The 227,606-nt window shown below is 41.3% G+C and overlaps 4 protein-coding genes across 9 annotated transcripts; 2 read left to right on the top strand and 2 right to left on the bottom strand.

Moving 5' to 3' along the window:
• Positions 1–6,360: 6,360 nt before the first annotated feature.
• TOR1AIP1 (torsin 1A interacting protein 1) lies at positions 6,361–54,077 on the bottom strand. Of its 3 annotated transcripts, XM_081223565.1 has the most exons (12): positions 53,239–54,074; positions 51,465–51,539; positions 45,806–45,865; positions 44,635–44,679; positions 25,862–25,903; positions 24,941–25,033; positions 22,132–22,188; positions 19,956–19,997; positions 19,367–19,435; positions 11,954–11,998; positions 11,540–11,596; positions 6,361–9,117 (listed from the first exon to the last, which is right to left on the bottom strand). In XM_081223565.1, exons 1-12 carry the CDS (start codon positions 53,720–53,722, stop codon positions 8,330–8,332), a joined length of 1,857 nt encoding a protein of 618 aa, XP_081079691.1. In that variant the 5' UTR covers positions 53,723–54,074; the 3' UTR covers positions 6,361–8,329. The 3 variants fall into 3 exon arrangements, with proteins under 3 accessions (XP_081079691.1, XP_081079692.1, XP_081079693.1); XM_081223566.1 differs by lacking the exon at positions 19,956–19,997 and having other exon boundaries at positions 53,239–54,077; XM_081223567.1 differs by lacking the exon at positions 44,635–44,679 and having other exon boundaries at positions 53,239–54,068.
• Positions 53,314–96,854, top strand: LOC308610448 (torsin-1A-interacting protein 2-like). 3 transcript variants are annotated; one of them, XM_081223570.1, is made up of 5 exons: positions 53,314–53,401; positions 85,354–85,532; positions 87,480–87,995; positions 90,198–90,299; positions 91,345–96,854. In XM_081223570.1, the coding sequence occupies exons 2-5, from the start codon at positions 85,499–85,501 to the stop codon at positions 92,103–92,105; spliced, it is 1,413 nt and encodes a 470-aa protein (XP_081079696.1). In that variant the 5' UTR covers positions 53,314–53,401; positions 85,354–85,498; the 3' UTR covers positions 92,106–96,854. The 3 variants fall into 3 exon arrangements, with proteins under 3 accessions (XP_081079696.1, XP_081079695.1, XP_081079694.1); XM_081223569.1 differs by lacking the exon at positions 53,314–53,401 and adding an exon at positions 58,024–58,113; XM_081223568.1 differs by lacking the exon at positions 53,314–53,401 and adding an exon at positions 70,667–70,753.
• Positions 70,747–73,199, top strand: LOC308610474 (torsin-1A-interacting protein 2). The gene has a single exon (XM_081223571.1). It carries the CDS (start codon positions 71,247–71,249, stop codon positions 71,640–71,642), a length of 396 nt encoding a protein of 131 aa, XP_081079697.1. The 5' UTR covers positions 70,747–71,246; the 3' UTR covers positions 71,643–73,199.
• Positions 96,855–112,843: 15,989 nt separating the features above from the next.
• FAM163A (family with sequence similarity 163 member A) lies at positions 112,844–193,213 on the bottom strand. 2 transcript variants are annotated; one of them, XM_081223424.1, is made up of 5 exons: positions 193,173–193,213; positions 121,425–121,516; positions 117,733–117,753; positions 116,594–116,708; positions 112,844–116,019 (listed from the first exon to the last, which is right to left on the bottom strand). In XM_081223424.1, exons 4-5 carry the CDS (start codon positions 116,684–116,686, stop codon positions 115,609–115,611), a joined length of 504 nt encoding a protein of 167 aa, XP_081079550.1. In that variant the 5' UTR covers positions 116,687–116,708; positions 117,733–117,753; positions 121,425–121,516; positions 193,173–193,213; the 3' UTR covers positions 112,844–115,608. The 2 variants fall into 2 exon arrangements, with proteins under 2 accessions (XP_081079550.1, XP_081079551.1); XM_081223425.1 differs by lacking the exon at positions 193,173–193,213 and having other exon boundaries at positions 121,425–121,579.
• Between the last annotated feature and the right edge of the window lie 34,393 nt (positions 193,214–227,606).

The following is a 227,606-nucleotide window of genomic DNA, read 5'->3' as shown; positions in this document are numbered from 1 at the left end:
TAATCCTCATAACACCACTAAGGTAGTAGTTATGTTATTTCCCCCATTTTAGAGATGAGGAAATTGAGGCATAGAGAAGTAATTTGCCAATGTCACTCAGTGAGAAAAGTGTTGGAGCTGGGATTGTAGGGCCTGTGCTCTTATCATCCTTTCCCAACTGTTTATGTGAAATTACCAATGCTTTTGAGGCAACTGGACTCTTCCTTAGGAATTCCAAGAAGTGCTATTTTGCATCAAGGCTGAGGGCAGGCAAAACAAAGGCTCCATGGTATACAGGGACAGCTAACACCTAGGCTATGTGTAGGTATTTCGTAAAAGATAAACTGAGTCAACACTGCAGGCCTCCAGTTACAAAAGCATGATGTCAATGTATGCAAATATGAGTCAACAGGTGTGTGTCTCACTCTACTCAAAATTCTTTAGACCCTGGGTGTGTGCAGTATTGAATTCCACAAAGCTGAGCAAGAAGGAAAGAAAGAAAATGGCTTAAAGGAAAATCACAAATAAGAATCTACAAAGTTGGCATACAACTCAGTATCAAAAAACCAACCCATGGGGCTTCCCTGGTGGCGCAGTGGTTGACAGTCCGCCTGCTGATGCAGGGGACACGGGTTCGTGCCCCGGTCCGGGAAGATCCCACATGCCACGGAGCGGCTGGGCCCGTGAGCCATGGCCGCTGAGCCTGCGCGTCCGGAGCCCGTGCTCTGCAGTGGGAGAGGCCACAACAGTGAGAGGCCTGCATACCGCAAAAACAAACAAACAAACAAACAAACAAAACCAACCCAATCAAAAAATCAGAAGACCTCAATAGACATTTCTCCAAAGAAGACATACAGATGGCAACAGGCACATGAAAAGTTGCTCAACATCACTAATTATTATTTATTTATTTATTTATTTTTTTTTCTTTTTGCGGTATGCGGGCCTCTCACTGTTGTGGCCTCTCCCGTTGCGGAGCACAGGCTCCGGATGCGCAGGCCCAGCGGCCATGGCTCACGGGCCCAGCCGCTCCGCGGCATATGGGATCCTCCCAGACCGGGGCACGAACCCGTATCCCCTGCATCGGCAGGCGGACTCTCAACCACTGCGCCACCAGGGAGGCCTGCATCACTAATTATTAGAGAAATGCAAATCAAAACTACAATGAGGTATCACCTCACACCAGTCAGAATGGCCATCATCAAAAATCTACAAAATAATAAATGCTGGAGAGGGTGTGGAGGAAAGGAAACCCTCCTACACTGTTGGTGAGAATGTAAATTGGTGCAGCCACTATGAAGAACAATATGGAGGTTCCTTAAAAAACTAAAAATAGAGCTACAGTATGATCCAGCAATCCCACCACTCCTGGGCATATATCCGGAAAAGACAAAAACTCTAATCTGAAAAGATACATACACCCCAATGTTCATAGCAGCACTATTTACAATAGCTAAGACATGGAAACAATCCAAACATCCATCAACAGATGAATGGATAAAAAAGATGTGGTATATATACACATATACTATATATATATATATATATATATATCCTATATATAAGTATATATATATCCTATATATAGGATATATATCCTATCCTATATATATAATATATAATATTTATATAATGTAAATATTATATATACTATAATATACTATATATATATAGTATACTATATATAATATATATAGTATAAGGTATATATATATATATCCTATATATAATAATAGGATATTAGCCTTAAAAAAGTATGAAATATCCTTTCATGCAACATGCATGGACCTAGAGATTATCATACTAAGTGAAGTAAGTCAGACAGAAAAAGACAAATATCATGCGATATCACTTATATGTGGAATCTAAAAAATAATCCAAAACCTTATTTACAAAACAGAAACAGATTCACAGACAGAGAAAACAAAGTTAGGGTTACCAAGGGGGAAAGGAGGGGAGGAGGGATAAATTAGGAGTATGGGATCTACACCATTATATATGAAAGAGACAAAGAACAAGGAACAAAAAACTGTAAAGCACAGGGAACCATATTCAATATCTTGTAATAACTTATAGTGGAAAAGGACCTGAAAAAGAATATGTATATACCTATACATCTATATATATCTGAATCACTTCACTGTACACCTGAAACAAACACAATATTGTAAATCAACTACAGTTCAATTGAAAAAAAAATCTACAATGTTAGAAAAATACTCCAGTCTGTATAGAGCCTGAATAGATTGGGGAGAAACATCATATATGGGGTTCTAGAGACTCTCTACATAGTGGTAAGAATAGATGTTTTAAACACAGACAGCCTGGGTTCAAATCTCTGCTTTACCACTTTTTACTTGGGTATTTTTGGGTGTCATTTTATCTTGCTGTGCTTCAGTTTCCTGTCTATAAGGTTGGGATAATATTACCACCTCACAGGATTATTGTGAGAATTAAATCAGTTAATACATGTAAAGAAGTTGAAACAGTGTTTGGGGCATTAAGAAGCACTCAATAAATAGTAACAAAAACTAGAAAATGGTGAGGGACAACTTAATACAGATTCAAAGGTCTGGATATAGATCTTTTCCACCTTCATGGTATACAAAGTAGGAGAAAGTCCATTTAAACTACGAAATTGAGAGTAGATTAAAAAAATTGCTCATCAAGAAATGCACATAACTACTATGAGTAAATATTCCCTTATGGGCTATATAGAACGGAGCAGTTTCTCTTCTTGAGTTTAGCTTAAGAATGGTGCTCTCTAAAAGTGGGAAGAAAGGGATTTCCCTGGTGGTCCAGTGGTTAGGACTTCACCTTCCAAAGCAGGAGGTACGGGTTCTATCCCTGGCTGGGGAGCTAGGATCCCACATGCCTTGTGGCCAAAAAAACAGGACATAAAACAGGAGCAAGGGACTTCCCTGGTGGTGCAGTGGTTAAGAATCTGCCTGCCAACGCAGGGGACACGGGTTCGATCCGTGGTCCAGGAGGATCCCACATGCCACAGAGCAACTAAGCCCGTGTGCCACAACTACTGAGCCTGCTCTCTAGAGCCCGCGTGCCACAACTACTGAAGCCCACATGCCTAGAGCCCGTGCTCCGCAACAAGAGAAGCCACAGCAATGAGAAGCCCATGCACCGCAACAAAGAGTAGCCCCCGCTCACCGCAACTAGAGAAAACCTGCTCGCAGCAATGAAGACCCAATGCAGCCAAAAAAAAAAAGACACGAGGGGAAGTTGCTGAGGCATAGCAAGCCAGAAGTAGAGAGGCAGAGGGAATGGCTGTGAGGTCTCCGTCCAGAACAGTCCTCACAGTTCCCATATTTTCTTGTCTTGGAGTCTCAGATGTATATTCTTACAAAACCCACCTCACCCTTCCTTTCCTCTTCTGCTGATTAGACAGGGTTTTTATTTACAATCAAATAACTCCTGACTAAATATGTGAGTCTCTACTTCAAACTGCTAAAAGCCAACAGAAAGACATTCAGAGATAAGAATTTAGTTTACCACTGTGTGCTTAGCATTTGGGGAGAGAAGATAGATGAGCTAAATAGATTGAGGAGGTATTTTTAGTAGTACAGCGCTTTGAAGAGTCCTCTATGAGGTATTTTCTCTATAACATTACATTCGATTACCAAACCTTGTCATTTCTACTTCTCGAATATTTTTCTTATCCATCTTCTCTCCACATCCATAGCCATCTCTTATCTGGACTATAATTACCCTCTTATGCAACATGAAAAGATGTAAGGAAACTTCCTAGCTCTTTTAAGAAAACTCAAATTCCTAATCTTACTGTGGAAAGACCTTAAGGCCTCCCAGTTTTCTTTCTTAACATTCACCTTCCCCTTGGGGACCTCTCACTAATGATCCTTGCTTCCACCAGAAAAGGGCCAGGTTTCCCTTCTGAGATTGGTCCCCTTCCTCTTTCCTGAAATTATTCATAGCCCTACTGAATCCAGGTTGAAATAGTTTATATAAAAAAGATTTACAAAAAAAAAGGCTCAGGAATAACAGAAAAAAAGCAAAACACTGAGAAAGATGCAACTTACCTATTTTTGCTAACCACACAGGGCTTGCAATTTTTATTTAACAAATATTTGAGCACTTCATGTGATTACCACTGTGCGTAGATTGATCACACACTCCTGATCTCAAGAGGCATATGGTGATCCAGCAATCCCACTCCTGGGCATATACTCAGACAAAACTCTAATTCGAAAAGATACATGTACCCTTAAGTTCATAGTAGCACTATTTACAGTGGAATATTACTCAGCCATAAAAAAACAAAACAATGCCGTTTGTAGCAACATGGATGGACCTAGGATTATCACACTAAGTAAGTCAGAAAGACAAATATCATATGATATCACTTATATGTGGAATCTAAAATGTGACACAAATGAACCTATCTATGAAACAGAAACATACAAAGAGAACAGACTTGTGGTTGCCAAGGTGGAGGGGGGGTGGGGGAGGGATGGAGTGGGAGTTTGGGATTAGCAGATGCAAACTATTTTATGTAGGATGGATAAACAACAAGGCCTTACTGTATAGCACAGGGAACTATATTTAATAGTCTGTAATAAACCAAAATGGAAAATAACATGAAAAAGTATATATGTATAACTGAATCACTTTGCTGTACAGCAGAAATTAACACAACACTGTAAATCAACTATACTAATAAAATTTTTTTTACAGAGGCATATGGTTGTGGGAGTGTGCTAAGTGCTGTGACAGGGGTAATACAGGATGAAGAAGTGTGTAAAGAAGAGGCACCTGCACCAGTATTTCAGGGTAGGGAATTAGGTTAGGTTCAGTAGAGTTCTGCCTGAAAAAAAATAAAGCATTCAGAACAAATAAGAATTAGCAGAGCGGGCTTCCTTGGTGGCGCAGTGGTTGAGAGTCCGCCTGCCAATGCAGGGGACACAGGTTCGTGCCCCGGTCCAGGAAGATCCCACATGCCGCGGAGCGGCTGGGCCCGTGAGCCATGGCCGCTGAGCCTGCGCGTCCGGAGCCTGTGCTCCGCAATGGGAGAGGCCACAACAGTGAGAGGCCCGCGTACCGCAAAAAAAAAAAAAAAAAGAATTAGCAGAGCGTGAGGCTGGGAAAAGGGAGAAGGGAAGATATGAAAAATATTCCAGAGGAGTCCAAGAGTGTGCAAAAGACAAGACTATAATTTGTAAATTACAAGAGGCTTCTCCCTGTTCATGCTCAGGTGATGGGCTATATTTCTCCTACCATCCAGAAGAACCTGCAAGCCCACCAGGACTTCTCTGAATCCAGGCCAAAGATAGGTTTAAGGCAGGAGTTTCCTCTTTTACCAAGTCAATGGCAGTCAATGGAAGAGTTAGCTTGGTTTCCCAGACTCAGGACTCATGCCTTCATCCCAGGTGGCTAATGCCAGTAGAATCTTCATACCATAAGATTTTACTCTGTGGCCTTGATAAGGACAATGTAGAAGAATAGTCCACTGCTTTTTTTGCAATCAATGAGAAATGCTTCCTCATATTGACAACACAAAGGCTGCTTTCAGAAGACCTAAGGTCACAGGCAAATTGGGCTTTATATCTTTAGTGTAGGTATTAACTATGCAAACCTTTTCTAAGTTTCACTTCTCTTCGTAGAATGAAAATCAGGTTTATTTCCTATCATTGAGGACTGGAGGTTTAGAAAACCTCCTTACAAGTAATATAAGAAAGTCATTAAGAGAAGGGAAGCAAATTAAGTTTTTAGAAATTTGTAAGGTCAGCTTTGCACTGTGGTTTCCCCTGGGCCAATGTTGTCACCCAAAGTCACAATGTGCCTAATTTCTAGAGGCCCAAGTTCCTATTTTCAAGCCGATGATTTATTAAATTTTCCCCTCCAAACGGATTATGGTAACATGAACAAAACAAAATGTTTTAGGCATCAATGATCTAAAATACAGATGTTCTTGAGCATGCACTTTCAATGGGGGCAAAAAAAATCTTATTCTTCAGGTGTATAAAGCATAAAAATATGCAGTCCATAAACAGACATAGAGTATATATGCAGTATTAAAATTTCATGGGGGTAGATGATTAGGAAAAAAAAATCTAAAAAGGTTCTTTAGAGAGGTGAGAATGAAAAATTTGAGAAACATGGTGTGGATTCTTTTGCCAAGTGGGGAATACCTGAACTAATTCCATTTTAGTGATAATTCAAAATCCCTGGATGAAACAGAAAATCACAGTGATTATATTTCCTACCAGTGTACTTGTGAGTGGCTTCAATTCTTTGTTTGGCCTTTGTTTCTCCTAGCAGAAGTCACTAAAATTGTTCAAGTGTAAAGAAAACTCTAGGAATAATTTCTTTTAAAGGTATATGAATCATTAAGTTTATGACACACAAGAGTACAAACCAAGAAAGTAAATTTATTTAAATTACTAAAATAGCTTTTAAAGTCATTTACAGATCAGCTGCTACAATTATTTTTCCTGATATAAGTAATATTAATTACTTTAAAATTATTTTGGTCAGTGAAACATTTAAAAAAACATGTTTCTCCATATAATATATATATGTATAAAATAAGTCTTTTCAAAAACTCTTGTTTTAGAATCCTCTATAAATCAGAATATTTGACTTCTGACAGTCAGGAACAAATTACAATAAGGGGTATAAATTTATGAATACTGGTAGTCCTAGTGGGAAGAAACGAGACTGTACTCTACCACCAGTCATGGGATCCTCAAAAGGTAAATGATGAAGCCATTGACAGGCTCTAGTATTCTAAAAACAGTATTTTCATTTAAAGGTTTGTAGACACTAAAAAAATAAAGTGGATCCAGAATGTTAAGCTTCTAAGAAAACCAAAGCAGCTGACGGATGAGAAAGCTGTTAGTGATGCAAAGTTAAAACTGAAATTCTATAGTAGTACAGTAATGTACAGTAGTACATTTTAACATTCTTCATATATGGTAAACTTCACTTTCTTTTTCGCTTGAGGCACTCTGAGCAGAATTTATCACGTGCATTGTAAATCTTTATTCTTGTTACAAGAGTGTCATTAAAGGACTCAGAATGCAACAAGGGGACATGCAGGAAATCAAACCCTTCTTCAACAGCCCAGGAAAGCTGGTTAACAGATGGTTTACCAATTCCTGAAATTGTATTTCTTAACAAAACTTTCAGGATATGACCAAAATAAATGGCTCTGAACTTACCCATTCTCAAGAGCCAAATGAACAAATATACGAAACCTCATCATATACATGCTTCAAAATCTTTGGGAGGAATAAAAATTTCTTAAAGGAGAAAAAAGGACATGTGAAAAACAAGTCCCAACAGAATTCACTGAGAATGCAGTTCATGTAACTATGTTTGACTAACCCTAAGCCCCAGTGGCTTTCTTTTTGGCCACGTGGGGCGGCTTGCAGGATCTTAGTTCCCTGACCAGGGATCAAACCTGGGCCCTCGGCAGTGAAAGCGTGGAGTCCTGGAACCACTGGAACGCCAGGGAATTCCCTCAGTGGCTTATTTTAACGTTTCATCTTGAAGACTTTTTCCCCCCTTTCCCTCCCCATTCCACAACTTTTCCCATGTCTCCTTCTCCTTGCCCTCCAAAATCAAAGGAAAAACACAAAAATCCCAAACACACACTCCGATGGCCTTTCATTATTTTTGTTCCTATAAACAGAAGCGGACTACGGAATTCACATCTAAACGATGTAGAAGAGGACAAAAGGGGAACCCACAGTTGTGTTCAGGGAGCTGTCTTACTAATAACTCAACAAACTGTGAAAAAAATCTAAGTTAAAAAATTGGGTGGGGGCTTCCCTGGTGGCGCAGTGGTTGAGAGTTCGCCTGCCGATGCAGGGGACACGGGTTCGTGTCCCGGTCCGGGAAGATCCCACACGCCGCGGAGCAGCTGGGCCTGTGAGCCATAGCTGCTGAGCCTGCGCATCTGGAGCCTGTGCTCCACAACGGGAGAGGCCACAACAGTGAGAGGCCCGCGAACCACAAAAAAAAAAAAAAAAAAAAATTGGGTGGATTCATAGGAAGGAGCCTAATCCCTCCCACTGGTCATACCATAGCAATAATGATTCAACCCAGAATCTAAGCCGATCCTCTATGGGACTGCATATAATTTATAGTCCTCAGATATCATTAACACAGATCTCAATGGAAACAAGGAAACGATTCTCTCAAAAAACAGATAATTAGGTTGAATAAACGATTTAGATATTCCATGTTTACCTAAGAACTTAACCTCCTTTAAAAAGAAACCAGTTCTTTCAAAAAGAGATCTGGATCCTGTCTATCATTAGAAAGTTTGAAAAATTCTCAGAACTTGAGACATGATTTTCTCTTCTGTCTCCTCTTATAAGCAGATGCCCCTTTTCAGGTCATTTTCAGGTTGTACAGGCAGTACTAAGTGAGAAATACGGCTCCAGAGCCCACTCAATTTGTCTGGGTCCATGTGTTTGTAGGAGTTGGGTGTATCAGAGTTGGTGAACTTGACTTTGAGGAAATCCCTCACTTTTTCTTCAATTTCCTTTAGGCCTAGACTGGTTCCAAGTGTCTCCTCCTCTAACAAGACAGTTAGGACTAAGGCTACATCTTTGAAGGCTGCATTTTCATGATCACAATACTTATAGAAGATCAAAATAGAGTCTGCAGGCAGTGACTCAAAGCGGTGGACCACAGCTGCATTCTGGCCATTTTGGAATCCGCTGCTCAGTTCCTGATCTACCTCTAGTTTGACAACATCACTGTCTTGAGTTGCTTTGCCTGCCCCATCAATCCGGATTGCAGGAACACTTCGGAAGGAAGAATAGGCATCAGCAATTTGTTCACTCAGACACTTGAGTGCTTCTTCAGCATCTCGGGCAGCAGTGAGCAGCAAGATAGCAGGCTGAGGCTGAGGGTGGGAGCTATTAAGATGTTTTTCCAGGAATGTTAGGCTCCTTTTCCACAGCTTCTCATCTTGACCTTGGTACTTATTCATAAGTTGTTTCATCTGGTTCTGGAACTCTTGAACAGCAGTGGTTTCTGCTTCAGGAGTACGAGTGTACCAAAAACACCCAATGAGAAAAGCAGCTATCAGAGCACGGGGCCACCACCACTTCACCTTGACAAAAGATGCACTTTTGGGTTGTCCAGTCACTTCTGCTCAGAAAAAAAAGAAATGATAGACAAATATTATTTTCTTAGGTTCAAGAGCAAGTGACTTTTAAAGCCAATATTAATCTTCATAAACATTAGATAAGAGAGGAAGGAATTTACAGAAGGGAGCTGATAATTTACTTTCTTAAAGAAATGATTTAGCACATGTGTTTTAAGTTACGTGTATGAGTATGCATATTGTCTCTTCAATGTCAAAATGATAAAGAGACTTAGAGGAAAAAGTAGAATTTAAGTATATGTAATGGCATGTGCAAGTCAGAAAGAATACAATTTATAAAGCAAAACTATTATTACTGCTGCTAATATTTGGGAGGTAAACAATATTAAAAGACACTTTACAAAATAGTTCTAAATTTAGAAACTAACATGGATTATTATCCAAGGTGGAATATTTATGTATATAAAGGGATAAAGAAAAGGATGCATTATAAGTGAAATCTTCCACATAATAGCTAGCTGTCCCTTTAATTGCACTGATGCCTATCTTTCGCTGTATGCAAGTTAACCCTGGTAAAACTTAGTTTGCAACTCATTCTTAATTATTACTGGCAATGATGATATGAATTTACATTTACCTAGTGCTTTTCAGTTTAAGCACTTTCTCATATACCACATCATTTAATAATTTAATATGACAGCAACAGTATTTTTACACTTTCTATTTATTGACTGCTTTAGACTAATAATTGTACCGTGGACCCTCTAGAGCAACAGTTCTCAAAGTGTGGCTGGTGGGGTATCTCAAGATCCTCTTCAAGGGGGTCCTTGAGGTTAAAACTATTCTCCCGGCACTAAGATCTTATTTGCCTTTTTCCACCATATTGACATCTGCATTGATGGTGTAAAAAGCCATGGTAGGAAAAATAACTGATGCTTTAGATGAGTCACAGGGCAATAGCACCAAACTAGGACTGTCTGTGTATTCTTCATGGCCATGTATTCCAGGTTATCAGTTTCACTTGAGAACATCCTTCACGAAGCATTTAAAAGAATTTATCTTATTAGAACTCAACCTTGAGTAGAAATCTTAACATTCTATGTGAAGAAATGGGACATATATAGAAAGCACTTCTGCTACACAGAACAGTATATGGCTGTCTCAAAGAAAAGAACTTTGTGCAACTGAGTTGTGAGCTGAAATAGTGCTTTTTTCATAGAATTTTTACTTGAAAGGACAAGTGACAAACTGTGGTTAGTCAGACTTTCATATTTGGGAGACTTTTTCTGGAAAACAAACAATGTGAGCCTGTTGCTTTCAGGCTCAGAAAACAACTGACTGGGACTTCCCTGGTGGCGCAGCGGTTAAGAATCCGCCTGCCAATGCAGGGGACGCGGGTTCAATCCCTGGTCTGGGAAGATCCCACATGCCACGGAGCAACTAAGCCCGTGCGCCACAACTACTGAGCCTGTGCTCTAGAGCCCGTAAGCCACAACTACTGAACCCCGCGTGCCACAACTACTGAAGCCTGAGCGCCTAGAGCCCGTACTCTGCAACAAAGAGAAGCCACCGCAATGAGAAGCCTGCACACTGCAATGAAGAGTAGCTCCCGCTCACCGCAACTAGAGAAAGCCTGTGCGCAGCAAAGAAGACCCAAATGCAGCCAAAAATTAATTAATTAATAAATTAAAAAACCAAAAAACCCCCCAATATATTGTAACAGTTTGAATACAGAAGCGGAATGAAACTCCAGCTCCATTTTATTAAGCCAGGCATTAGAGATCAGAGAAAATACAAAGCAATCTACCACTCTCCTTACTAAATTATTTAAAAATAACTAACAAACATTAAAAATATTTTTCCAATTTTAATCTCTAGGTAAATATACCTAGAGATATATAACAGGTATAACTCATATATATTTTTTAAGTCTCTTTTTAAAAAAGGTCTCTGGGGTTCTTATTAATTTTGCTAGTGGAAAGTGGTATTGAGACCAAAGAATCTGAGAATCACTGTTATTTTCTTAGTACTCTTTCAAGATAATAAAAAGGCTTAGAGAACTAAAGAAACTTGCCCCAAGGCTATACAGAAGGTAAGTGGTCCAAACTAATTCAAATTCAGGTCTGTGAACTCTAAAAAACTATGGTATTCCCATTATGTCTTGCTATGTGCATCTATCTTTTGACTCAATAAGGTTCACTTGGTTAACAGTATTAGTTGCTTTACTTGTTAACTTTCACTTTTGGTCTTATGGATAATAAAGTAAAGGGGAAAGCCAGATGTTTTTCATAGAGTTTGTCCTTAAAGATTTTTACTGCTGGTAAAATATATACTTTTTCCTTTGAAGTACTTAAAATATAATGCTTCAAATAGCATGAAGTTCTTTGGTGTCAAAAAAAATTTTAAAATCATTATGTTCACCAATTTTAGAGACTCATTTAATGAAAGCTGAGTAGACAAACTTACGTTGGCTGGAGGTTGATGGAGATTGGTTTCCAAGCTCTGATTTCTGAACACCATCATCTAATGATAGGAGTAATAAAGACTATCAATTTATGTTTCATAATTTCAGTATTTCCAACAGAAAAAGAAAATACAAATTTCACCAAGAGAAAATAAGGCGGAGGTCTGTCAGAAACAGAAGAAAAAGCAGAAGATCCAAGGGTCTATTAGATTGACAGCTGCTTAAGACACAAGATTGATTTCTTTCATAATTAATGTAATGGTCGAGTACAAAGCATACTCTTAACACATTAGTTTTGTGAGAAAGCCTTGAGGAACTTGACCCAAATTATTTAATGGGAGTGGTGAAACTTCTGGGACAAAGTTAAGAGGACAAAGAAAATAAGCACAGCTATAATGAAAGGAAACAAATAATACCATCTGAAAAACTGCCATATATCGAACGCTTGCCTGATGATGACGCTGTAAAGAGGGAAAGAAGGACAAAATATGATTATGGATTACTGAGCTCCCTGGGTAAGGGGTTTTAAGGTAAAACTCAATCTTAATCTTCACTAATTTCTACCTCAAACTGATTCAAATACTTCCTCTGGTGTTTCTGACCATTTCAAATATCAGTAATATGTTAGAAATTACACTGAAAAACTTTTCACCATTTCTGGTAATAGACAAGTAATTGTTTCAGCTTTGTGGTTAAACAATAGATTTCAAAAATAATTTTCCCACCACTCCATCAAATCGCTATTTCCATCATACTTTAGAAAACAAACGAAAAGCCCTTTCCTTTTCCTCTACGTCCTCCTCGGCATAGCCACAGATTTTAACATCTAAGAGAGGAAATGGAAGGACAGGGTTCAGAAAGGGAAGAGGCTGAGCTACTCATTTGTATGATCTACATTACCAATACTGTCATCTAGCACTTGCCTGGAGTTTTATAACTTTATGTGTATAAGTGATCTTCCTAGTATTTATCAACAGTTTTCATTTGAGAAACACTGGACTAAACTGGAGGAATAAAATTAGCATTGCTAATTTATTTATTTTATATATATTTTTACAGAAATAGCCTTACTTCTGGTCATATGACAAAAAACCTCAAATGAAACAAAATGACATCAACCTTAACTCTAAAGGCATATTGTTTTGCAATTACTAGGTTAGCCTAGGAAATGGCATCATTTAGAAGCTTCAAAGTTAGGTAACCAAAGTTAAAACTGTTTTACTAAAAAAAAAAAAAATTTCCATCAGATGTTTATCTTAAATATCTCATTCCATAGTTGCAAAGATCAAATGAGATAATATATGAAAATGGTGTGAAGTGCATGATGATATTAATAATGGAGAATAGCTAAATAATAGTTATTATGAAACATATGTAACATTCATATAACTCATAAGAACATAAAATTAAGAAAACAAAATTAACACAAAATTAAGAAAAACTCCCATTTACAATAGCATCAAAAAGAATAAAATATTTAGGAATAAGATTCACCAGGGAGGTAAAAGAATTATACACTGAAACCTCTAAAACACTGATGAAAGGAATTAAAGCAGACATAAGTAAATGGAAAGACATCCCATGGTCATGGAATGTTGAATTAATATTCTTAAAATGTCCATACTACCGAAAGCAATCTACAGATTCAGTGCAATCTGTATCAAAATTCCAATGGCATTTTTTTACAGATACAGAAAACAATCCTAAAATTCATATGGAACCACGAAAGACCCCAAATTTGAAAGGCCAAAACAACTTTGAGTAAGAAGAACAAAACTGGAGGCATCACACTTTCTGATTTCAAAATATATCACAAAGCTAGAATAATCAAAACATTATGATACTGCCATAAATACAGACATATAGACCAATGGAAGAGAAGAGAAAGTCAGAAATAAACCCATGAAGATATAGTCAACTGATCCTCAACAAGGGTGTCAAGACTACACAATAGTGAAAGGATAGTCTCTTCAGTAAATGGTACTGGGGAAACTGGGTATCCACATACAAAGAATGAAATTGGACCCTTATACCATACACAAAAATTGACTCAAAATGGATTAAAGACTTAAATTAAGAATTGAAACAATAAAACTCCCAAAAGAAACATGGGGAAAAAGCTTCTTGAAGTTGGCCTTGACAATGATTTCTTGGATATAACAACAAAAGCACGGACAACAAAAGTAAAAATAGACCATGGAATTACATCAAACTTAAAAAGCACATGACTTATGTGATCAAAATCACAATGAGAAATCACCTCACATTATCAAATGTATTGTGGCTATTATCGAAAAAACAAAAGTGCAAGGTATGTGGAGAGGATGTGGAGGAAAGAGAATCCCTGTACACTGTTGGTGGGAATATAAATTGGTGCAGTCACTATGGAAGAGAATTATGGAGGTTCCCCAAAAGGTTAAAAATGGACTACCATATGATCCGGCAATCCCACTTTTGGATATATATCCAAAGGAACTGAAATTACGATCTTGGAGAGATATCTGCCCACCCATGTTCACTGCAGTCATATTCACAATAGCCAAAACAGGGAAGCAAACTAAATGTCCACTGACAAATTAATGGATAAAGAAAATGTGATGTATTTATACATACATATGTATACACACACATACACACACAATGGAGTTATTATTCAGCTTTAAAAAAGAAGGAAATCTTGCCACTCTGGACAACATGGAGAACATTATCCTAATGAAATAAGTCAGATACAGATATGCAAATACTTCATAATATCATTTACGTGAGGAACATAGTCAAATTCATAGAAACAGGTGGTTTCCAGGGCCTGGGGGAGGGGGAAATCAGGAGATATCAGTCAAAGGGTACACAGTTTCAGTTAAATGATATGAAAAAATCCTAGAAATCTACTGTAGAGCATAGTACCTATATTTATTGTCCTATATATTAAAAATTTGCTAAGAGGGTAGATCTTAAGTGTTCTTATCACACACATAATAATAAATAAAGAGGGTGGGAGAAAACTTTTGGAGGTGATAGATATGTTCACGGCATAGACTGTGATGGTTTCACAGGTATATACTTATCTCCAAACTCATCAAGTTGTATACAGTAAATACATAAGTTGTATACATTAAATGCATGTCAATCACAGATGAATTGATAAAGAAGATGTGGTATATATATAATCAATGGAATATTAACCATAAAAGAGAATGAAATAATGCCGTTTGCAGCAACATGGATGGACCTAGAGATTATCATACTAAGCAAAGTGAGTCAGAGAAAGACAAATACCATATGACATCACTCATATGTGGATTCTAAAATATGACATAAATGAACGTATCTATGAAACAGAAACAGACTCACAGACATAGAGAACACACTTGTGGTTGCCAAGAAGGTGGGGGTAGGAGAGGAATCGACTGGGAGTTTCGGATTAGCAGATGCAAACTATTATATATAGGATGGATAAACAACAAGGTCCTATTGTATAGCACAGGGAACTATATTCAATATCCTGTGATAGCCCATAATGGAAAAGAATATGAAAAAGAATATATATATGAATAACTGAATCGCTTTGCCATACAGCAGAAATTAACACAACATTGTAAGTCAACTATACTTTAACAAAATATTTTAAAAACCAAAATGAATGTATGTCAATCATACTTCAATAAAATAGTTTAACCTACAGTTAAAGAGTATGTGAAACAATTTAGAAAAAAAATCCATCAAGATAATGTTTATCTTGAATACTTTAATCCATGGTTGCAAAGATCAAATGAGACAATACATAAAAATGTTAAGTGCTCTTCTATGATGATTTTAATGATATAGAATAGATAAGTAACAGTTATTATACACCATATGAAATATTTATATAATTTGAAGAACTCAAACTTAGTAGGGTATATATTCTGCTGAGGCAACACACTGTCTAAAAGGTAAACTTTATCCTTATTAAAAATATTTTTACAGACGGTAATAAAAATTCCGTTAAAAAAGATCTTTTTAAAAAGATAAAGCTCAGAGCTTTTCTAGTATGAAGAGTATGGTAACAATCAATCACTCTATAAAGTCAAAAGCAGAGGGCATGAATCTTTCATAGTTATTACTACTGATTATTACACAATATATTGTTAACAATAAATAAGCATTAATTATTTATGTGGTACATTTAGACTTAAAAAGTTGTGTTCACATATATAATAAGCTCATTAGAATAACCTAGTTATAGGCATTATTGTCCCAACTCTAAAGTTAAGAAAATTGAGGTTCACAAAGTTTAAGAGACTTTACCAAGATGACTCAATTAGTAAGTAGAAGATCTGGGACTGGAACCCAATAGCTCTAACTCCAAACTCTCCTCTTTTCTCTACACCACTTTTAGAGACAGGTTCCAAAACATGTGTATTAATGAAGCACAGACTCAGAGGCCTCACTGTTTTACCATCTGGGACACAGCAAAAGTATAGACAGTGGTTCTATCTTTCCCCAAAGATCTGGATACAGGCAGAAACCTGAACTGGGACCTGTCTACCCAGAGAACTGGTGCTAACATAGGGTGATAATGATCTGAAATCCAGGTTCTTGAACACCTAAATCTAAAAATGAATTTTTTCTCTCACTGAAGCAGGCAGAAGTGTATAGTTAAGACAATAAGATATGAAACTTGGAATGCCAAGGAAAAGTTTTTTCAAATGATGTTAGATTGAAGAGAAATCTATAAGGCTGTTTGGAAATCACTGCAATCTTCTACTCTGATTGAAAATTCTTTCTTCTTATCTTAAAGTCCTTCTGTGGTCAAAAATCTAAAAAATTTTGTCACCTGCACCTGAATGTGCAAATTTCTGCTATATAGTTTCTCTTTAACTCTGGAAGTCCTGTATATATGGTAGATGGCTATCAACCAGTATACAACTATTTAAGCCATAACAAATATACAAACTTAAGACAAAGTAGGAACACAGAGAAAATACTACAAATGCACTATCAATTTAGCAACCATAAAGATCTACTTCTACATTCCAACTAGACCTTCAATATAATTATTTTCCCTTCTGCATTGCATTTGTACAGTGTCTTAACAGAGGACAATGCAAACATTTTTTGAGAACAATATGTACTACACTTCACTTTTCTGGAAGTAATTTATCTGCTATTAGTTACCCAGAATATATAGTTAAGAACTAATAACATCATAAAACTCTGAGCTTTTCATAGTATATACACTTAAACTCTTGCAGTTTTGCTTCCAAGAGTAATTCTAGATCTTCAGAATGTTTTAATTTTTGATACTGGTTATAACCATAATCTTAAAAAGCTGAATTAATATTTGGTGTCCTAACTATAATAGGTCAAGAAGAACAAATTTTAAGAGGAAATGGTCTTCTAATAGCAAGTATATACAGCAATAAGAAATGACAGCCAGGGAATTCCCTGGCGGTCCAGTGGTTAGGACTCTGTGCTCTCACTGCCGAGGGCCCTGGTTTGATCCCTGGTTGGGGAACTAAGATCCCACAAGCTGCGAAGCGTGGCCAAAAAAAAAATAACAGCCAACAATAAGGCGAGGGCAAAAAGCTATTTCAGTTTTAGACAGCTGAAGAACTCACTTACGTGTACGGTAAAACTTCACTGCTGGGGAAAAAATGAATTGCAACCACTACTACTTTACTGATAGAAAAACAAAGTCACAGAGGTTATCTTGTCCAATTACAGTTAGTCATTTCATGAGCAAGAGCTATATGATGGGGATTTTTATATTATCTAAATAAAAGTAAGGGACACCTGATGACCTCGAGACCTACTGTGGCTACATGAGTAAGGAAGGGATAGAGGTTAAAGGTCACTTAAGGCATGGCATGGATTTTTTTATACAGTCAAGGTTTAATGTGGACACACTGCTATAGAAATTATGATAGACACTGAATTCAAAGTTTTTTTTAACTTTATTGGAGTATAATTGCTTCACAATCGTGTGTTAGTTTCTGCTTTATAACAAAGTGAATCAGTTATACCTATGCATCTGTTCCCACATCCCTTCCCTCTTGCGTCTCCCTCCCTATCCCACCCCCCCAAGGCGGTCACAAAGTACCGATCCGATCTCCCTGTGCTATGTGGCTGCCTCCCACCAGCTATCCACCGCACGTTTGGCAGTGTACATATGTCCATGCCTCTCTCGCTTTGTCACAGCATACCCTTCCCCCTCCCCATATCCTCAAGTCCATTCTCAAGTAGGTCTGTGTCTTTACTCCTGTTTTATCCCTAGGTTCTTCATAACATTTTTTTTCTTAAATTCCATATATATGTGTTAGCACACGGTATTTGTCTTTCTCCTTCTGACTTACTTCACTCTGTATGACAGACTCTAGGTCTATCTACCTCATTACAAATAGCTCAATTTCGTTTCTTTTTATGGCTGGGTAATATTCCGTTATATATATGTGCCACATCTTCTTTATCCATTCATCCAATGATGGACACTTAGGTTGTTTCCATCTCCGGGCTATTGTAAATAGAGCTGCAATGAACATTTTGGTACATGACTCGTTTTGAATTATGGTTTTCTCAGGGTATATGCCCAGTAGTGGGATTGCTGGGTCATATGGTAGTTCTACTTGTAGTTTTTTAAGGAAACTCCATACTGTTCTCCATAGTGGCTGTACCAATTCACATTCCCACCAGCAGTGCAAGAGTGTTCCCTTTTTTCCACACCCTCTCCAGCATTTATTGTTTCTAGATTTTTTGATGATGGCCATTCTGACTGGTGTGAGATGATATCTCATTGTAGTTCTGATTTGCATTTCTCTAATGATTAATGATGTTGAGCATTCTTTCATGTGTTTGTTGGCAGTCTGTATATCTTCTTTGGAGAAATGTCTATTTAGGTCTTCTGCCCATTTTTGGATTGGGTTTTTTTTTGTTGTTGTTACTGAGCTGCATGAGCTGCTTATAAATTTTGGAGATTGATCCTTTGTCAGTTGCTTCATTTGCAAATATCTTCTCCCATTCTGAGGGTTGTCTTTTGGTCTTGTTTATGGTTTACTTTGCTGTGCAAAAGCTTTTAAGTTTCATTAGGTCCCATGTGTTTATTTTTGTCTTTATTTCCATTTCTCTAGGAGGTGGGTCAAAAAGGATCTTGCTGTGATTTATGTCATAGTGTTCTGCCTATGTTTTCCTCTAAGAGTTTGATAGTTTCTGGCCTTACATTTAGGTCTTTAATCCATTTTGAGCTTATTTTTGTGTATGGTGTTAGGGAGTGATCTAATCTCATACTTTTACATGTCCCTGTCCAGTTTTCCCAGCCAAAGTATGTTTTATCGCACCTATTTATTTCTTAAATATTTCTTAAATTCTATGACATTTAATCCATCCTAAACCTAAACATGAAAATACAATTTGAGGATTTCAGCATTTATAGCTTAAAATAATAGGTATGCCAAGCTGCTCTAAGTGGTTATTTATACAACGGTAAACAACTGTTAAAAATAAAAACAGGTACTATCAAAAGATTAGAATTTCATTTTCATGTGCAGATTGTACTGCTGCTAGACAGAACTGACAACTTGTCAAGTACAGACCTATCATCCACTGGTTTTCTCACACCACTATCTACACTCTACACCCAGTCCATCTCCTGCCAGTCCAAGTAGATGGAAATAACTAAACTAGTAATCATAAATGTCCTTTATTAATGAGATCACAAGCAACCCAAATGCTTATCTGATGAAATAAACAGTTTTATATGTTAAATAATCAAAAAAACAGCAAATAAAATTACTTCAATAACAGGTAGTAATTTAAAAATTTCTTCAATAACAGGTAGAGATTTATCAACTTACTTTGCATCCTAGTCCTTATTCTTGTGGTTTGTTCAACCCATTCCTGACGATTTTTTTGATATTCCGAGCCTGAGACAATATCAAGATATCATTTCACATACTTTGAAAATGTATACTATACCTCAATGTTATAAGGTAAATTTATCAGAAAGGCAAAACAAATTTGGCGAGGAAAACAACCAAAGCAATAGGTTCAAAAGTAAAAGATAATGTCAAAGGATCACATCAGTGAGGATGAGTCACTTCCCACAGCAAAAAAGGCAGCAAATACATAATCTCCTAATAGACAAAACTATGTACAAGTCCTTTGCTATGGTCTATGACTGCATTTATTAACACTTGAACTTCATTAACACTTTGGTGTTAATTAAGAAGAAAAAGGTTAACCATTTACTTTTGTAAATAAATTATTTTCAGTAAAGTAGTCCTAAACACATTTCTACATCACAGAGTACCAATATTACATGTAGTATCAGTTTGTGGTGGATTAAAAGGCAAAGAGGGTAAAATGACTTTGAATCCTATTCAAATTTTTGTCGGCTAGTAAGACTGGGTTGATTGATAAAAGAATAGACAACCAACCACTTACTTAGCACTAATGGTTGCTTAAAAAAAGCTGTGAAGTCTCGACCTGAAACAGAAAACAGAGATAAGGTCGTAGAAAATAAAGAACGGAAATAAAAACAATGAAGATGTTGCATAAACATTTTACTTGTTTACTACTGACACCAAAAACAAAAACAAAAAAAATCAAAGCTTTCTTTCATCAGTCCCAAACATATACAATATATATGTATTTTCCCTCTTCTAAACTTCAAAATGTTCAGGAATTGGATAATAAGAAGCCAGCTTTAAGAGCAACACCATCAAAATAAAAGCTAAATGTACTGAATGTTTACCAGGTACCAAGTATAATTTTATCAACTCTCACACTTTATGTGGTAGATACTATTATTCCTATTTTATAAATAAGTAAACTGAAATTGATAATTTTCCCCACGATTACATATGTAAAAGGTAGTAGGACTGAGATATAAACCCAGGAAGCTCATATATAACGGTATATACTATATAAGCAAATTTGTGAACACTGCAAAGTAGTTATGCAGTGCAAGATGCTACTTCATGTTTTGGGATGTTATTTAAGGACAACTATAAAATGATACAATGGGATAATTAGAAAATGTTATTACAGACAATTATAACATGGTAAATTTGCGAATCTGCCCTGAAGAAACAAGTTACTTCTAGCTACTGATTCAAGTACCAATATAAATTTATGTTCAAGTTATTTTCTGACTAAAAATGCAGTATGTGCTGGCTGTAACAGAAATACACCATTCTAGAAATGCATAACCTAAAAATTCATTAATATCTATTAAGTACCTATTACGTGCAAAACATTGTAGGAAAACCATGGTGAATAAGACAAATAGATGTATTTTCCAGATTTGTTTTCAGTCTACACTAACAAAGAACTTTTTAAAAAACTAAACACACACTTTTTTGTATTGTCTTTCATTGACTCTGTGAAGTAATTTTTTAAAAACACCTTTGCTTTAGGGCTGCATCTTAGAATCAGTGGTATGACACAGTTTAACTGGATGGTTTTCTTTCTCAGTGATACATAAAAGCAATGGCATTTTAGACTCAAGGAAATATATACCTAATTGTATACAAACAACTCCATAACTGAAAAGTATACCATTGCATAAGTATAGCATAATTAATATAGGGAGACACATTTCAGAGCTTCCAAAGATCAAAGATTTAGAATAACAAAGGGCAAACATAAAGATAATCCAGAGAGTAATTTTCCATAAATGACTGATTTTTGTTTCACCTGCTTTTGTTTTGTCTCAGTTTTAATTCCAAACCCAGAACCTACTAAAAACTAAAAATATATATATATATATACACATATATAAAGTGGAATTCTATGAACACAGTGATTAGAAAACAGATTTCCAAAGACTTTTTTTAAAAAAATAGTCTCATATTTTTAAAACGGTATTGTGAAAGGAAAAAAAAGTTCTTGAAGATTTTACATTCCAGGATATTTTTGGTTGACTAATAATTAATTTGAATTCTGGGACTTGATTTAAAAATGGAAAAAGAAAAAATAGTGTAATTTCTGCTTAACCTAAGAGATACATATCCATTGTAGATAATCTGCAAAATATAGGAAAAAAGTAAATGAAAAATGTCAACAACAATTCTACCATCCTGAACAAACACTGTTAGCATTTTAGTATATTACTTCCCGTTCTTTTCATGTGTGTTACATTTTCTCAATATTTTATTATGAAAATTTTCAAAGTTGTAAGCTGGGCTGTAAGACTTTTATATACACACCAACTAACTTACCATTAACTTTTTACTTTACCTGAATTACCACTTATTTATTCATCCTTCCAAACTTTCGCAACACAGTTTAAATCATACCATATAAGTAGGCTCAAACTACTACATTAGTTAATTAAACTAAAACAATCAACAAATTTACATTGCAAATGAGAACATTCGACAAATCAAAGAAGGAAGTAGTTTTTTGTTTTTTTTTAATTCAAAATCAAGGTTGGGTACAGAGGTGATTAACTCAAGAAGCAAATTCAAGATGCAAGATGAGGGTTTTTTTAGCATTCACTATACCTCTTTTTCAACATTTTACATTAAACTGCAAAAGAAGATTTTCAAAAATAAGAATAGCATTTGACCACACTCACAGGTAGACTTTTAAGAGTAAAAATCATGGTTTTACTTACTTTGTGATGACTGCCAAAGTGATTCTGGATATTGACTTGATGATCTGGTGGTTTGGTCTAAAAACAAGAAAGAAACATAGTATACTATAAAGCATATTTAACTTTCTAAGTGCACATTTAACCAGAGAATGATGAGTAATCAAAAGAGCAAAAATATTCAGATAAACCCCAGGGAATTCAACACTTGAATGTATAATTTATTTTAAAAAATAGTTTCTAAAGGGTCAAGTTATGTCTAAAAAATTAATTATCTGTCTTTTCTTTTTAAAGAGAAAAAAAGATATAGAGCATGGCATGAGGTAAACAAGATAATGAAACCTTTGAGCTGGGGAAAATCTTGAAAGTTTACAATAATGGATCTTCTGGAAATCATTACTATCCATTTTGTCTTAAATTTTTCCTGCAAGTGGTCAATATATTATGTATTTTAGCCTTCCCTTTTTAAAAATCTTAATTTTTTTTCATTTAAAAGTGGAATTTATAACAAAGTATGTCTAAAAGCAGTCAGACTGCTATCTTGGAGGCAAAAGCATTTGACATAACCAGGTGGTGGTTAAGTATTTTTGTTGGTGTACTCCTATAGCTAAAAAAATTTTGATCATCTATCTCCAAAATGTATTTTTAATATTATATACAAGCATTACTAAAATAATATATTAACTAATGTGTTGTATATATTATAAAACAAACTAAAATAGACATTTTATTTTTTTTTAATTTTTATTTATTTATTTATTTATTTTTGTGGTACGCAGGCCTCTCACTGTTGTGGCCTCTACCGTTGCGGAGCACAGGCTCCGGACGCACAGGCTCAGCGGCCATGGCTCATGGGCCCAGCCGCTCCGCGGCACATGGGATCTTCCCGGACCAGGGCATGAACCCGTGTCCCCTGCATCGGCAGGCGGACTCTCAACCACTGCACCACCAGGGAAGCCCTAAAATAGACATTTTAAATGGATGAAATAAAAGATGTATATACACTGAATTCTAATATTTTCCTCCTGCACTCCAGTGGACCTTCTAGTACCTCTTCGGTAATAACTGGCCCAGAAGACAATCTAGAAAGATCAGTATTCTTCTTAATATGCCTCACATCTTTGTTCTTTAGCTAGAGTTTTCTTCTGTATGGGGTATGCATGCTTCAGTAAGAATTTATTAGAATTCAAAAGGGATCACAGAGCCTGGGGTTTATGTAGCTTCAAAGAGCCACACTGGTAGCAATGGCATCAGGCTACGGGCTATATGATTCATGACTTAATTAGTCTCTAATTTTTAGAGCTGTATGTATGCATATACGAAAACGAACAACAGCACTCGATTTGAGTGTTTACTATGTGCTAGGTACTCTCTAAGTAATTAAACCTCACAACCCAGATGAAGGAACTGAGGAACAGAGAAGTTAAGCAATTGCCTGAGGGCACAAACCTAGTAGTGGAAGAGTGAAACCCAGTGAAACTCCAGAGCCCAAGATCTTAACCACTACGCTACAGTGTTGCATATCTCCTTTGGGATTTCTGTATCAAGAAAGAATGGTGAGGGACTTCCCTGGTGGTCCAGTGGTTAAGACTCTGAGCTCCCAATGCAGGGGGCCCGGGTTCGATCCCTGGTCAGGGGACTAGATCCCACATGCCGCAACTAAAGATCCCACATGCGGCAATAAAGATCCTGTGTACCGCAACTAAGACCTGGCATAATCAAATAAATAAATAAATATTTTTAAAAAAAGAAAGAAAGAATGGGGAAAAATGAGGAAGGGTGGGAAATATGTAGAATAAATGCCCATAAACCAGCTTCTGAGCTTATTTTTAAAGTGGAATGACTTAGTAAGACATAGGAATTACAGAAATTATCAAAAGGTGGTGAGGGGTAAGTAGAGACTTACTCTTTAATGGAACTAAAATATAAAATTATTTATTATTTACGCTGTTTACAAATTTAATCAGCACCCTCGTAAGTCTCAAGTTGGTATTTTTTTCTCTTCAGTCAGTTCTTTCCTTGAATAAACTTAAACATCAATTCACACGAACAATCAGAAATTGTTATTGCTAACTGGATGTGAATTTGAACAATTCAGAGATAAAAGGAGTAATCTAAGTTTATTAAAACTTCCTAAAAGCTAACTAACACTCCTGATAGTGTGGTGAGTCAATGCCAGTGTGATCAGTTTCTCTATAAACATTTTTTTTAAATTTTTAATTTAATTTTTATTTATTTATTTTTGGTTGCATTGGGTCTTCGTTGCTGCACGCGGGCTTTCTCTAGTTGCGGCGAGCGAAGACTACTCTTTGTTGTGGTGCACAGGTTTCTCACTGCAGTGGCTTCTCTTGTTGCAGAGCATGGGCTCTAGGTGCGTGGGCTTCAGTAGTTGTGGCATGTGGGCTCAGTAGTTGTGGCTCGCAGGCTTAGTTGCTCCGTGGCATGTGGGATCTTCCCGGAGCAGGGCTCGAACCAGTGTCCCCTGCACTGGCAGGCAGATTCTTAACCACTGCGCCACCAGGGAAGTCCCTCTATAAAATTTTTTTAAAAATCACAAATAACTCTTCTTTTGAGCACAAAAATATCTTATGTTCTATAAACAACAAAGCAAAGTAAAAGTGATTTGTTTGTTTAGATATTACATTACTAATCAGATGTATACATGGAATCAGTAATTTAAAAAAATGTTTAAAAGCACAAAACTTTTTAAAAAGTAGTTTTAATAAAAACTTTAAAATGCTTTTTAAAAAAGCAAATTCACAGAATACCTGTATACTTTAACTAAAAATACAGCTCCTAAGATAAGAGTCATATGTACATAAAGCAATGTTACCTCCAGATTCAACAGAATCCCTGGACCCGGATCTGAACTTAACAACTGTAACATCACTGTCAGAGCTGTCTTGATCATCTTCCTCCGTTTCCCCTAAAAAGAAATAAAAATATACTAGTATAGTTTTTATTCTAAGGCTCTGAAGATCTGGATTAAAAAATAAAAACAAGTAATTCAACATTAAAATGAAGCCTTTTAAATAATCGGATATAGAATTGCTATTTATTATGCTTACTATCCTGAGCCACAAAGTTCTAAATAAGCTAAAATTGAGCTCATTTATTTTATTTTCTCTGAGGTAAATAATTATATCCGAAACGAATATTCAGTAAGATTATATTCTGAGGCTTTAATGTAGAGTTGAAAAGTAAACAAATGAACATTAAATAGAAGAAAAGTTTTACCTTATGGGGAGGAAAAGTACATATAGTTAGTGTATAAATTCAGACAAGATTAGTATATGCATGTATATGTGTTTGCATATATGTGTGTGTGTTTGCAAACAGGGTGTGTGGATACATACACCCGTACACAAACATTTCAGTATGCAGGTAACTAATCTCAGATTATGGTGAACTTTAAAATGGACTAAATTTTACCGTACTATTCAAACATAGGCTGGTTATGAGAATTTGAAAACTGATTATTTGAATACCATAATCAAAGGCCAGCACATGCCAGAACAGAAAATATTAGCTTTGCTTAAATTAACTCAAACAAACAAAAGATGCTTAAAATGCACAGAAAGGCTATCATTCTATCCTATTTTACCTGTCCATTTAACAGTTCAGATAAGCATGAATTTTTTTTCCCAAAAGACATGATTTTCTGCTCTCTCTCTTAAGTACTTAGCAAAATTGCTTCTAATCTTAACAACAAAAAGATTTAGAATATATTGCATGATATTTTAAGAGAAAATACCTTCTTCTGAGAAATTGACCTTCTGTTGGACACTGGTGGCTTCTAGAAGAGAGAAGCACACATGCTGTATGTAACATCATAAGCCAAAGCTCAGGAATAAATAAGAGCATTTAATTTAGGGAAGTGAACATTACATCACACCAATTATACTCTTTTTTGTTAAATTATAAAAAAAGAATCAATTAATTCCCTTTACATTATTTCAGGAATAAGTCTGCTACAAACTAGGGTCAGAAAGAGTTTACTGTTACTTCACCCAGAGGTCTGTTTGTATTATAAAATGTAACCTGTGTTTGCAGAAAACATGAAACTCTATGTTGATAAATACAGTCCCTATAGGTTTACTGTATTCTTATTCTCATATCTGCTAGATTCCCTATACTCTTTTGAAAAGTCAACCACACCAGTAGAGTTGAAAAACCAGTTCTTTAATGAATCAGTGCATCCAAAGAGGATGTAAGAAAGGTAAAGAAACTCTCTTAGTTCCAGCAGGTCCACATACACCACTATTTCTAAGAGCTAGAGAATCTGGACAAAGATAAACGAGCAAAATGTGTCAAACAAATGCAGTATTTTTACATCGGCTATTCTGACTTTTATTTTTATATTTTTGACCGTGCCCCGCAGCTTACGGTATCTTAGTTCCCCGACCAGGGATTGAACCCAGACCCTCGGCAGTGGAAGCGCAGAGTCCTAACCACTGGACCGCCAGGGAATTCTGTGATTTTTTTTTTTAATAAAGGAAGATATACCCAAATGCAAGCATTGCACAATTGGGCTAAAATACTGCTGAATGATCATGTGAGAAGTAGTATGCTCTACAAAGCTGAAAATTTGTGTTTGCTTTCAGATTTTCTTCTATTGATTTTAACCTCTATTTGCTTTACAAAAGAAAAAAAAAACTGTACTGTAGAAGGCAACTACCAAAACATTATATGGTGAATTTGGAAATACTTTTTTTTTTTTTTTTTTTGCGGTACGCGGGCCTCTCACTGTTGTGGCCTCTCCCGTTGCGGAGCACAGGCTCCGGACGCGCAGGCTCAGCGGCCATGGCTCACACGCCCAGCCGCTCCGCGGCATGTGGGATCCTCCCGGACCGGGGCACGAACCCGTGTCCCCTGCATCGGCAGGCGGACTCTCAACCACTGCGTCACCAGGGAAGCCCTGGAAATACTTTTTAAAAATCAGTTTAGGGCTTCCCTGGTGGCGCAGTGGTTGAGAGTCCGCCTGCCGATGCAGGGGACACGGGTTCGTGCCCCGGTCCGGGAGGATCCCACATGCCGCGGAGCGGCTGGGCGTGTGAGCCATGGCCGCTGAGCCTGCGCGTCCGGAGCCTGTGCTCCGCAACGGGAGAGGCCACAACAGTGAGAGGCCCGCGTACCGCAAAAAAAAAAAAAAAAAAAATCAGTTTAATTAGATTGGTATAATACTAGTCAAACTACTCTTAATAGTGGCAAGTGCAAATCAGTATTTGCCAACATTTTTGCTATAAAAAAAATTAACCCTGAGAAAATTGCTAGTAATACTATGCTACTCTTTCCTTAGAAAGACTGTATTTTCGTTTTATCTTTTTTCTCCAAGCAGAAAAATGGAAAGTCAAACTTGTCTTAGTGCTATTCCCTTAAAATGTTAATATTTCCATTCACATAAAAAGGTATTGTTCCCTTTTTGAAGTTTTGTTTTCTAAGTGCATAACTATTACAGTATTTCTTTTTTGGACAGCTGTTTTGCTTTACTCATTTATACAACTATTCACATAGCATGCAAACAAAAAATATTTTCTTAAGAGTCAATGGTCATGTCTTAGTTATTATTTTAATAATAGTAAGTCCTTAATATTTTCATGTTGCTAGTTAGTTTTCAAAAAACTTCATGTCTGTTATCTGATTCCCATAATGTCATAAGGGAATACTATCATAGGTAAGGCTCAAAGATACTAAGTGACTTGTCTAAGGGTGTCAGGACTAACAAGGGACAAAAAAGGACTTGAATACAGGCCCTTCTGATTCCTAGTCTACTACCCTTCTACCACTGCATCAGTTTTGTTCATAATGGCACATAGTAAGCACTCAGTAATTTGTTTAAATTTATTTTTAAATTAATTTTTAAAATTCATTTTTAAAAGCAGTTTAAGAGTCATGAAATTGAGGGGGAGAGAGATTTCCCATATGCTCCCTGTGCCCAGACATGCATAGTCTTCCCCATTACCAACATTCCTATCAGAGTGGTACATTTGTCACAACTGATGAACCTATATAGACACATCGTAATCACCCAAAGACCATAATTTACATAACAGCTCAATCTTGATGTTGTACCTTCTGTGGGTTTAGACAAATGTATAATGACATGTATCCACTATTATGATATCATAGAGTATTTTTACTGTCCTAGAAATCTTCTGTGCTCTACCTATATTCATTGCTCCCCCATCTCCCACCCCCACCCCAAACCCTTGGCAATCACTGATCTTTTTATTGTCTCAAGAGTTTTGCCTTTTCCAGGATATCATATAGTTGGAATCATACAGTTATGTAGCCTCTTCAGATTGGCTTCTTTCACTTAGTAAGATTCACTTAAGTTTCCTCCATGTCTCTTCATGGCTTGATAGCTCTTAACACAATAATATCTCATTGTCTGGATGTTTATTTATCCACTCACCCATGGAAGGACATCTTGGTTGTTTCCAAGTTTGGGCAATTATGAATAAAGCTGCCGTATGTGTGTGCAGGTTTGTGTGTGGACATAAGTTTTCAACCCTTTTGGGTAAATATCAAGGAATGTGATTGCTGGATTGTATGGTAAGAGTATGTTTAGTTTTGTAAGAAACTGTAAAACTAACTTCAAAGTGGTTGGGCCATCTTACATTCCCAACAGCAATGAATAGGATTTCCTGTTGCTTCATATCCACATAAGCATTTGGTGTTGTTAGTGAAGGTATGTAGTAGTATCTCGTTTTCAATTTCATTTCCCTGATGACATACAATGTAGAGCAAATTTTCAAACGTTTATTTGCCACCTGTATATCTTCTTTGGTGAGGTGTCTGTTACGGACTTCAACCCATTTTTAAATCAAGTTGTTTTCTTATTGTTGAGTTTTAAGAGTTCTTTGTATATTTTGGATAATAGCCCTTTCTCAAATATGTCATTTGCAAATATTTGCTCGCAATCTGTGGCCTGCCTTCTCATTCCCTTGACACTGTCTTTTGCTAAGCAGAAGTTATAATTCTAACAAAGTTCGGCTTATCAGTTATTTCTTTCATGGATAATGCCTTTGGTTTATACCTAAAAAGGCATCACCATACCCAAGGTCATCTAGATTTTTCTCCTATGTAATCTTCTAGGAGTTTTATGGTTTTGTGCTTACATTTAGGTCTATGATCTATTTTGAGTTAATTTTTGTGAAAGGTGTTAAGGTCTGTGCTCAGATTCTTTTTTTTTTTTTTTTTTTTTGCATGTGGATGTCCAGTTGTCCCAGTACCATTTGTTGAAAAGACTCTCTGTTCCATTGTACTGCCTTTGCTCCTTTGTCAAAGATCAGTTGACTATACGTGGGTCTACTTACAGGCTCTTTATTCTGTTCCAAGGATCTACTTGTCTATTCTTTTGACAATACCACATTGTCTCAATTACTGTAGCTTTAGGTTTAGTTTAGCTTGAGGCTGAGTACTGTCCTACTTTATTCTTCCAATATTGTGTTAGCTATTCTGGGTCTTTTGTTTCTCCATACAAACTTTAGGACTAATTTGTTGATATCCATGAATTAACTTGCTGGGATTTTGATTCCTGTTGCACTGAATCTACAGATTAAGTTGGGAAGAAATGACACCTTGACAATATTGAGTCCTCCTATCCATAAACATGGAATATCTCCCATTTAGCAGTTCTTTGATTTCATTCATCAAAGTTTTGTAGTTTTTTTCATATAGATCTTGTACATATTTTGTTAGATTTATATCTAAGTATTACATGTTGGGGTATGCTAATGGTAATTATATTGTGTTTCATTTTCAAATATCTCTTGTTCACTACTGGTATATAAGACAGTGCTTGACTTTTTTGTTTTTTGGGTTTTTTTTGCGGTACGCAGGCCTCTCACTGTTGTGGCCTCTCCCGTTGCGGCACACAGGCTCTGGACGCGCAGGCTCAGCGGCCATGGCTCACGGGCCCAGCCGCTCCGCAGCATGTGGGATCTTCCCAGACGGGGCACGAACCCGTGTCCTCTGCATTGGCAGGCGGACTCTCAACCACTGCACCACCAGGGAAGCCCTTGACTTTTGTATATTAACCTTGTATCCTACAACTTTGCATAACTGCATAAGTTCCAGAAGGTTTTTTGTCCATTCTCTTGGATTTTCTACATAGAGAATCATGTCATCTGTGAATAAGGACAGTTTTATTTCCTCCTTCCCAATCTGTATACCTTTTATTTCCTTTGTCTTATTGCATTAGCTAGAACTTCCAGCACAATATTAAAAACTGGTGAGCAAGGACATCCTTGCCTTGTACCTGATGTTAGTACAAAAGCTTCCAGTTTCTTACCATTATTACACGTTAGCTGTAGTTTCTGTAGATAGTTTTTATCAGGTTGACAAAGTTTATCTCTATTCCTAACTGAGGATTTTTATCATGAATGGGTGTTGGACTCTTATCAAATGTTGTTTTCTGCATCTATTGATATGATCATATGATTTTTCCTTAGTCTGTTGATGTGCTGGATTATATGAATTGATTTTCAAATGTCAAACCAGCCTTGCATACCTGAGATAAATCCCATTTGGTTGTAGTGTATTAATTCTTTTCATACTTTTAAAAATTTGATTTACTAACATTTTGTTGAAGGTTTTTGCATCTGTGTTCATGAGAAATATTTTTTCAACATCTTTAAAAAAATTTAAGTAACATTGATCTGTAAGTTTCATGTGTACAGCATTTTATTTCTACTTCTATATACCCTACAATGTGCTCACAACCACAGACTTATTTTCTGGGACTTCCCTGGTGGCGCAGTGGTTAAAAACCCGCCTGCCAATGCAGGGGACACGGGTTCGATCCCTGCTCTGGGAAGATCCCACATGCAGCAGAGCAACTAAGCCCATGTGCCACAACTACTGAGCCTGTGTGCCACAACTACTGAAGCCCATGCACCATAACGAAGAGTAGCCCCCACTTGCTGCAACTAGAGAAAGCTCGTGTGCAGCAATGAAGACCCAATGCAGCCAAACAGATAATAAACATTTATTTAAAAAAACCTTATTTTCCATCTACCACCATACAGTTGATCCCCTCTACCCACTTCCCCTTCCCCACTGCCCCTTCCCCTCAGATACCCACTACTTTGTTCTATCTACATGTTTGTTTTTGTTTGGTATGTTCATTTATTTTTAAATGTTTATTCATTTTTTTACATTCCCCATATGAATGAAATCATATGTATGTCTTCCTCTGTCTGACTTAGCTCACTTAGCATAATGCCCTCAAGGTCCATCCACACTGTCACAAATAGCAAAATTTCACCTTTTTTATGGCTGGGTAGTATTCCATTTTATACATATACCACATCTTCTTTATCCATTCATCTGTTGATGGGCACTTGGGTTGTTTCTGTACCTTGGCTATTGTAAATAATGCTGTGATGATTATGGGGGTGGGTGGTGGTGCAGATATCTCTTCAGATTAGTATCTTCATATTCTTTGGATAAATGCCCAGAAGTAGGATAGCTGGATCGTATGGTAGTTCTATTCTTAATTTTTTGAGGAATCTCTAAATAGTCTTCCATAGTGACTGTACCAACTTACATTCCTACCAACAATGTATGAGGGGGTCCCTTTTCTCCATATCCTTGCCAACACTTGTTAATTCTTGCCTTTTTGAGAATTCTAACAGGTGTGAGGTGATATCTCACTGTGATTTTGATTTCCATTTCCCTAATAATCAGTGATGTTGAACATTTTTTCATGTGCCAGTTAGCCATCTGTATGTCTTCTTAGGAAAAATGTCTAATTCAGCTCCTATGCCCAATGTTTTTTTTTTTTTTTTTTTGCGGTACACGGGCCTCTCACTGTTGTGGCCTCTCCCATTGAGGAGGATAGGCTCCGGATGTGCAGGCTCAGTGGCCATGGCTCACAGGCCCAGCCGCTCCACGGCATGTGGGATCTTCCCGGACCGGGGCACGAACCCATGTCCCCTGCATTGGCAGGCGGACCCTCAACCACTGCACCACCAGGGAAGCCCCTATGCCCAATTTTTAATCAGGTTGTTTGGGGTTTTTTGTTTTTGAGTTGTATGAGTTCTTCATATATTTTGGATATTAACCCCATATTTGATATGTCATTTGCAAATACTTTCTCCCATTCAGTAGGTTGTCTTTTCATTCTATTGATGGTTTCCTTTGCTGCAGAAGCTTTTTAGCTTGATGTAATCTCACTTGTTAAATTTTGCTTGTGTTTCCCCTGCATGAGGAGACGTATCTAGGAAGATACTGCGAAGACTGATGTCACAGAGCATGTTGTCTCTGCTTCTTCTAGAAGTGTACAGTTTCATCTTATATTCAAATATTTAGTCCATTTTGAGTTAGTTTTTGTGTATGGTTTGGTCTAGTTTCATTTTTCTGCATTTGGGTGTCTAGTTTTCCCAATGCCATTAATTGAAGAGACTATCCTTTTTCCATTGTATGTTCACTGCTCCTTTGTCATAAATTATCCATATGTGTGTGGGCTTATTTCTGGGTTCTCAATTGTGTTCCATTGATCTATGTATGTTTTCCTGCCATAGCAACCATGCTGTTTCTATGTCTTTGTAGTATAGTTTGGAATCAGGGAGTATGATACCTCCAGCTTTGTTCTTTTTTCTCAGGACTGCTTTGTCTACTTGGGGACTTTTGTGGTTCTACATAAGTTTTAAAACTTTTTGTTCTTTTCTGTGAAAAATGTTTTTGGGATTTTGATAGGGATTGCACTGAATCAGTAGTTTGCTTTAGGTAATAAGTACATTTTGACAATTTTAATTCTTCCAATCCATGAGCATAGAATATCTTGCCATTTATTTGTGTCTACTTCAATTCAACAGTGTCTTATATTTTTCACTGTACATGACTTTTACCTCCATGATTAAATTTACTTCCAGGTATTTTATTATTTTTGTTGTAACTGTAAATGACATTGCTTTCTTTCTTTCTTTTAACATTCTTATTGGAGTATAATTGCTTTACAATGCTGTGTTAGTTTCTGCTTTATAACAAAATGAATCAGCTATACATATACATATATCTCCATATCTACTCCCTCGTGTCTCCCTCTCACCCTCCCTATCCCACCCACCTAGGTAGTCACAAAGCACCGAGCTGATCTCCCTGTGCTATGCACATTGTTCTTTTAGTCGCTCTGCAGCATGTGGGATGCTCTTGGACCAGGGCTCAAACCTGTGTCCCCTGCATTGGCAGGCAGATTCTTAACCACTGCATCACCAGGGAAATGCCCAGATTTTTATATATCGATTTTATATCCTGCAACTTTATTGTATTCATTTATTATTTCTACTTCTTCCTTCCCAATTTGGACACCTTTTATTTCTTTTTTCTTAGCTAATTGCTCTGGCTAGGACTTCCAATACTATGTTGAATAGGAGTGGTAAGAGTGCACATCCTTGTTTTATTCCTGATCTTAGAGAGATATCTTTCAATTTTTCACCATGGAGTATCATGTTAGTTGTGGGTTTATCATATACGGCTTTTATTATGTTGAGGTATGCCCCTACTATACCAACTTTAGAATTTTTATCATAATCAGTATTGAATCTTGTTAAATGCTTTTTCTGCATCTACTGAGATGACCTTATGGCTTTTTTTTTTTTTCTTTTTGCGGTATGCGGGCCTCTCACTGTTGTGGCCTCTCCCGTTGCGGAGCACAGGCTCCGGATGCGCAGGCCCAGCGGCCATGGCTCACGGGCCCAGCCGCTCCGCGGCATATGGGATCCTCCCAGACCGGGGCACGAACCCGTATCCCCTGCATCGGCAGGCGGACTCTCAACCACTGCGCCACCAGGGAGGCCCGACCTTATGGCTTTTATCCTTCATTTTATTAAGGTGGTGTATCACGATGATTGATTTAATAATGTTGAACCATCCTTGAATGGAATAAATCCCACTTGATCATGGTGTAGGATCTTTTCAATATATTGTTGAATTCAGTTTGCTAATATTTTGTTCAGGATTTTTACATCTATGTTCACCAGAGATACTGGACTGTGATTTTTTGTTGTTGTTATCATCCTCTGGTTTTGGTATCATGGTGACATTGGCCTCTTAACACATTATTGACCAGGGGATTTCTGCAGAAACTAACGCCTGTGGCATCTCTGGTCAATAATGTGTTAAAGTGAGTTAGGAAGTATTCCCTTTTTTTCAGTTTTATGGAACAGTTTGAGAAGGATAGGTATTAAATCTTCATCAAATGTTTGGCAGAATTCGCCTGTGAAGCCATGTGGTCCTGGACTTTTGTTTTTTGGGAGTTGTTTGATTACTGTTTCAATCTCTGTACAAGTGATCAGTCTATTCAGATTTTCTCTTTCTTCCTGATTCAGTCTTGGAAGGTTGTATGATTCTAAGATATTTTCCGTTTCTTCTAGGCTGTGCAATTTGTTGGTGTATAGCTGTTAATAATAATACTCTCTTATAATCCTTTGTATTTCTGTGGTACCTGTTTTTTTTCCTCTTTTGTTTCTAATTTTATTTATCAGAGCCTTGTTGCTTTTTTCCTTAGTGAGTCTAGCTAACAGTTTGTCAATTTTGTTTATCTTTCCAAAGAACCAGCTCTTAGTTTCATTGATCTTTTCTACTGTCTTTTTAGTTTCTTATTTATTTCTGCTCTTATCTTTACTTTCTCCTTAATTATACTAATTTGGGGGTTCGTTTGTTCTTCTTTTTCTAGTTTCTTTAGGTGTAAGGTAAGATTGTTAAAGATTTTTCCTGTTTCTTGAGGTAGACCTTATTGATATAAACTTCCCTCCTTGTAAAGCAACCATACTCCAATAAAAATTAATTAAAAAAAAAAGACATGGATGTACTCTGTAATGACCAATATGGGAAAAGAATCTTTAAAAAGTGGATATGTGTTTGGGGCTTCCCAGGTGGCGCAGTGGTTGAGAGTCCGCCTGCTGATGCAGGGGACACGGGTTCATGCCCCAGTCCGGGAAAATCCCACATGCTGCAGAGCAGCTGGGCCCGTGAGCCATGGCCGCTGAGCCTGCGCGTCCGGAGCCTGTGCTCCGCAATGGGAGAGGCCACAACAGTGAGAGGCCCGCGTACCACAAAAAAAAAAAAGTGGATATGTGTATAACAGATTCACTTTGCTGTAAACCTGAATCTAACACATTGTAAATCAACTATATTCCAATAAAAATAATTAAAAATAAAAATTAAAAAAAAACCTTCCCTCTTTTACTCCATCCCATAGATTTTGGCATACTGTATTTTCATTTACATTTGTTTTCAAGTAATTTTTTATTTCTTCTTCAATTTCTTCATTGATCCAATAGTTGTTCAGTTTCCATATATTTGTAATTTTTCTAGTTTTCTTCTTGTAGCTGATTTCTAGTTTCATTCCATTGTGGTAAGAGAAGATGGCGTATGACTTCAATCTTCTTAAATTTATGGAAACTTGTTTTGTGTCCCAACATATCGTCTATCCTTGAGAAAGTTCCACGTTCACTTGAGAAGAATGTATATTCTGCTATGTTTGGATGGAACGTTGTTTAAAAATCTATCAACTCCATCTGGTCTAATGTTTCATCTAAGGCCAGCGTTTCCTTGTTGACCTTCTGTCTGAATGATCTGTTATCACTGTTACGTCTTCTTGATAAATTGTCACTCTTATGTCTTCTTGATAAATTGTCTCCTTTATTATTACATACTGTTCATTTTTGTCTCGTTACCTTTTTTGGCTTGAAGTCTACTTTTTCTGATATGAGTATGGCTATACCAGCTTTCTTTTGGCTGCTATTTGCTTGATGTAACATCTTCCATCCCTTTACTTTTAGCCTATGTTTGTCTTTAGAGCTATGTCTTCTAGAGGAAACATATAGTTGTTTTTCAATCCATCCAGCCACTCTGTGTCTTTTGATTGGTGAGTGCAATCCATTTATATTTAGGGTGATTATTTTTTTTAATAGTATATATATATATATATATATACATATATATATATATATTTAAAGAAGATGTTGGGGGTAGGAGTTTTTTTTATTAATTAATTAATTAATTTTTGCTGTGTTGCGTCTTCATTTCTGTGTGAGGGCTTTCTCTAGTTGTGGCAAGCGGGGGCCACTCTTCATCGCGGTGCGCGGGCCTCTCACTATCGCGGCCTCTTGTTGCGGAGCACAGGCTCCAGACGCGCAGGCTCAGTAGTCGTGGCTCACGGGCCTAGTTGCTCCGCGGCATGTGGGATCCTCCCAGACCAGGGCTCGAACCCGTGTCCCCTGCATTAGCAGGCAGATTCTCAACCACTGCGCCACCAGGGAAGCCCTAGGGTGATTATTGATAGATAAGGACATAGTACTGCCATCATATCTTTTTTTGTTTTTTTCTGGTTGATCTATACCTTGTTTCTCCTAGTGCTTCTGTCTGGCAATTTTTTTTTTTTTCTTTTTTGATGTGGACCATTTTTTTCAAGTCTTTACTGAATTTGTTACAATATTGCTTCTGTTTCATGTTTTGGTTTTTTGGCCATGAGGCACGTGGATCTTAGCTCCCCAATCAGGGATTGGACCCACACCCCCTGCATTGGAAGGTGAAGTCTTAACCACCAGGGAAGTCCCCTGTCTGCCATTTTGGTTTGGTGGTTTTCTAAGATATCTTTCTCAGTTTCCTCTCGTTATGTTGTGTGTCTCTGCTCCACGTTAATGTTCTGTGTTTACCCTGAGGTTTGTATAAAACATCTTAGTTAAAATAGTCCTTTTTCTACTGATATCTTCATTTACCTATACAAGTTCTGTCCTTTTCCCCTTTTATGTTTTTGTTGTCTTAAGTTATTCCTTTTTATGTTGTGAGTTTGTTATCAAAGTGAGATAGTTATATTATTCTGCTTGTTTTCTCCCTTTAACCTTTATGTGATGATAGAGGGTTTAAAAAATTTGATAGACCGTTGCAATTTTCTAGTTCTATTTATCACCTTGCTCAAAGTTTTGTATATTTTGGCCACTTTGTTTCTGGTTAAAGAGCTCCTTTCAATAGAGCTTGCAAGGCAGGTTTAATGCTGATGAACTCCTTCAGCTTTTGTCTGGGAAAGTCTTTTTCTCCTTTATATGTGAATGTTAACTTTGCTGGATAGAGTATTCTTGTGTGACAGTTCTTATCTTTCAGTATTTTGAGAATGTCATTCTACTCCTGGCCTGTAGGGTTTCTGCTGAGAAATCCACTGATAGCCTAATGGGGGGTTCCTTTGTATGCAGGTCACCATTATTTTTTCCCTGGCTGCCTTTAGAATACTGTTATTGAATTTTGACAATCTTAATATTATGTCTTGGAGGAGGTCTTTTTGCATAGAGGAGGTCTTTTTGCATAGAGGTAATTAGGTGTTCTCTTAGTCTCATGGGCTTGTATATGCAGCTCCTTCCCTAGGTTTGGGAAATTCTCAGCTATTATTTCTTTAAATAACCTCTCTGCTCCCTTCTTCTTCTGGGATACCCATTATCCTAATGTTGCCCTTCCTAAAAGAGTTGGACTTCTCTCATAGGATTTCCTCGTTTTTAAAACATCTTATTTCTCTTTCCTCTTCTACCTGTATCATTTCTAGATTTCTATTTAGAGGCCACTTCCCACCATCGGGGGAAGGGGAGAGGACAGAGGGGGCAGAGGGAGCTGGAGTCATGCAGGCAACTCTACCTTGTCTGTTGTAAGGTTTTCAGGCTCTGCCACTGTGAATAGGAGGTGGAGGGGGCTGTGGATGTGCGCACCTCAGCAGCTGTTGTGATGGGGCCCCACTGCTGCTACCCACCAGTTACTTGTGGCCATGGGTGCTGGTGCTGGTGCAGTCAGTTGGCTCGAGTCATGCATGTAGCCTTTCTTGCAGTTACTGGGTTCTCTGAAGCTGTGGGCTCTGCTGTCCCATCAAGGGACTCAAATTGCAAGCCCCATCTCCACTGTTCCCTCAGTTCCACTTCCACTAAGTGTTAAAATTCACCCAGCTTTAGATGTACAGCTGTGTGGAATTCTCCAGCATCCTGTTGTTTTGGGCAGAGGCACCTTTGTTAAGTTGTGGATGTTTCACTGGTTGTAGAGTGAAGGGGAGAGACAAAGGTAGATGCTTCACTCTGCTGTGTTTCTGACATTGGTCTATAGTTTTTTCTCAGTATGTTTTCGTCTGGTTTTGGTATTAGCATAATGCTGGCCACACAGAATGAGTTAGGAAGTAATTCTTCTGCTTCTATACTCCAAGAGATTGTAGACAATTGGTAAAATTTCTTCCTTAAATGTTTGATAGAATTCACTAGGAAACTCATCTGGGCCTGGTGCTTTCTGTTTTGGAAGGTTATTAATTATTGATTCAATTAACTTAAGAGATATAGATTTATTTGGATTACCTATTTCTTCTTGAGTGAGTTTTAGCAGATTATGTCTTTCGAGGAATCAGTTCATTTCATCTAGGTTATCAAATCTGTGGCATAGAGTTGTTCATAATATTCCTGTGTTATCCTTTTAATTTCCATGGGATCTATAGTGTCCCCTCTTTTATTCCTGACATCAGTAATTTGTGTCCCACTTTTTTTCCTCCTTTTTTTTTTCTTCTTTCCTTTTCTTTTTTTCTTAGTTAGCTTGGGTAGAGGCTTCACCTATGAAGGATAGTTTTGCAAGGTACAGTATTCCAGGTTGGTGGGGTTTTTTTCTTTGAACACTTTAAATCTTTCACTCCAATCTCTTGCTTGCATGGTTTCTGAGGAGATGTTAGACGTAATTCTGACCTTTATTCCTTTACAGGTCATGTGTTGTCTCCCTCTGACTTCTTTTGGGATTTTTTCCTTTATTTTTGACATTCTGTGGTTTAAAAAGGATATGCCTAAGTGTATTTTTATTTTTTGGCATTAATCCTGCTTGGTGCTTGTGAGCTCCCTGGATCTGAATTTAGTGTTTGACATTAATTTGGGAAATTCTCAGTCATTATTATTTCAAACACTTCTTTGTTCCTTTCTTCTCCTTCTATTATTTACATTATGCATGCATTATTACACCTTCTATAGCTGTCGAACAGTCTAGGATATTCTGTATTATTCAGTCATTGTTCTCTTTGATTTTTGGTTTCAAGGATTCTATTTTTTTTAATTGAGATATAACTGATACTTAACATTGTGTTATGGGTAAGGTGTACAATGTGTTGATTTGATACATTTATATATTGCAATATGATTATCATCATAGCACTTACTAACACATCATGTCACATAATTATAATTTCTTTGAGGATTCTGTTGATATATCCTGTAGAGATTCTTTCCTTAGCCATGTCCAGTCCAATAAGCCCACCAAAAGCATTCTTCATTTCTGTTACAGTGCTTTTTTATCTGTAGCATTTCTTTTTGATTCTTTCTTAGGATTTCTATCTCTTGGCTGACATCGTTTTTCTGTTCTTGGAATGCTGTCTACTTTATCCATTACAGCCCTTAGCATATTAGTCATAGTTGTTTTAAATTCCTGGTCTGATAATTCTAACATCCCTGCCACGTCTGGTTGATGTTGCTGTATCTTTTCAAATTGTGTTTTTTGCATTTTGGCATGTTTTGTAATTTTTTCTTGATAGCTGGACATGCTGTACTGGGTGAAAAGAACTGCTGTAAATAGATCTTTAGTAAGGTGGTGGTCAGGTGTTGGGGAAGGGGAAGTATTCTATAGCTCTAGGTCTCTGTTTTTAGTTAAGCTTATGCCTCTGGACTGTGAACTTCAAAACAGTTCCTCACTTTTTTTCCCTTCCCCTTTAGGTGTGACAGGATGTTCAGAGTGGTCTGGTGTTGGGAATTTCCCTTCCTTCAGGTCAGTCGGGCTTTGATAATAATAGAGTAGGTTAGGGTCCAGTTAACTAGATTTCCCTGAAGACTTGCCTTATTAAGAAGAACAGAATGCCCTGGCATATTTCAAAATGTTTCCTTTCTCCCTCTACCTTGCATAAGTACAAGGGGATTTTTTGCTGATATTCATTATAGGAGCCTGGCTGAGCTTCTGGAGGTAAATTTCACAATACAGTAGGGGCCCACCTTTGACTGGGTCCTCCTGGAATTTTTAACTCTTCAGACTTGTCCACGCTGAGCCTCCAACAATTCACCAACTGCAGCTCAGATTTTCCTACCCAGCTACCTACCCAGCTACTACCTCCTGCAGAGGCTTCTGCTTGTGAATCTTGGCTCCAGTAAGCCACGACTTCCTATGTTTGTTTCTCCAATCTTGGGGTCAGTGGTTTTACCTGCGTCATCTCCTCTCATGGATCTAAGAGTTGTTGATTTTTCAGTTGTCAGTTTTTGACTTGTTATTAGGCTGAAGTGGTGACTTCCAAGCTCCTTACATGTGGAACCAAAAAGTCTTCCTCAATAATTTTATTTATTTATTTATTTATGGCTGCATGGGGTCTTTGTTGCTGCGTGCAGGCTTTCTCTAGTTGCAGCGAGCGGGGGCTACTCTTCATTGCAGCACGCAGGCTTCTCATCGTGGTGGCTTCTCTTAGGAAGCATGGGCTGTAGGTGCGCGGGCTTCAGTAGTTGTAGCAAATGGGCTCAGTAGTTGCGGCACATGGGCTTAGTTTCTCCGCAGTATGTGGGATCTTCCCGGACCAGGGCTTGAACCCACGTCCCCTGCACTGGCAAGCAGAGTCTTAACAACTGCACCACCACCAGGGAAGTCCCTTCCTCAATAATTTTTTGAATAAATGAATGAATGATGGGAAAAGGCTGAGATGTGAATTCCTCCTAAAATGAGAGGTTCCAACAACACCTAAGTGTAAGTCATGTAATACAGCAGCTTGGCTAAAGTTACATTTATATTAGGGCATTATGTTTTATATAGCTTAAAAATTATTTGGTGTAGCAAACTATGTTTAAGGCTGAACTGATTTTTGAATCTGTGTTAATGGAAAGATAAGTATGTTGAAGATTTATATTCATTCACCCAACTATCAGAAAAAATAAATTATACAGTAATCCTTCCCTTTTTCATCCTGATACAATTTATTCCCATAATAGTTTTGAAGTTCCAGGTCAATTTGTCTAGAGCCAATTAACTAATAATCAGTCCTTCATATACCAGGTTGCCTAAAATTCAATCTCCTTTTTTTCTGTTTATGTTAGTGTTCTAATTAGCATGGGGAAGGATTTAAGAATTATTTTTTAACCAGCTTATGTAACGGAGTTCCCCATTTACTTTTAATACTTCTAATATGTTATTATCATATTTGAAGTATTTAATTTATTTTTGAACACTTTAAAGACTTTTAATCTGTGTCTAAAAATCCTTTCCTTAGAATTCCATGTTCCTAACAGTAAATATTTATCAGCACTATACAAGACATAAACAATAACTTGTCAAGCTAGGCTATCTTGATAGCATCACTAAGAACAAAAAATGGTATTATTTTGTGCCTTACAATCCAGTAATATTTTATGAATTAGACAGCTTAAATAATAATAAATCTTGTACATGTGACAAGTAATCATCATTGTAATAGGCTTTTGTCTTGACTTTATATATATTTTTAAACATGTTTCTCACTCTAGAAAATGAAATTCTAGAAACCCAAGTCTACTGATTTAGAATGTCATTCTGAAAATTATTTAACATAAAATATCTCAAAGAGCCACAGTTACTGTGAGTGTTGCCTCTAATGTAAAGGAGTTTCTCATATTGCCTGAACTCTAAAGGTAAAAGAGTGACATTCTATTACAAAACAATTACTAGTATTGGCGATATTTGTAATTCTCCTTCCCCATTTTGCCTGCTATTCATCCTTCAAAATTCAATTCAAATGCCAGCTCCATAAAATCTTCCTGACCTCTTCCAGAGTAGGGAACTTCTCTAGGCTACCATATATATATATACCACTATTTTAATACTTAAAACAATTTTCATTTTTTTAACCCAAGCTGCAGAGAATGTACAGATAAATATTCAAATACAATCTCAAATACAATCTCATGGTGAATCAGCAGTATCTATGACTACATAGTTTTTAATTTCATTTCCCTCTTTTGTCATTCAGCTTCCTTTATTTTAAACTTCTTGGCTGCTACATGTGGAAGGTTAGAGCATTATAAAAAAATTTTTTTAAAAAGGTTTACTCTTGGGGCTTCCCTGGTGGCGCAGTGGTTGAGAGTCTGCCTGCCGATGCAGGGGACACGGGTTCGTGCCCCAGTCCGGGAAGATCCCACATGCCGCGGAGCGGCTGGGCCCATGAGCCATGGCTGCTGAGCCTGTGCGTCCAGAGCCTGTGCTCCACAACGGGAGAGGCCACAACAGTGAGAAGCCCGCGTACCGCAAAAAAAAAATAAAAATAAAAATAAAAATAAAAATAAAAAGGTATTACTCTTCCCTACACTCATGCAGAAACTTTAAGAAATTAAAATCCCATTTGGAGCAATAATACCCTTAATCAAAAAAAGTTATTAAATTATAAAATCTGTGGCTTTTAGACAAATGGCAATAATTAAATGTGCTATTAAGGAGGTGTCACTTTTCTAACAACTTCAACCAATTAGGAAAAGGTACTTTCAGAAGTCCTAGGTCTTTGTCTGCTGTAAACGTAGACCACTTACAACCACTTCCTCTGGTGGGTGGAGACCATCCACTAACTGTATCACTTTCTGTTCACTTTCTTTTTCCTGGTCATCGTTTTTAAGAAAAACACAAAGTCCCAGATATATTTCTACTATAGACTTTCCTATTCCTAGAGACTTATGGAATGTGCTCGTGTGAGTAGTGAAGGGTACTCAAGGAAATATAAACTTCGCTTGTGTTGTGTCTGGGGACAAAGACATGAAGATTCAGAAGTGAGACTATCATGCCTTCTCAAAGAGAAGACTAGATAGAATACAGGAGAGTCACTATGTCTCCTGTCTTTTTGTGTTGTCAGGAAAACCTAGTGTGGAATGTTGCAATAAATCTATGTCCAGACAAGTATGGAACTCTCTGAATTTACTTAGAACAAACAAATGCTAATTTGGGTGATATGCTGTATTTATTTCTGCCACTGATAAAATCAGGGGTTGGCAAACTTTCTCCATCAAGGGCCAAATAGTAAATATTTTAGGCTTCTCTAGCCACATATGGTCTCTGTCATACACACACACACACACACACATATTTGTGTGTGTGAATATAAAACGTAAAAATCTTTTCTTAGCTCACAGGCTGTACAAAAACAAGATTGCAGGTCAGATTTTACTCAGAGGCTGTAGTTTGTGGACCCCTGTTATAGATACCTTCAAGAAAGGTACCTTTTAAGACTGTTCTATGCCAATCATGTTTGGAGAACAGAGTGGGGCTGCAAGAAAAAGAGAATAAAGAATAGTTTGGAAGTATCACTAGTGCTCAAGCTCCATGAATAGCCATTTTATATACTCCAAGATGTACTAGCATTATTATAAAACAAAAAAAAAAAGAGGGTGCCATTCCCTATATTGATCTCACAGAAATTCCCTTTAAGCTGGAAAGCACTTTTTTAAAGTTAGTTTTAACTTTTTTAAAGTTAGTTTTTATTATAAAGTACTTATAGAAATGATTTCTGGGCTTCCCTGGTGGCACAGTGGTTGAGAGTCTGCCTGCCGATGCAGGGGACGCAGGTTCGTGCCCCAGTCCGGGAAGATCCCACATGCCGCGGAGCGGCTGGGCCCCTGAGCCATGGCCGCTGAGCCTGCGCGTCCGGAGCCTGTGCTCCACAACGGGAGAGGCCACAACAGTGAGAGGCCCATGTACCACAAAAAAAAAAAAAAAAAAGAAATGATTTCTAAATCTAGCATACAAAGAACATAAAAGTGCTAGATTATTTCAGCTCCAAGTTCTCTTCTAATTAAGATTCTGTGACTTAAAATTTTTTTTTCTAGGTTTTTAAATAGAGCATTTGAGAAACTGGTGGGTGAAAGTACACGTGATAAGTTGTATACTACAAGGATCATTTTCAGTACCCAGACACTATAAATAATGAAGTCTCTAAAAAAAATTAGCCTGAGCTTAAGTGAAAGAAATTTAAAACAAGTTGCAACTATTTATAAAGAAAAATGAAGCTTCCCTCCTTTTGACTCATCTCCAAATTTAGAAAAGAATTGTAACCTAAGTCCAACCACAATCAATGTAAATTCACTTAAAGCTGCAGATCTTGGTAGCTCATGTCTTACACCAAGGCAAACACTGCAAAGAATATAAACCACTTCAACAAACATGGCAAAGAACACTGCACTTACCTTGAAAAAGCTCAAATTCACTTTCTAAATCAAGAAAAAACCTTAATTGGTAAATTGATATCCTTTTCTCCCTATAGTGTGAACTTGACTGCTAGTAAAAACTAAAATATATGTTCTTATATTTTCTTACATGAATTTAAACAATAATGTAACAAAAGACATAATTTTAGAGAGAATAAAAACCCAGGTAATTAAGAAAGTTTATGGTCATAAGGACACTGCCCCTCAAGGTGAGATAATGAACAAAGTAATATTCTCAAGCCAGTGACCAAATGAATGTACTCCTGTATTCTACTGATAATTAGAGACCTCAAAGAGAACCTACAAGAATTAGAGATAAACAAACCTAATTCACTCATTTTAGTATTTCCATTTGTTTTATATGACGAATCTGCAAGAGAGATAGCAAGAAAATGATTAGAGCTGAAAAAGAAATGCATCATATGGTTCTTTACCACAGGTTCATCATCAAAACCTTAACAGATTTTTATCATTTATAACACTTAAAAGGACAGCCACCTATCAAAAAAAAAATCAACCGAATTCTTTTTTAAAGGGAATGACTGAGGAGTAGAAACCTCATGTGAAGATAAATAAGCTTCCTTTTTAGTTCCCACGATAAAGCACCCTTATGGGTCTGTAAACTCTAAAAATTAAGTAGAAGTAGACCTCTTGGAATGACATTACTAGTTTTCTTTCATAGTCATGAAATCAATTTAAGGGCAATACTCTTTTAAGGTTTTAGTCAAAAAGAAATGTAATTAAGGCAGGGAAAGTATATAGCCCTGAGCCACAAAGCCTCAGTCTTGAATTTTTTATTAGCATTATACTGGGAAGAATAAAAAGTCCCTGATCCTAATTTAAAACCATTTTGCTAACAAAAAGAATCATAGCAACATATAAGAAACAACTTCTTAAAAAGAATGAGGGGGGCTTCCCTGGTGGCGCAGAGGTTGAGAGTCCGCCTGCCGATGCAGGGGACGCGGGTTCGTGCCCCGGTCTGGGAGGATCCCACGTGCTGCGGAGTGGCTGGGCCTGTGGGCCATGGCCGCTGAGCCTGCGCGTCCAGAGCCTGTGCTCCGCAGCGGGAGAGGCCACAACGGTGAGAGGCCCGCGTACCGCAAAAAAAAAAAAAAAAAAAAAAAAAGAATGAGGAAGTCCTTTATACACTTATATGGAAAGATGTCTCAATATATTTCAAGTAAAAATAAATAAACAATAAGAGTACAGAAAGGAGTATTTATTGGGCTAAAATTTGGGTTAAAAAAAGAGAGGAAAATATCATTTATACATGAATTTCCCTACATCTCCATAAAATACCTCTGGAAAAATACCTAAGAAACTGACAACATTAGTTGCCTCTGATGAGGAAGCTGGGTGGGCAAAGGTCAGAAGGGGCAGGGAGACTTTTCATTGTATATTTATAGAAACTTTTGAATTTTGAACCATATGAGTACATGTAATACCCTATTTAAAAATATAAGAAAGTTGAACCAACAGACAAAACAGTCTCTTACCAAATCTTGAGCTTCTTAGAGGGGGTCTACGCAGGCTGATTACAGGATCTTCACTCACCACTAATACAGGAAGAGAAAACATTAAAAAAATATATAAAATGTCAAACATATTAGATTTATTATACAATCATCTATTTAGTCAGCCAAGTTTTTTCTGAGCTCTCCATTTTGCTAAGTATGGGAATACAATAGTGAACTAGAGAAAAGTTTCCTGCTATAAAAAACTTACGGACTTGATGGAAAATTTTGCAGTTTTTCTCACCAGGGCATATTTGTATAACAAGAAAGGAATATCAAATAACACTCTTCTAAATTTCTCAATTAAGAACCAAAATCTGTACCATAGCACCAACTCAATTATCTACCCCATTTGTGGCATACCCTAATTGTGGATTATTTATGTCATATTTTAATTTGAGGGTTAACTTTCTGAGACTTAATACACTCCCTCCAATTACTTAACCTTGTGTGTGTTCAGGAAATGCAAACTCCAATTTTTAAAACAATGTTAATGTTAGCCAGGTTTCAGACTGTCTATGGTTCAATGGCATAGGGTTAATGAGGAAGCCAATCCCATTAAATAAAATATTAATGTTAGCCTAGAAATCCAAGGTGTGTTTCCTCAAACAGCCTCACGCAGCATAAAATAAAATGCAATCTACATCTAAATTTGGGTTATATTATGCTTTGTTTCATTTGTTTCTATAAAAAAGCAGTATGTTTGGCTCTGTATGAGAAGTGTAAAAACCACATTCTGAACCAGCTATCCCTGACCCCTGCCATTACACTGGCTGCCTATGTTTGTTTTCACAAAACTGACTTAACCCAATTTCCCCTTTACAGTACCAAGAAGAGAAATCTTGAAGGGACACCCATTCATTTGTTCTAAAAATACTTACTGAGCATGATTTTGTACATCTTCAAGACAGAGATGTAGAGAAACAATTAAATTGACTTTGTGTAGCTCAAAAACGCAGAACTAAGATCAAGAGAAAGTTACAGCAAAGTAGCTTTTAGTTCAATAGTAAAACGAAAAACAACCAAATTATGTGTTGTCTTCAAAACAGAATGGAGAGTGAGGAAGTGATTTCCACATCACTGCAGATGATTAACAATGCACAGATACATGTTAACAGAGGGACACCTACACTGATAGAAACTCTGAGTAGATGTCTTCCCTAAATCTTCCAGTTCTAAGATTCTATGAACTATTATGAGTTGTTAGAATTTCACATATCAGGTATTTAGAACTTATATAAGCAGCTTTAAAAAGAAATCTTGTACATGTCTGTTACTCTTATTATTACAACTACCTTCCTCTTTTTCTCCTCTGTATTCCCATCCTTTTCAGGTTTAATTAAAGCCTAAAACTTAACTTACTCTATAGACATCAATTACTATTTCAGTCCCCATCTTTTCATTTAAGCTTTTCTCATACGCTCTACCATATATATAGCCCTAGGTAAGATACTTGAGGGAGACAGAGTAGCCCAGAGAGGTATTAGAGAATAAAATAACAAGTACCCTTCTTTAGTAGCAATCTCCTTCCTTTGTCTGCTGCTTTTGCTCACCACTGCACCCCCAAGCTCTAGCAAGGGCACTGGTATAAAGTAGGTGCTCAATAATATCTGGAGAATGAATGAATGCTGTAACTACAAAGAATCAAATGTTCATGACAAAATAGAAGGTATTAAAAATAATTAACTATAATTACTTAGCTAGAAACCATAACGGTTAAAAATATTTAACTTTAGGAAAAGTAAATGAAATTTTCCTACTGTATTTTTAGATTATGAAATTAGTTTCATGAAAGGAATGAACCTGGCCATAGAAGAAGTCATATAGGTATATGTGGACTGAACTGACTGAACAACCTAATGGCTATTTCAATGTGAAAATAATGCAATTCTGAAACTTCAAACATTAAGCAGAGTTTAAACCATATCCCTATTCTAAACTACTACAATCAACATTTTTTCACGACTTCAAACACAGGATGACAAATGATGTAGTTTTCTTTACTAGGTTGTTTTAGAAAGTGGCCCCTTGCTTTAGGTCATTATTTTCAAGGACATTTTTGGATAAAGTTCTCTCAGACCACACCACTGGCCCTATATACAATTATGGCACAATTCTGAATACCAAAGTTAAATTGAAAGTCTATGATTCTACAAGAAGAAGGAAGGGACTATCTTTTTTCTTTTTTAATTGATGTATAGTCAATTTACAATGTTGTATTAAGTTTCTGGTGTATAGCAAAGTGATTCAGTTATATATATATATTCTTTTTCATATTCTTTTCCATTATGGTTTCTTATAGGATACTGAATATATTTCCCTGTGCTATACAGTAGGACTTTGTTGTTTATCTATTTTATATTAATAGTTTATATCTGCCAATCCCAAACTCCTAATTTATCCTTCCTCCACCCACCTTCCCCCGTTGGTAACCATAAATTTGTTTTCTAAGTCTGTGAATCTGTTTCTTTTTTGTAAATAAGTTCATTTGTATCATATTTTAGATTCCACATATAAGTGATATCATATATTTGTCTTTCTCTTTCTGACTTGCTTCACTTAGTATGATAATCTCTAGGTCCTTCCATGTTGCTGCAAACAGCATTATTTCATTCTTTTTAATGGCTGAGTAGTATTCCTGTGTGTGTGTGTATGTATGTGTGTGTGTGTGTGTGTGTGTGTACACATATACATATACACATACCACTTCTTTATCCATTCAGCTGTTGATGGACATTTAGGTTGCTTCCATGTCTTAGCTACTGTAAACAGTGCTGCTATGAACATATGGGTGCATGTATCTTTTCGAATTAGAGTTTTCTCTGTATATATGCCCAGGAGTGGGATTGGAGGGTCATACGGCAACTCTATTTTTAGTTTTTTTAAGGAACCTCCAAACTGTTTTCCATAGTGACTGCACCAATTTACATTCCCTCAAACAAGGAAGGGCCTATCCTTAAACTTGCACTTAAAGCAGTTTTCCATCAAAGTTGACTCCTGTTTAAATAATTCCTCTGCTAGAAAGACTTTATAACCATTCATTTAATGACTTCCCTGAACTCTTTCTCCTTTTATTAAGAGGAATGATACAGGAGGATGCCAAGTGCTAGATGCAGTATAATTTTTAAAAGCACCTTTTAGAGTAAGAGAACCCCGAGTATCTCAGGTCTCCCAAAGATGCACATACCCTTATTTCTAGTTATATTGTAGCACAGTATGATATCGATATATTCCAGGTAATGCATGCATGAGTTCCATCGATCTATCATCTATACTGGGAAATGTTTTGTCTTTTCCATTACCAACTATAGCATGAGCTTCTTGAGAAAAAAGAAATGCTTAAGCAAACTTTTATGAACTTCACATCTCCTATAAAGTGCTGTGAGGAAAAAAACCCCACCTTATATCTGTATGTTTTACTGTGTACAAACTGACTTGGCAAGTACTATATCATTTTTGTAGTGGCTTTGTGAGTTAGGCTGGGTAAGTCATACAGATAAAGGCCTGAGGTTCAAGGTGAGTAGCTAATTCAACCAAGGTCCAGTGCTCTTTCCACAACATTATGCAGCCATGTACCTCAACAGCAGTTCTTAAATACAGGCCTAATGTGAACTCCAAAAGACTGTACGAGACATTCTATTGTATAATTGTTTTATAATGGTCTATAGGCTGGTGCTCAACAGTCTTCATTACATCAGTTTACTTAACTCCATAATTTTTATAAATTTACTGCAGATTTTAAAAATGAGAAATTTTTGTTTCTCCCAGTATAAGGGACATGAAATTAAATCTCCTGTAAATAAAATTTCAAGTATATGGTTTTTCCACAGGCCTAGAAGGACTTCCCTGGTGGCGGAGTGGTTAAGAATCTGCCTGCCAATGCAGGGGACACGGGTTCGAGCCCTGGTCCTGGAAGATCCCACATGCCACAGAGCAACTAAGCCCATGTGCCACAACTACTGAGCCTGTGCTCCAGAGCCCGCTAGCCACAACCACTGAGCCTGCGTGCCACAACTACTGAAGCCTGTGTGCCTAGAGCCCATGCTCCGCAACGAGAAGCCACCGCAATAAGAAGCCCATGCACTGCAATGAAGGGTAGCCCCTGCTCACCGCAACTAGAGAAAGCCCACGCACAGCAATCAAGACCCAACGCAGCCAAAAATAAATAAATAAATCTTAAAAAAAAAATGGCCTGGAAAATCTGTTTATAGCACCTATCACTCAAAGCATTTTTCTAAGGTAGTTTATAATCTTAACACAGTACCATAGGCTATTTAAGGAATTAAGCATAAAGGGTGTGTTATTTGGAACTGAACTTGAACCAGATATTTATTCATTCTAAACTGAGAACAGAACAGTTTAAATTATAAGGAATAATCTTATTAGAAGCAATGGGTAAGGAAAGAAGTCAGGATTTGGGTTTAAAAATAAAAAGCCAGAGATGATCAGTTTCAATAGCTACAATCATTTATTGCTGTGGACTTTCCTAATATCAAAAAAAGCAAACTGAAAATAAATGGAACTAAAAACCAAAGGATGTTACGAATTAATGACAACTTAATCCTTTCCCTTGTTTTTCAAAATAGTTTAAACAGGTTTTAAAACATTAAGTAGAGTATCAAATGTACCCTATTGTCATGTTACATTGACACTAAGATGCAAATATTTTTACACTTTAACATCTCTGAAAGTGGGATGTATCATAAAATCTAAGGCATATTACAGTTTAATTAGCAGCATTTCTTCCTCCTAGGTGGTACATAAAACAATGACAGTATATCTTACAACTGATGAGATCTTAGATTTGATGAAATATATTATCAAACTGAGATCGACCATGTTGTGTCATGATTTTACAATGCAGACCATTTAATCCATTTTCTTTTATTTATTTATTTTTGGCTGCACTGGGTCTTCGTTGCTGTGCGCGGGCTTTCTCTAGTTGCACCGAGCTGGGCTACTCACTGTTGCGGTGCGCGGGCTTCTCATTGCGGTGGCTTCTCTTGTTGTGGAGCACCGGCTCTAGGTGCGCGGGCTTCAGTAGTTGTGGTGCACGGGCTTAGTTGCTCCACGGCATGTGGGATCTTCCCAGACCAGGGCTCAAACCTGTGTCCCTGCACTGGCAGGAGGATTCTTAACCACTGCGCCACCAGGGAAGCCCTTAATCCATTTCAAATGGAAAGTAGTGTGACATATTCATTCATTCAACACTTAACAAGCTTTACTGAGTAGTAATTATTACACGGGACAGTGACAGTGAGGTACTTGGGGCAAATGAAAGGGCTTTGGAGAAGACAAACCTGGGTCTGAATTTGGCTCAGTTACATAGCAAGTATTCTTAGAGAAAAGTTAGCTACTCTGAGCTCCAGTTTTCTCACCAAAAAATGGGTACATCTATCCTGCATAGTTATGTGAATGAATTAACATACACAAAGTATATGGTACTTAGTACGTACTCAAGTATGTGCCCTGTCTTTTCTTGACACATGCTACTATTGCTTAATTCAATAAACAACCTATAAAGAAGATTCACTGAAACGTTGAATGAGGTATGATCTGCGACCCTTGATAGACTAGGCTATAAAATCTATACATAAAAAAAGCAGGCACATAAGGAAAACAATAAACTCACTCTTCTTACCTGGAGTCTGTGTTCTCCTGATAGTTTTCTTTGAGACGGTTGGGCTTAAAACAGTTTGTGAAGGTGGTTCATCCTCTAAAGAATAGATACGACAATTCTAAAATTCAGAATATGTGAACTGAGTAGAGATTATGTATATTAACAGCAATATATAAACAGAAATGCAAGTAATTCATTCCTTCAGAAATGTGTTATTAGGTTTACCAAAACTTAGGAATTTAACTAGCCAGAACTACTCTTTAAGACAATATAAAAATAAACTATTCACCAATGATGCTTTACAACAAAATTACATTACTTTAGAAAATTTAAAAGATGGGCTAAAGCAGAAGAATGAAAACCGTGTAGATCCTTACAGATTTACTAAAATAGAAGTATATCCTTTATGTGTTAAAAAAATTAGCTTATACAACTGCACCAGCCTGTGTGGGAGAGTCAATACAATTTAACATATCTATTTTTTGCCTTCTAAAGCATTCTTCCAGATATTGGAGATACAGAATGAACATAAGCACGGAAGTATAATGTGGTCCTTCAAATACATAAATATATATGTAGGGTCTTTGTCTTCAGAAGTTGACAATCTTAAAAGAGAGATAAAACTAACATATATATGGGTTCAACTGTCTTGAATTGCTACTCCCAATACTAATTTATATTATCTTTAACATGGTTTCCAAAATCAACACATCTTCCAATGTGTCAGCACTTCACGTGTTAGCCGGTAAATGTGCAGCCTATTACTCTGCTCTAAACTGAAAATCCACCTCCTCTTCATCATATCCATCAAAGGTCTATCACTAACTATGTAATCCCATTATGATTCAAACCCCCTGATTTTACATCATAGGTGCCCTACGGGGAACCAACATGAAACTTCATCTGTGACTCAGTGTTAGATGGGGGGAGAGGGGGCAGGGTGGGAGAGGATGGATTAAGGGAGTTGATTCATCTGTATAGTTGTATATTGTATAGTTTTCATCCTAAAACTATACAATCACCTTGTCAGTATCCTTGCGGCCCATTCAGACGAAAACTAATTAAGAGTCTTGCTTTGTCTGGCTACTCCTTAACCACTGACGGTCCCCAACATGCGAATTTTTGCCAGAGACCATCACACTCTAGAAAGAGCGATCAGCTCAAGTTTATCAGGCACTGGGAAGCTTCAAGTTCAGGATAACTGCCTTACCCCATTTCGGTGTAAGTATTTGGGAGGGGTCTCAAATCAATTCATCAACTACACTTGTCCTCAAAATGGCCACTCACAAAATTCCCCTCCCTCTCTCCCCACCTGGGTAGTGACGGAAAAAGACTGGAAGGTTAGATGAGAACCAAAATTCTCAGCTAGGGACTTCTGGCCTCTGAGAGTTAAAGGAGGAAATGGAAGTGGCTTTGGTAGAAACATCTGCAAGACAAAGAGAACCGATATGAAACCGAGCCCGGAGTGATTCAGTATCCCGCCTGCCGCCTAACTCGCCGTCCCAACGTGCAAGCCTGCAGAAAAGAGGCAATCCTGACACCCCTAAACGGATGCACGCGGCTCCCCGGCTCTGCTCAGGTAGCTCCGCACGACTGCCTTCCCTTCCAGTGCCCCCGCCCCTGCCGCTTTCCCGCCAGCGGTCGGGGCGGACGCCCATCCGGGCGGAGTAGCCCCGAGGGGGTGAGGTCCGGAAAGGCACACGCCCGGACGAGGCGCACACACCCTCTGCGCGCGCACGCTCGCGGCACTCCCTCCCTGGGTCGGGGCTGAGACTGTTACCTCCGTCGGCCTCACCTTCGGGTGAATGGGAGTCCCGTAATCCTCTCCGGGTCGTAACCGGAGACGGCTGCAGCGGAGGCGGCTGTGAGTGCTGCTGCTGCTGGAGGCGAGTAGCTCTTCGCGTGTTCATCTCCTCGGCTTCCTGGAGTCGCGGCTGCCTCCGCTTCCGAGACCGAAGGTAATAATAGGAGCGTTCTCTCACTTCCTCTTTCGCCGAATCGGGCCGGAACTCTTCTAGCGGAATTTGTCTTCCCACCGGGGCCTTTTCTTTGGTTGCCCGGGGCTCGAAGTCGCCGTACACTTCGGGCGGCTCTTCTGAGAACCTCACTTCCCGCCGGCCGTGGCGTGACGGCGTAGGAGTTACATACGCAGGCGCGTCACTGCTGCCGCCATTTTGAGGGGCGAGCCGGGGCCTCCCGTCCCGTAGCGGAGCCCTGGGCGTGACGTACAGCCCCCATCCTTCCCTCTCCGGCTCCGCCCGCCACCCCTCGCCTGCCATAGTTGTTGACGTAGCTTGAGTCGATCGCGAAGGTGTCTTGGGGGGCCTGTAGAGTCTCCCGCCGTTTGTGGCGATGGCTTTTCGGGTGTTCGGCAGTGGTGTCGATGGTCAGGGAGGCAGTTGAGAGTCGCTGAGGCTGCCGCCTGCGTCGTCGCTGCTGTGCTGCAAACCCGCCTCTGGGCCCATCGTGTGTTCTGAGGGCTGTGGGAGAGGCAGTGCCTGTGCTGGGTCAGCTGCCGCGGGTCACTCCCGCCTCCTGGCTGAAGGCACCAAAGAGGAGGAGAAGAGGGAGGAGGACGTCGCCGTCCTCGGCCTTCAGGGAGGGAAGGAGGGGACGACGGAGAAGAGACCACTGGTTGGGCAGAGTGCCGGTACTCAGCCCGCTGCTCCTGGCAACTGTTGCCGGCACGCAGGAGACGTCCGGCCCGTCCCCCAGTACCGAGTCCCTGGGAAAGGCGGAGTGGAGGGGAAGTTTCAGTCCTCAAGCCCAGGCTGTTGCGCAGTTTTCCCGCAGCCTCTTTGATCGACTGCTGCCTCCGCCGTACCTTTCCAAGTGTTCCTTAGCAGGGGTGATAAGAAAGATACTTTTGCAGGTGTCATCTTGGAGAAAATTTTAGTTTCAAGGTCCTTGGGAAGGCATTTAACCACTTTTTAGGTTTTAAGTCCCTCATTGAGTGTACGAAATCGGATCTACAGGCATACTGGGGTGGATTAACATTTGCAAAATGCGCATAGCAAGCAGTCTTATTCCTGGTTTCGTATAAAAGCTCTAGTCCAGCAGCACTGTTCAGAAAGCTTGCTAGTGCTGTGTTATGGACAGTGAGAAATGAACAAATACTTTAATTAATGACGGCACTGTAATTTTCACTTGTGATCCATTATTTTTACTTTGATTCTGGGCATGACTTGATATACTGCATTTGATATAGGGTTTTCCTGCGTTTAGTTTACTGAATAAGAAAGCATGATAAAAGCCTATGTTCCACCTCTGTGTACCGTATTTGCAGATGTGGATAATCTGCAAACATCTAACCAAATTTAGACACACTGAGGGAATGTTAATTAAGTTAGTATAAAGTCTGAACAGTTATTGAAAAAAGATTAATCTTGCCTTCAAATATACACACTTCTTGGACGGCTTTCTATAATTTTAGGACTAGATTTAAAAAGTTGCAATTTGGATAGCAATTATAATGAACGAGCCTGAAAAATTTGAAGGTATTTGTTTATCTTTCATGTATTTAAAACCACTTTAGAATGTTTTTGAGCAACTCATTTGTCCAAACTGGGCACAGATTTCAATTTAATGACATCTTAAAGTGTTCTGTGTTTTCACTAATTGTCCAAAAATTTGGCCACAGACAAGAGGAATTACATGCTTTAGAGAAACACCTAGGTTTTTGCCTGTTAGGAGCTTCATTTAGTTGAGCTTTTTTTTACTGTATACAATATAGCCAAAGAAACTGAAGGAATAGCAACATGGGAGATGCTACTTTTTAAAAAAATCTTTTGTCTTAAGGGAAAATTAAAAGCATGTTCCCCCTCGGCAGCCTGAGTTAGATAGTATATTTGGAAGATTCGTGGGACTTAGTCTTTTTGACAAAATGCTGAAAAGTGTTGATACTTGGTTAATACCTGGCTTTTATTTAACTAATGCTTTATAAGGTATCTACTGTATTACTCATTAACATATAATAGTAAAAGTTCTGTAATAGACAAAATTATTAAAGAATATAAAACTTTATAGTATTAATATACAAAGTTCATATTATGAACAGTAATGCATATATTAAGAGCCTCTTTAAAACAGTTACCAGGACAGGTGACTATATAGAAACTTGGTTACAGATTGTAAAACTTAGTTTTGGGGGACATATTAAAAAAGAGAGGACAGGAGGTTCTATATATTATTGAATATTCAGTACATGTGTTATTTTGTAATTAAAAATGCTTGTAAGAGCTTAGGAATGGTTTTTCAAAGAAACATCATGAGACGCTTGAAGTAAAATCAGAGGAACGGCAACTTTAATTTAGCATTAACACATGTATTTGCTTAGGATTTTCCCTCTTTAGGTAATAAGGATACATAATCCTAGCTCTGCCATACGTGCCTCCCACACCTTAGCAACTTTACAAATACCAACTTTCATCACTAACTGGGAGGTAAAGGTAAACCCTTGTCAAACCAGATATTCTGCTGTAGATGTTTTCCAGACTACAAGGGTGGCCCAAAAGAGGTGACATAACAGAGACAGACTCAGCTAATATTATAAGGGAATTGCTGGGCTGCCAATACCAAGAGAGGAAGCATGAGCTCCAGATGTTAAACAGTTACTTTGGGAGTTTGAGATATGTAGAGGAATTCAGTGAATCAAAAGAGAACAAGAGAAGAAATGATTACAACAAAGAATATACTCATCAATTTAATTCATATATTTATTAAACACAGAATAGATGCTTAATAAATATATGAATTAAATTAATGAGTGTTTTTTACCCTGAGGGAATTTGCCGTATACTAGGGAAGACAGATACACAAAAAATTATAATTCAGGTTAAATGACTGGCAATTTAAGGACCTAGCTATTAGGCCTAAGTCTAGAAATCTAACGTTCTTGACACTGGATTTCTAAATAAAGCAGCTTTTTTTTTTTTTTTTTTTTTTTTTTTGCGGTACACGGGCCTCTCACTGTTGTGGCCTCTCCCGTTGCGGAGCACAGGCTCCGGACGCGCAGGCTCAGCGGCCATGGCTCACAGGCCTAGCCGCTCTGTGGCATGTGGCATCTTCCCGGACCAGGGCACGAACCCGTGTCCCCTGCATTGGCAGGCAGACTCTCAACCACTGCGCCACCAGGGAAGCCCTAAAGCAGCTATTTTTAATGAAACATTTTATTTTAAAATAATAAGATAATTTTTGTACATGAGTTTTTTTTGTTTAGGGTAAGCAGAAATCCTGTTGTTTACTGAGAAAGCATTTATCAATTCATTGTGCATAATATCCACACTTTTGATCAGACAGAAATAACTTTGGGACTATATCTTAGTAGAAAGAGGAAACATTGTTATTTTTAATAAGGAAAAGATGATTGAAATATCAAATAAGAGAAAGTAAAGACACAGTAGCTAGCTGCATTTATTCCCCATTCTCACAAGTGATAGAAAAAATATTTTAAAGATGGTTAATACAAATGAAAATGTCTAGAAATGAAGTGACTAGAATATAATAGTCTTCCACTTATTCTTTGTTGAATTAGAAATTGCAGTCAATTAAACAGCATCTAAGAATGTTCCCAAATCCCATGTCTTCTGCCAAAAAAAGGATGGTTGAGAGGTGAAGACACCAAAAAATCAGTTACATGAAGAATCAGTAATCCAGTAAATTATTGAGCTAGTGCTATGTACTAGGCAAACCCTGTTCTAGGTGCTGGGGATACAGCAGTAAAAGAAGAGACCAAAAGACAAACCTCCCTGCCGTCTAGGGTTTTATATTCTATCGGAGTCAGATAAAAATCAAAATAAGTACAATACTGTGTTGGTCAGGAGTGTTATGGGAAAAAATCAGGAAAGGGGAAGTGAAATTTATGCGAGTAGATTTCTTCTATGTTGTATTGAATTGGCGCAGGTCAGGAACAGGACTTTTAGACTTACTTGACTTTGCCCTTAACCAATTATGTGTTCTTGCATAAATTGCTTGCCATCTCTCAATTTTCATTTTTATAAAATTAATAGATTAAGATAATAGGTATTTTTTATTCATCATTTACTAATGTCGTTTAGTAGACACTGTTATGTACATTAGCTCATTTACTCACAACCACCTTATGAGGTACTATGTATGTAGCGTTGTCTGCATTTGACAAGAGCAAACTCGGACTTAGATTAAGCAACTCGTTTGAGGACATGCACCTCGTAGTGGTAGAGGCCGGCTTCTAAGTCAAGTCTGACTGGTGCTTGCCAGTATCATTGGCTAGTACCTCTCACTGTGTTGTTTCCATTGGTTCCTCGAGCCTGTGAACTTTAGGTCTTTATGAGGGCTTAGGGTCCTCCAGGGTCTTGCAGGGACGCCTGCCTCCGGGTCTGGTAGCAGCCCGAGAACGTTCTCGGGGAGGCTTGCGGTTCTGCCAACCGCCGCTGCACTCACCATGCCTCCAGCCTCCAGCCTCCAGCTCGGCCGCTGGCCCCCTGCGGGGAGGAGGGGCCGGCGCCTACCAGTCCCAGCATTCCGTGGGCGCCTACCCTCCCCGCGGAGGTCGCGGTCACGTGGGCAGGGACGGAACGACGTTCTGTTCCGCCGCGTCCGAGGGGTGCAGCTCAGCGTTGTGGAGCAGAAAGATCACTCTAAGGGCTCTCCTGACATTGACAGTCGACGATTTAAAACCCCGCCAGAATTTGTAAGTAAAATTTGTATACAACTTTTCCATGTTTTAATATTTGATCTGATACCTTTTTAAATATCTTTCAGAAACGGTCCTTCCCCACCCCCACCTCCTTACCGCAAAAACCTTAAACGGAGCGGGTTGGAGGTATATTTTTGTTTTGGAGTGAAAAAAGAGAAACAGAATCGTATAAACATTAAACAGAATAAGGTGAGAATAAATGTTTGGTTTGGACTTTGAGACGAGAAGCAGAATTCCTATAAGGTTCAAATGTAAACGGGAAATCTACCAGTGCAGGTGTTGATTACTCCCTTTACCTTCATGCTTAACAGGATCCTATCATTCGTCTTTTTAATCTTTATAAGATAGTGTCCGTGTTACAACCCCAACCCCCTCCATCCCTCACTTGCCACCCCTGCCTTTTAGCCTTAATGGTGCTAAAAAGAGCGAAGTTTTAAGTTTTAGTAAGGCCCTGCAATTACCAATTAATTACATATTATATATGTATTCCCAATTGTATTTCATACCCTAGAAAGTTTACCCCTTTTTCCTTCCTTCAAAAAAGTTTACTCTCTGCTTAATCAGTAGTGCTTGTTAGACTTTATACACAGTTACAGAAATCAGTTAACCTTAATCTGATTCAACACACTGTTTCAATTTTACCTGTCTTTAGGTTTTAAAACGTTTTATTTTGGATCTATATGAGAGATCCTTTCCTTGTCTCTGTTTGTTAAAAATTAGGGCTGTGGCTGTTATCCATATTTATCAGTTTTGTTTTTCAAGCACAGGATTAGTATATAAATGGTCAGTGGGAAATAATTTAATTTGAAAAGGAACTTACTGGTAGAGGAACTAAAAATGTTCCTGGAAGCCTTTGTGTGGAGTAGAACAGTTTGAAAAACTGACATTTGCTGTGAAAACTTTGGGAGTCTCTCCTGAGTAATGCTTATTATGCTGAATGCAGAGCCCAGAACTTGATTACCAGTTTTACTGCTGGTTTATCGTAACCATAAGTGACTCATTTAAGCTCTACTTCACTTGTTTTTCTTCCTAGTGTAGAGATAATACTAGCCTGAGAGCTTCTATAATTAACAAATAAAGTAACAAGAATTTAGCTAATTATTTGAGGATTATTGGGTATTTAAATAATGTATAGCATCCTGTATGTAATTTATTTTTGTGTAGGAGGTAATTTTAAACTGTATACCATGGAAATCCACATTTCTCTGAAGTGCCACTTGAACTTCCTGAAGGAAAGTTTGCTCAGAGAAGCCTTGTCTGCTTTATGCTGTTTTTCATTTTTCATTTAGAATTTTAATTGTGTTAAAATTTCATTAATAGTCTATATTTTATAATGACTACTGTGTCCCACAAGAGATAAGTCAATATAGTGATTATACTTTATCGTAAGTTTTGCACAGCAAATCAAGCATTTGTGAATAAAGAAAGCTGTCTCCAACATTGGTTATGAGCATAGACTTTGGAGTCAGAGCTGACTTTGAGTTCCTGTTCTGTCACTTTGTGGCTTGGGCAGGTTGCTTTATCTCTCTGAGCCCATTACCTCATCTTTAAAGTGGAGAGTCATAGGGTTATTTGGAATATTAAATGGGTTTAAGGACTCAATAAGTGGAAACAGTTATTACTAATTTGACTACTTTCTTCTTTACTAATATTAAAGGAAGTGGCACATGGTTTTGATAATAAAAATAGAAAGGAAGAAAATTCACCAATAATTTCTACTACCTGAACAAATCAAATTGTTTTTATTTTTATATACTCTACTTTAGCCCTTGATCATGGGTGTACATAATGTAAATATAATAACATTTTGCCAAAAGGCAAATTTAAAACATTAATTTGTAAACTTCTGAGGGGTTTGTTTTAATTATATAAATAGAACTCTCTGGTTCTGCCTTTATTTTGATCTACTAGTGAAGAAACAGCAGAACTTTCCTTTAGCACAGTCTCCACTTGCTTTCCCCATTCCGAAAAATAAAACGTCTAGTTGCACTTTTACTTAACAGTTCAAATAATAATAAACACATCGTGAGACTTCTTTTGTGCCCCCATAGCGGTAAGTGCTGCACATTATCACTTTAACCCTCATAATGTTTCTTTCATCTGGGTAGTTATTCCATTTTGTGGTTAAGAAAACCAGGGAAATAGGGCAGAGTTCACCAAGTCAGGTGCTGAAGCAGTCATTCAGGCCTAGGCAGTCTGACTTTAGAGGACTGTGCTGTGAGGATTTCATATTTATAGATTCACTATATGGATTTTGAGTCATATATGTAGGCAGGAGATGGTCCTGCAGGCTGACTTAAACTTCTTTGTATAAGAGTAACAGTATTTGTACTTTATAACTACCATGACCACCACATGTAAAAAAAATTTTGGAGGAAAACAAAGAGTAGGGAAGTGTTCAGTGCCTTAACAGATGAGGCATTAACCTATAGTTTTATTACTTGTGGCAGTAAAAATATAATTTATGCACAAGTTATTAAGAGTAAATTTTCCAAAAAAAAAGTAAATTTTCCCTTTTTTTATTAGGGGTAAACATAGTAAACATAGGGTTTATAGTGATGGAAAGCTAACTCTTCTTCATTAAAGCAGTGTTTCCTAAGTGTTTCTTAAATTTTATAGGAAGCATCAGAATCATCTGGTGAGCCTGTTAAAACAAGTTCCTGCACCAGACCCTCAAAGATTCTAGTCTGGTAGGTCTAGGGTGGGGCCCAAGAGTTTGCATTTCTAATAGGTTCCCAGGTGATGCTAATGATTTCCAGCTAATGAGTTTAGTAAGGAAACAAATAATAGTGGGGGGCGTCCAAATTGTTGACCTGATGGTGAAACCCCAGTAGCAATGAGCACCCAGCTCTCGTTTTTTTTTTTTCTTTTTTTTTTTTTTTTCTTTTTGCGGTATGCGGGCCTCTCACTGTTGTGGCCTCTCCCGTTGCGGAGCACAGGCTCCGGACGCGCAGGCCCAGCGGCCATGGCTCACGGGCCCAGCCGCTCCGCGGCATATGGGATCCTCCCAGACCGGGGCACGAACCCGTATCCCCTGCATCGGCAGGCGGACTCCCAACCACCGCGCCACCAGGGAGGCCCCCAGCTCTCGTTTTTAAACACTATCCTCTGAGAAAAGGAACTAGGATTTTTTTTTTTTTTTTTGAGAAGTACTTGATTCCAGGTCTGAGTCAGGGAAAATACAAGGTGAGCCTGGAACATCTTGTGGTGCTTGAAATTAAGTAAATGCTCAAAAAGGTTTGGGAGCTTGTTGAAAGGACACAGGAGCAACTTGAAGGAGCTTGATGGCCAAAGTTGGAACAACCTGAGTAATAAAATGAGTAATGGTAGTACTGGATTTTAACCCATAGAATAAAGTAAGTGGCCATGAGTCCATACTGACATCGTTGATAAATAAATAGGATTCAAGAAGGGACAGCTCTTTCTTAGAGAAGAATTCCAATGAGTAAACATGGTAAAAAGGAAACAAAATCACTATTAGACAAACAGCTGCATAGTAATTATTGCAGATAAAATCTACCTATAATACTGGTAGGTGAAATTTTGAGGAAAATCAGGGTATTTGCATAGTCTCAAAGTATCTCCCCAATATAATTATTAGCTACAAAGGAAAAATAGTAACTTGATAAGGGAGATACTGTGTTAACCAACTGATTGAGGTTAACATCACCAGTAATAAGACGTACAGACATCATGACCCCAGTGATGTGATGCACTTAGAAGGACTCAACATCATTTCTGTGGTGTTATTCTTGCCAAAAATGCATAAACTCTTTATCTTTCTACTCACAAATTGAGGGACACTCTACAAAATAACTGGCCAGTACTTTTCAAAAGTGTCAAGGTCACAAAGACCAGGAAAAGTCACAAAAGATAATTAGAGACAGAAACTGTCACAGATTGGAGACTCGGGAGAATTGACAGCTAAATGCAGTGGGGGATCCCAGATTGGACTATGGAACAGAAAAGGGACATTAGTGGAGAAACAGGTAAAATTCGAGCAGTCTATAGTTTAGTTAATTCACTTGTACCAATGTTAATTTCTTGGTTTTGTAACTGTATTTTATGAGATGTTGACTTTAGGAGAAACTGGGTAAAGGGTATAAGGAACTCTCTGCACTATTTTTGCAACTTTTCTACAAGTTTAAAATTAGTTCAAAATAAAACGTTTAATAAAAATGTGCTGGCTTCCTGTAGATACTAAAGATGATTAGAGGAGTTGAGCTAAAACTGGGAATCAGTTATGCCACCCACTGTTGGAAATCGTAGCAAACTCTTTGATCTTTGTGTGTTGCTTTTTGCCTCTGCGTGGGTCAGCCTAAACCTGAAATACAAATCAATGGAGTTGGGAGGGAGTAAGAAGGGTAAGAAGGAAAGGAAGACTTTCTATCAGAAAAAATTTATATCTGAACTGCTCCAGGCATCCAGTCTCTATATAAGAAACAGTTCCCTAAGAAAGTAAGTGGAGTACTTTTTGTTTCTAGTTTTTAGTACTTTCTCAACCTCCCTTTCAAAAATATGGAATAAGTACTATTTAGTGAAAACACTGGGAAATGAGTGGAAAATCTTGAAAATAATAATCCTGGCGTATTATGACAATGGATATGGCGCAGAGGTGTGGGCAAGACTTAGATACTTAGTTTTCAACACAGACACAAATAGCTGGTACAAGTATATAAATACCTAACCTTAGCACTATGTCTCACTGTTGAAAACTGCATATTAACTTTAAAGGTTTGGCTGCTGGTGTTTTAAATTGACACTGTAGATAGAATTTGAACCATGGACTTTTGTCCATTAGGGCAAAGTAGATTGAAATGCACCAGTAAATTTCTAAACCAGTTGTTCCCCTTTATAGAATGCCAGGAATGCACACACACACCTGTTATGCTTGTCAGTTCCTTTTTTTTTTTTTTTTTTTTTTTTGGCTGCGTCGCAAGGCTTGTGGGATTTTAGTTCCCCAACCAGGGATTGAACCCAGGTCCTTAACAGTGAGATCTCGGAGTCCTAACCACTGGACTGCCAGGGAGTTCCCTGTTTATCAACTCCTGGGTGACTCAAGATCATATTTTTTGTTTGGCTTATCTATTTTCATAAGAGGGAACAGTGTGTGTGCTAAACAGTGTTGAAGATTGTGCCTTCTCTCTGTGATCTCAAGACTTTGCCAAATTAAAAGTAGTTCCTCACAAAACAGGCTGAAAACTTTTTTCAGGAGCCTGTATTTTCATAATATATTTTAAGCAAAGAATTATTTTAGATTATGTGAACTTAAAAAGAAGAGTGATTCTTTTTTTTCATACTCCTTAGTCTCCCAACATCTAAATTCAGAACTAGTTAATGAAATATGAAGCTCCTGAGATTTCACTTCGTGTATGAAACTTGTCAGAGAAGCTGTCTCATACAAATAATAGTTTTGATTATTGAGTATTGTTAGAATAAATTATTCCATGGGAGAAAATATTTAAAATGGATATGCAAGAAAATTTAGAGCATTTATATTTTTTCTATGTGTCTGTTCTTTTGATTTTATATATCATATGAGGACTTGGCTGAGGCTGAAGTTTAAGTGATATATTTGCCTGGAGAAGTCATCCCAGTCCTGACTCAATCTGAAACTTATATTATCCTATCACTAAAAAGAACAAGAGGGACTTCCCTGCTAGCGCAGTGGATAGGACTCCCAAGCTCCCAATGCAGGGGGCCTAGGTTCAATCCCTGGTCAGGGAACCAGATACCACATGCATGCCACAACTAAGGAGACCACCTGTCACAACGAAGACCCATTGCAACCAAATAAATAAATAAATATTATAAATAAATAAATAAAAAGAACAAGAGAATTTTTGTTTATCAGAGGCAGATTTGAGCTAGCTTACTAACATCCGTTCAGGAAATGGCGAAGAATGATACAGATTCAATATTTAGAGATGATAATTATTTAATATGTATTAAGCTGCCATCATTAGTAGTGTAAATTTCACTGGTTTAAATAGAACTGCATTTTCTGTTTTGATGTGGAAGTGCTTATTTTCTAAATTTTCCTCTAATCTACAGGAAGAATCTTAAATTTACTTTAGTTCTCATACACAAAAAGTCTGATCTGGGAAGTTCCCTGTTGGTGCAGTGCTTAGGACTTGGCACTTTCACTGCCAAGGCCCAGGGTCAGTTTCTGGTCGGGGAACTAAGATCCCACAAGCCACACAATGCAGCCAAAAAAAAAAAAATCTGATAGAAAATATTTGTGAAAAAAAATTCAGAAAGTTCCAAAGAACAAAACTTGAACTTGCTGTGCTCTGGGAGCTATTTACATAGCATTTACATTATATTAGGTATTATAAGTAATCTTGAGATGATTTAAAGTATACAGCAGGATGTGCGTGGGTTATATGCAGATACTATGCCATTTTATATAAGGGACTTGAGTGTCCCTCTGGTCCGTGCATTGTGGTATCTGTGGGTGGTCCTGGAACGAATCCCCTGCTGATACTGAAAGATGACTATATAGCATTTATGTGGTAGGAAAGCCCTTTAAATTTGTTTTTTGCCCACTGTTGTTGGCTGTAAGGTTCGCTTGAAGATAAGGGCATTCCAACTTCTGTGGGCCTTCCTGAATTTCCTGTGATCTCTACAGGCAATCTTTTTATATCCATCGAAAAGCCCTTAGCCTTTACCTAAAGCATTGGTTCCAATCTGGATTCCCTGGACATCTGGAAGCTCTGTAAGATTTTTCTCTCTGTATGTATAGTATTTGGCATTGGGCCTAGTACATGGTGATTTCCTCAATAACTTAAACAATAATCAGTTGAGTAATGGTGGTTCCCAAGGTATTTTTTGCATTTCTACAAGCCTAATGGTAATCATACATTTACCTCAAATCAACCACTTTTTTTAGTGGCCTCTCCCATTGCGGAGCACAGGCTCTGGACGCGCAGGGTCAGCGGCCATGGCTCACGGGCCCAGCCGCTCTGCGGCATGTGGGATCTTCCCGGACCGGGGCATGAACCCGCGTCCCCTGCATCGGCAGGCGGACTCTCAACCACTGTGCCACCAGGGAAGCCCAAAATCAACCACTTTTGACTTAAGCTAATGGTGGAGTTGAGGAAGGAAACAAATCCAGAATAGCTGAAATCTCTCTGACTTTATGTTATAGGCATTTTGAATATTATCTGTAATTTAAAATATTGAAAATTTCTAAATCAGGGCTATTAACACTAGTTTTTTTCCTTGTTTTTATTAGAAGTTCTGATTGGCAGATCTACATGTCTAATTAATAAAATGAGAAAAACGAAGTTATTACAAGAATGGTAGTTGTTCAGGGATCCTTCCACATTGAGATCTGGGGAGGGGGGTGCCAGGAATAAAAATTGCCTTTGATGGTAAAATGATTAGGAACCATTCATGCTCAATGGTTCTGAACCATTTCAGATTCCTTTGGGAATCTAAAAGTGTGTACAGTTGACCTTTGAACAACACAGTTTGAACTGTGTGGGTCCACTTACATGCAGATTTTTTTCAACAATAAATATTTCAGTACTACACGGTCTGTGGTTGATTGAATCTGAGGATGCAGAACGATGGCTACAGAGGAACTGCATATACGAAGGGCTGACTGTAAGTTACATGCAGATTTTTGATTACTTGAGGGTTGGCACCCCTAACCCCCACGTTGTTCAAGGATCAGCTGTACTCTCTTTCCAGAAAAAAATGCACATGTGTACATAAAAAATTTTATACGTAATTTCAGGGGATTTAGGACTCCCTGAAATGTATCCTGGATTTTTGTGTGTGAAAGTGGAAAATTATGGGAGAAAGTTTCTCCCACCCCCACTTTAATATAATACACACAATTGAAGAGTATCCTGTAGCTTTGCAAATAGCTTTTGAAAGGGTTTTCTAAAACTCAACAGTCACTGCTTCAGAAAGGCAGTATCTTATAGTGCTTAAGAGTACAGGCTCTGGAACCAATCTTCTTGAATTCAAATACTGATTTCTCTACAAAGACCTGTGTGGCTCTGGGCAAGTTGCTCAACCTCTCTGTTTCTTTAACTATAGAGTGGATTATTGTAAGAATTACATGAGTTAATACATGTAAAATGTATTACATGTATTAAAACAGATAGTGACACTCAATAAGTATTAGCTATTGTTATTAAGTATTATTATCTTGGGGACTTCCCTGGTGGTCCAGTGGTTAAGACTGCACTTCCACTGTAGGGGGCGCAGGTTCAATCCTTGGTTGGGAGCTAAGATCCCAACTAAGATCCCGCTCCGTGCGCGGCCAAAAAAAAAAAAAGTATTATTATTTCAGAGATGGAGTTTTTCTGTTGAATATCTGGCCAAGTGAGGTTCTTTGGGCTTCGTCTTGCCTGTAAGGAGGGTACTTTTTTTCTAATTTGCACAAAGGCACCATATGAAAAAAGAAAGTCCTGTACACAGATGCATGCCTTTATGGAGTATGCCAAGATAAACTCTCTTTTCCATTAGGTAGCCTAATGGAAAAATTAATTCCATTAATTAACATTAGGTAGGCCTCTTTTACCTTATTTCTTTTTTCTTTCCATAGAGATTTTTTTTAATTGAAGTATAGTTGATTTACAATGTATTTTCTGTTACTTTATTTCCATGAAGAGATAGTTGCTTCCAATATTATGAGAAAAACAAAGATCCGTGTCTTTCTGTAGGACTCCTGTTTTCCTCAGTCACCCACTTTGCCTCTGAACAGAGTAACTGCTCCTGGTCATCTTGTCCACAGTGTGACAGTTGGTTTTGCCTATTAATCTCTTTTTCTAGCCCACTGCTATTTTCCACTCTACTCTTCTTTTTTTAATTATAAAATATTGAATAGAGATTGGGATTAACATATACACACTACTATATATAAAATAGATAACTAATAAGAACCTACTGTATAGCACAGGGAACTAACTCTATTCAGTACTCTGTAATGATCTATTTGGGAAAAGAATCTAAAAAAGAGTGGATATATGTAGATGTATAACTGATCCACTTTGCTGTACACCTGAAACTAACACATCGTAAATCACCTGTACTCCAATAAAAATTAAAAGTTAAAAAAAGTAAAAATGAAGACAGAAGTAGAAAAAAAATAAAACATGGAATAGAGGTTATGTAAACTATTATGATTTATGATGCATTCTTGTACCTCCAACCATTCAAAGAAAAAATGTTTACAATTATCTTTGAAATATTCTGTATGCCTTTCCCAATCCCATTCCCTTCCCTATCCCATCAAAGGTAATAATTATCCTTGTACTTATCCTTTTCTTTTTAGCTTTATTGCATATTTATTCCTAAGCAATATATTGAAACTTTATGTAAATGGAAACTGTATAAGAGAGTATGTGTGTATTCTCCTACTTGCTCTTTATATTTCAGCTAAATATTATATTCTTGAGTTTCATCTATGTCTGTGTGGGACTACCTCAATTTTTTTAATACATTCTACTGTCTTGGGCATTTTGGTTGTTATTTTGCTGTTATACAAAGAACTACCATGAATATTTTTATTCATGTTTTTAAATAAACGTGTAATTTTCTCTAGGGTAGTTACCTGAGAGTGGAATTACTGAGTTACAGGAAATGCACATCCTCAGCTTTACTTGATAATGCCAAATTAATCCCAAAAGTGGTTATGCTAATTTATGCTCCTAGTGTTAGGATATGAGGATTCAAATTACTCTGTAGTCTCGTTATTTATTCATTCAAGAAATGTTTATTGGGTATGTACAGCAGTAAATAAAAACAAAACACCCTACTCTTGGAGTTTAGGTTTTAGTAGAGACACATAGCTAAAATATTTAATATCAAAATGGTACATGTTTTATGGGGGAAAAATAAAGAAGAGAAGGGGATATTATCTCACTGCTCTCAGAGCCTTATGGGGATTAGAGACTATAAGAGGATGAAGTATAACCAGGAAGCCCTGGGCTCCATGTGGTGATTGACATAAAAAGAGGTACAGGTATGATGAGATTGGTTGGTCCTCAGGCTTTCAAGCAGATAATGGTAGTGAAGCTTGTGGGGGGGGGCGGGGTAGTTCGAGAATCTTGCCAGGAGTATTTTCAGGAAGGAATGAGTTAGGAGGCTGGTAATAGGTGATCTTATTCTAAGCATTTAGTGCTTTGGAGCCCTGTTTTGACTCCCCTCTTGCCCATTGCGGCTTGGAGGATGAGGGGAGGGGTGGTCTTGTCTGGAACATATGGAACACTAGATTGCTCTTGATTCAGGAATACTTGGAGCTCTAGTGCTTGCTTAACTCTTGAAGATGGAGAAATGAAGGTTGGGGGAAGGCCATCCTTCATTCTGAGCATTTGGAGCTTAGGGAATGGAGCTTTAGCCAACAGAGATGTGGAGTTCGAGGGGAGGGTAGTCTTGCCTAGAGTATATAGAGCCCACATTGTCAAACTTGTTAATTTTTGCCAGTCTGGTGGATGTGAAATATAGTATCTTGTTGTGGTTTTAATTGAATTTCCCCTTTTCTTTCTAAAAACCCAAAATTCTATACCTTTTCAATGTCAGACTTAGTCATATAACTTTACTACTAACTTCTGTGATAAACCCCACAATCATGTGGGTTTTATTCATCATCTATTTGTTTCATGTACTAGACACCCAAGACTTCCCAGTTCAACAACTGAAACTTTTACTGTAGTGGCTCTTGACAGTAGACCCTCAGGGAAATCTATTATGCCCTATGTTGTCACCACAAAGGTCAGGAACCCTACTTTCTGTTCACTCTGCCTGAGGAGCTGAATTGGTAATCTTCATGCATACTTTGTCACCTAACCTCAAAAAACACATCAGTGTATCTACACTGATTCTATCCCACCCCATCCGTGGCTCCCATCAAACTATTGGCCCCAGGTTGCAGCACTGGCAGAGGCTGCTCTTCAGCTGTCTTTTAAAGTTGCCATTTTAGGGCTTCCCTGGTGGCGCAGTGGTTGAGAATCTGCCTGCCAGTGCAGGGGACACGGGTTCGAGCCCTGGTCTGAGAGGACCCCACATGCCGCAGAGCAACTAGCCCCGTGAGCCACAATTACTGAGCCTGCGCGTCTGGAGCCTGTGCTCCGCAACGGGAGAGGCCGCGATAGTGAGAGGCCTGCGCACCACGATGAAGAGTGGCCCCCGCTTGCTGCAACTAGAGAAAGCCCTCACACAGAAACGAAGAGCCAACACAGCCATAAATAAATAAATAAATAAATAAATTTTTTTTAAAAGTTGCCATTTTTAAATCTGAGAATCACGGCTGCTATTGATAGTCTGTAAGGAAAATGCTTTGGCTGATCACAGCTAAGGGTATAACTCCCTCTGCTTTTCAGGCTATATCTTTTTTTTTTTTTGGTGGTACACGGGCCTCTCACTGTTGTGGCCTCTCCCGTTGCGGAGCACAGGCTCCGGACGCGCAGGCCCAGCGGCCATGGCTCACAGGCCCAGCCGCTCCACGGCATGTGGGATCTTCCCGGACCGGGGCACGAACCTGTGTCCCCTGCATTGGCAGGCGGACTCTCAACCACTGCGCCACCAGGGAAGCCCCAGGCTATATCTTCATACAGTTTTACCACTCACAGCTTCCCCAGTGTCCCTTAGTGCTTTCACAGGATCAGGCCTCAGAATTCACACAAAAAAAAACACTGGAGAAAGGCAGACTGTATATTGTGCTCTGGTGATCTGTGGCGCTCCCTAGGTGCCTGTCTAGTTGTTCCATGCATCCTGCTCTACCCTACCTTGTTTACTTGTTACATTCAGTGTCATGAAGGAGTACAAAGATGATGAAAGCATCTGTAAATTCCAACTGATTTACTATATATTTTCCAAGAATAGCTCAGGACTGTGCCTTAATTGCCTTCTTAAACTTAAAATGCATATGAGCCTATACAGGCAGATGTGGGCAATGAGACATGTCCCTTATGGTTTCTTTTTCAGCCTTCAAAAGGATTTCATCCAACTTCCTATGGTTAGTTATTAAGAATATTATCTAATAATTTTGTAAGCTTTTCCCTGCATGGATTGAAATCTGTTTTAGAAGGCTGTCACCATTGTTAATGTTATCCCACCCATTATGGGAGAACTATATATACGGCACCCATTTCACAGAAGAGAGACAAGAAATCTCAAAGTTTTACCACATTAAACATGATTATACAGACCTTATTATTTCCAAAGTGCAAAAGGAGTAGGAAAAAGAAATATATAGTCCTAAAAAAAAAATTTAGTACAAACCTTAAATGAACCAAAATTCTCCCTGTTGCCCAATCAAGCATAAGAATAACTCCCAACAGATAAATTGGTTTGAACCCATAGGAAGTTGTTATGGGGAAACCCATGAGACAATTCTCATCCACTTTGACTGACCCAAATGATTTCCAAATGCATGTTTCTAATAATACTGTGAGCAACTCAAAGCCCATATGAGTCGTCTGAAGTTTTATTATTTACAGGTATGTGAAGCATTCCCAGACCCTTCAACCAACTCAACAGCAGCTACTTCCCTGTGACTGGGTCCTGACTAAGGTCCTCCCAAGAAAGACTTCATTGGATCCACGCTCAAGAGGACTCTGCCAGGTTTTCCTGACCCCTCTACATCGCTATAAAGTGCCAAGGCCTTAAGACTTGGGTACGTGCATTACAACGGCAAGAGTGCCAGCGCCCACCAAAGACCCACTGGACCTGTCAGCTCCTCTGTTTCACCAAGCAGACATAATAACTTACCAGCAAAGCAGAGTAAGCCAGATGCCTCTGCATGATACCACCAGCTGATAACACACAAGAAAAAACAATTAACGTAGACTAGGACCCTATCTTTTCTTGAGAAGCTGGGATTTAAAGGAGCTATTCTGAGATCTGTGCTGCTAGTAAGTGACTGATAACATAGACTGGATCAGTCCCTGAGTTCAGAGACTGGGCTGAAAGTGAGTGAAAAATAGACAACGAAATCTTGAAGAATTGCACGGAGGTGCAAGCCAAATTTTACCCTCTCCAAGTAATGGTGGTTGGACTGAGAAAGTGTTAAACCAAACCTGTAATAGGACTGGTTGTTTGGGTGTCTCTCTTTATCATTGTTGCCTCTTACAGTTACATTGCTTTCTGTGTTGTCTCTCTAGGTCCCAATGTTCTCAGATAATTCACATTGCCCTGACTGTGGACAGCAGTGGTTCCCTAGTTTAGAACTAGGCCATTGGTTGTACCAAACTGAACTGGTTGAGAATGAATGTTACCAAGTATTCTTAGACCGTATTAACAGAGCTGATTATTGCCCTGAGTGTTATCCTGATAATCCTGCTAATAGAAGCCTTGTTCTTCCTTGGTCTTTCCCACTTGAGTGGGCTCCCCAAAATCTTACCAGGTGGACCTTTGAAAAAGCTTGCCACCCATTTCTTCTGGGTCCTCCACTGGTTAGAAAAAGGATACATGACTCTAGAGTTGCTGGTTTTAACCCTGCATTACAGTTAATCCTGACCAGAACAGACAAAACCTTGAACAAAAAACTTGGCCAAAGCAAATAACTTCTGAAACAGTCAAAATCATGGAGACTCTAGAGGGTTTTGTACTAGTAGCCCAAGGAAGATGGAAAGATGACTCCTTTCTATATCTGATCCAGACTGTCACTACTCTGGGAAACTGCTTAAATTGTTGTTGGATCTGCTTCCAGGGTCTGTGCATCTCTTCTTCAGCATCAATTTAATCAGTATTCCAAGCCAGATTGTTCATCTAGAACCTGACTAATCCATATTTCCTATGTTTTGGAATTAGTTTACTCCTAAAAATCTCCACAGCCTAATTATTGACATTATTATGACACGGTAGTCCTGGAGGAGAAGCCCCATACTGTGTGTAATTTCATTATATTCTAGTGATAACTTTTGTGGGAAAGCATCCTTGTAGCTGAATTCTAGATTATTCCAGTAAAACAGCTAGACATTTTAATAATAAACTATATTGTTCTAAATTCCACCTCTTAAATATTAATCAGTGATAATTATATATATATATAATTTATTCATATATAACCATATATTCATCATTGGCTCTATTTAGCTCATCCTCAGTGTGGCTATGACATTATCGATAACTGGTCACTGTCAGAGAAATCACATTCAGTCAGGCAGCACCTATATAGGTGACAATAAAAACATGCAGAAATGCCTCTGTCTACACCTCCTTGGCTCTACATAAGCAAAGACTATCCTGTCTTTGTGGTGACTAAACTTAGAATGTCCTCCCCTGGCAATGGAAAAGTACCTGTCCTAGGAGATAGGTGACAAAAGGAGTTATCCAGCTTGACTGCATATATATTATGAACAGTTTAGGGGAAGCATTTTTCTTAGAACTAAGAAGGTCTTACCTGACATTGGCCTCATTCTGGCCTTCACTTGTTCATAAGAATCATGAAACTGGAGTTCAGGTTAAGAAACTTAGAAAATGCAGTTGAAAACATCGCAGAGGCCACTGAACAATTTAAAAATTCCACTTAAGATTGTAGATAATCCAGTGCTTGTGTAGCAACTCCACAATGTTCTCAAGGCCCCAGGTTCTTTCTGTCCTTCCCCTCCGGGATCTTTAGCATATTGGCTTTTTGTCCTCATAGTTCTCACCGAGTACAATGTAGCTGCTTGCTGCTCCAGACATTTCAATCCCAATCAAAGGCTGGAAGTAAGGAGCAAAAAGCTTTCTCCTTTCAAGCCTGTGTCTTTTATTTGGGAAGAAGATCTTTCTCAAAAGTCCCTCACAGATTTTTTCTTACATCTCATTACAGCAAGGATTTTTCCTTACATCTTTGATTCACAAAGGAGCCTGGGAAACCTGGCAGAGGGGAATGGAGTTGCACTGCCTGAGTAGGACACAGTGTCTCCCCTAATAAAATCAGGGCTCTTTTAGGAAGGAAGAAGTAAGGAATGAATGGCTGTTTGTATGCAACAAATCATGCCTGCCACATGTTAAAAAGTCACTGTTAGTCTGCTTAAAGAATGTACCCCAGAGATCTGCCCTGTATCTGCCTTATGTCTGTCATGATGGAAGTTCTCTTCTGTTCTATTGCTGAATAAACTGTGTGGACTGCTAAATTGAGTGAAGACTAATTAGTTTATCATTTACCATTGGTTAAGAACTACACTATCCTAAAGCTTTTTCTAAAAAGTGAAAATTTACTTTGAGGTATTGCTTTTGAGGATGGTGTTATGATCAATATTATTGTCTCCTAAACTTTTTCAGACACATACCAAAAAACATGACATATGTGCAATTTTAAATATCAGCAAAATAGAGAAAGGGTCTTTGTTTTTGTTTGTTTTTGTTTTAACCAATCTCATTCTTAAATAGGACATATTAAATGGATTTATACAATTGGTTTTCAAATCAGTGCCTGGGTAAGCTTGTCAGAAATGCAAATTTTCCGATCTTACAGAAATTTTTATTCCTTAGATTGCTTGTGGGGCCCAGGTAGCTACATTTTACAAATAGTGCCTCAGGAGATTCTTATGCAGGTACTCTATGAACTATACTTTGAGAAATACCATAGCAGCATATCCAGGGTATTTAGTTATCTGGCTTAAAAGAATAGGAACTGAGTACTCATAATACTGTAAGGTAGTGATAGTTATCGTACTTTGCCGGTGACACATAAAGAGGTTTCACATCAGAGTGAAGGTCACTGCTGATATTTCAGGTTATAACTCAGTTATTTTTCTCAACTGTTTGTGAGGAGGGCTCTATTGTAGCCCTCCTCAAAAACAGTTCTGTGTGGTGTCATTATAAGGGATGTGAGTATATAGGCAAGAGAAAGGAATCAAATATACTAATTTTAATATTACATTAAGAAGGGTACTTTGCCTTCATACATGATTATCATCACATACCTGATATATGGTCAGCTCTCAGAACTAACATCATGGGGTAGAGTTCATAATGAGCAAGGGAGAAAATTTAGAAAGCTTTGGTCTTTTTAAGTATGACTTTACTTGGCTTAAAATATGGCAGATTATTCTAAAATACTCTACTTCATAGTTATGAATAATGAATTTTAAAGTATAAGTGTATTCTTAAAATTCTCATGACAATTGATCCACTGTTTTGGATTATATGAGCCATATTAATCTATACTTCTGTACTGCAGGAGAGTTGATAATTACTTACACGTAATGGTGGCCATTTCTAGACTTCTAGAACTACTCTCTGTTATTTTAATGCAGACCTAGGAGTGGAAGTTTAATGGAAACTGTGCTGGGGCAACTGGAAAGTACCTACTAAAGCAGAGTCTGTCTTGAGTTGTGCGTGACTAAGTTAAGATTCATCTCTAAGTTGTAGGAGAAGGTAGCCCAGGCAGACAGGCACGCAAGAAAGAATTCCATGACATCCAAAGTGTATGTGGCAATCAGCAGAATACAGATATCTGTAAAAGTGAGTTGAGCCATACCCCTTCTATCTCTTCAGTCTCCTCTGGCAGCCCTTGAGTCTCCATGGAAGCTTGGGAACACAGCTTGAAAACTACTTGTTATAGAGGAAAAATAATAGCTTTGGAGCCAGCTGACCTAGGTTTGTCTTCTGATTCTGGCACTATTAAATGACCTTGGGCATTTTAACCTTTCTGTATCCAGTTTCTTAATCTGTGAAATAGGTTATGTAATAATACCTACCTCATACTGTTGTGAGGTTTAAATGTGATAACATATGTCAGTCATATGGCATGTAGTACGTCTTTAGGACTAGGAAGGGTATAAGAGAATGAGGCAGAAGTTAGAACTAGGGATAAGGTAGTGTCTTAGTTTTAGAACAGGGATTAAAGCCAATTGTTAGAACTTGATGCTGAATTATTGAAAACTTCTTAAATCCTTCCTGGTGAAGGACAAGATTAATCTTGGGACTGAGGTCGATCCTGTAATTATGTATGTCAAATGGTCTTAGATGTAAAGATTAAGAGGTCTGGTGGGATGAATGCCCAAGGCAAATCCTTGTCACATTTTTTAGGCCCATTTATAATCATAATTGTGGTAGATGTAGTTGCTACATGATTTATTATATCACTTGAGACTTTCACAACACCAAAATAAGCGATTTGAGAAAAGTTAAAGAATATGTGCAAATTTACCCAGGTCATATGTGCTAGAGTCACAATTCAAACGTAGAATCAGGATGCCTTATAGTATGTTTACTATATATATATTTTTCTTACTAGTTGTGTGTTCTTGGGTAAGATTCTTAACATCTCTATATCTCAGTTTCCTTATCTGTAAAATGGAAGGAATATTAATAGTCCATACATCATAAGATTGAGGTTTCCAGGATGGAGTAGGTTGGGTGAGGTCCTACTGCTCTCCCAGCTCTGATTTTGTTCTCATGGGTAGCTTTTCTTTGTCCTATCTCTTCTCAACTGGATATGACAAAATGTATAGGAAGCTGTGGTTGAAGTGTGCCTCTGTAACATAAGTTCATTGTGTGTGGGCTCGGAGTTACCATTACAGGCCTTTCCTTTTTTTTAAAAAAAAAAAATTTTATTTTATTTATTTTTTTATATAGTAGGTTCTTATTAGTTATCCATTTTATACATATTAGTGTATATATGTCAATCCAATCTCCCAGTTCATCATACCATAGGCCTTTTCTTTTTATTCTTACTTTTTCCTCACAGAAGCTAATATATTTTATTTGATTACTCATTTAAAAAATATATTAACATCAATCATATAGAAAAGTGCAGGAAATAACATTCACCTATGTACCCAGGTCTAAAATACATTAACTTAGGAAAGATATCCCATGCTCTTGGATTGGAAAAATTAATATTGTTAACATGGCCATACTACCCAAAGCAATCTACAGATTTAATGCGATCCCTACCAAATTACCCATGACATTTTTCACAGGACTAGAACAAATAATCCTAAAATTTATATGGAACCATAAAAGACCCAGAATTGCCAAAGCAATCCTGAGGAAAAAGGGAAAAGCAGAAGGCATAACCCTCCCAGACTTCAGATGATACTACAAAGCTACAGTAATCAAAATGGCATGGCATTGGCACAAAAACGTATATGGATCAATGGAACAGAATAGAGAGCCCAGAAATAAACCCACACACCTATGGTCAATCTTCAACAAAGGAGGCAAGGATATACAATGGGAAAAAGACAGTCTCTTCAGCAAGTGGTGTTGGAAAAGTTGGATAGCCGCATGTAAATCAATGAAGTTAGGACACACCCTCATACCATACAGAAAAATAAACTCAAAATGGCTTAAAGACTTAAACATAAGACATGACACCATAAAACTCCTAGAAGAGAACATAAGCAAAACATTCTGACATAAATCATACCAGTGTTTTCTTAGGTCAGTCTCCCAAGGCAATAGAAATTAAAACAAAACTAAACAAATGGGACCTAATTAAACCTACAAGCTTTTGCACAGCAAAAGAAACCATAAACAAAACGAAAAGACAACCTACAGACTGGGAGAAAATATTTGCAAATGATGCGACTGACAAGGGCTTAATTTGCAGAATATACAAACAGCTCATACAACTCAACAACAACAAAACAACTCAATTGAAAAATGGGCAGAAGACCTAAATAGGCATTTCTCCAAAGAAGACATAGATGGCCAAGAAGCACATGAAAAGCTGCTCAACATCACTAATTATTAGACAAATGCAAATCAAAACTACAATGAGGCACCACCTTACACCAGTCAGAATGGCCATCATTAAAAAGTGTACAAATGTTAACAAATGCTGGAGAGGGTGTGAAGAAAAGGGAACCCTCCTACACTGTTGGTGGGAACGTAAGTTGGTGCAGCCTCTATGGAAAACAGTATGGAGGTTCATCAGAAAACCGAAAAAGAATTACCATATGGTCCAGCAATCCCACTCCAGGGCATATACCCAGACAAGACTGTAATTCAAAAAGATAGGGAATTCCCTGGCGGTCCAGTGGTTAGGACTCCGTGCTTTCACTGCCGAGGGCCCAGGTTCAGTCCCTTGTTGGGGAACTAAGATCCTGCAAGGTGCATGGCATTGCAAAAACAAAAAACAAAAAGATACATGCACCCCTATGTTCATAGCAGCACTGTTCACAATAGCCAAGACACGGAAACAACCTAAATGTATTGACAGATGGATAAAGAAGATGTACCTATATACAATAGAATACTGCTCAGCCATAAAAAAGAATGAAATAATGCCATTTGCAGCAACATGGATGGAACTAGAGATTATCATACTAAGTGAAGTAAGTCAGAAAAAAAAAGACAAATACCATATAATATCACTTATATGTGGAATCTAAAATATGACACAAATGAACTTATGTACGAAACAAAGACTCACAGACATATAGAATGGACTTGTGGCTGCCAAGGGGGAGGGAAGGTGGAGGGAGGGGTGGGGTGGAAGTTTGGGGTTAGCAGATGCAAACTATTATATACAGAATGGGTAAACAACAAGGTCCTACTGTATAATACAGGGGACTATATTCAATATTCTGTGATAAACTATAATGGAAAAGAATATAAAAAAGAATGTATATATATGTATAACAAATCACTTTGCTGTACAGAAATTAACACAACTGTAAATCAACTATACTTCAATTTGAAAAACTAGATAAAATACGCTAACATTTTGCCACATATACCTGTTTTTTTTCCTGTTTTTAGAGGCTTTACAGGTACAGTTGAAACCGATTCTTGTTCTCATCCTATTCCTGTCCTTTCCTCCATAGAAGCAAGCATATATCCTTTCTGTTCATGTGTTTATTTAAACAATGTACAGAGCAATAAAAGAGTTGAACACTTCCAAATTTTATTACTCAGTAACATTCATATATAAACATGTATTATGCATCAATCTGTAGAGATAATCTTACAACATTTAATTTTATGTGTTGGAGTCTGCTAAACTTGGTTGTATTACTGCAGTGCAAAGGTCATTCTGTATACCAGACAATGAACACCTACCAGGTTGCCAAAACATTACCACTAGTACATTGAGATGGAGCAGAAAGGGTGCATCTTAAAGACAGAGCACAGGGCAGCCACAACAGAAAAAGAGGCACTGAGGCAAATTTGTGTCCCTCTTCAGGGAGGTCCCAGGATATCGAAATTAAGGAAGGCATCCCTCAGCCTACTATCTGTTGATTTTCTCCAGTTATGGAGAATGCAGCCTTACTACTTTAACCTGGTTCACGCCCTCATGGAGACAGTTAAAGCAAAACAATAAGTTTTGCTGCAGATTTCAGGGTCACAGGGAAGCAGAGATAACTACCAGTGATAAGGCTAAGTTTTCTTTAAGTGGAAAAATGAATCATAACCTCCATAAATGGGCACTGAAAACCAACATTTCACAATTGAACTTGAAAGGGATTCACTTCATCGGTTCCTTTTTGCAAAAGATACCATCAAAGGTATTTTTTTTTTGGACATTCTCATGGAGTGGTTTTTCCCTACAGCTGCAGAAAGTCCCCAACGTGCCCATTTTCCATCAGCATGAGGCTCTGCCTCACTTCTATTATGCAGTCCAGAGATTCCTAATGTATACATTTCCTGGTATTGATTGAACACTGTTGAAAAGATTGACCTGCCTCTGGAATAGTGGCCTCCAGATCTCCCAGATACCCCACCATGTGACTTTTTGTGAGGATGTGTCAAGAACCTCTGTGTTTGTACCACTTCTTCCTTGTAGCCTTGAGGGACTACGTTTTGAACAACAATGTTACAAAGGGTCTGAGTGAAATGGGCTATAGGAATGATGTGTGCCTTGTGACAAGAAAGGTGTATATTGAGCATTTGTAAGATTATTGAAATATCTCTCATGAGTTCTTTGCAGACTGCTTATTGACCACAACCCAGTTTCCAAGTAATACGTTTTTTAAAGCATTCAGTTGTTATTTGAAAAAAAGTTTTTTGAGGATATTCTACATGCAATAAAATGTACAGATTTTAAGTTTGATGACAAACACTACCTCAATAAAAATATGAAGCGCTTTCATTATTCCAGAAGGTTTTCTCATGACCTTTTCCAGTCATTAGTCCTTCCCCTAGGAACCTCTGATCTGTTTTCCATCACTGTAGACCATTGGCAATTCTAGAATTTCATACAAATGGAATCATTTGTCATATAATCTTGTGTGTGGCTTTTTTTGCTTATCACATTTTTTAGATTCATCCATGTTATGGTATGTATCAGTAGTTGGTTCATTTTTTTTCACTCATTCAATTTTTTTTAACATCTTTATTGGAGTATAATTGCTTTACAATGGTGTGTTAGTTTCTGCCTTATAACAAAGTGAATCAGTTATACATATACATATATCCCCACATCTCTTCTGTCTTGTGTCTCTCTCCCTCCCACCCTCGCTATCCTACCCTTCTAGGTGGTCACAAAGCACCGAGCTGATCTCCCTCTGCTATGTGGCTGCTTCCCACTAGCTATCTGTTTTACATTTGGTAGTGTATATATGTCCATGCCAGTCTCTCACTTTGTGTCTTTATTCCCATATTGCCCCTAGGTTCTTCATGAACATTTTTTTTTTTTAGATTCCATATATATGTGTTAGCATATGGTATTTGTTTTTCTCTTTCTGACTTCACTCTGTATGACAGACTCTAGGTCCATCCACCTCACTACAAATAATTCAGTTTTGTTTCTTTTTATGGCTGAGTAATATTCCACTGTATATATGTGCCACATCTTCTTTATCCATTCATCTGTTGATGGACACTTAGGTTGCTTCCATGTCCTGGCTATTGTAAACAGAGCTGCAGTGAACATTGTGGTACATGACTCTTTTTGAATTATGATTTTCTCAGGGCATATGCCCAGCAGTGGGATTGCTGGGTCCTATGGTAGTTCTATTTTTAGTTTAAGGAACCTCCATACTGTTCTCCATAGTGGCTGTATCAATTTACATTCCCACCGACAGTGCAAGAGGGTTCCCTTTTCTCCACACCCTCTCCAGCATTTATTGTTTGTAGATTTTTTGATGATGGCCATTCTGACTGGTGTGAGATGACATCTCATTGTAGTTTTGATTTGCATTTCTCTAGTGATTAATGATGTTGAGCATTCTTTCATGTGTTTGTTGGCAATCTGTATATCTTCTTTGGAGAAATGTCTATTTAGGTCTTCTGCCCATTTTTGGATTGGGTTGTTTGTTTTTTTGATATTGAGCTGCATGAGCTGCTTGTACATTTTGGAGATTAATCCTTTGTCAGTTGCTTCATTTGCAAATGTATTCTCCCATTCCGAGGGTCGTCTTTTCACCTTGTTTATGGTTTCCTTTGCTGTGCAAAAGCTTTTAAGTTTCATTAAGTCCCATTTGTTTATTTTTGTTTTTATCTCCATTTCTCTAGGAGGTGGGTCAAAAAGGATCTTGCAGTGATTTATGTCATAGTGTGTTCTGCCTGTGTTTTCCTCTAAGAGTTTGATAGTGTCTGGCCTTACATTTAGGTCTTTAATCCATTTTGAGTTTATTTTTGTGTATGGTGTTAGGGAGTGTTCTAATTTCATTCTTTTACATGTAGCTGTCCAGTTTTCCCAGCACCACTTATTGAAGAGGCTGTCTTTTCTCCACTGTATATTCTTGCCTCCTTTATCAAAGATAAGGTGACCATATGTGCATGGGTTTATCTCTGGGCTTTCTATCCTGTTCCATTGATCTATATTTCTGTTTTTGTGCCAGTACCATACTGTCTTGATTACTGTAGCTTTTTTTTTTTTTTTTTGGCGGTACACGGGCCTCTCACTGCTGCGGCCTCCCCCGCTGAGGAGCACAGTCCCCGGATGCACAGGCCCAGCGGCCACGGCCCACGTGCCCAGCCGCTCCACGGCATGCGGGATCCCCCCAGACCGGGTCACGAACCCGCGTCCCCCGCATCGGCAGGCGGACTCCCAACCACTGCACCACCAGGGAAGCCCCCTACTGTAGCTTTGTAGTATAGTCTGAAGTCAGGGAGCCTGATTCCTCCAGCTCCATTTTTCTTTCTCAAGATTGCTTTGGCTATTCTGGGTCTTCTGTGTTTCCATACAAATTGTGAATTTTTTTGTTCTAGTTCTGTGAAAAATGCCTTTGGTAGTTTGATAGGGATTGCATTGAATCTGTAGATTGCTTCGGGTAGTATAGTCATTTTCACAATGTTGATTCTTCCAATCCAAGAACGTGGTAATCTCTCCATCTGTTTGTATCATCTTTAATTTCTTTCATCAGTCTTATAAGTTTCTGCATACAGATCTTTTTGTCTCCTTGGGTAGGTTTATTCCTCGATATTTTATTCTTTTTGTTGCAGTGGTAAATGGGAGTGTTTTCTTAATTTCACTTTCAGATTTTTCATCATTAGTATATAGGAATGCAAGAGATTTCTGTGTATTAACTTTGTATCCTGCTACTTTACCAGATTCATTGATTAGCTCTAATAGTTTTCTGGTAGCATCTTTAGGATTCTCTATGGATAGTATCATGTCATCTGCAAACAGTGACAGCTTTACTTCTTCTTTTCCAATTTGGATTCTTTTTATTTCTTTTTATTCTCTGATTGCTGTGGCTAAAACTTCCAAAACTGTGTTGAATAAGAGTGGTGAGAGTGGGGAATCTTGTCTTGTTCCTGATCTTAGTGGAAATGGTTTCAGTTTTTCACCATTGAGGACGATGTTGGCTGTGGGTTTGTCATATATGGCCTTTATTATGTTGAGGAAAGTTCCCTCTATGCCTACTTTCTGGAGGGTTTTTATCATAAATGGGTGTTGAATTTTGTCGAAAGCTTTCTCTGCATCGATTGAGATGATCATACGGTTTTTCTCCTTCAATTTGTTAATATGGTGTATCACATTGATTGATTTGCATATATTGAAGAATCCTTGCATTCCTGGAATAAACCCCACTTGATCATGGTGTATGATCCTTCTAATGTGCTGTTGGATTCTGTTTGCTAGTGTTTTGTTGAGGATTTTTGCATCTATGTTCATCAGTGATACTGGCCTGTAGTTTTCTTTTTTTTTTTTGTAACATCTTTGTCTGGTTTTGGTATCATGGTGATGGTGGCCTCACAGAATGACTTTGGGAGTGTTCCTCCCTCTGCTATATTTTGGAAGAGTTTGAGAAGGATAGGTGTTAGCTCTGCTCTAAATGTTTGATAGAATTCACCTGTGAAGCCATCTGGTCCTGGGCTTTTGTTTGTTGGAAGATTTTTAATCACAGTTTCAATTTCAGTGCTTGTGATTGGTCTGTTCATATTTTCCATTTCTTTCTGGTTCAGTCTCGGAAGGTTGTGCATTTCTAAGAAATTGTCCATTTCTTCCAGGTTGTCCATTTTATTGGCATATAGTTGCTTGTTGTTCAATTATTTTTGAATCACTCTATATTTTACTTTGTTTCTTAAATTTTACATAAATGTTTTAATATTGTACCTTTATAAATATTTTATATCTAACTCATTAATTTATATACAATATTATGTTTTAAGAATATACTACAATTTAAAAATTCCACTTATTTATGGACATTTAAGATTTTCTCATTTTTCCTCATTTTAAACAATGCTGCTACAAACATCATTGGGCACTTGAGGAAAAGTTTCTCTAAAAGTAGAATTGCTGATTTATAGAATGTGTGTGTGTCTTAACTGGGTATTGCCATATTGCTCTCCAAAGCTGTAACAGTTTACTTCATTGCAGTAAAGATCTCTGTATCTCCAAATCCTCACCAACACTTGGTATTGCCTGATTTAAAAATTTTTGCCAATCTGGTGGTTGTGAAATGGTATCTCATTAATTCATTTTGCATTTCCTTGACTATGTTTCTTACCAATTCAGTAGACTTTTAGATGTCCTCTTTATTTAAATGCTTGTTCATCTCTTTTGCCCACTGTTTTTAAAATAGCATTTGTCTCTTACTGATTTGCAGTAGTCTTTATGTATTCTAGATATTAATCTCTTAATGATTATATGTGTCGCTGATATCTTTCTAGTCAGTGAATTTATCTTTTAACCATGATTTTGATGATTTGTCTAGAGATTAACATTTTTAATGTCATCACATTTGTCAAAGGTCCCCTTATGGTTTGTATATTTTATATCTTGATCAAGAAAAACTTGAGATTATAAAGGTATTCCATGCTTTCATCCAAAAATTTCAAAGTTTTGCTCTTTACATTTAGGTCTCTTATCTGCAATTGATTTTTGTGGAGGTAGAAATCTAATTTTTTTCCCATTTGAAAAGTCATTTGTCCCAACACTATTTATTCACTAATCCATTCTTTTTCTTTTGTCACTCAATTTCCTTTATTTATATATGCATATATTTCTTGTCTCTCTATTCTGTGTAATCTGTCTCTTCTTACACCAATGCCCTATTATTTTTAACGTCTTGATATATCTGGTAAAAATATCCCCCCTTCTTCAAAATTCTTTTTTCTTCCTTCAGAATTATCTTGACTCTTCTTAATCCTTTACTGCTCTTTGTGAATTTTAGGGTCAGCTTGTTCATTCCATAAGAAACATATAACAATAAAAAAATTGTCTCAAGATTTTGTTTCAAATTGTAATGAATTTATAGATTAATTTGGAAAGAAGTGGCATTAAATGGCTTTGAGTCTTACTGTCTATATGTATTTCTTTGTTTAGGTCCTTTTTATGTCCTTCAGTAAAGTTTTATACTTTTCTCCCTAAAAGTTCTTTTCTTAAAACAGTTTATTGAGGTATAATTTACATACCATAAACTTCACCCCACTCTAAAATTCTTGCATATGTGTTGTTAGATTTATTACTAGGTACCTTTGAGTTTTTATCATGAGGTACCTTACAGTTATTGTGAGTAGCATCTTCGCTTTCTAAAATTTTTGTAACTGGACTTTATTTTTAAAGGATTGGGGACTTTTTATTTTCTATCACAAAATAGGATAGGAGGTAACCTTCATTGCAACATATGATGGTAATGAAAAGGAGATCTATAGGCCCAGTCCCAGGAGTCTGAAGCAGATAAAAGGGTGACAAGGAACCCTCCAAATCTGAGACTTGTTTCTAAGTGTTCACACCAGCAGAAAGGAGGCCTGTTTTTAACCCCTCCCTTCACATTCAGTTTATAGTTAACACCACTCTATTCGTACATTCAAGCATTCATTCACTTATTCATATTCTTTTAAATTAAAATATGGGGTTCTTGCTGTATACTAAGATCTGTGCTAGGCATTTGGGATTAAATTTTTTAACTTGTAAAATGAGATTTTACAAAAGAGTGTTGTGAGAAGGACACAAAAAAGGCTAGCTGGCTAACTTCTCAACTAGGCTATCCAAAAAATGTAGCACTTTACAAAACTCTTTCACATATATTTTTATATTTAGTCATCATAGCAATCCTTAATCATTTTTATAGATAGTGAAGGTTAAGTAACTTTGAGTGGTATGGTTTTTGACAAAAAATAAGATTTAACTATAAAATGACATGATTAAGTTTTTATTGCTTATAAATTGCCTCTGATTTTTATTCCTTTTGTATACAGCTCATAATCATTTATTTTTGTTTTGTTTTGGGTTTTTTTTTACAGAAACATTTAGTTAAAGACAATATAGATTAAACATAATGTCTTAAGATCATAATCATTTATATTTAGTCTTCTTTGAGCACTGTATAGAAGGGCATTGTATAAAGAGATACCTGTCTCCATATTTTACAAAAGAATACTGTGTGAAAACCACTAAGAAGGCAGTGACTAAACTCCAAATGTGTATTTCCTCTTCCTAACACCAAGACAGCCATCTTAGTTTGTAGGTAGCCCGTGTGCATTGTTACTTGTTAATGATAAGTGAAAGCTTCTGATAGGCAAACTGAGAAATTTATATGGGACAAAAATTGAAGACATAAAGGAAATCTGCAGTGATTAACTCAACAGTGACTTAAATTTTTACTCTTAGAATTACTTTTCATTTCAGTTTCAAAGACATTCTCTTCAAGATTCTGGTCACTTGGTCTTACTTTTTACATCCTTCCAGACACACTGGAATGTATTAGAAGGTTATGGCATCTATACAAGTTTAATAATCTGAAGCTTTTCTTCAGTTTGTAGTCTAGGATTTGGAATATGATCCTCATGAAAGCCAGAAAACACTTTCTCTTCACTAGAAAAGTTTCAGAGAGGAAATATTACTCAAACTAAACAGATTTAGTAAATAAAGCTGAAATTGGCATTTCTCCCATGTTTGAATAAAAAAGTCATTTAATTTTTTTCATTTTATTTTAGTCACTGTATATATGCCTTGTTTCCTGGGTCCACGGGAAGTATGAGCCTGTTGGGACTTGGGACAAGAAGAAAACAAGACATCTTCACAAGGAAAACCAGACACTAACAAAAAGTATCCCAAAGTCTGAAGAGATAAAACTCAAACATGACCGACAGAGGACTTAGGGATCCTCCAGAGGGTAAGACTAGTTTGTACAGCACTAGGTTTGTACTGTAGGAAACTAGGGCTGTGCTAGAGAGAAAGTCTCTGGTGACTAAAACTGAAGTTTGGAAGTAAAAAAGAAATTAACTTAATTGCTTAATTTGTTATGATTCTTATTCTTTGATATTTACTGAATTTTACCATAATACCAGACCCTAATTATGGAAAAGAGTTATATTTTAGAGACTCCCATAGTAGGAACCTATAGTGTTGGAAAAATTACAATGCATCTTAAAAAAAGATGGTAGACAGATCTTTAGAGTTACATTTTTAAAAATCAAGTAAGCTATATGCTATATATTTAGAGGGGGATCTTTCAGTTATAAGGAAAGATGAAATTTAAATTCTTCATCGTACTTACGTGTGTGTGTGTATATATATATATGATATAAAATAGGCAAAATATGAAGTAGGTTTTTCAGAAGAGAAGGGCATATTTAAATATTTTATTAAGGGTATTTTTAAATACATGAAAGTAGAACAGTATAATGAAGTCCCATGTACTCAAAATCTAACTTCTACTTTCACCTACATAATGGTACTGTTGTTGCCTGCCTTGGAATATTTAAATGCAAATCCAAGACATTATATCATTTCATTTGTCAATAGTTTACATCTCTTAAAGATAGATTTAAAAAATAAAAAAAGAACCAAAATAGCATTATCACACCTAAAAAATAAATTAGTAGTTATTCCATGCTGTCATCATATATACAGCCAGTATTCACATTTCCCCCATTGTCTCATAATTTTTTTTTCTTCACATTTGGGCCACATACTGCATTTGATTGATATATCTTTTTGTTTGCTTTTTGTTTTTTAAGCTTTATTATGGAAAATTTCAAACATATATAAAAGTAGAGAGAGGAAATGAATCCCATGTACCCATCAAACGGCTTCATCTGCTGTCAACATATGGTTAATGTGGTTTCATTTATACTCCCTTACTTCTCCTTACCCCCATATCATTGAATTGAAGCAAATTCTAGGTGTCACATAATTTTAGCCATAGATACTTGAACACTTATCTCTAAATGATAAGGATTTCTTTGTAAAAACATTATCACAATACCTTTATCATAACTAGAAGATGAACAATAATTCCTGAGTCTCATCAAATATCTGGTGTTCAAATTTTTCTGATTATCTCATAAATATTTCTTTAACAACTGGTTTGCAGGACAGTGAATCTAAAGTGTGGTCCACACAATGTTGATGTATTCAAGTACCTCTTAATCAATAGGTTACTCCTTTTTTTTTTCTTGCCATTTATTTTTATTTCCTGCTGTTACTAAATAAACAAAGTCTTTTGTCCCTTAGAATTTCCCTCATTGTGGGTTTTGCTGATTACATTCCTGAGACATAATTTAATGTATCCCTCTATCCCTGTGTTTCCTGGAAACTGGTAGTTAGCTCTAGAAGCTTGATCAGATTCAGATTCAATTTGGCAAGAATACTTCATAAGTGGTATGGTGTACTTCCTATTGCATTGAATTTGGGAGGTTAGTAATGTCTGGTTTTCCTTCTTTTTGTGGTGTTAAGATTGATCAGTGGGTTCAGCAGTTGTCAGTCTCATTCATCTCGTTCATAAAATTCCTCATCAGCCTTTTGCATAATGGTTTTAGTTGCTATTGATGATTATTGCCTAGTGTTATTTCATTAAGGAAGAGGATGTATTTAATACTACCAAAAATTGGTTTGTCATTCAAAATAGTTTTACATTCATATTATTTGTTAGATTAACATGATAGTGAATTTGTTTAATCAGTCACCTTTAGTGAAAGTCAAGAGAAATAATGTTTAGGAAGAGTGCCTCATAAGCCATAAAAATCTATATAAATATTTTTATTAATCAGGGACCTTGTTAAAATACAAAAATATAGGGAATTTTTTAAATAAAAATTATAAATTTTTATCTCAATAGACCCTCAAAAGGATTTGGAAAATGATCCATCAATAAATTGTCAGGCACAGGAGACTACAGTCACAGCAAGTACCACTGAAGAAGCTCAGACCCCAAACCCTGCCTCTGGTCTTAACAAAGACCACCAAGAGGTAGAAACAGTTGGTCCAGGAAGTACAGATACAGATGATCAATCAGAAAGTCCAGATGAAACAGATTATAGGAAATATCCAAAGGATACAGAAGGTGAGAACAGCCAGAGTTTCCCGGGTGGCGAACAAGGGCATCAACTGCCTTCAGAAAGTCTGGGTGAAGACCTCTTGGATGCAGAACCCAACTGTTCTCCAAGTGACAAGGTGGGAAGAACAGATGCACGCTTAGTGAGCAGCTCTGCAGCCCTCCCTGAGCATGTGAGCGACAGACCCGGAGCTTTGCAGGAGCCACCTGTCCTTGACCCTCAGGATACCCAGAGTCCTGGGCATTCCAGTGCAGGGCTGGAGAGCCAGCACACACCGAGGAAGCGACTGCTGACACCAGGTGAGAGAACCCCTGAGCTTGTCCTGTTTTGTACTGTTCTTTTCAGAGAACTTCTCTTTCCTTCATAGGATTAAGGCCTTGGCACCTTGCCCAAAGTCACATAAAGAGATATAACTGAGTTGAGATTAGAATGAGGTTTCTCATCTCCTAAACTAGCTCATTCCACTACATTAAGTTGCTTCCCACACATAAGCTTCATTTTTTAACAGTTTTTATTTATTTACTGTCTGTATTAATCCAGTATGATTTTTTTTTAAAGGCATAACTTAAAAAAAAATTTACCTCTGGCTTTTTCTTTATTTCTAATGAGCATATCTTCACTTTCACTTTTTAAAATCTTTTACTTTGGGGGAAACTAAATGCTACATAAATCAAGAGATAGGTATATTTAAAAACCAACATCAGTGGTATAGGACCCTCAATTCGGTCATCTTTCAGTTTTACAGGACTTTAAGCAAATTACTTAATTTTTCTATACCTGATTTTCCCCACTTGGATATTAAGGAGAACAGCATCGTATCATTCCTTACAAAGATAATAGTTGGAATGTGCAAAGTCTTTACACTGGAACTCAAGAGACGTGGATTGTAGTTGTGGCCCTACTACTTCCTAACTTGGGTGAACTCAGGCAAATCTCTCAACTTCCTGGTACTTCAGTTTCCTATTTGCAGACTGAAGAAGTAGGACAAGATGCTATCCAGCTGGTCTCTTCCAGCTGTTTTTACCTTCTGTGATTTTATGGATTTGGACTGTGTGGATTTGTATTTTATAAGTACTCTGAAAGCTCAGTCTGAAATGCCCATTTGCCAGAGCAAAGAAATATAAAATATAAGACATTCTGTTCATCAGGGACTTGACTAAAGGCTAGAATTCCATGTTTCACCATAAGTCAATGTCTGATCTCAAATATATGTTTCATTAGTTAATATTAGAATAGCCTGTAACTTCAGGGAAGGCAAGGGCTATGTCTCTCTCATTTATTGGGTTTCTGTGGCACTTGGCACAGAGGAGTGACTTTATGAATATTTGTTAAATGAATGAATGGATTTGATTTGTATGGACCATTATCTGCCATCAGAATTTCACCGGTATGCAGGTTCACTGAGTAGAGGAAGAAAATACTGTTTTAAAAATGCAGTTTATGTGTGGGAAGCAACATAATATAATGGAATGAGCTAATCTAGGAAATGAGGAACCCCATTCTAATCTCAGCTTGGCCATATCTCTTTATGTGACCTTGGGCAAAGCCCTTAACATCCCTGGACCTTTTGTCACAATAGGTAAGGTAGGGGGCTACAGTAGGTGATCATTAAAGATCCTTTCAGTCCTTAAATTCTGTGACATGATATTTTAAAAACCCATGTTTTGGTGTGATATGACTAAATGAACTGTCGTTTATAGGTGAAGATGACTTTACTTCTTTATGTTAATAGAGTATGCTATTTGAGTTATTTCTCCAGTAAGGGTTATGGGCAATAGTCAGCTTTCATTGTTATATGAGGTACCTGGCTGGGGTCAAGCACACATCTAGACTCTAGAGTGACTTAGCTCAGAGTCTACAAAATACTGCCCTCCTTTTCACCCACACATTTTATGATTGGTGTCTCACCCCACACCTACATTTTTATATAGTTCATAAATTTTCTTAACCTTGTATTCCTTGCTTTGTATACCTCATTCACTAAGTTTCAAGCTTGCTTTTGTAAGCTATTTTGCAAAGGTAAGCTATTACTGTACAGTAATCTCTCCTGTCTCTAAACTTAATGTCTCTGTTATTTGTCTATTAGGGGGTCTTGGGGAGCCTTTTGAGATGTGAACACTGGAATTAGAGCATCATTGCCCTGTGATGTTGTCTTGTGTACAATATTTCTTAAATCCCTTCTTAAATCACATGTTAGATAGGTTTGGCTCCAATATTAGGATGCTTGTTTCTTTGTCCTTGATGTAAGAGCCAGTGAAGAATTGTGGATGTAGCAACAGTATCCTTAAGTGAATTTCACTGCATTTCATTTTATTCTAAGTAGAATAAAGGTAATGGTGAGCCTTAAGGAAAAGACAGGAAGTTAGCTTTGTATAAAACAAAATTTTATAAAGTATGGAAATCCTGTCAGGTAATTCTTTGCTTCGGTAAGAGGTATAAAGGTATACACACTCTCATAGTGTACTGTCTAAAAATAATGTTCCTTTTTTTTTTTCCCCCAGAGGTTGAGAGACATCAACAAGAAACACAAAAATTGGAAGGAAACAAAGAGAATGCACAGGATACCATAAGAAAGATTAATAAAAAGGATTTTCTGAGCTATGGTGAGAACAAAACTGGTCTTACTCTAGTGATTCACATTTAGAAATCCTCAGAGAAGTACCTAGAAAACTAGCAGATTTAAATAGTTTTAACATTGTTTTAGTATTTTTTTTTTAATATTTGATAGTAATATTAGAATAGAGCAATAGAGTTCTGGAGATTTTTCCCTTACGGGTGGCGGCCAATATTTTGCCATCCTTAACAAAATGGGAATTCCCACTGGGGGAAGGGCTTTTCATAAACAAGAAACTAAAACTGTTTTTTTTGTTTTTTTTTTTTTTTTTTTTGTGGTATGCGGGCCTCTCACTGTTGTGGCCTCTCCCGTTGCAGAGCACAGGCTCCGGACGCGCAGGCTCAGCAGCCATGGCTCACGGGCCCAGCCGCTCCGCGGCATGTGGGATCCTCCCAGACCGGGGCACGAACCCGTGTCCCCTGCACCGGCAGGCGGACTCTCAACCACTGCGCCACCAGGGAAGCCCTAAAACTGTTTTTTTTAATTGAAGTAAAGTTGATTTACAGTATTGTGTTAGTTTCAGGTGGACAGCAAAGTGATTCAGTTATATATGTATATTTTTTCAGATTATTTTCCATTATAGGCTATTATAAGATATATGAATAGTTCCCTGTTAAAGCTGTCTTTTCAAAGAAAAAGAAAGTATTAACTTCTCAAATGGCATTTTTACATTTTGACTGTTTAGGAAAAAATGGCCCATCTACAGGTAGGTAGTAGATACTTTTGAGACGGTAGAAGAATATACTGATAGTTCATTTCTAAATCACATCAGTAGCTATAGCAAAAAATATATAAACTTAGATTTTACCTTTTAACAAAGATGTTGTTATCTTCAAATTTCTTCCTAAGAAATTAAAGAATAAGTATTCCCAGTAGATTTCAACAGCTGAAAGTTTAAAGGACCTAGGCAAAAGAAACTCACCGCAGGCCAGTAAAATCTGACAGCGTATCTGCCTCTTTTCAGTTTACCACAGGCTTTATTTCTGACTCACACTCTCTCTAATTTTGTCTTTTATTTTCTCTTTCTCTGATAGGCTTCATCATTCTTCTCTTCCTGGTTCCGACTGTTGCTTTGCTAATTTCTGCTAATAGCTGTTCTTCCTCTCCGGCCCAGCAAGTGACCGAAAATGCAGCTTTGGAGGCCTTCTTGGTTCACTTCAGCCATTTGAAGGATAAATTTCCAGGCCAGAGTTCCTTTCTGTGGCAGAGAGGACGCAAGTTTCTCCAGAAGCACCTCAATGCTTCACACCCCACTGAGCCAGCCACCATCATATTTACAGCAGCTCAAGAGGGAAGAGAGACCCTGAAGTGCCTCAGCCACCACGTTGCGGATGCTTACACGTCTGCCCAGAAGGTCTCTGCCATTCAGATTGATGGAGCTGGAAAAACCTTTCAGGACAGTGATGAGGTCAAGCATTCAGTTGACAGGGAGCTGAGCTCTGGATTTGAGAAGGGCCAGAAGGCTGCTGTGGTCCACCGCTTTGAATCCCTTCCTGCAGGCTCCACCTTGATCTTCTACAAGTATTGTGACCATGAGAACGCTGCCTTTAAAGATGTGGCCCTGGTCCTGACCATCCTACTGGAGGAGGAAACATTAGAAGCAAGTGTCAGCCCAAGGGAAACTGAAGAGAAAGTGCGAGATTTACTTTGGGCGAGGTTTACCAACTCTAACACTCCCAGCTCCTTCAACCACATGGATTCAGACAAACTGAGTGGACTGTGGAGCCGTATTTCCCACCTGGTGCTGCCTGTCCAGCCAGTGAGGAGCATAGAAGAACAGGGCTGCTCTCTATAAGCTAAGCACAGAGTTGGTTATATTCAGCATGGGTTTATTAAAAAGTCAGTTTAAAAGCCTTCCATTTATATGGAAGGAGGTTGACGAATGTGAGGAAATAGCCTGGAAAGCACAAATGAGCTTATTTGAGAAAAGAAATTTTCATTTTTTACTTTTTGTAAAATCTTTCTAATCTAAGCTTGACAAAGCTAAAAGTTGACCTGACTTTTTTTCCTTGACTTTCAAGCAAATCAGGTATATATAACTGAGGAATGTTCTTTAGTCCAAAAGTAGAGCAACAGAATCATTACATGGGAAGATAATCTTCTCAGTAACTACAGAGTGATTTTTGTTTTCTTGAGGCTCTAAGGAGCCTTTTGGATAGTATTTGGATGCAGATTAACGCAATTACAATTATAAAACTGAAAATTTTTAAAAAAATTTCTATCACATGTTAAATATTTTTAAAATTCATTTTAATAACCTAGTTGTGGGATTACATCTTATGCTTTTTTGCACTTTTGAATAGTATGAAAAAGGAAATAAGAATTCATATACTTATTTACCTAAATACTATATGTAAGGCACTGTGTTTTTGTTCCGTTAATGAGCCCTGAGGGAAAAGCAGCTGTGCTCAAGAAATGTTCTTAAAAATTGAAAACAATGGGGGAATTTTTTATAATCACTGCAAATGAAGAAATTCCAATTGGCTGTGTCTTTGCTTCAATTTTCTTGAATGATTTAGAGCAGTGGTTTTCAGGCTGTCTACTGGCACCCCTCCCCTTTGTATCAAAGAAGTTCTTCTTTTTCCCATTTTATATATTGGGCTCCTCCATAAGATTTAATTGGAATAAAGAGTTCCACTGATAATGAAGTTTGAAAATCACTGATTAAGTGAAAAAGCATCTTGGAAGATAGGAAAAAGATGAAAATATTAAAACTCATGAGTAGGTTGAAAATAAAATACAGGTTTATCAAGAGACATGCTATTTATGAAGAATAAAGACTTACAGATGAATAGCAGAATGTATAAACTAGTATTTACTAGCATATTTCTATGCTTTTGGTTAATCTCTGTTATCATTTCTGTCTCCCCTGAATGGAATTTTATAATTGTCTACAATGAGAGTTTGAGTGCTTTAAGCAGAACAGATTTTAATAACCAGCTGAATCGTAGATTTTTATATAGGTACATTAGCATAACTTTACCATACTGTTTACTTATTATACAGTGATGGAACATTTATCTAATGCAGTTCATTTCTTGACCAGCTAGTTAGACGTATGATTAGGTTAACAATTAGATAAATGCAAGAGATGTTATACTTAGTGAGAGGAAGTGGAAATGGTAGGTAGATTCTAAGAGGTTTTAACAGCTAGTATTAATTGTTGGTCCATGTTCTGTGATTGTAAGAAAGCTTGAGAAAGATGTTTATGGAGACAGTGATTGTTTATTTGCATCTTAACCCCAAAGGCAGAACTTTAGTAAAATGATCTTGACCTAATGAAGGATTTGTCCCATTACATGGCATACCTAGGAACTATCACCATGAACCTGGAATATTTCAGTTAGGTTTTGGCCTCTGAAGTCATGTGACTAAAGTATGGAAGAATTTTCGGAAACAGAAAGAAGATACAGGGGTCTTTGTTGATCCCTAAACAGAGAGCATAAAGACATGGGGGGAAGAATCTATTTGAAAGTGTTTGTCACAGGAAAAACAGAGATCTGTTCTAACCAAGACCTGACATTGTGCTCAACTGAGCGTAAGGCCATACCTAAAGGAACTGTTTTCATTTGGGACTTTGTGAAGGACTCTTCCGCTAGATTTGAGGAGAGACCTTCCTGAACAAAAAGTTAAAGCATAGTGAATATAATAATCAATCCAATTTAAAGTCAGCGGAAATTGAAGAAAAATCTATATGCCATATTCAATATTTTTTGATATTTCTAGATCTCAGATGCTAGCATTACGTCACACAAAACCATTGGTGCCTTGTAGAACTGGTGCCTGCTGACCTGTGCTACCTCAGATTTATAAAGAACCAGTATGAAGTGTGCACATCTAATCTGTCAGTGACTCAGATCACAGCTGAGACAAAGATGGTTTCGTCATTCAGTTGAATATGGTTTTTCATCATTTCCTTTCAGTATAATTTAGAAAATATTTCCAAATGTCACAATTTTTTTTTTACTGTTCAGCCTTTGTTAAAAAAAGTCTCCTTCCATGTATAAGTGCAATGAACTGAAACTGTTATCAGTTTTCTGTCCACTATTTCAAAAATCATTTTTAAAAGGAGCAGTATATTAGCTCTGTCCTCATGAATAAAATGATTATTCTTAAAGCATAAAACTTTATATTTTTTAAATGTACAAATAAAATCTATTATCTAATGTACTCTTAGGTTAATTTCTATTCAATTGTACCTATTTTTTTACATTTTTCAAGTTTCTAAATTTTCTTCTGTGTGTCTAGTAGTTCATCTTTCATTACTATAATGGATAGTTTGCTTGTTTGACTTAGAACAATGACTTGTGGGCATTTGATACGATATATGATACCCAAACATCACCATTTAATTATTATCATAGAACTCTAATTATGTTATATATTAATATAAATCACTTGAGTGATACCAGAGTTCTAGAACCAACTGGTGGAATTATAAACTGTCTCTCGACTTGAGTTTTTTCCCCTGTGGGGTAAATTTTAGGTTTCCCACTTAGTTCCCAAGGATTGGCAGAGGAGTTCCAGGGGATTCATATAACTAAAGGTAGCAATGCTGTTGTTTCTACTTCTAATTTTTAAATCAATAAAGTAATTTAAATATATTTCATTTGAAAGTTGCCAAGCTTATGTGTTCAGCAGGCCTGTGACCCACCATCCTCCAGGTAATGACACAGTTGAACAGTGTTAGCAGCTGAGGTGGTTTTGACCCTTTCACAGTTTTTGTTTGTTTTATACAGGAAACATAAGGAGCATTGATGATAAAATATAACAAATTCAGCATGTAAAAGTGATACTAATTCAGCAATATGATCTTCTCCGGGACTATATTTGCATACATCTGACCAGTTTCTATGCAGCATAGCCAGGTGTCTAGTACTTCAAAAACTAACGTTAAGCAGAAGATATAATCATTATAGCTGATTATCATTTACCGGGAATAAAGCTTATATCCATACACAGTTTATTTGTACAGAAGTACTTTCAAATAGAAACATGATACCTTTTTTCTTTTATCATCTGAAAATAAAACATAGCAATTATAAAAATAAACCACGACATCTTTATAAAGCCCTCAATATGTCATTTTATAAAAGCAGTTTTTAGTCTGCTTTTCATGTTGAATGTATGGTTAAATATTAATCTTCATTTTAATATTTTGTCCACCAATCTGAGCATAATATATTTCATTTTGAAATTTGTTGAAAAGTTAGTGGTTCTGTTTTCTGTTGTTTTTGTTTTTTCAAAAATTAAAGTACCTTGAACACTATCACTTGTTCAATGGGAATGTTGATGTTTGTCTTCATATATGTACTGTGAATATTAATGATTATGAATCACTATCATAATCCATAGAAATATGATGAAATGATTATTTTAAAATATTTCTAAGGATATGAGATTATGAAATACTGAGGCTTATGAGTCACGTGGGAAATACTTGCTGTGAATAATAATATATTTGCAAAGAAGGTGTTACCAATTCTAGAGAGAACTAAATTAAGATATCTGTGTAAAACAGTTTTTCCAGATGACTTTAAAAAACTCATTTCCAACTAATACACGGCCCTATCAGTTCTGTATATGGCAGTGCTTCTCGATCTGTTTTTAAAAATATATATACAAACTAGTTAAGAGCACTAGCCTTATCCAAAGGGCCTGAGAACACGACCAGTATCCCCTAATCTGTAAATAATTGGTAAAGATATACATAATTCAGTTTTCAATGCCTTTCCTTCCAGGATTATATGCTGTGTTTACTTCAGCTTGTTTTGATGTCTTTAAAAATCCACAGATTGTGGGCTTCCCTGGTGGCGCAGTGGTTGAGAGTCTGCCTGCCGATGCAGGGGACACGGGTTCGTGCCCCAGTCTGGGAGGATCCCACATGCTGCAGAGCAGCTGGGCCCGTGAGCCATGGCCGCTGAGCCTGCGCATCCGGAGCCTGTGCTCCGCAACGGGAGAGGCCACAACAGTGAGAGGCCCGCGTACCGCAAAAAAAAAAAAAAAAAATCCACAGATTGGTTCCTATACTGGGAAATGATCTCCCACTTTTCCTCATTGAGGCTTCATAAACTAAATTTGCCCTTGGCTAAGAGCAGTTACCTGAACCAAAAAGAACATTTTTGGCCTTGGGAAGCAGTGGGCTCAGCAGGTAGGGTAGAGCTGGCAAGAAGATGTGAAGGCCCGGCAGGTCCAGCCTGCCTTCTCCCCGCGCCCACGCTAGCCTCAGCCTTCTCAGCCCAAAGCTCCAGGCAGCTGCTTCTAGTTGAGCGGATTACAGGAGGTTGAAATCTGTTTGCCATCCCTGTCATAAAAGAAACAGCACATTGACTTTCAAACAACTGCAATTTGCTTTTTTTTTTTTTTACCTAACAAAAAGAAGCGGGCTTTGCCAGTACTAATGTCAAAATTCTTGGCATCCCCCTTCTTCCTTATGTAACCATGATTGTGTTTGCATTTGTTTCTTACGGATGTTGAAGAATGTGCCTTATTCAAATTAGTTGTGTGGTTTTACAAAAAATAAATCTTAATTTTTCTCCGTTGACTCATTCTTGATTATAGTTCCCCAAATAGCAAGTTTATAGAAATGGGCATATGGTCATTAATGATGGGAAAGGAAACTGCCCTCCTTTGGTAATAAATTCAAGAGCCAAAGAATCCTGTGAGCGTCAGGAGGCACCCGGCCATCAGTTGCAGGCCTCATTTAGCATTCTTCGAGTGCTATTTCTACTTAACGAGGTTTTCTTCAGTAGGAGAGAGAGAGAGGGCTTGTAAGTAGAGCTCTGGGAATTGCTCCTAACCTAGGTGTGCTTATTGGGAATGTGTTAATCTTAAGAGTGGACATCTTTCAGTTGTGTGTCGGGGTGGGAGAGAACAGAGTGTGTTAAGAATAAGAATTTCTGCCGTAAAATGTCAAACCAGAGTTGGAGCGCAGAAGCACCTGAATACCCATCTCAGCCCCTCACCCACCCTTCTCCCAGCTTTCTGTCCCCACTGTTTGTACCCGACTAAAAACAGACCTATCGACATTTTATTGAACACTTTTCCACCAAATCTGAATTCAGTTTTGAAAATCTGATTCATTCCTGCAGTTTAGAAAAATAGGAACTCTTGGGAGTCAGCATGTCTTAAATAAGAGCTTTCAGTGGAATGGGCTAAAGTCAAAGGACAAGATGAGTCTGAAGGCAAAGAACATAGGGTTTTCAGCAACATGATTTTTTAATTCATAAACTCACCACTAGAGGATGTTATAATTCTCCAAATACGTTGCAACAGACTTAAGCCTCAATACTGTGAAAACTGCTTAATAAGGCAGAGAGATGCTATGGGTTATTTAGTTACTGTAGGAATTGTAATTTTAAATAGTATACAGTAAAAATGATGTCAAGTCTGAAGTTGCAGTCTGGGTCATGGAACGTTTGATGCAGAAGCTGACAATGATTCTTTGCTTGACCAAACTTTAGTTAGGCTCCTGAATACTTTTCTAGGCCTATCTGTGCACTTCTTTGGAAAACACAGTTTTAGCAAGAATCCTGCTAAGTCAATTTAACTAGAACCCCACACCCTCAATATCCTACCTGGCTCCTCATCCTCCAGCATCCCCTAGGTGATGTCTGATCACTCTGGCCTGCCTTCAGCAAGAACTCTGATAGGTCAGTTTAGCCAGAACCCCCGTTTCCTTGGTGTTTCCTCTTAGTTGTTCTCCATCCCTACTCCTTGGTTATAAATTCCTCCTTGCCCAGGCTGTATTTGGAGTTGAACCTAATCTCTCTCCCCACTGTGACATCCCACTGCAGTGGTCCCTATACCTATAATGAGGGTCCTGAATCAAGTCTGCCTTACCATTTTTAACATGCGTCATTGGATATTTTTTTCTTTAACAGAGTAGCTTCATCAAGCTAAACTAGGGAATGATCTTAGCTACTTAAGGAGATCCTGTTTCATATATGGGCAGGGCACACTTTACTGAGGAATCCACCCACACGATACATGAATTTAGAGCCTGCGGAGGCCCTCATACACACAAACAGTACAAATGAGACACAAGTCGTCTTTTTTGACCTGTAGCCTGACACTTTTTAGGATCCCTAATTTTCTAATATACAAACCAGTACTTAAGATGAACCATCAACTCTGTAATGCCTTTTATTATTATATTACCTAAGATGCCATTTTAACATCTTTTTGTAACTCCAAACATGTAACAATAATAGAATAAATTCAAGGGAAATTGAAAAACACAGAGCCATCATCATCACTAATCATTAGAGAAATGCAAATCAAAGCTACAATGAGGTACCACCACACACCAGTCAGAATGGCCATCATTAAAAAGTCGACAACAAATGCTGGAGAGGGTGTGGAAAAAGGGAACCCTCCTATACTGTTGGTGGGAATCTAAGTTGGTGCAGCCACTATGGAAAACAGTATGGAGGGTCCTCAGAAAACTAAAAATAGAATTACCATATGATCTTGCAATCCCACTCCTGGGCATATACCCAGACAAAATTCTAATTTGAAAAGATACATGCACCCCCATGATCACAGCAGCACCATTCACAAGAGCCAAGGCACGGAAACAACCTAAATGTCCACTGACAGATGAATGGGTAAAGAAGATGTGGTATGTATAAACAATGGAGTATTACTCAGCCATAAAAAAGAATGAAATAATGCCATTTGCAGTAACATGGATGGACCTAGAGATTATCATACTAAGTGATGAAAGTCAGAAAGACAAATACCATATGATATCACTTACATGTGGAATCTAAGATATGACACAAATGAACTTATCTACAAAACAGAAACAGACTCACAAACATAGAGAACAGACTTGTGGTGGCCAAGGGGGTGAGGGAGGAAAGGATTGGGAGTTTGGGGCTAGCAGATGCAAACTATTATATATAGGATGGATAAACAACAAGGTCCTATTGTATAGCACAGGGAACTATATTTAATATCCTGTGATAAACCATAATGGAAAAGAATATGAAGAAGAATGTATATATGTATAACTGAATCAATTTGCTGTATAGCAGAAATTAACACAACATTGTAAATCAACTATACTTCAATAAAGTTAAAAAACAAAAATAACACAAAGCCAAGAGATGCACCTTTGAGGATCAGAAACAGTACAAACAAAGTGCTGAGTGGGGCTAAAGCCATAGGCCTCCTGGGCCTGCATCCAGTCAGGCAGAGGCTCTGGTGTGCCCCATGTGAGGCACACCAGTTTGGTTATATAAGCAAGATGGCTGCTAGGCAAGCCCTGCAAAATTAGTATTGTTATCCACAAAAATTCAGTAATTCTTTTGTTTCAAGCAGCTTTTTAAAAAACATCTTGCTTGAATGCCTCCTATAAGTATGCTACGAGTTAGTTTCATAATTTCTTATATGCCCTGTAGTTTGGCTGGAGAAAGATAATTTGAATATGCCCCACTATCTTTCTGATTATAGCCAGTAATTTCATCACATGATGTGGGGCTATAATTACTTGTCAGACACATTACTGAACAGTGCAAACATATGCTTCTGGTTACTAAACCACCATGTTGGTCTATTGTCAATGATATTGCACAACATTTTATCAATTTTTCATCCATTTGTTTATGAGTTTCACTGAGAAAGTAAGCTGTATGTAGAATACTCTCCAGGTAAAATCTAGATGAATGGCTTTTAGAAGAATGTCAGTATGCTTACTGGAAACTAACAAAAAAGTAACAAAACAAAAACTTTAGCGACTGCATTTGATTTGAAAATTTAAGTATACAGCAGCAGTCAGAATAAACAGGAGCCACAACAGAAGAGCTGGTGCCATTTTTTACATTATACTCTTGGTAGGTATAGGAAGAAAAATGATTCTCCCCCTTTTTTTAATTAAAAAATATCACCCCAAATAATCACTACATGTGATAGTCTTTCTTCCTATAGAGTTGTCTTTAAACTTAATGCCTGAATTAGCAAATTTAAACAAAGAAGGAAAGTACCTTTTACAAGAGCCATCAGTTCAATGGTTGTTATTTAGTGATGAAAGTCTGGGGCAGGATTACCAAGTGGTTAGCTATTCCAATTATAAAAGAAACAGCATAGATAAGGTGTATATTTCTTCAGTCAGATTTTCACCATATTGCTTTCTGAGTGATCAGGAATTCTCAGAAATTTCTCAGAAAGCAAGAAAAGCAGAAGCACAGATGAATTCATCATCAGTCCAGCATGCTGTCAAAACCATTAATGTTCTTTTCATATGGCTAAATGTCCCTTTGTATTATTAAATAATAATGAATATTATTTAATAAGAGTTGTTAGGGCTTCCCTGGTGGCGCAGTGGTTGAGAGTCCGCCTGCCAATGCGGGGGAAGCGGGTTCGTGTCCCGGTCCGGGAAGATCCCACGTGCCGCGGAGCGGCTGGGCCGGTGAGCCATGGCCGCTGGGCCTGCGCGTCCGGAGCCTGTGCTCCGCAACGGGAGAGGCCACAGCGGTGAGGGGCCCGCGTACCACAAAAAAAAAAAAAAAAAAAAAGAGTTGTTAGCATTTATATTGTACTTCTTTTCTTCATACACTCTGTTCTTTATTATATCTGTTTCATAAGTGTTCTTATATATAATTTTGGAATTATTTCCTCCCCATGATAGTTTGGGGTGGCAAAGTTGACATCTTATTTTTAATGCATCTGTACAAGATGTGAAAAATTCCTAAATTTCTAATAAGACTTTAAAAAATAGACTCACGACCTAAATGGAAATAAATACCTGTTACCGAGTCCAAGCTCGTACTGCTCACCGCACGACAGGCCAGTAAGTCGAGAGACGAGTTGATGAGGCAAAGAATAGCAACTTTATGCCGAAAGCCAGCAGACGAAGAAGATGATGAACCCGTGTCACAAACGACCGTCTTGCCTGAGTTAGAATCCAGGCTTCTTTTATACTAAAAGGGGAGGGAGCAGAGTCAAGCATTTCCTGGTTCCCATCAGCCTCTGGGAGGATGTGATCATTTCTTTCCTCCTGCAGTCATTCACAGGTGGGCCTGGTCAGGATGATTCCTGCAAAGCATTTTAGCTTAATGCTCATTACCTGGGAGGCAGGGTTCCCAGAGATGGGCCATTATGTATAATTTAAGCTTATAGGCAACATTCCTTTAGTGATTAACCTGTAATAGAATACGAAGGTTCTTCCCTATTACATACTTAAAAATTAAATACAGTTTTTAAAGACTATTTTGTTAACTAATAGCACCCCAAATAATCATAGGAAGATTAAAATTATGATATCTAATCTCATCTCTTTGAATTATTTACATTTTTCCAGGTTTATTGAGGTATAATTGGCAAATAAACTAACATATACTTCAGGTGTACAACATGATGATTTGATATAGGTATATTGTGAAATATCACCACAATCAAGTTAATTAACATATTCATCAACTTACATAGTTACCCTTTTTTGTGGTGAGAACACAAGATTTACTCTCTTAGCAAATTTCAAGTATACAATAAAGTATTAGCGGCAGGCACCATGCTGTACCTTACATTTCCAGAACTTACAGCTGAAAGTTTTGACCAACGTCTCCTTATTATTATTTACATTTTAATAAGTGGTGTTTATCTCAAAAAGAATGTCATGTTATTCTCCTAAATGTATCTTTCTTGATATTCACATCAACTGTCAATTTATTTCCCTATTGTTTTCAAGTTCATATTTTTTTACATAAAGTTAACAACTTTCACAAACATAAACGATTCAGTATTTTACTCTTACAATGACAACTGTTCATTAAATTAAATGATAGATTTTTCAAACCTATCACATATGGTGATTTTAACTTTGAGTTACATTATAGACTTCGTTTACATATTTGAAAGTGAATATTCACATTTAACAAAAAGTCTGAGTGACCTACTTCACTGAATTACTGTAGCTGATCAAACATCATTTACTGAGAATCTATCTTTCCCCCACTGATCTGAAGTGCCACTTTGTCACAAACTTAGTTCCCGTATGTGTTTGTGCTTGTTTCTGAATTTTCTTTTCTGATTCATTGAGCTGGTCATTAGGCATAAACACCACAGTTTTAATTACTGGAGCTTTAATACTGGTGATGGCTCATTTATTTATTTTTAGAAAGTTCCTACCATTATTACTTATTTTTTCAAATGAACTTTAAAATCACCTTGTCTAAAAGAGATTAGTATTTTTCATAGGGATTGTATTACAATTTTTAATGTTCTGGTGGGAAATTGGCATCTTCCTGACATTTACTCTGCATATCCAAGAAGCAAATAAACTGCTTAGTTTGGGTTGCCTTGTTTTTTAGATTACACCGTAGCTAGAAGAGGCTAGAAAATGTGCTTCTCAAATCTAAAAACCTACTGTACGCTGAAGTTCTTAGCTTTTGTGCTATAAAAACATCAATTTTATTCACACTCATATATAAGATGAGTGATCCCTCCCTCCCTCCGTCCCTCCCCACCCAACCCCCAATAGTGGGAGAGTTTATTCATCTTTGGAATCACTCAGTTCACTGAGGATCTTCACAGAAAACAATACTGCCTGTGCTGCTCGCTAACTACCACGGTTCTCTGTGAAAGGAAGCCCGTCTCCCATGGAACTCTGATTATTTTGCAAATAATGATGAATAATAGAAGTTCTATGAGAATATTTATTCCTGGGCTAAGGTTGTAAATGCCCTCTTACCAAGGCTACTGGTGGTCTTTAAGTCTTCTCCTAGTACCCCCCATCCTGTAATGCTCTTGTCTCCTCCCCTGACTTTGCTTTCTGTAATCTTAGGCGTGAGGCTACCTTCAGTTCAGTGAATATTTCCCAAGTGCCCACCTTGTGCCGAGAACTGAACAGAACATTGGCTATCTCAATGACTTAGGAAAAATCAAAACTTTCACCTGGTTTGGGAGACTATTTCCTTCCACCCCAAAAGTTGGTCATCTTGAATAGGATCTTGCCTCTTCTATCTGTGAGAAGTATGACCAAGAATTTATATTTGGCAGAATGTCCTTCTTGCTGACAGTCACATACCCATAAACAACATGCTGTCCAAAGTCTGAAAGAAGGAGATTGATATTTGGGGGCTTAATAGCATCGTGCTTTCAAGAGGCTACAGGAGGGGTCACCAGCCCTGCATTAGAGATGATCGACCCCACCTGAGCCTGCAAATCACTCATTGCAGCAGGCTATCTTCCCAGTTGTGTTTTGGGGCTGGTTGTTCCCTGACAGGGTTTCATCTGACACCACCCAAACACAAAACACAGAAAGAAAATGCAAGTGTTCCTCTGAGGGGGTGACCCTATCAGGCCCAGTGGGAAGGTGACAGGTGCCCTTCAGAAAGGTCTTGAAGAGATATGATCTAACGGGGAGAGCAGACTGGGTGCAGAGCACGCACGGGTATGGTCCAGACAGCACTCAGTCCCCATAATTTGCCCCTCCCTACATCCTGGTTCCCTACATCCTGGTGGGCAGCATCGAGCCTAAGTTTACAGCACACAGAACACTAAATAAAGACTAGTGGGGTGGCTTGTTCAAGTCCATGGATGGCCTTTTGCAGAGGAAGGATGCAAACTTCTAGATTTATGTTGTTTAGTGTTTTAAATAACTCTCCATACACCAATCCCACCTGGTAGCATCAGCTGTCAGGAATTTTCACAGTCATATAGCAAAAACACACTATATTAAAACGTAAAAATAGACAGTTTTCTGAGTTCTCAGATATACTTGGGAAAAATGAGTAAATGACCTTTGCTTACCATTCTCACTCTGTTTTCTAATGCCCAGTGGTCTTGGGATCCCATGTTCTGTCTAAAGTTTAGAGCGCATGTCTATGGGAGGAGCAGAAATGCCCCTGTGGGAAAAAACACAACTAGGCATTGTAATTTATAATTTGCTCTAGTTTAACATTCTTAATATATTGAAAAGTGGAGTGAGCACTGGTTCCATTCATCAGGTGACGCTGTGGATATCCTGTGGGGGAAAGGAGACTTGATGAGCAGTGCCTGCCTGGTTTGCTCATCCCCATCATGACTGCCCTGCCGAGGTCTACCAAATTCCACATTCCCCTCCTCCTCAAAGCTGCCGAGGGCTGGTTGTCACCTGGCCACCACCGTTGCTGAGGTGATGAAAGGACAGGGCTTTGGCTCTGTCAGCCACGTGGGGAACAGACACAAATGCCTGCATGACCAAGCCCTGTTACATCTGGCCCAGAACCTGTAAACATACTTTCTTGTAGAACCACAAAACTGTAGCAAGTCCTGGATCCTCCATTTCCTTCTTGCCCTTCCTGGAGCCACTCCTGGCTTTCCTAGACACTTTCTCCAGTGTCTAAGAAGCTGACACTCAAGGGGGAATTATGACTCCCTTTTTATTTGTAAGTGCCTCCCACCTAGATATTTTCTGTAGCTCAGTCTTTTTCTTCCCCTTGGTAGAGAAGCAGCAGGGGCTTAAGTTTTCGGAGAATGAGAAGACAAATTCAAGCTCTTGCCCTTGAACATTTACCTGTGATTGACTCAATCACAGTTGCCAAGCACCATCGGGTCATGCTCTGCCAGGGCTGGCTTTGCTCTGTAACGATCACCTTAGACTCCAAAGTTGTCTGTTTATCCCTCAAAACAGGACACTTTTTTCCCCTGTCAGATGGTTTCTAATGGCCGATGGAAGAAATGTTCTCCTATTGAGGGATGCGGAAGTCATTCCAGCTTGTACAGGATTTGGCTTGAACTTTATGCCAACTAGGACAGTCTGTCTGTGGCCCATCACACATACATTGTACATCTGCCCTAACCATTAAAGAAAAGGGTGTGCTGTGCAGAAGTAAAGAATGTCTGTTTTGAAGATAAAGATAAATGCCTCCCTTCCTGGGACATCAATGCTAGTACTCCTTTGATGATAAGGCTCCCTTCCCAGGCGCCAAGGCCAGACTGACTCACTGTGTACTTGCTAATCTGTCTTTTTTGGAAAACTTGAAGGAATGTACCCGTCATGTTTGATGTTCTTCGTTCTGATAAGATATAAAACTGTGCTGAAAACCATGCTTTCTGGAGCAATTCCTCAGAGCTACTGAGAGGCTGTCTCCAGGGCTGTAGTTCTCAGTTTGGCTTGAGTAAAACTCCCCTCTATCTTTAGATTGGTTATCGATTATTTGCGTTGACAGTGCATTGAGGTGGGGTTGACTATGTGACCTCTGACTGTCTTCTAGGACTCTGTGATCCTGACAGCTGGGATCGAGTCTTAGAGTCTATCTTCTTTCCTCTTGTGTCTCTTTAATTCACCACATTATGTATCTTCACCTTCTCAAGGCCTTTAACCTAGCACATCCTCTGTATGTCTGTACCTGCCTCTGCTTGAATTTCAGTCTGTCTTCATTGTCTACAAATTGCCTTGATCAATGGTTTCCTGTCTCAGTGACCTGAGACCCATCTGTAATGGATTGAATGCTTGTGTCTCCCCAAGATTTATGTATTGAAATCCTACCCCACAATGTGATGGCATTAGAGGGTGGGGTCTTTGGGGGGGCAGTGATTAGGTCATGAGGGTGGACCCCTCATGAATAGGATAGCGCCCTTATAAAAGAGGCCCCAGAGAGCTCTCTCGTCCCTTCCACCATATGAGGACACAGTGAGAAGATGGCCATCTATGAACTGGGAAGTGGGCCCTCACCAGCCGCCAAATTTGAAAATACCTTGATCTTGACTTCCCAGCCTCCAGAACTGTGAGAAAGAAATGTTTGTTGCTTAAGGCACCTATCTATGGTAATTTGTCAGCCTGAGCTGACTTAGCAATTTCTCTCTTTCTAACATGAGGACAAAGTCTGGCAGGAAGGAAGTGCTGAGGCTGGTATCAACTTCCTAAAGTAATGGTGCCACATCTGGCAGCCGATGAACACTGCCCCTTCCCGTCTTTGACCACGCCAGTCTGAGAACAATGAACTCCATCTTCTACCCTTTGAGTCTCCAGTCTCTGTTTTAGTCCAGGGCAAGTAAATACCTGGAGGGTTTAGTATTTTACCTGTGAAATATGTGTTAATTTTCCACCCTGGAGTATAAGCCTCTTGAGGGCAGGGGTGGTATTTTCAGTTATATTTCTCCAGCTCCTAGCACAATGTTTGTTACCTAGTGTTGCATCCCCAACAAATGTTAGTTGAATGAACAGTTTTGCCTATGTTAGCCCTTCTCTCTCATGGCTATTTTCCACAATTTGTGCCCTTTGGCCTTCCTGCCTAGCTCAGCTTGGGAGCACTTTGGTTCACCCTTAGAATTGGGTCACATGGCTCAAAGCTGTGGACACGGCTGCAGAGGGAACCACTTGGGTCACCAAAGAAATGATGGTTTCTGGCCCCTGAACTTCATTTATAACTTTCTGCAACACATGGATTCCTGAAAGTTACAAACGAGTCAGGTTTCTGACAACCAGATTGTTTTGTCTTTACGGAAATGTTCTGACGTCATTTGATTGAACTTAGATAACGAATAGGCTCCTTACACTTTGGCTTTGAGTTTCATTGCCTAGAAGCTTCTAAAATAAGGGGGTGTAAAATACCAAAATGAAATGATTGGAATAGCTGTAGAGTCTAAATCCCTCATTTTACAGATGGGGAAACTGAGGGACTAAGTGACCATCTAAGGCCACGTGGTTATTAGTGCAAAACTGAGACCAGAGCCTAGATCTTGAGCCCTTGGCTACTGCCTTCTCTACTGGAGAAAGCTAGCAAGTGAACTGGAGAAGCACAGTATTAAAAGAACCTACTGTGACAAAAAAAACATAGCATGGCGGGGCGGTGAGGGTAAAAAAGTAGCTTTAGAATGCATTTGAACTTAAGTTGTTATCAAATTTAAAAAAGTAAAACTTGCAGTTATAAGATAAAAAGTCCTGGAGATGTAATGTACAGCATGGTGACTATAGTTAACAATACTGTATTAAAAATATATATATATTGTATACGGGAAAGTGGCTAAGAGAATAGATCTTAAAAGTCTCATCACAAAACAACTGCAAATGTGTACCTATATGTGCTAATGGCCTTTAAACTTATTGTGGTGATCATCTTGCAATATATACAGATATTAAATTATGTTGTACACCTAAAATTAATACAATGTCATATATCAATTGTATCTCAAATAAATAAATAAATAAATAAATAAATAAATAAATCAGTCCACTGCTGAACTAATGCCACTGAATCATACACCTCGAAATGGTTAAAATTGTAAATTTTTATGTTACAGATATTTTACCACAACAAAAAACATTCAAAAAATATTTATCTGATAGGAACGTATGCTGGCTGACACTGTTTCTCCCTCTAGCCTTCTGCCTGCTGACCTTGTGGGGAGAAGACTGCTCCCTACCTGCAGCACAGAAGCCTCTTTGCCTGCAGAGAGTGTGCACTCACGGGTCCCCAGGCAGAAGCCGTGACCCAGCCCCAGGGCTGGGAGGATCCAAATGCGGCAGCATCTTAGGAGACTCAGCCTCTCTTCAGTTAGGCATCTGAGCACAGGCCTCAGCAGGCTTCCCCCCAGGGGCTCTGCTCACAGCTGGGTATGTATCTGCATGTGACTGACGCGAAGGTACTCACTTATTCTCAGGCACAGTTTGGTATAATTTAACAGATGAAAAAGCTTTTCAAAATGTAGAGTTACAAAGTCAAAATAATATAACCAGGCATACACTGAAAAGCTTTGTTTCTACCTTCATCTTCATCTTATTGATTCCCCACTCCCTCCCAATAGGAAGCCATTTTTATTTTATGTAGCCTTCCGATGTCCAACATTTTATATTACCACTTTTTGACCTCATTGGAAATTCTCAATTCTTAAATTTTCTCTTTTGGGTTCCTCCTCATTTGTTGTCACCAGCTCATGGCTCCTCCTCAGATGGGGGTACCGGGGCCACATACGGTGGGAAGGAGGCAAGAGGAGGGTGAGGGTCTGGTGAGACCCTCGGTGTCTATGCAGGGGCCTGGGCTTTGGGGTCTTCTGACCATTCTGGATTCCTTTGGTTGGGCCCTATATGTTTGGAGAAAGAATTCAGAGGATGTTGTGAGGAGGGTCAGGCCTCTGCTGTAATTTCAGGATGTTTGATTAGACCCTGAACACAGATCTTCTCAGGGGAATGATCTTTTGATAGAAATAAGGATGGAATTCCCAATGGGTAGAAAGAAAACCTCTGGCCCAAGGCAAAACGCAGCCCAGGAGGATATGCAGATATTGGGATGGGTTGGCGTGGATGTGGGACCTGGCTTGTACCTGCAGGCAGGCCAGCACAGGAGCCCTGTGTGCCTCCAGGGCCTCAGGTGCCCAAGGCCGGAGCTGGATGGATGAGCTATGTCATCTTCTGTTGAGACTTGGAGGGGAAGGTGATCTCAGATGCCCAATGAGATCCAGCCACCCGGCTTCTGGATGTTCACCCCTGTGAAGACTGGAACTGTCCTGCCCACTGGGTGGAGTAGGCCTGGGAACCAGTGAGCTCAGGGAGAAGGCTGCCTCATCTACCTGCCAACTCCTGGCTGTGGCTGTGGTTCCTTGCTTGGGGTAGTGGTGGTGATGGTAGTGTGTGTAGGAAGGAGGTGGGGGGGATGACAGGATGGAGAAGAAGTTGGGAGCCAAGTACTCCCCTGGAGGCCTGGGCAGATTGTCCCCAAGATACCAGCCACCCTTGGTAAAGGACATCCTGGGGAAGCAGGCTCGCCTGGGACCGTGGGGGGCAGTTTGCTTGAGAAAGAGGGACTTTCGCCTTGATTAGGGCAGGGGCCCCGGGTGAATGTTCATCTCCTAAGCTTCAGGAAGAGTTCACGGCTGCCCAACAAATGGGTTAAAAGGCAGAAAATATTACCCTTAAGAATATTCACGATAAGTCTGTTATTCCTGAATGTATTTGAATTTGTTTGTTGGACAATGCTTTCACGGATTTGGAGAACGTTGAGATTTTTCAGAGCCTGTGTGTGGTTGCTTTTGATGATCTTGCCTTTTAGAGATTAGAAGGTGGAGGTGCCATTCTCCACCCTCCTCCCACCCTCACCCAGGACCCTGCCCTGCTCAGGAGTCCTGCCTGAGGAAGAGTTCGAGAGAACCCTCCCTGGGGGTTGAGTCATGGCCTCCTCAGCTACACTGTTACTGTGGGTAACAGTGGGTTGTCTGGAGATGGCCTCTCCCTTTGGTTGGGCCCTATGTTCGAGAAGAGTTCAGAAGACTTTGTGAAGAGGTTCAGGCCTCTGTTTAACCTTGAGTTGTGTAGTTAGATCCAGAACAAAACTCATTATCAAAGTGTCAACATTATACTTACAGGTTCTCTTTCCTCCTATCTAAAAAGTACCCTGTAAACCCCTTAAGCAAAGGGGAAAGGGGGAAAGGCAGGGGCAGTATGATCTGGCCCGATGAAGCCCTTTCCCACTCACAGCAAGACACAGACAAGGGATGAAGGCAGACAGGGCAGGAGGTCAGTGGGTGTTGCTTGGTGGCTGTCTGGTTCCGGCTGGCCGTCCCTCTCTAAGGGCGCCTGTGGAGGGGGCCATGGGAATGGTTGGATCTTCTTCACAGAACTAGCAAAATTAGGCCCCAGAGTCTTATTTCCTAGATCTCAGTTTCCTAGCACCAGCTGCCTTAGCCCATCTTGAAGTGGAAACAAGTCTGTGGATACATTTCCCCAAATAACTTAGAATTATATAGAAAACTTACCTAAAGTCACACTTTAAGTATTGTGGCAAAAACAGATGAACAGCAACACAGCAGGGTTGCAGAGTCAGCTTGGCCTTTTGTAAACTGAATAGAGAAAGAGGACTTTGATTTTATTTCTTAGGAAGTTTACACCCGCAGATAGGAGGGATGGAAGTGATGATACAGTGGTTAGCCAGGGAAATGGAGTCCCCTGTGGTCTGTGGGTTAGGGTGTAGCGCTCAGCCATCATTTCTCTTTGTTCTCCGTGGATCCAGGCGGGGTTGGGGGGGTGGATTCAGGGCCAAGTGAAGGTGGGTCCTATAGCGCCAGCACTGGGAGAGGCAATGGGGATGTGGCAGGTCCAGTTCTCCTCTGGTTTCCTAACTCTGTGAAGATGCAGGTGGTGTCCTACAGAAGCACATTCCCACCCCTCCCAGCCAGACACTGGGACTCCTTCCCTCCTGCTCTTTCTCCCGCCCTCACCTCCCCACTAACACCTGGGAGCAGAGCAGCCAGAACATCTAGCAAGTTCTGAGGGAGGCTCAGCAGGGCCAGGGCTGGACAATCTTGGGAGTCCAGGCTCAAGAGGAGGAGCTGGATGTCCTCTGGACCCCTTCTGACCTGACTTTCAAACCCAAGCCTTGAACTTGGAAACCAGTGAAATATGCACAGCGCCAAGCTGAGAGCTGAGCTGTTGTGTGTATGAATATTCTCTCCCTCATTTGTACAATTTACTGGGGCAAATGTGAGGCCAAAATTCAGTCCTAGGTTGATAGGACCCTTGGTCTCTCAAAGAGTCACAAGCAGTTATGAGGGAGTTTCCAAATGAAGGGAGAGGCAGTAATGGGCAGAGAGGTGGTCCTGGCAGCGTCTGGAACAGGCAGGGAGAAGTGGTGAGGGAGGAGAGGCTCTGGAAGGCTCGGGGGAGAGATGAAAAAGAGCCCAGAGGAGGCTTCCACCCTGATGCCTGAGCAATCCCAGCTGCCTCCACAGCTCAGACTTGAGTCCCCACCAAATCCTACTAACGACAATGGCTACCCTGTGCGCCAGGCTCACCTAATTTTCACAGCCATGGAATAAGGTAGGCGTCACGAGCCCAATTTTACAGATGAGGAAACCGAGACACAGAGAGGTCCAAAAAGTTGCCTAAAGTCACACGGTAAGTGGTGGAACCAGAGTTCAAAGTGAAGTCTAACACAAAACTCCACCCTCTGACCACCAGGAATAGATTGCTGGGAGGTTAGGTCACAGGGAGAGAGGAGGCTTTGTGACCCAGCAGCTCTTCCTTCCCTGACTCTGTGCTGCTCAGCACGACACCAGCTGTGGCTGGGGGAGGAGGGGCTGGATGGTGCTGTGGGCTGGGCACCCTGAAACACCCAGAGGCCTGAGGGGCAGACAGCGTCTTTCAGAGGCTCGCGTGCTACTTGGGAGGGAGACGCTAGGCGGTGGAAGAGGGATGACCATTGGGGCTGGGGGACTAAGGTGGAGAGAGAGGCCAACAGACAGGGGAGAAGAGCAGTCTACACTAGGCTGAGGAGGGAGGGAGAGGTTACTAGTGTCTGGGACTAGGTCGGGCCCAAGGTTGGGCCATTTCCATTCTGAGCAAGTCGAGCTGGGGGGAGAGCTCTTGGTCCTTCCTTTTCTTGCTGCTGCGTTGTTCAAGAACCCTGGCCTTAGATATCTATGGTTTGGGGACTTCCCTGGTGGTCCAGGGGGTAAGACTCCGTGCTCCCAATACAGGGGGCCCGGGTTCGATCCCTGGTCAGGGAACTAGATCCCACATGCATGCCGCAGCAGAGTCTGCGTGCCGCAGTGAAGATCCCGTGTGCCACAACTAAGACCTGGCGCGGCCAGAATGAATGAATGAGTGAGTGAATAAATAAATAAATATATATATACAAATATATTTTATAAAGAAGATATTTACGGTTTGGTCTTCTCGCCCTGGAAATGATCAGTAGTCTCTGAGCAGCACTTGTAAGCACGAGGGTAGAAAATGGCTGGGTGTGCTCGGGGCTGTCAGAGAGAAGAGCTGGGGCAGGGCTGTCACCCCACCGCATGGCCTGAGGTGCTGGGTGACAGGCTGGCATGGGCATGGCCATTCGGGGGGAGGGGGGCGGGGGATACTTAGGGCTGGGGTAGGTACAGCAGTGATGAGAGAGGTTTGCCTTGGGGCTTTTGTTTCCAGGGGACAACTGATGACAGAGCTGCAGCCAGCTGCCCCCCAGCTGAGGGTGAAAGGCCTGCCGGGCCTCTGACTCCAGAGGCCTGGGTGCCGCACGGCTGAGGGCAGGCTGCCGGCTGCCCAGCCGGCTGTGGAGGTGCGGAGACGGGGAGAGTGTCTCTTCCCCACACACATGCATGGGCACCCCCGCAGCCCCAACTGCACCCTCATCCTCCCCGAATCCTCCCTTTCACTCGGAACCTGTGTCCTGGTTCTCCGGTCCTCACTCCACACTGCTCCCGTTTCTCCCATCTCTGCTGGGGGCCTGAGCTGAGGAGCTGGCCCCCCAAATCTCTTCTCTTCCCTCCTCGGACTTTAGAGCGGGGACTTTGACCCGAATTACAGGTAGGACCCCAGGGGCCTGGACAGTGAGGGTGGAGTGGAGGCAGGTTGCTCCCCAGGGCTCCGCATCATTGACTGAGCTCCTTCCACCTCGGGGACAGCAGTGGCTACCCTTCAATCCCCTTTCCCAACAAATGACACATCCTTCCTGGATGAGAGCTCCGACTGAGGCAAGGAAAGGGATGGGGGGGTCGGGTGGAGGACACGGTGTCGGGGTGGACATGGCAGAGGGAAGCAGGAAGGGGGAGGAAGCTGGTAGATCTCAGTGTTGAAAAAGGACATTCTGGGCGATGAGAAGGGGCTTTCACGCTTACATCCATGCCCAGCTGCCCCTTCCCCAGGTAAAGAACAGAGGACCCTGTGGGATTTCTATGTCCAATTCCTCCTTTATTTTGACATTCACTTAGTTGTGACTCCAAGTTATCAAAGATGCAGGGCAAGAAATCTGTAGCAGGAGCAGTGAAGTGGGGGTGGAGCGAACAGGCGGAGAGAGCAGGGTGTCCCCTGTCTCTCCTCTTCCTGTTTAGCGTGCAGTTTGAAAAGTGTCCACATAGTGTCCCAGAGCACAGACTCGGCAGCTAAAAAGTACAGTGTGGTTGAGTGGGGTGAGCTTCCTCTTCCACAGGCAAGGCCCTCGTGGCTGCAGGGAGGCGGGCAGGCAACCTTGAGCCTGTGCCCTGAGCAACGTGCGGCTGTGTGGGGAGGGCCGCGGCCACCATCTCTCCAATGCCCCAAACTCAGATTTTGATGTGTGGGTTGATTTAGGCTGGGAAAGCTCTAGGAGGAGACGGGATTGCACGAGATGCTTTTCACTCAGGGACCCCGACAGATCAGGGCCACGAAGCAGGTGAGAGTTGACTGGATCTTGATCTCTCCCAAGGCGGCCGGTACTGGAATTTCTGGGTGAGGAGGGGCAGCCCCTGCTGTGGTTGTGTGACCGTGGAATCAGAGGGCGGCAAGCAAGGCCCTGGGGCTGGTCATCAGGAAGTGGCGAGGGCGCCCAGGCCCAGCAGCTCGTGTCAAGGGGGGGGTGCTTAGCCCAGTAAGGGCTGGTCCCTCCCGGCTCTGAGATAGAGCTCATTACCCCACCTAGAGCTGTCTCCTGGTAGCAGAGAAATGTTATCATTTGAAGTCACTCAGTAGGACGGTCAAACATGTCTGCTTTCCACTGACAGTTAAAATGGTTTTGCCGGCGAATCCTGTGTTTTACTGTGGTCTTTCATCCATTAACACACATCCCTGCACACAGGATCAGGCAGCTGGCAAGTGCATCCAGCCCCTGCCAGGACTGGGGCAAGAAAGTGTGGTCTGGCCGGCAGAACTTTTCAGGGAGTGCTGGCTTCATGGAGCATTAAAGGGTCCTCAGAGTCCACCTGGGCAAGTCTCATTGCCCTGGAGAAAATGGAATCTCAGAGGAGATAAGAGACTGGTCCTAGAGCTCCTCTGATTCTCAACCCTGTGAGCCTTGATTACAGACTGAGATGCAAGGTGACAAGTGCCCAGAGTGATGCAAAAGGTGTGGCGCATTCTCTTCCCCTTCCCCAGCTTCACCCTCCCTGTCGCAAATGCAAAAATCAAGATCTCAGCAGAGGGGCCAACTCCCTCCCTGCCCCACGCCCTGCAGCATTCGGTGACGCAAGAGAGTCCGGGGGTACTAATGCCCTTAGGAGGTGGGGGGACAGCCACCCCTTACTGCAGAGGCAACTGGGAAACTCATCAGATGCATTCACTCAAGCAGCATAAGGCCACAGCTGAGTTATAACTGGGAGTTGGACCGGGGCTAGAGTGACACAGCAATAAACAGGCCCCTGTCCTGTGACTGGGGGGTGGGTCAGCGGAGGGAGGGCAGCCAGCACGGAATCTGATTGCTAGTCAAATCCCTCCCATCCTCAGAGAGAGGGCTGCCATCCGTGGTGAAACGAAGGGGTCCTGCTCTGTGGCCTCATGGCCCAGGGAGAACACCAGGTCTCTGGAGGGGCTTCCGTGGCTTCCATGTGGCAACATTATCCCAGGGGGAGACTCCGCAGGCTCTTCCTGTACCAGCCAGCTGGCTGCCGTGGGGATTGGCCGCCACCTTGATCACCTTTCGCTCCTGCTGTCTGGAGTCAGATTTTCCTTTCTAGTTGGTACATCAGAGACCCTTCCTCCCTGAAGCTCCTGCAGGTGGCAAAGTCCTGGTGTGCGCTGTTGGTGACAGGCCTGTGTGCACACACCTGGGAATGCACACGTTCTCGCAGGGCTGCATCCACGCACAGTGCTCAGCATGGCGGACCAGGGCCCCAGAGAACATCAGCAGGCTTTCCTTTGCTAAGCTACTCAAACTCTAGTAACATAACTTGCAAAAGGTTCTCCAGCCAGGGCAGCTGGTTCCCGAGGCAGAGAAAGAGGATTTGTGGGGAGACAAGGCTAGACATCCATTTTGGGTGCATTCCTCACAAATAACCTTATGCCACAGCCTTCAAGGTCCAGTCAATGTGTTCTGTGAAGACAGAGGCAGATGCAGATGTGACGTGTTCAGGAAGCAATACCCGTGTTGGAACAGCTACAGGGAGTGCAGTCTCTAGAACAGGCGAAGTACAAAACTAGATTGTGAACTAGCTCTTGGATTCATTTCAGCAAGCAAGTCCTGAAGAGTCCCTTTAACCTCTTCCTCTCCCTTCTCGAGTTCTGGCCTCTCCCTTTGCCCTACACCCCACTTTCTCCTTTCATCCCCCAAGGACTCTGGAGACCTCCAGAGCCTTTGCTCAGCTTTCCCCTGGTCCGGCAAAGCCAGGGGACTGAGGGAAGTGAGAAGTTGGTGGCAGTGCTGGCACTGGCCAGAGGACAGTCCCAACAGAGAAACTGTCTAAGCTGCCAACACGACCTGTCAGGCCGCCACCTGTGGACCGCGGGGCCAGGCCCTGCCCTGGGTCTTAATGCCCTCAATATCCTGAATCCGGGTGAGCCCTCCACTGTGGGAAAAGGAAAGCCAGGAGAACTGAGACCGTCCTTGTGGGCCGTGCTGGGGGGTGTCATCCGCTGTCCCCATTGCTCCTGCTGGGGCAGCAGCGTTGGTGCATGGTGGGGGTGGAAGGGGTTACACGTCTGTACTAATAGCCCTTGGATTGGTGAAGGCCTCATGGCCAGAGCCTGGCCACGTCATCGGGTAACTCTGGGGCGCTGCCACTTGGAGGGATGGGGGTCCCCCCTCCTTGTAGTATGTGGGAGCAAAGGAGAGCCTCTCGCCTCCGCCCCCATTGGGCAGCATGTCAGCCGTCCGTATGTAAAAGGGAGAGCTGTATGGGGAGCAGGCGGTGCAGTGGCTGGCCGCCACCCCGCACGGCTGGCCGCAGGGCTCACTGGTGAGAGGCGCCAGGCCGCCTCGGCCGTCCAGGGCCCGGGAGCTGCAGGCATTGCAGGCGGGCCCTCTGCGGTGTGCGGGCAGGTCGTGGTCCTCCTCCTCTTCCTCGCGTGCATCCTCGGCTCTGCTCCTCCTGCAGCAGTAATACTGAGGGGAGAGTGGGGAGGGCCGCCTGAGCGCCGAACGCCCCGCTCTGGGTGTGCACGGGTGCCACTGAGGACCCTGCGCCGAGAGAAAACTCAACACCAGAGGCCCACGGTCCACAGCGATGTCCTCCCAGCCCTGCAAGACCAGTTCCTTCCCTCTTCCTCCCCCTACTTCCTAGTGCATTGACTGCAGTCGGAGGCTGAGAGAGGCGGAGAGGCAGAGAGGGAGGGACATACAGATCCTACTAAGCACAGGCTGGGGTGCGGGGAGCTGCTTTCAGAGTCTCCCCACACGGTGCCCTTCCCAGCACTCCTGAAATCTCAGACGCGCGGGAGACACAACACAGTGACCCGGTATTTTCCCAGCTCACCCTCTTGGGTGCCCGAAGTGTGCAGGGCATGAGGGGAACATAGCTCCCTTCTGACAGCCCCCCAACTCCCAGCCCCCTTCACTTACGCCTCCCACATTCCACGGCTTTGGGCTTTGTCGTGCCCACAGTGGGCCTCCAGGTTCTGCCCCCATGATGGGGAAGTGGTTTGCTGGTGGCCTCTGGCCACAGGCCCAGGGTACTGACCTGGAGCCTACAGTAGCACAGGACGGCGATGATGCAGAGGAGAATGACCGTAGCTAGGATTCCGCCAGTGATCACAACCGTTCCCGCTGTCATCCGCCCGACGCCCCATCAAACTCTGCAAAGACGTGTGCGGAGAGGTGAGGGGCAGCTGCCCCCCTGGGCGTGGGGCCGGGAGCCCTCCTGGAACTTTCTCAGCTGAAGGCATGGGGGACCAGAGAGCAGGGAGGGCCCTGGGCACTGGAACAGCAGGGGCTTCCTGAAGACAGAGGGTAGCTGTGGCCTGGGCCAGCCTAACCTGAGGGGCTTATAGCTGCGGAAGGGAAGAGAGGCGGCACAGAGCTAACTGAAGGTGTGATTCTGCTCCCTGTTTCCATCCAGTTGCAAAGGTTCCTGCTGTCTTTCTGCTTTAATTCTCTTCTCCCTCTCCTCTCCCCTCTCCCCTCTGTTCACATCAGGCTTAACCCTCACCTCCTTCCCCTACCCCACGGGGCCGAGACACAGAGAATAATAACTTCTGTTCACTGAGGCCTTAGTCTGTGCGAGGCACTGTGCTAAGCACTCCCCTGGTTATCTCAGTTAACCCTCAAAATAACCTTTTGAAAAAAAAATAACCTTTTGAGATAGTTACTGATTATCCTTATTTCACTCACGATGAACTGGGGCTTTGACTGATGTGGCTGAGAGTCCACCCAGCCTGGTTCACCCCGGTGGCCACGCTCTTAACCACTGCCCTCTGGGGCACAAGTGCTGATGGTCCCCGAGCCCTTGACCCAGGTGGAGGGGACAGTGTCTGAACCTCAGAAGTTCCACCCTGGCTCCAACTCATTTGAGGGGCGTATCTCCTCTTTCCAATTCTTGGGGAAAACAAGGGCAAGGCGAGCTCAGAGGGAGCCGGCAGGCACATTCTGGCCCCTGGAAGGTTGGGGCGAGGCTGGCCAGACGGGTCCTGCTAATGGGGGCTAACGGGTGGAGGCGCGCTCCGGACGTGAGGCTGTCTGAGGGCCGACTCCCCTTTCGGGCCACTGAACGGGGATTCCCGACCCCCGAGGCACACGGGGACCAAGGTGGGCTGTGTCAACGGAGCAGGAACGTGTGAGGAGACTTGACATCTTGAGGACAGAATGACCGTGAGCACTTACATTCATAAAGGGAACGGTGACCTGCAAGACAATCAAAGGGACGGAGATGTTGTTAGACGAGCGTTAGCCTGAAAAAGGCCCCAAGGGTTAGATTAATCCCTGAGCTCCGCCTCACCTCACCCTGCTCTCTCACATGGGCTCTGTCATCAACAGGCCTAGAGGTCCCAAATCTGCAGCTCCAGCTGTGTCTCCAACTGCTTAGTGGACACACTCGTCCCTCAGATGCCCACACTGCCACCTCAAACCCAATTATGACAGGCTGTCATCGCCCTCTCTCCAAGTGGGCTCCCCGCCTCCAACCCCTCTGTTAGTGGTTCCACCAGGGCTGCCACAAAGGGTTTTGCAGGCTGTTGGTTACTCGAAGGGTAAGTGAGGGCTGGAACGCCAGCTGCTCAGGAAGCCGGGCGGCCTGCTGTGCTCACCTGGGGAAGGGGCACCTGTCTTCACCCAGAGACACCACCTCCTCCTCACCATGGTGCTCCTGGAGCCCTGTGTGCACCTGGCTCTGCCTCTAAATCACTCAGAGTGCTCACAGGGCGGTCTGTGGACCATAGCCTGGCAGCACCTGGAAGCTGGTTAGAAATGTAGCATCTCAGGCCCCACCACGGGCCTAATGAGTCAGAACCTGCATTTTAACAAGGTCCCGGGTGATTATTTGCATATTAGAGTTTGACAAAGCTGTGGCATGTTCCCCTAGATGCCCAGACTTTCAACCTCAAATTCTTCTTCGGTTTCTTCCCGTCTTCTGTTCTTCACACCAATTATGACTCTGCACCGTATACCTGCACTGGTGCAAAGGTTTCCTAACAGATCTCGCTGGTTTTGTCTCTAAGCACCCTTCACGTCACCCACAGTTAGCCCTTCGTCATGCCCCTGCACCCCTCTTACTCTGGAGACTTTGTGGCACCACACTGCCTGCAGGACACATTTATCTGGGTGCAGACTTTTAGACTGAGCTTCAGAGGCTTTGCCCTCTCCCACTGCCCTGCATGCTCACCACCAATTATCTTTTCTTCCTCACCGCCCATTGTCCCCCCTGCATGAATCCTCTGCCCATCAGGTAGTCTCAGTTCTTAAGAAGCTTATAGCCAAGTGATGAAAAGACACTTAATATACCTTATGAACCAGAGATGCACAGACCAGGGGCTGTGGGAACACAGAGGAGGGGGCAGCTAACTACTTGGGGAAAAGTTCCATGGAACATGTTATATTTGAGCTGATTCCTAAAGGCTGAATAGGGGCTTGTCCGGTAGACCAGGTGGAGAGGGCAGAATGCACGGTCCAGGGGTGTGAAAGAACACAGAGGCTCCGGGAACTGTAAGGACTCTGGGAAGGCTGGGGGTAGGAATGAAGCTGGAGAGGCTGTAAGGCAGGCAAAGAATTAGGATTTAACTCTCTTGAAGACAGTGGGGGTTCCTGAAGGGTCTCAGTAGGGGAGAGCATGCTCTCACTGTCTCCATCTATTTAAATTCTGCCCATCCTTCAAGGCTCCGAGAAGCCTCCCCTGACTGCCTCATCGTGATGCACTCTCTCCTGCTGGAATTCTACTGTAATGCCTTTCCATGTGCCACTTTTCAAATCCTGTCTTGGTATGATGCTTGTCAACTTTCATGTGGGAACATCTTGACTCCTGTGCTAAATTATGAGTCCTCTGGGGTCAGGAGTTGCATCATATACTGTATCCTATCCTCCTGCAGCATTATACACAGTGCCTGGCACACAGCGGGTACTTAAAAGTTTGGTAATCATCTCACCATACAGCGTTTCTTTCACGGGCCTGGCAGTAATGACTCTGATCTGCCACGAGAGGGCAGCAAGTTGTATCTCTCCGCTCACATCTGATCTGCAGACCAGAGCATCCTTGTTCAAGACCAATTTGACTTTGCCCAAATGCATGGTGAGCCATGCTTCAGGGTTCAGTGGGTATTTGTTGGGGGCGGGCAGGTGAACCTCAGGCTTAGGAGGACTTACACACCATCACAGCCACACCACTCCACCCTCCTCTGCTTCCCCTGCATGCTCACCCCTGAGGGCTGCTCAGGAGACAGAGAGGCCTAGTGACCTGAAGCTGGAGGGGGCAGCAGTGGTCCACTCTACTGAAAGTCTTGGCCTAGTCCCCTGGGATGTGTCCAGGCTGTTTTAGAGAACGGGGAATTATGAAGCCATACAAGAACAGTGCCCTCCCTTCTCTTTGCCTTCCATGCCTGGCCTCCCTCTTTCAGTACCATGAAGACTGCACAGCAGAAGTGGCCTGGAAATGGGGAGCACTGCAGTGCAGGCAGAGCCACAGGGCTGAAGGCCCATTCAGGGCCCAACTGTGCCGCTTAGTGGACATCTTGGAAACTGACCTTCTTTCTCATGGTAAAAAAGAGATTACCAAAAAACTCAGGAAAAAGATTCATGTATGTGAGGGCCCCTTGTAACCTCTAAGATATCCTTCAAACATAGTTATTTGTGGGGAGAAGGAAGGCCCAGACCTTCTGTGATCACTTAAGTCTGGCCTGACAGTCATAAACCAAGAAGGCACATGTGAAGTGCATGTGGTCAACTAGCCAGCTTCCCAGAGGGCCCAGTCCTGGTGGTGCAACTTAGCATTTAAATGCCCACACCCAGTGGCTCTCTATGATTTCAGGGGTGCTTATTTTCTCTTTGCAACTAGATGCAAATGATCACAATAACTCCCTGAATCTAAACAGCATTCATTGTACAGTTTACAACGTGTTTCCATTTCTGTCCCCATTTATGATGGGCAGGTTCTAAGATGGCCCCAAATGAGCCTCTCCCCTGGCAGTCATGCCTTGTGTACTCCCCTCCCCTTGAGGAGGGGTGCCACCTGCGACTTGCCTCTAACTAACAGAATACAGCAGAGGGGATGGGATGTCACTCTGTGAGTAGATTCTCAAAGATTGTGACTTCCCTCTTGTGAGCCAGCTCTCGCCCTGGCTGGTTTTGATGCAGGAAGTTGGATTCTGGGGAGGCCTATGTTGCAGCAAGGAACTGAGGATGGCCTCTGGCCCTCAGTCCAATGGACAGCAGGGTGTTAGAGCCATCAATCCAATGGCCCAAAAGGAACCGAACGACCACTTAAGTGAGAGTGGAAGTGAATCCCTCCCCAGCTGAGCTTTCAGATTAAACTGTAATCCCAGTGGACACCTTGAATGCAGCCTCATGACCAACCCTGAAACGGTGAACCAGCTGGCGTTGCTTGGATTCCTAACTCACAGAAACTGTGAGATAATCGATGTGTGTCCTTGCAAGCTGCTAAACTGTGGTAGTTTGTTATATAGCGAAAGATAACTACCACACCTCCTTTGAACCATACAAAAACCCCACTCACAGGAGGGAAAGCCAGACCTTTATACGATTTGCCTAAAGTCATACAATAGCAAGTGTCTGAGTCAGGACCCAAGGGCCAGTGCTGTGGAGTTTCTGTCACACCAGTTGCCTGATTAATTTCCTGAGGCCTTGAGAACAAGGTCCCTACGTTCCCTCACAGGGCCTAGGAGCTCTGGACAGAATGGATTCAGTAGCGACCAACTCAGGGGCTGAGGGCAGCCAACGAGGACAAACCTGTTGCCCAGTGCAGACCCCCGGGGCCCGCCCTCTGTGACCAGGACTTTCTGGAGCTCCCTCTCCACCAACACCTCTCTCTACCCAGCATCCAGGCACCTTCTCCTGTGCCTCACACTTACATGAAACAGCTGGAGCAGCGACGGCCCAGTCACGCAGGCTGTACCTGAGCAGACAGCAGCTGGGGGCATGTCATGGCCAAGGGTGTCAGTCCCTGACAGAGAAGAGAGGGGAAGGTCAGTGAGAGCTGGAAAGGGAGGCTGAGAGGACAGACGGGCACACGCTGGCACCTGGTTGTGACCCCAAGACTCTGGAGTGGACATCCCCAAGGGGGCTTGTTACCTGACCTCCACGGCTGCCTTGGTCTGAGGTCCCTGAGCCTGAGAACCTGAGGTCAGACCTCTAAGGCCACATCCTATCCCCTCCTCGTTTCCTTCCCTCAGTGTCACTGCCCGGAACCCTTGCCCAATGCACCATCAGGACAAGAGCCTCTCCCTGCTCTGGGAAGCGAGGCTCAATGGGGGAAGGGAGTCCAGCTGCCTCTTTCATGCTCCACTGGAGAATGCTGACCTGTTCCCTGGCGGATGTGTCCTTGTTGGCTGCATGGCCGATCCCCCTCTCTCTGGCCCCACACGCCTCTTTCCCATCTCCTTCCCTATTCTTTCCTGGGCCTGTCCATATTCCCAGTGCCCAGAGCTGATCACTCCTTTCTCTTACTCCAATATCCCGACATCCTCAGGCCAACCCACCAACCAGAAAGTTGGATGGGTAAGTTCACGCTGATGTACTGATGGAGGAGGGGGAGGTGAGACCCTACTGAGGAATCCAGTGTAGTCTAATTACTGGGGGGTCCCTTCAAGCCAAAATTCTTTACCCACTCAACATGGAGCGTCTAGGCCCTACACTGGGAATGGGATGGGGGTGGGGTGGAGGAAGGACGCCCCCTGGTGGTGATGCTGGGCCCCTGCTCACTGTCCTGAGGAGGACATGCCCCACTGGGTGTATTTGTATTGGGGAGGGAACTCAACCATTAACGGGATGCACTGAGTCACCTTCCACAAGGACAGGGCCAACCACTTCCAGGTTCTCTGCCTCAGCCAGAAGCTGGAGGTCAAAGGACAGACATTTTCATGCCTCAAGGATTGGCACCACAACTACTGAGCCTGTGCTCTAGAGCCCGCAAGCCACAACTACTGAGCCCGCGAGCCACAACTACTGAGCCCACGAGCCACAACTACTGAAGCCTGTGTGCCTAGAGCCCGTGCTCTGCAACAAAGAGAAGCCACCGCAATGAGAAGCCCGCACACTGCAACGAAGAGTCACCCACCCCCGCTCGCCGCAACTAGAGAAAGCCCACATGCAGCAACGAAGACCCAACGCAGCCAAAAATAAATAAATTAAATAAATAAATTTTTGAAAAAGCAATGGGGCTGGCACAAGTTTTAATCTAGGGGCAGGGGCAGATTTCTCTCACTAAATACATTTTAAAGTAAAGGGATACTTGGATCATACATCATGATCAAGTGGGATTTATCCCAGGGATGCAAAGATTCTTCAATATATGTAAATCAATCAATGTGATACACCACATTAACAAATTGAAGAATAAAAACCATATGATCATCTCAATAGATTCAGAAAAAGCTTTCGACAAAATTCAACACCCATTTATGATAAAAATTCTCCAGAAAGTGGGCATAGAGGGAACATATCTCAACATAATAAAGGCCATATATGACAAACCCACAGCAAACATCATTCTCAATGGTGAAAAACTGAAAGCATTTCCTCTAAGATCAGGAACAAGACAAGGATGTCCACCCTCGCCACTTTTATTCAACATAGTCTTGGAAGCCCTATCCATGGTAATCAGAGAAGAAAAAGAAATAAAAGGAATCCTAATTGGAAAAGAAGAAGTAAAACTTTCACTGATTGCAAATGACATGATACTATACATAGAAAATCCTAAAAATGCTAGCAGAAAACTACTAGAGCTTATCAATGAATTCGGTAAAGTTGCAGGATACAAAATTAATACACAAAAATCTCTCGCATTCCTATACACTAACAACAAAAGATTAGAAAGAGAAATTAGGGAAACAATCCCATTTACCATTGCCTCAAAAAGAATAAAATACCTAGGAATAAACCTACCTAAGGAGACAAAAGACCTGTACTCAGAAAACTGTAGGATACTGATGAAAGAAATAAAAGATGACAAAAACATATGGAGAGATATACCATGTCCTTGGATTGGAAGAACCAATATTGTGAAAATGACTATACTACCCAAAGCAATCTACAGATTGAATGCAATCCCTATCAAATTACCAATAGCACTTTACATAGAATTAGAACAAAAAATTTTACAATTTGTATGGAAACATGAAAGACCCCAAATAGCCAAAGCAATCTTGAGGAAGAAAAATGGAGCTGGAGGAATCAGGTGCCCTGACTTCAGACTATACTACAAAACTACAGTAATCAAAACAGTATGGTACTTGCACAAAAACAGAAATATAGATCAATGGAACAGGATAGAAAGTCCAGAGATAAACCCATGCACCTATGGTCACCTAATCTATGACAAAGGAGTCAAGACTATACAGTGGAGAAAAAACAATCTCTTCAATAAGTGGTGCTGGGAAAACTGGACAGTTACATGTAAAAGAATGAAATTACAACACTCCCTAACACCATACACAAAAATAAACTCAAAACGGATTAAAGATCTAAATGTAAGGCTGGCTACTATAAAACTCTTAGAGGAAAACATAGGCAGAACACTCTTTGACATAAAGCGCAGCAAGATCTTTTTTGATCCACCTCCTACAGTAATGAAAATAAAAACAAAAATAAACAAATGGGACCTAATTAAAAGCTTTTGCACAGCAAAGGAAAACATAAACAAAATGAAGAGACAACCCTCAGAATGGGAGAAAATATTTGCAAATGAATTGACCAACAAGGGATTAATCTCCAAAATATGCAAACAGCTCATGCAGCTCAATATAAAAAAAAATAAACCATTCAAAAAAATGGGTGGAAGATCTAAATAGACATTTCTCCAAAGAAGACATACAGGTGGCCAAAAAGCACGATAAGATGCTCAATATCACTAATTATTAGAGAAATGCAAATCAAAACTACAATGAGGTATCACCTCACACCAGTCAGAATAGCCATCATCAAAAAATTTACAAACAATAAATGCTGGAGATGGTGCTGAGAAAAGGAAACCCTCCTACACTGTTGGTAGGAATGTAAATTGGTACAGCCACTATGGAGAACAGTATGGAGGTTCCTTAAAACACTAAAAACAGAACTAACATATGACCCAGCAATCCCACTCCTGGGCATATACCTGGAGAAAACCATAATTCAAAAAGATACATGCACCCCAATATTCACTGCAGCGCTATTTATAATAGCCAGGTCATGGAAGCAACCTAAATGTACATCAACAGAGGAATGGATAAAGAAGATGTGGTACATACATACAATGCAATATTACTCAGCCATAAAAAAGAACAAAATAATGCCATTTGCAGCAACATGGATGGACCTAGGATTGTCATATTGAATGAAGTCAGACATAGAAAGACAAATATCATATGATATCACTTATATGTGGAATCTAAAAATAATGGTACAAATGAACTTATTTACAAAACAGAAGTAGAGTCACAAATGTAGAAAACAAACTTATGGTCACCAGGGGATAACGGGGGCGGATAAATTTGGAGATTTGGGATTGACATATATACATTACTATATATAAAATAGGTAACTAATAAGGACTTACTGTATAGCACAGGGTACTTTACTCCATACTCTGTAATGACCTATATGGGAAAAGAATCTAAAAAAGAGTGGCCAGGACTTCCCTGGTGGCACAGTGGTTAAGAATCCGCCTGGCAATGCAGGGAACACGGGTTTGAGCCCTGGTCCGGGAAGATCCCACATGCCGTGGAGCAACTGAGCCCGTGTGCCACAACTACTGAACCTGCGCTCTACAGCCTGTGTGCCACAACTACTGAAGCCCGCATGCCTAGAGCCCATGCTCTACAACAAGAGAAGCCACCGCAATGAGAAGCCTGCGCACCGCAATGAAGAGTAGCCCCTGCTCGCCGCAACTAGAGAAAGCCCGTGCCCAGCAACAAAAACCCAATGCAGACAAAATAAATAAATAAATTTATTTTTTTTAAAAATGAGTGGATATGCGTGTATGTATAACTTTGCTGTACAGCAGAAGCTAACACAACATTGTAAATCAACTATATGTCAATAAAAATTTTAAAACAATAAAGTGATAGACCTTCAGTGAGATTCTGATCAATAAAAGTGAGGGAAAACACAACTACAGACTAGAAGAAATGAAAATGGATATTACCACATATGCTGCAAACATAAGGAGACTAAAGGGTATTAAAAACAACCTTATGCCAATAATCTAAAAATACAGATGAAATGAATGCATTTATGGAATAATGTAACCTACTAACATCTCATCAAGAAGTAAATTACTTGACACATATTATAATGTGAAGAATCAAATATCAAAAATTGACTTTCAAAAAAAAAAGAAAATACCTAGGCCCAGAGGGCTTCACCAGAAACACCTGCCAAACATTTAATAAAGAAATCATTCTATCTTACACAAAGCATTCCAATAACAGAAAAAGAAGAAACATTCTAAGTCATCTTATTATCATTTTTCACTAGCAAAAAACAGTAAGAAAATGTAATTTTAAAGACATCATATAGGGCTTCCCTGGTGGCGCAGCGGTTGAGAGTCTGCCTGCCGATGCAGGGGACACGGGTTCGTGCCCCGGTCTGGGAAGATCCCGCATGCCGCAGAGCGACTGGGCCCGTGAGCCAAAATTGCTGAGCCTGCGCGTCCGGAGCCTGTGCTCCACAACAAGAGAGGCCGCGATAGTGAGAGGACCGCGCACCGCGATGAAGAGTGGCCCCCGCTCGCCACAACTAGAGAAAGCCCTCGCACAGAAACGAAGACCCAACACAGCCAAAAATAAATAAATTAATAAAGACATCATATAAAATGATGATAAAATTATTAGGTCCTAGGTATACACATAACACAAGCTATACAGAGACTTTATGTAGAAATCTATAAAATTTTACTTTTATAAAGACTTTTAAAGGTTACTAAATAAATGGAGGGGAGGGGTATGCTAAAAAATTAAAATTAAAAAATAAAGGGATACTAGAAGAAAAAAAATCAAAGTTGCTTTTTGAGCATAAACCATGCAATATGCTTGTTTAACAAACCAGTTACTTATACAAAAATGGTCCACGGAAATAGAAGCACTCTAAGAGATCTGGCCCAATATCTTTACTTTTCTAGATGAAGAAACCAAGTTCAGAGAGGACAAGTGACTTGCTTAACCACACACAGCAAGACAGAGATGAAACTGGAGAGGTGGTGGGAGCAAAGCCTCCTGGCCCCAGTCCAGGGCCCTGCCATTAGGATGCTGTCTCTCCTCCTAGAACATCTGCACTTGTCTCCCCAGGAGCTAAGGTGTCCCCTGAAGTAGGGTTTCTCAAATTGGCTTGATGGTAACAATCACCTGAGCCACATGTTAAAGCAGAGACTCCAGACCTACTGAAGCAGCATCTCCACGGGGGGGTGCCCAGAATCTGTGTCTTTAACAGGTTTGAGTCTTACTATCTGGCCCTTTCGGGAAATGATGCAGGAATGAAGGTCTTTGGGAGGATTTCAGGCTGGAGGCAGCAGGGGAGGCGGGTGACCTTGCAGAGTTTGTGGCATCATCTGCTGCCCATAACAAGACTGGCTCTGGATTCTGTGTCCTCGGGCCAAGCAGGCCAGAAGGAGGAGGAAGGGAGTGCAAGGAGAACCAAAGTACATGGTGTCTCTGGGTGGGTTGGAGCCAATAAAGAGGTCAGGATGCGGAACCTTACGGCCATTCTTCTAGGGCCTGTGTGTTGGGAAGGGGTTCACTTTTCCTTTCCACAAGGTGCGTTGCTCTGCACCACACGCTTGGATTTCTCTCCATCTGTATTTGATCTCTACTATTGTTTGGAAGGTGTTCCGAGATCCCCAGGCAGCAGGCCTCCAGCCTGATGACTACTGAACAGGCTTGTTAGGAAAGGCAGAAGCATCTATGGGGTTTGTTTCTCCTTGCTGGCAAGATGTCAGGAGACTGGAAGAGATCCAAATAAGAACCCAGGCCACTGAAGGGACAGAGAGTTTGATTTCTGAGGCCAGATGGAGATAAGGAGGGGCAAGGCATTAGGCTAATGAGTGGGCCAGAGGGAGCTAGCCTGTGAGGGGCTGGTCACAGGACCCTAGAGTCATCTAACTCAGAGTAGCAGGAAGGGGGAGGCTTGCTCAACGTGCTCCAAGGGGACAGCATTTGAAGTAATGGGATAAAAGTAGACCAAGGAAAATTTAGACCAAATCTAAGGCAAATCTCACAGGACACAAACAAATGTAGCAGGGAGATTGGAAAACTGTCAACCCATGTGGTACAGGGAGGTGTGGGAAGCATTACTGAGCTGCCCCCTCTCCTGTCCTCCAGCCCAGAGACCTGGCCCATTCATCCTGCCCGTCGGGTCTGATGGAACCAGGCTGAGGGCAGGATGAGGGTGTGACAAGGCAGCTACAGGGTTTGGGGGCCTTAACGATTGCACCAGGATTTATTCAGGATCCTTAATCACTTCAATGAAAACATTCTAAAATGGGCAAGAGGGCCCTGAGGAGGATTCTCAAAAGTCCATTTGCAGGTGATGAAGTGATGCAGGCAGCAGATCTTTTGCTACTTGTGCAGGTGGGCGCGGGACTCCACGAAAACCACAGGAGAGCTCCTGGCAGAACCCCGTGGGCTTAGTGAGCAGAATGGGAAATTCACATCCAAATATGCCTCCTATTCTTAATAGTTGACACACACACACACTCAAGTCAACTGCATCCCACAATATATATGGTTCCTATTCCACATTCTGGGTTTGCTAATTCTCAACTAACTCCTTGGGTGTCTTTGTGAAGTTCCAAGTTAAACTTTTCTAAAAATTGACCTACTTGACTTATCAATATATTGTCTTCCAGAGGGAGCAAAACTAAGCAAACAGTAGTTATATCTCAATGAATCGTAATTCTCTCTGCATTACATGCTCTAATTTCTCTGGCCATGGGAGGGGCCTGTGATGGCTCTTCCAGATGAATCTCTCACTTTGCACCCTGTAGATGCGGTGGGGAGGCTTGTGCTGATTCTAAATTGAGCTTCCAACTGCCCCCCAGAAGTGAAGATGGAGACAGGAGTCCCATTTCATCCACTGGCCCCTGAGGGCTGAAGCAGGTGAAAACTGCATGTGGCCAGGTTACCCATCAGGGAAGCCTCCAGAATAGGCTGATCCAGATAAGCCATGCTTTCTCAAAAGACAGGTTAAAAGAGAGCAACTTTACACTTTTTGGTGCAATAGGAAAACATATTGTGTAATAGGGAAACATATAATGTTTATATCCTCTGCTTTCTGCTAAACTCTGCCTACCAGCTCATCTCCTGGACTGGGGAGAATAAAAGATAAGTCGGGAGATACCATGCTGTTTGAACTGATATGACCTGACCTGAATACACTTAGACAATGAAAGGAGAGAAGGAGAAGTTCAAGAGCTGGCATAAAAGGTCCTTGAAAAACATTCTGGAGAGACTGCAGGGAGGAGTAGACTCGAGGTGGCTGCTGTGTGTGTGAGATATTGGGAGAGATGGAAATGGGAAAGAGACTTTTAAGTTTTTTTGTATATTATGAATGAAATTTATCCCATTGGGACTTCCCCCAAATCTTCACTAAAGGTTTAAATTGCTTTCCACATATGTTTTGCATATTGGATTTGAGTTTCTTTAAATAAGACACCTTGAAGAGACTGAGGCCACAGGCAACTTTTCCTGTTCTTTTAAGGGTTATCATCATAAAGGAGGATGACTTGTCCAAAGAAAAATGATCGGTAGGAATTACCAGTAACTCTCAGAGATGGGAGGATGCCAATTTAGGTAAAATTGAAAAGAGACAGAGAGAGTAGCATTTATGAACTTCCTAAACAGAAAGACACAAAGAAGATAGGGATTTGGTAGGAAACATGAATGATAAACAGTTTCTCAAAATGTTCCTAGTAAGTAGCCCCTCTGGGACCAGCCAACATAAGCCCCAGCCTACGGCCAAGGCACAGCCTGCACCTGGGTCTCTGACCCAGGGGGATCAGGAGGATATTTTTTAAAAACCTCCTATTGGGGCTGCCCTGGTGGCACAGTGGTTGAGAGTCCGCCTGCCGATGCAGGGGACGCTGGTTTGTGCCCCGGTCCGGGAAGATCCCACATGCCGCAGAGCGGCTGGGCCCGTGAGCCATGGCCACTGAGCCTGCGTGTCCGGAGCCTGTGCTCCACAATGGGAGAGGCCACAACAGTGAGAGGCCCGCGTAACACACACACACAAAAAAAGATTGTTCTATTTCTGTGAAAAACGCTGCTGGAATTTTGATAGGGATTGCACTGAATCTGTAGATTACTTTGGGTAGTATGGACATATTAACAATATTAATTCTTCCATTCTATGAGCATGAAATATCTTTCCATTTATTTGTGTCTTCAATTTTTTCATTAATGTCTTGTAGTTTTTAATATACAGGTCTTTCACCTCCTTGGTTAAATTTATTCCTAAGTATTTTATTCTTTTTGAAGCAATTATAAATGAGATTGTTTTCTTCATTTCTCTTTCTGATAGTTTGTTATTAGTGTACAGAAACACAACAGATTTTTGTGTATTGATTTTGCATCCTACAACTTTACTGAATTCATTTATTCTAACAGCTGTTTTTTTTTGATGGAATCTTTAGGGCTTTCTATATATAATATCATGTCATCTGCAGATAGTGAGAGCTTTACTTCTTCCCTTCCAATTTGGATGCCTTATATTTCTTTTTCTTACCTAATTGCTCTGGTTAGGACTTCAACACTATGTTGAATAAAAGTGGCAAGAGTGGGCATTCTTATCTTGTTCCTGATCTTAGAGGAAAGGATTTCAACTTTACACAGTTGAGTATGATGTTAGCTGTGGGCTTGCCATATATGGCCTTTTATTATGTTCAGGTATGTGCCCTCTGTACTTGCTGTTGAGAGTTTTAAATTATAAATGGATGGTGAAAACTGTCAAATGTTCTGCACCTATTGAGATCGTGATCATATGATTTTTATCCTTAATTTTGTTAATGTGGTGTATCACATTGACTGATTTGCAGATGTTGGAACTATCCTTGCATCCCTGAAATCCCACTTGATTATGGTGTATAATCCTTTTAATGTACTTTAATTAAATCCTTTAAATGTTGAATTCAGTCTGTCAATATTTTGTTGAGGACATCTATATTCATTAGGGATAGGGCCTGTAATTTTTTTTCTCGTGGCATTCTTGTCTGGTTTGGGTATACGGGTAATGATGGCCTCATAAAATGAGTATGGGGGAGTTCCTTCCTCTTCTTTTTTTTTTTTGGAAGAGTTTGAAGAGGATTGGTATCAATTCTTCTTTGACTGGAAGAATTCACCAATGAAGTTGTCTGGTCTGGACTTTTGTTTGTTAGGAGGTTTTTGATTACTGATTCAATCTTCTTACTACTAATTAGTCTGTTCAGATTTTCTATTTCATCATGATTCAGTCTTGGTAGGTTGTATGGTTCTAGGAGTTTATCCATTTCTTCTAGGTCATCCAATTTGTTGGCATATAATTTCACAGTGGTCTCTTATGATCCTTTGTATTTCGGCGGTATCAGTTGTAACATCTCTTTCATTTCTGATTTTATTTGAGTCTTCTTTTTTTCTTTGTGAATCTAGCTAAAGGTTTGTCAATTTTCTTGATTTCTTTCAAAGAACCAGCTCTTAGTTTCATTGATCTTTTCTATTATCTCTTTAGTCACTGTTTCATTTATTTTTGCTCTAATCTTTGTTATTTCCCTCCTTCTACTAACTTTGGGCTTTATTTGTTCCTTTTTTTAGGTCCTTGAGGTGTAAACCTTCACTGTTTGAGACTTTTCTTGTTTCTTGAGGTAGGCACTTATTGCTATAAACTTCCCTCTTAGAACTGCTTTTGCTGCATCCCACAAATTTGGGTATGTTACATTTACATTTTCATCTGTGTCAAGGTAATTTTTTAATTTATCTTTTGATTTCTTCTTTGACCCATCGGTTGTTCAGTAGCATGCTATCTAAATGCCATATATTTATGAGTTTTCCAGTTTTATTTCTGTAATTTCTCATTTCATACCATTGTGGTAGGAAAATATGCTTGATATGATTTCAATCATCTTAAATTTATTAAGGCTTGTTTTGTAGCCTAACCTGACCTATCTTGGAAAATGTTCCATGTGCACTTGAGAAGAATGTGTATTCTATTGCTTTTGGGTGGAATGTTCTGTAAATATCTGTTAAGTCCCAACTGTTCTAACATGTTGTTTAAAGCTGATGTTTTTGTATTGATTTTCTGTCTGGATGATCTATCCATTGATGTAAGTGGGGGTATTAAAGTCCCCGACTCCTATTGTATTGCTGTCTATTTCTCCCTTTAGGTCAGTTAATACCTGCTTTATATATCAGTTGTTCCTATGTTGGGTGTATAAATATTTACAAATGTTATACCAACCTGTTGGATTGACCCTACATCATTATGTCTGTCATAAATGCCCTTCTTTGTCTATTATCTTAGTCTTGTTTTAAAGTCTATTTTGTCTGATATAAGTATAGCTACTGCAGCTTTCTTTGGTTTCCCAGTTGCATGGAATATCTTTTTCCATTCCTTCACTTTAAGTCTGTGTGTGTCCTCACATCTAAAGTGAGGTAGCATAGAGATGAGTCTTGTTTTTAAAAAAATATTCAGCCATTCCATGTCTTTTGAGTGGAGAATTTAGTCCATTTACATTTAAAGTAATTACTGATAAATATGTACTTGTTGCCATTTTGTTAATTGTCTTCTGATTGTTTTTATAGTTTCTTTCTGTTTCTACTCGCTTTTACCTCACTATGAGAATTTCTTAAAGCATGCGACAGAAACACTGAGTATGCTAGTTTAAAATCCAGATTCCTGGTAACCCCTAGACCTAGTAAACCAGACTCTCTGTGGGTGAGGTCTGGTTATCTGAATTTAAGTAGGGTGATTGTTCAATTTATGGCCCAAACTGGAACACTTCTGAGTAAAAGGGGGCACTATTAATAACTATGCTGGGACAACTGGCATAAACCAGGATAGTCACCCTCATTTCAAGTATTTCCTTTCACAGTGAAGTGTGAGAACCACTGCCCAAGGCTCTAATTCTTTCATGATGGAAACCAGGTGTCTTCCCTCCTTTAATTCCCTAGTAGGCCACAGCAAGGACAAGGCCCCGAACTGACAGGCTGAGCAGGCAGCTGCAGTACTACCATTGGGGTAGGCAGAAGCAGAAGATGGCTGAGAGTGTGAGCAAGGACAGCTAGTGTCCTAGGTAGATCTTGTCCCACAGTGGCCTCCTGCTACCTTGAGAGATGCTGGCTGTGGCCACTGTGAATGAAACAGACAGGACTGGTGCCAGTGTACCCCTCCAGCTATCCTTCAAGGACTAGGCTCTTTTCACCCAGAGATGGGGCTTTAAAGGGGACTTCATTTACACAAATAATGCCCCATATTCAACAGTGAGAATGAACACCCATGTTAAGTCAGACAGCCTGGGGCCAACAACAGCCACCTAGCTTGTGGTGGGGCTCTGCCATCTGCCCGATGCCCAGTGCGATATTTAAGACAGCAGCAGGGCCTCCAGCTCCTGTGGCTGGGCTGTTGTTTCCTTCCAGGGGAACTTTCCTCCTGTTCATTTTGCTTTTCCTTTTAATTTACAATCATGGAAAAGCACCCAGTTCCATCAAAGCCAATTCTGAGAACTTTGAGTCTAAGAGAGTTAAAAAATAACACCTGACCTAGTCTCTGACCTATTCCACCAAGGTCCCTTGAGATTTAATAAGACACTATCTAGAACTGAGGTTTTTATTGTCTCCTAATAGCATTAAGCCAGCAGTCCACAGAATCTCTGAATGAGCATGTACACATTCTTTTCCTCTTTTCTATATGCCTTATACTCTCTTCACACACATACTTTTTCTATGTCCATGAGACAAGCCCATACACCACTATGTGAATAGATGATGAACCTCCTGATTTGTACTGTAGCTTACAGACTCCTGGAATTTTGGAAAGTATAAATGGCCTTAAAATAAGGTTTTAATTATTCTACAGCTAATAAAATGGTTATGGTGATTATGTGATATATGTAGACCTTTAAGTATTCCCTGCCATTGGGGCATATAGGGAATGGACCATGTTCACAGCCAATCAAGTGAACAATGGTTGAAGAAACTGGGCTTGTTGAGCTTGTGTAAGAGAAGATGTTGGAGAAAGGATGGGAGGAGAGGCTATGATAACTTTTGTCAAATATCTGAAGACCTGTCTCTTAAAAGAAAGACTTATTTTTGTGCTGTATTTCTGCTCCATTAAATGATGTGACTCCACACTTTCTTTTTCATAATATTTCCCTCCCCACCTTTAATGCCTCCACCTCTTTCAAGCGCAACTTCCTCCATGAAACCTTGCCGAGACAGAGCCAATTGTCCCCTCCATCAGGCTGCCAGCATTTATCACACTGTATTCTTTTTTAAAAAAGTATTATTATCTCTTTGTCTCATTCACTAGAGTGTAGGGCCCTTGAGGGCAGGAGCTGGGGCACACTTTCCTATTTCAGCACCTAATACAGAGTAGACCTTTCATGCATGTTTACAGAATGAAAAACTGAAAAATGACTGTTTGGGTAGGAGCTTTTTAATATAAGAGCTCTGTGAGGTGATGGAGTTATCATCAACTCCATTTCGTTGATGAGGTAAATGAGGCTCAGAGAGAACAGGTGACTCATCTAAGGTCACACAACTAGTAAGTGGTGTTGCAGACTGCTTCTCTGGTCTTCTAGGTTGAATGCCAATTTCTTTTTTTTTTTTAATTTATTCAGAGGCTTTTTTTTTCTGCTTTATAACAAATTTAATCAGTTATACATATACATATGTTTCCATATCCCCTCCCTTTTGCGTCTCCCTCCCACCCTCCCTATCCCACCCCTCCAGGCGGTCACAAAGCACCGAGCTGATCTCCCTGTGCTATGCGGCTGCTTCCCACTAGCTATCTACCTTACGTTTGGTAGTGTATATATGTCCATGCCGCTCTTTCGCTTTGTCACAGCTTGCCCTTCCCCCTCCCCATATCCTCAAGTCCATCGAATGCCAATTTCTTACCCATGAGAAAAAGTGTAAGAGCACCTAGGCAACAATAACAAGCAAGCCGCTATTTATTGGCACTATGTCCCTCCTCACTGGGACTGGACCTTCTCTTAAGATATCAAGGCTGGATACTGTCCTCATAGAAACAAAGAACAGATTGGTGGTTGCCAGTGGCAGGGGGTTGGCGGGTGGGAGAAATGGGGGAAGGTGGTTAAAAGGTATGCACTTCCAGTTACAAAATAAATAAGTTGTGGGGATGTAACATACAGCATGGTGACTACCAGTTAATAATACTGTATTGCATATTCAAAAGTTGCTAAGAGAGAGTGGATCTTTTTTTTTTAATTGGGGTATAGTTGCTTTACAATGTTGTGTTAGTTTCTGCTGTACAACGAAGTGAATCAGCTATATGTATACAAATATCCCCTCCCTCTTGGACTTCCCTCCCACCCTCCCCCATCCCACCCATCTAGGCCACCACAGAGCACCGAGCTGAGCCCCCTGAGCTGTACAGCAGGTTCCCACTAGCTATGTGTGGTAACGGATGTTAACCAGACTTACTGTGGTGATCATTTCGCAATGTATACAAACATGGAATCATTATGTTGTACACCTGAAACTAATATAATGTTATATGTCAATTTTACCTTTAAAAAAGGAATGAATAGTGTCGATCATAGATATTTATTAACGATGACAATCCTTTGAATTGGGAATTATTATTTCCATTTCACAAATGAAGGAACTGAACGTGAAAGAGATTAAGAAACTTGACCAAAGCACACATCTAGTAAGCGGCAGAGTCAGGACTTGGATCCTGGTCTATGTGACACCAAAGCTCATCAACCTCAGCACCCTATTACTTGGCAGAGTAAGCCTTCAGTTAGTACTACTAAATGGTATTTCCGGAACAGGAAGATGGACTTTCACTCAAAAGAAAGGAGCACTTTTTAGGAGTGAGAAGCTGCTGAGACAGAGTAGTCTAGTGACTCAGGGGGCAGTGAGACCAACGCCAATCATAACTGGAGGTGTTTAAGCATTTAATGGGATCCCAAGCTTGGCTGGGTGATTGAAACAGATGACTTTTATGGTTTCTTTTATCCAAGTTCTTCCTCCTAACATCTGTGGGGCCCAGGGCAAGATGACAAATGGAGGCCACAGACCATATGTCTAAATATCTCAAAGTTAAAAATCAAGCTAGCACCTGTGAGATAAAAAGTGTTCTATCCTCCTGCCTTGATAAATATACTTGGACACCTGGACGTCCAGTTTCAATTTTAGAATGCCAAGACTACTTGGAGCTCCATGCTGAAAGGAAGCAGCATGGGGATAGCTGGCCCAGTTGTTAGCCTGTAGCTCACCCCCCTCCTCTTTCCACTCCAGACTTGCTCCTGTACCCATGAGGGACCTCATGTGCACAGAGTGTGGACACTCCAGCCTAAAAGTCCAGGCTCCATTCACTGTCCCCAAAGAATTGCCTCTTGGCCACCCTGCACAGACGTCTGCGTACCCGTGGAAGGACAGACAAGGGAGAAGAGGTCTGAACAGGTCCTGGAAGCAGCTCAGGGCTGTTTGGACAGGGAAAAGGAATGGTTTAAAAGAGAAGGCACAGACACGTCCTTTTGACCCCACAGACTTGTCCTCACAGAGCAGGGGCATGGCCAAGGAGACCCAGGGCAAAGGCCTCTCTTGCCTGGGTCTAAGGGCTACTTCCAATATGAGAGTTCCATGATGTTAAGTTCCTTGAGTCTTTCCTTTCTTTTGGATGTTTATATTATCTAAGTTTAAGAGCAAAATCCTCTGTCTGGGACAAAGACATCTACGGTGGATAATTCTGAGCTGGGCATTAGGGAAGCTTTGCTAGGCTGTTAGACTTTGGGTTCAGTGGCCTAAAAGGGAATATTGCTGGAGAAACCCAGATAAAATAACTGGTGGAAATGAATTCATTTCCTTTTGTTTTTGCTCTTTTCTCCCTGCCTGGCTGCCCATACAAAGTCCTTTACTTAAAAGAATGTTTTGGGCTTTGGGGAATTTTCCTCCTCTGTCCCACAACTTTCTTCCACTGATCTCGTCTCTCTCCTTATTTTTTTTTTCTTTTTTTATTATTGAAGTATAATTGATTTACAGTGCTGTGCCAATCTCTGCTGTACAGCAAAGTGACTCAGTTATACACATATATAGATTCTTCTTTATATTCTTTTCCATTATGGTTTATCACAGGATACTGAATATAGTTCCCTGTGATATACATTAGGACCTTTTTTGTTTATCCCTTCTAAATCTAATAGTTTGCATCTACCAACCCCAAACTCCCAGTACATCCCTCTCCCTCCTCCTCTCCCCTTTGGCAACCACAAGTCTGTTCTCTATGTCCACGAGTCTGTTTCTGTTTTGTAAAAAGGTTCATTTGTGCAATATTTTAGATTCCACATATAAGTGATATCATACGGTACTTGTCTTTTTCTTTCTGACTTACTTCACTTAGTATGATCATCTCTAGCTCCATCCTCTCCTTATTCTCTGATGTTCCAAAGGCCATTATCTTCCCAAGTCTGTCCAGAATCTGAACTGAAGTTGCCTTCTCCCCTCTCCCCCCCACCCCCAGTCTACAGTACACCTTTTCTAGAGCAAATATCTTAAACAGAAATCCCAATTTCCATGAGAACTGACTGCCATCTACCCAGATCAGTGGAAGGGTGAACTTGATCTCTTAGGGGTGGCAGCAGCTACAGAGGCCAGGTTTGCCTAGCTCACCAAACCAACTCTCCCTTTATCCCAGCTTATATCTGCAGGTGGGTTGAAAGTGCTATTCAGTGCTGGGTTAAGAATGTGCATTCTAGAGACTGTGAGCCAGACTTGGGTTGAAATACTGGTCCATAGCTTACGAGCCTTGTAATCTTAAGCAAATCATGTAATCACTTTGGGTCTCAATTTTCTACCTCTAAAATCTCTAAAATGGGGATGATAATTTTAGCTATGTTACAGGGCCAATAGGAGGACTTAATGAAAAGATTCACAAAAAGCTCTTAATTTTGCAGTGGCTAGGACATTACAGCTTCTCAAAAAAAATGTCAGCTGTTATTAATAATACTTCCTACTTCTGTTGATGGTATTCCTTCCACCCCAAGGCTTGGAGCCTTGGTACTATCTCTGACATCCTTTACTTGTCTCCTGCATTTAATCTGTCTCTTCCTTTCTATGCCTACTGCTACCATCTGCGTTGAGGGTCACATTTCAAATAGTTTGTCCCCATTTGCAGCAACATGGATGGACCTACAGATTATCATACTAAGCAAAGTAAGTCAGAAAGAGAAAGACAAATACCATATGATATCACTTATATGTGGAATCTAAAATACGCCACAAAGGAACATATCTACGAAACATAAACAGACTCACAGACACAGAGAACAGACTTGTGGTTGCCAAGGGGGAGGGAACGGGGGAGGGAAGGATTGGGAGTTTGGGGTTAGCAGATGCAAACTCTTATATATAGGATGGATAAACAACAAGGTCTTACTGTATAGCACAGGGAACTATGTGGCTCAGAAACTGAGGCTCAGAAATTTAAATTACCTGTCCAAACCCATGCAACTGGTAAGAGGCAGGACCAAGATCGGCACCTAAATTTGCATGCCCCAAAGCGTCACACACGACGAGTTTATCTGGACTCAGCCCATTGGAGATCTTGCAAGCTTTGGCCAGTACAAGATGGTAATAGGGCCAGTGTAAGAGCAGGTCTTGGCCAGAGCAGGCTTTGCCTGTGAGGCTGAGGTCAAGGAAGCCCCCCGGGAGAAGGTAAATGGACTCTGGATGGTTAACAAGAGCAGTCTGTGAATAAAATGGTCTTATTTAAAACCAGGGGAATATCATTTGGATTTCCCAAATATATGAACAGGTGAGTGAGTGGTGGGAAAGAGAGAGGATTATTTACTGTCAAAATTATCCCCTTTTTGTTTCCCTTGGCTGAAGAAGAATTCTGTTTTGCCTGGACTGTTAGAGGCTGGAGGACCAGAGAAACAGATGCAGAGTGTCAGAGACTGAAGGTCAAGCCTGCCACTGATTACACACTGAGAGAAGTGATCAGGTGGTGTTTGGTAAAATTACTTCCACCCAGAAAATCCTGAGAAACATATCACTCATGTTTGCATAACATTTTACAGCTTACAAAGCCTATATATTAACTCGTCTCCTAGAATATCCAAGCTGGAGGACACATGGGCCAGTAGTTCCTAAGCTGGCAATAGCGTCATCTGGGGAGTTGTGTTACCATGCAGGTCCCCAGATTCCACCCAGACCAACGGAATCAGAATTCTGCAGGTGGAAGCTGTATGGTTAAATGCTCCCATGGGGCTTCCCACGGGGAGCTGGGTTTGAGCCCTGCTGCTCTCAGCCAGGCCAGTGTCCACTGCCAACCATCACTCTCACCTGGGCCCTGCAGTGGGCTCCTCACTGGGCTCCTGTCCCCAGTAATTCCCCTCCCAGTCCCTTCTCCACTCTGCCACCAGACCGAGTTCCCTAAAACACATCTGATCCCTCCCCTGCCTCCCTCAGGCTACAGCCTGGAGCTTTGGGGGAGCTATAGAGTGGTGTGCCTAGACCCCACTCTCACCTCCACCCAACTCCTCCTGCAAAGCTCCTCTGGGAAGTGTTTCCTGATTTGGCCCCAGGCCTGTAGCAGGTGCTGTCTGTCTTCTATTAGCACCACTCTCAGGGATTACAGATCCATTTAACTGCACAAGAATTTGGGGGAGGGAGCCCTCGGTGCAGGGGGCTGTGCCTTTTCATTTCCGAATCCCGCATGCCTGGTTAGGGACTGGCACATGGTAGGGGCTCTATAAACACCAGCTGAATGAATGAATGCATACATGCATGCAGGTATCTCGAGCTGCCATTTATGTTCACTTTAGATCAAGCATGTTTCAAGAATAGATATGTTCATGAGCTCTCCTTGCTCAAAGGCCTAATCGCACAGCTAAATAGCTTGGTGTATTTACTACAAATTAAGAGGAGCCTTGGACTAAAGAGATTGCTTAGGAACTGGAAGACTCGAGATTGCTTAGGAACTGGAAGACTCTGCTTTGGGTTTGATGCCACTTGTTCCATGACCACTTAATGTTTCTGAAATAATCTCATTTCAAACATCATCAATAATATTGCGTTGTAAGTCAAAGGATGTCAAGGTTTGCCTAATGGACTTTAATCCTACCACAGCCCTGATGGTTAAGGAGATCTCGCTCCCTTTTCCTGGCAGCAGGCCTGATGTGGCCGGGGTGCAGGCAGAACTGGCAGGGAAGGGGGTGCCAGCGACGGCTTAGGCACCCTGCTTTCCCAGCCAGCACGTTCCACAGCCGGACCTTCGAGAAGGAGCTCCTGGGTCCTGAAACTCACACAAGTACGTAAGGATGAGGACAGTACTGCTGGGCTGAGAAATACCAGGGACCAGATATGTTATAGGTCACCCTGGAAATGCTTAGTATTTGGGGTCTGAAGTCTAGATTTAAATCCTGGTTTTCCTTCCAACCCTGGGAAAATTACTCAATCTTTCTGAACCTTGATATTTTCATTTGTAAATGGGGATAATATTTGTATCTTCCTTCCTGGGTTGTCTTGAGGATTAAATGACACAATTATGTCAAAGGGCTTAGCAGGTGGTTATGTGCTGCACACACATGTGGCTGAAGAGACTGAGCCCCAAGACCCCTCTTTGTTGCTGAACTGAAGGCTCTGGTAGGGAAGGAGAAAAGCCAGGCCCTGGGCCTGAGCCCACAGTCTAGGTAAGGTTCCCATCCAAATTTGTGCTTCACTTTGTACGTGACTCTCAGGCCTGCAGCCCAGGTTGGTGGCTGGCCCTGAAGTGTCCTTCTTCTTCGGAATGATCAGGACTGGCACCGTTGTGCTGGCTCTGGATCTGTCCTGGGGGAACCTGGGGCCCCAGTGCCGTCACTGCCACCCTCCTGAGGGTGAGGACCTCAGAAGGCCTAGCCAAGGGTGGGAGGAAGGGGCATCCGCTCCAGGTCAAGTTCCTGGTGGTTCTGGGAGCCTCTGTGTTGTGCTAGTAGATGCTAAGTGGCTTTTAGGTTAAAACCATATGACATCTTTTTTTCAACCCCACAAAGTGGTCAAGATTTTAAAAATATATAACAAGGGTCAGTTTTTGGCAAGGGTGTGGGGAAATGGTCACAAGCATACACTGGTGAACCGGAAATAGGTTCAACCTTTCTAGAAGCCAACTTGGCAACATGTACCAGTCTTAAAAATCAAGGGCCCACTCTGAGGTGGGAGAGCCAACTTCAGGACACTGGTCCACAAGAGACCTCCCAGCTCCACATAATATCAAACGGCGAAAATCTTCCAGAGATCTCCATCTCAACACCAGCACCCAGCTTCACTCAACGACCAGCAAGCTACAGTGCTGGACACCCTATGCCAAACAACTAGCAAGACAGGAACACAACGCCACCCATTAGCAGAGAGGTGGCCTAAAATCATAAAAAGTCCGCAGACACCCCAAAACACACCACCAGACGTGGACCTGCCCACCAGAAAGACAAGATCAGCCTCATCCACCAGAACACAGGCACTAGTCCCCTCCACCAGGAAGCCTACACAACCCACTAAACCAACCTTAGCCACTGGGGACAGACACCAAAAACAACGGGAACTACGAACCGGCAGCCTGCAAAAAGGAGACCCCAAACACAGTAACATAAGCAAAATGAGAAGACAGAAAAACACACAGCAGGAGAAGGAGCAAGATAAAAACCCACCAGATCTAACAAATGAAGAGGTAATAGGCAGTCTACCTGAAAAAGAATTCAGAATAATGATGGTAAAGATGATCCAAGATTCTATTTCCCAGATCCAAAATTTTAGAAATAGAATAGACAAAATGCAAGAAACAGTTAACAAGGACCTAGAAGAACTAAAGATGAATCAAGCATCGATCAAAAACACAATACATGAAATAAAAAATACTCTAGATGGGATCAATAGCAGAATAACTGAGGCAGAAGAACGGATAAGTGAGGTGGAAGATAAAATAGTGGAAATAACTGCTGCAGAGCAAAATAAAGAAAAAAGAATGAAAAGAACAGAGGACAGTCTCAGAGACCTCTGGGACAACATTAAACGCACCAACATTCGAATTATAGGGGTTCCAGAAGAAGAAGAGAAAAAGAAAGGGACTGAGAAAATATTTGAAGAGATTATAGTTGAAAACTTCCCTAATATGGGAAAGGAAATAGTTAATCAAGTCCAGGAAGCACAGAGAGTCCCATACAGAATAAATCCAAGGAGAAATACGCCAAGACACATATTAATCAAACTGTCAAAAATTAAACACAAAGAAACCATATTAAAAGCAGCAAGGCAAAAACAACAAATAACACACAAGGGAATCCCCATCAGGATAACAGCTGATCTCTCAGCAGAAACTCTACAAGCCAGAAGGGAGTGGCAGGACATAATTAAAGTGATGAAGGAGAAAAACCTGCAACCAAGATTACTCTACCCAGCAAGGATCTCATTCAGATTTGATGGAGAAATTAAAACGTTTACAGACAAGCAAAAGCTGAGAGAGTTCAGCACCACCAAACCAGCTTTACAACAAATGCTAAAGGAACTTCTCTAGGCAAGAAACAGAACAGAAGTAAAAGACCTACAATAACGAACCCAAAACAATTAAGAAAATGGGAATAGGAACATACATATCGATAATTACCTTAAATGTAAATGGACTAAATGCTCCCACCAAAAGATACAGATTGGCTGAATGGATACAAAAACAAGACCCATATATATGCTGTCTACAAGAGACCCACTTCAGACCTAGAGACACATACAGACTGAAAGTAAGGGGATGGAAAAAGATATTCCATGCAAATGGAAACCAAAAGAAAGCTGGAGTAGCAATTCTCATATCAGACAAAATAGACTTTAAAATAAAGACTACTAGAAGAGACAAAGAAGGACACTACCTAATGATCAAGGGATCGATCCAAGAAGAAGATATAACAATTGTAAATATTTATGCACCCAACGTAGGAGCACCTCAATACATAAGGCAAATACTAACAGCCATAAAAGGAGAAATCGACAGTAACACCATCATAGTAGGGGACTTTAACACCCCACTTTCACCAATGGACAGATCATCCAAAATGAAAATAAATAAGGAAACACAAGCTTTAAATGATACATTAAACAAGATGGACTTAATTGATATTTATAGGACATTCCATCCAAAAACAACAGAATACACATTTTTCTCAAGTGCTCATGGAACATTCTCCAGGATAGATCATATCTTGGGTCACAAATCAAGCCTTGGTAAATTTAAGAAAATTGAAATTGTATCAAGTATCTTTTCCGACCACAGTGCTATGAGACTAGATATCAATTACAGGAAAAGAGCTGTAAAAAATACAAACACATGGAGGCTAAACAATACACTACTTAATAACGAAGTGATCACTGAAGAAATCAAAGAGGAAATTAAAAAATACCTAGAAACAAATGACAATGGAGACACGACGACCCAAAACCTATGGGATGCAGCAAAAGCAGTTCTAAGAGGGAAGTTTATAGCAATACAATCCCACCTTAAGAAACAGGAAACATCTCGAGCAAACAACCTGACCCTGCACCTAAAGCAATTAGAGAAAGAAGAACAAAAACATCCCAAAGTTAGCAGAAGGAAAGAAATCATAAAAATCAGATCAGAAATAAATGAAAAAGAAATGAAGGAAACGATAGCAAAGATCAATAAAACTAAAAGCTGGTTCTTTGAGAAGATAAACAAAATTGATAAACCATTATCCAGACTCATCAAGAAAAAAAGGGAGAAGACTCAAATCAATAGAATTAGAAATGAAAAAGGAGAAGTAACAACTGACACTGCAGAAATACAAAAGATCATGAGAGATTACTATAAGCAACTCTATGCCAATAAAATGGACAACCTGGAAGAAATGGACAAATTCTTAGAAATGCACAACCTGCCGAGACTGAACCAGGAAGAAATAGAAAATATGAACAGACCAATCACAAGCACTGAAATTGAAACTGTGATAAAAAATCTTCCAACAAACAAAAGCCCAGGACCAGATGGCTTCACAGGTGAATTCTATCGAGCATTTAGAGAAGAGCTAACACCTATCCTTCTGAAACTCTTCCAAAATATAGCAGAGGGAGGAACACTCCCAAACTCATTCTACGAGGCCACCATCACCTTGATACCAAAACCAGACAAGGATGTCACAAAGAAAGAAAACTACAGGCCAATATCACTGATGAACATAGATGCAAAAATCCTCAACAAAATACTAGCAAACAGAATCCAACAGCACATTAAAAGGATCATACACCATGATCAAGTGGGGTTTATTCCAGGAATGCAAGGATTCTTCAATATACGCAAATCAATGAACGTGATACACCATATTAACAAATTGAAGGAGAAAAACCATATGATCATCTCAATAGATGCAGAGAAAGCTTTCGACAAAATTCAACACCCATTTATGATAAAAACCCTGCAGAAAGTAGGCATAGAGGGAACTTTCCTCAACATAATAAAGGCCATATATGACAAACCCACAGCCAGCATCGTCCTCAATGGTGAAAAACTGAAACCATTTCCACTAAGATCAGGAACAAGACAAGATTCCCCACTCTCACCACTCTTATTCAACCTAGTTTTGGAAGTTTTAGCCACAGCAATCAGAGAAGAAAAGGAAATAAAAGGAATCCAAATTGGAAAAGAAGAAGTAAAGCTGTCACTGTTTGCAGATGACATGATACTATACATAGAGAATCCTAAAGATGCTACCAGAAAACTACTAGAGCTAATCAATGAATTTGGTAAAGTAGCAGGATACAAAATTAATGCACAGAAATCTCTGGCATTCCTATATACTAATGATGAAAAATCTGAAAGTGAAATCAAGAAAACACTCCCATTTACCATTGCAACAAAAAGAATAAAATATCTAGGAATAAACCTACCTAAGGAGACAAAAGACCTGTATGCAGAAAATTATAAGACACTGATGAAAGAAATTAAAGATGATACAAATAGATGGAGAGATGTACCATGTTCTTGGATTGGAAGAATCAACATTGTGAAAATGACTCTACTACCCAAAGCAATCTACAGATTCAATGCAATCCCTATCAAACTACCACTGGCATTTTTCACAGAACTAGAACAAAAAATTTCACAATTTGTATGGAAACACAAAAGACCCCGAATAGCCAAAGCAATCTTGAGAACGAAAAACGGAGCTGGAGGAATCAGGCTCCCTGACTTCAGACTATACTACAAAGCTACAGTAATCAAGACAGTATGGTACTGGCACAAAAACAGAAAGATAGATCAATGGAACAGGATAGAAAGCCCAGAGTTAAACCCACGGACATATGGTCACCTTATCTTTGATAAAGGAGGCAGGAATGTACAGTGGAGAAAGGACAGTCTCTTCAATAAGTGGTGCTGGGAAAACTGGATAGGGACATGTAAAAGTATGAGATTAGATCACTCCCTAACACCATACACAAAAATAAGCTCAAAATGGATTAAAGACCTAAATGTAAGGCCAGACACTATCAAACTCTTAGAGGAAAACATAGGCAGAACACTCTATGACATAAATCACAGCAAGATCCTTTTTGACCCACCTCCTAGAGAAATGGAAATAAAGACAAAAATAAACACATGGGACCTAATGAAACTTAAAAGCTTTTGCACAGCAAAGGAAACCATAAACAAGACCAAAAGACAACCCTCAGAATGGGAGAAAATATTTGCAAATGAAGCAACTGACAAAGGATTAATCTCCAAAATTTATAAGCAGCTCATGCAGCTCAATAACAAAAAAACAAACAACCCAATCCAAAAATGGGCAAAAGACCTAAATAGACATTTCTCCACAGAAGATATACAGACTGCCAACAAACACATGAAAGGATGCTCAACATCTTTACTCATTAGAGAAATGCAAATCAAAACTACAATGAGATATCATCTCACACCAGTCAGAATGGCCATCATCAAAAATTCTACAAACAATAAATGCTGGAGAGGGTGTGGAAAAAAGGGAACACTCTTGCACTGCTGGTGGGAGTGTGAATTGGTACAGCTGCTATGGAGAACGGTATGGAGGTTCCTTAAAAAACTACAAATACAACTACCATATGACCCAGCAATCCCACTACTAGGCATATACCCTGAGAAAACCATAATTCAAAAAGAGACATGTACCAAAATGTTCATAGCAGCCCTATTTACAATAGCCCGGAGATGGAAACAACCTAAGTGTCCATCATTGGATGAATGGATAAAGAAGATGTGGCACATATATACAATGGAATATTACTCAGCCATAAAAAGAAATGAAATTGAGCTATTTGTAATGAGGTGGATAGACCTAGAGTCTGTCATACAGAGTGAAGTAAGTCAGAAAGAGAAAGACAAATACTGTATGCTAACACATATATATGGAATTTAAGAAAAAAAATGTCATGAAGAACATAGGGGTAAGACAGGAATAAAGACACAGACCTACTAGAGAATGGACTTGAGGATATGGGGAGGGGGAAGGGTAAGCTGTGACAAAGTGAAAGAGCGGCATGGACATATATACACTACCAAACATAAGGTAGATAGCTAGTGGGAAGCAGCCGCATAGCACAGGGAGATCAGCTCGGTGCTTTGTGACCGCCTGGAGGGGTGGGATAGGGAGGGTGGGAGGGAGACGCAAAAGGGAGGGGATATGGAAACATATGTATATGTATAACTGATTAAATTTGTTATAAAGCAAAAAATAAAAGAAAAAAAAAATCAAGGGCCCAGCAATTCCACTTCGCATATTTACCCAAAAGAAGTAATTATGGCTATATGCAAACTCTAAGTCAGTAATGTTCACTGCAGCATTATATATGAGGGACAATCTGGAAGCAATCTAAATGTTTAACAGCAGGAGAAAGTTAAATACATTCTGGTACATAGAGAACACTATGGAAAAATAACATTAACATAAATATTGCTGAGTAAGCAGGCTCCAAAACAGTATCACTAAATGATACTCTTTAATCATGTTTTTGTAAAGAAAAACAAATATGGATATATACATATATAGCCTAGGGAGAAAAAAGCCTGGAATAATATATCCTAAAATGTTAGATTTGTTTTAAGGGGTGGAATTATGGGTTCTTATTTCCCCATTATGCTTTTCAGTGTTTTCTAAGTTTTTACCTTGAACTCATATATCTTTTATGTATTGTGAAGAAGTGATTGTTATGAAGAGAAACAAAATAAAACGTGGAGTCCGGCTGGGGTGCCTAAGGCCTACAGTCCCACCAGAGTTCAGAATTCGCAGGTACACTATAAACGGCAGGCTGCAGAATGAAAACCCAGGGAATGCCTTTCTGATCCCGGGCTGGATGTGCTCTCCGTTTATCAAAGGAAAACCTCAGCTGGAAGACGTGGGTGTGGAGAAGAGAATGGGCTTCAGATAGACTTCCATTCACAGTTTAGAAACGCCTGTATTTATAGCCTGTGCAGTGACCTTTGGAGTCCACCACAATATATGGTTTCTTAATTGGTTTTCTTGAAACAAGCTGTAGTAACTTACATCCCAGGCAAGGGAGGAGCAAATCTGGTCAGAGGCGGGGGTGAGGGCTGGGGGTGAGTGGAGGGGGATGTGGATGGGGGGGACAGCAGGAGAGGGTGAATCTGTTCTCTTCCCAGCCTCCCTGACACACTGAATTACGGCATCTTGAATTGATCTGGTGAATCACAGCAGGGAGATGTTCGAGGAGCTGGGCTCTAAATGAATAATCCCTTCACGTTCTATATTTATTTGTGCTCCTGCAGTGACGTCCATGGCCAATTTCTAAGGTTGGGCAGCTTTTTTTTTTTCCACATTTGAGACCACCTGCCTGGTAGCCAAGCAACAGAAGAGTCTAGCTTGCTTGGCAGAATTGAAAGGACAGGAATGGGGAGGATTCAAGTCACTTCAGTCAGTGAAATACAATAATCACAAGGAAAGGTGACTGGAAGGAAGGTCCTAAACCCCTAGCATCTAGCTCTCATACACTGTGAGTATCTCAATTCTGGGCTATCTTCTATATCAAAGCAATGCAGTATCTTTTTTCTTTCTCTGCATATAACAGGAATTCAGCAAATGTTAGCCTACTTTTCTTTCCAAGTTTCATATGTTTCATAAGGCAGGGTTTTTGCCTTCACAAGATGATAAGCCCCTCAAGGGACGATGCCATGTCATGTTTTCTCTGGTTTGGGTATGTAGGTATTTGGGGCAATGCTGGACACAGAACAGGAAGGGAACTGCAGAAGGTTACAGCAGAGGGACAGCCTCGATGTGCCAGGCACTGTGGTAACTGCAAATTTAGCTCATCCTCACAACAAATTCTATAATGCGAAATTGTCTTTATTTTCAGACAAGCATTTCAGAGAGATTAAAGTAACTTTTAGCCCAGGTCACTCCACTGGGAAGCGAGCTGGGCTGTGAACTTAGCAGCGTGGCTTGAATCCCACACTCACCTCTTCCACCACTGCTCTCAAAGAAGAGGCACTGGCCCAAGGGGAGGACAGGGACAAATAAGTGTAGTTGTGTCCAGGTCATTCTTGGAGATGACAGGAGGTTCTGGAAGGCCCAAGGTTCTGGTGGGTATAGAGCGGGCCTGTCTTCAATTATGACCAACTCTGCCCAACCCTGACCTGCCCCAGCCTTCCAGGAATCCTCCAGCCTGGTCACTGCAGACCAAGCCAACCTCCGGCTCCTACATAGATGGACGGGCTTTAGTAAGCCCAGGGGAGGAAGGAAGCTCACTTGCACATCTCTCCTTAGGGACTTTTATTCCAAATGTGTCCTTGAGGGTGAAAATGGCCAGTGTTTGAGCAAATTCTGGAGTCGGGAGGTATAATCAGAGAGATGTTCCTTACAGCCACCTAGCCTAGCCCATCAGGAAATACAATTAGGTTTTTTATATGCTCGATTGTAAAAATTTTGGAAAGTATAAAAAGGTACAAAGCATGTGGCAGTCCCTCACAGTGGTTGAGGGTTCATATAGACGTACGATCAGATTCTAGATTTGCTACTTATATTAATAGTTAATACCTATGTGACCTTGGGCAAGTTTTAAAACCTTTCTGTGCCCTGCTTTTCTCATACATAAAATAGGATTATCTCTTCCTATTTCTTCTATTATTTCAATGGAATGTTGAGGGATAGGAAAGATAGACTTAGGGAGGCCTGGATTGCAACCCTCCACTGCCTCTGATAAACTAGGTGGCCTCAGGCAAGTTCCTAAACTTCTCTAGGAAACAGTTTCCTCCTCTGCAAAAGGAAGGTGTGGATTCAGGACCTTTAAGGATATGAATGGTGCTCATGTTCCTTGTTCTCAAAACAGGAGGCTGCCTGATGGGGCGGCCTAGAACTGGAGGTTCTGGAAGGGGGAGGAGACAGCAACAGCTGCAGGTCCCTGGGAAGGCAGATGGGCACAAGACACTGTCCTGAACCCTGGAAATGGCCTTTGAGAATCCAGTTCCCCACAAGCAGAGCGCTCCCAGGCAGCCCTATGGGTACCAGAAGAGGCTCCACCCCACACCTGGTTGCAGAGCTTCCTCGCCAAATGAGGAGGCATGGAAAGGCAGCCCCCCTGACCACATGGCCAGGCCTTACTTGTGTGTCCCTGCTGACCCACCCTTCGGGTCCCCATCGTCCCTTCCCCGTCTCTGCTCCAGCATCCCTCACACCAGCGCCCGTCTCATCCCCTCTCCACTGGCTAATTCAATGAGTGCGGGTCTGTTACATTAAGCCCACTGCTGCCCCGCCAGAATCCTCTAACAGCCCTAATTGGAAAAATGCCTCAGCCTCTGCCCATCAAAGCTGATTACATCTGCGAGCAGAGGGGCCTGGTCCTTGTCCATGATGCCCTCTCGACCCAGAACCGTGAGATCATCCCGCCAGGTTCCCTGGGGCTGTCTGCGGCTGGCAGGAGTCAGCCCAGGAGAGGCGCCTTCTCCACATCAAGGATCAGCAGCTGGCCTCCCAAGCTTTGCCTCTGGTGGCATAAACAGATTTGTGCTCAGCACAGGGAACTGGAAGCAACTTGCTCTCAAAGCAAGAAGTCATTCTTCTCTAACCTGCATTCACTTTTCCCCTCCATGATCCCAGTGGAATCTCTCGAACCAGAGGTGAGGATTTATTCCAAGAAAAGGTACGCTTGCCTCAGGGACCGCAGTCCAACCGTGTTAATCCCCAGGTACCTGCTCATTTGAACCCCCTTCTCAGGGGTCAGAGCAGTCAGCCAACTAACAGAGAGCTCTAGAGCCCGTGAGCCACAACTACTGAAGCCCGTGCGCCTAGAGCCTGTGCTCTGCAATAAGAGAAGCCACCGCAATGAGAAGCCTGCGCACCCCAACAAAGAGTAGCCCCTGCTCACCGCAACTAGAGAAAAGTCCGTGCAGCAACAAAGACCCAACGCAGACAAAAATAAATTTAAAAAAAAAAAAACATTTTTTGAGATAAAATTCACATAACAAAACTCAAATTTTAACCATTTTAAACTATACAATTCAGCAGTGTTTTAGCATAGTCACAACGTTGTGCAACCATCACTACTTTCTAATTCTAGAACGTTTTCATCACCCCAAAAAGAAACCCCATACCATTCTCTTCTCTTCCCCAGGCCCTGGAAAACCACTAATCTACTTTCTGTATCAGTTAAATCACTGGATTTAAGAGCCATCCTGCACACCTACTTCTCCCCTCCCCATCTCTACATTTTTTCATAACTGGGTACCAAGAGACCTTTGCATGAGACACATCAGGTGCTTTTACTCCTGAGATCTCAAAACACTTAAATGCTGCAGGTTCCTGGGTTCCTGCCACACACTGTGATTGACAAGTGCCCTCTGTTCCTGCACTACTGCACTCCTGGTTCTTTGGTTTAAGCCTGGGAATATAATTCTAGTCTAGCTGATATAAGCAGTTAGCGTTAGAAGTTTAACCAATGTCAAGAACCTTCTTTTAGCATTTAGAATAAGGCATTTTAAGCAAACATGAGAAACCACAAAGATAATTAATGCCAAATGTTTAGGGGGCAAGTACCTGTACAGGAATCATGCACCCTTCAGCCAACATGAGAATCCCCTGGACAGCTTGTTAAAATGCATTGCCGGCCCCAGCCCCCAAGTTTCTGATTCAGCAAGCCTGGGGTGGGGCTTGAGACCGTGCATTTCTAATTAGTTCCCAGGTGATGCCGATGCTGCTGGTCCAGGACCACACTTGGAGAACCACTGACACGGTACATGCATGGTTACCACCCCGTATTGACTAATGGCCATAGCAAAGAAGAAGAGTCGCCCACCTCATGCATTTGGTTTATTTAGATGTCACTCCTTCAAGCTAATTAAATTGACATCTTGTCTTGAATACAGTCATTGGTAAATAACATTGCTTGTATCTTCATAAGTGTGTTTTATGGTCAAAGTTTTCCATTTCACACTAGGCACCCAAGATCAGCAACTCCTTAATGTGCTTGCAAAGGGCATGATCAAATAGTAAATAATTTCCTTTCTGAACACAAGGTGACTGTGAATTTACAGATTATATTCTCCTACTAGTTACGGTCATCTTTGAGATGTCTACCCATAACATAAATATACATTCGCATAGTCCTGGGCCCTTTTGTTCCATCATCTATAGGGCTCTCCTTTGAACATGTGTGTCATGGCTTGTATCATAATATCCATATGAACCTGCTTGGCCCTAGCCCCTCATGTGTTTTGCTTCAGAGATGGAGCCAACATGAGACTTTGGGTCATGGCCAGGCATTCTTAGGGGCATGTACTCTTTATAAAAACAACCACATCTCTTCCGGGAAGAAACAGTAATATTCATATCAGTGACTACACACACACACACACACACACACACGACTCTTTATACTTATATAGTATGTTCACATCATCTACTATAAAGCTCAAGCAACATTATGACACAAGAATGGCATTATTATTCTATTTAACACACAAATAAACTGCAACTCAGTTTACTGAGGTGATTTTCCCGAGATCCCCAGCCAGTGGTGAAGCCAGCCCTCTAACCAAGGCCATGGCCACATATTACCACTTTATCATTCACATGGATTCCTAGAGTTAAAAACCCCACCTGTCATTATTAAGGCCTTGGGACCTCCACTTGAAAACAACATAAATTTGTTTATCTACAGGTGGACAGCAAAAACCAATGGGAGCAGATAAGCAGGAAATGTGAATGCATATTAGTATTCAGTTTTTAGTCTTAAATGCCCGGAATGAATGACCATGTTCCCTGGAACATTTCAGTCTATTCATTTAGCTGAAACATCATTTCGTCACTGCCTGGCCTTCTTCTCTGAGACCCACTAACCAAGTCCCACTGGGGCTTTTAAGGCCTTTGGGAGGAAGCAGCTCTCTGTGCCAGCTAAGAGCCACCACAGTCCCCAACCTCACTAATTCTCATTAAAGTAGCAGGGGAGCAGGGACACTGATGGGCCAGGGGGGCACTGGGGCTCTCCAGGGGCTGCTTGACCACAAAGGACTGCTGCTCCAGCCCATGTTCAACCCTTTCCTCTCTCTCTCTCTGCCTAGGCTAACTCCCACTTCAAAAAAGGCTCACATTCACCCACGTCTTTCTACCAATGTCCTGGTTACCAATGTCCTGGTTCAGAACCTTATGACCCCGTGCAGATTACTGCCCATATAAAATATTTTAAATGTTTATTTTGCTATAACTTTTATTGACTCCATTTCTAATCATATAAACATGAGTAAAGACAAAAAGTATAAGGAAAATAAAAACCACCCAGATTCTTAATATCTAGGATAATCGCTGTTAATATTTTCTATCATTTTCAACACATGAGTGTATACTGAGAGCACTGTTTTTGTTCCTTTTTAAAAAAATCTTATTTATTTTTATACAGCAGGTTCTTATTAGTTATGTTTTATACACATTAGTGTATACATGTCAATCCCAATCTCCCAATTCATCCCACCACCCCCGCCCCCTGCTGCGTTCCCCCCTTCGTGTCCATACGTTTGTTCTCTACACCTGTGTCTCTATTTATGCCTTGCAAACCAGTTCATCTGTACCATTTTTCTAGATTCCACATATATGTGTTAACATACGATATTTGTTTTCTTTCTTTCTGACTTACTTCACTCTGTACGACAGTCTCGAGGTCCATCCACGTCTCTACAAACGACCCAATTTCATTCCTTTTTATGGCTTAGTGTGAGTTACTTTCTAAAATACAACTATATCACTCTCCTCCCTAAATATTTTTGAAGGCTCCTCCTGCTTCTAAGATAAAAAAAAACCTAAACATTCCCTGAATTCCTGGGTCCATCTAATCTCTCCTTATGAACCTCCTTCCTAAACCCTGTGATCCTAGCCTGCAGCCTGAGTCACACAGCCATCAGACATGTGTCTGATGGGCTGGTTCATTACGCCCCACAGCGTTTGAAAGGACAGTGTTACAAGGTGCGGTGGTTGGTACCTGGCTCTACTACAAGCCTCTTGGCACTTACTACCACACACACACACACACGCATGCACGCACACACATGCACACCCCTTATACATGTATGTTAACTGCACACCCCATGCAGGCCTTTGAGTTTATAGCCTGTGTGTCTAGCTACACTAATCTATGTACCTCCCCCCACATCTGCCTATAAGTCTTTGCTCAAGTGATTCCTGCTGTCTGAAATGCTATTATTCTTCCTACCACCACTTGTCCAAAAACTCAGAACAAATCTTCATTTTTTCAGATCCCATGGTCAGAAAAGTCTCTTTCTCCCCTTGCTTCTGGGGCATGCACTCCACTTCTATGTACTAACCACAGTCATTAATGCCCACACTGTCTTGCCCTCTAGAATCCCTAGTGGCCTGAGATCACCCTTATGTTGTCTTTTATTCCATAAAGTGCTGCTCACAAGCAGGTGCACAGGGGTGGTTGAACTGAAACTGATGATATAAGGCCTTGGGCCCACCCACCTTCACCTGATTTGTCCCGGGGGTGTCTCCTCCTTGGAGTCAGGGCCAGCAGGGTGTGAGGGAGCTGCTCTGGCCACCTCATGATCTAACCTAGGCCACCTGGGGTTCTAATGATGGGAGGACATTTATACTCATGACTACCAAGATGAAAGAAATGATTCTTTATATCTTACCTTAACTCAAAAAGGACTGGTGCTTCAGAAATGCATACCATCCAGTAGAATAAAAATTAAATAAAGACAGCAAGGAGGGTAGTATAACAATGTCCGGCCAATCATAAAGTTGATACACAGAATTGCTGAGTATGTGTGGGCTGCAAATTTAACTCTAAGCTTCTTAGCAACCAAAGCAAAAAGGAAAATAGGGTCAGTTAAAACAAATCAAAGTTTAGGAGGAGCTCAGCTTTTGTTTCCACTAAGCCTTGAGAGGAGTTTCTTCCAAGGACCCTCTTAAAGGGGAGGACGAGATCTATAGGGGAAACTTGTTACTACATCATTACATATATAAAAAAGCAGCTTCTTACTGTATCTCCCAGGGCAGTCTAAGGGCCTAACACCCAGGGACAACTCTCTGAAAGGGAGTGTACCTGAAGGTGGCAGCGTTTAAATCTGCAGCTCTCTGACAGGGGAGCTTGATCTGGGGCTTAGGGTTTTTGAAGCAGCGGTTCTGACGGCTGCTGCCCAGAGCCTAGGAGGTTTGGGGAGCTTCCTCGGGTCTTGGGCAGTGGATGAGGGGGGTGGTGTTGTATGAAGGCTGATCTCACAGGGCTTCTGACCTCCTCACCTGCCTCACCCAGAGCATCTCTGCTTTTCTGTTTTATTAGAGTTGGGGTCAGCTGTTTGACAAAAGGATTTTCCATCAAAAAACTGAGGCTTAAAACCCTGTCACGAGTAGTATTTCTTTTCACTGAGCTTTTGATAAGCAATTGCCAGCAGAATTTAAATTCATTTTTAAATTCTGGGGTAAAAACGTAGAGGGTTTCCTTTACTAGGTATATACCCAGAAGGAATAAAAACAGGTACTCAAACAAATACAAGTGCACATGTGTTCATAGCAGCACTATTCACAATGGCCAAAAAGTGGAAACAGCCCAAATGTTCATAGCAGCACTATTCACAACGGCCAAAAAGTGGAAACAGCCCAAATGTTCATCAACAGATGAATGGATAAAAAATTGTGGTATATACATAACATGGAATATTATTCAGCCATAGAAAGGAATGAAATGACATTCTGATACATGCTACAATATGGGTGAACCTCAAAAACACTGTAAAATGAACGAAGCCAGACACAAAAGTTCACATATTGCATGATTCCATTTATATAAAATTTCCAAAATAGGCAAATCCATAGAAACGGGGTGCGGACTGGGGAGAAACTGCTTAGTGGGTTACTGGGTATTACTTGCGTGATGGAAATGTGGAAGTAGATAGAAGTGGCGATTGCACAATACTGTGAATGTACTAAATGCCACTGAATTTTATACTGCAAAATGGTTATGTTATGTTATGTGAATTTCACTTCAATAAATTAAACAGAAAAACTTGAAGGGTAGATCATCAGCATTGCCAGTTAAAGGCCATTTCACAACCTGACAGTTGACTGAGCAGAGGGCAGGGCTGACATCCTTGTGGAAATGAGAGCTTCACCAAGGCCAACACTCACCTCCTTATAGAGCACAGCTGAGGTGACAGTGAATGTGAGGGTGGTAAAGTTGTAGGTTCCTTCTCTTCCACGTTGAGTCCTGCTTCAGGTTTGCACTGCTTTTATCTCTTCAGCACCCGGCCCACAATGAGTACTCCTAAAATGCAGACTGCTTAACTAGACCACAAATAAGTGGGCTTTTGTTCTGAATCCATGACTCGCCTATTCCACTCACCCTCAAATGTAACTATTTCCCTAATGTCTCCCCACCCCATCAATTCATTCAGCCTCATCTGCTTTTGAATTTATAGCAAAGAATTAATGAAAATAAATCTTTCCTGCCAAGGACCCCACGGGGTATATCTTGTAGGTAGAATTAGGCTTTACCTCAATGGAGTTACTTCACAAAGTTAGACTCATCTTTCTCCTGTTCTTCCCTGCTGGATTAAAGGTCAGCCTCTGCTGTTTTTCTGAGGGGCCTCAAACTATCCCCTGGGTGTCATGTCCTCACCCCTAAGGCAACATACTCTTTTATATTTTTATCCATCCATCCATCCAATTAATATTTATTGAATACTGAATGTCTATCATATGCCAGGCACTGGGCCAGGCTATTGCGGAGGTTACAACTGTGAATAAGAGAGGAGGGCTCCCTACAGAGGGAACGACAGACACTGGCCACAGTAACAAGTGCTGGGGCTTGGACAGGGAAATGCAGTGGGGGTTAGGGAGTGTCTTTCAGTGGAACAGACAGGTCTGGGGGCTCAGGGAAGTTCTCCCTGAGCCTGAGGGCTTCACTAAGCTGAGACAAAGGATTAGGTCAGGAGGAGCCAGCATAGAGAGAGGCTCCCCAGGGCCTGGGAGTGGAAGCAGGCTGTCCTGCTGCCCTGGCCATGACTTCTGCCTGGACTGAGCGCAGGTCAGGACGTCTGTCCTCACAGGGAACTGGGAGGATGAGTGTTGCCTGTACCAGCTTGGCCTACAAGCCACAGCTTAGTACTTTCTCACAGGCTTTTCTACTTTCCTGTTCCACCTGGCCCTTACCTACAACTCCCTCACCGCTCCTCCCTCCAAAGCTCCCTTCCTTTACATTACTCAGTAGCATTCTCAGCTTTGAGGGGCATATGGAGCTTTTTGAGAGTCTGATGTAAGCCATGGACACTCTTTCTAAAGGAAAAAGCATATACTCACAGAATTCTGCCTACCAGTTCAGGGAATTCATGGGACAGCCAAAGCCCATCCCTGAACCCCCTTGGGAGTCCGTGGCTCAGGGTTGGGAAGCCCTGACCTATAGCCCAGGAGGCCTCTCCATAGCGGGCAGCCTCTGCCACATACTGTGCTTGCCCCTCAGGGCCGAGCACAGCTCTGCCAGGCAGGCCTCCAGGTTCTCATTCCGGGCCCCTTAATGCTGGCTCTGCCTGACTCCATCCTTCCTCCTCGTTCTCCCAGGTCTCTGCCTACATCCCTTTATTCTTTCTCCAGATGTCTGTCCCTTCTCTCTCTTCAGCATCTTTCTGACACCAAGGCACCATTTTTCCATGGTGTGGCTCCATTCCAGGTCCTGTACCCTCCTCCTTCACTCCCTCCTCAGCACCTTCTTTGCCCCTTTTGGAGCAGCTCAGAAAGCTGTTGGGAGAAGCCTCTGGGCAGGATTCTGGTTGAGCAGAAGCTCCTAACAAGCAGCTTAATTCCTTCCCGTGGGGGCACAGTCAAGTTCAGCAAAGCTGCCCAGAGGTGAGAAAGCAGGTGGTGCTGGGTAATGCCTTCAGGAAAGAGCATCAGAACAGGGAGAAAGATGACAGGATGGAATTCTTTAAAAGTCATTTAAAAATATGCTTCAGTTCTTCCTGCTCTCACTATAGTCACTACAGCAACATATAGATCTAAAAAAAAGTCCCTCTTTGCTCACTGCCCCTTTTGATTGGAAAACGGCCATTTTCATTCTCTTTTAGGTTGGCAACACACCTAAGAATCTTGGTACTTTCTCAGAATGGAAGCTCCTGAAGGGGAGAAAAATATCTGTTTCATTGGCTCTATTCAGAACCATGTAAGTGAAAAGATAAATGCTTCATAAATGCCCTTGGAGCCTGCCTTCTAGAGGTTTATGCTTTAACACAAACAACATAGACATGGTGATGGAGTTCAGGACATGTCACCCCAAAATATGCCACTTTGCAAAGTTACAGTCATTAAAACAGTATGGTACTGGCCCAAAAACAGACACATAGATCAACAGAACAGAATAGAGAACCCAGAAATAAATCCAAGCACTTACGGTCAACTAATCTATGACAAAGGAGGCAAGAATATACAATGGAGAAAAGACAGTCTCTTCAATAAGTGGTGCTGGGCAAACTGGACAGCTACATGTAAAAGAATGAAATTAGAACATTTCCTCACACCATATACAAAAATAAACTCAAAATGGATTAAAAACCTAAATGCAAGGTCAGAAACCATAAAACTCCTAAAAGAAAACATAGGCGGAACACTCTCTGACGTAAATTGTAGCAATATTATTTTGGCTTGGTCTCCTCAGGCAAAGGAAACAAAAGCAAAAATAAACAAATGGGACTTAATTAAACTTAAAAGCTTTTGCACAGCAAAAGAAACCATCAACAAAATGAGAAGACAAGCTACTGAATGGGAGAAAATGTTGGCAAATGATATGTCCAATGAAGGTTTAATATCCAAAATACATAAACAGCTCATACAATTCAATATGAAAAAAAAAAAAAACAGACAACCTGGCTATATTATAGGCAGAAGACCCAAACAGACAATTTTCCAAAACAGACATACAGATGGCCAACAGGCACATGAAAAGATGCTCAACATCATCACATCACTAATCATTAGGGAAATGGAAATCAAAACCACAATGAGATACCACCTCACACCTGTCCTGTCAGAATGGCTACTGTCAAAAAGACCACAAATAACAAATGCTGGCGAGGATGCAGAGAAAACGGAACCCAAGTACACTGTTGGTGGGAATGTAAACTATGGAAAACATTATGAAGGTTCCTCAAAAAACTAAAAATAGAACTAACATGTGATCCAGCAATTCCACCCCTGGGCATATATCTGAAGAAGAAAAAAAAAAATCACTAATTGAAAAGGTACATGCAACCCAATGTTCATAGCAGCATTATTTACAATAGCCAAGATATGGAAGCAACCTAAGTGTCCATCAAGAGATAAATTGATAGAGCTGTGGTGTATATATACAATGGAATATTAGCCATAAAAAAGAATGAAATTTTGCCATTTGTAACAATATAGATGAACCTGGAGGGTATTATGCTTACTGAAATAAGACAAAGACAAATACTGTATGTTTTCACTTATATGTGGAATCTAAAAAATAAAACAAAGGAATAAATATAACAAAAAAGAAAGAGACTCACAGATATCAAGAACAAACTAGTGGTTACCAGAGGGGAGAGGGAAGGAGGGAAGGGCAAGGTAGGGATAGGGGATTAACAGGTAGAAACTACCATGCATAAAACAAATAAGCTACAAGGATATGTTGTACATCACAGGGACTATAGCCAATATTTTATAATAACTTTAAATGGAACACAATCTATAAAAATATTGAATCACTATGTTGTAAACCTGAAAATATATTGTAAATCAACTATAATTTTTTAAAATGCCATTTAAAAAAATGCCATTTTGGCATATTGATTATTTTGAGTTGAAGGCACTTGAAAAACAGTAAATGCATGGAGAGGCTTTCTCTTAACTCCCCTTATCTGCCTAAGGACAGTTCCTCCAAAAGGAACTCAATAGTCATAAATCCCCAGAGAGTCTCTTCACAGAGACTGACTCCTACCACAAGAGAGGAAACCAGAAGTCAATACCACATGCAGACAAACTTTGTCACAAACTGTCATATCTTCCATCTATTCTCCTAAGGGCCCATTCATCCTTCCTAAAAATCATTTACTCTCCCCTAAGTTCCTACATTCCCTCTCTCCTTCCCCTGTTAAGACCATATACAAGCTCTTAAATCTCACGACCTTTCTTTTTCTTATTTATTTATTTATTTATTTATTTATTTTTGGCTGTGTTGGGTCTTCGTTGCTGTGTGCAGGCCTTCTCTAGTTGCACTGAGCAGGGGCTACTCTTCATTGCGGTGCGTGGGCTTCTCATTGCGGTAGCTTCTCTTTGTCGTGGAGCACAGGCTCTAGGCACATGGGCTCAGTAGTTGAGACTCGAGGTCTCTAGAGCTCAGGCTCAGTAGTTGTGGTGCACGGGCTTAGTTGCTCTGCAGCATGTGGGATTTTCCTGGACCAGGGCTTGAACCCGTGTCCCCTGCATTGGCAGGCAGATTCTTAACCACTGTGCCACCAGGGAAGTCCCTCACTGCTTTTTTGGATAGTCATCTTTTTTCCCCTGTGATGCCCCCATACACATAATACTAAAAATTAATAAATTTGTATGTGTTTTATCCTGTTAATCTGAATATTGTCAATTTATTTCATAGACCCAGCTATTGAACCTAGGACTGTACAGGGAGTTTGCCCTCCCCTACAGTGATAAGGTATGGGTTGCTTGGGAGGTTCCTTACTGCTAGATTATAAAGGTCTTGATTATGCTAACAAGCTTGCACTGATTACAATGGGAGAATGGGTGAGGTTTATGGCAGAAACTACTAGTTGCTTATAACATCTCCTCTTTCTCATCAGAAACAGAATCTCAATTTTTTTTGTTTCTTCAATTTTTAATTTTGAGATAATTGTGGATTTATATACAGCTTATAAGAAATAATAAAGAGATATCCCATATGCCCTTCACCTAGTTTCCACCAATGATCACTGCAAAACTATAGTGCAGCATCACAACAGGAAATTGACACTGATACAATCCAGATTCAGATTTCACCAGCTTTATATGAACACATGCATATCTGCACATGTATATTTAGCTCTATACAATTTTATCACACGTATAGATTTGTGTGACCACCACCACAGTCAGGACACAGAACTGCTCCATCACAAGGACGGGCTCTTGTGGCCCTTTGATAGCCAGAGTCAACTCCCTTCCTCCCCATTCTCCAACCCCTGGCAACCATTAATCTGTTATCCACTTCTATAATTCTGCCATTTTGAGAATTTATATAAATTGAATCATACAGTATGTAACTTTTTGAGAGAACTTCAATTTTTAGCTGGGCATTTTGCCGCCCAGAACAAAAACTGTATTTCCCAGCTTCTTTTGTATCCAGTATGGCCATGTGACCAAATTCTGACCAACTGGATTTAAGTGGAAGTGTTATTTGGATCTTTTGAGGTGGCTGCTCATAGGGAGCAGACTCATCTGGAAGAGTCCATCTTTTGGCTCTTCGGCTTAACCTCTTGGTCTGTATTAGGATGTGAGATACTGTGATATTTATAATAAGAAATACGTAATTGTCCCATTCCTGGCACAGAGCTCCTAAAACCCTTGGGATTTCCTAAGTGATGAGAGCATAAATGTGTCTTTGGTTCTGTTAATTGGGTGACTTTTGGAAAACCCCTACGTAACCAAACCAAAAACCCCCAGGATGGGGGCTGGTTGCCAGGGGAACTGTGATTAGAGTATTGGAACTTTCAGTCCCACCCTCCAACTTCCTGGGAAGGGAGAGAGGCCGAAGATTGAGTTCAGTCGTCAGTGGCCAATGATTTAATCAATCGTGCCTATGAAATGAAGCCTCCATAAAAACCCAAAAAGGAGAGAGTTAGGAGTGCTTCTGGGTTGATGAACATGTGGCGATTGGGGGAGTGTGGCGCACATGGAAACTCTGTGCCCTTTCCCCATACACTGCCTTAGGCAACTCTTACATCTGGCTTTCCTGAGTTATATTCTTTTATGATAAACTGGTGATCTAGTAAGCAAAACATTTCTCTGAGCTCTGTGAGCCACTGGAGCAAATTAATCGAACCCAAGGAAGAGGGTCATTGGAACCTCTAAACTACAGCCAATCAGTCAGAAGTACAGGTGACAACCTGGACTTGCTATTGGCATCTGAAGAATGGCGGGGGTGGCAGTCTTGTGAGACTAAGCCCTTATCCTGTGGGATCTGATGCTATCTCTGGACAGACAGTCTCAGAATTGGGTCGAATTGTAGGACACCTAGCTGGTGTCTGAGAATTGCTTGGTGTGGCAAAAAAAAAAAAAAAAAACCCCAAACAAACAAACCCTAAATGTTGGAATTGGAGCAAAAATGATAGATGTGATAGCTAGAGCTCTAGCAGCCATCTTGGACCACTACAGCCATGCTCCAGGAGTTGAAATAGAAAGCTAGGTTCTTGGTGATACCATGGAGCTGCTATATCCCTGCACTGTCCATGGCCCGACATTTTTTAAGTGAGAGAGATATAAATCTCTATCTTGTTTAAGCCACTTTTTAAAGTTATATCCAGCTGAACTGAGCCCTAACTAAACAAAATGTTTAGGTTCTTCAGCAGAAGAGAAATTTGCTTATTGCTATGTTTTAGGTCAGTGGTTCTCCAACTTTTGTATACATCAGAATCACCCCACACAGATTTCTGGGCCCCACTCAGAGAGTTTCTGAACCAGGAGAAACTGGACTGGAGCCTGAGCGTATGCGATGCTGAAGCTGCTGGTCCAGGGACTGCACCTTGAGAACGACTTCTTCAAATGCATGGACTTGGCAGCAGAGTGTACAATGGACTGGAGGCATAAAGGCCAGAATAAAAGGATCTAGGGGAGGAGGAAAGAGGGCAAAGAGTTTCTGCCAGTGGCAGTGAGACCTAAACTAAGGGTGGGGTAGGAAAAACTCAAAGGAGATAGATGTGAGAACCTTGAGGAGAGCATAAGTGACAGACCTAGAGGCTGAGTGGATGCGGCCAGAGGAAGGTGCCAAAGGTGGCTGCGGGTTTTGAGCCTGGAGGAGCAGCGAATGACAATACTGCTGACAGAAAGAGAAAGTCCAGAAGAGTTGCCATTTAGAGGAGAGCAGTTTGAGTTTAGCCTTATTCAGCAAAGTTGAAATGCAAAACAAGAGCAGGAGAGATGCTTGTCCTGGATACTGTGTCCACTTAGAGGGGTCTTTCGGAGCAGCTGGGTAGCTGGTGTAGGCAGAGGTCAGAATCTCAACAAAACTTACATTCAGAGGTTGGTAAGATGGGGATGTGCCAGCAGATGAGTCAGAAAGTGTGGACAAGGACAGACGCCAAGGCAGGCTTGTGCTGTGCCAGGGAACCTGAAGAGAGTGCCCGAGAGAAGAGGATGTCATTGGCATCCAAGGCAGCAGAGAGGTCAAGGAGACCACTTAGGATTTGTGACTAAATGGGCACGGGTGGCTTTGGTGACAGTGGTGGGGCAATAATGGGGTGAGGAGCTGTGATGACAGAGGTGGCGAGATGCCTCTGGTGAGAAGAGGGAGCAGAGAGCCAGGATGTTAACTTATGGGGGTCAGAAGGGTGGGGGGGATTTTATAAGAGATGGATGTCCAAGCACAGGTGTAGACGGAAGGAAAGAACACAGGGACGAGGGGGACAGATTAGATACTAGAAAAAAGGGGGCAGTGATGGCACAAGGTCCTGAATGAGGAAGGGGAGGATGGGGTTGGAAGTACAGGTCAGAGGGACACTTCAGAGACAAGGTGAGAGAAGGAGGGAAGGACAGAAACTTTGCAGAGGGGAGATCAACAGTGATAGCAGCTCTTGTAGAAGCAGCACAGAAAGGCCCAGAGATTAGAGAGTGAGGGCTGATGGATTCTGAGCATCTAAGGGGCAGGAGAGGACCCCACTGCTGGATGAGGCTCTGTGGGTGCAGAGGTGGCAGGGCTGCAAGCACGGGAGATGCATCTGGGCAGGAATGTCCACTAGCTGGGAACGCCCAGCTCCCCTGATGAAAGGGGGCGTGGCCAGAGGGCATTGTGCTGGTCCTGCATGGTGGTGGGGTGGAAGTGAGGGGAGTGACAAGTTCAATAGAATGAATGTCAGAAGAGGGTGAGATCACACCATGAACAAGCAGGTTCCTACAGCAGAGGGCGGCACAATGGACTCAGCAGCAATTGGAAAACTTCTTTCAGTGACCAGGGAATATTTGTGGGTTGACTGACAGATCAGGGGGTATCTGGGGACTGAGATACTGTAAACCTGCTTGTTGGAATATACATTTTTATATTTTCCCTTTCTTTCAAACCAAATTTACTCTGTCAATTCAAAAAATATTTACAGAACACCTCCAAATGGGTCTAAGTGCTGTGATGGGAGAATTACGTGATGAGCTCAGAGCAGGAACACCAACTGACTGGGTCAAGGAACACTTCTAGGAGGCAGTGAGGTTTAGCTGACACCTGTGGGATGAGAAAGAGTTACCCAGAGAAGGGGGTGGGGAGGGAGAGTATCCCAGGCAGAAAGAACAGCTTGTGCAAAGGCCTGGAAATGAGAACATGCATGGTGTTTTGAGGAACTGAAAGAATTTCAGGGAGGCTGGGGCACTGGGAACGACGGGGTGGGAATGAGAAATGAGACTGGAGAGGCAATTAGAGTCAGGTCCCAAAGGACTCTGTAAGGCACCGCCAGAGTTTGGACTTCATCACAAGGGCAGTAGGAAGATCTTCTGGGTTTTAATTAAGCAGGGATGAGTGAAAAGATCAGAAGAATGGATGGAAAGGAGGAGAAGAGGGTAAGAGTGGTCATAAGGAGAGCAATTAGGAGGTGTTAGAGTAACAGAGCTAAGGATGACAGTGGGGTGGACTAGAGTAGCGGCCATGGCTATGGGTTAAAGTGAGCAGATACGAGATATTTAGAAGCCAAATTCAATCACAGATAGTGTTGCTTGGATGTGGGTGGTTAGAAAATGGGATGAATTGGGGATGGGCAGATGAATGAATATGTAAACAAATGAACAACAAACTGACATGTTTGCTTCGCACTGTGGCCAAATATTTGAAAGCTAGGAAGCTGGTGACTGCTGACAGGAGGGTCTGGTGGAGAAGCTCCCCAGGTTCAGGATGAAAAGAACTGAGCCCAGAGCCTGTGATGCTCCAGTAGAGAAATCTGAGCCCTTCAGGCCACTGACCCTCTGCCAAAGGGCTACACACCTATTTGCTGGTGTCATCCCCACAGCCTGCAGGGTTTTTTTTTTGTTTGTTTGCTTGTTTTTACATTATTTGCCCATTGGTGGCAGTATTTTATTCTCTATAATATACCATTGATAACTGTCAAAAGTGCTCCAATTTCAGCAAGAATTTAAGTTCCTGGAAAGTGGGCATGTGTCACCCTAACCACATGTAAGATTAAGAAAATTTTTTTAAAGAATAAAATCTTTTTACTAGATAAAACTTTAAACATATAAAAAAGTAGAGAGAATGGTATAATGAGCCCCCAGCCTATTCCATCCATACCTTCTACTGATTATTTTGCAGCACACCCGAAGGCACCACACATTTAATTTATAAACATTTTGGTACGTATTTCTAAAAGTGGTTCTTTTTAAAACATATAACACAATACCATTAGCACCTCTAAACAAATGAATAATAATTGCCTAATATTAGCAATTAGCACCCCTAAACAAATGAATAATAATTGCCTAATATCCTAAAAATCCAGTGTCCATACACATAGGGCATTTGACCATACCAAAGCCGAAGCTGGATGTTCTCATAGGCTCATAGTCATCAGGACTTGCCTGGATGCCATCATTTGCCTCTGAAGCCTGCAAAAATCCTGGAGGGCCTATCCCAATAACTTCAGGTTGAACCAGAGCTCCCCAAATGCTGATGCCGGAACCCAGGAGACAACAATAAAATCCTAAGAAAACTGACATCTGATTGGCTGTGTGGTCTTAGACAAGTCATTTAGTTTAAGTGGGTGACCAGCTGCAAAATAAGGGGTTAAAAACCTGAGGAAGAAGCTCAAATGTGTATCAACAGATAAATGGATAAAGAAAGTACGGTGGATACACCCAATGGAATATTTTGCAGCCTTAAAAAGGAAATCATTCACATACCACAACATGGATGAACCTCAAGGAAATTACGCTAAGAGAAATAAGCCAGTCACAAAAGGGCAAATACTACATGATTCCACTCTTATGAAGTACCCAAAGTAGTCAAAATCATAGAAAGTAGAAAGTTGGTCGTCAAGGGCTGGGGGGAGGGAGAAGGGGAATTATTGTCTAGTGGGTATAGAATTTGAGTCTTGCAAGATGAAAAAGCTCTACAGAGATCTGTTGCACAACAATGTGAATATACTCAACACTACTTGAACTGTACACTTAAAACCGGCTAAGATGGTAAATTTTATGTTATGTTTTTTTCCACAATAAAAAAAAAAAAAAAAACTTCTGAGGTCCATTCTGGTTGCAGGAAATGGAGGCGCGTAATACAGTTCTAGGATGCTGTTAGTTTGATCTGTGTTGGGAGGCGCCTCAGAACACCACTACCTCAGGGAGCCACTCAGGAAAATGGGGTGGGAGGGAAGCTGTATTCGGAACCTTCTCAACTTCCGCCAAATCCATCGGGAGGCAGGCTGCCGGTAGGGGGCGCCAGGGGGCTGGGCAGGTCCTGTATGGCTGGAGTTGGGGGCTGGGGTTCAGCAAAGTAAGAGAAACAAAAGAAAGCGGAAGGCTTTATCACGGGCTGGGTTGTCCTCGGGGAACATTCTGGGAATAAAGGAGAAAGCCCAGCTGGCCGGGAGCAGCCATGCGGGGGGATCTGAAGTGACAGATACAAATGTGTAGTACACTCCGCAGACGTGTGGGAGATTAAAAGTGCGCGGATGCTGAGAGCGGGCCGTGCAGGGAAGGGAGCTGGGAAGACTGAGTCCCCCAGTCTCTTCCCAGGGCACCAGGGTCTGCAGAGTGCTTTTAGCGCTTATTATCATAAGGCCATTTTTCAAATTAGCACAAGTCTGGCCTCAGGGAATCCAGGAAGCAGCAGGCAGAATTGGTCTTCCAGCTCCTTTTCTTTGACCTCTCTTGCAAAGTTTCCTCCGGCATCTGTACAGGCCAGAGAGCAGAGAACAGATTCACTGCACTAGACGGTGATATTATCTTGGTGCCTGATAGGGTCTTGGAGGGAAGACGGATGGCAACAGAACTCCTGTTCAAGGTTTTGGAAAAGAAGTAAAGACTCCTCAAATGGGAGGGGTCTGCTCTTTATGCTTATTTTGGTACTCAGATTGTTTGGGAGAATTGGGTCCATCTATCCAGAGCAGAGGTATAAGATCTGGACTCATGTTCTGAGGTGGCTGAGGAAGTGTTAGACGCCTCCCTCCGGCAAAGTAACTGAGGGAGTATGGGGTGGGACACCAGAGTCCTAGGTTTGGGGGCTCCTGTCTCTTCAGGCCAGTAGCTCTGAACCTTTCTGCAGCCCTACTCACCATGTGTGATTCCTGGGCGCTGGTGGGGCACTGCACCCCTCTGTCTACCATTCAAGAGAGCAAAGCCATGGACACGAGTGAGCTAGGAGGTCGGATTAAAGCAATAGTCTTGAACCAGCTCTGATGCTGAAAATAAGCAAAAATTCCTACCCCAGCCCCCAGGACTAATTCTCTAATCTCAGGAACTTGTTGGGCATGAATTTCACAGGCTTTTGCTCAGACCCAACCCACACAGGCTGACATACGATGTGGCCTTGGTCTCACAGTGTGGGCCTTGGACCGGCAACATCACCTGGGACCTTGTTAGAAATACAGAATCTTGGGACTTCCCTGGCAGTCCAGTGGTTAAGACTTCACCTTCCAATGCAGGGGGTGTGGGTTCGATCCCTGGTCAGGGAGCTAAGATCCCACATGCCTCATGGCCAAAAAACCAAAACATAAAACAGAAGCAATATTGTAACAAATTCAATAAAGACTTTAAAAATGGTCCACATCAAAATAATCTTTAAAACAAAACAAAACAAAACAATCTTGTGCCTCACCCACACCTGCTGAATCAGAATTCACGTTTAACAAGCTTTAACAAGATCTCTAGGTGATTTGTGTGCACGTTCACGTCTGAGAGGTACCACACTTAGCCATCACACCCCACTCCCCTGCCACCAGGTGAAGTGGCGTAGCATCCACTCAGGGGTCGATCAAACTAACCTCCACCAGCTGCAGTTGTCACCACTGTGGGGAGACACAGAAAAGGGGGAAGGTGGACACAGAATGCGTTCACTACAATGTGTGAAGTGCATTTAATAACTGAGATGAAATCTAAGAAGGCATCCCATCAATTCTGAGATCCTGCGATCTTTGTAATTTATTAACAAAATAATAATTATAGCTAACAGTCACTTTTAAAAGTGCTTTACAAGTACTGATTTACATAATTTCACATAGCAACGTCTTGAGGTAGAGATTATCATTATCCCCATTTTACAGATGAGGCAACTGAGGCACAGAGAGGTCAAGTGACTTGCCCCAGGTCTGGCAGTGACGCCTGCCAGAGCCAGGATGTGCACCCTGGCCATGTGCCCAGAGCCCACACTTTAGCTACCATGTGAGACCACCTCCAGGAGAAACTTGGGGAAACAATCTCACTCCACAGGAGTTTCTTTTGAAGCAGTGACATACCTTTAGAGTGACCAACCATCTGGGTTTGCCCGGGACTGAGAGGGTTCCCTGGATGTGAGACTTTCAGTGCTAAAACTGGGAGTCTTGGGCAAGTTGGTTGCCCTACCGATACCTGATACCTCACCTCCCACAGAAGAGTAACAGAAGAGAAATAGAAGGAAAGGAAATTAAATGTTATAGGAAATACTTGAGATTATAGAATTCGAGCTGTTAGAGCACTGAATCAGAGTGTGCGTAACCTGTTTCTAGTTGAGGAACCCGAAATCCTGTCCACAGGAATTTAAACAAGGCTCGTTCTCCATCTATGGCTCAGTTTCGCTACTCCTCCCTACTCCGCACATGAGTATATGCTGTCTTCCCCATCCCTTCTGCCCAGATGTTATGAGAACAAACAGGAGCCTGTTACTGGTGCATTCAACAGCATCAATGTCCTGAGAAAAAGAAGGCAGATAAAAATACCAGCTAGTACTTTCCTTGTCAAGGTCACCCCACACCCACATGGGGGTCTCCATCAGCTCTATTTTCTGCAGTACTGCCAGCCAGTTCTGTGAATCTTGTTTCTTTTGAGCCCCTGGGAAACTCATTTGATTGGTTCAGGTTTCTATTTAGCCTGAGAGCCATTTATGATTTCCTGAATAAAATACAAAGAAAGAGCTCACTCAGTGTGTATGTGTGTGTGTGATCTTTTAGAAATAATTTTGAAAAGCTGTTCCCCAATCCAAATTGGATGGGGCTGGTGAGGAAGCACCAGGGAAAAAGTCTGCGGGAAGATCAAGGAGAGGAATTCAGACTCCTCCACACACCTGGCTGAGGCCTCCGGGAAAGTACCTCTTCTTCTCATACAAGGGAAAGCATCTGTTCTGCAGCCATTGCACAGGTCCAAGCATTAGGATTTCTCTGCCACTTTCAAGGGGATGACTGGCCTTCAGTTTCCACATCTGTAAAGTGGGACTTGCCACAGCCTACCACCAGAGACCATGTGTCTCCTCCCAGGATGAGATGCAGTTCTCCAAGTGTCCTATGCCCTTTCTCAGAAGTTAACTTCTTCAGGTCTTCCCTGATTAACCTCATTAGACTTGTGATTAAAGAAGTACACATTCTTAAAGCAGAAAGAGAATAGGAAAAAGTAGAGTCCATCCAAACTGCCCTCATTTTTTCATAAGAAGAAACTAGTCAGTCCAGTGTTCTGCAGCCCCTTCACTCACAGACTTTTCATCATTGCTTCAGTGGCATTGCTCTGTGATCTAAAGTTGGTGTACACTCTCTTTCCAAGGAAGCTGTGAACTCCTAGAAGACAAGGACCATCACGTCGCCCGAAGTATTTCTCTTCTAGGCTCCCACAGTGGTCTGGACACAATGGCCTTCATTCCTGTTGCTGGCTGACTAAGGCAGAGCTGGAAAAAGGAATATGTGAACCTCTTCTATGCAGAGCAAGGAAGATGACTCAGGAGATAAGAGATGTGAACCAACGCTTCCTTCATTTTCTACTTGCTGACCCAATAACCAATCTCCTGCATTCTTAAAGTTGACAGCACACATGGAGAAAAACAGCTCTTCATTTGAGCCAACAGAAAGCTGTCAGTTTGATACAACCTTCAAAAATAAAATGAAATAAAGCATTTCTCTCACAAGTAGCCCAGGAAGCAGCACTGTTCAGGTCTCCTTGCTACTTTGTGTCCCAGGACCACGAGAATAGAGCAATGAAGGCAAACTGGTAGGACATGGTAGGACCTTGGTAACCAGTTTGCAAAGGAGAGCAGAGACATCTAAGCTTTGTGCATGCAAACTCGACCAAGCTAACACCTCTCCTCCCCAGACTGTGATAGGACTGATTGACCCACATACCCCGCATGATCCCAATTCTCTCCAGCACTCGAAAAATGACTCTCCTGATGTTTATTCCCATTACAGGCATATACTTGTAAGTCTTTGGTAGGGAACAGACAATCCTGGCCACATCCATTTGTAGAACTGTCTATGAGATACGTTTCTAATGCGATTATTTCTCTCTGCCTTTGTATGACTGTAAGACCTTTTTTGGGGGGGGCGGCGCTGCGTTGGGTCTTCGTTGAGGTACACAGGCTTCTCACTGCGGTGGTTTCTCTTGTCACGGAGCATGGGCTCAGGCTTCTCACTGCAGTGGCTTCTCTTGTTGCGGAGCATGGGCTCTAGATGCGCGGGCTTCAGTAGTTGTGGTGCGCAGGCTCTAGATCACAGGCTCAGTAGCTGTGGTGCACGGGCTTACTAAGCTCTGCAGCATGTGAGGTCTTCCCGGACCAGGGCTTGAACCCGTGTCCCCTGCATTGGCAGGCAGACGCTTAACCACTGCACCACCAGGGAAGCCCTATAAGACCTTTTAAAAATCATTTTTTCGGGCTTCCCTGGTGGCGCAGTGGTTGAGAGTCTGCCTGCCGATGCAGGGGACATGGGTTCGTGCCCCGGTCCGGGAAGATCCCACATGCCGCGGAGCAGCTGGGCCCGTGAGCCATGGCCGCTGAGCCTGCGCGTCCGGAGCCTGTGCTCCGCAACGGGAGAGGCCACAACAGTGAGAGGCCCGCATACCGCAAAAAAAAAAAAAAAAAATCATTTTTTCTTTGTTCATCCATCCATTCATCCAACCAGTCATTCAACAAGAGCATGTGGCATCTACTCCATGCTGAGTAACTTCTAGGCCAAAATCAATAGGGCATTTTCCAAGCCTTAAAATTCCCTTCCTTTAGGCCACATCCATTAAGTAGGGAGGGGTATGTGTGGGGAGGTATGTTTCGTTGAAGAAATAGCTGTGTTAAAACCTAAGCTCTTATTAACTAATTCTTCATCCTTTCTGAGTCTCAGTTTCAACAGCTCTAAAATGGGAGTAATTCCTCACAGAACTGTTGCAAAGTTTGAAGGGAGAGAAGTGTATACAGAAGAACTACACTCGATGCCTGCCACGATAAAGGCATTCAATAATTGTTAGCTTAAAGAAAGTGACCCAAGAATCCAGTTTGCTCCTCAACATGCTATTATCCTAACACCTCACCAGCCCTAGTCAATATCTTTCAAGTTCATTTTGCTTCCTAGGACCGTGTTCTTGTTGTTTTAATTCTCTGGTGAGTCGGCCTTGTCTTTCTTCTGACGGATGGGCTGTACCATTTTGAGAATGTGATCTGTATCAAAGTCAGCTGTGAAGCTCCTGGAACTGGTGGGAGGATGGATACATAAAGTCCTGTTAATAAATAAACACACAGACATCAAGGCTACCGGCTGTCGTAGTAACAAGACTTTATGCTTTCCTGGCTCCTGTCATCTTCAGGACTGAAAGAACTTAATGAATTGGTCTTGCTTGCAGTCCTCCTGGAGAAAAATACTGTTGTGTCTACAACGGGCAGTCAGGGTAGCCAGCCAGAGGTCAGTCACTCTTGGGAACTTTGCCAGCCAGATCTCTAGAGCAGCTTTGTTCATTGTTTGTTTCTTATTATAAAAGTAATAATTGTGTATTAGAAAATTTTTAAAATACGTAAGTCAAAAGATAAAAATTAAAATCACCTGTAACTGTTCACTTGGAGATAAGCCCTGTTAACGTTTTATTATACTCTCATACACATACCCACATATACACACATGCTTATTACTGGATTACACTATGTACATGCCACTTTATAATTTAGCTACAGATCATGTAAATCTTTTCATGTAAAGTATGTTTCTACATCATTTTAAGTGGCTGCTAGTTTACTAAAGAAATCCCTGATTAGTAAACATTTCTGTCGATACTAGTTATTTTAACTGTGAGGACAATCTTGTGCTTTCTCTTTCTGGTTTTTTTTTTGGGGGGGGGAGTTAGGGAGCCGCATGAGAGAGGGCACATGGCACGGAAGAGAGTGGCGGGTTTGTAAAGGTAAATGTCACTTGGTGTGGCAGGAGCTGAGTGCGATGAGGACAACTGCGAACCATTGTGGGGAACTCTGTAGGACACACAAGATGAGGGGAACCCTGAGAGGTCTTAAGTACTTCTAGACCTTAGAGAGAACCCTCTGGTAGCAAGAGGGGGATGCACTGGAGGAGACTAGCCTGGGAGCTGGAGACCCCACACCTCTCATCTGCTCCTGTTTTCCCCTCGCTGTCAGTTGCCCCTTGAGACCCAAACGTTGCATTTGCCGTCATGGTCTGGCCCTTGCCGACCCCTGCAGCCTCCTCTGTCATCTGGCCCTGCCCTGGTTTTTATGCTTCTGCCCTGCCATGCTCTTTGCATCCTCTGGGTCTCCGCTGGGTTGCGCTAGGCCTGGCATGCCCGTTCTCCTCCACTTCACTTGGTTAACTTATTTTTTATAAATCAGTTTAAGTGCCACCTCCTCCAGTCCTCCCCTGACTCTTCTCCTCCCCACAGGCTGGGTTAGCTTCCCCTCCGCAGACTTCCACAACACTTCATGCTTACAGAGTCATGGCACCTCCACACTCTGGCATCATATTGTACTTGTTTCCCTACTAGACTTTGAGCTGCCTGGATCAGTGTCTTACTCATAGGGCATGCAGTGGGCACTCAGTAAGTGCTACTGAATAAAGTAAAGGTAGTCCCCAAACCAGTACTGCCAACCCTTGGATATGACCAAAATGTGTGAGGCATCAGGAACAAGCAAGGCAAATCCCAAATCCATCCACATCTCTCCATCTCCACTGCCCTGACCCAGGCTACTTTCAATCTCTTGCCTGGACCACTGTAATTATTTCCCAACTGGCTGCCACTCAGCCGACAGATGATCTTCTTCAAACATCAACCTGTGCATATTGCTTGCCTACTTAAAACACTGTACAAGTATTTGGATTACACTTAGAATACCATGGTTTACAAGGCCCTGCATAATCTAGCCCCTGTCTACCTCTCCACACTCATCTTGTACCACTTTTCCCTTTGGTCCCTAGGCCCCAGTAAATGAGTCTTTTTTTCTGTCTTCAAACAGCAAAAGCCCTTTGTTCAGCCCCTCATTCCTCATGTGACTGGCTCCTTCTCTTCCCCTGGGCCTCTGCTTAAGTGTTACTTCATCAATGGGGCCTTGCTTCATAATCAAACCTAGAGTAAGTCTCTTTTCACTCTCTATCATGGTATCTGCTCATTTTTTTTCAGAGCATCTTTATACTTGGTCCTTGTATTTTTATCTTTGTGATCAATTGTTTGATAATACTTTTTATCCTTTCAATGGGGAAGGGGCAGTATTTTGCCCTCAAGGGGACATTTGGCAATGTCTGGACATATTTTTGGTTGTCGCGATGGGGGGCGGGGGGCGGGGAGAGGTTGCTTCGAGCATCTAGTAAGTAGAGGCCAGGGATGCTGCTAAACAGCCTACAATGCACAGGACAGCCCCATAACAAAGGGTTATCAGGCCTAAGTTTGTCAAGTGATGAGACTGAGAAACATTGGTCTAGACTATGGGTTTCACAAAGGCAGGGGCCTTGCCTGCCTTGTTTACCACTGTATCTCCAGCACCTGGCCCGGTATCTGATACACAGTAAGCCTCAGTATGGAAAAATAACTGGTAGGGCCCATCATGACCAATCAGTACTGATGTCCACCACAGCACTGGGGCTATGAAGAGGAGGCCCCCACTGTGAGAGGCATTAATTACCCTTTTGGCTGCTGGACAGTGGGGAAATCTGGGAGTCTTAAGCGAGGGGCTAGAGCAGCCCCAGGGGTAGGAGACTCAAAGAACTCCAGAAAGTGACCATTTACCATCCAATAGGAAAGTATATAAAAATTATAATAACCTGCATGGCCCTACCAATACATGCCTGCTAAAAGTCAGATGGATGGGTGGACAAAAGGCCAGGAACACCAATGAAGTAGCTAGTGAGCTGAAGAAAGGAAAGGGACTAGAGGAACTATTTATAGTATCTACATAGTCATACATTCCTGTACCCTTCACACTTACTCAAGCTCACCTAGTAAGAGGAGGCATGCAGACTGGTGGAAGCATGAGCAGACAGGAAGATGGGGGTGGAGAGAAGGGGTGATAGCGTTAGGGGAAACATTAGCTTTTTTTTTTTCTGTTGTTTTTCTCCTAAACCATTAAAAGCCTGTTTCAGAGAAACAACAGCCTTTTGTCCTCAAATATTGTATGTAGTAAAATACCTTCTTTTAGATTCTGAAAGATCCAGAAGATACAGTTACCATTTGTCTGCCAGTAGGGAATCATTTGGGAAGATGATCTGGATTGAGGAAAGCTCTGGCATCCAGATAAGCATTTTCTCCCAAGGCAGAGCAGCATGTTCTCTGATTCAGACTTTGTTAATAGAGACAGAAGAAGAAGAAAAAAAAGCTACAAGAAGAGTTCTCACCCAACCTATCTTTCCCCATATGACCTTCCAATTAACAAGGCATCAAGAATCCAATAACAATACCAACATCTATGAGCCCATATCACTTGGTGCTCAGAGATGCTCTCATAGCATGTTACTGAACATCTCACTGGTTTCACCACTTCCTCTGTCTGAGGGGAGATTCTGTGCAGCGGCTGGGCTAAACAGCTCTGTTAGTAGAGCCTGGAGGCTGGAGAGGATGCTGTCTTTTAGTAGTCATGTACCCTGAGATAGTCTCATCACCCGTAGGACTTGTTCTGGTGGATTTCCTGCCACCACTCTGAATTTAACATGCTCAAAAGACCCTTAGCATTCTCCTCCCCATTTTCCCTTGAACAACTCCAATTTCTGTCAACGTGATCATCATTGTTCATTTGTCTGGGCTTAATAACCAGAAGCCTTTACTCCATAGTACTTCCATTCCCCTTAGGGATTGTTCTAAACCTTCACCCTCCTTCTCATGTTCCCACCAGACCCCCATTCTCTTCACTCTCAGCACACAACCCTGTCTCCATCATGGAGGGTACTGACTCCATCAAGGCTGAACTACTTGCTCTTCTTTTCCCTGTCCCTAGCCTAACACAAAATCTTACCCAGGCCGACCCCAACCCTCATCCTCTTCCCTGACTCTACAAAGACTGAAAGACTACTCCTGTTGGTCAGCCCAGCCTCCTACCTGTGATCTAGATCCCACCTCCTCCCTCTCCTCCCAGTCCAGGCTCCACTGAATACCCTCTCTGCCTGGACCTTCCCCTTTTCTCCTCTTGGCTTTATCCCCTCAGCCCATGGGCCTGATCAAGTTTCTTCACTCTTAAAAACAACCCATTGCTTCTTCTCATATCCCCCTGTAGTTACTGTCCCAACAATCTTGCTTCTTCCCAACAAAGCTACTAGGAATAAAAATCTACACTTGCTGTCTCCACATCCTCACAATATTCATCTAGCTACTGCTGCCTGTCTCTGCCTGTTTGCAGCAAAACTTCTCAAATATATGTTTCTCACAACTTCCTTCTGAACTCACTGGTTCCCAACTCCCACCACTACTCTGAAATTGCTCTGATGTAGGTCATCAATGACCCCATTTGCCCCTCCCAAGCAATCTACTGTTGGCTACTCACTGCTACTTGAAAGTACTCCTACTACTCACTCTTTAAGTCCTTAGCTTTTCTCCTCTTCAACCATCATGATCCTACCTCTCCTGGTTCAACTCACACCATCCAGACTATCCCTTCTTTGACTGTCTCCTCTAGACCAGCGGTCCCCAACCTTTTTAGCACCAGGGACCAGTTTCGGGAAGACAATTTTTCCATGGGGGTGGGGGGGCGGGAGGGACGGTGCAGGCGGTAATGCAGGCGATGGGGAGTGATGGGGAGCCTCAGATGAAGCTTCACCTGCTCGCCTCCTGCTGCATGGCCCTGTTCCTAACAGGCCACAGACCACTACCGGTCCAAGGTCTGGGGGTTGGGGACCCCTCTCTAGACCATTCCCCTCATAAACATGAGTCTTTCCCAAGGTTCCCTCCTTACTCCACCATGCTTGCCTCAGGCACTCACCTGTTTACAGGTGATTCCCAAAGCTATATATCTGGGCTGAATACTCCTTCAGTTTCAGACTTGCACCACCAAGTGGCTCCTAGACACTGTATACTTAGTTATCCCACAGTAATCTCCGATTCAAATGTTCCAAAACAGGCCTTATTATTTTACCTGTTCTTCTCTGCAAAGTGCTTTCCCTCCTCTTAATTAGTGGTACCACCATCCACCCAGTCCCCATGCCCAGTAACTTGGAGTCATCCCAGTCTCTCCCCTCACATCTGATCAATTACCAAATCTTACCCATTTTTCTCATGACTGTTTCTAGAATATGTGCTTTCTCCATCCTTTTTTTACCATTGTCTTCATCTGGCTCCTCATTAACTCTTTTTTCCTTTTGTTAAGACACTTATTCTTAATGCACGCTCAGAACTTTCCATTGCATCAACATAGAAAAATGAGTCCCACATCCACCTAAATAAGCCTACAAACTCTCCATTTCCAAATCAGAGGTCTTCACCTCCCCTCCAAGTATCTCTTCTGTTGTACTTCCTGTCTCTCCAAATGGCACCACCACTTCCCACGCCTCCTACCCCCATCCAAAAATCTGAAGGTCTTTTCAGATTCCTTACGCTCTCTCTTCCATCCCCCTGAACTCTTGACTAGATAGTAGGAATACACGTACCTCCTTTCCTGACTGTCTGTACCCAACACCTATCCCTTAAACTGGACAAGGCCTCTTACTATTGCCTCTTACTATTCCAGGCGTACCAGTCTAGCTTTTCTAATTAGACAATGCGATCCTTGAGGGCATGGACCATGTCTGGTAATTTTCTGAATCCTCCAGTGTGCCCAGAACAGCACTGGGTACAGAGTGGATGATCAACAGAGAAGTGAGTCGGCAGGTGTTGAACAGCCAGTGCCCTGAGATGATGGCTGCCGTTTGCCCAACTCCTTTGCCATACTGAGAGGACAAGATCTCAGCAAAGAAGCTGGAAATGGTTCTGTGACGGACTGGGAAAAGGACTCCACCAAGGACAACATCATGGCTTGTGGAGTTATCATGATGACTCAGCTGATTTCTGAGATCTTGAATCTGTGGGTACCCATCTGTCATGTTGTATGGTGTCCTCAAGCAGTACTCAGTGGCCTGAGATCTTGGAAATATGTGCTGTTTTATGGTGGCTGCCTCACCTTGGACATAAGCAACAGTTAAAGTCTTTCATGAGTCTATTCTGCTTTCCAGAAGTAGAGTCTAGAGTGTTTTATTTCCATTATCTAGCAAAAATCCTTAGTCCTTTGAGGTCCATGCGATTTGAGTATTCTTCACTCTACCCCTTGCCCCACAACTGATGCTCCCTCGCTCACTGAGGATTTAGCAATTGTCTCCCCATCACCTAAGCTCCTGCCATCATCCCAGAAAGTTTCAACATGTACAAAGATGACCTCTCTAACACCCTAGCCTCAAACTTCCACGACTTCCTTAACACCAATGGCTTTTAATTTCATTTTACTCATCTACTACCATGGCCATGCTTCGACTCCTATCACTGAAACTGTGCTCTGGTCAACCCTCACTTAGACTACCACCACTGTCTTCTGACCCATCACTCTGCCACTATTTAAAAATCTACAGTGGCTCCGTATCTCCTACAGGGTCAAGTCAAGGTCCTTAGCCAGGGAGGCAGCATGCCATGCTCTGCCCAGTCTCTCATTTCTTCTCCATAATCTAACATTTCCTATTCTGACATTACTGATTATATGCAGTTTCCAGTTCCTCCTGCCATTTCTTGAGCCTCCTAGGCCTCGCTCTGACTGCAAGATCCAGGAGACTTCCCTCCTTGTCTGCAAAGATGTTCCCTTCTTGTCTGCAAAGACTTTCATCTTCACGTTCCAGTTCAAACACTATCTGCTCTGGAAAGCCTTCCCTGCCTTGTCTGGGCACAGCCAGGGGCTCTTTTCTCCCGTGCTCCTAGCATGTGATACAGTCATTACAACATTTATCTGATCAGATTAATACCACGAGAGTAGGAACCATTCCTATTCATCTCTGTATCTCAGCCCCGGATGCAGGCCTGGTGCTAAGTTGGCTTCAACTAACGTTATGAAAGGAATGAAGAAATGAGTTCCTCTGTATATGAATGAGGTCAGAGGAGATTGGGCTCTCGAATTAATTGAACCTCTTCTCTTTTCACCCTGGCCCAGTGCCCTGCCCGTATGATTAAATCCCCTAACAGAATCTGCCCTGGCTAAGCACCATGTACAAATCCCTCAGCATTAAGTAGTAGAAAAGCTTCCAAGTGCTTGGAGAAAAAAGAGATTGGTGCCTCAGAGATGGTACATGAGACAAGTGGCAGGTGGAGAGGTGTCCATCTACTTCTTAGCTACTAACTTCCAGGGAGTATTGATGACTATTTCATACTAAAACCAATTATGTGTTCAACAGCTAGCCACTGACGGTGAGGATAAAAGTTAAAAGAGGAGCCTGCATTTGTTGATCACTTTCTATGTGCCAGACCTAACTCTTTAGAGTAGGCATCATGGGTATTCTTCTCATCCTACAGGTAAGAAAACGGGCTCAATGTCACACACCTAATAAGTGCTTCAATATCATCTTTCTCTAGCTTCTTCACTCTTTCTCTCTTCACTGTCCTCACCATGCCCATTCTAAGATAATGCCCTTCCTCCTGTCTCCCCTCTATTCACCCTTCCTTTTCTTCACCGATGGCAACACCCTCATCTTGCCACCACCGCTTACAAGCATGACTTACAAGCATACTGACGTCCGCCCTAACCCTACCCTCCTCCTCTCCAGTTAGCCCCACGAGTGGTCCCTCTCCACCCTAAGGCCAGTCCCTCCACCTGCACGTTTGATGCTGTCCTCCCATCTTCTTAGGAACCTCACATTGTGAATTATCCTTCCTTTAACCTATAACTTCTCCATTCAACTGGATCCTTTCCATTGGCATTTAAATGTGCTCAGCTGTCTCCCACTAAAACAATTAAACCACCCTATCTCTCTATCACAGCCAAACCTCTGGAAAGATTTATACGTGCAGTGTCCATTTCCTCGCTTTCCACTTTCTCCTGCACCGACTGCAACCTGACTTTTGCCTATCACATCACTGAAGCTTTTGCTTAAATCACTTGTGATCTCCATGTTGCGAAAGCCAATGGATTTTTACTGGTCCTTGTTTTCACTGACCTCTCAGCAGCACCTATGCTCTCTCTTCTCTTCTTCAGGAAACCCTCTGCTCTTGGCTTTCATAAAGTTTTCGCCTCCTGGTTTTTCTCTTATCTCCCTGGATCATCCTTCTCTGGTTACTTTTCAGGCTCATCTTCCTCTCCTTGAAGTTAGTGCCAGGCCTTCTCTTCTAAGCCCATCCTTGCTCCATAGGCAGCCTCATCCATGTCATGGCTTCAATTACCCCTAGATGTTGATGACTTACAGCGGCATATTTCCTGCCCAGATCTCAAAACTCCTGCCTATATATCCACCTGCCCTCCCGATCTCCCCATTCAGATGGCTCAAAGGCTCCTCAGGTACAACATGGCTGAGGTTGAACTCATGATGTTTGCCCTAAAGTCTTGTTCTCCCTCACTATTTCCTGCCTCAGGGAATGGTACCACCATCCACCACACAAAGCTGGAAGCCTAGGACTCATCCTCAATATTTCCTTCTCAACTCTCGCATCCAAGCCATCACTTCCTGTCCATTTTATCCTCTAAACCTCTCAAATCTGCCTACTTCTTTCCATCTCCACTATACACAACCAAGCCTGAACAACTGTCATCTTTCACCTGGACTCACTTGAAGTATCAAGTGAGTCTCCTAATAGGTCTCCCTGGGTATGTTCTTGACCACCTAAAATAGACTGTCCACACTGCACAACCAACGTGGTCTCTTTGAAATGGAAAATCTGACTATGTCACTCTCCTGCTTAAGTACTTCAGTGACTAACCACTGCTTTAGAATCAACATCAGATCCTTACTGTGGCTGATAAGACTCTGCATGTTCTAACTCCTTTCTACCTCTCCTGCTCATCTCGTGTGTTTCTCCCTCTCACTCACTGCACCCCAGTCCACTGAGAGGCCTTTGGCATCTCAAAATGCCATGTTCCCTGTAGCCAGGGACTTTCCCCATTCCTGGAATATCCTCTCCCAGCTCCCCAAGTCCCCTCACCTCCTTAGCTCCTGCTCACTCTTCAGGTTTCAGCTCAATCATCACTCCCTCAAGATGACTTCCCAAGTCCTCCCTGGATGGCCCCAGACCTCCCATTAAACCCTCTTATAATGTACCATGTTCTCTACTTTAGAGCTTTTTTCACAGTGTCACTTTACATTTCCCTTGCAACAAATTTGTTTCCCGCAAGCGACTTCAAGCTCCATGAAGGCTGCAGCTTTGACTGTTTTGGTTTTTGTCCCCCTCAACATTGTATCCCCTGTGATACTCAATAAGTACTTGCTGACATCTTGAAAATGCGATCCTCACATTTCAACCCGACTCTAACTAGCTTCTGGCCTCCTTACTTCTCTGAAATTGCCCTTGTTAAAGTCAACAACCTTCAAACTGCCAAAACTGTACTCCTATGGAGTCCTGATGTTCTACTAGCTGGACTGAGGGTTTCCTGCACTAAAATAGACACCTGGCAGCCTTTCCCCAATTCTTAGGGGGAAAAATGAGCTGACAGATCATTCTCAATTTAAAGATTTTGTTTCAGAAAGTTTTCTTAATACGTGACACCTACTCTTCTATGTCTGTGGTAGAATCTGGCATAGGACGCTCTCTGATTTAGTTCAAAATTATAATTCATCCATTTTAATATATAAATATATCATGGTGTTCTCCAAAGAACACCATGATTCCCATGGGTTTCATGATATGAACAAGTGTTTGAGACTTACTGGCCAAATCCAAAGAAAAGTTTTTAGTTTTCTGATTTGTTCTCTTGGTGGTGTCTCGTACAATTTATCATATTGGTTATTCGTAGCAACCAGCATTTTAAAAAATAATTTTTAAAATAATTTTTAATATTATTTATTTACTAAAAAAAATTTTTTTCTGGGGCTTCCCTGGTGGCGCAGTGGTTGAGAGTCCGCCTGCCAATGCAGGGGACACGGGTTCGTGCCCCGGTCCGGGAAGATCCCACATGCCATGGAGCGGCTGGGCCCGTGAGCCATGGCTGCTGGGCCTGCACGTCTGGAGCCTGTGCTCCGCAACGGGAGAGGCCACAACAGTGAGAGGCCCACGTACCGCAAAAAAACCAAACAAACAAAACAAAAACAAAAACAAAAAAAATTTTTTTTCTGAGTTGGGTCTTCATTGCTGCACGCGGGCTTTCTCTAATTGCGGCAAGCAGGGGCTCTAGGTGTGCGGGCTTCAGTAGTTGTGGCACACAGGCTCAGTAGTTGTGGCTCGTGGGCTCCAGAGAGCAGGCTCAGTAGTTGTGGCGCATGGGCTTAGTTGCTCCAAGGCATGTGGGATCTTCCCAGACCAGGGCTCGAATCCGTGTCCCCTGAATTGGCAGGCGGATTCTTAACCACTGCGCCACCAGGTAACTCCCTAGCAACCAGCATTTATTGAGAAAATATTACGTTTTCCCATTGCCCTTTGTCCCTATTTTTACTATAGCATTTATCACCTTCTCCTGTGATCTCTTTCATGTACTGCAAGTTCCTGGAGGGTACAGGGACTGTGGCTTTTCCTTCTCTCCCTCTCCCTCTCCCTAGTGAGCCCAGCACGTGGCCCAGGCACATGGGTCATGTTTGTTGAATGCAGGAATAAATGCATGAGTGAATAAAAGACTGAATAAAATAGGAAGACAGAACTTAAATCCTCAGCCTCAGTACTCTTCCTCCTATTCTCTGCTCCCTCCCAACTGGAAAACTCAGTGACACAGTGGTTTGAAACAACAGAAACGTAGATTTTACATATGAAAATACCATCCACTGTTATTTTTAAAAGTAAAATGAATCTGATATAAACCTATTATAACTTTACAGGTCTAGCCTTTGTGAGCTTCACTTCTAATATCTAATCCATCATTAAGCCCTATTGATTTTACCACACACACAAAAAATCATAGTGATGGCCTACTTAATGGGGAGAGAAAGTTTTATTCTGTATCTAAAAATGCTATGCATTATGTCTGTAGCAGAAGTTGGGTAAATCATGACATTTTACTGATACAAGTATATCTTTAAACACTCCATATTCTATCGTAACCCTGTGCCTTTGCCCAAGCTGTTCTCTTAGCCACCTCTGCCCTTTCTCCTGAGCTTGTCTATCAAAATCATACTTAACCTTCAAGGCTCAGTTCAAAAATCACCTCCTCCAAAAATACCTTCATGGTCTACCAGAATTACTGGGGCCAGCCTGATTCACTTTAGCCCCTCTGCGTGTGAGAGCACGTTGCCTGTACCTCTACTTGGCATTTACTTCTTTAGTCTGCAGAGTCCTGCTGATGTTATGACTGTTCCTCTCCCACACCGCCTTGCAGGTAACGCAAACCCAGGGACCAGGCCTTGCTCATCTTTCTGCCTTACCAGGGCTTGAACAATAGGCATTTTCTGAATTGAAGTGTGTTAGGCTGATCATCCACTACTAGTATATACGTAAATATCATTTGTGTGTGTGTCGTAAGGTGACTGTTTAAAAAATAGTTGTGGTATCTGGCTTTCCCCCTTCTGGCTAGGTTCTGACAGCCTTAGCTGAGAGCCCAGTCCAGCTTCTTGCTCTCACCCCTATTGGCAACAGAGCATACAGAAGGAGCAGCTGCCTGTGTGCTCCAGAATTTATCTGGAGAAAAATTCAAGCTGTTTTTTTTGGGGGGGGGTGGGGTACGCGGGCCTCTCACTGCTGTGGCCTCTCCCGTTGCGGAGCACAGGCTCCGGACGCGCAGGCTCAGCGGCCATGGCTCACGGGCCCAGCTGCTCCGCGGCATGTGGGATCTTCCTGGACTGGGGCACGAACCCGTGTCCCCTGCATCGGCAGGTGGACTCTCAACCACTGTGCCACCAGGGAAGCCCTCAGGCTGTTTATTTTTGAAGTGGAATGGGAGTCAGAGGTGAGTCCCAGCCAGTGAGCTGCATGGGAGAAGAAAGGTTTGCAGTGAGCAAGGCTCTCAGTTCTCAGGATGTTTTGTTTCAAACAGCAGACAGACTCCCAGCACAGACCTGGCATTCAGGGGCCACCCTGCTCATCTTCCTCCTTGGGGGCAGACATCGGGCCTCCCGAGCACATCCTCACAGCCCTCCACACCACTGGCGTCTGGACCAAAGCAGAGACAACCCCTCCTCCCTCTGTCCCTGGGGAACATCACACTTGCAGTCCACTCAACCCAGCCCTAATGCACACACAGAGACAGAAGCAAGAGAGATGGAAATCCAAACCAAAAGCGCTGACTGCTTTGTCCCTGAACCATGCCTCATACAAACCTATCCAGCCTGCAAAGATTTCAACTCAGCCACATGCTGTTATAACCCAAACTGAGTATGCGAGCACCTCTGTGATGCCGCTGTGCCTGTGTTGCAGGTTACTGTGCAGAGATCAGAAAAGTCATTGAAAGGAGAGCATAAAGGTGTCGTTGCTTGCTGGCAAAGAGCCTGTGTTCTCACATGTACCTGATCAAGTGGTTAAATGAGATAATGTAGGCACAGTGCTTAGCAGAGTAACGGGAACAGAGAAAGCTCCCAATGAAGGCTTCCTACCTAACAGTGCTGGAGGACCCCTTCTCGTGTGATTAGAAGCAAGTCTGTCTTCCACTGCTCCTGCGATTCAACGGGTGCCCTACCTGAAGGAGGGAAGGCAGTGCCTAATACCTGTCCCCATACCCTTCACGCATCTGGTGGCTTCCAAGCTGCATGGGGGGAAGAAACTGAACTGGGCATCTGTGCAGATGGGAAGCAGCCAAAGGGGCATCTAGGGACATACTGATTGCTGCAGGTGACAACTGCATCAATAACCTACCTTCCTTCCTCCTCTGGGGCAACACAGCCCAAGAGACCCCAGAGCAATTTTCAAACCTTTTCTTTCAAGCGTATCTCCCTTCCTCTCCTTTCTGAGGCCCAAATGCAATGTCCAGCCACAGTGTTCCTCCTGCGCCCTTACCTAGCACTGTCCAGGCACTGATACTTTATTCTGTATAGGGAAACAGCAGGGCGGTAAAAAGAAGGATAGTTTCTATTTCTTCATGTTGTTTTCAAGATTGGAGGATCATATCTTGCCTACCTAGCTCAGAGAGGCTAAAGACACCTCTCTCCCCAGCTTTCCAAGAAAACTTGCACAGTTAAATTTAAAGGAATTTTAGATGGCTCAGAGCCTATGAGCCCTGTGTGGTCTCACAGCCCTTTGGCTTTTATCCCAAAGGGAACCTCTCAAGCAAACTGAGGGGCAGTATTGCCCCACACTGTTCAGCTGGAGAAGAGCTTGAGGGAATATGTCAGACACAGGGCAAGGAAAGAGGGTTTTTAAAAAATAGTTAATGGGAGATAGCTTCAAGATGGCGGAGGAGTAAGACATGAGAGGTTACCTTCCTCCCTACAAATACATCAAAAATACACGTACATGTGGAACAACTCCTACAGAACACCTACTAATGCTGGCAGAAGACCTCAGACTTCCCGAAAGGCAAGAAACTCCCCCATGTACCTGGGTAGGGCAAAAGAAAAAAGGAAAAACAGAGACTAAAGAATAGGGACGGGACCTGCACCTCTGGGAGGGAGCTGTGAAGGACGAAAAGCTTCCACACACTAGAAGCCCCTTCAGTGGCAGAGATGGGGTTGCGGGGGTGGGGGGAGCTTCAGAGCCACAGAGGAGAGCGCAGCAACAGGGGTGCGGAGGGCAAAGCAGAGAGATTCCCACACAGAGGATCGGTGCCGACCAGCACTCACCAGCCCAAGAGGCTGGTCTGCTCCCCCGCCGGGGCGGGAGGGGGCTGGGAGCTGAGGCTTGGGCTTCGGAGGTCAGACCCCAGGGCGAGGACTGGGGTTGGCAGCGTGAACACAGCCTGAAGGGGGCTAGTGCACCACAGCTAGCCAGGAGGGAGTCTGGGAAAAAGTCTGGACCTGCCTAAGAGGCAAGAGACCATTGTTTCAGGGTGCATGAGGAGAGGGGATTCAGAGCACCACCTAAATGAGCTCCAGAGACAGGCGTGAGCCGCAGCTATTAGCTCGGACCCCAGAGACGGGCAAGAGATGCTAAGGCTGCTGCTGCAGCCACCAAGAAGCCTGTGTGCAAACACAGGTCACTATCCACACCTCCCCTCCCAGGAGCCTGTGCAACCCGCCACTGCCAGGGTCCCGTGATCCAGGGACAAGTTCCTGGGGAGAACACACGGTGCGCCTCAGGCTGTTGCAACGTCACGCCAGCCTCTGCCGCTGCAGGCTCACCCCGCATTCCGTACCCCTCCCTACCCCCAGCCTGAGTGAGCCAGAGTCCCCTGATCAGCTGCTACTTTAAGCCCATCCTGTCTGGGCAGGGAACAGATGCTCTCAGGCAACCTACACGCAGAGGCGGGGGCCAAATCCAAAGCTGAACCCCAGGAGCTGTGCGAACAAAGAAGAGAAAGGGAAACCTCTCCATGCAGCCTCAGGAGCAGTGGATTAGATCTCCACAATCAAACTGATGTACCCTGCATCTGTGGAATACCTGAATAGACAAGAAATCATCCCAAAATTGAGGAGGTGGACTTTGGGATCAACTGTAGACTTGGGGTTTGCTTTCTGCATCTAACTTGCTTCTGGTTTTATGTTTATCTTAGTTTAGTATTTAGAGCTTACTATCGTTGGTAGATTTGTTTATTGACTTGGTTGCTCTCGTCCTTTTTCTTTTATATATATATATTTTTTTTTTCCCCTTTTTCTCCTCTTGTGAGTGTGTATGTGTATGCTTCTTTGTGTGATTTTGTCTGTATTGCTTTGCTTTTACAATTTGTCCTAGGGTTCTGTCTGTCCTTTTTTTTTTAATACAGTTTTTAGCGCTTGTTATCACTGGTGGATTTGTTATTTGGTTTGGTTGCTCTTTCTTTATTTTTTTAAGTTACTTTTTTATTTTTAATAATATTTTTTTAGTTTTTTATTTCAATAACTTTATTTTATTTTTCTTTCTTTCTTTCTTTTTTCTCCCTTTTCTTCTGAGCTGGGTGACTGACAGAGTCTTGGTGCTCCAGCTGGGTGTCAGGCCTGAGCCTCTGAGGTGGGAAAGCCAAGTTCAGGACATTAGACCACCAGAGACCTCCCGGCCCCACGTGATATCAAACGGTGAAAGCTCTCTCAGAGATCTCCAACTCAACACTAGGACCCAACTCCACTCAACGACCAGCAAGCTACAGTGCTGGACACCTTATGCCAAACAACTAGCAGAACAGGAACACAACCCCACCCATTAGCAGAGAGGCTGCCTAAAATCATAATAAGGTCACAGACACCCCAAAACACACCACCGAATGTGGTCCTGCCCACCAGAAAGACAAGATCCAGCCTCATCCACCAGAACACAGGCACTAGTCCCCTCCACCAGGAAGCCTACACAAGCCACTGAACCAACCTTACCCACTGGGGGCAGACACCAAAAACAACGGGAACTACGAACCTGCAGCCTGCAGAAAGGAGACCCCAAACACAGTAAGTTATGGAAAATGAGAAGACAGAGAAATACACAGCGGATGAAGGAGCAAGGTAAAAACCCACCAGACCTAATAAATGAAGAGGATATAGGCAGTCTACCTGAAAAAGAATTCAGAGTAATGATAGTAAACATGATCTAAAATCTTGGAAATAGAATGGAGAAAATACAAGAAACCTTTAACAAGGAAATAGAAGAACCAAAGAGCAAACAAACAATGATGAACAACACAATAAATAAAATTAAAAATTCTCTAGAAGGGATCAATAGCAGAATAACTGAGGCAGAAGAACTGATAAATCACCTGGAAGATAAAATAGTGGAAATAACTACTGCAGAGCAGAATAAGGGAAAAAGAATGAAAAGAATTGAGGACAGTCTCAGAGACCTCTGGGACAACATTAAACACACCAACATTCAAATTATAGGGGTCCCAGAAGAAGAAGAGAAAAAGAAAGGGACTGAGAAAATATTTGAAGAGATTATAGTTGAAAATTTCCTTAATATGGGAAAGGAAATAGTCAATCAAGTCCAGGAAGCACAGAGAGTCCCATACGGGATAAATCCAAGGAGACACACGCCAAGACACATATTAATCAAACTATCAAAAATTAAATACAAAGAAAAAATATTAAAAGCAACAATGGAAAAGCAACAAATAACATACAAGGGAATCCCCATAAGGTTAACAGCTGATCTTTCAGCAGAAACTCTTCAAGCCAGAAGGGAGTGGCAGGACATATTTAAAGTGATGAAAGGGAAAAAGCTGCAACCAAGATTACTCTACCCAGCAAGGATCTCATTCAGATTCGACGGAGAAATTAAAACCTTTACAGACAAGCAAAAGCTAAGAGAATTCAGCACCACAAAACCAGCTTTACAACAAATCCTAAAGGAACTTCTCTAGGCAGGAAACACAAGAGAAGGAAAAGATCTACAATAACAAACCCAAAACAAATAAGAAAATGGTAACAGGAAAACATATCAATAACTACCTTAAATGTAAATGGATTAAATGCTCCAACCAAAAGACACAGACTGGCTGAATGGATACAAAAACAAGACCTGTATATATGCTGTCTACAAGAGACCCACTTCAGACTTAGGGACATGTACAGACTGAAAGTGAGGGGAAGGAAAAAGATATTCCATGCAATTGGAAATCAAAAGAAAGCTGGAGTAGCAATTCTCATAACAGACAAAATAGACTTTAAAATAAAGACTATTACAAGAGACAAAGGACACTACATAATGATCAAGGGATCAGTCCAAGAAGAAGATATAACAATTGTAAATATTTATGCACCCAACATAGGAGCACCTCAAAACATAAGGCAAATGCTAACAGCCATAAAAGGGGAAATCGACAGTAACATAACCATAGTAGGGGACTTTAACACCCCACTTTCACCAATGGACAGATCAACCAAAATGAAAATAAATAAGGAAACAGAAGCTTTAAATGATACATTAAACAAGATGGACCTAGTTGATATTTAGAGGACATTCCCTCCAGAAACAACAGAATATACTTTCTTCTCAAGTGCTCATGTAACATTCTTCAGGATAAATCATACCTTGGGTCACAGATCAAGTCTTGGTAAATTTAAGAAAACTGAAATCGTATCAAGCATCTTTTCCAACCGCAACGCTATGAGACTAGATATCAATTACAGGAAAAAAATCTGTAAAAAATATAAACACATGGAGGCTAAACAATACACTACTAAATAACCAAGAGATCACTGAAGAAATCAAAGAGGAAAGCAAAAAATACCTAGAAACAAATGACAATGAAAACACGATGACCCAAAGACTATGGGATGCAGCAAAAGCAGTTCTAAGAGGGAAGTTTATAGCAATACAATCCTACCTCAAGAAACAAGAAACATCTCAAAAAAACAACCTAACCTTATACTCAAAGCAATTAGAGAAAAAAGAACAAAAAAACCCAAAGTTAGCAGAATGAAAGAAATCATAAAGGTCAGATCAGAAATAAATGAAAAAGAAATGAAGGAAACCATAGCTAAGATCAATAAAACTAAAAGCTGGTTCTTTGAGAAGATAAACAAAATTGATACACCATTAGCCAGACTCATCAAGAAAAAAAGGGAGAAGACTCAAATCAACCGAATTAGACATGAAAAAGAGGTAGCAACTGACACTGCAGAAATACAAAGGATCATGAGAGATTACTACAAGCAACTTAATGCCAATAAAATGGACAACCTGGAAGACATGGACAATTTCTTAGAAAAGCACAACCTCCTGACACTGAACCAGGAAGAAATAGAAAATATAAACAGAACAATCACAAGCACTGAAATTGAAACTGTGATTAAAAGTCTCCCAACAAACAAAAGCCCAGGACCAGATGGCTTCACAGGCGAATTCTATCAAACATTTAGAGAAGAGCTAACCCCTATCCTTCTCAAACTCTTCCAAAATATAGCAGAGGGAGGAGCACTCCCAAAGTCATTCTACAAGGCCACCATCACCCTGATACCAAAACCAGACAAAAATGTCACAAAAAAAGAAAACTACAGGCCAATATCACTGATGAACATAGATGCAAAAATCCTCAACAAAGTACTAGCAAACAGAATCCAACAGCACATTAAAAGGATCATACACCATGATCAAGTGGGGTTTATCCCAGGAATGCAAGCATTCTTCAATATACACAAATCAATCAATGTGATACACCATATTAACAAATTGAAGGAGAAAAACCATATGATCATCTCAATAGATGCAGAAAAAGCTTTCGACAAAATTCAACACCCATTTATGATAAAAACTCTCCAGAGAGTAGGCATAGGGGAACTTACAGTCCCCTCTTAAACAGTCATGTACCACAATGTTCACTGCAGCTCTATTTGCAAAAGCCAGGACATGAAAGCAACCTAAGTGTCCAGCGACAGATGAATGGATAAAGAAGATGTGGCACATAATGGAATATTACTCTGTCATACAGAGTGAAGTAAGTCAGAAAGAGAAAAACAAATACCGTATGCTAACACATATATATGGAATCCAAAAAAAAAAAAAAAAGGCTCTGAAGAACCTAGGGGTAGGACAGGAATAAAGATGCAGATGTAAAGAATGGACTTGACAACACAGGGAGGGGGGAAGGGTAAGCTGAGACGAAGTGAGAGAGCGGCATGGACATATATACACGACCAAACGTAAAATAGATAGCTAGTGGGAAGCAGCCGCATAGCACAGGGAGATCAGCTCTGTGCTTTGTGTCCACCTAGAGGGGTGGGATAGGGAGGGTGGGAGGGAGGCACAAGAGGGAAGAGATATGGGGACATATGTATATGTATAGCTGATTCACTCTGTTATACAGCAGAAACTAACACATCACTATAAAGCAATTATACTCCAATAAAGATGTTAAGAAATGTACAAAAGAGTTTACAGGTCCACTCTCCCTGGAGGCAACAGGTATTATTAGGTTTTGTGTATATGGTTATGCAAATGCAAGCAAATATCTTGGACTGCTCCTTCTTCCTCCTCTTTTATAGCATGAAGAGTAGCATATGATAAACACCCTATGTATGTTTTCCACGCAGCCCTATATCTTGAAAACTGTCATATATCAGTTATATAGTAAGCTTCCTAAATCTTTTTTTATGGATGAACAGAACAGTATTCAACTATCTGGAAGTACCACAAGTCCCCCTTTGATGAGCATGTAGGTTGTTCTTTCATAGTTCAAACAACGCTATAATATACACATGCTTTTGTGGCCACATGCAAGAACAGTGGCAAATCGGATTCCTAAAAACGAAATCACTGAGTTGGATGTCATGGGCATTTCTAATTTTGATATACTTTTCTAAAAGGCTCTCCAAAGGAGTTGTACCAGTTTACTCTCCAACCAGCAATATATGAAACTGCCTATTTTTCCAGAACCTCATCAACAGTTTATCAATCTTTTTGATGTTTGCTAACTGAAAGGTAAATAAGTATGTCACTGCAGAGCTTACACTTTACATATTAAAGAAATTAATCCATTGTGTATGAATTAAATGCCTGAGTCCTATTGGGGAAAAAAAGCATCCAGTTTTACTAGGTCAGCACTTCCTCTGAAATCTAATGGGGTCACAAACATCCCTCGGACCTACAAATAACAGTCTTTGTTCACAGTGTTCTAGATTTCCAGCTACCACATGTGCATCTATTCTTAGTGGGAGAAGTGTTGCGCTGTGGAAGGAGCAGAGACTTTGGAATTAGACAGACCTGGGTTCCAGGCACAGCTTGGCTACTGACTAGCTTTATGATCTTAGCAAATTACTTAACCTTTCCCAAACTCAGTCTCCTCACATGAAATATGGGGATCATAATACTGATTTTGCAAAGCTTCATCTCTGGTACATAGAAGGTACTTAACAAATAGTAGCAGCTTTCATTAGTGTTAATAATCATCAGGCCAGATTCTAAACCTCAGGGCACTTTTCACAATTGACAGGACCTGGAACAGCCCAGCCAGGGCTGAATGGCTCTTTTGTTAAGTGGCCACCCAGAGGATTCCCAACTCCTCCTTGAAGTCACCACACCCTCCTTCCAAAGTTAGCAGGAGAGCTCACTAAAATCCCACCCAAGGCCTCTGGATGAGGGGTGGGCTGTTTCTGTGCCAGCCCCCGCTGCTGCCAGATGATGTTTGTATTCAGACTAAGGGCACTCTGGTCTAAGCAGAGCTCATTTCCAATTTCAGATGGACAAGTCAGAGGCAAAACAGAGATCCTTGGGCAAAACATGAAGGACTTGCTCTCATCGGCACCAGAGCCCATCTTTCCTTTCCCAAGCACTATTTTTGATGAGGTCACTAAATGCAGATTTCTAGTTTTGGCAGGAATGCCAGTGGTGCTAGGGCTTCTATCCAGGTATGTAACACTCCCTCCTCCCGAAGAACTTGAGGTTTTTCCCATTTACACATGGTCCTGTCTCATTTCATCCCCCAGGATGGCAGAAATTATGATAGTGAGGGAGGGCACTGCTGCGGATCGAATGCCCTGTCTGAACCTCAGGAAGCCATATTTCAGGATATGGCTGTGAGCGGGAGGTGACAGCCATAGGAATGACAGCGTTCCTCCCTGCGTGCCAACACGACCCCCATCTCTATATTCTATATGCGGGTTTGGATCCTCTCAGGCACGGGAGCTGGAACCTCCTGGGAGAGGTCTGAGAAATTATAATTGCTTTCAGAGAATGTTCCTTTGCTCTTTCTTCCCCTTAGTCCACCTCTGTCATTTGAAGGAAACGGGCAAGATCTGAACATAATTTCAAGTACTTCATTAGTACAGAAAGAAAGTGGCCTTTTTCCCCCCAAGACTCCAGATCCCAGCCAATCGCACGCAAAGTGAACATGCAGGATCTGAAGTCCCCCATCGTTAGTCTTTCACAAGCTATAAAACGTGGGTCTGCCTCAGACACGGGCGGGCCGGGCAGGGCACAGATACCAGACTGCGTAGACGTCGACCCCTGCCAGTTAACACGGCTGCCTCCTCAGAATCGGACCCCTAGCCCTGCCGGTGAGAACCACCCTCCCCGCAACCGGGGTCCTCCAGCCAGGCCGCAAGCGTGACCTGGGGCTAAGGGAGGGTCCGCAGCTGGGCAGACTGGAAAGGACGAGAGAAAGTGCCTCAACTGACTGCGGGCCCCAGCCTGCGGGGTGGCTACATCCCCGCCACATCAAACTAGTTAGAGCGAACTTCCAGAGCCCCACAGTTCCACCAGAGGAAAGCAATGCCCACGTGAGACACAAGAACACGGGTGGTGTAAATGGCCCAGGGGCACTGACAGAGAAGACAGCTCTCCACCCCTGCCTTCCTTCGCTGCCTTCGGAGGCGCAGAGCAGCGAGGAAGCCCCCCTGCAGGCGGTCTCCCGGGCGCCGCGCTGGGCACTCCACCCGCCCATCCCAGCCAGACTCCGAGTGAAGGGGACTCGAGCAGCAGAATGCGGGTTTCACCCCGACACTGCTTTCCGCTCACCTCCCGAACTCTCTACCCCGGCCAAACCCTCCTCCGGGCCGCTGAGCGGAGCTTCGATGTGGCCGGCGCCTCGAGACAAGCCCGCCGCGCCCGCCCGTCAGTGCACGGCGCTAGGGGATGGGGTGCGGGACGCCCGCCCCAGGGCCTCAGGAGGAAGCGGACAGCGGGCCAGGTGAGAGTCCGGTTTCTGTGTCCCTGAGGCAGACGGTCAGCCCCCGGCGGTCCTGGACCTGAGAGGCCGACCCGGCGCCGCGAACGCACCTCCGCCCGCCTTATTTTGTAAAACTTCAGGAAAACCACCAGCACATCCAGCCCAGATTGCAAGGCTGGCCCGGGGGCGCCCGCGCGCTCCGATCCACCCCGCCGCACAGTCCGACCGCTCCCACCCACCCCGGGTCAGCAGCCCCGGCCCGGCGCCCCGCTCACTCACTCGCGCCCGGCCAGCCCTCGCAGCCCGCCGAGTCGCGGGCCCAGGCAGCCGCATGGTCCCCGGGAGCTCGCGGGCGCCAGCCGCGTCCGTGTGGGGTCCCGCCGGGCGGAAAGCGCCGGGGAGCAGGTCGGCAACGCGGGGCTGAGGCGGCGGCAGCAGCAGCAGCAGCGGTGCGGCCGGGGGCAGGGACCCGGCAAGGCCCGCCCCGGGGCGGGGACGGCGCGACCCGCGGCCTGGCCTTGAGGCCCAAGACGTCCACCCCCACCCACTCGGAGCGAACAGCTCGGGGGCCGAGCCGGAGAGGCGAGCGCGGACCCAGAGCCAGCCGGGCACGGCCACGGCCAAGATAGGGGTGGGCAGAGGGCGGCGGCCCCGGGGAGCGCTTACCCGGCTGCAGAGGCGCCCTCGAAAGTACACGCTGGCCCGACACATCCCCGTCCCGGCGCGGAGGCAGGCGCCCCGCGAGGTCCTCGGCCCGCCCCTCCCTCTCCTCTCCCCTCCCCTCCCCTCTCCTCCCCTCCCCTCCTCGCCCCTCCTCTCCCCTCCCCCTCCTTCTGGGAACCTCGGCGCGGAGCAGCGCCTTACACATTACCTCAGCTGTGCGGCTCAGCTCCGGCGGCGACTCCCGCGTTCGGTTCCCACGGGGTCTGCGCGCGTCCTTCCGGACGCCCCCGGTTGGGGAGGCCCACGTGAGGCTCCTCCGCCCTCCCCGACCCTCAGAGGACTGGCTTTGCACCGAGCCGAGAAGCTCATCGCCCCTCCAGGTGCCGGGGCTGGGGGCAGGTGCCGAGCGTCCCGATTGGCGCTGGCCCCAGTCCTGGGAGAATCCCCTGCTAGAGAGGCTGCCTGCTCCAGGGAGAAGGGAAGGGATAAAACAGCGCAGGCTGTTGCCTTCCAAAGAGGCTTCCGTTATCTCCACTGCCTTTTTGCCTAAGAAATGTAAACTTGGAGTCGAGCGCCCTAGGAACGCTCGCGCGGGGGACTTGGCTTGCTACATACGGATTGGGTCCAGCACGGAAGCTCCCAGGAGAATGTCTTAAGGACCAGGGTGTGTCGCTATCCACTGGACGTTGCCTTGAGAGCCGCCTGAAAGGCTCCTCTGTTTTCCTGTTTCCGGCCCGCAGTGGTCCCTGGAAGTCCAGTGACACCTGATGTTCCCGCCGTCGAGGGGTACTCGGTCCTCGGGGCGGGGCAGTGAGTCAGTGTAAGATCAGAGTTGTGATAGCAAGATCTGGCAGGAAAAAGCAGGAAAGAAGAAGCAATGCTCTTCCCCACCCCACAACACAAGAAGAAAACGTTAACGGTGCTCTAGGTTTCTTGTTAAATCATCCTCTTGTAAAGTTTTTAAAAAGTTTTTAAAGTTGCTTATGTGCTGTACCCCAAACAATAGTTCTGACATCAGTAGTTCAGAAGATCTGCTCGAAAAACTTGACAGGATGAGGTGGAAACTCATCTTTCTGTCACTTTCTAGCACTTCCAAACTTTTGGAACTTTTACCTGTTTTGGCCTGTTTATCTTTCTCCTGACCCTGCTCTCCAGTCTTGGTTGGACTGACGACTGGGGAGGAGGGAGGGATGGAGTCACCCAGGTATAATGCTCAAGGAGGGAGGGTTCTCCTCCACATCAAATGTTTTCCTCTTCATACCCCGGATAGTCTGGAGGGTTCAAAGCAAAGGTGAATGAAGTATCAATTTAAAAAACAAACAAACAAACAAACAACAACAACAACAACAAACCTGAAAAACCATAGTCCCTCAGCTCAGGTCCTAGTTGTAAAGGAAGGGAGTAAGAAATTTAGTACTTGGAGCAAACTTTATTATTCCTAAAGCACTTAAAAAAAAAAAAACATCCATAGGCACACCTAATCATGCCAGCAGGTTTGCCATTCCCTCAAGACTCCACTTTTTTTTCCCTCTCTCTCTTCACAAGTTTTAAATTTTGACCTCAGAGTTTCCTGTGCTGCCTTTTTTCACACAAAACCTCACACCTACATTCTTCCCTCCTCATTTCTTCTTGAAGACAAGGCAGTGAAATATGAAGAAATGCGTTATTTTGTTATAAACAATTATACACAGAGAAAATGAAGACAACATACAGCCTAAGAAATCATGATTTACTAAACCTTGTAATAACCACCCAGCTCATTGCCATCAACCCAGATCCCATTCCCTTTCATAAGTCCTTCCCCCTAAAGCAACAACTGTCCTAACTTTATGGTAATTATTTCCTTATATACATCTTTATAGTTTTATCATCTTGTTATACATCTCTAAACACTATAGTTTTTGAACTTTCTATAAATGGAGTAGTGTAGCATGAATATTTTGTTGTGTGTCTGGCCTCTTCTTTCACTTGGTTATGTTTATGAGGTCATCTATTTTTGTTGTATGTAGTTGTAGTTGGGGTTATTACAAATAATACTGCTAATAACATTCTTGTATATACATATATTTCCTGGTGTGCAAGGGCAAGCTCTTCTTTAGTGTATATACTTTGGAGGGGAATTGCTAAGCTATAGGGTATACTTATAGTTAACTTTATCAGATATTGCCAGATTGTTCTCCAAAGTGGTCATAAAGTTTACACTCCCACCAGAGATGTATGATAGTTCCACTTGTTCCACACCCTTTCCAAAACACAATATTGTTAGACTTCTTAATTTTTGTCAATCTGATGGCTGTGGAATGATATCAAAATTGTGATCTTCTTTTTATATCCCTAATGACTAATGAGGTTGTGCACTTTTACATGTGTTTATAGGCTAATCGAATTTTCTGTTTTGTGAAATGCCTCTTCAGATCTTTATCTGAATCACAAGAATCCCTCAGGTTTCCCCTTTATAGCCACACCTGCTTCCCCTTGGCACCCCTTCCCATCCCTAACCCCTGGAAACCACTTGTCTGTTTATCATTTCTACAATTGTGTAATTTCAAAAATGTTATACAAATGAAATCATACAGTGTATACCCTTTTGGATTTTTTTCCTACTCAGCATAATTCTTTGGCGATTCATCCAGGTTTATTTATTGGGTGGTATGGATGTACCATGGCTTGCTTAACCATCCATTCACTCATTGAGAGACCACTGGGGTTTTTTTCCCCAGTTTTGAGAGATTACGAATAAGCTGCTGTAAACATTCATGTACAGGTTTTTGTGTAAATGTTAAGTTTTCATATTGCTGACATAAATACCCAGGAGAGCAATCACTAGATTGTGTGGTAGTTGCATGCTTAGTTTTTTGAGAGACTGCCAACTTGTTTTGCAGAGTAGCTGTACCATTTTTCCATTCCACTAGCAATGTGTAAGTGATCCCATTTCTCCACGTTCTTGCCAACATTTGGTGTTGTCGCTGTTTTTAAGATTTTAGCCATTTTGATAGATCTGTAATGATAGCGCATGGTGGTTTTAATTTACATTCCCCTAGTGGCTAATGATGTTGAACATCTTTTCACATACTTATATGCCATCTATATTTCCATCTATATGTTCTCTTTGGTGAAATATCTATTTATATCTTTTGGCCATTTTCTAAATGGATTGTTTGTTTTTTTACTGTTGAGTTTTGAGAGTTCTTTATATATTCTAGTTCCTAGTCCTTTTGTGCATGTGTGGTTTGAAAATATTTTCCCCAGTCTGTAGCTTGTCTTTTCATCCTCTTTACATAAATACTTCTTTTCTTCCTTTGCAGAGGAAGTTTTAAATTTTGATAAGGTCTGATTTTTCAGTTTTTCCTATTATGGGTCTTGATTACTGTAGCTATATAGTAAATCTTGAAATTGGGCAGGCTGATTCTGCCCACATTATTCTTCCTATTCAAAATCATTTTAGATCTTCTAGTTCCTTTGACTTTCCATTTAAACTTTAGAATAATCTTCTCTATATCTATAAAGAACCTTGCTGATATTTTGATAAGAATTGGGGAGAGAACATTCAGTCTTTTCATCATTAAGTATAAATTAGCTGTAGTTATCAACTTGACAAATTTGCCTTCTGTTCCTATTTTTGTGAAAGTTTTTGTCATAAATTGGTGTTGAATTTGGTCAAATACTTTTATATTGGTTTATATAACCATGTGATTTTTCTTTTTAGCCTGTTAATGTGGTGACTTACATTGATTGATTTTTTTTTTTTTTTTTTTTTTTTTTTTTTTTTTTTTTTTTTTTTGTGGTACGCGGGCCTCTCACTGTTGTGGCCTCTCCCATTGAGGAGCACAGGCTCCGGACGTGCAGGCTCAGCGGCCATGGCTCACGGGCCCAGCCGCTCCGCGGCATGTGGGATCTTCCCAGACCGGGGCACGAACCCATGTCCCCTGCATCGGCAGGCGGACTCTCAACCACTGCGCCACCAGGGAAGCCCTTGATTGATTTTTAAAATTTGAACCAGCCTTGTGTCCCTGGAATAAAACCCACTTGGTTATGGTATATAATTCTCCTTCTGTGTTGCTAAATTCTATCTGCTAATATTTTCTTAAGCACATTTGTGTCTATATTCATGAGAGGTATTGGTCTGTAGTTTTCTTTCTTTATACTGTCTTTGTCTGATTTTGGTATCAGGGTAATACTGGCTTCATAAAATGAATTGGGAAGTGTTTCCTCCTATTCTGTTTTCTGGAAGCAGTGATGTAGATTTGATGTTGAGTCTTCTTCAAATGCTTGTAGAATTCTCCAGTGAAACTATCTGAGGCTGGAGATTTCTTTTTTGGAAGTTTTTAAATTACAGATTTAATCTCCTTATAGTTATAGGGCTGTTAAAATTGTCTACTTCAGATTGGGTGAGATATGGTACTTTGCATTTTTCAAAGAACTGACATTTCATCTAAGTTGTCAAATTTATGTGTGTAGAGTTGTTCCTTGTGTTCCCTTGGTATCTTTTTGATGTCTGCACGGTCTGTAGTATATTCCCTGTTTCATTCTTGAAACATTGGTAATTTGTGTTATCTAATTTTTTCTTTGTCAGTCTTGCTAAAGGTTTGTTGATTTTATTGATTCTTTCAAAGAAACAGCTCTTCGTTTACTGATTTTCTCTATTGTTTTTCTGTTTTCAGTTTTATTTATTTCTAATCTTGTCTCCCTTCTTCTTCCTTTAGGTTTATTTTGCTTTTTTCTTAGGTTCTTGAGGTGGAAACTTAGATTATTGATTGGAGACTTTCTTCTTTTCTAATACATGCATTTAGTGAATTGAATTTCTTCTCAGCACTGCTTTCACAGCGTCCCACAAATTTTGATATGTTGTATTTTCACTTTCATGTGATTCAATATGTTTTTTTTTTTTAACTTCCCTTAAGACTTCCTTTTTGATCAAATGGTTATTTAGCAGTGTGTTGTTTGGTTTACACATGTTTGGAGAGTTCCTGTTTTCTTTCTGTTATTGATTTCTACTTTGATTCCATTGTGGTCAGCCTTCTTCTCTCCACTTTTTCTGTCTTGGCTAGAACCTCTAGTGAAATTTTTAATAGCAGTGGAAATAGCAGACCTCCTTGTCTTGTTCTTGATCTTAAGGGGGAAAGCATTCAGTCTTTCACCATTAAGTATGTTAGCTGTGGGTTTTTCCATAGATGTCCTTTATCAGGTTGAAGAAGGTACATTTTAATCCTCGTTTGTTGAGTGTTTTTTATTTTTTTAAAGGGTGTTGGATTTTATCAAATGCTTTCTACATCTATTGACGTGGTCAAGTGGTTTCAGCTTTCATTCTGTTCAAATAGTGTATTATATTCATTGATTTTTGGATTTTAAAACAACCTTGCATCCTAGGCTAAATCTCACTTGGTCCTGGTGTATGATCCATTTTGTATGTTGCTGGATTTGATTTGCTAATATTTTGTTGCAGAGTTTTGCATCTATATTTATAAGGGATATTTGTCTATAGTTTTCTTTTCTTGTAATGTCTTTGTCGGATTTTGGTATCAGGGTAATACTGGTCTCATAGAATGAATTGAGAAGTGTTCCCTCCTCTCCCACTATTTTGGAAGAGTTTGTGAAGGATTAGTGTTAATTCATCTTTAAACAATATGATTCATCAGTGAGGCTATCTGAGTCTAGGCTTTTCTTTGTGAGTAGTTTTCTAATTACTAATTAAAGTATTTTGTTTGTTATAGGTGTATTCAGATTTTCTGTTTCTTCTGGAGTCAGTTTCAGTAGTTAGCGTCTTTCAAGGAATTTGTCCATTTTTTCAAAGTTATCTAATTTGTTGTCATACAATTGTTCATAGTACTCCTTTATAATCCTTTTTATTTCTGTAATGTCAGTAATGATTAGCTTTTATTCTTGAGTTTAGTAACTTGAGTTTTCTCTTTTTTCTTGATCAGTCTAGCTAAAGGTTTGTCAATTTTATTGATCTTTCTCAAGACACAGTTTTTGGTTTCGTTGATCCTCTATTGTTCTATTTCACATCACACTTACTTCCACCCTGATCTCTATTATTTCCTTCTTCTTGCTTTGAATTTAGTTTGCTCTTTCTAGTTTCCTAAGGTAGAAGTTTAAGTAATTGATTTGAGATCTTTCTTTTTTTTTTCTTTCTTCTTTTTTAACATAGCTGTTTATAGGTATGCATTTCTCCCTAAGCACTGCTTTCACTACATTCCATAAGTTTTGGTGTGTTGTGTTTTCATTTTCATTCATCTCAACTTTTTAATTTTCTGTTTGATTTTTTCCTTGACCCATTGGTAATCTGGGAGTATGTTGTTTAATTTGTGCATATTTGTGAATTTCCCAAATGTATTTCTCTTATTATTATCTAATTTTATTCCATTCTGGTAAGAGAACATGGTTTCTATGATGTCAAATCTTTAGAATGTATTGAGACTTATTTTATGGCCTAACGTATGGTCTATCCTAGAGAACGTTTCATGTGCACCAGAGAAGAATGCTGTTGTTGGGTGAAGCATCCTATAGGTGTATGTTATATCCAGCTCTTTTATAGTTTGTTCAAGTCTTCCATATCCTTGTTGATCTTCAGTTTAGAGAATATAATGCTTAATGAAATAAGTCAGACAGAGGAAGACAAATACTATATAATATCACTTATATGTGGAATCTAAAAAATAATACAAATGAATGTATATACAAAACAGAAATAGACTCACAGATACAGAACAAACTTGGGGTTACCAAAAGGGAGAGAAAAGAGGGGAGGGACAAATTAGGGGTATGGGATTAACAGATACAAACTACTATATGTAAAATAGATAAGCAACAAGAACATACTGTATAGCATAGGGAATTATACCCATTATCTTACAATAACCTATAATGGAATATAATCTGAAAAAATACTGAATCAGTATGCTGTACAACTAAAACTAACACAATGTATAAATCAACTATTCTACCAATTCAAATAAAAATTGAAAAAAAGAAACCCAGGATGAAGGATCATGTGGAGAAAAAGCATCACCTTCGCCATATACCATTCATGAGAAATGAGTCACTAAATCCAGCCCACACCCAAGTACAAGTGCACTTCCATTCACCCTACTGTAGAGTGTAACTCCTTTAGGATCCCAACCCAAAGCAGAGGGTGGTTTAGCAGCATCCCTACCTTTGGTGAACAATGGGCTCCAACTTTTGACCTCTAACCAGGATTATCAAATGCCCCCCCCCAGTGTCCCAAATGTAAGGTTCATCTCTTTGGATTTCTATCCTCTCTTGGGGCTTTAACACTAGTAATTCCTTATTAACTTGTTAGCTCTTTGATGCTTTTAAGATTTTAAACGTGTTCCATCCAACCTTTTAGTTATCCTCAGCTTACCCTTCAGGAGTATGGGTCTGTCACTATCAGAAGCAGAAGATCTCCAGTTGCATGTGTGAAGGTACTGCTTTTGTTTTAATCTAGGAGGACTTATTTTTGGGTAAAAATTATGCCATTTGGCTAGAGATCTATAAAACTACATCAAGGAAAAAAGCAATTACCTATATCCCTTGCTCTCTTAGATGCATTCTAGTAAAGTAAGTTGTAAAGTCAATAATGTTTTTCTATTGACTTTCATTATAAAATAAAAGGACCCAGGACTTCCCTGGTGCTCCAGTGGTTAAGACTCTGCCCTTCCAATGCAGAGGACACAGGTTAGTTCCCTGGTCGGGGAACTAAGATCCCACCTACTGTGTGGTGTGGCCAAATTAAAAAAATAATAATAGGGCTTCCCTGGTGGCGCGGTGGTTAAGAATCCACCTGCCAGGGCTTCCCTGGTGGCGCAGTGGTTGAGAATCTGCCTGCTAATGCAGGGGACACCGGTCCAAGCCCTGGTCTGAGAGGATCCCACATGCCATGAGCAACTAGGCCCGTGAGCCACAACTACTGAGCCTGCGCATCTGGATCCTGTGCTCTGCAACAAGAGAGGCCATGATAGTGAGAGGCCCACGCACGGCGATCAAGAGTGGCCCCCGCTTGCCACAACTAGAGAAAGCCCTCGCACGGAAACGAAGACCCAACACAGCAAAAATAAATAAATAAAGGATTTCATTTCTTTCTTTAAAAAAAAAAAAAAAAAAAAAAAAGAATCCACCTGCCAATGCAGGGGACACTGGTTCGTGCCCTGGTTCGGGAAGATCCCACATGCCGCGGAGCAACTAAGCCCGTGCACCACAACTACTGAGCCTGCGCTCTAGAGCCTACGGGCCACAACTACTGAGACAGCCTGCCACAACTACTGAAGCCCGCGTGCCTAGAGCCTGTGCTCCTCAACAAGAGAAGCCGCCGCAAAGAGAAGCCTGCGCACCGCAACTAAGAGTAGCCCCCGCTTGCTGCAACTAGAGAAAGCCCGCGTGCAGCAGTGAAGACCCAACGCAGCCAAAAATAAATAAATTAAATAAATTTATTTTAAATAATAATAATAACAAAATAAAAGGACCCATTAGACAGGGACTACATCACCTCAACCTAGTCTCTTTGGCCAGTGGAAACATCTCCTCCCTTATCTGAGAAGGCTGTTCCTGTCTTTCCAAAGCTGTCTTGGTGTTGTCAGTATAATTGGGTAAATAAAAATTCTTTTTATCTAAAGACAGGTTTTGCTGGTGGAAGCTTCAAAAAGGAGTGTTAGTTAGTTAGTTTAATTTCTTCCATATGACCAACTCTGCCGTCTGACATTCAAGCCACATATTAAATCAGAGCTAGGATTTAAGTTTTTCTTTTTAAAGATGTCAAATACTGTTTAATCAGTGATTAAGACCACAGATGTCTCTAGAGAGGGGTTAGATTATAAAACCCAGCTCAGTGGTTTTCTCTTATACAGCTCTACAATCCCTTATCCACAATTTGAAATTCAAAAACCTCTGAACATCAGTATAGAAAAGATCTCATTTGAGAAAGAACCTGAGCTGATCTGATCTGATTTGGTGGCAAATCTCAAGCAACAGTGAGGCTATTTAAAATCTTTATCTCAGTTGGTGCCAGTATTTATTAATTCTACAAAAACATTGATGTATTTGAATGCCACTCCAGTCTCTGTAAGGGTTGTGTTATGTTAATAGACAGGATATGCACCAAATTTCTTTTCTAAATTTAGGGGGGAAATTGATTTTCAAAAACTGTTCTCCGTGAGGCAAGGGGAAGACTTTGTTGCTCCTGGGATGTAAAGAACAAGGAGGGGGCTTCCCTGGTGGTGCAGTGGTTGAGAGTCCGCCTGCCGATGCAGGGGAAACGGGTTCGTGCCCCGTTCCGGGAAGGATCCCACATGCCGCGGAGCGGCTAGGCCCGTGAGCCATGGCCGCTGAGCCTGCGCGTCCGGAGCCTGTGCTCCGCAACGGGAGAAGCCACAACAGTGAGAGGCCCGCGTACCACAAAACAAACAAACAAACAAAAACACGAGTGCATTGGACTTGTATCACTAAAACTAATTGTAGGCATTAATATACAACTTTTTCTGTTGCAAATTCAAATTTTGCAAATTTTAATTCCAAGTTAAATTTTAACAAATAAATTAAAATACCAAATTAAATGCCTGGCTCAGCAAATAAATTTCTATGTAAACTTTTGAGCTTTCCTCAAAAAAAGAAGCATTTATTTCAATAATTAGCTGTGGAAACAAGATAGGGATAAACACTCATAATCTTTCTATTTATTTTCCCTACTAACAATGATGTTGAGCTTTATATTCCATGTATTTTTTTCATATATTTTCTGAGTGCAAATCAGTGCTTTTTTACACTAAGGGCTCACAAAAAATATACAGATTCTGGTTTGAGATCCAGCATAATAACCTGCATAGACGGGCTCTTAATATTTTCTGCTGATGACAACAAAGGTGTTAATTTCAGCTTGAAAAACAAACATCCCCATGGATTCTTCATATGGCACTGGTTCCTGTTTTATATCAAATGCAAAGAAAGGGAAACCAGGGGACCTTTTCCTTCCCAGAAACTTGCTGCCAGTGGTCTGAGGCAAGAGTCCAAGTATTGCTCTGACCCACTAAAATCACATCAGAGGCCAGATGTGAAGGCTGTCTGGCTGTACCATCTGCCACCCCGTGATTACCAGGATTGTTTTGCCTACTTTGGAGGAAAAGGAGGCCCTGCTCCTCCAGCACTGTTCCATGTTCCTAGAAAGAGGAAATACATTCCTTTTCAAAAGTATACGAGAGTTACAGAAGCTTAGCCTTGATTCTCTACTACTGTTGTTTTTTGTTTTTCTGCGGTACGCGGGCCTCTCACTGTTGTGGCATCTCCCATTGCAGAGCACAGGTTCTGGACACGCAGGCTCCGGACACGCAGGCTCAGCGGCCATGGCTCACGGGCCTAGCCGCTCCGCGGCATGTGGGATCTTCCCGGACCGGGGCACGAACCCGTGTCCCCTGCAACGGCAGGCAGACTCTCAACCACTGTGCCACAAGGGAAGCCCTCTACTACTGTTTTAAAATCACTTTATGGATGCCAGCACATGGCATCTTGATGGTTTCCCTAATGGCGGTCAGTGCTTATAACTGGGAGGATAAATGCCCCCGTGTGATATGAAAGGTGATTGGGCTGTAAGGATGGTAAGGGCTCCTTGCAAATACCCAACCTGTCTTTCTTCTTGATTACCATTCTCAAACACTGTCCTCATTTCAGCCAGGGCTGATGGGAGGCCAGGCCCCAAAGGTAGGAGGCTGATGCTCAAATCTCCTAATGGAGCTTGACAGCAGCAGGATTAAAAGCACAAGTGCAGCACCCAGAAAACAGCACAGGAAAGCGCATGCATCCTTTCTATGCCCATTCTCCTGCTATCGGCTCTTTCTTTTAGAGAGCTGAACCATAAGAAAAATCTTTTCCTAGAAACAGAGGTTTAAAAAAAAATAGTGATGAAAGGGCTTTGGAGAGTGGGAAAAGAGGACAGAAGTAAACTTTGCTGGGAGATTTCTAGGGGCCAGGATCTAGGCTTGTCTATAGAACAAATTCCTTGTGGGAAGCAGAGAGATCTGTGTACAAAAGACAAAACGACAGTTGCAGTAATACTATTAGGCTAGGTAGATTCATTTGTAAAACCAACTATAGACTTATTCTCTCAGGGCAAGTAAGAGCCTTCTCAGACTGGCCCAGCCTTGTGACTTTTTCTCTCCTGGCATCCTTGGCACTGTACCTCCTGGGTCTACATTTCCACTTTGGCATTGAATTGTTGCTTTGCCTTGTTATTGAACGATTTCACCTGAGTATCCCTTGCCTCCCCAGTGAAACGCTAAGATCCTCGAGGGTAAAGCAATGCATTAGAACTAATTCAAAAGTATTTACAGAGTGTCTACACTATATACTCAGCTGAAAGGAATTCAAACAAATTTAAGGGGCTCACAGTTATAGTTGGAAAAATAAGACACAGAGAACAACTATATGTCAATGCAAGGCAATGACTGAAGTCACAAATACATGGGGTTATATAATGAATATCCATCAAATTGCTTTCAAAAAGGAGACAATGCTAAAGAGACATCAAGGGAGTGATTTAAGAAGCCACAACTCCAAGAGGAGAAGCTTCAGGATGGTGCCTTTCAGCTGGCAGAAGGAGAAACAGAAGGGCCCATTCTGACTTTATCCCCTTGAAGATAAGAAGGAATGTTCTTCTCTTTCCAGAACAATAGCTATCCAGCTGGCTACAAATACATTCATTTACTGAGAATCTGGGATTAACTGATGCTTTAACAGGATGGACATGCTGCACATATGCCCAGGTTTTGAAACGAATATGGAGCTACTGCTTGGGACATGAGCTGGTGCCTTGAGGAACAGGACTAGAGTGACTTAGGATAGACACCATTAGCGCTCTTCCCCTTCTGCTAGGGTAGTTTACCTTGGTTGTAAGTTGTCCAAGTTGCCTTGTCTTTCTATCCTTATGGCCATTTACGTGATCATAGACAGTGACAACTGGGAAATATGTCTATGTGGCAGACATTTCTCAAATAAAAGACCAAAAGCAAACAAATCACAAACCCGCCACCACCCAACAATTGTCATAGGAAAATATGCAAATGCCAGGAAAATATGCAAATGCCAGAAAACCTGTCTAGAGACAATGAATGTGGGTGCTCTCACATCTGTACTATGATTGAGCTGAACGTGGGACCCAGCAGCAGAGAGAAAAAGGAGAAAAATCACTTCCTGCATGGAATCTGGTACTTGGCAGCCCCTTCAAAACACTCTTTCAGGCTGAAATGACTTGTCATCTGACGTCACCCGGCCAGCACCAAATGCACTCTGACAAGCCACTTAAGCACAAAGCCTTTCCTTTTATAATTCCTGGAACAGTAACTTTTGTCTATAGTCACCAGAGATACAATCATTCATAACTGTGGATGATTCTCTGAGTCACTGTACATTCCCAGGACTCAAATAAGACAATCAGAGATTGAAAATATTTTTAGAAGAAAATGTGCTTTGAATAGACATAGAAAGGACTAGGGATAGGAAAGATAATACTAAAAATACCTATGTGCTCACTCTGTGCCAGGTGTTGGTCTCAGCACTTTATATGTGCTGTTTCATTTCACTTGTGCAACAACATGCCAGCTACTATCCCATTTCTCTGCCCACTCACAGCAAGTCCCTGGAGTGAGTTAATATTGTCCCCACTGTCTCACTTCTCATTCATTCTTCCACCCATCGTAATCAAGCTCCTATCCCTACCCTCCACTGTCAAGGTCACCAACCATCTTCATGCTGGGAAATCCAGTAGACACATCACTACATGTAGCTCCACACTCAACCTTTTGGCAACATTTGGCAAAGCCGACCAAGCTCTCCCTGAGAGCCTCAAAGGCTGGTCTTTCTCAGGCTATTTTACGTTTCTCATAGGGTTTATCAGGACCCAAAGCTTTTTTGTGTCTCTCCATACTAGAATGTAAGCTCATTGAGGACAGGGACTCTGTTTCGTTCACTGCTCTATCCCCAGGACCTAAAACGATGCCTGGCACCATTGCCCCTGGGATAAGATACTGGAGGATTAAGGGGAATGGATGGGAGACTTTTTTCTGTAGACCCTTCTGAATCTTTTCAAAGACTCAAGTTAGGGCTTCCCTGGTGGCACAGTGGTTAAGAATCCGCCTGCCAAAGCAGGGGACACGGGTTCAATCCTTGGTCTGGGAAGATCCCACATGCCACGGAGCAACCAAGCCCATGCGCCACAACTACTGAGCCTGTGCTCTAGAGTCCGTGAGCCACAACTACTGAGCCCATGTGCCACAACTACTGAAGTCCGCACGCCTAGAACCTGTGCTCCACAACAAGAGAAGCCACCTCAATGAGAAGACTGAGCACCCCAACGATGAGTAGCCCCTGCTCGCCGCAACTAGAGAAAGCCCGTGCACATCATTGAAGACCCAACATAGGCAAAGATAAACAAATAAAATAAATAAATTTATATTAAAAAAACCAACAACAAAGACTCAAGTTAAAGAAGTTAAAGAATCTTGAAAAGTCATTCATTTCTCTCTCTTACCTTTTCGGGGCTATACCAAGGTGCCCTGAATGTGTTTTAGAGAAAGAGGAATGGAGACCTACGGGAAGTGATTTTTGTAGGTCACCTTGATAGTTTTGGTTTTCTTGCCATCTCACTCAAACCCAGATGTATTAGCAGTTGTTTTATTAGACATTGTCAGTAGCCATTTATGAATCTGAGAAAACATTATACTTCGGAAGACGGGCAATTTTCATCACCCCTATCATCCTGGGCAAGTGTGCAGTGGGATTCCTTGATGTTGATTGTCCTTGGAAACTGGGAGCCAGTTCAGGCTTTATTAAACCTGGCCCTGGTTTCTGGCCACAGATGCAAACTTCTCATCTATAATTAAGCAGCTGATAACTTTGCAGGAAAGAAAGGTGATTTGTGAGCCCAAGATAGATTCAAGACGGTACATGCCCCTCTCTCTGCCAAAATGTCAGACATGGCCTCTGTAGGTCTGGACCAAATAGTGGAAGTCACCACTGAGGTAAGGGGATTATAAATCATAGAAACAGATTGAAGCACTCCATGGGGTTCTTGTCATGAGTCATTCTTCTTTTTCTGGGACCCACTGTGTTTGGGACAACACAGTTGAGAGTTCGTGTTTTAATACTTGCCAAGACTGAGGTTGTGAGCAACAGATTTACATACATAATGCCGTTCAGTGATGAAGGAGATTTCTAATCTTCACTAGAATTCATATTTACTTTTAGACTAACCAATATTAATCCTTATCTAAATTCTTTTTATTCCCAAAATACTCCAAGTATTATTACAAAAGCTACTATTCCAAATCTCAAAGTTACTATTAGAGAAAGCTATTCATTCGTAAGGCTTTAGGGACTCAGACATAAGTAGATATAAAAAAGGGAAGGGACTTCCCTGGTGGTGCAGCGGTTGAGAATCTGCCTGCCAATGTGGCGGACAGGGGTTCGAGCCCCAGTCTGGGGAGATTCCACATGCCGCAGAGCAACTAGGCCCATGACCCACAACTACTGAGCCTGTGCTCTAGAGCCCATGAGCCACAACTACTGAAGGCCATGTGCCTAGAGCCCATGCTCTGCAACAATAGAAGCCACCACAATGAGAAGCTCACTCGGGCTTCCCTGGTGGCACAGTGGTTGAGAATCCGCCTGCCAATGCAGGGGACACGGGTTCGAGCCCTGGACTGGGAAGATCCCACATGCCGCAGAGCAACTAGGCCCGTGAGCCACAACTACTGAGCCTGCACGTCTGGAGCCTGTGCTCCGCAACAAGAGAGGCCGCGACAGTGAGAGGCCTGCGCACGGCGATGAAGAGTGGCCCCCACTTGCCACAACTAGAGAAAGCCCTCACACAGAAACGAAGACCCAACACAGCCAAAAATAAATAAATTAATTAATAAAAAAAAAAAATTAAAAAAAAAAAAAAAAGAAGCTCACTCACCACAATGAAGAGTAGCCGCGCTCTCCACAACTACAGAAAGCCCGCATGCAGCAACAAAGACCCAACACAGCCAAAAATAAATAATAAATAAATAAATTCATTTTTAAAAAAAGGGAAAATAAATTACATTTATTGAGTACCTCTTACATACATAACACAGCTGAGATATTGGCATGAATTTGGGAAAATAAGTTTAAGTGACCAATATGCTTTGCAAATACTCATTATGAAACATGAGTTATGGACAGCAATTGCTCTTAGAGTAGAGGGGAGAAACCTTGGTATAGAATCAGAATGACTTAGAATGAGAGGAATCTGGATTTCTTGATTCTAATTTCTCATGCTGTCCTCTAATAACTGGGCAGTCCTCAACACCTAAATCAGGAATATATAAAATCGTAGGTTTGGTCTTATCCACACTTTAAGAGACAGGATGGGAATTGGGGCATGGAAACACTCATAATTCCACTGTAGACCCACTAAATCAGAAAACTTAAAAGTGGGCCTATTGTCTGTATGTTCTAAAAGCTCCACAAGTGATTCTGATCCATGTCTCTGATTAAGATCCCATACAGCACTGTGTCATGAGCCTCCTTTGTAGTCTGTGAAGTCAACAGCCCTGCTTGATGAGATATAGCCTTTTGCTCCAATCAAAAGACTTTTTTTAATTAACTTTTTTTTAAACTGAGACATAATTCACATGCCATAAAATTCACCCCTTTAAAGTGCACAATTCAATGGCTTATTCATAAAGCTAAGAAACCATTTCCATTATCTAATTTCAGAATATTTTCATCACTCCAAAAAGAAACTCCATACCCATTAACAGTTACTCCCTATTCTCCCCTCCACCCTAGCCGTTGGCAATCACTAATCTACTTTCTCTCTCTATGGATTTTCCTATTCTAGAAATTTCATATAAATAGAATCATACAATATTTGGCCTTTTGTGTCTGGCTTCTTTCACTTACTGTAGTGTTTTCAAGGTTGATCTATGTTGTAGCATGAATCATTACTCCATTCCTTTTATGGCTGAGTAATATTCCATTGTATGGATAGACCACATTTTGTTTATGCATTCATCCATTTGTTGTCATGAGTCATTGGGTTGTTTCTACTTCTTTCACTATCATGAATAATGCTTCTATGAACATTTATGTCCAAGTTTTTGTAAGGACATCACTTTTCATTACTCTTGGGTAAACAGCTAGGAGTAGAACTGTCAGGTCATATGGTAATTCTGTATTTAGCCAGACTGTTTTTCAAAGCAGCTGCATCATTTTATATTCTTGCCAGAAATGTATGAGGCTTCCAATTTCTCCACATCCCCATAACACTTGTTATTTTCTGTCTTTTTTATTATAGCCATGGCAGTGATTGTGAAGTATTACTTTGTGGTTTTGCTTTGCATTTCCCTAATTGCTAATGATGTTTAACGCCTTTTAGTGTGTTTATTGGCCATTTGTTTATCTTCTTTGGAGAAATATCTATTAAGATCCTTAGCCCATTTTAATTGGGCTGGTTGCCTTTTTGTTACTGAGTTGTAAGATCTCTTTATGTATTCTAGACACAAGTCCCTTATATATTTGCAAAAATTCTCTCCCATTCTTTGAGCTATATTTTCATTTTCCTGATGTATCCTTTGAAGTACAAAATTATTTTGATGAAATCCAATTTGTCTGTTTTTTCTTTCGTTGCCTGTGTTTTTGGCGTCATATCCAAGAAATCATTGCTAATCCAAGGTCACTGAGATTTATGCCTGTATTTTCTTAGGTCTTTGATCCATTTTGAGTTAATTTTGTATATAATGTGCTGTAGGGGTCCAAGTTCATTCTTTCCAGAGCATATGCACAGCCTCAAACAGCTTTCTAGAATCTCAGGAATATGTACATCAGAGCCTTTCAAAGTTCTAGGTATATCTCATGCCCTACTTTTCTTTTAAGACTTTTGGTCCAGCTACTGTCCCAACTATTATCTACTGCCTCAGGCATTCATGATGTAAAATAATTGTCTCTGAATAGGGAATAGGGTGTTTGCACTGGTTGAACTCTGCCTCAAGTCAAATAAAGATATACTTGCTAGTGGAGTCTTCCAGGGAACTGCTAGACAGGTCAAAAAATAAAAATTCTCTGGTAATGGGATTGTGAAGAAGCTCCAGTCCTACTGCGCCCCTACAGTAGCTGCCAGGCTGCTGATTTTCACTGTGATTGTTGGTTTCAAGACCACCATGATGCTGGGGAAAGGGGGAATGGAAATAGGGCAAGTTAAAATGCCACAATGCGTGCTCTTCTTACCAAGTTTTTCTTGAACATTCCTCAGATTGCTGCAAGCCTTTGGTTAATTTCCAGAGTGCTGAACAAGTTGATTCTCACAATGTTGCCAATGTTTTCTTTGCTTTTATGAAAGAGAGAATTTTTGGAGATCTTTACTCCACCAATTTCCCAGATGGCTTTAGGTCCTGAACTCCTCAGTTGTCTCCTTCTCATTCTTAAATGACCAGTTGGGATCCTAGTCCCCTCTAAGAGATCAACTTACCTATCTTTCCACTACATGCCAAAGAAAATACCAACTTTAGCAAAAGAAAATGATGCATTTTTTAAGAAAAAGAGCTTTGATTAGTTATAAGTGATTCATTGGAATTGTAAAAATGAAAAATTTCTGTTTCCAAAAGACTTGAAGGGAGATAACTGTAGTTCAAGCTTTCTGCCACATGACCAGTTCCTCTCAGGGTGCTCTTCTTTGGAACATGTGGAAAGTTTCATAGACTCTGAGTTCTTAAATGTATGTACAGCAAAAGATACAGCTGGAGAGGCCAAATGTGAAACAATATTATTCCCTGAACAGATTCAAGACACATAGATAAAATTCCTGCTTGGAATGTTATTGTTATCTCTTTGCTTTCATACAAATAGATGTGGAGACAAGACATGGGAAAGAGTTATACTTTCTGATAGGATCTTTGGACAGTTTCCTTTTCAAGGGGAGGTAATCTGATCCTCCCTATCCCCTATGTCTTCCTTTAGGCCTTCATTACTTCTACATGGATTATGGATTATTGCAATAACCTCTTAATGAGTGACCCTGTTTTCAATCTTGCCTCCTTCAGTCTATGCTTCATATTTGCTATCAAAGTGATCTTTACAAAGTGTATTTGAAATCCTTCAATGACTCCTTATTGCCCTCAGAAATCTCCACTCCTTTGTATGGCTTGCAAGGCCCATTTTCATTTGGCTTCTGTCTATTTGGGGCAGCTTTATTTCTTCATTACCTTATCTGCTCAGTGATCCAGTCGTACTGATCTACTTGGAGTTCCTCAGATACACTCTTCCCTTGCTCCCCACATCTCTATACCTCTGCACATGTGGTCTCTTTGCTTGGTGCATACTCACTCTCCACCTTATCTATCTATACACTTGTCTCTCAATTTATATGCAATTAATTAAGTGAAAAAGAAACGAACTCCTTTAAAAATAACCATGAACTAATTTAAAAATTACTCAGTTTAAACTCATGTCAAAAGTTTTGGATCTTGTGATGGCCAAGCTCAGAAGAAAGTGTCCTAATCACAGTACTGCAGTACTTCCAGTAGGATGTAGGCTTGTTTCCTGGCAGGTATACACTTTCTTAATTTCTACATGGTACTATTTTGTTCTGGTGTTCTCAAATTAATCTCTGTAAATGTATATGCTTTTTAAAGCACAAGGAAAAACCCCCACAAATGAACATTTCCATAGGCCCCTAGATGAAGCAGTGAAAAAAGGTCCCTATTAGTTCACATAGGTGACAGATCAATAGTTGAGATTGCTGCCTAGTTGAAAGTGCTGAGGCTAGATCATTACCGAATATCCCTATTTTTCTTATGATGGAAAAACAGAGGAGAACGTAGCTAATAAGGGTTGGGTAATATCACTAAATTCAAAACCTTTATTTAATAAGCAATTTGCATACCATATGTGCTTTTATAATGAGCTATTATTTTCTGGTCATACTTATCTATCAAAGGGTAATTCCCAAAATGTTACAAGCCTGATTTTTAAACAAAAAATAGTGAGCTCATTTCAAAGTTTTATTAACTCTAATGATGAAACCAGCAGGGTGGCAAAGTTGTTTTTAAAGGCAATGTGAAAACTTGGGATTTTTATAATTAATGAAGAAAAGAAAAAGGAATGGTGAAATAAATTTGCTAAGTTAGTTTCAAATTGGTTAATGTCCTACAGGACAATAAACTACAAACCCCAGAGTTATCTTCTTTAAATTGGCAAAAAAGAAAATCACCTTATAAATTTTACAGACTTGTAAAATGTTTGGGCCATGATCAGCTGGGCAAATAAAGTTAGGTAGGCTCTTTAGAAAATGCCCTTAGCTTGACATAAAAGGTCATAAGATCATCTTTTACTTTCTTTAGAGGTTCTGGGTATTTTCCTTAAACTTATTTTTTAAACTTCCCATCTCCCCCGCAACTGGAATGTCTCCCATACTTCCTTTCTTCTTTTTGTGCTTTTGAAATACCTTTCCAGTGGTTTTTAAATACCTTCTATGCACTAAAACCAGAGACAGGTAATAGAAATTCAAAACCTAGCATAGGCAAAAACTTCAGAGAAGTCTTCCCTGCAACGTATCCTGCTCTCCAGCCCTAGGCTTCGTCAGGCCTTCTCTGCTGCCGAGGATCCCTAAACATGCTCCACAGAACATTTATCAAGCCTACAGTGGTTGCTCATCGGCAGATTCCCGCCATCCTGCCCATCCTCTCACCAAACTGTGGAATCCTTAAAGACAGGAACAACATCTGTCTTTAGCATCTAGCACAATGCCTGACACATGGTAGGTCCCTGGCAAGTATTTGTTGATTGAATGAAGAAGCTGGGCTTTAGCCATCCAGGACCAGTGGGCTAGACATTTATTCACACTTGGCTTTAGTGTTTCCTCCTAGAGCCTATTCCTCAGTTTAAAATGGGTCCTTTGAGTTGGGGGAGGTGGAGACTTAGTTATCTTGGAAGAAATCTTTAACAGCCATCTTTCATTTTGTATGTGACTGGATCACACATTTTTGGACAAAGTGATGAAGAAATTTAACATCTTTTTGTAGTTAAAATAATACCACTTCATGTTGCCACAGGTGAGGAATTAGAAACAAGGGGAACTGGCATCTGTCTGGAGAAAGGGGAGGGTTGATTAGGAACTAAAAGTTGTCTCAGTTATGATGAGGGTCAATGGAATGGTTTCTTATTGGCATAGTCGCAGAACTTAAGTTAATTCTTATATTACTTTGAGGCATAGCAGCTAAGAAGGGCCTATTTGGTCCTGGACATTTAAGGCCTCATTTTCTTGATTCATTCACTACTTCTCCAAAAGACAAGCACTCCAAGAAAGGTCATCTAAGTGCTTATAGTCATTAGCTATTCCTTTTGACTTGGTTTTATCACATTCCCCTCCTAGATGGCTAAGTTCCCTGGGAAGAAGGTTGGGGTTCGGGATAAAGTTGTAAGTGGATCCCATCAGATCCTAGTTTTTGCAGCAGCAGAAATTTTGTTAACCTTTAACATGAAAGTAATGGTGCTGAACATTCAGCCTGAATGTTCCCAATGGTTGTTGGACAGTCTGCCGGGCCTGCCCTGAGCATTTTGTTCTTGGGACATGATCTACTAAAATGATTTAAAATAATGCTCTTACTCTGGTGCTCAAGGTGTAATTTTTTTCAAGTAAAATTATTTAATTAATTTTAAAAATTATTTTTGCAATTTGAATCTTATTTATTCCAAGATTCCCACCTCATCAAGGTGATAGGAAGGATAAATGCCCAGTGCCAAAACAAGTTTAAGATACTTCCTCCTAAAAAAAAAAAAAAAAAAAAAAAAAAGATACTTCCTCCTAGGACATTACCAAGAAAAAGAAAAACATTATGTTAAGCCAAAGATAAAGGACTGATGGGAAAATCTTCAAGTTGTTGAAGCAAGTATGCAGAGAGCATAGATTCTCTCCCCTTTATATGTGCAATTGTTAAAAAAAAAAAAAAGAGGGAAGATTTAGTCAGGGGACTAGATTTCACTATAAGACACTAATAGTTACTAAGAGTGATGGGTAAAGTTTTAAACTGGATAGCCCAATCCTGCCTCTAAAAAGTGAAACAAGGGTCATGCTGCCTAGCAGGGCCTGCATGTGCTGTGATGGGGGAGGGCAGGGCAGGGCCCCTCATGGGGTGCAGCAAACAAAGATCAGAGAGAGAAGAGTTGAAAATGAAAATCTAAGAATGCTGAGGATCAATACGGCTCCTCCCCAGTTTGGCTGGGCCAGTTCTGCCTTACAAGATCTGGCAGGTCTAGGATTTCCCTCTAGAACCCTGGGCTGTCATCTAAGGTGTCCTGAGTTCAAGCTAGCATCTGGTCCGTTTTCACAAGAAGAAAGAACAAGTTCTTGCTACTGGCATTTAGTTGATTCCAAGGCCTACTTTTTTTTTTTTTTAAACCCTCTCTCTGCCTGGTCAGTTGCACTAGGGAACTGTCTTCTTTTAGTAAAGGATGAGCTTTTTTGGTAAATTTAATACCATGGAAACAGGAAGTTTTACAGCCTGTGTCAAATAGGCCATAGTAACTTTTCATTGAATTAGAAAATGACAGCCCTCTCATTGAGTGACCAGTACAAGCTGAAGGTCCACCCGGAATGACGGGGGAGAGAGAGAAGGAAAAACCATCCTCCCCCATAGCTACTTCTTGCTCCATCTTCTAGTTTATGCATTTTAGCCGTATTACTACTACATTTCTGCAAACCGCTGTAGAGTTTTCTAGTTAGCAACTGCATACTGAGATGGTGATTTCTCTAATCAGTAATTCAGGAACATAACAGTGCAGAAATAAGGTGGGTTGCAAATTTACACAAAGTTATTGAGTAAACATTGTTATTCTAGTTGTTAACGATTATTTTTCCTCCTGGGACATTCTAGGAGGAAATGATTTTCAGCAGCAAGTCTGCTTCTCGGGCCCCATGTGTGCACTCTCTCATCCTCCCTCTCCCGCTCCACCTTCCTGTTAGCGTCATTCGAGACTGACGCCAACAGGCTTCCTGAGCTTGCTTTAATTTGTCTCTGCCCAGTGCATCGGGGTCACAGTGAGGTTACAGCAGATGTTCTTCTCACTGCTGCTGCTTAATATTCATTTTGTTTTTTCTCTGGGGATTACCAGAGTAGGAAAAAACCTGGGGGGAGATGATTGGATATGGAGGGTGTTTGGAAGCTGTGGTGCTTTCTTTGGAAAGGGGGTAAATGTGGTCAGTCAGGCCCAATTCCCAATTTTGTTTTATCAGACAGGCAGGAACCTCAACCCCACTATAAGGTCCTTCTAGGTAGGAAGTATCTTGTTTATTCTCATATCCTTGGAGTTTAGCATGGGGCCTGGCATATAGAAAATAAACAACTTTTTGTTAAATAGGGTGCTGAGGGACTTGGTGATTGCCTGGGCAGAGAGACATGGACAGTCCCCGTCTTGTCCCAGAATGTCCCAGGACTGAAGGACCATCATAGCTGGGATATACGTGCAATCCCCACCTCAGCCAATAACCTTTTCTCCAAACCACACACTCTCCGGTTCTTCAAATATTTTTCATAAGACAAGTTGAAACAGGGGATATAACGCAATAGAAAGGAGCGTAGTCTTTCGAAATCATTCATTCATTCAACAAATATTTATCAGGTACCTATGTGCTATTGTTTTAGCCCCTTGGGATATAATAGTGAACAAAATAGGTAAAAATACCTGCTTGTGGAGTTCATATTCTGGTTGCTGGAGACAGACAATACACAATAAGAAGTAACATCATACGTTAGATGTTAGGTGCTATGGAAGAAAGGAGGGCAGGGTAGGAGGCATTGGGAGTGCAGGGCCAAGTAGTAATTTTCAAAATGACCTCTTTGAGAAGATGCAGATACTAGAGGGAGAAGAGCCAAGGCAAAGCCAATGGTGGGAGCGGCCTGTTTTACTCGAGGAAAGCAAGGTCAGTGTGGGAGGAATGGAGTGAGCAAGGGGGAGGTTGTGGGGATGAGGGCAGAAGGTAACGGGGGGCACACGTCAGCTAGGGCCTTGCGGGTAGGGTTGGCAGAGTTAGCAAATAAAAATATGGGTTCCAGTTACATTTGATTTTCAGATAAACAATGAATATTTTTAAGTATAACTATGTCCGAAATATTGCATGAGACATACTTACACTAAAAAATTATTTGCTGCTTATCTGAAATCCAAGTTTAACTGGGCATCCTGCATTTTATCTGGCAATGCCACTGAGGGCCACTGTAAGGACTCTGAGTAGAACTGGGAGCCCCTGGAGGGTCTCAAGCAGAGGAGAGATTCCTTCCAACTTATAGTTTGAAAGTTTCTCTCTGACTGCTTTGTGGAGAACAGAGTGAAAGAGCAACACAGGACGCAGGGAAGCCAGATGAGGCTGCTGAAGTAACCTGGGCTACACACCGTGATTCAGACCAGGTGGTAGGAGTAGGCGTAGTGGGGAAGGGGTCGGATGCCAGATACATTTTGAAGGTAAAGCCAGTAGGACTCCCCCGCTGATTGGGTGCAGGATGTGAGAGAAAGAGGAGAGTTGGTGATAACTCCCAGGGTTTTGGCCTGCGTGGTTAGATGGAGGGAGTTGCAATCATGTGGGTTACAGAAGGTTCTGTACAAGGCATGGTTTTGGTTGCAGACAGGGCAAAGACCATGAGTTCCATTTTGGACCTGCTAAGTTTCAGATGTTGTTTGGGTATCTGAGTGTGGAGGTCAAGCAGGGATTTGAGTATATAGTTCAGGAGAGAGGTCTGGGCTGGAGAGAAATATGTGGGAACATATAGGTGATAATTAAAAGCCATGGGACTGGAGGAACTCACCGAGAAAGTAAAGGCTGGTGTCCTCCAGCATTAAGAGGTCAGGGGGAAATAGGAGGAGCTGGGAAAGGAGATGCCAAGCATTAACCAACAAGTAGGAGGGAACCCTAGAGAATGTGGTATCCTGAAGGAGAGAAAGGGCGTCAAATGCTACCGATGGGTCAGGCAAGATGAGGACTGAGGGCTGACTCTTAGCATCAGCAATGTGGAGGTTACCGGTGACCCCTACAGGAGCACTTTTGATACAGTCGTGTGGGTGGAAGTGGAGGGAGTTTAAGAGGGAATAGAAGAAGCATGGTGTGAGACAATGTAGACAACTCTTTGGAGGAGTCAGACATTTAGTTCCTGCCACTTACCAGATGCGACTTTGGGTAAATTAATTTTCTGAGCCTCAAGTTTCTCCTCTTGTAAAACAGGAATAGTAATAGGGATGCTGTGAAAATTAAATAAAATATGTAGAAGGTATAGCATATAATAAGTACTTAGTAAGTTAATATTAACATTCTTATGACACAATATTAATTTCTGTCAGTGTGGGCAAGATACTTAACCTTTCTCCTCAATTTTCTTATCTGTAAAACAGGAGCAATAGTACCTACTCCACAATGGTGCTGAAAGGATTAAATGAGGTAGTCTGTATAAAGCAGATAATCTGTAACAAGCAGCTTGTGGCACCTTACATAAACTCCATAAAGCTCTTATTATTCAAGCAATACTCTTGGGAATGATGGTCTACCTCTTCTGTAAATGCGGTGTTGCCCAGAAGTGAACAGGGTGCTGAACTTATATACGATCCTTGTGCTAATGTGACCCAAACTCATTAGCCTTTGATGGTGGCTGTCTCTGCTGCTTTGTGACGTGTACAACCCTATGAAGTGACGGTTATTAGAACTGATTCAAGATCTTGTTGTGAGTCAAACCCATTCTCTGCACCATAGAAGTTGCTTGTCTTCACCAGAGAGTGAAGTCACAAGGGTTAACAGTTGATTTCCATTTCCTCTATAGTCTTTTAACACAGCCTGCAAGATTCCTGAAGGCATTCTTAATCATTCTTGACGATCCAAGGAAGCCACGGACCTTCCCCCAAGAAAACACAAACACACACAATTTAATGCCCTGGGATAAGAAAATCCTTTTAAAGACTCAAAATGTGCTTAAATTGTAAGAATGTTGCATTTTTTTTTACAACAGAAGTTTATAAAAGAGGGTAAAAACGTATCTGCTTGGAAAGTCCAAAATAAAGATGGAAGGGTGACTTTTTTTTCCTTAGAACTTTTTCAGTGGAGCAAGGTAGCATTAGTAGTTGTAGCTTCCAAATATGGTTATGTTGGTGTTTCCCCTCCACCTTCACGTAATAAAGATGGACATACAGTGTTAAAGTCTAAGTTCTGTAAAGAGAGAGCTCTGTGGCAGCTTCCTGTAGGGTCAAATTAGAAGAAATTTTAAAGCATGGTAAGAGCATCCTATGAGAATTACTCCAAGACCCTTACTTCCCAAAGAAGTCACTTATGTCACTTTATTTGTTTCTTTCAAGTAAAAAGAGAGGTTGGATGAAGTGAGCTCCAGGATCCATCCATTTCCACCACTGAAACTCTACAGTGCTGTGAAACAAAGTATTTCAAGGAAAAGATTTTTAGCATCAGGCTTGGCAATGGAATTCCTGTCCTAGAACGCCACCTAGCGGTGAGGAGGCAGCAAAACCCAATCTCAGAAGAACCACGTACTTCAATTTAGAACACAACAGATTTTTTAAAATGCAGCTTTGTTGAAATATTCCTTTCACCAAATGTACTCTGAGAGGTAATTCAGGTAGAGAAAGTCTGGGTTTATAATCCCCAAGTTAAAACTCCCACGAGGTTTTCACGCACTACTTTCACTCTTGCTGTCTGTCCCGTTTTAGCAGCTGCTCCTCAAAGCTCAGCTGTGTCTGGTCTTGAAGAAAAGCCCAGGAAGTACCACCAACAAACCCTCAGCTAATGCCCTTTGTGACACCAGATCACCCCAACACTCCTACAGACTCCTTCCAAAGACAGCAGGAAATTCAATTTCCTTAACGTTTCATATCAAGTTTCCAACTGTACCCGTTTATCTTGTTGAATCAACTGGTTAACAAAGAATAAAAGAGTTACTGCTGACTTCATGGTTGGTCATGTCCTTCCCACACTTGTCATGTTGCTGTAACACTTGGTCCTTTTTGAGAGAGGAGAGAAAAGCCACCACAACTCAGGCATATACCACCACCCACATTAATCTTTTTTTTTAAACATCTTTATTGGAGTATAATTGCTTTACATTGTTGTGTTAGTTGCTGCTGTATAGCAAAGTGAATCAGCTCTACGTATACATATATCCCCATATCCCCTCCCTCTTGCATCTCCCTCCCACCCTCCCTATCCCACTCCTCTAGGTGGTCACAAAGCACCGAGCTGATCTCCCTGTGCGATGCAGCTGCTTCCCACCAGCTATTTGGTAGTGTATATATGTCAGTGCCACTCTCTCACTTCATCTCAGCTTATCCTTCCCCCTCTCCGTGTCCTCAAGTACATTCTCTACATCTGCGTCTTTATTCCTGTCCTGCCCCTAGGTTCTTCAGAACCTTTTTTTTTTTTCAGACTCCATAGGTATGTGTTAGTATACGGTATTTGTCTTTCTCTTTCTGACTTACTTCACTCTGTATGACAGACTCTAGGTCCATCCACCTCACTACAAATAGCTCAATTTGGTTTCTTTTTATGGCTGAGTAATATTCCATTGTATATATGTGCCACATCTGCTTTATCCATTCATCTGTCAATGGACACTTAGGGTGCTTCCATGTCCTGGCTATTGTAAATAATGATGCAATGAACATTGGGGTGCATGTGTCTTTTTGAATTATGGTTTTCTCAGGGTATATGCCCAGTAGTGGGATTGCTGGGTCATATGGTAGTTCTATTTTTAGTTTTTTAAGGAACCTCCATACTGTTCTCCATAGTGGCTGTATCAATTTACATTCCCACCAACAATGCAAGAGGGTTCCCTTTTCTCCACACCCTCTCCAGCAGTTATTGTTTGTAGATTTTTTGATGATGGCCATTCTGACTGGTGTGAGGTCATACCTCATTGTAGTTTTGATTTGCATTTCTCTAATGATTAGTGATGTTGAGCATTCTTTCATGTGTCTGTTGGCAATCTGTATATCTTCTTTGGAGAACTGTCTATTTAGGTCGTCTGCCCCCTTTTGGTTTGGGTTGTTTTTTTGATATTGAGCTGCATGAGCTGCTTGTATATTTTGGAGATTAATCCTTTGTCAGTTGCTTCGTTTGCAAATATTTTCTCCCATTCTGAGGGTTGTCTTTTCATCTTGCTTATAGTTTCCTTTGCTGTGCAAAAGCTTTTAAGTTTCATTAGGTCCCATTTGTTTATTTTTGTTTTTATTTCCATTTCTTCCACCCATAGGAGATGGGTCAAAAAGGATCTTGCTGTGATTTGTGGTATAGAGTGTCTGCCTATGTTTTCCTCTGAGAGCTTTATAGTGTCTGGCTTTACATTTAGGTCTTTAATCATTTTGAGTTTATTTTTGTGTATGGTGTTAGGAAGTGCTCTAATTTCATTCTTTTACGTGTAGCTGTCCAGTATTCCCAGCACCACTTATTGAAGAGGCTGTCTTTTCTCCATTGTATATTCTTGCCTCCTTTATCAAAGATAAGTTGACTATATGTGTGTGGGTTTATCTCTGGGCTTCCTATCCTGTTCCATTGATCTAGATTTCTGTTTTTGTGCCAGTACCATACTGTCTTGATTACTGTAGCTTTGTAGTATAGTCTGAAGTCAGGGAGCCTGATTCCTCCAGCTCTGTTTTTCTTTCTCAAGATTGCTTTGGCTATTCTGGGTCTTTTGTGTTTCCATACAAACTGTGAAATTTTTTGTTCTAGTTCTGTGAAAAATGTCATCGGTCATTTGATAGGGATTGCATTGAATCTGTAGATTGCTTTGGGTAGTACAGTCATTTTCACAATGTTGATTCTTCCAATCCAAGAACATGGTATATCTCTCCATCTGTTTGTATCATCTTTAATTTCTTTCATCAGTGTCTTGTAGTTTTCTGCATACAGGTCTTTTGTCTCCTTGGGTAGGTTTATTCCTCAGTATTTTATTCTTTTTGTTGCAGTGGTAAATGGGAGTGCTTCCTTAATTTCTCTTTCAGATTTTTCGTCATTAGTGTATAGGAACGCAAGAGATTTCTGTGCATTAATTTTGTATCCTGCTACTTTACCAAATTCACTGATTAGTTCTAGTAGTTTTCTGGTGGCATCTTTAGGACTCTCTATGTATAGTATCATGTCATCTGCAAACAGTGACAGTTTTACTTCTTTTCCAATTAGGATTCCTTTTATTTCTTTTTATTCCCTGATTGCTGTGGCTAAAACTTCGAAAACTATGTTGAATAATAGTGATGAGAGTGGGCAACCTTGTCTTGTTCCTGATCTTAGTGGAAATGGTTTCAGTTTTTCACCATTGAGAACGATGTTGGCTGTGGGTTTGTCATATATGGCCTTTATTACGCTGAGGTAAGTTCCCTCTATGCCTACTTTCTGGAGAGTTTTTATCATAAATGGGTGTTGAATTTTGTCGAAAGCTTTTTCTGCATCTATTGAGATGATCATATGGTTTTTCTCCTTCAATTTGTTAATATGGTGTATCACATTGATTGATTTGCATATATTGAAGAATCCTTGCATTCCTGGAATAAACCCCATTTGATCATGGTGTATGATCCTTTTAATGTGCTGTTGGATTCTGTTTGCTAGTATTTTGTTGAGGATTTTTGCATCTATGTTCATCAGTGATATTGGCCTGTAGTTTTCTCTTTTTTTGTAACATCTTTGTCTGGTTTTGGTATCAGGGTGATGGTGGACTTGTAGAAGGAGTTTGGGAGTGTTCCTCCCTCTGCTGTATTTTGGAAGAGTCTGAGAAGGATATGTGTTAGCTCTTCTCTAAATGTTTGGTAGAATTCGCCTGTGAAGCCATCTGGTCCTTGGCTTTTGTTTGTTGGAAGATTTTTAATCACAGTTTCAATTTCAGCGCTTCTGCTTGGTCTGTTTATATTTTCTATTTCTTCCTGGTTCAGTCTCGGAAGGTTGTGCTTTTCTAAGAAATTGTCCATTTCTTCCAGGTTGTCCATTTTATTGGCCTATAGTTGCTTGTAGTAATCTCTCATGATCCTTTGTATCTGCAGTGTCAGTTGTTACTTCTCCTTTTTCATTTCTAATTCGCTGACTGGTAGTATGTGAGGCCAGGAGGTCTCTGGTGGTCTAATGTCCTGAACTCGGCTCTCCCACCTCAGAGGCTCAGGCCTGACACCCGGCCGGAACACCAAGACCCTGTCAGCCACACGGCTGGAGTGCCTTCAGAGTTGGAGAAGTTGGCCTGCAGTGGCCGTTCTTCTGTGCTGAACATTAGAATCACCTGCTTCTTCCTTGTTTTGCTCCAAAGGCAGTGTTCCACAAAGAAAAACAGTAGCCTTGAAAATAGTCACAGCTCTGAGATGGCTTTTTTTTTTCCTTTGTGCTTAGTCGGGTTTCACTTGCTCACACGGGGCTACGTGCAGAGGCCTTGCACCTGGCTCCTCCGACCTGAGTTCTTAGTGTGGAATGGCTGCCGCCAGCACCTCAGCTCAGGCGGGCGTGTGCAGAAGTTGGGTGAAGGACACTGCATCCAAGATGGCATCTGGGGGCCGTGTCCCACATTAAATCTTTACAATATTTAGTGGGAAAATGCCACCATGCAAGATCAAAGAACCTGGGATTTAGATATCAGATGACCAAAATAAGATCATTTTCGGGGACATGGGGAGTTGCTAATCCACGGGGTTAAAACCTCAGTAACACAGCTAAGTTTTAGGGATCTGCTGTACAACATGGTGCCTATAGTTAACAATGTGCTATTGTCCACTTGAAAAATCTGTTTAGAGGGTAGACCTCCTGTTAAGTGTTCTTACTACAATTAAAATTTTAAATTCAGTTGCAGTAGTCAATCAGCACCCTACTTATTTATAAGAAAAATGATTTGCTAACACAATAGTTCTCAACTCCTCATTCCCAGGCCAGTGTTTCCGAGGGATAAAATGCTCCAGTCTGTCACAGTGGCTCACATAACTGTGCGTGGGAGGGAAAGTGGGGGGTGGGGATGGTGGGCTCTGTCAGATGAGGCAAAGGACGAGGAGGTGGGCAGGCAGGACCGGGCAGCAGGAGTAGTTTGAAAAAGTTGGACAGCAGCCTCCTCTAACCCCTCCCTGAAGAACCATCACTTTAAACTTTAAAGCTTATGGTGAGAAAGGTCAGGGCACGGTGTGTAGTTTTTCTTGTCGTTGGGATTATCCTCCTGCACAGTAGTTCTTGGCCCTTTCTGCTCATTGGAACACCTGGGACCAATACAACCAGAACCTTTGGAGGATGATGTGGTCCAAGCTGGGGACATTTTTGAAAACTCCTTCAGGTGATTAAAACACAGGGCCAGGATGGCAAACTGCTCCCCTTCCTGTGGGCTCTGTAATGTCGGTAACGGTCAGTCATGAGCATTTTATATTTCAGTGTGAATCTTTAATTTAACCTTTGCCATCTAACAAGTTTAAAGCTGGTGGCGGTTTCCCTGCTCGTTTCTTTAGTTGCAAATCACTACACTGAATTCAAAACAGGAAAACCTCACAATATTAATCTTCCAAGTCAATATATTCTTAGAAAGTATTAATGGCATAAAAGTCACCAAAAACTAAAAAGGAGGTTCTTGGTAAGAAGAGTAGATTCTCTGGTGTCTTTCATTTTGCTTTTGCCCCTGGAGGCCATTATTTGGCACCATACATAGCGCTGTCACAAGCCTGCCCCCCTCTCCCTCTCTCTCATTACACAACTCAATTTAGCCCCAACTGAGAGGCCACCACAAAGTCCACAAAAGCAGTTTATGTCCAAATTAATATATTAACCCTGAAGAACACTTTTAAATCAATTTCTTTTGTTTGAATACTGAACTGGAGTCTGTGGTGCTGAAAGAATTTTCTGGAAAATAAGATGGGAAGTCAGAGGTGAGGCTCCAAGAGTAAAGAATGATAAACTAAAAGGAGCCAACTTGGTAAATCAATTTTTTCTGAGAGACGGCAAAGAGGCTGGTTGCTGAGAAGCTGAAAATGTTGAACTTAAAAAAAATTTTTTTTTTAATTTTGGCACTTTCTTTCACAAGCCAAACCAGGAAAATAACCAAATACGGTTTGTGCAGAAGAGTGACCTGGACAAAATATCTCTGGTTCTTCTACTACTCAGCTGTCTTATCTGAAGGATGTGCTCTTTATTCAATTCGAAATGCAAAGTTTAAATGGGCTGTTTGCTCGTATTTGATTAGACTCTTCCCAGTAATGCCTTCTGTTTAATAGATATTCAGAACATAACCTTGTAGAAAAGAGATCAAGATTTCAATTGACCTTAATTATATCTTATTCTCTGTCCTGTATACTTATTCATTCACTCAATAAAATGTACTGAACATCTACCACCTGCCAGAAAAGACATGAAGGTGGCTTGGCCTAAGGTGGTGGCAGTAGCTCCACAGAGAAATAGAAGGACTGGTGAGGTATTTAGGGGTAGAACTTGACAGCTCTGTATGATGGGCTGGATGTGGGACGAAGGGCAGGGAGCAGCCAAGAATGATTCTACTCCTAGGTTTATATCTGAGGCAACTAGGGGATGGTGGCAGGGACACCAGGGGTGGAAGTGGTGGGGGGGGGCAGGGAGGAGGGCAATTTTCTTCTTCAAGGATGTGTAGGGTGGGTTTGAGTCACAGACTCTTAAAAAACAGGGAACAATTTTGTACGAACATGCACTTTCTGGGGAGACAGTCCTCAGTGTTTGACATTTATTTAAAATAAAGTTAATGACCCCATAAATGGTTAGGGATCACTGATGCATAGCATATAAAACTTGGAAATTCTTAAACATTACATTCAGGTCAAACAGATGGTTCTGCCAAGTTGTTCAAGCAAATGGTTTTTTTTTTTTTTTTTAATGTAAATCTTCTCAAGTGCCACAATCACATTCTTGGTAATGACAGGGAATATTTAAAAAAAATTTTTTTTTAAATTTTTTGGCTGTGTTGGGTCTTCACTACTGCACACAGGCTTTCTCTTGTTGCAGCAAGTGGGGGCTACTCTTCGTTGTGGTGAGGGGATTCTCACTGCGATAGCTTCTCTTGTTGCGGAGCACGGGCTCTGCAGTGCAGGCTCAGTAGCTGTGGCGCACGGGCTTAGCTGGTCCACGGCATGTGGGATCTTCCTGAACCAGGGATCGAACCCATGTACCCTGCATTAGCAGGTGGATTCTTAACCACTGCACCACCAGGGAAGTCCAAGCAAATGGTCTTTAATAAGACTATGTCTCAAGAGTATTCTATGCTTATGATCTGGTACAAGAACAAGGTAGCATCAGTGAGCGTTAATTTCATTCAACTTAGCCAAGAGACTTGATAAAAATTCTGCAGAACTCTAGAACTTATAACAAAAACTAATCTCCACAATAAGTTGAATGACTTTGTAAATCTGAAAAGATTCTAAGCAAAGCCAGTACAGAATGCTGGTTTATTGATAATTACATGTTTGCTAGAACTGATTTGGCTTTTATTGTAAAACTCACCATTTTTCTCTTAATGCAAGTTTTGAGGCAACTTTGCTGAGCCTCGTCAATCTGGGTAAAGTCAACTGTTGGGTCAATTCCATGTAGAAACCAAATAAAGACCAAAAAGTTTTGGTGGAGTTATATTTCTGAATCCAGACAGTTTAGCAAAGATAAATCTGCATCAACTGCAGAAAAAGTTGTTGAAAAATACAGTCTACCTGATCATAAACAGTTGTTCCACTGCCTAAAATGTGAGATGTAAGAAGGATGTTATCACTTAACTGTAGCCAAATGTTCTACCCCTCTCCTCTCAATTCGATTAAGGTGGTGGCAGCAGAAATAGGTGGACTAATGAGACATTTAGGAGGTAGAATTTGACAGCCCTCTTCCCCACTCCAGATGAGTACAGGAATGTTGTTACTTTTAAAATTCAGAAAAGAAAGGATAAACTTGTGGCTCTGGCCCATATCATGTATGTCTATTTAAGTTTCATCCTTCTAAGCAAAAGGAAAGACCAGTATTTGTTAAGGAGGAAGGTATTGTGAGGAGGAAATATGGAACATCCTATGGGGATATATTTTGCCTAATAGTATTCTAAATGGTTCATACACAGTCTTATTTAATTGACAGGTATTGTCATATACATGGTATGAGAGAGATTTTTTCATCAGAACATGTGAGTAACAACACTGTAGTAACAGGACGCTTTTGTCAAGGAGTCATTTATTGTAGTAAGAAATGAACTGAGCTCAGTCTTTGGTTTCTACCTGTGGTCCTGTGGAATGACAGATTAAGGAAGAGTTTGTACCAAACATCACTTAAATGGAGTTGAGAACCACCTGGAAATACTCTGCTCGAGGCAGAAGAGCTACTGCAGCAGACTCTGAATGTGGAACCAGGAAATCAAGGAAGTGACTGAAAGAGCACTGAATTACAGTCACAGCAAGATGGGACTAGGTTTGGAATTCATGTGTGGAATAGTCTCAAAAGAGAATTTAAGAAAGTGGAAGATGGCTTAGAAGGGTTTGATCCGTTGCTATGAAGAAGAGAAAGAAAGCAAGTCTTTGAAATGTGGCTGCCGGGTACTTAAGAAAAGGCTCCAGTGTGAATGAGTCTCCAATTTCATGGAATAAAAGTATTTACAATACAGCAAAGGTTTACAAAGGCCAAAGTACTTGAAGAATAAAGAAGTCATGCCAAAAATGAAGACATATATTTTGGTCAAGAAGAATGTCAAATATTTGTTTTCACAACTACACAAGGAGATTTTGTATTTTACTCAACTAAGCTCTTTGGGTCACATATTTAAGTGACATTTTCGTTCCTGAAGAATTATCACAACAAAAACTATAAAAAAACCACCTAGACATTTTTGACAAAACAAATTCCATCTTCATAAATATTTAAATAAATCAAACAAAATGCTGTTACAAACTCCAAAGATTAGGCTAATCGTAATTCTTTGAGCCCAGTAACTTCCCATTAGTTCCATAACATAAGTTTAGAAGGCAGAAATAGAGTAATATTTTGGTTTCCTCATCAAATTACTTATCTAAATTGCACCAAGAAGCAATAAGCAAGTAAACATTGTTTCCTATATAACCATTTTTCCATAAACTAAAAAACATTAAAAAAAATTTAACAGAAATATAAAACAAAGTTTACACCAAACAGAAAGATAAGAGCATTTCCTGAAATCTATGCTTATAACCAAGAAAATTTAGCTATGAATAAATTCTCTACTCAGTTTTGGGGTATGTCGAACACTCAATTTCATGTGAAAAGTGGCACACAATGATAATTCTAAATTTAGAGAAGTCCTTGCCTGAGAAGTTAAAACAATTTCTGTCTACGTGGTTAAGAATGGCAGAGTTTAAAGTATTCTGGTTCCAAAAGGCTAATGACACCAAGAACTTACTAGGCCAATTGGTGACTGACTAAATGAGACAAATGACACCTGTTAGGAACAGGGCTGCATTCAAAGCACATGGACAAATTTA

This window comes from Mesoplodon bidens (assembly GCF_964165515.1).
Source record: "Mesoplodon bidens genome assembly, chromosome: 2".
Classification (NCBI taxonomy): domain Eukaryota; kingdom Metazoa; phylum Chordata; class Mammalia; order Artiodactyla; family Ziphiidae; genus Mesoplodon; species Mesoplodon bidens.
This window is presented reverse-complemented; position numbering and strand designations above follow the sequence as displayed.

What these genes read in the sequence shown, in the direction of transcription:
- TOR1AIP1 (XM_081223565.1), bottom strand. Translation starts at nt 53,722, where the DNA reads ATGGCAGGCGAGGGGTGGCGGGCGGAGCCGGAGAGGGAAGGATGGGGG. An exon ending in GGTCAATTTCTCAGAAGAAG is followed by an intron (nt 25,034 to 25,861) that starts GTATTTTCTCTT and finishes ATTTCTTTTTAG; the next exon opens with GGGAAACGGAGGAAGATGAT. An exon ending in ATATGGCAGTTTTTCAGATG is followed by an intron (nt 11,597 to 11,953) that starts GTATTATTTGTT and finishes TCCTATCATTAG; the next exon opens with ATGATGGTGTTCAGAAATCA.
- LOC308610474 (XM_081223571.1), top strand. Translation starts at nt 71,247, where the DNA reads ATGTTCTCAGATAATTCACATTGCCCTGACTGTGGACAGCAGTGGTTC.
- LOC308610448 (XM_081223570.1), top strand. Translation starts at nt 85,499, where the DNA reads ATGACCGACAGAGGACTTAGGGATCCTCCAGAGG. An exon ending in ACTTAGGGATCCTCCAGAGG is followed by an intron (nt 85,533 to 87,479) that starts GTAAGACTAGTT and finishes TTATCTCAATAG; the next exon opens with ACCCTCAAAAGGATTTGGAA. An exon ending in AAAGGATTTTCTGAGCTATG is followed by an intron (nt 90,300 to 91,344) that starts GTGAGAACAAAA and finishes TTTCTCTGATAG; the next exon opens with GCTTCATCATTCTTCTCTTC.
- FAM163A (XM_081223424.1), bottom strand. Translation starts at nt 116,686, where the DNA reads ATGACAGCGGGAACGGTTGTGATCACTGGCGGAATCCTAGCTACGGTC. An exon ending in TGTGCTACTGTAGGCTCCAG is followed by an intron (nt 116,020 to 116,593) that starts GTCAGTACCCTG and finishes CTCTCCCCTCAG; the next exon opens with TATTACTGCTGCAGGAGGAG.